Source organism: Chamaea fasciata, unplaced genomic scaffold (assembly GCF_029207755.1).
Source record: "Chamaea fasciata isolate MVZ Bird 193981 ecotype frontalis unplaced genomic scaffold, bChaFas1.0.hap1 SCAF_17, whole genome shotgun sequence".
Classification (NCBI taxonomy): domain Eukaryota; kingdom Metazoa; phylum Chordata; class Aves; order Passeriformes; family Sylviidae; genus Chamaea; species Chamaea fasciata.
In genome coordinates, this window is record NW_027094102.1 from 15,355,508 (window position 1) to 15,610,997 (window position 255,490).

At 44.4% G+C, this 255,490-nt stretch overlaps 5 protein-coding genes and 1 non-coding gene across 18 annotated transcripts; 3 read left to right on the plus strand and 3 right to left on the minus strand.

Annotated features, from left to right (window-relative positions):
- Nucleotides 1–5,944: 5,944 nt before the first annotated feature.
- On the minus strand, nucleotides 5,945–76,908 carry PHF20 (PHD finger protein 20). Of its 5 annotated transcripts, none has more exons than XM_066198985.1 (23): nucleotides 76,825–76,905; nucleotides 74,670–74,716; nucleotides 73,172–73,220; nucleotides 67,831–67,879; nucleotides 66,079–66,207; nucleotides 61,261–61,375; nucleotides 55,181–55,352; nucleotides 54,881–54,965; nucleotides 54,104–54,183; nucleotides 50,144–50,531; nucleotides 49,650–49,757; nucleotides 48,450–48,626; nucleotides 47,449–47,628; nucleotides 40,271–40,549; nucleotides 32,229–32,402; nucleotides 29,558–29,647; nucleotides 27,595–27,756; nucleotides 25,236–25,432; nucleotides 19,131–19,230; nucleotides 14,974–15,169; nucleotides 12,183–12,585; nucleotides 10,192–10,375; nucleotides 5,945–8,652 (listed from the first exon to the last, which is right to left on the minus strand). In XM_066198985.1, exons 6-23 carry the CDS (start codon nucleotides 61,341–61,343, stop codon nucleotides 8,510–8,512), a joined length of 3,201 nt encoding a protein of 1,066 aa, XP_066055082.1. In that variant the 5' UTR covers nucleotides 61,344–61,375; nucleotides 66,079–66,207; nucleotides 67,831–67,879; nucleotides 73,172–73,220; nucleotides 74,670–74,716; nucleotides 76,825–76,905; the 3' UTR covers nucleotides 5,945–8,509. The 5 variants fall into 5 exon arrangements, with proteins under 5 accessions (XP_066055082.1, XP_066055080.1, XP_066055083.1 ...); XM_066198983.1 differs by having other exon boundaries at nucleotides 29,549–29,647; nucleotides 76,825–76,900; XM_066198986.1 differs by having other exon boundaries at nucleotides 25,236–25,405; nucleotides 29,549–29,647; nucleotides 76,825–76,899.
- Nucleotides 76,909–90,610: 13,702 nt separating this feature from the next.
- LOC136298128 (rho GTPase-activating protein 39-like) lies at nucleotides 90,611–147,370 on the minus strand. Of its 2 annotated transcripts, XM_066198619.1 has the most exons (11): nucleotides 147,255–147,370; nucleotides 117,652–118,050; nucleotides 107,440–108,748; nucleotides 104,365–104,911; nucleotides 103,034–103,114; nucleotides 96,292–96,365; nucleotides 94,690–94,889; nucleotides 93,651–93,742; nucleotides 92,978–93,147; nucleotides 92,557–92,796; nucleotides 90,611–91,041 (listed from the first exon to the last, which is right to left on the minus strand). In XM_066198619.1, the coding sequence occupies exons 1-10, from the start codon at nucleotides 147,263–147,265 to the stop codon at nucleotides 92,602–92,604; spliced, it is 3,078 nt and encodes a 1,025-aa protein (XP_066054716.1). In that variant the 5' UTR covers nucleotides 147,266–147,370; the 3' UTR covers nucleotides 90,611–91,041; nucleotides 92,557–92,601. The 2 variants fall into 2 exon arrangements, with proteins under 2 accessions (XP_066054716.1, XP_066054715.1); XM_066198618.1 differs by having other exon boundaries at nucleotides 90,611–92,796.
- A 14,236-nt stretch (nucleotides 147,371–161,606) lies between these two features.
- Nucleotides 161,607–161,678, plus strand: TRNAE-UUC (transfer RNA glutamic acid (anticodon UUC)). Its single transcript has one exon. It is a non-coding gene; the product is annotated as a tRNA-Glu (tRNA).
- A 2,645-nt stretch (nucleotides 161,679–164,323) lies between these two features.
- Nucleotides 164,324–195,619, plus strand: RBM39 (RNA binding motif protein 39). 7 transcript variants are annotated; one of them, XM_066199110.1, is made up of 17 exons: nucleotides 164,324–164,589; nucleotides 167,715–167,777; nucleotides 169,646–169,695; nucleotides 172,610–172,804; nucleotides 177,677–177,742; nucleotides 177,849–177,902; nucleotides 179,292–179,409; nucleotides 180,679–180,831; nucleotides 181,375–181,512; nucleotides 183,014–183,079; nucleotides 184,084–184,288; nucleotides 184,509–184,586; nucleotides 190,431–190,463; nucleotides 191,465–191,540; nucleotides 191,688–191,793; nucleotides 194,459–194,537; nucleotides 194,627–195,619. In XM_066199110.1, exons 2-17 carry the CDS (start codon nucleotides 167,727–167,729, stop codon nucleotides 194,725–194,727), a joined length of 1,569 nt encoding a protein of 522 aa, XP_066055207.1. In that variant the 5' UTR covers nucleotides 164,324–164,589; nucleotides 167,715–167,726; the 3' UTR covers nucleotides 194,728–195,619. The 7 variants fall into 7 exon arrangements, 6 of the variants coding, with proteins under 6 accessions (XP_066055207.1, XP_066055208.1, XP_066055211.1 ...); XM_066199111.1 differs by having other exon boundaries at nucleotides 177,852–177,902; XR_010723304.1 differs by lacking the exons at nucleotides 191,688–191,793; nucleotides 194,459–194,537; nucleotides 194,627–195,619 and adding an exon at nucleotides 186,140–186,320 and having other exon boundaries at nucleotides 191,465–191,520.
- A 1,462-nt stretch (nucleotides 195,620–197,081) lies between these two features.
- Nucleotides 197,082–199,555, minus strand: ROMO1 (reactive oxygen species modulator 1). Its single transcript, XM_066198669.1, has 3 exons — nucleotides 199,485–199,555; nucleotides 198,784–198,914; nucleotides 197,082–197,273 (listed from the first exon to the last, which is right to left on the minus strand). The coding sequence occupies exons 2-3, from the start codon at nucleotides 198,912–198,914 to the stop codon at nucleotides 197,165–197,167; spliced, it is 240 nt and encodes a 79-aa protein (XP_066054766.1). The 5' UTR covers nucleotides 199,485–199,555; the 3' UTR covers nucleotides 197,082–197,164.
- A 25-nt stretch (nucleotides 199,556–199,580) lies between these two features.
- Nucleotides 199,581–214,114, plus strand: NFS1 (NFS1 cysteine desulfurase). 2 transcript variants are annotated; one of them, XM_066198670.1, is made up of 13 exons: nucleotides 199,581–199,746; nucleotides 199,844–199,911; nucleotides 200,684–200,800; nucleotides 202,109–202,192; nucleotides 202,845–202,997; nucleotides 203,933–204,026; nucleotides 206,592–206,726; nucleotides 208,093–208,250; nucleotides 209,676–209,781; nucleotides 209,953–210,034; nucleotides 211,372–211,455; nucleotides 211,583–211,672; nucleotides 212,310–214,114. In XM_066198670.1, exons 1-13 carry the CDS (start codon nucleotides 199,602–199,604, stop codon nucleotides 212,371–212,373), a joined length of 1,380 nt encoding a protein of 459 aa, XP_066054767.1. In that variant the 5' UTR covers nucleotides 199,581–199,601; the 3' UTR covers nucleotides 212,374–214,114. The 2 variants fall into 2 exon arrangements, with proteins under 2 accessions (XP_066054767.1, XP_066054768.1); XM_066198671.1 differs by having other exon boundaries at nucleotides 199,581–199,709; nucleotides 199,843–199,911.
- Nucleotides 214,115–255,490: the final 41,376 nt, after the last annotated feature.

Here is a 255,490-nt window from a genome sequence, read left to right on the forward strand (position 1 = left end):
GTACACCCACAGCAGCAGAGAGAGGATGGAAATGTCCAACAAATCAAATCAGCCCCAGGTAGGATCCAACCCCAGCGGCTGCACAGCCCAACCTCACCAGACTTCCCAAGATCAAGCACAACTGTTTTACGGTCAAGGGTATCTGTGCAGGCCTGCAAGCAGCAGCCACGGACCATCAGAGTGCTCTCACCCCCATAATTCACCACTCTGGTTGCTGGGACCAGCAGACAGGGGGACCAGCCCCTGACTGTGCCCAAAGCAGCTGATTTTTAAACCTTTTAACACTTGGATTGTTAGTTCCATAAAAGAGGATCCTGCTAGACATGCGGCAATAACCATCTGTAGTGTCTCAGTTAAAAGGCACCTCATTCACAGGTGAGGCTTGGTGAACATAATGTGACTTGCCCATGGGGCTGATTTCACTGCCACAACCTGGGGGGTTTGCTCCTGCCATGGCCCTTGGCCCCAGCTGCAGTGAGCAGGCAGCCATGGGCCAGTGCTGATCCTCAGCCAACTCTCCTTGGGCAAATTCATGAGCCAAATATGTTTAAACGTGTAATGTAACATGCACAACTGCTGTTCCAGGAACAATGGGGAAAGAAATGGGTCTGTGGCAGGAATAAATGATTCAGAGAAGTAGAGTGCAAATACTCACATACAGCCCCTATTCCAGCTACAGTGCAGGGCTGAGGGGCCAGAACAGCAGCAGAAAGGCCTCCGAGCAGCCGCACTTTTGAGCTTTCAACAGGCCCTTATCAGCAAAGCTGGGGAATCCTCTGCAGCCACAGGCAGTGCAGAAGCAATTTTGCTGCTTGGCACCATCCCTCTCTTCCTTCCCTCTCTATGCCCTGAGGCCAGTGCAGGCAGACCTCCCCCAAACCCAAAAGCTGCATGAATCCTGCTTGGACATGCTCCAACCCCTTCCTCATTTTCCTGTCTGATGAGCTCAATCTCGCAACCTATCGTCACTTTCTCATTTCCTTCTCCATCCCGAACTTTACAGACCTGCTCAGCCCCAGCCTCCAGCCCAGGTGGCCTCAGCACAGAACAGGCTGGGGTTTGTCCCAGGCCGTGTCCTCCTGTTGTCATGCTTGGGGCCCCAAGGCAACTCAGAAGAGTTTTGCATCCTTTATTTTTGCCATTGACCCATGCTGTGTGAACCAACGTGGCTCTTGGGTTCCTCCTTCCATCACTATCCTGCACCCAGGTTGTTGGATGGCATTTACACAAAGGACCACAGTCAAGAGCCTGCTGCTCTGGCATTTGTAACCTGGAGTCAGGTAAAATGGGATGGATGTGGTTCTAAAGGCTGTTCAAATCCCTCCCCATCACCAGCAGCCTCTGAGCCCTCCAACATTCTTGTCCTGAAAATCTCCTTGTCCCGGGCATATACCACTCATGCTGGGAAGTGTCTTCCCAAGGCAGTGCCAGGCCCATTCCCTGCCTCTCATGGCTGAGTGCTGCAGCCTCTGAACACCATGGGCATGAAGCAGATTTTAACAGGCAGCTGAAGCACAGAATGGGCCCAACAGGTCCCAAGAGTAGCAGTGCTCCGCCAGGCAGAGGAGAGCAGAGCAAGTGTGCCCACTCTGGGGCTACTCTCCCAGGCAGTGCAGGACAGGGACACTGAGGGCTCTGAAGGGACAGAACAAGACCCAGCGAGACCCACAGGGCAGGACCTGCCAGCTACCCCAGCCACCCTAGTGTGGGCCGCTGTGTAGACACAGCAGGTCTTCCCCAGTGGTGTTCCAAGTGCCCAGGGCCGTGACAGGGAGAGGAGCTTCCCAGCTGCCCCCCAGTGTTCAGGACACAATGTGATCGTGACTCGTGGCATCTTTGGCCGTATCAGCCACGCAGTGGGCAGCACAGACACCCCCAAGAGCCCTGTCACCACCTCCTCTGGAGTGACAAGTGCTTCGTGTTACAAACTTGCCCCAGGAGATGGGACTAACGCAGAGTCCTGCTAAATCCCCTGGGGTGGATTAGAGTGAAATGATTCTGAAATGTTCAGTGTGTGTATTATAGATGGGTAATGCAGTGGTTGGCTCTCACAACTCAGGGATGAATATTATGCGTATGTTAAGTGAAGTTTTACAGATGTATAGTTATGCTGTTATGGTATGTTCTCCCCGTAGTCCTCTTTCCTCTCCCCCTTGTATTGCTGCCACTGGATGCCCTCGGGCATTTAACCGGGAGGGCAGGCACATTACTAGGAGGTGTGGCACGGCAACACCTGACCTCCAACCAAGTTGCAAGAAAGTGATCTCCACCAATGGATGGCAGAGAAGGAGTTGACTGACAAGACTTTGGGAGGGGCCAAGGGTATAAAAGGCAGAGCAGCCATTTTGTAGACGAGTGCACGGCAGAGCGTTACAAAGCTCCCAGTGCTCCAATTTTTCCTTATTCAGTCTTTTGTTGTATTTTGTTAAAGTTTAATAAACTTTTACATTTTAAAAAGTGAGCGTTGTTTCTCACATGTATAAATACATGTACACGGAGTTTATTTCTTAAGAATTTGGTTGCAAAGGGAAGCAGGTATGTAGCCATTTTGGTTATTATAATTTACAGAAATATAACAATATGAAAGCATTGCAAAATTGTCACCAAAGCTGCAAGAAGAAAAAGAAAACTCTCCAATACCATCCTTGAAGTGTTAAGAGAATCAGGCATTACTATACTCCAGCTAGGATGTGCGGTAGAAATCATTCCAGCTCACCTAGTTCTTCACAGACTTTTCACATATTTATACATTTAAAACCCAAAGAAATTGTCATTCATTGGTTCTAGATTATACAATTCTCAGTACTCAATCTCCTATTGGATCTCTTCACCTTCAACGCTAATTTAGTCCTCATTCTTTGCATCTCTTATCAATCTTTTTCCAAACCAGATGACTCCAGCCTAATGAGGACAGTATTTGCTAACGTCCATTTATCTTCTACCTTCTTGCTATTCTCAACCTCTAGATGTTCATTTTTTGTTGACTGAAGCCCATCAGGCCTCACTGAGCAAAATTCAAACCCTCGGTGAATAGAGTCTGTGGAAGAGAAACCTCAATGTCACCCACCCCCCCTGCCCCCCTTTGGCAAAGGCAAACAAACACATGACTAAACATGAAACCACAACAATATCACCCAAGGACACATAAAAGGGAAAAGAGAGAAAAAGAAAGGGAAGGAGGGAGGGAGGATAAGAATGTGAAAATCTCACCACCCAGTCAGCCTTCGATGAGTCTTGACTGTTGCAGCTTAGCTGTCCTTCAGTCGAAGAGATGGTCCACTGAGGATGGGAAAAAGAAGCCCCTGGGTTCAAGTACACTCAGGCCAGGAATGCCCAGGTAACTCCCCTCATGGGGGGAGCTTTCAGTCCTCTGGTGAGAAACCTCAGAAATGAGTCTGGGAGCACTTTGGGAGTCCCTGACGGTTTTTGATGCCTTCTACGGACATGACAGCTGCCTCTCAAGACATTTGAGCCAGGAATGCCCCATCAGACCTTCCCCTGACATGAGGCTCCAATGCTGCCACAAGGTTTGTCTGTTACCTCACTCACAGCCTCAATCAAGCAAAGAACCTTGGGGCCTTCACAACTGAGGGGTTTTGAGTCATTAACCCATAAAAATCCAGTTTCTCACACTTAGTAATGTCTGGATGTGCGACCCAGCCAGACAAGACTATGCTCTGCCCCTCACCCCCCTCAAACTAAACTAAGCATCTTTCCCTGTCGCAGCATTTGCTGGGGTCAAAGGGATTTCGAGGTGCTGCAAAGCAGGCAACATCTTCATCAGTTCAGAGCCTCTGTGCAAAGGCCACGGCTGTGCCCAGAGCCCAGACTCCGAGCAGTATCCACCCAACCCTCACCCCAGTGGAGCCAAGGGCACAGAAACAGGAGCTTCCCTGGTGTCCTTTGTCATGTCTGCATTCAAGCTCCATGACTTACTCACCAAGTCACCAGTCTGGAAGCCCAGGAGGTACACACAGCTTCTACTTCCAAGCCCATACAGCCTCTCAGAATTAGGTACGAAGCACTGCAAGGCTCCATAGCCCCTTCCAGCCTCTCCTTTGAAACACCCCAACAGCACCTAAACACCACTAGCAGGAAAACTCCACAGCAGGGCAGGATGAATCCCAGTTTTGCTGGTCTCTTCTCAGTTTTTCTGTCTGCTTCTATGTTGTAAAAGGAAAAAAAAAAAAAAGTGACATTTACTATTAACCTGTTTCAACAGGACCTTGTTCTGGGTTACTTACAGAAGGTATTACCCAAACAAGAGCTGTAACAAGCTTTTTCCATTCACAAGAACTGCTGTGCAACCTGAAGGATTAGCACAAAGCTGTGAAACACGGCTGAACAACTACAACAGCCTGCAGTGCACCAGAACCCCACTGGGAAATCAGAGCAAGGACCAGTCACAAGCATTCCCACAGCTGGACGGAGCAGCAGGTGGCAGCAGCACGGATGGGGCACTGGCCATTGGAATGGGCATGAACATTGTGAGAAACAGCCTCTCACTTTTCAAGTTCAAAGGTTTATTAAACCTCAACAGAATATAACAAATGACTGAATAAGGAAAAAGGACAGCATCACTGGGAGTTTGTGACCGGCAACCAGGAGCTCGCCTACAAAATGGCTGCTCTGCCCTTTATACTCAGGGTTTTGCGTCAGGCAACCCTGGCTCCTCCCAAAGTCCGTCACTCAGCTCTTCTTTGCCATCCACAGGTGGAGACTTCCTTGCAGCTTGATTGGAGACCGGTGCTGTCATGCCACGTCCTCCCCCTAGCAACAAGCTTTCGCTATCCCCAACTGCCCCACGCAAGGGGTACATGTACACGCCCTCCCTCCACCTGTCCGTGACAACCCAGGCTGTCCGGTGGCAACAATACGGGGCGGGGGGGAAGGGGACTATGGGGAGAATAGAGGACATCTAAACAGCAAACTACAGTAACATAACCATACATCAATAAAACGTCTTTTTACATACACACAATATTCATCCCTCAGTTGTGAGAGCCAATCATCATATGACCTTATCTACAACGTGATCCACGGGCTGGACAATGGTCAACAGCATATCCTGTAATTACAGATGAGGTTTTGGTCAAATAACAGCGAGAACATAGTGACTCTACTCACATGAAGGCTGACAGCTGACTGAGAGCTGCCTCCTTCTCTGAGTCTGCATCTACAGAAACCTTCACATCAGGCAAGTAAATCAATCAGAGGGGACATCAAAACATGACAAGCCACAGCACACATCCCATTGAATTATTTCAAATTCAGACCACAACTTCAAAACCCGCTTTTGACATTTAAGTGATTATCAAAGACCTGCATGATGACACCAAGCAGTGAGACGTGCTGGGATCTGCCACCAGTGGGCCAAGTCTCCAAGCTTCAAACGCCACGCTCCAGCAGTGATGCACCCTCCAGCCTTAAAATCAAGTTTCACAAGAATCTTTTTCATCAATGCCTGCCCCTGCCTTCAGGCACCCTGGGCCAGGTACACTGCTTCTTCAGCCCTCCCCAGCTTCCTCCTCTCCCCATGTACTTTCTATGGACTGTTCAACTGCATCGAGAGCTCCTTGCTTCACACCACTGCTAATGCTGTGTTTCCTCTGCCTTGAGCTGCTGTGGCTGCCCCTGACAGGCTGCTCGTCCAAATAGAACAAAAATTAGGGTCAGATCACAGATCCTAGGTACTAATATATTACATATATTAGGATTTGGGAACAAAAAGTAGGAGGTCCCCATTTAACAATATCCAACACACTATGAAGGATATTTATATAACATAGATCTGGAAAACAGTAATTTTCAGACTTCAGCAACAGTTAAGAGATATATATACCTGACAAACTACAGTACTTGCATTTCAAAGTGATGTGAAGGAAAAAAATCCAAAATTGCTTTATTGAGTTATCATTAACTGAAACAAAGACTTTACTAGGACTTAACCAACAAAAACCTATTTTTTATTTATTCCAAACATGAAGATACAGAAGTTTTCAAGTTTTGCAAATATTGCTCCAAAACAAATTTCTATGTACAGCCCATTGGTTCTAATAGTGCATCAACAAACACGTGTGTACCCACAGTGCAATGTTTGCTCAGTTCATCAAGGCTCCATGTTGCATTCACTTACCAGTGATTTAAAGAAACAAAAAGTGACCTGTCAGTCTGAACAGTTGGTCCAGACTAAAAGTAACAATGAGGAAACTTGCAAATAAAAGGGACAGAAATTAATCCAGGCAGAGCACAATGAAGAATCTTCCCTGAACATGAGAAGTACTACTCTATTTAAAATAAATATTTTCAGTCTTTATCTGCAAGGGATTCCCCAGCACTACTGAAGGGATGCAAGTCTCCAGGATCTGCAACTTGATCTACTCATGGGAACTGCCTTTTCTTCCAAACCTCCAGTACTGCCCTGAGCAAAAATAAACTGACGAGTGAAAATACACAATGAGCACACAAAAGCCATTGCTTGAGAAGAAATCCCCCTTTGGAACAAGAAGCCTGCTCAGGGACTGAGTGTTTAAATGCCCTCAGCCTGGAGCAAAACGAAGCTGTTCCCATGCAGTCATGTCCTGCTTTACAGACTGTGACCAGGGAACAACTTTTCTGGTCTATTTCACCTGAAAATCACCAGCTGCCCGGGACGCTCCTCTGATGCTGTTCTGGTTGTCTGGTCACCGCTACCTCCTCTAGAGCTACACAAGCTCAGGTACCTGACAGGAATGAGCCATGGTATAAGCATTGGTCTCATCTTCAGAGAGCCAAGCGATCCTTAAAATACCATGTAAGCTTTATCCCAACTGTGTTACAGAAAAATAGGGGGGGGGGTTCTGCTGTAGGTACGTTGTATTCACTATATACCAACTTAGTATTATAAAACTATAATTGTGAGAAATTTTTCTGAACTGAATCTTGGCATAGAAGTCTTAGTTACTACCTAGGGCAGCCTAATTATTTTGTCTTCTGAAAGAAATAAAATATTCACCATGTAGAGACAGTAACTCCTACAGTAATATTGGGTATTTCAAGTTTTCATTATTCTTTGCAGAATAAACACATTACAGATATATATTCCAAATTAGTAATTTGAACAGGTATAGGCCTTTCCATTACAGCTCTGTTTGAATGTTATCCTTTGGTAGTATCATTGCACACAATAAAATAAGGGTAACAAATCCAGCTTTTTAAGGACACCCTCTCACTGCAAAACCAGCTCACTATGTTCCATAGGGAACTGAACTCAGCAATTCCGTGAAGGAAAACTAAAGTTGCAGCCATTATTTCAGGAGTGGTGATATGCAGCTGAAAGACTGAACCTCTCAAATGCTCACTATGTTCCAAAGGTTCTGTATAATGTGACTGAACATCAGCAGCCTTGTCACCTTGCTATCACAAAGTAAATACAAACTGAAAATTGAAACTTAAGGTATAAAAAGGGACTCTGTGAACACAGACCATTATAGACAATAACCCACTCACTGTCAGCAAGGACAGCACCTCATGCATAGATCTTGAGGCTTTATTTACACAGAAACTGATTCCCAAAACCACACATTCATAGCAAGTCTTTACAATGAACACATCCAGAGTATTGGAAAAAAAATCTACATTTCCAAATATAACCGGAATGGCAATTATTAACAAATGGGTAGAAAATACATCACATCCATGACAGACCATGCTGCAGTCTGAACTCAAAGCGTGGCTCCAGTCCTTTCCAGGTGGCATTCTGTACTACTGCAACAAGCGTATCTCACCAGCAACTGCTGCAGGAGGCACAGGATGGCTGGATTTAGGAGCTCAAGAATGCACATAAACACCACGTTCATGGGCTTCCCCAGTACCAAGTCATGTAACAGTGACAGGATAAATATAGAAAACAATCATTTATTCTGGAAATAAGTGCAATCCACCTGTGACCTTCTGCTACATTATTTACTGTAACAGAAGTGTGGGTCAGGCCACTGTTACTTGAAAACCTTCACATAACGCTTTATAGTCAAGAGCTGGACATTCATACTTACTAAGCCTGAAACTGTTATAACATCTCCTAATGATTAAATACTGAGTGCTAGTATGCATAAATCAGAAGAAATAAAACATGACATGAGTCACTTAAACTATGCAAAGTTATTTACAACCCCTGTCAACCAAACTTTTTTGGCTCTTAGAACTCTGTTCTTCAGTGGCACAATTTTTAGTCAATTTAATGATGAAAAAGTCTACCGTTTTGATGAGCAACTTGTAAGGAGTGAAAATTTGAGTGTAACTTATCAACCAACAGGTAACCTCTGGAGACAAGAGGATGACCTTTTCCACAGCACTGCAATCGTCTAATAGACCTGAAATAACCTTTTTGCTCTTCTTTGAACACTTCACAAGTCCCTGAAGTCAATCTGCATCCCATGCAACAAGCATGCTAGTTTCATTTACAGATTCAGAGCTGCTCCCATCAGACACTCCAGCTTTGCATGCAGTCACAGCCCAGTGTTCTCCAGCCTCACGTGGAGCAGCACAGTGCGATCTGCTGCACTTTGCCCAAGTCAGTTATCAGTTGCTTTATGCAATGTTTGAGCTGGGGGAGTCGAGCAAGTGGTTCTGGGGGTTGCAGCTCTCCTGTGTAATCCAGCCAACTCTCCAGAACTGCAAAGAAAACAAGAACTGTCACTACTGCAATTCTCAGCAAACAGCTCATGTGAAGTCACAAAACAAAAACTCTTTAAATCTTTTGTAGACCTTGAGAAAGCAGTAGGCAATATTCTTAACACTGTTACTAGAGAAATCATAAAACTGAACACCTCACACCAATCTTTGCAAGTAACTTTTGATACATAACCAAATAATTCACATGAGGATGGGGGGAGAAGCTGCTGCTCCTAGGATTGAGGAGGACAGGAAAACTCTGGACCAAACATTGTGAAATCTCACGCTAAACTTCCTCTGATCTGTGTCGATTCCAGGGCAAGAACACTGTGGTACAGGGAGTTTATGCCATCAAGGATGGGACTATTGTAATGAAAGAAATCTATCATCAATATGGAACACAACTGACCACGTCAGAACCGGGTGACACAAAATAGGGATGAAGATCAAAAACACAAACCAGCAGAGTGCTGCACGAGGAAAATGAACTCCTGCTTCAAAAATCTTTGAAGTGGGAAACAAGAAATCCCACTGAGCAGAAGACTCATCAAGTGAGTGTAACATACCCACAAGGAAGGTGGTCAGGCTGGACTATGATGAGTTCTGGGGATGCTGACAGTATTGCAGATGGAGAATGAAACCTTGAAGACAGAATAAATACGCCTGCCAAGAGCAGCCACTGCCACCAACCAGATCAACAGGTGCATTTTACCCACAGGCAGCACCTGCTGCAGACAGCAGCATCACTCGCTACTGACACATCCTGCCTTGGAGTAAGAAAGTTCCTGCTCTAAGCAGCAACACACTGCACAGATCCTGTTCAGCAGCAGGTACAGGAAGTCTAACTTTGGGGAACCAGAGCTTCTCTAGGCAGTACAGCCCTGACTGATCTTCACTACCTGAAATAGCCCTTTAACAGTCCAACTTTTCAGTATCTTACTTACAAAAAAAGGGCTCTTACTGGGGCAGAAGTTGGATTCCCCTGCAAGTAAAGCTGCTGTTGTAACCACTACGCATGGTCAGACTTAACAATGTAAAGAACTACCCTGAATCAATCAGTGCAACACAAAGCGTTTATAAGTTTTCCATTACTACAGAAATCTTAAAAGTCATTTAAGTGAAGAATTTGAAAGAGACAGGAAAGGGTAAGAGTCTTGTGCACTGAAGAGGCCACCCAGAATGGGTTAATATAGCCAGCAAGGCCATGAAGTACAGAGAAATGCAGACACACTGAAGAGTTTTGGAAAATCACAAAAACCTAAACTCAAAAAGATACAAAGATGTTCCAGTTCCATCTGATGCAACTATTTAGAGATGACCTAACTTGAACTTGCTCTGTGAAATTCTGCTCTTTGTTTTAAAACCCACCCCCCCCATCAGCAGCATGTCTATTTTCTATTAGGAAATGCGATAACTGATAATGGAATATTCATCTCTTTGTAGGTCTGAAGAAGTAAAATTCTGGTTAACATGCTTTAAACAGGTAGTTCATTTAAAAAAAAAAAAGGTTACTTTTTAAACTAGAATAACACTACTTACCATCTAGCTCCTTCTCAATGAAATCCATTCTGTGTATAACTTCATCTTGCAGAGATTCCACATGAGCTAAAAGATTGAGCTGCCACTGCAGCTGTGAGTTCACAACTCCTTCTTTGTCTTTTTCCAGCAATTTCATTTCAATAGCTTCTTCTGAAGAGACTTTCTTAGACACAGACTCTCTCACCTAGCAGAAATACACACATTAAATATTTGTTACAGTGAAAGAGAATTGGGGAGCAAACTGCCTGAGTTCACCCTGTCCCCCCTAATTGCTCAACTCATCATAGGCCAGTGAGTGAAAGAGACACAGACCATATACAGATACTAAACTGGTTTGGGTAAGATCTAAATATTTTTAGAAAAATATCTAAAAATATCTAACATTTTTATAGGTGTTTTGCTAAAAACTATTTGTACTTCACAAGCATCTGGTTTTCTGAAGGTGACATGTACATGTGTAGTTATCTCCCCGCTACTTTTCATCTGGAAGACCTGCACTGAATCTGTGCATCTCAAGGAACCCTGAGGCTGTTTCTCACCTGACAATAATCAATTAAAGAGCAAACAATTCAGGAGCAAAACCAGATTTTTCCTTAAGGAATCTAATCTAAATTCTACTAAAATTTTCACTGAACCATCTCCAAGCAAGCATTACCATTTCTTACAAAACTTGACTACAACGTCAACAGTGTTCATTCTATTCCCCTACTTCTCTCCTTCTGCTGAAATATGAGCCTTTAGAAAAAGGCTCTTTTAGATTGAAGAACTAAAATATTTGCCCTTCTAGGAAACATGACACAATCTCTTTAAACTGATAGAGAAGTTAAATGCAGCAAATTGCAACTTATATGTGGATGAAGTGAGAGCTATCCTAACCTTTAATCTAAAAAAAATGGAGCTCAGTATTTCATGCAATCATAAAATTGTACCACAGTTTGGGCTGGAAGAAGCCTTTGAAGGTCATCTACTTCCAACACCTACCATGGGCAGGGACACCTTCCACTACATCCCAGGCTGCTCCAAAACCCATCCAACCTGGCCTTGGATACTTCCAGGGATCCAGGGGCAGCCCCAGCTACTCTGGGCAACCCGTGCCAGGGCCTTACCGCCCGCACAGGGAAGGATTTCTTCCTATTATCCCATTTAAAATCTAGACTCCTTCACCTTAGGTCATTCCCCCTGGTCCTGTTACTCCATTCCTTGACCAAAGTCCCTCTCCAGCTCTCCGGGAGCCCGTTTTAGGCACTGGAAGGGGCACTCAGGTCTCTCTGGATCCTTCTCCAGGTGAACAGCCACTGCTCCCCTAGCCTGGTTCTAGGGCAGAGGGGGTTTATTCATTTCCCAGAGGGTTTTAAACATTCCTCAGCTCACATTTCACAGGCACTGGTACTAATAGAAGCAAAATTTTTGCACTGGGGAGTAGGAAGGCCTTTACTAAGCTGACAGAGCTGACAGTGAGAACCAAGCATTGAAAAGCTAAACTTGAAGTGCTCCAGTAGGAAGAAGATACAGGGCTATTTCATGGTGATCAGTCTTAAAAAAAATCACTTCAGGCTGACACCTTTTTTTTCCATCTTGAAATGCTGCCTGAAGAACCTAAAATTAATTTAGCTATTAGAAGGAACATGGAAACAAGATGGAAATAATGAGAAGCTGGCCTACCAGTGTATTTGGTAGTATCATACATGCTTGGCCTGTTCTCTTTCTTTGCCAATGTTTATTTTTCATTTAACACATGAAAGTAAGCAGCAATGAATTACCAGTGGAACATAATGCATTTTCAAACAACTTGAGGTCCAGAAGCCAACCTAGGTTTTTTAATTATAATAAAAAGGAAGGGGTTTATCACATTTATAATTTTAATTGTTATTGGCAACTTAAATTTAACAGTCTAATAAAAAAATAAACACAAACAGACCAAAAAACGTTTAAAAAGGCTGAGGTTTGCAGGTTCTTTGTTCTTTGTCAGAGGGCTATTTTAACAAAAATACCTTAGAGTAATTGTGTTTTGATTCATTTTCCATTTTGCATATTTCTTGGTCCAGATTCCAGCCAAACCTCTCTGAGAGGGTATCATCCCCATTTTCCCTTATTCTGTTTACTCCATCATCCATGGCAGAACCTCTTGTTTCCACAACCAGCCTCTGCTCTATGGCAGGGTAGTAGGCCCGAGGCTTCTGGTAACAGTGTTCACTCGTAATGTAAGATTCCTCCACAGAAGGAATTGTTGTTGAAGGTTTCTCAACTGTCCCATTCCAAGTTCTGTAACTTGCTGTCTCCTCTTTGCAACAGTTTTCTTCGAAGTGAATGATGTGCTTTGCATGGATTTTTTCATCCACCGTGATGTGCTTCCATGGATGACACCAAAGCTTTAAGTCAGGGTGTTCTTTATTTCTGTTCAAACATAAAGAAGTAAACCACCCAATTTAAATGCCAAAGTGACTAAGCAAACTATCCTCTTACATAAATTAATTATGAAATTAAGTAAGAATAATTAAGCCAAAAAAAGTGCCAAGTGTTTGGATTAAGAAAAAGCTTGAAGAGTAGGTTGCAAATAAACACATACAACTTCTCACCAATGTTGGCCCTTCATGGAACATTTTGCTTTAATATTTGCAATGTATTAACAGTAGAAATTAATTTTAGGTGTGATATTTTTTGTAAGGTATGGTACACCAACATTGCAGTGGTGTTCCACAGTGGCATTAGTTCCCTTCATCTGTTGTTAGAAAAATTCTTATTTTAATTGTCTTCAAATTGACTAATACACTATTTATTCCAGCAGAAGGGACAACTATAGATATCAGATTATTACAGACATAACAAACAGAAGATTTAAAGTGAGCATTGTAACCACGTTTTTCCTTGTGTCAGGCATCAAAACGGCAGTAAAAGAAGAGCAAAGCAGAATACTCTGCTATCTTCAAATGGCAGCTCATTTGCTACAGGCTGCAGGAGCACAGCAGAGCAAAATCTTGACTCTAAAGCTCCTGCATTGGGCTGCACAGAAAGGGGTGGCTGCCCTCAAGCCCCCACCTCTGCTTCCTTGCCAAGGTGGATGGACTTATTCTATTCAGCTGATCCAGCTGTTCTAGCTGTTCACCAAACCACTCAACAAAACATGACCACTGGACTTTGGGGTAGTAACTCCCTTCTAACCCATCCTGCAGCAGCTCAGGTTTCTTCAATGTCCCTCAGAGGAAACCAGAGTGAATACAGTGCCAGGGATGTGCTAAGACTATTCCACAGAAGCACCTCTGCCTCCAGTGCTAGCATAGAGAGGATGTATCTCCCTGGTGAACCATCCTGAAGGCATGCCTGGAAAAGCAAAAGCCAGGTGTTCATCTACCAAAGCTTTCTGCTCAAGCTCCTCTCATCTGCTACACCTAAAGAAATTACGGTTTGCTCAGAACAGAGCAAGGGATAATTTTACAGAAGACAGAAAATATTTCTGAAAAATTGATGCACCAGTTACCTAAGGATGAAAATTCAAATGCTAATACTTGAATAACCTTTTAACTCCTGCCTGCTGAAGGTTCACCCTTCCATGGCACTGCCGAGGTCACCTTGGGTCCTTTGCCACCTCCTTGAAACACTGAGCAAGAGTCTCCTAATCATTTCAGGCACCTGTAAAATCATCTTCTCTCTGTTGATCTGCATCAACAATATAGTAATTATTCTAATTCAGCAATTTTTCAAATCCCTTCTGATTTATATAATGATAAAGAAAACAGCAGCTGAAGCTTTTAACCAGATGTTCCAAACAGGACTACACCTCACTTTTAATTAAGCCAGGCTATCACACTGACTTCAGCACGGGAGAGAAAAGGAATAAAACCTGCAGCAACCATCACATACAGGCCCAGTGCTCCGTACCTCAGTACTACCTACATCTCAGTTCACAACTGGAAAGCCTAAAACTCAAGCGTCACTCTTTAACAAAAGGCTCAAGGAGTGACCTTACACTATTTACATTTCAGTTTCCAAAAATGAAAGATCCCATAATGGAAAAGCAAAACCCTATGTTAAAATGGCTACTCCCTTGCTTTAAGATGTCAGTAGACCTCCTGAATCACCACAGATTAAGGGAAAGGGTCCAAAGAGTGCCAAAATCGCTTTGTTTTCCAAATAGCTGCTGCCGTGTAATTTATCAACTAAAAAAACTACAATTATGGAATTCAATTAATTTAAAACTGCTGGATTTGAGTTTAAAGAAATTTAGTTTCAGTGATCAGAACCCAAGGATGACTTAAAACAGGAAACCATACAGAAAAGTTAACTTGATAGAAAAAAAACCCTTTTATATAAATAATTATGTTATTTTCTAGATATATAGCTGAAATGACCTTTGTTTAGATATGAAGTGCTGCAGGTTGCTGAGGGTGCAACCACTACCCCACTGCACCAGAACAACATACTGTACCAAACAAAAATATCTGATTTCCCTTGGACAAGCTATGGCCAGATTTCCAGGAATGGAGAAAGCAAGTGCTGCAAAAATGGTGCAATGGGTCCTGTTCTTACTTAAAATGTATTTGGGTGATTCAGTAAAATCAGTCATTATTAGTTTTGTTAGTTTATCCCTTTCTATGCACATTGTCCATTTACACTCAATCCACTTAAACAGTTTTCAAGCAGCCAAGTCCTTTCCCAAGGTCACGTTAGCAATTCAATGTCATAAATCCACAGAGCACAAATGCAAGTCTGAATTTCTGGTTATTTTTATACTTGCAGTCTAATTCCCGAGGAGAACATGCCGGCTGGTACTTAAATACTGCTTACTGTAATATGCTCATCTTCAGCTGCAGCCCGTGCAGGACTTCGATCACTCGCTGTACATCACCAAGCAGCTGGTGAGTGGCCACTATCTTCTTGGCATTCTGGTGGGAATAATTTTCTTCCAAAAATGCTAAGCCATGCATGTGACCATTACTTAACCACTCCTTTTCATACCAGTACTTTAAGCTGGACCTCTGACCTAAAGTGACAGTAATGAGCGAATTAAAATGAAATGTTGACATTGCTGGTAGTAATTCTGATTACCTCCAGGTACTGCAACAGCTTATTTCTTATCAACAGAACCAATGAAGATCCTGTAACAGCAGACATAACCCTGAACAAATAATGAACTTGTAAAGCAGGAAGCCAAAAACCTCTGCCCAACTGTAAAAACATTCAGACCCCAATTTCCACCAAAGGACATCCACAACAGGCAGTTAGAGATGAGGCTGAGGAAGGTGTATTTTAGCAGGGTATCAAACTGTCTAGTCTAACCATGGTTATGACAGAAGTTACAGTCTGAATGCAGCTCTCTGCAGACAGAAAAATGCAGAAAAAGGCAGTTAGCTTCCCAGTGGTCTTGTTTTTCAACATCAACATGTATCAGTACAGCTGTACAAAAGTACATTTTGAAGGAATCAAGGATGAGGTTCCGATAGAAAACTTGCCTAAGTCAAGCTACTAACAATGATAGTTCTATCTTAAGAGATATCAATATCAATATTAGATCTTGATATTGAACATCAACAACAGCTGAAATGAAATGGTGTTGAATGTGATAAATGCATCAACAGAAGTAACTTAAACTGTCAAACAAACAGTATTACAAGGAAAGATGCTTACTAATTTGCAAACACACACAAAAAACCTTCACGCTATATACACCTAACAAAAGCTCCCCCACACCCTGTAAAATGTACAGTTTCGAAAGATGTTCTCAGTGGACAGCTAAGTACCCAGAGAAACAACTGCATCAGCCACTGCCTATGTACAGCCCAGGCAGCAAGTCCACAAAACCTGAGATAAAACGGGAGCACAGACTGAGAACCATAATTGCAAAAAGGTCTCCATTGTAAGCACGTTAATACTGACTAGAGGGAAGCTAAAAAAGGGAGTTACTAGGCACCTGAATGAGACTGAGGCTGGCACTACAAAGGTGTTAGGTGGCATCATGGGTATTACGCGGCATCAGAAATCATGACAGGGTAAAAAAAGGATTTTGAAAGTTGCACCAGGCTCAACCTTCCCGGCAGATACACCGTACCAAGCAGGAAGGCAAGCAGAATTTTTGGTATGGTCAGAACCACATTGGAGAAACTTCTGGCCACCTGCATTAGCCCGCCCTCATTAATTTCTGCATTAGAGAAGCTGACATCTGTGACAGGAAGTACACAAGAATAAAAGAGTGACTTTGAGAACTTCATGGTGAAGTTCCGAACAACTGAGGTGATGTGCACCCTGAGATAAATAGTGCTCCCTTTTCAAGTATATAACCTTAAGAGGAGACACCACACTGCATTCACAAACAATGGCGCTACATAATCATCTTGATCATGTTTAAGCAAGGGTAAATGTTAAAAAATCTCTTAAAAATCCCACTCGACTCAAAGAGACCTGAGTAAAATAGCCATTTAGTACAGTTTTTAGAGAAAATTACCCTAAATTTGCTTTTATTTCTAACAGAATGAGTGATGCTGTTACAAGCCCCAGCAATTTAGACTGGGGAAAGCTCCTAAGTAAGAGTTTGCAGAATAGCCATGCCCAGTTTTGAAAGCCACTTCTTTGCAGATTCATACAGCCTATTAGCTCGCTTCAAGCCAAAAGCAGAGCCACTGAAAATCCATCTTTGCAATCAAAAAGTTGGATATGTTTTCCTTTTTCAAGACAGAGGTAAAAATTAAGCTCCCTCCAATGTGAATTTCAGAATCTTCAAATGAATAGATAATGATGAATTAAGCAAATGAAGCTGCAATCAGTTTCTGCACAAAAGCACTCATATTCAAACGTGATGACACAACTTCAGTTTGCATGTACATTTTAGTACCAGTTAAAACTACCTTCAACTGACATAAAGCAAAATATCCTTAATAAAAGGTTTAAATCTTGGAAGCAAGATACTCTAAAAAACCTTAAATATATTGCTGTCTCTGTAGTAAGTAGGATGTCTTCATTGCTGAGAATACAAACAACAGCAGTAAACATACTACACAGATCTATGAGTTAAAGTACAAAAGAGTTAGTAGTTTTCAACAGCTAAGAAAACCTGAGATCACGATCCAAATACATATATAAACCATAAAGGTATTTTCATCAGGTGAACAGAGATCTATTTTCTTGCCATTTACAACCATGGATTCAATCCCAAACCTCATCCATTTTCACTTTCAGCATGGCTTTGTCATCCGTACAGTAGAAAGTCAGAAAATATTCCCCTAAGTGTAATTTTACCCAATGTGTAAGATGGACTAAGACTTTTAAAAATATCTGCTAAGGAGGAGAGAAATGTACTGCTAATCAACTCTGAATGTGTTAACCCAGGTAAATACCAATATATAGGTTATTGTAGGTGTGTTGGTTTTGCTCAGCCTGTTTTTTTTGGTTCTTTTTCTTTTTTTTTTTTTTGGGGGGGGGGGGGGGGGAAGGGCAGCCACAGAGGTGGCTTCTGTGAGGAGCTGCTGGAAGCTTCCACCATATCTGGCAGAGCCAATCCCCGATGGCGCTGAAGATGGACATGCTGCTGGCCAAAGCTGGCCTAATTAGAGAGGCTGATAACACCTCTGTGATAACAGATTTAAGAAGAAAATCGAAATAAAGGCACACAGTTTTATCTTTTAGTTCGAGAACCGGAGGAGGTGAGAACATGTGAGGGAAACAACATGGTGACACCAAGGTCAGTGAAGAAGGAGAGGGAGGAGGTGCTCCAGGCACCAGAGCTGAGATTCCTCTGCAGGCCATGGCGAGGACCATGGTGAAGCAGCTGTGCCCATGGGGATCCACAGGGGATGCAGAAATCCATCCATAGCCCATGGCCATCCACAGGGGATGCTGAGATCGGTTCACAGCCCATGGCCATCCATGGGGGATCCAGAGATCAACCTGCAGCCCACGGGGGAGGTGTTCACACCGGAGTGGGTAGATGCCTGGAGGAGGCTGTGATCCAGTGCGAGGCTCAGTGGAGAGACAGGGCCCGTGCTTCCAGGCTGGAGCAGCCTGTCCTTGAAGGACTGCACCCTATGGATGAGTGACCCACGCTGCTGCAGTTTTGGGAAGACTACTGCTTGTGAGACTGTACCCACATCAAGGAAGTTCGCAGAGAACTGCCTCCCATGGAGTGGAGACCCCACGGTGGGAGGGACCCCATGGTCTCAATGGGGAAAGACTCCTCTCCCTGAGCAGTGGAAGAAAATCTTGGGTGATGGAAGCGACCAAAACCCATATGCCCTCTCTCCCTGTGCTGTTGGTGGGAAGGAGTTGGAGGAAGAAAAGGTGTTTTTAAGGGTTCCTTTTATTTCTCATTATCCACCCATGCTTTTGTTGGTAATAAACTCACTGTGTATCTCTAAGTTGAGCCTGTTTTGCCCTTGGAGTGTTTTCTCCCGTCTCAACTCATGAATCCTTTGTTAAATTTTTCTCCCCCTCCACCCAGCTGTAGCAGGGACGGGTGAGCAAGCGGCTTTTGTGGGTGCCTGGAGTTTGGCCAGTGTCAAACCACGACAGCAGGTAATGCAGTCAAGAGCCAGTGCTGAGGAAAGCCAGGACCCTTGTGCTACCTGGTTCTAAAAGAATGCATAAGCCTGATTTGTTGGGGGAGAGCTGCAGCCCAATCCTCCCCTAAGATGTGCCCGTGTCTTTGCTTGAGCTTCCTGAGTGTTTTCTACACTCATCTGCCACAGTCAGACAGTACAATCCTTATCACAGCAAATACGTGACAGATGGTCATCACAGTGAAAACATTCTTTTCCATTCCTGTCCTTTTGTAATTCCACAATATCGACTCACGAACATTCACATAAATTAAACTTTCTGAAACTTACCTACAGTGATAGACACAGGTAGGGGGGAAAAACAGTGTAACTTTTCAGAGAGATAGATATAGATACAGATAAACTAGCAGATTTACTACATATATAACAAGAGTCTGTAAGCTTAAATTTCTATACCTGGAGGATCTTGGCAAATATAGCAGGTATATTTCTCAGGTATATTATCTTCCAGTAAGCCCATACAGACTCCATGCTGCCAGCACAGACACTCTTCACACTGTTCAAAGTCAAGAAGTGCACGTTAATAGAAATGAAGGCTAGAGGAGCTCAATACCATCATGTAAATTAAGAAACACAGGATCTACATATTTTAAGACAAAAAGGTCTATTAATATCCACACCCCACCTTCTGCTTACAAGAAATACATTACAGAATCAGACTATAATAAAATGTGAGCCCTCCCCACACATTTTCCATATATGTTTCTGGAGAATGACAATTCAAACGGGGAAGCAGAAATCCTGAAAGGTACAAAAATATTTCCTCTGGAAATTAAAATCTTTCATGAGACGCATGTGCACATAACCAGGACAGCCAACAGAGCTGTAATAGATGCAGTATATAAATTCGTGTACTAAAAATTGGGGAAAATTATACATGTAATTCAGAACCTGGATTCTTGGGGGCAATCCGAGGGTGTCTCCAAAAATTCCAAAGTCTTTTTTGGTCTAGGGGTGCCACCACGAAATTTGCAACATAAACAGTGGAGATAACCTGGAGATGGCCCATTAATCAAGGGTGGGCCCCATTTTCACAGCTACTCAAGAATCTGATACCGATAGTGATGGAAAATCTAGTGGATGATTTCATCAAGTGCCCCAAAAGAAGATCCAGTAAATCTTTTGGGATGTCTTTTCAATTCAACAGGAAATCCTTTCAAAACCTCACTTGGGGAGAAAAGAACACTGAAACATTCGGACTTTTCAACAGACAGTGTCTCCGGGCAGAAAAACTGTATAAAAACCCTGCACCAAGACTCAGAATTTGTGGGCAATATCGGAAGGCACCCTTGTTGCTGTCCCAGTTGTCCACCCAGCATTCGATCGATGTTGTCCTGATTTATCGTGGCATTTTGAAATTGAATTTTGAAATTGCTAAATAAATCTTTGGATTTTGGATTGGCTCTTGATCATTTATAAGAGAGCAATCAAGCTTTTCTCACTAAAATAATCATTTTTTTAAAATTGAAAAGCTTCCCTCTCAAACAGTAAATTACAGTCAGTTATCAAATCCCAGAGATATTTATGTCACACAGGAGTAGCCAACGTTATGCTTTACTGATTCTTGTACCTCCAACATTTTATCCATTTCAAAGGCAGCTCTACTAACAGAAAACTCCAGTGCAGATGCAGTTGCACCAAGTTTAAGAGTTTCCAACATCCTTCCAAGGCAGGACAAGGCAACAACTGAATATAATCTGGATCTCTTTAGCACAGTAACACTATTTAAAATGCAATCACTGTTCTTAAGGCCATGCTGTTCCACAGCAGGAAAACACATTTTCATGTTCTGTTTGTCATTTTCTCCCCCCGTCAGTATCTTAGTGGGACAAAATTTTGGTTGTAGACTAGAGACCACTGAAACACCGAACAAAACCCCACAAAAGAATATTAAGTCAATTTTGATTGCAAACTGTGATGTCAGTTAAAAATTACTACTTTCCCAAGCAGTGAGACGAGATCACATAGCCTTTATTTCTCAGAGCATAAACCAAAAGCAGAAACGTTGTCAGTGCTGGTATAGGACTGCAATATGAGCTAAACCAAACCCTAACAACAACTGGAAGGAATCTCACATGTTGCTCTTCGCTGACGTACGAAAGATGCCAATTTGCTGAACATTTCACCTGTGTTCAACACCACTGTAATTAATGCTCTTGAGATAAACATTCTGGAATTAATTAGTGTTGATCATGATATGCCGTATAAAACCATATTTTTAAGTTTAAGGAATGAAACATTCCTGGAAGGACTGCCTTTTCCAGGAATCCGGGAGTCGGGAGTCGCACACTCATGAGAGAAAGGAGGGTGGCACCCATGGGAGATGGGGCTGTCTGAGACAAGCACAGTCATGAGTGATCGTTGGCCTGATCAACACCTGATATCAATCTCATCTAGCTCGATGTACATCTGAATACCAGATTCCCATAAGCCCAGACAAAGGCCTGTTCCTCCCTGGAAAAAACTGTTCACCAGACCAGCGACCAGAAAAGGAACCGAATGAATATGCATCAAGAACCAGAGGAACAAAGCCGGATGAAGTAATCGATTGTGCAAACCAGAAAAACCGGATAAAAGTAGACCCTGCACAGATCAAAACTGTGAACCAGGAGGGTTCGCTGCCATAGGGGCCAAATCTGTGATTCACCCAGCGTCGATCCTGGGATATCGGAACTGTACTTCGCTTGTGGCTTTATTGGGGTTTTGTCTTATCAATTTTTAATAAATTATTTTATTTTATGAAATTGGCTGATTATTTATAACACTCTTATCTCCTGCCCTTCCTCAAGCTAGGTGGGACAGAAAAGGACAACCAGACTTTGAATACTTCACTGTATTAAGTGATCTAAGTGTGGAGGAAATAGAAACTCTGGGAATGGACAAGTAAAAGGTAAGAGAGCTTTCTGAAAGATGGGACCTACAATGTTTTGCCTTCCAAAATGGGTAAACAGTCCTAATGAAGTTAGGAGATGTTTTCAAAAAAGGCAGAGACAATCCTCCTTTCACAAATCAGAGCCAGAAAAAGGTGACCTAAAACAATGGAAACAGATTATATGACTGTGTTCTAAAAATAAGAAGGAATTCCTGGATCTAGTTACACCTGCATCCTATAAATCATGCCATATTGCACAAGGCTGCGCTCAGTGATTTTCCAGGCAGTTTTGCCCAGAACTCTAGTGAAGCATCTGTCCTGGGTTACAAGTAGAGTTGTAACCAACTATGCTGTTCTACTCCCATCTACATTACTCCTGATGAAGTGTTAATGGTGGGTCGTTTGCAAGAGCTGCCCAGTGCACACCCTACTCCCCAGGCTTCAAGTGGAAGAGGGAAACAAGGAATAGAGGCAACTCCCTCACCCTCTTTCCTCCCGCCCCAGGTACATCATGGTAGTCCTTCTTTGGCTTCACAAACTGACAGAACCATGATAACTACACCCAGCCTAAGGGATCATCTCTGCCAGTGGGCCATAGTGGCTCAACAGCCGCAATGGGCAGCTGAAATGACTTAGGACATCAAGGATTCCCCAAAATATCCTATGATTCATAGGATTACATCATTTCATTGTGAAATTCCCTGCCCTGGGGGAGGCACTGAGCATTCCTGCCTGTATCTGACCATAAATAATCTGGGTGCTTTGGGGACTTGGGACACCACGACTACTGGGCAGATCCAGAGGAGGACCTGAACTTCCCCAGGAGGACTAGACCTCCCACAGGACCGCTGCTCTCAACTTCACCCATCGTTTCAACAGGACAGCTGTCACTATTTGACAGGACTTAGACCACCACCCTGACCAACAGTGCACTAGACCCGTAGTCTCACTTTGTGGGTTTAAGCCAGTTTTTGTGTATCGTTGCATTTACTGTAAACTTTCTATTAAATTGTAACTCTGACCTGAAGTCTCTCTCAAGGTATTTCTGTGGGGTTCATTTCTCCTGCTGGTTTACTTTCAAACCAGCACAAGCACCTCAACTTTATTTAATTTTACTCAACTGCTATTTAAATATCCACCCCTTCAGGTGGATTATTCAACCTGAAGGTCCATTCTTTAACCTGCAGGTCCCGCTGCACACTGTGGCTGCCAGGCTACAGGACACTGCTCTGGTACATGCTATTGGGAAGCTATCTGCCCAGGTGGTAGTAGGGAGGTTCAAAACTTGCCAAGCAGGAGATTTAGAAGAGAAAAAACATACAGCGTTGTGCAAAAAATACTTAAATTGAAATTCAAGTCACAAAAGAAAAAACCTAACCCAAAAGATGTGTATTTAAAGCAGCTTTTCACCCTCCAGAACAAAAATATCCCAAGTCCATTTGCATCCATCACCACTAAGGCCATGAAATCCAGCCCCAGAATTTTCTGCATCATACAAAAATTCACCAATGTTTAGGTATAAAAACTAAAAAGAAGGGACAATGACAGTCTGTCTGGATTTCACTGGGCCTCACCACAAAACCTGAGTGCTGTGCCTCCAGAGGGAACACAGGACAATGCTACACTGCTGCTTTACACCACCTCCAGAAATGAAGTCTAGTAACCTCCCTGCGGAGTTATAGACTGGAACAAAACAGCACTAACCAACAATACACTATGTTTCCGTGCTTCATTTTCCAGATTTTTGTACAAACTGAAGCAGATAGTTTGCATTCTATAAATGCAAACTCAGACTGCTGCATCCCAGTTCAATGAATGACATCCTTAATGCATAAATTGCTCAAGACAATTATTTAAAGGCAAGTACAGGTGAAAGATGATTTTTTTTTTAAATTTTTTCTTCTGAATATGGGGGAAAATTAGTTTAGATACCTAAAGGAACAAACTCCCATTTTAACTGTGTATGAGTTTCATTAAGCTATAATGGTCCCCAATCTTTCACAGACAAGAAGGTGCTGATGTGTTTAAAATTAACATTTTCCTGCATAATTTTCCTAATTATTTCTAAATTGGGCACATTCATGACAGAGAGAATTCTCAAAGACACATTCTCAAAGAGAGGGGATACATTTATAGTGGGAGGTGTACCTCCAGCCAGATCCTCGAAGAAACTGCCCTGGCTCCTCGTTCCAATATCAAAATGGGTACACAGCAAACATAAGCAGGTACCCCAGGTGGCAGCATATTTCCTTTTACCTCAATCCCCATAAGAATGCAGGTACTCACACTACTGCTGATCTGCATCTCTCTTCTAGAGAGAATAACCTACTCTCCTAGCTAATTCTTTCACAAAACAGTTCAAGTGTTTAGAAGTTTGCAATATGCTAAAAAAAGCCTGCCCAAACCAGTTCAACCTAGCAAGTCAATCTCAGAAGCAGCCCATGAAACTTTAAAGGAAAGGCTGTGTCCTGAGCCAGCTGACAGTTCCCTACACTCTGCAATCCTAACTTAGCACTGAACTTACTTTTGCCAGTTATACTGCAGGCTATTTCTTTGTGTTTTTCTGTAAGCCATCCACCCAGAGGACATCCACCCCCTTTAGTCACCACTGTCGGACTCCCTTTTTCTCCTGTACAGTCTGGTGCTATTTACTTAAACTTGCCTATCACTCCACCACCCCCTACTAATTCATAAGGTACCTTCTGCCCTGCATTTCCAGGATCCAACACTTAAACAAAGGTGTGCAAAGTGAAGTCACCAATGAGAGAAAAAGCATCATACCTTCCACAGCAAGGCTCCATGAAATAGCATGGAAATGAAATAGCATGGAAACTCAAAGACAATCAATTAGAGCAAAAAATTATGAAGAAATTGGATTGATCTTTTTGACTTCACCTCTTGAGATAATTAGGAACTGGGTGGGATGGTTCAAAGCAGCTACATAGGGGAATGAAAAAAGTGAATAGGCAGGTAACTTCCAAGGAGGTTTTTATTAACAGTTTGAAGCAGGAGAGATAATAGAAGCCTCTCCAAGTTTTCTGTAGAGGTGGTTTAAAAAGAGCAGATACATGTGGAATAGATAGATAGGCAGATTTGGGACTTCAAATTTGCAGACTACCACAGAATGGACAAATGCAGTTCTGCTTCAAAGCAAAACACTCAGGCAATTTTATTTTTTATTTTTAGTTTTTTTAAAATTCATCCTGTCTGGAGAATTTTATGCATAAGTCAAGCTTCTTGCCAGGGCAGGGGAATGGGAGGTATACTACTATCTGATGGCAATGTTCTGAACATTGAGGGAGCTGTTCTGAAATTAGAGGGAGCCTCAAAAGACACTGATTTCAAACATGTGTTCTCAGAATCAAGGAAGTCAACTACCTTAAGAAAAATTCACGGATGACAAACCAACCATTTATGGAGTGAACTTTCCCTCTTTCCTTTAATTAAAAATACCAAACTGTACTATGAATCAAAAGTTAACTATCGTAGCAGTTACCCCGGCAGATTACCTAAAAAATGTTTTAATTCTGGAAGACAACAATGGTTTATTTCATATACAAAACAGAAGTTTCTCCACCGACACCTTCCACTGCATTCACTAAAATGTGCATTTACTCTCCATTTCATACCTGAATCATGAAGTCATTTTCTTCTTTTACTTCACAAACACACCGAACAATCTCAAAATCACTTTCTTCAACTTCTTCATCAGGGTTGGTGGTTACATCAACATCCTGACTGCAGTCATCGTCACTCCAAGGCAAGCTATCCATAGATGACTCGCTCAGGGTGTCATCCTCTGTACAAGAAGTATTTATATAAAATCCTGAGTAATTACAAGAAAGGTCCCTCAAAATCTCATCCCAAGTATGCAGACATACATTCCTAAAAGCATGAGTTCACAGTGTAATTTAAGGAATATCACAATTTTAAAAGTTTACTGAAGGTTACTACATAATGAATTTTATAGTCTCATTAATGGCTTCTTCAAAATATTTCAACTTAACAGCTTCTACCATTAAAACTGTACTGTCAACATACAGTATCTCAAACCAAAGGCACAAAGTCTCTTCAGACGAAACCATAAACACCAAAACCAGGCGTGTACATTCAAATAGGATGCTAGTTGCTGCAATTTGTACAGAATTGTGATGTAGCACTTCAGTGTAGAGGTCTCAAAAAGAGGCAAGAGGCTTCTGTTTTATGAACTGTTCAATCTCACAAAGCGATGTTTCCATGACAGAAATACTGTGTCCAACACAGAATTTAAACCTGCTTCAGAAATTATTATTTTCATTTAGTATTCTGTTCAGGATGCATTTACAAACTCACAAGCAGTGCAATGCACAAGGTATTCTCCAGAATGCACCCACACTACTTAGCAAAAGCATTAGTACATCCTAGATTTAATAAAACTGCCAAGAAAATTTTGACTGAACAGCATGCTAAATTGAGAATCTTTCCTCAATAATATTAAAGCAATGACTGCATCTTCCTTGGGGATAGAATGGGAGGGTCAGAGGAAGAAGATGAGGTATTTTAATTATTTGAAAATAATTTAATGAGTTTGGGGGGAATGGAAGGTTAAAATTTTAGTCTTAAGAAGGATGGTGAGGTCTCACCTACAGTGACCATAACTACTTTCATAATTTAGTTCACAGAATCCTAGAATGCCTAAGACAGAACCACCACTCTCTGGCATAAATTATATCTTTTAGAGAAACACCTGTTGTCAAATTAAAAGGGATGAGAACCCAACACAATAGTTTATTTTCATATTTAAAAGTTCTATTCCACCTCTGAACTAGGACACTCTTTCCTAAAGTACTGTGGAAGTGACAGTAGTAGTAGGCACACTACAATTCTATATTACATGGAAGTTTCACTTTTATTTTCACCAGATCTTGTTTATCTAGGCTCAAGTTGTGTAAATGCAAAAAGCAAAACAATTCTGAAAAGGATGAAATTATTTAATTTCTGGTATTTTCCACCTCTTTCAATATCAATGAACTGATCAGAAGAAGTCTCAGCAACTGATGGCCAAGTTACTAAACTGTATGTCCTATGGTTGATATACTCCAGAAACCTAACTGCTCAAACTTGCAAAACACGTTTCAAGACATCACCACCATCTGCACTTCTGTGGTCTTTAATGTTTCCTTTCGATGTTTCCTTTAATGTTTAGCTTATAAAGGGGAATTTAACTGAAGTAAATTTTACTTTTGTCTAATAGCAAACAAAGTTATGAAAAAATCCAAATGGTTCGCAACAGTGTATCTGTACAAAAAGGAATTTAAGGTTCTCGTATATAATCAATCAGTCATACATTTTCTATTTCCTTCAAATTTGTGAGTTTTAAGAACAAGAGAAAAAACAAATGTTTATCTTTTTTATTGTACCAGCTTGTAACACATAGACCAAGATATTAAGACTTATGAATGCTCGTACACAGCAGCCAGATTTTTATGGGTTCTGCATATGAAGACACCAACAAACAGCTACTCAAGAGCTTTTACTCAAGAATCATTATAACCACGTATCATTCTATATCTGCACAAATACACATCACCACACCTACTGGTCTCTTGACCATAGCAAGCTTGCAAAGCACCCATTTTTAACTCTGAAGGAATTCTTACTTTGTTGAAACCTTTGGAAATATGAAAAATTTAATTATTAAGTTGGAACACAGTTATTTTAGGAGTTAATAAGGCACGGAAAAAAACTCCAAAATGAGTCTGATTTCTGAAATAAGGGCAACAGTCTTGAAGCATATATGAAAGACAAAGTAAAAAGCAGCAACATCAAGCTCTGGCAAATGAACGGGGTCCAGTCTTATTAACCGGGGGAAGGATATACACACAGCTCTGAGTAAGAATATCCAAAATTTACACAGTAAGAATCAGTTTTCAAGTATGATAGTGCTGCTGCCATATTTACTGGTAAGGAAAGACAGAACCAGAAAGCCATAGAGGATAGTCATCTCACCAATTGCTTTTGATTTTCCCTTGTGCTGTCCAGCATCAGTGCAGTGCAGCAGTGTACTTGGGTGAGCAGATAATTTATTTGAAGAATTAGACTTTGTGACAACTGATTTTTCAGACGAAAGCTCTTGTGAGATATCTGTGTTCTCCCCAATGCCCGAATACCCTGTAAAATTGTAGTAAATGTTATCATTAAAGATCTATGGTCAAAAAAAGTTGACAGAAGAAATATATAGCACCATGCATGCCCATAGCAGGAATGTGTAATTGACTGAGCCAATTCCCAGTATGCTGGAGCTCTGGGACTGCACGATGCTGCTGCAAGATATGCAAGCCTTCCAGAGGCAAGGAAGGTAATTGTCAGAACCAGGCAATTTTATACCGCTAAGTCACTGTTTACTGCTGACAGAAGTGAGAAGGGTTTAAGTGACCAGCCTTTCCAGGCCAACTGTTCTTCAGGCTGAGTAGGTGTACAAATGCTTTTGCTTTACAGGCACTTTAACACAAGCACTGCTAGCTGGCTATCTCCTCCCCACACCCCGCTGTTACTCACACGGGCTGCACACATTCCCTAATCTTCAAGACTTCAAAGTGGACAGAAAGCACTCACTTTCCTAGTCTGTGTATGAAACAGAATGCACAGGTAGACAAGTCCAGATTAGGGGTGTGTGAAGGAAACACCTTGAATGGTTTCTCTGTGAGGCCTACACTGGATATAAATCAATACTGGCTGAGGTTACAAGTAGAGCCCTCCAGTTCCCGGGAAAAAATCTTCCTGGACTGAATTATCATAAGGTCAACATCAAACAAAGGCATGCAACATCTTAAAACCCAAGGACAGACTGACAGGCAGCTTATGGGGACTACTGGTGCATAAATCTACGAATTACATTTTGCACATTATTGTTATACTTGTGAGCACCATACAATCAGAAACTCATTAAAATTATTTGTTTCAGTACAATTCTAAGTCACTCGGCCTATGGTTCTTCCCATCCACTCTCTTGACAGCTTGCCCAATTCATGGCAGCAATCAGAGAAGTAAGTTATTTTCTCTCAGAAACTCCTCCTTCGGGAAATCTAGTTTCACAAATTATGCCTAGCATATATGCTGCAACCCCATCAATAGCAGAGAAAGTTGTCACACTTGATGCTTAAATGTTTCACCAAAGAACTTTTCCAGAATCAACTGCATTTTCAGCAGTCGAGAATCCACTACCTCTAACACCTGGGCCTCTACTTCAAAGCTTGAAGTGGCCCAAGGAAGGCATTCCCAGGCCTCCATAGACAAAATCAACGGAGAAGGCATGTTGTTACTACAGCCATTTTAATGTAGTGCAACACATGTTATGAGACATGAAAGAGGGACACAGCTTGAGTATAGACTTTAAATTGGGTTTTTACTTAACCTCCCCAGAAAAAAGATTAATTCCTTTAAGAAAGCAATAAATGCTGTGACAGGTTTAATTGGTCTCATTGTTACAGCCCTCTCTCCCCCAAGTGAAGGTGTAAGAAATAACAAGGTTCACAGCAGAAAAAGAGAACTCAATGTTTCCAAACTCCTGCTTTCCAAACTCCTGCATAAAGCAGCCCCAGAACTAACAGAACTGAGAACAGCCTGCACACAGGGCATCTGCACCCCCTTAATCGGCAAAGCTTGCATAGAAGCACAGTTATTAAGGAAAAGCTCGACTTGGAGACTGACATTCATTTAGGAGTGACATTCATTCTGTGCCATTACAGGTGCTACTACAAGCCATCATCCCATATTAACAACGAAGCTTAACCACGAAATAGATTATCTTGCCAATCACAATTTAAAATCAGTCATTTAATAAAATAAAAGCTAAGTGAAGAAACAAGTCTGAACTGCAATGCCTGCTCTTAAAGCAATTTTTTGAGGTAAGAAAACAAAATAATGAAGCCAGATTCATCTACAGAAGAAAAGTGAGCTTTACCAGTCTTACACCTCTTTTTCTTTTTTTTCTTTTTCTTTGACTTGGCTCTTCCGTAGTCTTTGGATTTTTTTTCTTTGTTCTTCTCATGTCCTTTAACAGCTGAAATTAGACAAAATTCCAAATTAGTCTAAAAATATATATATACATTTACTCTACTTCATAATTTTCTAAAGAGCCTCCACGGTTTCTTTGGACAATCAAGGCCAGTTCACTGAAAAAAATCCCAAAAAACAAAAATCAAAACAAAATAAAAACCAAGAAGAAAACTTATTTGCAAGAACTCCTCAGCTCTCAACTGTAATGATCTATTTAATTTGACTATCCCATAACAAAATATGAGTATCCTGTGGGAGAAATCAAATGCACAGCAGTACCCATTTACTATTTCCATGCTTCAGATATCATAAAAAAGACTGAGTATTTGTTACTTCCACTTTCTGAATTATTATGACGGGACAATTCACTAACATCGTAATAGAACAAAACCCCAACACCCCAAACTTTAGTTCAGTTCCCCAATCAAATATTTTATTGGGATTGAAAACAGAGTAACTGGTTAAGCTGGCTTTAACTACAGTTCTCTCCACATCTGTTCTCCATCCTGTTTTACGAGATTAAACACGCACCATAATTTTTGAATGACTGACAGCTGTCAATCAAGTCTATCCTCAAAGCATGCTTCCGGAGCATGCACAGCTCAGTATAACCCTGTCGCAAGGTCATGTACACAAATCCCTGCTTTCCAGACCCCAGTGTTTGGCTGCATCCTGTCTTTCAGATTTAGGTCTCAACAGCAGAATTTCTAGATAACAACACAGGTCCTTCAGTAAATTATCCTGGCTCAGAGATGTAATCAACACCTATTATGGAAGGATACCTTGTATCTCAAAATGGCTCTGCTCTCAGAGTGTTTGGCTGATTGAGCCGCTCACCACTCCATTCAGAAACCTATTTCAGCGTCAGATGATAGAGGTGTGAATAAGCATTTGAAGACACTCTACACTGTAAGGAAACTTCACTTGCACAAACCATTTGAGAACCCTAGGTTGTCTGTAATCGTTTATGAAACAAACCAGCAATACCAGCTTTTTATGTCAACCTCTTTCATACATGTCAAAAGTAAACTCCAATTCACTGGCTGTGTATTTATGGCACAAACAGTTCACTAAGAAACTGCAAATCAGTCATGTTTAATCAGCTCTGTTAAGCATGCAGGAGACATGCTCAGGAGACTCAGTATTTACAAATTTCTTTGTGCAGCTATCTTCTGAAATGCACAATACAGTTAATGCATGTTTCCCTGAAAAAAAAATCTTCATAGAACAAGTATTCAAGTATTATACCACAGTCTTAAAAAAAACAAAACAAACAGGTACTGAACAATCTTCTTCTCTAAAGCTGTTTCTTCTAAGTGCTCTGAAATGTAATGAGTTTTCACTGACAGAAGACCAGATAGAGACTTGTCCAGGTTAGGAGCATCCTCACAGATTCACAAGATCAAACAGAAAGACAAACTGAAAAACAAAATCCTAAAAATTAAGCACAAAACAACCACATTTTTAAATGGTTTGGTGTTTTTTTTTTTTTTTAATGAAAGATTTCAACTTCCTTGAATGGCAGAGACTCATAAGAACTGGGATGAGTGCTCACCATCCTCAATCACATCACCACTGTGAAAATTAATTTATAATCTCTAAATGCAACACTCACACATAGGACACATCCCACTGACGGAGGAACAGTGAGGAGATGCTGATGGATCTTATTCAGACCTTCCCACAAGAGAGCCCAGTGAGAGATGCCCAAGAACAAACAAGATGCTAAGTACTGTCTGTCTGCCATGATCAACAGAACAACACAGACAGGCAGCTAAGGAGGTGATCTCCAGGACACAGAGCATCTGTCATAGATACAACAGTCTAACCTCAGATTTTATTTGTGTTTTCCTCATCGCTGTGACTCAAGTTCTTAGAAACATCTGAAGGAAAGTGGTGATGTAGTTATCCAGAATTAGCTGAAAATTATTTCTATAATATTTATATACATACAAAATATTAAAATATATGTACTGTTTCTATGAGCACATGTGTGTCTGTATACATACATCACCCCATCCCAGGTAGCTGTTACCCATCTATACTACAGCAGATTTCACTTTAAACAGAGTTTACATGATACCACTGAATAGTCAAAGTTGTGAAAGTCTTCAGAGATGTCTAGCAGCAAATGTCGACTACCAGAAGCTGTCAAATGCTATTGAAAAAAAGCCCTACAAAATAAACCACCCACGGTCATCGTGCCTCATGCTCACCCCCACCTCCCTCTTTTAATTTTAGGTATCTAAGTAAGTACAAGATTACTTAAAATATTTAATGATTTAGACAGCCAGGAGTTGAACAGAATTAAGACCTACAACTTTTTCATGACCTTTAATACTTTAGTACTTTTTACATCTTATAAATATTACCAACTGACTAGGAAGACTAAATCCCAGTGCAGACAGCATGAAAACTTACAAAATGACAGTAAAAAAACACTGCTCACATTTTGTGCTGCACATTTATACAAAACTGCTCTCTCTAAATGAAGATATACAGAAGGTTATCAGTTCCTTACAGTGTTTAAAACTTTCCCAAGACTTTTCCACATTTAACTTTCCATGTTAAACCAAAAGCCGTACCATGCTGAACTCTTTCCCGAGGCCTCCGCAGTGCTCGTGCTATGTGGTTCCTGGTTTGGTCTCTAACAGAATGTCGGTGACTATTTAACGCACTTACAGGAGTTGAAGTTCTTCTTTTTTCTACTTTTTCATCTCTATATGGGGTACTCCTGAGGGCTATGTGTAGAGGAGCATCTACAAAGAGAACAAAGACCAAGTCCAAAGCTTTAAATACTTTCCAAAGTCAGTCTATTTCAGCAGCAGCAGGTCTGGCAGTCCATGTGGAATGTTTCTGATCAGACATTGCTCAGCTCAGTCCTAGCCCTGACTAAAAGGCTAAAACCTCCCAATGCTTTTGTCGAGGGGCTTTTCTTTCAAAAAGAAACAGGAGATGTCCATGCATTCCCCAAAGCTCTATTCTTCCAGAAAATCTGTGACTTCAAGAAAAGATGAAAAGAGAAACAGTTCGGTTCAACAGAGATAGAGCTTGGAGAAACTAATAAAAATTACCCAAGAGAATAAGTGCCAAGTTGGTTTAATTAGAGGAACCACAGCAAGTTCTCAGAAGTATGCTTTGTAACACACACAGAAGTGGCATAAAGCAGGTCTGTACATATAAGGAAGAACAGTTTTTAAACATACACCACTGAAACAACAGTGTTTCAATCAAGAGTGAGATGCAAGAATTCAGGATCACTACCTAAAATTCATAAAAATTGTAAGATGCAGACCTGGCTTCACCTGAGATTTAATTTTTTAAGTCAAACAGTTTCATCCTCCTAACTGCAAGCAGCAACTCCTACTGAAAGACTCCTGGACACAGAAAAAGAGCCGTGAAGGTGATAAAAGCTAAAGCTGCATGGCAGGTAGGACAGGTGACTAAACGAGACCAGTGCATTGCCATTCCGGAGTATTACATCAAATATCTTGGCCAATGAGACCCAGTACCCAAGGTGGCAGGTTGCTGACATTCATCAAAAATATCCAGTTCTATCATCACACGCATCTCAAAAGTCAGAGGATAAGAAAGGCAACTTCTTTCTAGCCTGAAGATTAACATGCCAGACTTAAACACCTTTAATGAAACAACTGTCAGCAGAACCTGAGAGCAACTGAAAAGGGAAGGGAAAGAGTCCCAGAGAGCACACTTAAGTAAAGAAACTAGATGAACCACCCTGCCCTGATTTAACATTTCAAGTTGAAGAAATAACAAGGAGCGTTAAGACATGTCATTGTAGAACTTGCAGAATCACATGGATCTCTTCAGACAAAAGAAAACTCCAAGATGCAGAAATATTATGACATTCTCCCTAGTCCTCTCTTTCTAGGAAGTCAGAACTTAAGGGTAAAAAAAAAAATCCAAACAAAAAAGAAAAGCCACTTGCAACTATTTAACAACCAAATTTATTGTCTAGTCACCTGCCCTAGTGCTCTACAGCAGCCACAAAAGACAAAAATTAAACCGAGATCCAACTGCCTCACAAGACTTTCTAAAAGATGCCTTTTGTCCAGACAGGCAACTCACTGCTGCCTTTCACTGGGTGCATATTGCCCTCAAGGAAGTAGAAGGTTTTGTCCACAAAGTATTACTAAAGCAGAAGATATTCCCTGATAAAACACCACGGTGTGTGTATGACCTTCCATTTGCAACATGACTAAGTTCTCTTGCAAGGATAAGAAGAAACGGGTTTTGTGGTAATTTTTTTGTTTGGTTGGATTTTTTGTGCTGTCTTTATTTATTTCTTAAAGTCAGGCCTATTTTGACTTCCCGCTCCTCTGAGGACTTCCATGACTAGGGGTCAAGCTACCACAGTGAAGATGACAAAAAGAGAGAGAAGAAAACTTTTTCCCATGATACACAGTAGCCAAGAAATATGATTCAGGTACTACATAATCTCTTCGGGAACACCAGTACCCTAACAAACTTTATGAAGCGCAAATGCGTATTTCAGTACAGGGTGAAAAGTTACACAATCTTTTCTGCACAAGGCACTTCCTGTGGGCTGACAAAGGTGCACATAGGCTCTTGGTGGAATAAAATTGTATTTCGTGTCTACTGGGTTTTTATAGCTTTGTGAGACTTAATTTCAAGGAGATTTTTTCCAAGAGTACATCCTGGTCTTTTACGACACAGGGGTTTCCTAAACTTCTGGAACAGCAAATATTAAAACTGATGCCATAGAAATGCAAACTTACAAGCCTTCCCCACTGAAGTGTCCTTTTTCTTTTTCATTTGGAAGTATAACTCAGACCGGTCAGTTTATAAAAACAATCCCTAAAGAACAAAGAACAATTATTTGTAACAACCACAACTAAGACCTTATATTTAGGCATGTGGCTTTAAAACTTGCACATTTCTCACATTCGAATTTTCTGCATTAGTACCACCTGTGGAGTGCGCCACCTGCTTCCATTTTCTGGTCTTCCCAAGCCAACCTTAACCCTTCAGAAGGTTTCCTACTTCTCTGCCTCCACCCAGTTACAAATGACTGGATTGTGAGGCTGCAGTGACAGCAGGACCACACTATTAGAGACTCCTAGGAGAAGTACACAGGAGATCCCTACGTTTCCTAAAGCTGCTTGTGCAGGCCCCATGAAGACACACACATCTGTGTCCCACCTCAGAGAAACCACAAAAGGCACGAAAAGCCTCCTGACACCCTGGGCAATGACACTTTCATCAGTAATGTTGTGATTAAACATCAGAGCAGAATAATTTTCAGCTCAGATGACAATGAATACCACTAACAGGAACAAGAGCTGTATGTTCACAAGATACTGGAGATGAACAGGATTGCTGATTAACTGCCTCCAGCCTTTTTCCACGGATTTTTCTCCAGCTTCTCCCTCCTAAGCCTGGAAGAAATATCCTCTGTCATATGAAGACCTGACACAGAAGCTTTGAAGGATTTTAAAAATTAACACATACAGATCTGAGATACAAAATTACCTCAACCATGCAGAAATCACATGGATAGAGCTTTAGAGAACTTATGACTAAGCACATTGAAGTTCAGTGACAGACAAAGCAGTAGCTTTCTGTGCCCTGGAACCCTGATGTAGGACCCCAGGTAAGGAGATAACTCAGTATTCACAGGAAGCAGAGACTGCATTCCCAAGGATGTGAACCAGACAAAGTTATCATCCACAGCTGTGAGATCATTTGCTGAGAACATCCAATGGTATTTTCAAGAACTGAAGGACCATGTTTCATCTTGACTTACGGCCACCCCTCAGAAACCAACTGCCATACTGTCATGATAAGCCAAATACAACTGGCAATTCTGCAAACACAGAGGAGTTTTATGCAGATCTTCTCCTGCTGCAAGGAAAAAACCTGTATTTGTAGATCATCATGCACATTCCACTGTCTAGCAGAGGGATAAATCAGCCAGAATTAAGAGGAAACAGGAAAACTTCCCAAAGGATTAATCTGACAACCACTACACAACAGGTTAGAGGTTCACCTGTGAACAAGCATTATTGACAACCAGATGTCAAAGACATTAAGAGGTCAAAACAAGTCTGCCAACCCCACCTACACACAATTCAGCTCTCATTAGTAACACAAGACAAAATACCTACACTGTTCACAAGCATTCATGTAAAGAATTCATGCATGGAGTTTATCCACTAACAAGACATACCGTAATTAACTTTGAGTAGGCAGAATTTTCTAAAACGAGGTTATGTAAAAAAATGTAAACCTACTGACAAAACATTTTTTCCTTTTTTAAATGCTTTATATGGACTCCACAGCAGGAACAGATTTTTTACAGTATCCAAACTACAAATTGCAGGTCCGCTCCTTTATTTTCTTCCTCATGGCAAGGAACACAGGAGAGCCAAGAGTGGCAGCAACTTGCCAGACTGAGGCTACTGTTCTACACTCACACCCCAAATCGAAGTCTAATACTGTACAGTGTTTAAGTCCCAAAACTGAGGTCAGCTTCCATTATGACCAAAACTCCTCAGAAGAGCTACACTATTTCCTATGATTCAGTGGGTATCAAGTCATGAGGTCGCTGTCAGTACAACTGTGCTGACAGCAGTACTAAGTAGTTATTAGGAGCACTAAGAGCACACCCATCCCTCAGAAGGCACTTCTGTGCACGCGTGTTACCAACTCCTCTACTTGTTCACAAGGTTTGTGTCTCCCGAGATATTTTCAGCATCCAGTAAATACAGAGCTTCACCAGACTATGATGTGGGGGCACATCAGCTGTGTAAGCACTCAAGTTTGACTTTCAGATTACGGAAAATACGTTCAGCGCAAAGACATGAACTACATGTTAGCACATCTGCAAATTAATAGATTTTACTAAAAAGATGAAAGCCACCAATCCAGAAAAACACCAAGTTAAGATGTCAAAATTAGGACTTGCAGGTACAAAGAAAGAAATGAAGCTACTCTATGCCTCATGCCCTTGGAGTGGTCTAGGTCAGGAAAAAACAGTTTTTATAGGTCAGGAAACAACAATCTTTATTGAGAATAACTTTTAGCAGGCACTTCAAACAAAATAACATGGACAGACATATCTGAAAGAGAAAACTGGTACCCTCAGAGAAAACTGTTTACAGTGTCTGCAGGGCACAAATCACAGTATGGGATGATGTACTTCAACAGTAAACTAAGAGGTTCTGAAGCAAAAGAGAAGGGACCACAAAGAAAAATGCATATGGGCACAGAATCCAGTTCTACTCCTTTTATTACAGCAATCAATACGCAACTAACCGACAAAGATCTCCACAGCTACTGTACCACATTTAATTTCCAAGTAATAATTCTGATAGAGCATCTCTATTTGAACTAGCACAAAATCTAAGTAACTCTTTCATCTAAGACCAACAGTGAAGTCATCTGCAGCCCAAACTCAAAAAGCCTTTCAGGCTTATGCATCCACATGTTTGTGCATGACTTGATTCTCCTCAGAGGCCGGCAGGTGGCTTTACAATGCTCCTGCTGAGGTGTAATGCAACCTGAGAGCTGAGGGCAGGTACACGTGCATCTCCTATAGCCCAGGGAGACACAACAACAACTGCCTTCTTCTATGTAAGGACAGTTCTACCCTGAAGACCAAAATAGCAGCAACTCAAGGAGGTTAACATGCACTTGAGGGAAGAGCTGCTTCATCACAATGATCCCATACTATTTCCTGATGAAATTAAGAGAGGTATTTCCAGAACACATCCAGTAGCCATGAAGTCCTAGTCATCCTGTTGAGGCATATTCTGTGAGGCATATGTAAAATACAAGCTGCAAGCAATGGCAGTTCCTTCCTCTCTGTTCAGAGCAACTACACAATTGAGAGACCTATCTGTCAAGTTTGCCACTGCAAAGGCAAGATCCTTCTTTGGAAAAAGAGGGAGACAGCTCGAATCCACCCCACATTAACCTTTCCAGCACACTCAAGCTTTGATTCCAATGTCAAGTAGCACTATTTACATACCAGGAATCGTAATTTCACGGTCTCCAGAGCAAAGCAACTATATTCAAGTTGTTCTTTCCCAAATCCCACAACATGGTCACTGAAGACCACTCAACATCCATGTTCTTTTCTATGTGTTAAAATTTTCATTTTAAGCACTGTAAAGAAAAGGTTTTGCTACTGTTCAGAATATTGCACATTTTCCTATTGTACAACTAAGTATTTTCACTTTAAATCCAGCACCAGACAAGCTCCACCATTAACTTTGAGTAGCAGAAAGAGTAAGGAGTCTGAGAAGTTTAAAATAAAACTTGTGAGGTAAGTGAGACAAAGCTTCTAAAGCAAGATCATCTTCAAGTTTATGGAAAAACAAAAATCATGATTGTTGAAAGTTTTATCTGTTAGAAACTGCCACCTTTTCTTAAGCATTAAAATCTACCTCATATAGTGAAAAGGACATCTGTAACAAAAGATAAAATGATATTTAAATATATTATTTTTAAACAGGAGAACTTTTGTTCACAAAAAGATTGTAAGGATGAAAAGTATACCCACTACACAGCAGACTGAATTGTGGACTTAAAAGCTTTCACTCTAAGCAGTACCTCCCGAAAAGCCTTTTGAAAAGGTGGCATACGTGTTCAGTAGACAAAGTCTTGCCTAGAAGATTGGCTTTCTATATGTGCCATTAAGATAGAAAAACAAAATTTCAAATACTATAGAAAGAGCTCATGAACCTCATTAACTCTGCTTTTGACTGTGTAGCACCACCCAACAAAAATTAGGGAAATGAAGAACACACTGAGTTTGAAAACAGTGGCACTTAGTGTCACACATATAACTAATCTATAATGACAGTGCTTTTCCTCATCAAGAAAAAATGTACTATAGCTCCAAAGGAGCAGGCTTCAACAGTGAAGGTGACTTGAGAACTTCACAGTGCCCCCCACCACCTCGATGCTATGCTCTGCAGCTGTGAGCACACCCCAGGTGCTCTGTGCAGAGAGCCGCTATGAAGGACATCACAGAAATGATCCAGGTGAAAAGTATCCATCCCCAAATAGGGAACTAGAGGGGTGGGGGCTTAAAACAAGCAAATACAGTTACACCTCAGCTCCACAAGGAATTACCTGTACTTGGAGGGAAGGATAAATGGAAGGGTCAATATCTTGAGTCACTAGTCAGTGCATTCAAGACAATCACAACAAAACAACTTCTCAAATAAAAATAAACACACAGTTTGAAACAGTCAAATTGAAGTCTGGTTATTGAAAAGCCCATTAAATGTACAAAGCCTGTTTTGATCAGTTTGCAGCTGTCAGGAGCCAGTCTTCACACCATGCTTATCTCAGGTATGTCCCCCCAGGCAACACTTGGGTTCAATTAAGCTGCATGCAAAGTACAATACATACAAATCAGTACATCCTAATGCATTTAAAGGGAACTCTTTCTCTGCCTCATCCAAGCTTATGCCTTTGCACTATTTAAAGATACAGAAGTATTTGTAGTTTACATGTAGTAACAATATGTAAAGTCACACTCATCTTCTTAGGAACAACCTGTAGCACTTCAAATGAAAAGTCTTTTTTTTGGACTCTAGGAAAAACAGCCATGAAGCAAAGTAAGGCAGGATACATCGTGCTGTAGTGAGCTGGAGCTCTGTGAGCAACTTGCAAGACTTCGGAATTCTTAAAGTACTAATGAAAGATCAACTGCAAAAACAAAAGACATCAGAGAATTCAGCAAGGACATGGATTTTATAAAAAAGGCTCAGTGAGAAGACAGAGGACATGACTAGTTTTACAGACTTGCAGTATACAAGAAACATCAGTCCACAAGAGCCAAGTCTGGACAGGTTATCAACAACCACGGCAGTTCACACTAGACCTAGACTGCTACTCTTGTGTCATGGCAGGCAGACTGTGCTTCAGAGAATGAGGGTGAAGCAGAAGTGAATGTGATTTTTGCAGACTGCAAAGCAATTAAAACTTACTTCTTTTTTTCTGGCTAACCAGTAAGTTTTTTTAACTCTTTCCATTGACCACCTGTAGTCTGAAGATCTTTTTCAAGCACAGCTGAAACAACTGCACTTGTTAAATACTAAGATTTTTCATCCCACAGAAGACTAAATACTGCAGAAACTGGTACCGGATCTCCAGCCAGGTATGTACTTGAAGGCAATAAAGTACAGATAAGTAAAGTCAAACCTAAAGACAAGATAGAAGAGAACTGGAGGTATCCAAACTGTTCCCTAATACAGAAAAGGACAGAAGTCTTCAACCAATACTATTTGTAAGCCAGGAGAAAAATAAAAATCAAGTCAGAACCTCAGGGAACTGTGGTTTTTAAAAGGGAGCAGAGGTTTAATATGCAAGTGAGCTGCTCCAGAAAAGTAAGAGAAGCTGCACAGTAGGATCTTTACCAGAACATGATCTTGAATTCTAGAAGGGACATCTTCATACCTTTCTACAACATGATGTACACATATATTATGCTTCCTCTCCATATAGAAACATGCTAAGATAGAGCCCTAAAAGAGATTCCTTCGGCCGAAAAGAAAATTAATTTCTGGTATTTTCTACCTGTCCTGCCTGCTGCTGTTTAAAAAAACAGAGAGATCAGCACCATACTTACACAGTGAACCAGCTGTGGACCGTCCTCTTTTTGACCTTTCTTGATTAGCTTTTTCAGAAGCCAAAGAAGATCTGGTTTGAATATTTCTTTTTACAGGGTTCTGGTGTGATTCTGCAGCCTTCTCCACTCCATGAAAGTATTTCATGTGATAATGCAACAACTTGGCTTTGCGGAAGGATTTTGAACAGTCCAAGAACTTGCATCTAAACTTGTGATCTTGGTCAACAGTTGCAGCTTTTTTTGATGCAAGAAAATCTGTTCTCCTACAAGGTTTTGTTACTGTAAGAACAAAACAGATAAATTGCCCCATGCATATGCTATATTTACCAAATGGTTTCCTAAACTTAAATAGCAAAAAAAAGTAAAGTAAGCATGCATTCATACATATTAGCTATGAAATGCTAAAAATAAAATGTTAATGCCTTATCTGCCTTTAAGATCAATAACTTAAAAGGGAAAACCCTACCCTACACTGCTTATAAAAACTGTCATGATGCCACTCTTTTAATGAGCAAATTACAATATTTTGTTTCCCTGAGTCCTTGCCCAACAGCTGATACCACTGTATAGTTCTCCTAAAGATGAAAGACTGAATCACACAGAGATGACATCTCTAAATCCGAAAACTAAAGATTATTTGTTCACGACTATTCATACCTTTGGTGAAAGCAAGAAAACAGTTCTGCTTCTCTGCTTACAGTTATTTTGCTACCTGCTTTCTGGATGCAGAGTCCCACTACCAAAGCCTGGTTACTTCCAAAGACAACAGAAGCAGTATGTCAGAACATTTTTGAAGTAAAATTGAAATTTGTTTTCATTTTTAAGCAGCAATGAAAAACAAACTCGCTTGCATCTGTTACAAAATGTTCCCTATCAGCTATATTTACTTAGTTTCTCAAAAAAGTAAGGAAAGCCTGGAGATTCAAATGCAAGAACATTTTAAGGTACCAATTCCACACAGCACTGCTGTGCAACCCAGGGCTGTATCTGTCATGAATCTCAGAAATTTTAGTTTATGTTTTTGCTAAGAAACATACAAATTCTCAAACATTTTGAACTAAATCAGACTACTGACTTACTGTCACCAGTATCTGTACTCAATGCAACACACGAGAGGTAAAAATGAGGAAACAGATCTACATAGATCTAGGCAATTATTCATCACTAGTATACACACAGCATCAAAAAAACCCTCTCCAGATAGAAGACAATGGAAAGGAGGTAACATTTCAAAAAAACAGCTTCCAAATGTAAGTTTTCAAATTGCTTTTTTGGTACTAAAGTGTTATTTCCAAATTTACAAGAGTTTTCGGCTTTCCGGATTCATAATGAAGTGTTTAATTGCAAGACCCAAACCTATCAACAGTGACTAAAACTGAAGGGATGCAGTACATGCATGAAAATTAAGATACTCTATTAGAAATAGCTGTAAACAAGGGACAAAAGTACCAAGAAACATTATGGACAAGAATAAGATTTTCTGTAAGTGCAGTAAGGCTTTGAACAGGAGTGTTAAAGGCAGTGTCAACACAACCCTGGAGTAAAAACACAGTACAGCTTGTTCCCAGGTTTTTAGCATGCAGTAACAAAAATGCTGTTACTGAGCAGCAGATTTAAAGGTTGTCACAGGGCAGGGAAGCATCCTAGACAGCTCTATCTGAGGCACACCCAGCCTTTAAGTACCATGCACAAACAAACCTTTAAAATGAAGAAAACACACGTAATTGTACCTGGATGCATAGGGAAAGATTAAGTCATATGCAACACCAAGTTGGTAAAAAAAAAAAAAAAAGAGTATTCAGCGAAATTGGAGAAGGAAATTGTACAAAGAAAGACAATAGTTTTGGGTATTTCACAGTGGTAATGACCAGAAGGAAGACACTGTGGCACAGCCATGTTAAAAACATACTGACAGGAACATCAGTAAGACTGCAGCAAAGCCAGACTCACACTTATGGAACGATGAAGTTTGCCAATACCAAAATCAAAATATACTGCAGACGGTCAAAAGCTGCATTCAGGGAGAATGAAAAAGTGTTTCAGGAAGACTTAGTGCAATGGCCTGCGGGTTTAGTGAAAGCAAACACAGAAAGGTTCTCCTGACTGTAAGCTAAAAACCCCAGCATTCGGGACTACAGATGCTGAGAACTTGCTACTATTTAATAACCAACATGAAGCCAGGAAACAACTGCAGCAGAAGGGAGAAATGGAGTCCAAAGACTTAACAAAAAAAACATTACAAAGATGACAAGGGAAAGTGTTACACCATCACACAATTGTCAGGGTGAGATCCTGCATCCAAGCTCAGAGCACTTCCCCTATACTGAGCCAGACAGATTTTGGAGAAGATACAGGGAATGGCTTCTAACTGATCAGCTACAAGTTAGAAAAGGAAAGGATTGCATTAGCTAAAGGTTGAAATAGGGATAACAAAGACATGGTGCAAAGGGAAAGGAAACACACAAACTTACTGCAATGTGCAAAAAGAATGTATTCTGAGTAATAAAAATACAAATGATCCCAGAAATTTTGAAACAAAGCTTCAATCATTCCCGTCACTAGTTGCAGCACGATAGGACTCCTTGTCATCAAAGCACAGCAGGAAACTGACAACCAACTCTGCCCTCCAATGGAGCCTCTGGAGAGCCCATGCTAGGTGAGCTCTGAAAATGGCATCCCACACAAACACCTAAAGGGCCATCTATCATCCTTACACAAAAGAATTTTTGCTCACAACATATGGCACTGAAATTGGTTTCTAGAGAAACAGGTTTGGTGTATTGTCTTCAGATTTTCAAGCACTCGCCTTTACAGAGGAGCTTGGTGGGTATTTTCTGTGAGTACAGAGGAAAGCAAATGGTAAATTGACACCTGCTGTTTCTCCCATGATTATAACCAAAATTCAAACTCCTCATCCGCTTTTCAGTCAGCCATTCCAACATTCAGCACAGACACTCATGGTCAAACATCAGTGTGTCTTTAAGATCCACTACACAGAAAAACACTCCTCCAGCGTTCCAGTCAGCAACCCTTCTCACTGGGCTGAATTATCCAAGCGTCAAGCTATGACCACGCTCAGCAGAAAGTTCACTGCCAAATGCTTAGCTTCCAATGTAAAGCTTCCAAGTCCACCAGAGGTGTTTATACCCCATCACCAGTTCTCTCTTTGACTTGACTCCTGCTGGGACAGGAATATTTGGCAGCAGCATGGTATCTTGACTGAAGGCCTGCTATCCTGTGGCATCTCCTGCAACACCTCGGTAAACAATCCAAGAAGCCAACAGTGCATAGGACTCTTCCCATTTTCCCACGTTTAAAGCTGGCCTTACTGCAGTTTTGAGCCATTAGACCTCCACACACAATTGCTTGCTAAAATGAGGAGACCTTCACTCTCCATTTCCTGGTCTCCAAAGAAATATTAAGTGAAGATCAAATTATTTCTTCACTTGCTGTTAAATTAAACACATTGAAACTCTCTAAAACTTGTATTCTCTGGTGCATTATCTTCATGATAGGTCATGGTAACAAACATGCTTGCGCTGACAGTTTTTACACTGTGCGTGTGGACCACTTCACACCACTGGGCCAGTGTCCTCACTAATTACTTATTTCATTCAACTTATTTCTCCTGCAATCTTGGGAGTTTTTTCCTGAGCTCACCAAGTGTTTCATCATTCCAGCTCTCAAACTACATTTCTTCCTTTATTTTCAAAAATTCTCTCTCTTCAAGTATCTCAGCTGTGAAAAACCATCTTGCTTAATTGCTCTTCTCAAGCTAATTTAGGTAAAGACAGCATCCAAGAACTGCCAGTGCATCCAGAACCCACAGAAGGAGATGCCTGGTGTAAGAAATACATAAGAGCACCAATAATAACTGATCATTACACATTTATAAACTTGTGGGGTTTTGAGATGTAGCATTATTTGGCATTGCAAGAACTACTCAAGACACTTATTTCCTACGGCCCTCCACTCACCAGTTTCCTCCTGGGCTGGAAATGAACTGGTACCAATAAAAGCAGCCTGTACTGGGCAGTAAAGCATGTAAACCTTGCAGCGCACCACGTACACCTCAACATACCTGTGGAGGGGGCCAGGTGGGGGGGATGTAAGGGCTTTACCTGCACTTTGACCCGTAACTGAAACATCGCGACCAGATGGTGCTGCCTCATCCCAGAGAAGGACTTATTTACCTACCATATATTGTTAGGTTCAAAAATATAACTTTCACGCTACCTTGAAAGGATTCAAGCCTACTGAGGTGAGCTGCAGGAGAAACAACAGCTCTTTCAAACTGATGAGAAGGTCTTATGCTTCTCCTTAACTGAAACCCAAACCTAAGTGAACAAAATTAGAAAAGCAGGTCTAAATATAAGGCAAACAGAATCCCTGATGCAAGTCTATGCAAATAAATAAGTCATTTCAAGAGCCCTAGCAAATACAACTACAAACATGATAGCAGATCTGTGCAAAGCAAAGGCAGCTCACCTTTAAAGTAAAAGGAATTTTTAGGAGTAAACTCACATGAACAGCTGTGGAATGCTTCTGTTTTTGGATATATGCAGAGCTTTAACTGGCTGCCAAAATTTGCCAACAGACTGTCACATATTTTTCAGAAAGACAGCTTGATTTAGCTAAATTCTGATCACCACTTCTGGTCCCTTGTCATTAGGGGTGCCAAAAGTCCACAGAACAGGGTTTTAATCTTTCAGTACATGTAATTATTCAGCATTTGGTTGAAACTTTTTAAAGGGGAACTTCAGTTTAGACAAGCAATGCTGTATCACCCTTTCAGAACATGTTACATATTAAAACACCACAGCCATAGAAGACTCCAGACTGTGCTTCCTGTTATAAATGTCAGCAAACTGACCATGCAACCACTACGAATCTTGAACCATCTACCAACAAGTGACTAGAGAAACACCCTTTAAAAGGGATGCTCGCATCCTCAAAAATTCCTGATATTCAAATGCTATAAAAATCATGTTCTTCCTATACATCATGTAAGGTAAAATCTGTACTACCAGCACACATTACTCGACAATGCCAAAGTAACACTAACATATCACACTGAGGAAAAGATAGGTTTTACAGTATTTTCCTACAGGAAGACAATTCCCACTAAGTGACTAGAATCGAAGTCTACAGACAAATAATAACGGTAACACTGGGTTACAATACTGCCTTTGTTCTAAAAATGGAAAGTTACCAATGACTAACTTCTATGCTGTACTTTCTGGGAATCTCATATGCAACAGACACCCTCTTCTCCCACACACACTACCTACTCTCCAACAATGTACTTTGCCCCTTCCCAAGCCCCCAATCTCTTTACAACATCATGTGATTCCCTTGATAATCATCCATAAATGTGTTAATTCAGCTCCCAGTCTCCAACATCAGCTATTTTTAGGACAGCACGCCTGAGTTCTGCAACATATTGACCCCTCCACAAGAGCAGAAGCCTCTGGCGATTTTCAGAGGCAATTTCAGATCCCACCTAGAGGCACCTGTCACTGTCATGCTGCTACACACACGCACCACTACAAGGTGAAAGACCAAGCTCTGCTGTTCCCTCACCAGGCAGCCCATCAGCACTGGGGTGTATTGGTACAATCCCACAACCAAGACAGAGCACGGAGAGGAGAACACAGATCCACTTTTAACTACAAAGGATTTATCTGTGATAGAATCTATGGATTTTAAAATCTTCATCTAGAACTGTTCATTATTAACATTTTTAATGTTGTTTAAGTATGGAAACGTAGATTTTTGTACTTGGGTTTCAGGTGACAGTATTTACTCTAAGACCCTGCATAGCTTTTATCCCCAACCCTTAAGAGTACTCTACAACAAAAACATCTGCTTGCCACATCTGGATGTCCACTGAGGTGCATGTCTGATTTCTGATGCTAACTGAAACAACTTTCAATTAAATAAAATAAAATTCACTCAGAAGTGTGGATTTTTAGGTACCACCAGTGTTGCACTTCAGATCAGAATTCAATGTGAGTGAATATTCTCAAATTAACTTTAATCTAGCTTGCTCAAGTCCTGACAGAAACGCTAGGAAGAAGAGTGCACAAACCCTATCTGAACCTTTGGGCAGGTGTTAGCCAAGGCCTCTTCCCACAGCTTTGCTGCTTGTATCTAACAAAGCAAGCTCAGGCCCCATCCTACACATTCCATTAGTGTGAATGACACCACACACACACACAAATATTACACATTCAGTTGGAATTCTACTGAGTTTAAACCCAAATTACAAATGCTCAGCAATAGCTGAAAGAGACCAACTTCAAAGGAGCTCGAATTTCTAGTCAGTTCCTTCCTCCACTGAGGGTACCCACTAGTAAAAAGGGAGAGGACATGTCACTTGAACAGTTACACCAGGGTGAGTGAAAGAAGATATGAGCAAACGAGGGAAATTTAAAATAACCAACAAACAACACACAGATTATTCCAGCAATGCTGAGCAACTGTAAATCTCTCCAAATGCTTTGTTACACTTAAAATTTAACTTGTTTGATAGAGCATAAACTAGGAAATATGTACTTCAAGTTTCCCCAGTTAGGTGTAGATCCAAGGATTAAAGTTATGAGAAATAATCACAGGATAGCACCACGTTTTGACAGTCTACTATCTGCACCGGAAATTTTAATTTGAAAAGGCAAGATAAGAACACTCCCCAGGCTAAGAGAAAATAGAGTATATATATTAAGACAGACACTGAAATGTTTGAACTATTTTATAAATTTTCACTAAAGCCTCCAAGTCTAAACAGAAGGATATAAAAATGCACAATCAAGACTCCCAAACCACAGTAACTGTAATATTGCCACATACTTGCAGCACATTAAGGAAAAAAGAACCTCATCTTTTACAGTGTTAAGTTCAATTTAACTCAGAATTCCAAACACTGAAAACAAGCATTTGTTAACTTCATCACTCATGCTGAAAATATTACACCCAGTCATTTAAGATTTTCGATTTCCACTTTTAAGATTGCTCTCCAACTTAAAAGCATAAGATTAAAACTGAGTCAACAAGGAAAAAAAAATATGCATTTTTTTAACAAGGTTAACACTGCAAGAATGCAGTTTTAAACCTGCACAAGAACAAAACACCTAGTGTCAGTTGCCTTAAAAAAAGCATTAACATTAAATATGAAAAACCTGAAACTGTAGTCGCGGAAGGTTCTTGAGTTCTGACAGGAACAGAGGAAGGCTCAGCGTCTTCAGCTTTTTCTTCCTGCAAACTGGCGTCTGTACTGAGTGCTGTGCTATGTGATGTGTTTCCAGGTGATCCTTGCTCAATGAAATTTTGGTCAGATTCAACAGGAACTTCTAACTGGACTAGAAAGAAAAAAAAAATTCCACTGAGTAAAATGCATACAAAAGCATATTGCAGACACTGGGGGATGGGGAGGGGCAATCTTCATCACATAATAAAATGGAGAAAATACCCATCCATGCTCTTGACTGCTTGCTCTTGGTCACACAATTTTTGCAACATAACTAACTTGTAGCACCCCTATAAATTTACAGCTGCTTAGAAATACACAAGCTAAGTGTTCATAGCCCAGAACAGGACAGATCTCCTCAAACCACAACAAGAGCTCCCTCAAAAGGAAAATGCAGTGAAGCACAGGGCAGAAAAGGGACAACCTAAACCTGTTGCCCTGGTTTAGGGCAAAATTTGGGAGGAAACCCATTTGATGCTTTTAGTGTTCAACAAAAAGATTAAACTGTAAGAACTCTGAGTTCAGTACTTGGCTATTACTTCTACAATCTAAAAGTGTTAAAACTTTGAAATTATCTCATCTTCACTATCAGAACCTGCAATCCCAACGAAAGAAAAACAACCAACCAAAAAACCCCAAGCCAAACTATTCCTTGGATATTTTTACAGCCTATTGAGCTCTCTTTTGCTGGAAAAGCTCCCACCACCCATGGGAAGTGGTAAGGTTACTGGTAGAAAGGAAATCAAAAGCCAAGAGCAATCAGGACAGCAGAGCGATGGAGTCTTTCTGTGAGTCTTCCCTGCACTGCTGATGCAATCACATTTTAATGGCAGATATGGAGCCTGTAGGTTAAGCAACTGAAAATATAAACCTTGCAACAACTATATGACCACCTCATCACAAAAATCCAGAGTACGCTGCAAAGGCACTTACCCTTCTCAGATTCACTTTGGTTAGATACTGCATCTTTCCAAGTTTGAATTTCCGTGGAAGTCGTGACAAGATCTGTATTTAAAATCTCATGGCTAATACTGGATGAGAGTCTTGAAGATCGCCTCCTGATCTGGTCTCTCTCTGCATTATCTGAAGAATTCTTAAATTTCTCCTGAGCTGGAACAGTTGCATTTAATGGTACCAGGCAGTTACAGGACTACAAGCAGATCACAACCAAACTTTCAAGTTTTTCCCTCCCTGTGACTTCCTTGAAATTGTGTTTTTTAAGGATTAGGCAAATAGCAAAAGCTAAACAGCCTGGATAATTAGGCCTCTGCAAAACCTGCAATGCTATATTACAAATAAGCATAAAAATACTGCAAAAGCACTCAACTTTTTTCTTGCAGTAACAGATTTGAAGTATGAATACAGATCAGTATCTTACTAGTTTCTTATTGAGAAAAAAAACTGCACTGAGTGAAATGCACACAGAAGTGTACTGCAGAGCTGTGGGGATGCGTTCACCACATTACAGTGAAGCTGGTCTCAACAAGCTGTTCCACAGGCCTAAGTAGTATCAGGAGTTAGATAAGACAATTCAGACACACAAACAGCCATAACCGAGCTGGATAACCTACATACACTGAAGTTCACAACTGTGGTATTAAGGAAAGAAAAGAGCTTTCTTTAGATCTTCATCTCTTTGGTCATGACACTGCTACAGAGAATCTAATTTTCTTTCCTCATCAACACAGAAATTCTTCAGTCTCCACACACAGCACATGAAGATAAAGTATACTTTATTCAACTGCAGTGGCATGAATATTTACACAGCATTACAGTGCCCCTGCTTTAATCCTCTATCAAGTAACTCAAGAGTTTCTACAACTTCTAAGGCTTTTATAGCCTTCTATATATTGGAGGCCACACCAACATCTATGACCTTTTGCATCAAGACTCGCAACGTATGCCTCCTTTATCCAAAACCAACTTCCAAGATTTAGGGGGGAATTCCAGCATGATGACGCCACATATGAATGGCAAATTTAAGAAAAACAGGTGTGATTGCAGTCAATGCATCTATGACAGTTCAAGATTAACACCACAGTTGTTTTATGCCTACCCCACCCATTAAGCCTGAAGAACTTTTATATTTATACACACACACGCAGTGCGAGAGCTGAATACCAAAAAACTCACACAAGTTTTTTTCAATCCTGGGACGCTTCAATGGAACATCACCTCCTTTAGGTATTTTCCGACGTCTCAACTCCAAAGTTATGGGCTGCAGTGTTTGAGAACTTGGCTCTACAGATTTAGATAACCAAAGAAAAACTGACTTAATACAAAGCTCTGAAACACTAACACAAATTCCCAAGCCTTACAATCTAAAATATGGGACTTGCATAAATACAGCTCAATCTGGCTTTCTGAAACGCACATAGTAGTACTTAACCCTACAACAGGTATGCTTTCTATTACATGAGGGTTACTCGTCTAAATGTTATCTCTGACCAAACCACCAAAGCTCCAAACTTCAGTATGTTCTTGGCTGTCCTGAACAAAGATGAACTAAAAAATTTTTAAGAGTTTTTAGAGATTTAAGCCGTGAAAGAGCAAGATACTTCTTATTCCTTTAGGTAAGTTTAAAAGTGTTCTGGTACATGCCTAAACATTTAAGCTTGGCTACATACCTGTGGGAGGTGCTATTGGTGGTCTGCCACGCTTTCGCTTAGTTTCTTTCTCATTTTCCTGTGGACTCTTTACCTTGTCATTCTCAGGCTTCTTCTCAATTTGTGTATCTACTGAATATTCCATATCATTCTCTGATATATTCTCTTTATCTTCTTTTCCATTCTTAGATATATTCTTTTCTGAGATCTTGCCTTTTTCCGAGATGACTATAAATTTTCCCTCTTTATCAGGTTGTTTAACTCGTTTTTCAGTCTTTAATGTTTTTTCATCTTCGTCTTTCTTTGCATTACCTGTTGTTTTCCTCTGCTCTTTGAATTTCTCCTGGTTTTCAGGAGATGACGCAATTTCATTACCTCCTTCCTTAGGCTTAGCATCACCCGCAATATTCTAGAATAAAGAGAATAACAGGAAACTCACTGTAGTCTAAAAGCCACCCCTCCCCTTTGTATTTAGCAAATACATCTGTAGCTTTGTCCAATTTTTCAAGTGATAAAAGTACACGCTTTATTGCAACCCACAGATTTAAACTGAGAGGCACCCAAACTGGTGAAGGACTTGTGCAATGTGAACAGGAGAAGGCAAGAAATCCATTCTTCACCATGCAATGGCAAAGGAGATCTGCAGTTCCTCTGTTCCCAGATGTAGGCTGAGTCCTTACTAACTTGTGCAGTACTACATTAAACCTACTTGAGACACTGCAGAAAGAGTGAGAGTCAGGAGCACAGAAAATGGCAAACAGCTCCAGCACCTGGATGTGCAAACTCTCTTCCTTTCACAGAAGCGTCTCGTTCAAAAGACAGTCTGCTTGCACTGATCACCGCTACTGATATTGCTAGGCAGAGTCATGTAAAGCAACTGCAATCAGCAAAGTCATCAGGAACCACGTTAGAATTTAAACATTTTAATTTAAAAACAAAACTTAAAAAATTTTCTGTAATTTGTGTTCAGCATGAGAGGACATGAAAATCCTTAACAGTCCCTGGCCAGCACACTACTTGAGACAATGTTCAACTGCCAGCTCATTTCCCCATAGTTCTTATGGGGTAACACCAGGCCAGGGAGAACCCCTGTATCAACAGCTCCCTGCTACTCCATGGCCTTCCCCTTTTGTAATCAGGCTTTATATTACACCACTGGGAAGGGCCAGGGAGGATGATACATGCTGATGATGTTTTTTTCCCTTTCCAGGGATCCTGCTACAAGCTGTCCCAGATGAACAGAAATCTTCTAGTTTTGCACGTGGATTAATAATTTCTATTTGGTCATGCATCAACACTGCCTTCAGTTCAATTGACTTCTCTCTTTCTGTTGCCTAACTGAAGCACTAAAGAGCAACTGTGCTCCTTCCCAAACACAGGCGGCACAAGGCAGGGGCACAAGGCAGCTACAGGGCACAAGGATCTTCAACTGTGACCCAGGATCAGAGGACAGGAAAGGCTAAATACCTGGAATCCTTTCTTGTGGAAAGACAGTGTAACAGGTCATTTGAGCTATATGAAATTCTGAGAATCCACTTAAAACTCACTATTTTCCTTGTATGCACTAAATCTTGCCTCTTCCCACTCCAATATTCCTGCCTATATGTGGCTTACATGAACTGATACCTTTTATGTATTTTCAGACCACAGCCTTAAGAAATAATACTGCTGCACTAAAATGGTGAACATGCAATCTGCTCCACCCTCTATGATCTTATTTCAACCATCCTTGGTACAGATGTGATTAAAAAAAAAAAAAGCATGAAATCAAATCACTGTATATTTCATGAAAACAGACATGTAAATGGGAAGGAAGTCTCTCCCATGTCTGAGCATCCCTTTTACCAGACATCCTGTAAGTTTGTATTCTGTAAATTCCTTAAGGGAGAAGCTTCACCAGCAACTCAAGCATCAGCAGAAAAAACCCAACCAAACAAAAACCTACCACCTCAAAAAACAACCCTCAGACAGCTATGTTTCAACACTTGTGATGCTCACAAAACCATCTGATTTGAGTAAATCACTAAATGTGCTACTGAACAATCATAAGGCATCTTAGTCAAAATATTCTCAAGAAACTGAATAATGACTACAGTATGTCTGAATAACCTCTTGGTGCTACTGAACTCTTAGAAGCTGTGTGTCCTTGCAAAGACACATTCTCACTCTTACAGGTCATTAACATTTTACCATCATTGTTCAACAGCCAGTTAAACTCTCTACAAAGGGAGAGATAATATTGTAATTAAAGAAATTATGACCTGCTTATGTTGCTCCTTTCAGGAATTTAAAGGTGTGGTTTGGAGACTTTTTTTTCCTCCTTAACAAGTACTAAGATACGAGCCGTGTGTACCTTCATGCCTCCACTCTCTCCTCCTGAAGAACAGGAACAAGACACCTCCCCACCACTTCCAGCATGCTGCTAACACTACTGCTGTACCTGCCTTTGTCGGAATCTTGAGCACTCCAGGGGCTCAAGTTTTGTTTTGTTTTTTTTTAAATTTTACTTCTGGTTGTATAAATAGAGTTCACTAGGAGATTTTCACTTCATCCTTTTTTATACTAAAGGACCGAAGAAATGCTCTAGCATAACTTAGGAGATTCTCTTGGGCTAAGAGAAAGCTTCTTGGACAAAGGATAAAACAAAAAGAACCAAACCAAAAACCTCTTCCATCTCCTTTCAAAACCCATGCAGAATCATGCAACTTCCTAAAGGAGAGACAAAATATTTTTGGTTTCTTATGCAGAGTATTTCTTCAGATTGTTCAACTCCATTTATTTAATGCTAAATATCATAAAAATATTTCTCATGGAAATGAAGATTCTGCAGTAGTTCACTTGTGAGTATTAGCCAACTTTCCAACCCACACAATGATAACCATTTAAAAACTACTAAGGGCACTTTATGACAAATCCGAAATTGCGTTCCCTCCCAGCCTGGCACATACAGAAATCTGGAGGACTGGCATACCTCTTCACAACAGTGACAAATCTAAATTGTACCGCTGACATTCATTACTGGGATCTGTGTTTAATACTTGTGCTGGGGGAACAGATTCTATTGCTTTGCTCAAACTTAAAGTTTCAGAAAACTAATGGCAGAGAGTATGACAGTAAAACGCACAGGCAGTTAGCACACAAGAATATGTGGCAAGAGATCAACTTAAAATCTGCCTGTAATGAAAATTATTCTGAAGCAAGTATTTAAAAAGTTTTAACCAAGTTACTCAAGACCAGAACTTGGTCAGCCTTTCCTACATGCCTGTACATGAAAATTGAAGTACAGAGCAGCACTTCTTCCTTCTCACCATCAGCAGGACAGCTTTCATTATTTTTAATGTAATGGCTAGCTACTACTTTCTGTCATGAGCTGACGATTGAACACACTACGCTGAGCAGGTGAAGGGTTGGTAAAAATAGCAAAACCACAGAATAAAAACAAAGAATAGTTAAAAAGTTGATCTTCTCAAAGTTGTGAGGCGAAAGATTAATAGCCATCTTCCTGAAAAGTGTCATTAATGTTAAGCAGTTACTTTGAGAAAGAATAGTTTCTGTCCACTCCATAGTTGTCACGCCTTTATTTTTAAGACATATATATTTAAAGTAATCTTGAACGGGTAAAACAATCACAGCATGATTCAAAACCTTGCCACTAGCTTTAGTATGCACATTCTGAATTTTCCAATGACTTTTAGAAATCTGTTTTACTTATATACCTATGACTTCTTTAGTCCAAGAAGTGCATTTAAAGAACCTCAGAGCTTTGCAAATCATACTACAAAGATTCACATTTCATTTTAGGGGATTTCCCTTAATGAAGAGGAAATTAAGTTCCCTTTACATTTTAAGGGACTTCATTTCAGACATACAGTATTTTAGCAGTGAAGGTTTTTCATTAATTTCATGTTTTATAATTCACCAGATCTAGCCACCTGAATTGCTCATTTAAGAATACACTAGCTGCACAAACACCATACTTACCTGATCTTTGGAAAAAGCTTTGACATGAATGTTTTTGACTGTCTGAACTACACCATCATAAAATTTCACAGTGTATGTACCTAAAATATGAAAACAAAGCATAAGAGTTCAAAGATCAGAAGTTATTAAACACAGCATCAGCTAACAGCTCCAATACTCCACCTGCACAATTAGCTCTAGACAAAAGCTGCCTTACATGTGTTGTTAGAACCCTCAATGCAGAACTCCTATCACAGGCCAGAGAGATACAGCAAAGTTATCCAAAACAATTCTGGTCAAAATAAAGGTGCATGTCTAATCCCAGAGTTGCTCCTCAGATGACCCTTACACGCAAAACCCCAAAATATTTTTGGTGGAATATTCCAATATATGATTACACAGCCCTTTACTCCTTGATCTTACAACACAGACCATCTAAAGCATGCCCAGCACTAGAACAAATCCTTCACAGTTTTCCCCCTCCCCTTCTGATTTTTAAGGGGGTTTTGCAGCACTGACAATAGGTTTTATTGCAGTTTACAGGCAATAACAACAAATTTAAGAAACAACTTTTCCAACATATATACTTGAAGTACTTATTGACTGGATATCCCAGCAGTAAGTTTTTATCCCATAAACAAGGTAAGAGGTTAAAAAAGTTGATGACAGACTAAAGCACATAATTGAAAATGCAATTTTTCACAGCTGTTTTCCATCTGCTATAGTACCTAAACAACTAGGTTCCAGCACAATTAGAAATACATGACAACTAAGCATGACAAAACCAGGAGTCCTTACCATCTTTGTTAACAGAAGTAACTTTGGCCGGATAGAAGCGACAGTCAGACCAGCATGCCAATACCTGATCATTAATATGAAATCCCTACAAAACAGTAGTTAGAAGCGTCTTCATCTGAGAATTTCTGAAACATATAACTTTATTAAAACCTTTCAATTACTAGCTTTCTAATGTTTAAAAGAAATCATAAAATTTACACAGCAGGTAACACAGCAACAGTGAAGCATCTTAAAGGTCATCATTCATTCAAAAGCACATTAAACTGTTTCACACACATATGTCCTCTAATTTCTACTTACTGCACAACCTTCCTCCTCATGCAATCCTTCTTTTCTTAACTGTATCTTCTCTAGGGGACGCAAATAAGGACTGTCCCAACAAAACCATTCATCATATCTATGGTTCCAGCGCTTGAAATGGATAAGTACCTTCCCCTCTTCATAATCAATTTCTTCAATGTGCGCTGGATACCTGGTCAAAGGTGGATTAAAATATTTTAATTAAGAATAAGGTAAGCTGTCTCAAGACACTTTATACAAACGAACCAATCTTATAATTTGATGTACCACTTACATAAGCAATAAAGATGCTACATAATGACAGCGCAAAGCACATTAAAAAAAACCCAAAACTGAACAGCAAATGCGAACGCTGGCTGCAGCAAAAGGAGACAACTAAGGAGTCTGGGGTGGAAAAAGAAATTTAACTACAGATTCAGAAGTCAGAAAGACCTTCCCTACATCTAGAAATGTCACATTTTACAAAATCAATAGCTTCAGTTCACTCTTTATCAAGATCAACACCTGGGAGTCAATACACTCACTTCCCTGAGATATCCATCACCAGGCAACATGAATCACCTACCCAATGTAACAGCAAAAACCCAGCAGGCACACTAAACGTAATCCAAGTTTTAGAATCTCAAAGTTAAATTTCATCTGCAAAATCCTGGAATTTTCAAATATAAATTTCTTAGTACATCAGAAGTAGAAGAATCTGAGATGAATCAAATTCGAATGTTTCTGACCAGGAAGACCTTGTAAACTGTATTTCTTTAAATTGCATTGGTAATTTGTAACTTCAATATTTCAGAATCACAGCCATTTCACTACCCCAACTGAAGGTAACATTCCAAGTACAATGCTTTCCCTTCTACAATAATAACATCAAGAGAAAATCTCTATTTGTCAGTGCATTCAGTATCCTGGAAGAAAGGCAAGGCCTCAGTTAATTCTTGAACAAAAGGCTCAAGACAAAACTCAAATCCACAAGTATTCTTTATCTGGTAAACCACATTGAAAGATAGAAAAAGTGGTAGAAAAAAACTGGTATCTCGAAAGCATCAAGCCTAGACATATAAGAATTGAGACTCAAATGCAACCCAGGCTACCATTCTACAACCCTACACAAAAGGAAAGCAAATCTACCTATAACTGAAATCCTCCAGCAGATCTAAGACATGTCCAGTCATGACTTCACAAAGAGCCATGAACAGGACACGCTAGAGACTTACACTGCAACTACAGACTACAGCCTTGCTTAACACTCACTGCCACACAAGTCAAACTATGCCACTAGTTCATGCCAATGGATTACCAAAATGTATGCAGCAAAGGCTGTGGAGGAGAGGAAGTCAAATGGGAGATACTTATGGCAGGGACATCTCTAACTGGTTACCAACTTCTCGGAAAAAAAAGAACTTCTTTCCTGTGACCGCCAAGATACTTTATATTTCGGTAACTCAAGTACTGTGCTCCACAAGTTCATGAGGGGGCAATAGTCACAGTCACAACCTAGTTCTACTAAACCTATTATTTTAGGATATCACTGAGTACAGGTAATGACAACAATCGGCATCCCATTCCCTACAATCAAAGTGCAGCAAAAACAGGTAAGAAATCCCAGATCCTCTCAACAACAGAACACCCAGAAGGGTGCTCTTGCCATTGCGACTGCAGTATGCCTAGCAGTTGTCTAGATTTTCAGTGATGAAGAGGGAAGCTGATAAAAAGGACAGAGTGCTGACTCAGTATCAAGCTAATAATCCAAGCCACCTCTGGGAAGCATAATCCACTTTCTACCACTAAGATGAGACAAGTCCAAGTTACAAGAGCCAGCTAACTCAAGGATGCAAGACCACTCCATGCTTCATATCCAGGAAAAAGGAGGAACTTCCTCCACCAGAACTATCACCCTAGAATCATCCATCAGTGCCATCTGCACCTATCCAACTTCACTAATGGGAGTCAAGATCATCAAAAAAAAGCGTATCTGACAATGAGACCAAATTTCAGTCTACCTGAATAAGTATGGTTGAGCTAGAGCTCTCAGTTCTCAGAGAACATGCTGCAAAGCCTGAACATCTCCTTTTAAAGCAATAAACATCAGTTAACATATACTCAGTGCTCTTGACTGGAGAAGTAAACGTACTAGAAGCTGCGGTAGACCTATCCATGAACTCCGGTAGACCTATCCATGAACTCTGACAGCCCCCTCTCTCTGACACCACCTTCCATTCGATGAGAGCACTGGCAGCTATAAAACCAAGCAGAAAGGTTCACAGGTCCTCAACAGCCCTGAGCACCACACACTGAGAGGCCAAGCTCCCATCCTCCACATCTTCCATAGAACTGAGCAAGCATACTACATCAGGAGGCGTAAGCGCTCACAGATCTATACAGAAGAGTAAGAGAGCATTATCCATACGCTTCCTCCAAACAGCCTGTGAACATATATAAGGGTAGAGGTAACTTAAATTCAGATACGTTTATTAAAAAAAAAACAAAACATACTACGAGAGGACACCCAAAGTGAAAGGCCAATAGCTGAAGCTTGGCTAAGGCCCCACAGTACAACTGAGATATGTCCAGGGTAGCCCAACACATCCTCTCCCAAACCACAAAGGAAGTATTCAGCTGACTCAATGGGTATTCAAGACAGCTAACTGATCCTGGGTAAGAAATTCCCAAACGGAACTGATTTAAATATTTATCTGAAACACTGTGAAATCGGAGACATCTTGCAACATACAGACAGGGCAAAACAAGTAGTTTTCCAGCTCAGTTTGAAAGGAATGATGAGCGCATACCTTTGAAGAACTTATGAACCGGCTAAACCGTAAGGGAAAATCTCTGAGATGCCCAAACTGCTGGCATTAGTTTTCTAAGAACCGAGTGGCAATCAAAAGCTCAAAGAACTGATTAGACTATGGTTAGCAATGACTGGCAACTTCAGACTACAGCTGTCAAAGCACAGCAAACAGTATGAAAATGGGTTTATGGTAGACAAATGTAAAACTATCCTCTTCTGGGAAGAGGTAAATATCTGGAAATTCCCTGGACTAGTCTGTTTCCCTTCTCTCTTCCTACATACCAAAACAGAATTGCTATAAACCCCCACTCCCTCGGAACAAGGAAGGGACAAGCTTAGTGCAGTCAAAGCAATGCAGAGAGGAAAGGGAGCATCGAGGAGAACCAGCACTGTGAAAGACAACAGCTATAGTGGTTCATGTTTTCAGTACTTAGACCAATTCCTGACAGCATGAACAACTGAACTCATAGGACTGACAATCTGAATCTTAACAGGGTAGCACCATACTCTCAAGTATTACTCAAGAGCTCTGTCCAGAACCAAAAGACCCTTCACATCCGTTTTACTCAGACCATTGACTTGGAGGTGTCATTAGAATAGAAAAACTTGGAGGTGTCATTGCAAGGTAACAAAAGGTAACATCATTTGGCTACTGCAGGCACGCAGTGCAATCATCCTCTTTTCAGTAAGAGAGGATGCAATTAGCCACCACCACGCAATCAGGCAATCAGTTTAAATGATCCAATGCAAAAGGTTTCAGAAAGTCAATTCAGCTGGGACAGTGTGCCCACATCCATGGCTATAGCAACCGCTCTGGGATCCCTCCACTCAGGACTGCCCTACTGCAGCAGTCCCCCTTCCTCATCCTCTGAACTCCAGCACTGTGTACCAAGAGACCTTTCAGCATCCAGAGGCTCTCTCCCTATAGCAACCTGAGGCAAATAGACAAATCTTTCATGACGGTTTTGATGCATCAACCCAAACCCTAAGAACCTAAGTCAAGCACCACAAGTACTCACTGTACTCCCTGGAGTTCGAGTATAGGACATGACAGACAACTGCACCAGGAATTGCAGTGTACTGCCAATATGCTATGATTCCAAATACAACAAAGCAACCTTTGGGACAAGCAGTAAAGATGCAAAATTTACTTTGCACTTTGACAAGGAGCAGGCTCCACATTGACTACTTTGCCAGCATACAGTGTTTTTTCTTCACTAGGGTTGAGAACACATCCAAACGCTCCGGAAGTACTTAACTTGCAATTTGGGGCACAAGCCACTGACATGGAAAAGAAATATATAACACTCTGACATGAAGTATTTTCCAAAGCATCACTGTCAATGGACTGGCAATAGCAGCCCACAAATGTCATGACTGATGTATTTGGTACTGAGAACAGAAATCAAAGCCAGCACTTTAACCAAACAGGAGATGTGTGACTATGTTTTAGCACCAACACAGCAACAGAAGTACACACAGGAAAAGTTTCGACCTCCAAAGGTCTTGCAGTGGGAAAAGCAAATGTCTGCAAACAGAAAACCTTGTGCCCCCACAGGGGTGCACTGTAACCAAACCTGGTTGGCACAGGGGCAGATGAAAGCAGCAGAGAAAAAAAAAAAAAACCCAGTCTGCGGTCCTTCACAAATCCACACCCACCGAACTGTGACAGCACTGACAGCTCTGCTAAGCCCTCAGCTCCTAAAAATTTTGATTTTCAAACCCTGAAAATGCAAATGCATACAATACAGGATTCAAAGCTTAGCAAGAACACAAAAGACTTCAGAACTGGAGAGTTCATAACCAAGTTGTGAGACCAGAGTTGCAAAGCCCTCTGTGTATGAAAGGTCATTGAAGATGAAGTGTTCGCAAACACCAAACAACATGGAACAATGAGCATATCCAAAATTCAAATTTAAGCCATGGGATATGCAGAAAGTAGAGCAGGTTGTTGAATTCCGCCTGCAAAGTTTTCCCATGCAAGCGTTAGGTACACTCAGACACTGTTGTTGAGCAAACGTATCAGAAGGATAACAGTCATGGACACAAGTTATTAGCCTTACTCAAACATCAACTACACCAAAATGCATCCTTAAAGAGCCTACATTACAGACAGTCTCACAGATCTTATTTCTGTAAACCGGACTAATTTTTTTGTTGTACTAACAAAACTCAAGAATACGATAAATGCAGGCAGGTTCAGACCAGTGCTTACCTACACAACTCTTGGTTACACAGGTAAGCCAAAGTAAAGTGTGAATAGGATTTAATGTTCATACTTTACATTCTTTATGGAAAGAACGATGTTTTCTCACTTTCACAATTCCAAGGCCCTTGTACCTGAAGACAACATGCTCTGCATGCAACCAAGATGTTTCGCAATAAGCGTCCTGTGTCTAAGGCAGTACATCGTCCTCCTGAGATGTCCATATGGTTTTCAATATTGACTTTGTACACTTCACCAGTTGGCAGGTTCCAGAGCTTTAAGTACAATCATATCTAACCCACACAGACTTCTTAAAAAAAAATCAACTACAGTTGATTTCTGGAAAGAGACGTTATCTACACGAGCTAACAAAACCAAATTAATGCCTGTATTTAAGACATCTTTGGCAATTTTCATTTGATCTCTCATTCACAGATAATTATTAAATGCTAAGTTTTGAGCTGACTACCTGAAATGGACAGAGTTAGAAAGTTCAAAGTTAGCCCAAGTAATTTTTAGGCTCTTTTTCATCTTCCTAATGCAGTGGTTAGTGAAGAAAAGTATTCTTCCTCACAGCTGAGGGCTGGAAGACAGGCACCAGATCAGACTTGTTAACATGGAACACATTTCCCCACACAGTTCTTTAATTCTAAAGCTGACGACCCTCATATGAGCACAGGCCTAACAAATTCAATCAGATTTTAGAGCCTATGAATTCACAGCAGCAGGAAAGGAAGCAGCAAGGATATTCTGTCCTGTAAAGATTTTTTTCTTCCGCAATATCTGCTCTGCAATATTAAGTATAGCACAGAACTTAAAGGGTGAATTCAGGAGAATAAGAGCCTGAAGTCCAACTAGATTTAGGAGCAGCCCTACTCCCAGACACACCACCAGTACACTCCCAGAGGGCCAGCAGAACATATCAGCATCTATTGCCCATCTCAGTCACTGGTATATAAACTTTTATAAATTAACTACTTTCCACAAACCAATGACTACGACTTTAAATATTGTACCAGTACAAAATGTTTAAGATATTAAAGACTTAAAGTTAATACAACATGAATGGTTTTAAAAATATACCAGTTTTTTAATCTGTCACGGGCTTCCAACTGGGCTCCCACCTCAAAGTTGATCCCTCTTCTATTCGGAGGATGTTTTGTCATTTTGTAATATCAACACTGCTGATTTTATTCCCCTGAAAAATGCAATTAAATATCAATCACTAATCAAGACATACACAAAATAAGCTTATGCACTCTAATTCCCAGAAGTCAGATGTTAAGGGACTGCTGTAATTTTGGTTTGCAGAAAGTAAGAGGGCAATTAACTTTTAAACAAGGGTTCCCAGGTGACAGTGTGCAGAATGATTCCAAAAGCATGTCCAAAATGGCAGCTACTGGACCATGAAAGAGTAAAGCACAGCCTCTGTCCACTGGTCCAAGTTTCAGGTCAATTAAGAACCATGCAACCCAATGTTTATTCACAACTGAGACGGAAGTTTCATAATAATTTCCCCCCCCTCCCGGTTTTGATGAAAACAAGGAATCCAGTAAACAGGAAGTGGGCAAAACAAACACAATGGCAATCTTTCAACAGCTACCACATTAATGAAACACTCTAGAACACTGTGTTACCTCATCACTGTAAGTGCAATAAAGTTCAAAGACACTAGAAAGATGTAGTTTCTTTTAACCCATTTTAGAAGACTCTCTATACTGCTTGCCTATTTGCATTGCTTTCATCTAACTTCTCCACCATTTTAACCAGAAAATAAAAAACAGTCTTCATTAATATTTGTTTCCAGTAGATAATATAAAGTTTAAGAAATCTTGCTCTAGTAGTTTCTCTCAAGATACACATAGTGAAAAAGCCTGGTTGTCGCCCTGATCTTTTTCAGCCTTCTGATGTTTACATTTTTGTACTGGAGTTTCTCACAGACTTTCAAGCCCTTCTTGTTTTGGAAACTGTTCTTGATGTTTTCACATTTCTTTCAAGAAGAAGGACAATTGATAGACTTCTAGTTTGACCAGTGGGGTTGGAGCAGTAGCAACCTTAATTCTCCAATCTCAGGTCATTGTCCAGAGTATACATAAACCCAAGGAAAAAAAAAACTGCCCCATTTTTTTTGCTCTCAGAGCCTGACTGCGTGAGTGCTGTTCTTTCGTGTCTGTCTAGCGACACCTGGTCAACAGCTATTTTTCCTGATCTTTTTTGTCAGTTGTTTCCCACAATCTTAAGATGCAAATTATGATCCACTGCCATAGTCTTCAAGCTCACAAGATCCAAAAATACAAGTAAATCTTATTCAATATCACTGTCCTTATAGTAAAGCTGTATCTTGAAGATTCAATTACAGATGAACAAAATTGATTTGAGTTAAAATAAAAAAACCTTCTAGACTTACAAGTCACTACAAGAACAAGGAGATGCACTGAAATAAGCCACCAGCATTTTGGTTCAAGTAAGGCATAAACAGCAATGGTATCAACTGAGCTACATCTACAAAAGGATTAATATAGTGAAGAAATCTCTAATTTCAAGTGTGGTTCAATAATCAAAGATCTTTAGGAATACCACAAAGCTTCTACAATAGGGAAAAGCTACTCCTTTACACTTTTTAAGCCAGGCCATTTGCCAAGGGCTGGCCACAGAGACAGCCCAATCCCCTCTATTCAACCTCCACACCACAAAGAAACTGCTCTACCAAAAGCTCATCTGCTGCCTTCCTCTAAAGCAGTGCTTTTAGACTGATCCTCACCTCTATTAAAGTGGCCTGCAAGGGTATGGGGGAGAAAATACTACTGCCTGTAAGTTTGATTCACAGCAAAAGATAAATTATTCTAGCCACCTAGGACAGAAAAAAAATTAACTGCCTAGAGTAGTATCTGATAACAGACAGAGTTCACACAGCATGGATCTGAATCAGCCCAGTTTTCCAATGGATGGGGTGGGAGTCCAAAACTTCTAATTGGGAAAGGAAATCAAGAAAAACTTAAGGCGGTTGGGATTTTACAGTTTATGTTGCATCAAAACATAGAAATTGAAAAATTAAGGCAGCAAGTGCAAAGCTGTATTTTAAGAGTGTCATCCACCCACACTTCAAATATCCACTATTTTCTTTGCAGATTTACAACATTAAAATACCCCTTTCTCCAAACATGGAGCAGACATACATTTAGCTTAACATTTGTATAAGAAATGATATCTACAAGGTGATTCTTTCCCTAGTACGCTTATTTTTCCTTTTCACTAAGGAGGGATGTCCAAAGCCAACATACTCTCAGAGGCAGTTTCGGTACATTATTTCAGCTTCCCGCAGTGGTCCTCCTCAGTAAGAGCTGCCATCTGAATGCAAGGGATTCATCTCACCTCCATGGGGCTGGAGAGGAGCATACAAATCTCCTGACTTCAGTAAGAGGATCACACACATTACGGCTTCCATAAACACATCAGTTTTGGTGAGGAAGGTCTTACTATGGTTTTAGTCAAATAGTTTTAAAAATATGAATATTGCAACTAATAGGAAATCTGAAAAAAACAGCCAAAGCCATTTAATCAGAGTTACAGAGGGAGCAGATTCCACAAAAATCTGAACATAGCTAGTCAGGTGAAACCAACATTAGTCAAAGCACACACATACTGCACTTCACTAACTGGGCCAAGCTTGTTAGAAGGCAGTAGGTGACAATGGTGAAACACAGAAAAAATTTTAGGAGCAAAAATCTTGTATCATCAGCCCCTCGTCCCAAGTCTTCCTTTCGTTCCCCTCCCAAGTTACAAAACCTGGGCTGCTTTGGGTTCTCTCTCACATCCTACCACTTGCACTGTGACCCAGCAGTCCTGCTCCTCAGGCCATGAAAGCAAGCTGGCTTTTCCATTTGCAGCCAATTCCAGGAACAGCTTTCAGAAGCAGATGTATCCTTGGCAGAACACTACATGAGATGAATTACTCAGTAGAGGGTCTCAATCATTTTACCCCAAAACACCCAGCCTTAGAGCAAGACTGGAACTATGAGACACAATTTTTACTGAGAACCATGACATGGCTCTGCACAAATTAGCCCAAGAGGCTGTGCCAAAATATGCTTCACCAGCATGACCATGACCATACTGGTAACTTCATTTCTCAGAAAGCAAGTGCTGAACACAGGGGCTTGCCTACTTTGAGATTTTATATTTCAGCCTCTGTCCTCTCCAGCAAAGACTGCTTAAAAACCTTGAACTACAATAAAACAACCCCAGACTGATCTGACATTCATAGCTACAACTTGGAATGTTTTGTCAGAACATCTTTCCTAAAATTTTCTTCACCAGAAAACAAATTTGTACTAACTTGGTAACTAAATTGACACACAAACAGGATTTCCACCCTGGTAACTCTGAGAATACATTTATCCCATGTACTCAAAACCATGATTAAAACAAAGAGACTAGGCCTACCCCAAGAGCCGTATGGCTCTTCTCCAAAACTTCTTACTTCTCTGTGAAGATCAGATCTGTTTCACAAACAAATACTTCAGGACTTAGACAAGTCACTACTTCCAAAAGAACATGTTTCTAAATCTATATTATTAAAAGAATACATGTTGTTTAAAAAGGAGTCTTTTCTTCTCCGTTGAAGTCATCATACGATAATTTAACTTTTAAAGACTATTCAACAATTCAGACATAGGTATCAGTGAGGAAGGTAAACTTATCTCAAGGCAATGCAGAGGAAAAGACATTAACATTGATCCCTTCAGGGATCACAATTTTTGACCTCTAAAACAAGCTTTCTCCTCTGCTAACAGTGCAGGTCCTATAGACCTTCATCTATAGCTGTGCTCACTCTCTCCAGTTTAAGGCTCTGTCACTGCAGAGTCCCAAACCTGGCATATCACCAAGTTCCAACAGAAGCAGGCTCCTCTGGAAACTGAAAATCTGTTTCATATTATCAGACAGGGCAAACCCAAGCAGTTATGGCAAACTTTCACTAATAACAGCCTCTACCATTTCCTCTGTGGAAGCTGCAAAATCACTGCAGCCTTCTCCAAACCACACCCACCCTGGCAAAAACTATTTTCCAAATCCCTGCGGAGTGATTAAACCATTCCTTTACAAAGTGTCACACCAAAACCCCTTCCTTGAAATCTGTCTCACTTTCAAACTTCATTCTGTATCAGTGCTGCTTCAGAAGCAGCTCAGAAGAATTGCAATTCACTTCCAAAATTCAGCCTGTTTCCTTCATTCTTTTGTGCATCCATGCCAAACCCAGGGATTTCCCTCCCTCTGCCATAAGGATACAATAAGACAAAAAGACGAACACCATGAAAAAAACCCCCATAGTTCTCTGACTTTATAAAGGAGCACAGTCAACTTTGACAGTTTGCATGAATATAATCCTTAGCATTGAAAATGTATGTTTTATTCTGGATGGGAAGCTTTCTGTTCCAATTCCTAGGAGGTACTCAGTACCTCGGTGGTGATTCCACAGGACTACAGGGTAGGACAGGCAATAAAAAAGTACCAGCAAAACCAGGAAGGAAGAACAACTAGCCGGAGACTGTCTTGTGTCCCCTGGAGATGCAGCACAGATGTTGCTGACCTGGGGTACTGCAAGCAGCACTGCCACCCCTATACAAGCTTGTTTGGTTTCCTTCTAAGACAAAGCATGTTAACAGTTAAATCCACAAAGCCTAAGGCTAAGACTGACTCTGCCATTCTCTCCAGCACCTCTGTTCCAAATCTACTGGCACATCTATGTATGGAACTGCCAAGGACTAAGTTCATTCACATTTTGTACATCAGGTGTTTTTTTTTTACTCTGCAATAGTTAGTTTTGACCTTTTACTTTTATCATCTACACCCATGACACCAGCCTCACGTCTCCATCAGTGGAAAAAATGATGAAAGCCTCACCCAGTTCACCCCCTACAATATGCATGCCCCCATCGGGAATGGTCAATCCAGAGAAGTCCATGGTCCCCACCGCAATCGGAACACCTTGCAAGTGGATGACCACAGCCATGCTGTGCTGAAACCACACACCTGCAGATGAGAAAAGGTATGATATCAGACTGCAAACAGTATTTACAAACACAATTTACAGTACACAATCCTGACGGCATCTTATGAAGACTAAGTGGAAGTCTCACAAGCATCACATAAAAACTCTTATCGGCACTGACATGGGAAGCTGACAAGAGACTTTTATTGCCTGCAGACAAAACACCCTCTGCCTAGCAGGTTTTGACTACAGCAGCAGTGCTGCCATGAAGTATGCCTTCCTGTGTTTTACCCTACACATAAAAACAGATATAAAACCCCACTAAACATGTTAACCCAAGAACAGCTTATGTTCATCCAAGGATGTCTGCTCCTGCTTCGTGATGGTTTTGTGTACCATTTCACAGGTAAGTGATTGTTTTCAGATGTGACCGTTTGTTTCAGATGATGCCCTTCACACCGGCATTTCAAACCACAATGCTTAGATCTTCTGGCAAGTTTTCAGGTTTGGGATTTTATTTTTTTTTATTTTAAGTAACAGGAGCAGAAACACGAAAGATTTAAACTGGACAGGAAGACCTGACACTGGTCAGGTATTTCAGTATTTCAAGGAATACTGCATCAGCCCCCCCCCCTTCTATCCAAAAGACGTATTTCAAACAAGACACTGGACTATATGCAGTTCTTATTTGCACAATGTAGCATCCTCAACTACATAATCACTAGTACTTGCTCTAAAACTTCCCAGATTTAATTAACAACTACACAGGAGAACTCTGAGCCACACAACACAGAAACTAGATCCTGAATTGATACTTAACATCTCTGTAATAAGAATCCTGAATACTTGATTCCTCACCACTGACATTCCCTCAAACCCTAAGACTTGAGTACCTGATTTCAGTCTCCTACCTTTTTCCTAGTTTATACAAGCAGATTAAGAGAACTGACACCAGTAAAAAGTCTACAGTTCTCCTCCTCAGGCAGAACCAAGACTATGCCACAGTACGCGGTGATTAAGCTGAAAACGTGTTACGTGAGTGAGCCTCTGAACAAGACTCTGACTCACTCCGTGAGATTACAGGGCCTGGAGAATGTAATTTTCATCCCCTCAGCAAAAATAAATCTCATGTAACTGTGCTGTCAGTTTTAGCTGGTGCTGAGACTGGGATATACCAACATGGAAGCAGAAATTATGAATATAAGCAATTCAACAGGAAAAAACCTCCAACTTTTCTATAATGAAATCTATTTGAATTACCAAGTGCAATTAAAGAAATAAATAGCTATTACTGAAAACAATTCTTTTCAGTCATTTGATCATGTCCCATTTAACTGTTCTGGTTTCCCCTCTCTTTTCCTGTAACACACTAAAGATAAAAAACAAGCACTGAACAAACAAAAAGAATTTGGAAAAATGTTTAAGTCATAGAAAATAAATCAGGCTTTTCCTAAATAAAGCAATATTAATGAAAGCCTACTCTAACGAGACTGTATTTTCAGTTTAAAGAAGAATGGCAGCCTTTAAGAATACAAGAATTCAATGCAGATAAGTCATGCAGAGGCACTGTGGATAGTATTTAAGTAAAACCTCAATTTTAAAGCAAAATGTCAAAAGTTTAAAGAAAAGCCACAATTAGAAAAAGGATCTATACTTATACTCACCAAGAAACTTGGTTACGTTGCTGCACACATTCCAAACAGTGCTGTATAACTACAGGAAAAAAAATAAAAATTATGTGAATTCTGAGACTAAAAGTAGTTCAGAGTTCAAAAAAATATTCTCTCTATAGTCAACAGTATCCCCATAACAGAATAACACCTTTAGAACAAAAATTTAATCTGAAAATATTTCAGTACAGGTCAGCAGGCTGCTGTGATCCAAATTAGAAAGACGCTTAAGAGACCCTTACAGACACACAGACACTCACTCTGCATATCCAGATCAGATTTCTCCATAATTTTTTTATCTGTTGTCAACTAAAAGTCACCAGTAAACTTTATCATTACTCCTACTTTTGTGCAACAGGTACTGCAGTATTAACTAACTACACATTAACTAAACAGTCCTCTCCTGTCAATGGATACATCCTCAGCTGGATAATCTACATTCACCACAAAGCAGATAGAGCTGTGTTTTGCTAATACAAGAATGAACTACAAGAGTTTCTCCAGAATCGGTTCATCCACAAATCCATCTCCTGTCAATACACGCAGGCTTCCTCATACTGCAAAGGAGTGGCAAAGACAGCCATTTGAATTGTTCCCAGGAGCCAAATTTAGGCTGCAGATTGGGCATGCTAATGACACTTCTCATGGTTTCTACCTGAACTGAAGCTGCATAGAACCTGCTGTGGTTTAGGAATGGTATTCTTCCATCAAGTGTTCCCACTGAAAGGAGAACTGGAGGCTCAAAAGGTAAAGATCATTGGCTGAGATAAGAACAATTTACTGAAAACTGCAATGAGATAAGAAAGTGAGCCGTAATACCAATAGTATTAACAGAAGTGTACAAGAGAGGCAAGCAGTTCACATGTGAACGCTCACTGCGGAACCTGACACAACCCAACCACATGCATGCCACCCCAGCCTGGAAGGGACCTCTTCCCCCATTCCCAGAAGATGATGTGAACTGGCACAGAATTTCAGTACCAGTCAGCAGGCTGCTATAATCCAAACTAGAGAGACGCTTAAGAGACCCTTACAGACACTCCCTATGCATAGCCACATCAGATTCTAGCCATACCCTCTTCTGCATACTACAAAAATTAACCTTGTCCTGGCTGAAACCAGGACATTACCCATCCCTTATTCAACACTATGTACATCATGTCCAAATCCTACTCCTTTCCAACTACACACACACATACATATACAGACACCAATATCTACACAAGCATTACTTCCATTGTTAATGGCTGTCCCTCCAAATGTCTATTGAGTTTATTTAGTCCAAGACTGTGGATTCTATCCATCCTAGAGGTCTTCTACGGCAAGAGAGCTGGTTGTAAACTGCATCAGGAGTTTATGACTGGTGTACCTGAAGCAATAAATACACCTTGTCCATATGGCAGTTATGGCACACAGCGGCACTGCCATTCAGCAACCAATATTATACAATTCAACATTACAGATTCTTCCCACCCCAAAATCAAATCCCCTTGAGATACATGTTTCCCTGCCCCTCTACACTACCCACCAAGAGCACCCACATCCTTGAGCAAACACAATCCCACAATTGGGCTTGCCTCTGTCTGAGGTAGGACTAACCCAAATTGTCTTCCCCAATATATTCCTCATATTCTATCCCTCATGGGGACTTTATCCCTTTCTATGGAATGTGGAGGTTTAGATTGTGAAGGGCCAGCTGGACTGGTGGCATCTCAAGTGTTAACTAACCAGGTGGCTTTTGTTACATGTAGATCTCAATGTCTGATGGTTCCCCCACCCATTACATTCAATATGGTTGTTAACAGCCCATTATACTGCTCAAGTTTTCCAGAGGCTGGTGCATGTTAAGGATTATGATGCGCTCACTCAATCCTATTACTCTCTGGCCCAGATGTCTACAAGGCTGTTGTCCCCGAATTGAGGACTCCCAATTCTTTCTGGAGGGCCACGTTGCCACAGGACTTGTTTTTCAAGGCCCAGATGGTGTTCTGGGCAGTGCCGTTGAGGCACAGGGTAGGCCTCCAACCATTCAGTGGTGCCTTCCACCACTGTCAGCATGTAACACTTGCCTTGGCAGGTGTGCAGGAGCATGATTAATCAGTCTGCCAGGCCTCCCCATACTTTCAACACTGCCCCTATACCACAGGGGCTTTACCCACTTAGCTCAACTTCAGTACATGCTTCACAGTCAGGGATATCCTGGAGATGGTGCCCATGTTTAAGTCCACCCCATAGTCATGAGGCCATCCGTAATGTTGCATTTCTTTCCAGATGTCATGAGCCAGAAATAATCCACCTGAGGCAATTTAACCTTGGCAGCCTGAACTACCAGTTCATTTTTGCAATGCTCTTCAGTAGCCCAACTTTTGGGTACATACTTTTTAATTGACGTACTTTTACAATCAATTCCTCTACCCAGGCAGTCATGTCTTGCCACACTTCAGCAGCCCAGATGGGTTTCCCTCTGCACTGCCAATTGGTCTTTTTCCATTGGTCCAGCCACCCCCACAGAATATTTCCCACCATCCACAAGTCAATGAATACTGGTCATTTCTCTCATCCAGCAGTATTTGAAGACAGCTGGACGGCTTTCAGCTCTGCAATCCGACCACCTTGTCCTTCAATAGCTTCTGCAATTCACTGTGTAAGACTCCATATGGCAGGTTTCCATCTTCAATTTGTCCCTATCATATGAAAGTAAGCAGCACTGAAGAGAGAGCATTGCTTTTTATCTTCTGGTAGCTGATCATATGGTGGGGCCTTCTTAGCATGGTGGTACCCTCTCCTCCTCCTCTTCTGATCCTTACAGGTATTTTTGCCTTTGTGCCACTTCATGATGATTCCAAAGATCCCTGGGTGACTGGGGTTTCTTATTTGAGCTCACTGTGTCGTCAGAGCGATCCACTTATTCCACATGGCATCAGTGGCACAATGCGTACAATGGAATTTTCCTTGGACATCCCATCCAGCACTGTCAGTCAGGGTGCCAGAACGCACTGTGCTTCAGTGTCAACCACTTCTGAAGAAGCTCCAACCCGTTCATAACCTGCCAAGATCCCTTCTTCAGCTGGGATGTAACAAGCCTCAGATCCTTTTTATAACCAAATCCAGAATCCAGGTCGTCATCAAGTCTCTCTGACAAAAAGGGTACTTTTTGTCAGAGACTCCAGAAAGGACCATGCTTCCCAGCTGCAGTGTAGAGCACATTTTCCGCATCTTACCCTGCCCTGACTGGCCCAAGGGCTGCTGCACGAACAATCTCCTACTTTATTTGTCCTAAACTTCTTGCTGTTGTTCAGGATCCCTCCTAAAACTGTTGTTCTCACGTGACATGTGACAAAGAGGGTATACAATCTTGATGATCTTACGGAATATGCATCCTGCAAAACAGGACAGTGCCTAAGAAAGCCTGTGTTTCCTTTCTGCTGACTGGACACACTGTTTTGGATGACCATATCCACTGGACTCTCACAACATCCATCCTGCCATTTTACACCTAGGAACTGAATTTTCTGGTCAAGTCCCTGATCTTGGCAAAAACAGCCTTCAGGAGTATTTGGATTATTTTCTCCCCTTTCTCAGATTATTTTCTCCTCTGCTGTGTTGCCCCCATACAATGATGTCATGAATGTCACTGCACATGTTCCAGAGCCTCACCCCTTTCTAGTGCAGCCTGCATCAGTCCATGGAAAATGGTGGGATTGTGCTTCCACCTCTGGGGCAACCAGTTCCAGCTGTACTGGATGCCACTCCAGGTAATCACTCACAACAGCCTGCATTCTGATGCCAAAGGCATGGAGAAAAACACACTGGCAATCTCAATGGTGGCACCACCTTCCTGCCCTGGACTTCAGTTCATCCTGAAGTTCCAACACATCTGGTACAGCAGCACTCAGTGATGGTGTGACTTCATTCAGGCCACAAGAGTTCACTGTCAGTCTCCACTCTCCCCTGTACTCATGCACCAGCCATACAGGACTGTGGGACATTTCCTTTCCAACCTTCTCAAGTCAAGTATGTCCAGAGTCTTGGACAGTCCACAGCCAAGCCTCAGGTCAGTCAGGAGGTAAAAAGATGATCTCAAATTGCCCAAGTCAGGGCAAATTCTGGAGCACTTCTTGTCCTCCTTCTTTCATTGACATCAATACCAACATGCTGGTGCATGACAATGGTGTGCTCCGTACAAACTTCTCCCACCCGGATTGCTGTGAAAAACTAGAGAAAATTATTACTGGCTCAAACTAAATGAAGGGGAGGGGGCAGGGCAAGTTCTGTAGAAAGTGGAAGGTACGCTGATCCATTCCACACCCCCACGCCCAGGAACCTCTAGTCCAGCCCAGAATGACTGTCAGGCACTGGCACACCAAAAACAATGCCCCACACCTCATGCCTGCAGCCTCCATCTAGCCTCAGAGTGACTGGGAAGTCCTACCTGGGAGGCAAAGCCACGGGAGGCCAAAGCAGGTAAAACCCACTGCCCTGAGACGCATGTGGTCACCTCGCTATTTTCCTTGAAGTTTATGATGGCTGAGATTGCACTCGGATCAAAGATGGTAGCTGAATCTTGGTTCTCTCTCTTTTTCACTCCTAACTTTCTCATCTTGAAATACGGGTAATATAAGGTTGGATGGGTAGAGTCTGCTAAGTGAAATGCTTTATTACGATTGACTGGTTTGTTTTAAATTTTGCCAAATTCCCGCTCTGCTGAAGTTTGCCAGTTACGTTTGGTTTTTTAACCTACTGAAAATGTAGCAGCACTTCTCTTGAGCGCCCACCTCAGGGAAAGGTAGTACCTTTTTTAAAGAAACTAGCCAAGTGAGCACTGGGGCTCAACATTTATATACACTGGACCTCATCTGGATTTACAGGGGATTGCTCATTATTTGAATCCCTAGATTACCCCCAGCACAGCTGATTCTCTAAAGTAGTGGATACTACTTTCTCTACGGTGGTCCACCTGCTTGAGCACACTATTAGATCATCCTTGAGAGAGTATGTTTCCTTCATACTTGACAGGAGCTGCCTCCAGAGGCTAAAAGTTTGTCCTCTTCCTGATCTCCCAGTCAATGGGAGACAGGAATCACCACAGGACAGGGATCCCAGTTACCCAGCTACATCACCACCCAGCACCGCACCATCAGCTGCGATATCCCAGCTCTGGGGTTGCTCTGGGTGTTCCAGCAGCACAGTATACATTTACAGCAGGACACTGAACCTAAGATTTTTTTTTTTATCACCGAGCATCAACATGAATTTTAGCTGTCAGATGAAAAACATTATGATTGAAAATGGAAGGAGCAAATCAGAAAGCATAAAAATTATCTGGTTACAGTACCTGCAGCAGTAATTGGACTTGGGACTTTTGACTTCTGGAAGAAATTTACCTGCAAAAATATCCATTAAAAAAAAGTCTGAGAAACATTTTTATTAGATGATTTGCAGCACCTGCAACACTGGCCACTGAAAATCCTGTGGGCCACTGTTTCCACTCAGTCAATATACAGTGTTCTGACTCCTAGACCCAGCATTCTGTTTCATCAGTTCATTGCTTCCCGCCTTGACAGAAATAAATCTACCCTACTTGTTGATAAAAAAGAGGATATTTTCAAGACACCCAAATAAAGGAAAATCTTTCAAGAAATACTGCCATAAGTACTGATGAAAAATTATGCCTTTATTTAAGGTAATTCATTAAGCAGACTCATCATTTGTGCATATGTCACCCTGCAAGAAAGATGCGACTCCGCCTATTTATTTCTTTTAGGAAAAGAAAAGGGTGCACTTTAAGGCTGCTTGCAGACTTGTCTCCCAGCTTAGAGATGAAAGGACAGCAGGAAAAACAAACAAACAAAAAATTAAGTGCCTACTTCTCCAAGCCTGGTAACAGCAACAGAAGACAGCTGCAGCGTAGGCAAATGACTGATACTAATACACCGGAGCAAAAAAAGCCATTAGCAAACTACAGTATAGAGAAAAAGCAATTCCAGCCTGGTGTACTCACAGCCTCTGCTATGGCAACACATGCTTTTAGGACTAACTAAATTTCTAACTCAAACACCACCAACATCACTGTCTTTGCATCACTTATGCACAGGTCTAGGCTACGGGTGCTCAGCTCTACATCTGGAACACAGAGGTGTTGAAGATAGTTTCCTTACTCCATGAAACAAGAGGATATTCTCCAAATCCTTGGGAAAGAAGTGCTGATTTTATGCAGTAGAAAAGTGAGCCAATTCTGAAACTAGTATTTTAATATCAGCAACAAGGTCTTTGGAAAGCTCTTTGTTGCTAACTTCATATTAAAAAAACCAAAAAAAACAAACAAAACAAAACCAAACCACCAATCAAACCCACAACACACACCCCCCCCCCCAATAAGCAATACTGCTCTCTCTCCTTCTATTAGTACAGGCTACCATGCTAAAGACACTGATGGAGACAGTTTTCCTTTTTTATCTAGTTCCTTTTAACCAATTTTAAGAACTCCATTACAGGTAGATTAATGAAAAAATAAGGCAGACTGTAGATGGCTACACTTAAACAAGGTTGGTTGAAAGTTCTCAAGCCCAGTAAAAACACACACAGGCATGTCAACAAACTAATATATCTCTGAAAGGAGTGTTTATATTCCAATATGCATTATTATCTGCAGCCAGTCACCATAGACACAGTATACACCCATGCATGCAGGATCATTTAAGCCTGGTGCTTGCAGTCACAAAAATACTGGAACGGCAGTAGTTCCAATAGGTCTTTAGAAATCCACAGGCCATACAGCTATTGGTATTTGGACAGCAAGGACAAACCAAAAGTTCCAAGCCACCAATTCTCACCTGAAGAAAGTATTTTCCTGCAGGAAGTATAAGCAGTCAAAACAAACCTGTAGGCAAGCAAGAAACAGAAAACAAGGAATTAACTGAAGCAAAAAAGAAAGGAATAGCCTTACTCAGACCTACAATGAACTCATAAGCACTTCACAAGACTTCTCAATATGATGCACCAGTCCAAAGGATGTGGAACAGTTCTTTTTTCTTATTATTTAAAAAAACCCCGCTGTATCCATGCAACTAGACCACCATCAAGAGCACGGTTTAACTACTGACAACAACCATCTGTACGGCTAAGCATTAAATCTCTTCCCCATCCCATGTACATTCTTTAGCTCAGTTCACAATCCAAGTGCTCACGTGTACAAGACAGTGTCACACAGGCAGGACAGTTAGTGTCAGCCTGACAAATAACAGCTACAGACAATACCAACCTTCTGCAGATGCAGTTATAAAGAAAATATGCAGCTACTGAGAATTTATCATCCCCTATTATTAAATCAGGGGTTGTGCTTTCCTTTCCTGGCCAAGAGGGAGAATTTAAGTCAATATCATTGCCTAACTCATGCAGGAACTACAGGAGCAAAATAAAGTGCTACAGAGAGCTTAGCCAATTAAAGGTAAGAATTAATTACATGCTTCTAACGTTTCAGTCAAGGCAGTACCGTTATGAGCAGTTACTACTCCAGCCTCATTCCCAACCTGACCTTAAAATTACAGGCAAACAGATTTCACTCTCAGCCTGCCCAAGTAAAATTTTATTTCCACTTGGGAGACAGCCATGAAGTTATCAGCAAGAGTGTAAACTACTGAAGTCTTCCACAAGCTGACTGAGGTCAAGCAACATACATTCACCTAAAACAACTTCAATTATTATTATGAAACTTTAGAAGCCACACAAAATTTAAAAGAGAGAATCATACTATGACGTCTTTGCTTAAGCCTTCTCGCTCGACTCTTTTTTTTTGGAAACTGGTTCTGCGAAAGGAACCTTATTCATTATAGAAAATTAAACAAACCCAGGTCAAAAATACTAATTACAGACATGCTCCATTACTAACTGCTGTACAGATACTTACAAAAAGTTAATTCAAGTCACTACCATTGCGTTAACATTTTGTTTAATTCCCTACTGCATACAACACAACAAAATTCTGTAGTCTAATGACATTTATTTGATTCAGCTTCGACTCATCAACTCTCAGATAGCTCTCCTGATTTATTTTTAAGCATTTAAGCTAGAAACAACAGCCTGGAATCACAGAAACATCTCTGCCACCCAGATTTTCAATCACTAAAGGAGATAAAACTGTTTCCCAAAATTGTACCTGTTTAGATTAACCAAATCCTGGAATTGCTACAGAATACCAACAGGTACAAAAATCCACTTTGCTGGCAATAGGCCGTACTGAACACAGACCTGCCAGGAAGAAGACCACAGTGCCTCCCAACCGTAGACATTACAAAGGTACGACATGAGGCAGCTTTGGGATCAGTGAAAAGATCCAGCGTAATTTCTGTTCTTTTAAAATGGCTTAAAGGGACAGAATGCAGCGCGATAAAGAAATGCTCCAGATTTAAGGAGACAGAAAAGGAACACAAGCCTCCCCTTGCCGCGCTGAACATCTGGCAGGGCAAGTACCTGCTCCGCGCAGGTTCCCTACTCCCGGGGCCGGGTGACGCGCAGCCGCCTCGCCGAGCACGGGACCCAGGCCCACCGGGGCCGGGCAGCTCCCGCTTCCCGCCGCACCCAGCCCGCCGGGCGCCGCTCCGGACCCGTCAAATCCCCAGCTCGGGCCCAGGCGCCGCCGCAAGGTCACTCGGCCACCCCGCCGGACGGGCCCGCGGCGCCTGCGCTCGGCCCCCACACACTCACCTGCCCGCGCAGCTCCGCGGGCCGCCGGGCGGGCCAGGGACGGGAGAGCGGCCGGGGCCGGCTCCACCCGCGGGCCTCAGCGCGCCGGGCCGCAGCGAGGCGGGTGCGGTCCCACTCGGCGCCCCGGGGCCGCGGGCGGGAGGCACCGCCCGGCCCGGCCCGGCCCTTTGTGCGCGGGGAAGCGCCCGCCCGGCCTCCCTCCCCGTGTCTCCCCGCCGCGCCGCGGGCCCGCGCCGCGGAGCTGGGCAAGCGGCCCGGCCCGCCCGGGCGCCGCCGCGCTCTTACCGAGGGATCTGTACGGGAAAAAGGGTTAGAACGGATCCGCCCCGCCCGGGCCCGCGGCGCGCCGAGCCCCGCGCACCGACCGCAGCCGCACAAAATGGCCGCCGCGCTGCGAAGCCGCCGGGGGGGCGGGGACCGCGGGAGCCCCGCCCACTCCGGCCGCAGGGCGCGCTCCGGGGGCGGGGCCGGGCAGGCGGCGGGAGGGGCGGCGCCGGTGAGGGACCCTCGGGGAGCGGCTCCGGGGCGGGCGGGCTGCCGCGGCGGGGCGCTGCCGTCCGCAGCCCAGCACGGCCGCCCTGCCCTGAGGGCAGCGGGAGCGTCGCGGTGCCACGGCGGTGAAATACAGGGGAGAGCTGGCGGCCCGACCCCTTGAGCCTCCCGTGAGGCGGATGTCGTCGGGATGCGGGAGCTCCTGCCCACACCCGCCCGTGGCTGTCGCAGCCACCTCCGGCTAGACTCGGTCCCCTCGACTGTTGCCCCGTGTGCCGGGAAGCGGGTGGCTCTGAGTAGTGCCCATCCGAGAGGATCGTCACTGCCCCTCAGCCTTGTTCACACTCTGATACCGCCAGTTAACTGGGTTCTGTTATAAATGATCACGAGCCAATTCAAAATCCAAAGATTTATTTAGCAATTTCAAAATCCAGTTTCGACAACGCCACGATAAATCAGGACAACATCGTTCGAATGTTGGGTGGACCACCCGGCAGCAACAAAGGTGCTCTCGGGTATGGCCACGGATTCAGAGTCTCAGGGTGGCAACTTTATACGGTTTTTCTGCCCTGAGGCAAAAGCACGACTGCTGCAAAGAACGCGATTTCGCCCAAAGCACGACCGCGTGCAAAAAGCACGACTGCTGAAATGTCTTTCATCCCCCCGACGGATGTTTTTGAAAGGGTTTCCTGAAGAATTGTAAAGAAGTCCAAAAAAGAGTCCCTGAATTTTCTGTTGGGGCACTTGATGAAATCATCTGCTAGTTTCCATCGAGATCGATATCAGATCCTCGAGTGGCTGTGAAGACGGGGCCCACCCGTGATTAATGAACCATTTTCACGTTATCTCTTCTGTTATGTTGCAAATGTCGTGGTGGCACCTCCAAGCTAGAAAAAAAGACTTTGGAATTCTTGGAGACCCCTCGGACTGTCTCCAAGAATACAGGTTTTTTAATTCCAATGTATAATTTTCCACATAAAATTTTATTACACGAATTTTATACAGTACATCTATTACAGTTCTGCAGTGGATAACAGAGCTGTTCAGGGGCAAATTTTTTTTTTTTTTGGTAGTTTTATGCTGAGCTTTAGCCCAACCCAGATTGACACAGAAGAGCAAAAATCTCTGTATGCTGGAATTCTTAATGTCAAATATTAGAGTGTTTCACTGTGGGTGGATAAATTCTCCCTGGTTCAGGTAGGTTTCCTGGGATAATCCTTGAAATTTTGCGCAGAAGCCACAGACCAGCAGAGGATTGCTGCCTGTCAGGTTTGGGATTGAAAGAGTAACTGCTGTGGCCAAGGTGTCCACATAGTGCCAGGGCTGCTGTTGCTGTCAGGCTTCAGAAGAAGACACACCGTGGCCCAAGTGCTTTTCCCTTCTGTCTTCCTCCTCCTCCAGCTTTGGAAACTGCTGTTGCTCTACAAATCTGGCTGCTTCTTTGACATCAGCCTCAGTCCAGTGCCACAAGCATCGAAGGACCCAGAGAGCACAAAGGATAGTTTGAAGCAGAGGGTCCCCATCACTGTACAGCAGCAGGTGCTAGTGCTTTTCTGACAGAGCCTGTGAACTGTGTGCTGGGAATCTGTGGAAGCAGAGTGGCTTGCTAAAAATACTGCAACAGAGGGCAGGGGGGAAAAAACAATGTTGAAAATACAGTTTTCAGTTTGGATTTATAATTTAACCTGGAAATCTCGCAAGCTGTCTCAACACTGCAGGTTTCAGGAAGAGAAAAAAAATGTAGAAAGAATTAAAATAGAAAAAAAATGGAAAATAACCCTAAAGTTTTGAGAGAAACAGAAGTTTATTTTATTTTACCAAAACATCGGCATAGCATTTGTGTAAGGGGTTTTTTGATAGCACTGTATTTCATTCTGGAGTTCCATCACTTAAAATAAACCTACAGACCCTTAGCACACCTGCCCTGAGAACCACTTCTCCTCTGAAATAGGTCTTCCTAGGTCCCACTAGACTCCTTTGCTTTGCTGTTCCCACCGAGAGCACATGGCTTTTGTAATTCAGGGATGTGTCTGTGCCAATTTGTGACATTCCTCCTTGTTCACTGGGGGTCCAGCTTCTCTATCTGGTTGTGATAAAGAGGTATGATTCGTGCTGATAAAATTGAAACAGAAATCAATATTTTTAAAAAATAGTAGTTAAAATGTAACTTTTAAAGAGGAGAGGGAGGGGGAAGTCCCCCCCCTTCTCCAGCAGATGTTTAGTAGAGAGTGGAAGACAGGAAGAAACTACGATCAGAAGAGCTAAATTTATCTGGGAGATGGGAGATTTGGGGAAACTCCAGGAAGACTGCTAATTATATGAAATTTATGGCCTTAATGTTCAAATTTGGTATTCACTGACATAATACAGGCTTCATACGCACGTGTAATTTAAAAGGTTATTCAAAGGACATGGAGGAAGATGATGAGCCTTACTCCCTACAACCCCCAGAGGTGGGGAGACTCCCTAAAGGGGATGGTGGAGCATGCGTAGTAAAGGCGGTGATGGGTGGAGATGAGGGCAGTGATGTAGATCTTACGAATCGAAAATAGGAGGGGATGAGAAGTGACACACAGTATAAAAAGGTTAATTTTGGGACATCTTATTTGTATGGGGGACAGGAGATCAAGTCCTGCTCCATCCCCGCGGTGTGTATCCCGAGGTATAAATTTGCTTATGTATTATTTTTAGAACCAATATGTTATTTACTATTAGCAAGTTATTGTAACTTTTAAGCTGCTCAAATTAAAATTGCCCCATTTTCTTTGGGGTTTTTTTTGGACTGGAAAATTAGGCAGCAGATACATTTATAACATGGTGTTAGTGTCTATGGTTAAAATGATTGTGAGTGCTCTGACATTTGCCATACTTGCCTGTTGTGGCTGGCCACGAAGCGGCAGCCCTTCCCCAGGAATAGCGCCACAGACACTTGGCTGGTCTCTGACTGTTCTGATGCAGGTTGCAGACAGACCTTGCTTGGATCAGCTGAATCACTTTGGGTCCAGTGTTTCCCCACACATCAAGGAAAGTAGTAAATGTAGACAAACTAAGCTTTGTGGCCCAGAAAGGAGCCCAAACTGGTGAGAACAGAGGCAGGCGGACTGCTTTCCTCTGTCCCCTCTGCTCATCAGATCCTGCCAAGACTTTGGGCAGAGACCTCCTTGCTCCCACCCTTGCTGAGCTGCTGCAGTTCTGCCCTGTGAAGTTCAGTGGATTTCTCTGCAGGGATGTCACCATGCTGGGAACATCACAGTCCGTGCCAGCGGAATGTGGTATAGGGCTCACCCCCTCGTGGATAAGCAGTCCATGTGGCACAGGGAAGTTGGGGCACAGCAGATGCTGCTCCTCCCCTTGCCAAGCTGGAGAAGAGCTGCAGCTAGAGCACGTGCCAGAAGCTGCTTTGGGAGGAGAACAACATTGTCCCTGGGCTGTGCCCCTCGCTGTTTCCCAAGAGCCCCGTGGTAGTCAACCACTGCACCTCCACCAGATTGCTCTGCCTGTCTCTTGCCTTTGTGCAAGGAGCGAGGCTGGCAGGGCTCTGCCGTGTAAAAGCGGCCCCAAGGAACCAGACGGGCTGGAGGAACGGGCACTGGAGACCTCGCCAAATCCAGCCAAGAAGGGGTGAGAAATGAGGGCAGATGGGAACCGCAGAAACCAGGGCAGGGGAGACCGGGAAGGTGGCAGAGAGGTGTCTGGGCTGAAGGGGAGCCTGAGGAAAGAGGAGGAGGGCTTTTCCTCAGCCTGTATTTCTCTACTGTTTCTCAAGATGTGAACCAGGAATTAGATGTTTCCAGGGATGGCCCAAATATCCAGTTTACTGCAATTCCCAGAGTTGTGGCTGCTTGGCCATGACAGGGAAGAAGGTCTGAAAAGGGAAAGGGGGAAAAGCAGAGCCCAAACTGCGCATGTTTGGAGTGGCAATTCCTCCCATTCCTTCCTGCTGGAGAGGACACTTTGCCTCAACAGAATGACAGGACCTCGGAAGGGGAAAGGTGCCTGTGGACAGGAGCTCTCACAGCTGGATCACACACAACGTGTGGCCCACAGGGCTGTCCAAAGGGGTCTACAGGCAGGCCACCCAGCCCCCCGGGTTTGGCGGGCAATTTCCGTGTGATGCAATGTCAACACGGTGATGTGACAATGTGGTGATGAGACATCGCCATGTAACAATATCCCACGGCTATATTTAGCCAGGAGACCAGCTGACGTGTCCCTGGAGCAAGAGTCAGTGTGGGATCACAACACCATGAGAGGTCTTGGCAGGAGCTGTGGAGCACTGTCCCACTGCTCGTGTCCTGCCGAAAGGCAGAGGCACTGCTGAGTGCACTGGGAATTAGGGGGAGAGGACCACTGGGCCGATAGAGAGGTCTCTGCTGAGGAGCCTGGGACATGGGATGATGCTCTAGGGCCTCAGGACTGCCGTGCAGGAGGCTTATTGGCCAACACTTGACTGTCTGTGTCTTCCCATCTCAGCCCCAGAAGACCACTCCTGGGAGAAGGAGATACCAGGAAAATGCACCCTGAACTGCTGAACCTTCCACTCGCAGCCAAGATCCCTTGTGATGCCTGGATCCAAGCCTGTCTTCTGCAGGGGAAAGGTGGGTGAAAAGGTAAAGAAAGTAGAAAGGAGTAGAGAATCTCCCCTCTTTCACAGAGTCCTTATTGTGCAAAGATTTTCTTGTGGCCACCTGCTCTACACCAGTGTCGTCCTGGTTTTTCAGCCTTCTGATTGTTTTCATTTCTTCTGGAGTTTTCCCACAAATTGTAAGACAAACAAAGACTAATGTTTTGTAAACATGCATTCTTTCTAAGAAAAAAAACAAATTAATGAACTTCTGAATTGACCACTGAGGTCAGAAGGGTGTTTCTCTCATCCCCCAGTCCTTAACCAAATCCCAAAAGCTATATAAGTTAACATCCCCCAAAGAAACACCCTTTTTACTTTTCATCTCACAACCTGACAGGTGAGTGTAGTTCTTTCGTGTCCTCTAGCAACACACCAGGAACTGCAGCCCTGCAATTGGACAGGACTGGGCAAGGGAGGCTCCTGGCTCCCTGGAACGCAGAGGAGAAAGCACTTGTCCATCTTCACACTGGTTTCTGGCACTGTGTATGGTCGGGGCCCTGCCTGCAGCGGGCGGCTGTGTTTGTCTGGGTGCCAGGGCAACTCATCCCTCCAGCTCATCCCACAGTGTCAAGCCAGGCCCTGAGGCATCTGCGAGGGAGATTTCAACCTTCTGCTGCTGGCTTTCTTGGCACCTTTGGAATAGCCTGGGCTTCCCTACTTGGGGAATACACACACTGTTGTCTTCCAGCTTGCATTGCACCTTCCCAAGGTGGAGACTTCCTGGAGGCACAGGTAGCTGACACAGCCCTTGGGCCTGCCTAACCCGAGGAGACTGGTTTCATCCATTCTCCACTGGCTGCATTTGAACTTTTTGTAATAAATGCACTGTATAAATTTGCGTATTAAAGTTGTATGTGGAAAATTATACATTGAAATTAAAAACCTGGAGTCTTGGAGACAGTCCGAGGGCGTCTCCAAAATTCCAAAGTCTTCTTTGGTTTAGAGGTGCCACCATGACATTTGCAAGATAAACAGTGGAGATAACCTGGAGATGGCCCATTAATCAAGGGTGGGCCACATTTTCACAGCTACTCAAGAACCTGATACCGATAGTGATGGAAATCTAGTGGAGGATTTCATCAAGTGCCCCAAAAGAAGATTCAGTGACTCTTTTGGGACTTCTTTTCAATTCCTCAGGAAATCCTTTCAAAACCTCACTCAGGAAGAAAAGAACACTGAAACATTCGGACCTTACAATGGACATTGACTCCAGGCAGAAACACTGTATAAAATCCCTGCCCTGAGACTCAGAATTTGTGGGCAATATCGGAAAGCACCTTTGTTGCTGCCTGGTTCTCCACCCAGCATTCGATCGATGTTGTCCTGATTTATTGTGGTGTTTCAAAATTTATTTTTAAAATTGCTAAATAAATCTTTAGATTTTGAATTGGCTCTTGATCATTTATAACACTTTGAAGGTTTGTTTGTGGATGGGTTTGCAGTTCTTCATGGTGGCCTAAGATACCTGTTTGCTGGTGTAGTGGTTTGAAAGCAAAACAAGTGAGAGGCTCCAAGTCAGAGATACAATTTAATAGGAAGAAAGGAAAAAAAGTAAAATAAAACAAATGCAATAATACAAAAGACCACTGACAGAGTCAGAATACAACTTGAGCAGGGTGATGGAAGCAGTCCAGGTGAGGTGGTCTTCCTGAAGCAGTGATCCTGTAGAAAGGTCTGGTAGCTCTGGTCCTCTGGGAATCCGGTGGGTAAGGGCCCCCTGTACTGTCCCAAACCCCAGATTACATCCAGGCTGGAATGCTTGGTTCCTCCCCCTGGGCGGAGCATCTCACAATGGGATGATGAGTCATGCAGGGGGTCCTTGATGGCCCATTAAACAGAGATAGCTCCTGGAGGGAGTTCTCCATGAGTCATGGGCAAGGCATTTGATGGGCCATTAAGAGAAGATAATGGCCCAGAGGGAGGGGGTCTGGAAAAACACTGCCCCACCTGGATTCAACAGTTCATGAAGATGGTGATAGAATACTTTGTGCCCATCCTACACTACAACCCAGGATAGCTGGAGGGATTGCTATGGGGTTTGTCTTCTCTCCCCTAACCCATCACAGCCCAGCCTGGCCCAGCCCAGCCCTGTAGTCTATCTGTGCAGGTCTCTGTGCCTACAGAAGGATGGAGGAGACCTTTACCTTTTCACAAGTACCATGTGGTACCTCTTTGCTGCTCTCTCCTGCCTCCTTCATACTCTGGAAACTCTTAAGCTCCACCGGCCGTTTCCTTATTTCACTCTAAATGATCCCTACTGCCACCACCTCAGCCCAACATACAACTGCCTACATGTCCCTGTTTTCCAGGACTACCACAAGGGCAAGGATGTCCTGTGGTTGCTGAAGAGACAGGGCTTTGTCACCAGTGACAACAATGTAGGTTTGGATATCAGGCTGATCAAGAGCAGCCCTCTTCAGGTGGGGCTCCCACAGCCCTTGCTGCAGCTGCTGTCAGAGGGCAGGGCCGTGCGCTGGTGTCCCTGGGAGCAGAAGCTGTGCCAGCATTCCCCCGGCAAGCCCCAGTCCTGCCCTTCTCAGCCTGCCCCACGCTGCAGTTCAGCCCTGGCCAGGGGGCCATTAGGGGCTCCAACACCAGGGTATGGGGACGGGCTTGGGGGCAGCTCCCCTCCCACTGGGGTTGGCTGGTTTGGGGACGGCTGTCCGCATGGCTTGACAGGGCTTGGGGGATTCTGCCCTCATCCCTCCATAGGTGGTTTGCACACCGAAGGAGTTCAATGACTACCGGCACTACCTAACTAGGATCAAGCTGCAGTCAGAGAAGATCTTGGGGCGGCAAGAGGTAGGCAAAGCGTTGTGTTCGGGGGCACGGGACTGCGCAGGGCTGTGCTGCGGGGCCGGGCTCTGCAGTGAGGAAAGGACTCCACAGCTGGGAGCTGAGCCAGCGCAGGGCGCCGAGCTGGGCATGGGCAGCCGGGCCACGTGCAGGCACACACTGTGCTGAGGGAAGCCCTTCTCTGCTGCCCTCATGGCCTGGCTGGAGCAGAGTGCTGGCCTGGGCCCGCGGGAAGCCTCAGCATGCAGGGGCTGAGCACGAGCCACAACCTGATGTCACCTTTCAGAAAGGGCTTCTGCCACCTCTGGCCAAATTAAAGGATAGTCCGAAACTGCCGGGAACCACTGACACTTCCTGCAGCAGCGGCTGCAGCCTCAAAAGCCTTCTAACCTACCCCTGCCCAAGAGGCAAAAATCAGAGGGATGCAGAAAAGGGAGAGCAGCTTTGGACAAGGGCCAAACTTAGTTCAGAGCTGAGGTGGGCCAGGAGGATGCCAGCACTGCTACTGACTCCCAGAGGAAGTCAGAAGGCACTGCCAACGGCCTGTTGAATGCTGTGTTTGAGCAACCAACTGCAGCACAAGCCAAGAAGCTTGAAGAGCTGGTTGAGACTGTCATGCACAGAATGTTGGAGAGGCTGAAGATTCCTAGGAAGCAATCAGGCTGCCCGGGGAATCAGAGAAAGACTTTTAGGCAGTTGCCTGAGAGTAGAACTCTCAGATACTTCTCTAGATCATTGTCAGAAGATGGAAGTGATGGCAAAAGAGTTAGTAGCAACAGTGTTGGAGATCTTGGGGGACCGTCTGGCATCCAGCACATCCAAAGCCAGGTGGGAGGAGTTGCCTCTTGCTGGAAGAGGCACCCAAGCAGACAAATCCAAGGACACTGAAACAGCCACTGCAGACAGAACACTTTCACAGACTTCCCTTGACACACTCACCAGAGAAGCTGTTAAGAGTGTTCACTGCGCCTTGGAATCCTCTGTAACTTCTCAGTTTGAGCAAGACACTAGCTGTGAGTACACTGAAATCCTGAAGCTTCCTGGGAGAAATGTCTCCAACAGACAACTTCAGCCATCCCAGACGCTCCCAAGGCAGGGCATGGAAGCAGGACAAGGATTCCTCAGAGCATCTGAACAGCAGAGACTGAAAGCAATATTGCCTGCTCCTGCAGAATGGGCTGAGTGTGCCAAAACCATGGAGCCTGAGGATAGTACAGTGGTGAAGGAGAACTTGGAAAGAAAAAATGAACCTAGAGTCAACAGCCTTAGCCAACACTCTGGATATAAGGACCACGTCAGATTGGATTGCTGACTCAGTATTAGAGCAGAGCAGTCAACCTGGGCCTGCACCAGCCTCCAAAGAGAATTTTCAAGGGTCTGTCAAAAACGCACCCACATCCCAAGGTGGAATGAAGAGCTGTGCAGCTGAGGACACTCTCCCTGCCATGGACCCATAGCCTTACCAACAGCCCATCCCTTCAGCCCGGGCCAGAGCACAGCACAGGGCAGAGCACCCAAAGCTCATCTGTGACTGGAGAGCTGAAGAGCCTTCAGCAAACACAGACCACCATCCTTGTGCTGGCAATAGTGAGTTCATTTCCTTGTTTGTCCTTCCTTCAAGCCAGACCATACTGTCTCTGGGCATTTTCCCTACTGTAACCTGTCCTATCTTCTCTTCTTCAGCCTCTGTCATGGTGAGACCAATTTTATAGGGAATTCGAGGTAGGGGAGGCAAGGAGTAGCCAGCATTTTTGTCTTGTTTAGCAAGCTTTGCTGTTGAGCGAGTAGAAGGATCGGTTTGGACCTTCTCTGCTTTCTCTGGGAAGGAGTTCAGGTGTCACCTGTAAAGTCATTATTTTTGCTCAGCATGAGCAGAGTTATGCACTCCACAGGACTCGCTGTCAGGGAGCAGCAGGAGCTTGTGACAGGACAGGTGAGCGGGAACCAAGCCGGCAGGGCACTGCCCTATCCAGCACAAGGCAGGACAGTGGTAAATGACAGCAAAGCAGGGACATTGACCACATGAGCACTGGAAAATCCTACAGTGATGAGGCAGGTCGGGGGGGAAGTCAGTGTGTGGGCTTGGACCAGGATGCCCATCATCACAGAAGTAGCTGACCCAGCTCAGGCAGAGGTCCAAGGGCAAAGGTCTGCAGTTAGGCAACGTTCCTGAGAAACAGGGAGGAAGTTCCCAGTGAGGCGTCCTTCAGCTACTGCCCCTCAAGGGCCTGGCTGTAGTGGTGCTATTGGGGAGCTGGCCCCAAGCTTAGGAGCTCTGCTTCCGACGCTGCCTGTGCTGGCTCACAGCCCCACATCCCAGCAGAGACAATCACACTCATGGCAGGGCAATACACTCAAGGAACAGCCCCAGTGAGCGGTTTTGGAACCAAGGCCTCCGTGCCTGGCTGGAGCAATTCCCTGCCTGAGACCCTCCACTCCTCCCTGCCTGGCCACTCTGGGGCCTGCACGGCAGTGGGAAGGAGGGGGGTCTGTGCCCACAGGGTCTTCTCCCGCACCTAGACCCCTGCAAGAGCCCTCAGCTGCCTCAACACAGCCTCCATGAGGGCCCTGCAGTCTGTGCACCTGCTGCAGCATCCTGCTCTGGGGCAGGAGGATTACAGATTCATCTGGACATGGTCCCCCCCTCCACACCAACGTGCAGCAGGCCAGGGATGAGTTTTGTGTCCAGTTCTCCCCACTGTGCTTCCCCCTGTTTGTACCTGTTTTTGTCAGAATGCTGCTGGAGGTCCCACAGGTCTAGCTGACCTCCAGGCTGCTCCGAAGGTGCTCGCAAGGATGGGAGCTGAGTGACTCATCAGGTCAGTGTGCCATCATCACAGCAGGATTCCACATCTGGGTACTTTCTACTTTGGGACAGTTTCTCACCCCTTCTTTGTTGACCAGTGCACCCCAGACCAGAGGCTGCACCCCTTCCTTGCTGACCAGAGCACCCCAGAGCAGAAGCTGGGAACTGGCTACAAATCTCCAGGGAAGGGTGCCGACGCTCAGCCTGTGCCCTCAGCCAGAGCAAGGACGGCTCCATCCAGGGAGTGGCCCAGAGGGACACACAGACAAGCAGACATTTCTACATCACTGCACCCAGACATCCCTGTGATTTAGTGGGGAGAAGGGAGTAGGCTGTAGATTCTTCACCTTCTCATTCTTTATGGGGCTGTCCACTTGCAGATGAGGCTCCACAGGCCATTCTGTGGTCCCTGGGGTTACATGGTCAGGCTGACATTCTGGGAGAGCAAGGAGGTTAACACCCACCAGGGGACACCCTAGCTCAGTATTTGGGGACTGTTTGCAGTTGCAGTGCCTTCGTCTTCCCCAGCATGCACCAAGGCCGTATTGTCTCTGGGAAGCCTGTTCCATGGCAGCTGAGGCAATCCAGCAGCTCACTGAAAAGGAAGGGCCCCACTCCCTCCTCCATTCCACACCCTCTACATCCCTCACAACCCACCCTGTCTCCTGCCTCACTTGTGATCTGAACAAAAGGCCAGACATGGCACCATGGGATGGAGGAAATGTGTCTGCAAGCAGAGATGAACTGACATAACCCACTAGTTCTCCTTTGGGAGAAGCTGCAGCTTTTAAGAGCAGCCTTGAGCTTCTGAACACCTTCATGGCTTTGGGCCTCGATTCCTGTCAGAATCCAGCCCTGACAGCAGAGGTCACACAGTCCTCCTGTCCTCAGACACAAGCTCCCTTTATGGAACCAGTAAGCACTCACTAAGCATTCAGACAAAATGGATAGTTTACATGGTGAGACAGAGGAAGGTCTAGGTAGAGGCTGGGGCAGGAGACACAGGTTCAGATATCTGTGGCCTGGACAGAGTCCTCAGCTGGTGTCCCCTGCTTTGGAAGGAACAGTCGAGCTGATGAGTGACTCCATGTGTCCCAAAAGCTTTTGGGCATGGCTACCTGTAAGCACTCAATGCTGGCCAGGTCCCTATGTGGTCCACTTCACTCAGAATGCCCATGCTCCTTCCTGTTCCCTTGTCATGGGATGACAAATGCCTGAGCTGGTTTCCCCAGCCCACTGCACCCACACCCAGGTCTCTTCACCATTTACCATGGCTGACAAATGGTGTAGGACAACAGGAGCTCTAAAAGCAGCAATGTCAGCAGCTAATTCAATTTTCCCCATCTTAATTTTGGTGCGGGTCCCGCAGACAGTCCACGGGTGTGCCAGAGCCAGAGCCCTGCTCCACACAGCCCCAGCTTGGCACTGTCTCCACGGGCCAGTTGTGCTGAACCTGTCAGTATTGCACCCACACCAAACCAGCGCTGGGGCTGCATCAGGACAGGGAGCCTCCTGTCTCTGCCTCCTGCCAGTGCTGCAGGGCTCCTGAAGCAGACCTGCCCATCCCTCCGGTCTCTGCCTTCCCACAGGGCTGATTTAGTGCAAAGCTCCATGTAAGGATCGGACTAAAAACCTACATGAGAACTATGCTAAAAACTGGCCTCCCTTTACCTACGAGTTTTGAGGCGGTGGCAGAACCTCCGTGCATCTCTGGTTTGAGAAAGAAATGGAGTATCTCCAGTAGACAAGGGCAGGGCGACCCCTCACTTTTGCAAGGGGAGGAGAGACAGTGAACTTCTCTACCAGGAGGGGTGGCCTCATAGTTGCTCTGTCCTGTGAAACATCGGGCAGCTGCCAAAGCTAAGCCCTTTGTCCATCTCAAGCTTAACCTACAGCCAGATCCAAAGTCCACCTGTGGTCCCCAACATCTACACAACGTTTTCAGGAGGTGGCACATGGGCAGCAGACCTGAGGACATGGTGTCTATCAGCTGCCGTGAGCAGAATTGCTTTTACCACTTTCATTCGCAGGCATAGCAAAAAGCTCTTGCAAGGCTCTGTACAAAGGAGACTCAAACCAGCCAGAAATCCAACAGCACCAGCAAGAGCACCCAGCACCGCAGGAGTGCTGGCCCCATTGGGACACATCACTCTCTCCAGGTCATGGACAAGCCGCTTGCGCCTCCTCTCAAGGAGCTGTGTCCCAGCGGCCCTCCAGCACCAGGTCTGCTTGCACTGTCCATGGAAGCCCAGAACAAATCCGAGGCTTGTTCCAAATCCAGCTGCTGCCCTGGCCATCACTTCTTTAAGTGATCCAGGTGTCAGGCCATGGTGACTGCAGGAGTGAGCCTGAGTCTTGGAGCCTGAGCTGAAGCATTTGGTTTGTGGCCTTTTCTGATTTGGCCAAAATCAGCTCATTTCACAGAAAAGCTTTGGGGAACACTCAGAAATTTGGCTGCAGACATCCCCCAAGGAAAGGGCTGTGTGATGTTACAATGTTCCTGGTCTTCCTTCTGTGCTCACTTGTCCTATAGCCCACCTACAACCCTTCTCCTAGCCAGACTGGTGGGAAGACCCAGTGACACAGACAGCATATGTGATCCTGAACTGCTGGTGTGACAGAGCAGCCCTCACCAGCTTTGTCTGAAGTGCATCAGCTTTTCCTAGTCTGACAGGATGATGACCACCCCCAGAGCACCAGCAACACGAGCCAGAGCCTGGGCTCATTCCTATGTGGCTGAAATAGCACAGCCAGCACCTGCCCTGCAGCTTCAGCACACTGTGTAACCAGCATGCGGCTCGAGCATCAACAGACTGCTCCAAGTGGTTCCTTGGACTACCAGCGGAGGAAGAAGAGAGAATGCTCCAGTCTGAACATAAAAATGTCCCCATCCAGTCAGCCCAACAGCCCAATTATTCACATCTCCATCAGCAGAGACCCCGCAGGGGAGCACGCAGAGGATGCCTGTGTGGCCACTTCCTGCAGTCCACCTGCAGCACTTCCAGCTGCTGGATGAGGGACACAGGCAGAATATCCCTCTTATCCTTCAACTGCCCATAAACTTCTCTCATACCTTTATGACCCTGAAAGGCTCCAGAGAATACGTGGAAAGCAGTATTGTCTTTTACCTGTTTGAACCCATTCTCTTCCAAGATTAATTGAGTGTCCCTTTGGTAGCTGCCTGAGAATTAAAAACAACAGAACCAGCCCAGAGCATGGTTTACAAGTGCATACTTCATGCTGATTCTCGAATCTTACTCAAGAGCACTGACATTCAGGCTGAAATGTGCAGCCCCATGCAGATCTAATCATGCTGCAGAAATTCACAAAAAAGACAATTCACAAAAGAGCCATGGAGATTGTATTTATTACTATTAGAACAGAGGAAAGTCTACCCTACTGATTGGTATTTACAATTTTTTTTGGCAAAGACAATAATATCCAGTGTCCTTTATGAGCATGTTTTACAACCCCGGCCAGAAGCATTCACTTTTATTAGCAGCAAATGCCTATGGTTTGACTGACTGCCAAGCTGAGTGCAAGGAGTAACATGGATCACCTCTGCAGTGGCTGCAGGCAAAGCCTGACACAGACACAGGCACCTGCAGCCCAAAGAGGAGGGCAGGTGTGACATGGCTCCCCAGCCCTTGGCAGGGAACAGGACAGCCCAAGCCTGTTCAGCAATTCAAATCTCAGGACAGCATATCAGAGCTGGTAACCTCTACCCGTCTCTACACTTCTAGGGCAGTAGCTCCACATCTGAAGAACAAGTTGTTCAGCACTGCAGAAGGAAAGAGCAAGCTGAGTGGCATCAAAGCATGGAGATAGGTGTGTACATGAAACAGATGCTGGCACATTTCATGGGCAAGTTTGACAATCTTCACATGAGAGCAAGATTTCCTGGCCCACAGGACCACAGAATCTGTACGAGGAACCTTTATTTAGCTGGGCACAAACTGAATTCTTGCTCTGGAGTTCATTCAAATTCATGTGAACATAGGCTCTGGGAACCCTCCAGACAGAGCCCCAAGCAAGCCAACAGGCTTGGGGCACTCTTTGCACATGGCACCTCATGCCCACACTGGTACTGATTCAGGCATCGGCTCTAAATCTCATTGTTGGCAGAGCTCAGCTCTCTGCAGTCTGTAGAGGATGATCCCAGGTCCCCACTGGAAAGGGAGGGGGATGCAGAAACACAAATGCACCCTTGCATGATACTGACAGACTTAGAATGCATCAATAATCCCAAAACACACCTTTTTGCAGCAGACCTGCCTCCAGCAAGGAAAACACCTCAAAGGAAGAGCATAGGTACCACAGTTACACAGGAAGTACCAGCATTTCTCAAGCACACAGGATTGCTACTCCTCTGCCTGGGAGGGCGTACCTGAACGCAGGAGCAATTCCGACTGTTGGGGGCTTGCTTTAGACCTGGGCTGAGCCAGAAGCATGGGTCAAACTGGTATTCCTGGCAGAGTGGTCTGGGAAGGATGTGGTACCAGGAAGGGAGCTGGAGCTGGAGCTCACCTGGCTGCTCTGAGCATGGGCTCAGGTGCTCCTCAGCAAAGCTGGTGTCAGCTCCTGCTGTCTCTAGCAAAAAGGAGCTGCAAGACCACTGGGGTCACTGCTCCGGAAGATACGGCCCTCATTAAGAGGATGCCAAAGTGGTTGTTTACCTATTTGTTGTCAGGTGTGTGGGCTTCCTGTTGTGCCCTGCACCATGGTGTGGGTGGGTACTCAGCACAGGGCTGACCTCACATGCTGCTGCACAGCTCCACAGTTCTCGAAGCCCCGCACCTTCACAGCCCTCGACCAACAGCATTGTGGGATGTCAGAACAACCCTCACACCTCCAGCCAACAGTCTGCAGAGGTGAACCAGGCTGTCCTGACAGTAGTAGGATTATTCCTGATGAAGCAGCACCTTCCCTAGGACCAGCGCATGCCACAGCACAGGAGCACTATTCTCCTACCTGAAGCCAACTCTGCCTCCAGAAGGGAAATGGAGAGTGTCACTACCCCACGTAGCAGTTCCTCACACGTCACAGCCCTTTCACTGAGCAACCAATCTTGTGGCTCTCAGGAAGAGGATTGCCCCTCTCTGACACACATTGAAAGGCCAGGAACTGCTAAACCTGACCTAGCATGCCCAAGGATTTCTTGGGCTGATAGAACCAAGCCTTCCAGAAATGTCCAGTCCTTGTGGTCATATATTGGGAGATGCTCAAGGGCTAACCCAGGACGTGACAACAGCAAGGACAATGGAAGAAACCTATGTGGAGAGAAGACTTCAGATACCTAGCAACTCCCCAGAGCAACGTTTTGCTCCCTGGGGCCAGTGGCTCAAACCAGCCCTTTGACGAAGCTCGTGTCCAAGTGCACTATCAGCATGCGGAGAAAAGACATTTCTTTGCGTGTGTTCTCAAAGATAACGCGAGGGTCATCGGACTGGCAGCGCAGGCAGTTGGGGGCCATCACCATGGCCAGGTTATTCACATCCATCTTTGTTCTGCCCACATTTGATGGGTGAGCAAAGATCTGCAGACAGCAAGAACACATTCAGATGGAGGGAAAAGGGGAAGAAAAGTCCAAAAACGTGGCCCAAGAAAAGGTGCAAGGAGAGCAGGCATAAAGCCTGCCTTAAGGACAGTGCTCCAGGTGCCACACATCCACAGGGAAGAGCTCCTGGCTCCAGTGCAGGACTGTGGGGGCTGCCTACCTGCAGGAAGTGTATGAGGTAACACAGCACCAGTCTGTTGAGCTCTGGCAAAAGCTGCACCACAGCCACGGCAGCATCAGGGTTCTCATAGTTGCTGATACACTCTTTGTAGAACTGCTGTGGAATCACAGGCTCCTCCAGCTCCCGATACCAGAGCTTGAGGAGAGAGGCTGGGCAGAAAGCAGGTGCATGAGAACAGCTCTGGTCACTTCCCCACTCCCTTCAGGGGCAAACTCAACAGCGAGAGAGATGGCAGAGAAGGGATTTCTGTGCTTGTGCTGCTTCACCTTAATTCAGTCTTGGATCTGAAATGCTCAGGCACCCAAACTGACCAGTTAGTGGGAAATACTGGCTGCTACCTGCCTGCTCCTCCTGGAAGCAGCTCTGGGGCTGCCTAAAGAAGAGGGCAATGAGAGCTGGACTCCCACCGCTCTGCCCAGCTTGCACAGCCTTACTGCATCAGAGGCAGAGGTTCCTCCCCACTCCCAGCGTTTCCTCTATGGGCAGTGTTTGGAAAGGCAGTGAAAAGACACAGAACAGAATCCCAGTCAGTGCACACAGCCTGTGCACACATTCCCAAGCAGCAGCACACCCACTGAGCTGCTCCTGTACCTGCCCCTCTGCACTGCACCGTGGCTGAGGCTGCAGCAACACACCTGCCACATTCCTATACCTGGTATGTTGGGGTCACTGAGACCGTTCGGGATTTTCCACTGATCCACCTGTAATTTCAATGCATTGACTTCATCTATGTCACCAGGTACCCTGCAGAGACACAGAAAAGGTCCTTTTGAGAGTAAGCCAGGCAATGCGCTTGGTGGGGCAGCTGGCCAGCAAGGCATGGCTCCAAAGCTGCTTCTGGGGCCTCAGGGAGAAGAGAGCAGGGAGAAGGCCTCAGGCACCAGTGGCAGCTACAGCAGCAGTTGCTCAGAGAGAAGGGGGTGACTATTTTTATAAACTGTCTTGAAGTGGAGGTTCCCACTAGCTCAAATATCAATTATCGCTGCCCTCAGGAGTGATTATTTTCTGTAACCAGGCTTCTTTACAGCATGTTCAGACCAAAGATGAACAGCATCTCTGGCTACATATATATATACATATATATATATATACACTCACATATATCTATCAAAAAATTTACCCTCACACAGCAAAGTTGAGCCTTTTAATGGCTATCTTAAATCAAGTTTAGCTATTGAAAAACAAATTCAAATCTTAAATGCTAAACAAAACCACACGCAAAGAAAACAACAAAAAAACCCCCAAACCCAAAACAGAATTCCCCGTGTTCACCACACAGATTCTGTGTCTCTCTTGACTCCTTGTGTCTTGTACAACACCAATGCTGATGTGTTGCATTAGATGAGGTGCTCTGCCAGGACGCCAGAGCTCCTCCCTCCCCTCACTGGCCAACCACCATTGCCAAATCTGATGAAAGCTCATTGCTGTGCCTGGGGGTGAGCTGTCCCCAGGCAGCTTAACTGATGTAGTTAAGTCATACCTACACCAGTCCCCTCTGCGCTAGCACGTGCAAACTGGCTAATGCTACTTCAAGAGGTGATTCCTGAACCTGGGGAAAGTCAGATTTTGTCCAGTCCACAGCAAAGTGCTTCTCAGCGAAGAGGAAGCATGTGGAAGTCAATCTTGACTCCTTGGCTTTGAGGACTGACATGAGCGTGGCTCAGAAGTAGCACAGCACCCCAAAAGCTCACCTGAAAATCCCCTCAGTCTGTTCCCCTCCCAGGGCCAGGACCTGCTGTGATAGCTGTGTCTGCACCCAGGGCAGCTTGTTCCCTGGGTACATGTCCTGTTGCCGCAGCATGATTTCCTCCAGGGAGCTGCCAAAGAGCGATGGCGTGAGAATGGCATTCCTGGCATGTGTTATCTCTTCCACTGTTGGTTTTCGGAGGCCCTGAGGATAGAGAAAAGCTTAGTGCAGCAATGGCACAGCGAGCCCACAGAGAAAGAGTGACCAGGACGGAGAAGGCTGCCCCTGCATGTGGCCGCCTCATCAGCCGCCTGGCAGCATGGTTCTTGTTCTGCTGCCTAAAATCCGAGGTGGCTCATCAGGCCCAGGAGGAGCAGAGGAGACCGTTTTGGAGAGTTTGGGCTGGTTTTGCAGAGATTCTGTTGCCATGTTTTGCACAGCAAGGGGACAGCTGTAGCTCCACCTGCTGTGGAAGGCAGTATGGAGCGGAGCCCAGCCCAGCCCTGGCCGTGGTGAGGTCAGTAGACAGCACCTATACCCCAGCCCAGCATCAGGTGAGTTCTTAGCCACTGGACAGGTGAAAAACAGTCCTTTGGAGATGGGAATTCCAGGTATTTCCAACTCCAGGGAAAGCTTTGCTCTCAGAGGTGCTAAAACCTGAAAAGTGGGCATTGGTACTTGTTGCTTCTGACAAATACCAATACTTGAAAGGGGTTTTGAATATCCTGTGGCAGCAGTTCGGAAAAGCACAGAGCTGTCGTAGGGGTGACAGGCTGCTCAGCATGCTGGCCTTCAGCAGTGATCCTGTGGCCAAGTAAGGAACACAACAGGGGAAAGCTCCCACTGAGCCATCTGAGGGTCAGTAGCCAGGGCTGCAGTTGTGTGCAATGTGTGTTTGGAGGTTTACTGTCCTGCCCCTGCCAGGATGCCAGAAGCCTTCACCTCTCAGTTATTTCAGTTAATTTGTTCACTACACAAAGTTCAGATGGCAGGAAGGCCCCAAAGGAATTGCCAAAAAACCCCAAAATACCCCGATGACCAGATTTGGCTCAGGGACCTAGAACTGTCAGGCTGAGGCCATCTACCAGCGTTCATGGCCACATGCAGAACTGTGCAGAGGGAATAAAGGAATATTTTCAGATAACACAGAGCACTGACTCCTCTCTGCACCAGCCATCTCTGCTGTATGACTGTTTGAACTGGGAATGAACAACTCTGCAGTGAACCAGATGCACAATCCAGCCCATATAAGCTCTCAGTGCAAAGGGAAACTCTTCCCTCACCTGAAAAAACAAAATTATGGGTATCCCCTGCACAGACAGCTCCCTTTACCCTGGAGACAGGTAAGTGTTGGGTTTGTCTTTGTCCCTGAGGCCAGGACGCAGCCAGCTGTGCAGATGCCTGTGGATGAGCACATCCACATCCTGCTATCTGCCGGGAGGATGGCAGGATGTGGAGAGCAGCCCTCTCCCACACATTCATGGGGAGATGTACTCCAAGCAAGCCTCCGTCACTCGCTTTACCTCCCTTTCCCATCACTGAATCAACGGTGACCACCGGAGTCCCGCAGGCGGCCCCAGGCCCTGCAGCCAGGGCAGCTGCTCACCTTTTTGCCTCCAGTGACGGCTACTTTCTGCAGTTTCCGGTAGCAGTACTTGGCATAGGTGCTAATGGGCAGACCTGGTGGAAAAGAGGAAATGAGTGGTCAGCCCACAGCACCGTGCACCCCCACACTGAAGCCCTTCAGAGAGCTCCAGCACAGTAACTCACTCTGGCACAAGCAACCCCATCAATGCACAGCCCACTGCAGCAGGGCAGGACTGCCAAAACTCACTTTGAGCACCCTGAAGCCTCCCAGTCCTATGCCAGGCAGTGTCAGTGTGAGCCAGAGCTCAGGCTTAGAAAGATTCATCTCCAGAATGAAGGCTCATAGCTCTGCACCTCCCATCCCTGCTCCTGCAGATCTCCACCGCTTGCACCTGGAGTGCACCTGCCCCATCCTGACGCATGGCACCCATTCAGCATTCACAGCCTGGGCGCATACACATGCCTGGGTCCTCGCTTGGTGGGCACAGCCAGGGTTAAGAGCCTCATGGACAGGGCCAGGTAATTACATCCTGCCAGAGCACAGTTGCAGAGCAACCAGCCTTCTGTCAGAGAAAGTTTCAGAGTGTTTTAAACCAATTGTTTATTTTTCCAGAACTTCAGCTCCTTTGCTAGTGAGAGAGGAGCAGCAGAGAAAGCTGTGTGGGGACAGAGAGGCAGCACCAGCACCAACAGTCCCCTCAGGACACAAGAAGAGGTGTGGGGGGGTGATGGGATCTTATCTTCCCATAGACCTGCAGAAGGCTTCCTCACGTTCCTGCCAGCAGCCTTCTCCCAAAGCTTGTACCACGCAGCTCAGGCATGCTCTGCGAGACAAGGAAAATGGGACACACCAAAGCTTGGGAACTGCTCCTCAAAATCTGCTGCCCTCCAGAAGAGCACCTGCTCTGCTTGTGCTTGGTTCAGTGAACTCTGGAGGCAAGTGCAGCCATAATTCACAGAGCTAAAATTTCCCCATGACACCAAGAGAAATGTTTGCAGTGACAGAGGAGCACTGATTGCTGAGAGAGTTTTCCCAAAACCACTGGTCTTTTGTTCTTGTTCAAGTAAAATTCAAAACTGCCCACTGAAAGCAGTGAATAGAACTGCCCTATTTGATTCCCTGCCAGGCCCAAAGCTTGCAGCGCAGTTCAAATACTTGTGGCTGTGAAAGTCTACATTCTGGTCAGATGCTGTGCATTTCACATCAGCCTTTCACACACACCCTATAGCTTAGGTGTGCTGGCTGGGAGCTTGGAGGTCTTCAAATCCTCTCAATGCAGAGGGGGACAAACTCTTCACAAGCAGAACAATTTCCAGAGGTGGGAGATGTGTTGTCATCTCAGCCAGCAGATAAGCCACAGTCCTTGGCTCCTCTCAATGAAACAAGCACCTCCTGCCTCCATCAGTCTGCCTCACAATTGGAGCAGGGCTGCTCCACACCACTGCAGCCACTCCAGAGGTACGACAGCATTCCCATTTCCCACAGGCAATGGGAAGGAAAGCAAATTTTAGCAATTTCTCTCAAGGGAATATCTAAAGCAATATACTCACTGTAAGCGAAAATCCTGCTAATCCTAGGCATGATTTACACTGGGAATATCTAAGGATTTAAAGGAAACAAACCAAATAAGGTGCCCTGTGATGCTTCACTCTCCCAGGTTACAGTTTCTGCTGTCCAATGTGAGACACACCCCAAAACGAGATGTCCCCTTTCTCGGAGGGGAAGGGAAAGAAGTTGGACTGTGTCTCTGCATCCCAGCAATTTTGCAGGAGACAGCACATTCAAAACTATATAATAAGAAATATTTTTTCACACTGTAATTAGACCATGAAACACATAATCACCCTAAAGGCTTTACAATGTTTGCAAAAGGAACCGGTGTCATGCAGATTATGCACGGCTGATGCATGAGCAGCAGTCAGACACATGAGCTTGAAGCCTGTTTTGTACTTTCCCAGGAAGCTCCCTGGTCCCAGGAAAAGCCTAAAACCTACATCCAGCACTTTCTGCAGTTAGGCCTCCTGCTCCCATGACAAACATGCTGCAGCCTCTGACCCAATGGGGTCTGTTCCAGTCACACGTGAAGTTGACCAAATTCAAAGCAACTGAAAAATAAACTTGCTGCATGCACAAGAGGATGGAGGAGTTACTGCCCACAGACCTGAATGGCCAAAAAAGATGCAGGAGCCCTGAGGAACAGGGTGAGCAGCACTCACCCCAAAAAAGAGGCAGGAGCCCTGAGAAACAGAGTGAGCAGCACTCACCCCAGAGGGCACAGACCAATGGCTCCCAAGCAGCCTCCCTACTCCAGAGTAGAAGCCATCTGCTCCAACATGAGTGCTCCCGGCTCCAGGGCATGTGTAGAATGGGATGGGCAACATGGAGAGAGACACATGGAGAGGCCGGGAGGTACATGCTGAGCTGCAGCAAGGAATATGAGGGAGAGGAGGAGAATTTAGCTTTAGCCTCAGCTTTTTCCAAATCAGCAACCTGTCCCAACCATCTGCTGCTTTCAAAACACTCAGCTAGAGACTGACTCCCAGCACTGAGCTCATCACACACGCTGCCATCTCCAAACATGGGCCAGGTATTCCCTCCAGTTCCCACCTCTTGGTGCAGGGCCAGGCAGCTTTGTCTGCACCACCTGGAAAGGGCTAATCCTGAAGGCAATTCCACTTCTGTGAGCACATCATGAATCTGAGAAATTAAAGATGGTCTGCTATTCCCTATAGTATCATGGTAGCCTCAGGAGCTCAGAACGGGCAACTACTGACAACCCACACTGAAAAACAGTTTTCGAAAGAAAATATTTCTCCATATGCCAGCCCAAAAACACAGGTGGGCAGCATCTTAAAGAACATCTCCTTTTAGAAAAAGTTAAAATCCAGACAGGACACATGCAGGAATATACCTTCTGGAACAGACTTGAACGCTTTCCTGCAAGAAAAGTCTTAAAAACGCCGCAAACAGTATGGAGATAGGACCTGGCCATGGGATATGTATTTTGGCACTAGAGAAGCTGTTGCCTGGATATTCCTCCGAGCTACCACAGCCTCTTGGATCTCAGCCTGGCACAGCCAGAGCAAGCTCTCAAATCAGGATCCCATCTCACTGTAGTCTACAGCACTGGGATAGGTGCTCCTGAGCAGGTCAGTTGCGTTTGGCACCAGCAGTGCTGCTCTCTTGGCTTAGATCTGCCCAGGCTCCCCCATTTTACAGCACTGCTTTAGCTCCTCTTTCTCACACCACCCGTGCTTCCTTCTACATCACAACAATGCTTCTCAATCACCATTCCCTACAGGGGAAATGCCATGTTCATCAGTCAGACAAGCCAGCAGCCTGCACCTGTCGCCAAGATAAGAAACAGATACAGTATGTCCTAAAAATTAGTATCCTCCTTCAAAAAACTCCCAGCTAACAGCAAGTGCGCAATACCCAAAGGCAGCGTTGTACCTGGACCATTAACCATCAATAGACAAATTTCTCTTCTTTGAATCTGCCCCATTTCTTTTGAAACCTCTCTATGTTCTGAACCTGCACAACACCCTGCTTTGCTGGCCCTTGAGGATTCCGTTCTGTGCTTCAGGACAGAGCATTCCTTAGCCTGCTGCCCAACACCAAAACCAGGCAGCTTTCAGTCCTGCTGCTATGGCGCACAGTGAGAAATTTTCTTCTTGCTTTCCCTAGGCAACCTGAAGTTTCTTTCATCCCATTGACAGTCTCCCTTCTTGCCTCCTCCACGTCCAGCTTGCATGTCACCTTCCCCGTCGCACTCATCAGCCTTGGATGGATTCTGGGCAGAACATACAGAGTGGGCAAAGCACAACTACAGCCAAGTGCTGCTTTGCTCTCTGTCCCTTTCCTACAAAGTCCTGATCCCTCTTTTGGTTTCTGACCACTTCGCAGCAACATGGATGTGTTTCTGGAAATTCATACACAAGCTGGAAAATGTCTTTCCCTCCTCAAAATGGCTCAACTGGGGCCTCCCCCTGCACTTGCAGTCAGGGACCTCTCCCCCACGTAAAAAACTTTGCTTTTGGTGACACAATATTCTCTGCTGCGTGATTGCTCTGCTTGTCACCCTTGCCAGACCTCTCTGCATCTTTCATTTTTATAGTCCTGAATAATTTTGTATCAACACTGAGCTGTCAGCTCATGATTTGTCTCCTTGTTCAAACCCAAAGACCAGCTTACATTCCTGCAGGATCAGCAGACAATCCTCCTTCTGAAAACACAGCATTTATTCCTACCATTATTCTTCTGCCTGCCAACACGTTATTCATGCATGAAAAGACCTTGCACCACAATCATATTTCATTTACTCACAGAGAATTCAGCTAGAAGATAAAGACTGCAGAGGTTAAGTGTGGGAAACTTCAGAATTCTTTCTCTGGGTATATGTCAGATGGTAAATGTTTACTCACCTACGAGCTTCTGGACTGAAGGGAGTATGTGTGCATGCATGGGGAACCACTGCTTCAACTCAACTTTTCACTGAAAGACTTACGTAGATGCTTACTTGTCTTCTATTCAGTTCTGACTGAAGTCACTACATTTGATTTCCTTATGGATTTCTCTGTTAAATTGCTGCTACGGCATCCATAAGGATCTTAGTATTTCAGAGCACTTAGAAATTTCTCACAACAGCCTTGCAGCTTCAGGTGCATCCTACCCACTCCTCACACGTATGGAAAGCAGGGCTGGTCAAACAGAAGTAGGTGTTCCAGGGGAAAACCTGACCTTTCAGCCAGCAGCAGAGAGAACCTGGCATGTTCCTGGAAGATTTCCCCTTACTTCAGGTGCAATTCTGAGGTTAGTCTCCAGGAAAAGTCCTCAAGAGTTATCAGTCACTGTGAAAAAGCTTGAGCAAGCTGCCAGCCCTGCTGCCTCTTCTGCTGAAGCCCTGCAGAACAACTCCTACCCTGGTCCCTGCCAGAGCAGCCTCCTGGGCCAGAAGACAGATAAGAGGAACAGCCTCAAGCTGTGCCAGGGGACATTTAGATGGGATATAGAAGAAAATTTCTTCATTGCAAGAGTAATTAGGCATTGGAACACAGGCTGCCCAGGGCAGTGGTGGAACCTCCATCCCTGGAAGTATTAAGAAAATGGATGGATGTGGCACCTGGGGACATGGTTTAGTGGTGGCCTTGGCAGTGCTGTGGGAACAGTTGGACTCGATTACTTTAGAGGACTTTTCCAACCTTAATGATTCCACGATTCTATGAAAGGTGTGTGTGTGACCTGTCACCAGAGCCCCAGCTGAGACCACAGGCACAGCAGACTTTCAAGTGCTTTCTTCTGGAAACTTTATTAAGTTACCCTGGGCAAGCCTTTTTAGTAACGTTTCATATATATTAAAAAATATGTATCAGAGGCAACACAGAAAATTCTGAGCTGGAAGGGACCTACAAAGAGTCTAACTGCTGATGTTTGTGGGTTTTGGGTGGTTTTGTTGTGTTTTTGTTTGTTTTTTGGGGGGGTTGGTGTTTTTTTTAATTTAACGTTTATTTTTAGATAAAAACTACATCTGCTTTCTGAAGCACACCTCCAGCACATGCAATTTAGACACATAATTGCAGAGAACAGCCTGCTCCGCCCACAGGCAGCACACCCTGCTGAACAGGACAATCTCCATGGACTTGTCTCATAAAGACGTCTTAGTTCCTCTAAGCACAAGAAAAATGAATTTTCAAAGGCTCAGAATGGCCTGAACTCTCCTGGGCCTGAACAGGAAAGAAAAAACACACATCCCTACAAGAAATATAATCCTTTTGTGCCACTGCAGATCTCTGCTCTGAATCACACCAGAGACAGAAACAATGAACACTGTTAGTGCAGGAGCTTCAACCCACGGCTGTCCTCAGTCGTTGCCCTGACTTGCAGCTGTCTCGTGACACAGGGTGACACAGCAATGACACAGGGAAGCCACCATAGGGAGCAGCTGTCTGCTGGTGTCAAGGAGGACTCAGGATGCAGGAAGCTGGACTCTGGACTCCAGCTCTCACAGATTGAAAACACTGAAGCCACTTGATATAAACTGCTGCCTGAGAGGAATTCACAGGGTTAACTCAAGTTCCCTGAAAGCAATATAAAAAAGTATTGAATGGATTTTGTCTAGTAAGACTTTAGCCAGATAAATTGTTATCCTGCAGCCAGCAATTAAACTGAGTCCGGAGGAATGCGCGAGCTTTTGTTCATTCCGCACAGATGCCAGGGCAAGCCCTGGGCTGCAGAGCTCAGAAACTGTGGGCAAGGGAAGCCAGTTCTGGAGAGAGAAAGGCAGCGTCCTTTACCAGGTACCAGCACCCTCCCAGAAGAGCCTTGGGTTAGGCAGCGATTTACAAAATCAATTAATACAAGTGAGACAGGTTCTTTTCAACACACTGGCTTGTACGGCTTCTAGCATGAGAATATGCTCCAGGAAACACCATAGCATGTACAGATCAGTTGAATTACAGCCCTAGGTCTGCATCCAACTTAAAATCCCTCGCACAATTTGCACAGCTGTGACTGAAAGGGCCCCTACTTGTCCCAAATGCAGCCCAGCTGCCACCCAAACTGCTGATCCATGCTCTGGTCTAACCTTGCACACCAGCACCGCCCCCGCACCCTCCCCCAGCCCCCAGTAAATTTCCCCAAATCCAATCTCTGTAAGCATCTCTGTACTTAAAGAAATGTCTGATTTTCAGCAGAGCTCAGCAGTGCTGCCTGCCTGAAGTCAGTGCAGACCTCTCTCTTGGCTCCCTGTGCCTTTCCCTACCTTCATCCTCTGTGTTTTGTTTCCTCTTTTTCCTGGATTTCGTGATCTTCTTGTTTTTCAGATCCTTGATGTGCTGGGCAACTGAAAGAAGAAGGTCTGGATTAATAATGTGGTATACTAAAATACCAGAACTGCCCTTAGATGTGGCAGCCAGCCTGACTCCAGCATAAGAAGTTCTGCCTGAGGAAAGGTCCTGCACCACAGCCAGCTCCCAAAGAACCTGAACGAGGAGCTCAGAACATAACTCAGCTTCTCCAAATGGCCAAACAGTTGAAAAGTTCATACCTGAATAAACTTGCTGCCTAAATACCAGGAAAAGAACCATCTTCTCAATATCTCAGAGTGCTCTTCCTTGCTGCCTGCATTCTGGGCAAAGCACAGCTGGAGGAAACGGTTTTGGAACAGAAGTGACAAGGGCTGAGGATCTTTATAAAACCCAAACTAGTGCTGCACACGTGGCACTTCAGTGAAGATATCCCACATTAAGGCTACAGTCATAAAACCAGAAGGCAAATATTTCCCATGTAGCACTCATCCCTTGGTCCAACCTCTGCCGCCACACTCACAGCAGAGGCAGAGGGGTGCTAAGGCAGAACTCCTGCAGGCACCCTGGAGACTTGGGGGGGCTTCAAACACAGCTTGAAGTCCCCAGAGATCAAGGGGAAAATAGGTGCTCTGGTTTCTGGCCTGAGATTGGACAAGACACAGTGAGTGCGGCTGCAATAGTGACAAATAACCCAATAAATACCAGTTAATACTCTTCAGGCTGGCTCTTTTCTTTTTTCTTTTCTTTTTTCTTCACACCCTGCCCGGATTCTACAGCAATTTAAAGTTGGGGTAATAACACAATATAAACTGGGCTAGTCCCCAAACTTCTGAAAGACAGATAAATTGCATCTCTTCACACTAAAACTCTGCATTCTTCAGGATCCCCAAACAGCCAAGGCCTGTTCTCAGTGTTTGCAATGGCTTCCTTAAAAAGTCAGATACTAATAATGCTTTTTTTTTTTTTCTGGCTTCAAGGAACTCAGAAGTAAATTATGTCCTCAGAGAACCCAGAAAAGCTCTGCCTTTGGCGGGTTGACATCATCTCATTTCAGTGCTGATGGGTGAGGTGAGCAGTGTGGGGTTCACATTTCTTTGCCAGACATAAGCTGGTGGCAGCTTCATCCCACCAATGAAAGGTGAACTCAACACACTGTGCTCTCACTGACAGAGCCCACAGCACTAGCTGGGGACTACCCGTACTTTTAAAACCCAGACAACCCTGACGATGTGGCACAACCCACCAAGATGCTGCTGCAAAAAGAGGAGGTGCATGAGGCACTTACTCTTTTCATCACTGTCAAGGTGGCGATAAATGTAACCTTCCAGGTAAGACTGAAATTTGGGTGATGGAGAGAAAAAGGCCAGACTGATGGCCATCAGTTCCCAGCCCCATGCCAGGCTTCGGTAGCACGTGTTATCTGTTGTCTGCCGGATCAGCTGTATGTAGAGCTCATCCCGCAACCCTTGCATGCTCCAGCACTTGGTGACCGTGACCAATGCCACGTGATTGCGGTCCATGCGAGTCTGACGATCTCCCATGTAGCTCTGCACCAGTTTGAACATCTCACATGCCTCTTTTTTGACGGTCCGGTTGCTAGTGATGAGCATTGGTTTTTTGATGGAGCCGCCATTCCAGGACAGCATGTTGGAGATGGAGATCCTTCGTCGGAAGATGCCTTGCGTGTGCATGTTCAGGTTTTTGGAAGCCCAGTCTGCCATGCTGCTTTGGGAGATGGGCTTCCGTATGGTGTTGTAAGGGAAATGGCATCCCACACAGCCACCATGCTGGCTGCTGCCCTCCTGCTTGGGCTCCAGCTCTATGCTCTCGGGCTGCAAAGAAGAACAGACATGTTAAAAGCAGTCTAGGTGACTCCTTATCCAGCTAGGAAATTTATCCACAGTGAGACATGAAGCTGCCAGCAACTGCACAGTGGTGAGTCTGTACAAACATGACTTGGTGCAAAATTGGTGGATGACGCTTGTAGTTCTGCAAGAGCCTGGCTGGTACAGCTACACAGTAATGCTGTCCCTAAGGGAAGTGCTGGGACGTGGAGCAACAGGGCTGAGTGTCCCAGAGTTTACAGGAACAGGCAGGAGGTGAGCTGATTTCCAGAGCAGCAGCATAGTTCTGTGGCACCAAGCATCCACCAAGGAACCAAGCATCTCTGCACTCCTCACCCCTCAGTTCCTATGGAGCTCCAGGAGGACAATGGGACACTAGCCTACAGTTAACCCTGACATATACATTAGTTCTTAGAAGTTAAGAGCAAGTCAGTGTTTCCTTCTTAGTACAGAGGAACTTCTGAATTCATGACAGAGGCTTCTGCAGTCCAACACTTTCCTATCTCACACCCCCATGTCCCTGCATGCGGATGATGGGATTAGCACACGTCACATTCCACCCCTCACTGCCAGCCTGGAGCACAATGATTTCTCCTGGTTTTTCACTTTGTTCTTTTTATCCCTTGAGTTACTCCTCTACGTCCTCACCCTCTCTGAATTCACTCAACACACTGACTAAAAATCCCTGCCTGCAGTTCTCTGCAATCTCCATATTCTCAGTCCCTTCAAACCACCTTACCTGCCTGGAATTATTTTTCCTCCTATCACCTTACCTGCTCATTCAGCATGTTCCTCCTGAGGAGTCACCTCTTATCTTGACGGTCAGGAGACTCCGGGTTCTCTCCTCTGCTCTCTCTGAGGTTCCTCTCTTACATCTCATTCACACAACTCCACAGCTGTTACGTTTGTATTGACAGTACCCAGCCACCTCTGCTTAGCCTGTCCCAGAACTTCTGCCCACCCTCCTTTGATACTGAGTTTCCTTGTCTCCCGATTTTCCTCTCTATCATGCAAGCCTAGCACAGGACATCACTGGTTAGTCAAGCCACTTGATGCTATTTTCAGGTGAGGCAATGATTTTGCGGCCATATTTTCTGCAACTTCCTCCTCTCCTTACTTGACTCTTGAGTATTTCTGTGAATATTTTTTTTTTAATTTATCGACTCTTTTTGCCTTTACCACAACGTCTGTCTCCTTTCATCTTGTGCTTCTCCACATTACCACATATGAATTATTTTTCTTCACTTTCCAGGCTATTCACAGCCTATTCCCAACCCACCATCTCTTGTGCATAATCATGTTTCAGCTCTCCCTGTCAATGCCAACAGGGTGTAACACAGCCAGAAGACTGGAGACCAGTTTCCTACCAAGTCTAAAGAGGCTGTGAAATGAAATTGCTGAAATATTAATAGTAACATGTAAGTAATGTAAACTTGATATATTTCTGTGCCTGAAAAGTGGGAAATGTGGGAACAGTTTTCCAAAAGGTTTCAGATGAAAGCAAGGCACTTATTGATCCAAAATGGCAATAAAGAGAACACATACAGATAAATGTGACAGAGCAGAGAGGTACCAGGCTGGCTTTCAGGTCTGCTGGAGCAATCTGGAATAGTCAAGGAGCTTTCCCAAGTTTCTTCATGAAAGACTGTATACCAGCAAACAGGAGAAAACACAGAAAAAAATAACAAGCCACTTTTCAGCATGGAGGATGGTTATCAGCTCTGCCCCATCAAATTGATGCAGAGACTCTGCTGGTTCAAAATCGGAGCAAAATAACGGGAAGAGTGAGCAAAGAGAAAAAGGGCAAAAGCTTCAGGGGATGTAAAAGAACTTAAATCTGAACTAAAACCAGGAAGCAGGAGGTTCCTTTGAATCCAAATAGGAAAAAAGATAGCAAACTAAACCCTGCAGAAGTGCCGTGTTAGAGAGAAAAACCACTCCCCTTGTGCAGGCACACTAATGGGCTTTAAAATACCTATTTCCAACAAGATGCCAGAGCCACTGTCACAAATTTTCTAAATGTTGCTATTCCATGTTCAGGAACTGGGAGGGAGAACAGCATATGAGGGGCCATTAGAAAAAGAAGAGAGAGAAAAAGAGGAATGCTGTCATGTGACTATGCAAGTCCTGATGCCTGTGTCCCATACCCACCAATTCAGACCATTCCAATGAAGAAAATAAGTATGAGGGAAGGGTTATCCACAAAGACATGAGTGACAGTAACATGATCAGACAAGCACATTTACTCAAATAACAGAGCAGAGCTACCATCAGTGCTGAGGGCTTGCGGGACATGAGTCCCATCCCGCAATTCTCCTTCCTCATAAACCATTGGCCTGAAATAGGGTTTCTACCTGCAAAGCTGTGAAGCATTATGAATTGTTTGCTATTCTGCACAAACAGATGCGTCTTGGCTGCAGCACACCCCTGGAACTAAACCCCCCACTAAGAGCAGGCTCAGCATGATGAGTCTAGCAAAGAAAAAAAAAATTAACGCGGCACAGATGGGAAGGTACCTGTGAGGAATGGCATGCAGTGCCTGATGAAGCCAAGTTTGTCTGGCTGGTCACATTCTTTTCTAAAGAATCTATTTTCTCAAAAGTTCTCTTCTGCCTCATTGTGTCCTGTGGAGCAGCCACATTGCTGGGAAAGGATTCCTTAATCTCCAGGTCCTGTCTGTACAGAGACCTGTTGCTGGCTGAGACATCATCGCTGGAGCTCCGGCTGATGCATTTTTTCAAGTGGTCAGACTGAAACCTGACCTTGCTGCTCTCTGCTGGGACACCATTCTCCAGGCTCTCAGCATCCAGGCTGGCTTTGCTTTCCCTGCAAACTGCTGACCTGCCCACCACAGCACGCATCTCAGCGATCACTTTATCATTCAGAGCTGTGAGCTCACTGCTGCTGCCCACAGAGCCAGGTCTTGCTTGACCTGTTCCTTGCCTCCTTCCTTTCCTTTTTCTCAAGCTCGGAGAAGGGCCAGTTGAATAACCAGAATCCTGATGGCTTATACCAGTTGGGTACTCCTGAGTCTGCAGGCTGTTCTGCCGACTGTGGTGGAGTTCCATGTTCTTGAGGACATTGGCTTCCAAGATCCTCCAAGACTGCTTGAAACTGTCCTTTGAAGCAAGCTGACCAGGCAGTTTAGTGGAGGAATCAGTTGTTGCAGCAGAAGAGTGGGAGAGTTTGGCAGACTGGTCAACATTGACCATGTGTTTTATGTATTCTCTGCCAGCTGGGCTGTATTCAGTGGAAGAGGGATTTCTTGCATGCTTCTTTGCAGCTTGTTGCTGTGGCATATTGGGATGCTGCAATAACTTGGTTGGTTGCAGCTGCTTTTTTAAGCTATTGCTTGGTGACCTTCGCGGAGACATCCCACTCACACAAATGCTTTCAGTGTCCATATCTACTGGTGGCTCATCGTAAATTGGCAACTCTAAAGATGGCTCATCATATATAGGTGCAGGGGAGGCATATGTCGGGGATGAAGGCTGGGGGGCTCCTGTCCGGCTCCTTGGAGGTGTTTGAGAAGTAGGACCATTCATCAGCACCAGACAAAACCCACCACTCTCTGTCTTTTTGATCTGCATAGACTGCTTTGTTTCTCCAGCAGGCGTTTGCTTTGTGGCTCCAGGGCTCTGGGACGTGGATTGAGGCTGAGCATATATAGCTGGTTTGGGAAGAGATTTTGGACTGTTGGCCTTTGGAGCACCCTGCAGCTGAAGAGAACTGTTTGAAAAGCACTGCATTTGCCTCAGACTGTTCACTTTGACCAACATGGCTGCTTTCGTGCCTGGCAGAGGCTGCCAGTGGGTAGGAGTCTCCCTAAAAGAAGTAAGATACAAATACACACAATTAGTTAGGAATTATATTTACTGAAGTACCTTCTACATCTACCCAAATACCAAATTGTTAGTCTCAAAGTCCCTAAATATTCCCCAATCAGTTATATCAGCAAGTTATTTTTTCCTGGGGATCCTCCTTGCTGAAACAGAAAAACATTGTTGTTATTCACATAATAAATTTCTAAATCACGAAGAGCAGAACAACGGGATGAAACGAGTTCATGATACTATAACCTGCCTGGTATCAGCAGATTATAAGTGTATATAAGACACAACCTACGCTTCTTAAGGCTCAGCAGATAACATGGCACCCAAAACAACCAGCTGAAGACCAGCAAGCTATTCTGGAACATAAAACTCAAGTATTAGACTGGAAAATAATCCCAAGTATCTGCCTTCAGATTATCCAACTAGGATGACAGTCCTTCTAGACCATGCTAATTTTTTTTAAATTTAAGTTTTCAGATGTGAATTTATTTTGTAGAAAAACCTATGAGGTCTATGGGAGGTATATGGGGGTGGCCGTTCTCCACTCACAGCTTACATTGCCACACAACCTGCCAAGCCTCCACCCAATCTAGTCCAGATGCACTTGAATCTGGTTCCCTTGGCCACACCAACTGGCCCTGCTCTCAGCCCTCATAGCTGTGAAACATTTCTCTGCTGGGAGTATCCTCTGACCCGTGGTGGTACTTGGCATGCACCACAACCCAACATGCCCACGGCAACACCCCAGATCCCAGGGAACATTCTACAGTGTAACAACAACCCCCTGCTGCCAGGCTGTGGCCGTGGCCAGTCTGTGTTTGAGCTCTGAGGAAAAGGGAATGGAAAAGGATATTAAACCAGCTGAGCTTCCGGGTTTTCCAACGCATCACAGTCCCCAGGAAGGTCCACTTGAATCTCATTCTATATTGTGCCCTACCTCCATGTATCTGCTACCAGCAACCACTGGGTAAGACCTGAGGGCGGGCACTCCATCTGAGACAGGAGATGTTCCCCTAACACCTTCATAGCTATTTTGCTCTGTTTTCACCTTGACCTTGCTCCCAGCTCCACACTGCTGACCTGTCCTTTATGGCCTCTCTGCTGGCAGAGACACCCACCTCTGCTGCATGTCCAGAGCTGCCTCCCACCAATGTTAGGCTCTCTTGTGCCTTCACTGCCAAAGCCCAAGATATATGGATACCTCAGCCCTCTTGCTCTCTGCTCCTGCCCTCCAGAGCCCTTTCACCCAGCCAGGTGCCAGCCTCCTCCTTCAGCACGGCTTCCCTGGGGTATTCTGCCTGTCCTTGCCCCACAGTTATCCTGCCAGTGCATCTGCACACCCCCTGCTCTCCCCACACCGCAGCCCAACAGGACACACCTGGCCCAGTGTGGGTGTCCTATTCCACATGGTGCACACCAGTCACCTTCCCCCCTCATCCTCTGTCCCACCTATTCCCAATCACTGTCGTCCTAAAGGGGTGGCATGCTCCTTGCCCATCCATTGCTTACCGTGTTTTTGGCAAAACACGCTCTCTGTTGGAAATGCTTCGCTGTGAATCCCACCTTGACACAATGGCACTGGGAGTGGCACAGATGAGGTTGGCATTGCCCTGCCATGGGCACAGTGCCTGACCCCTGGCCAGGGTCCAAAGGCCTCACCACACTGATCACACTTGCTGCACCTCTGCCTTTGCAGGGCTGGCTCCTTTCCTGCAACAGAGTCCATGTAGCTCACTTGTGCAACTACCCAGGTGTGACCAGAGACGGTTGAGAAAGGGCTGTCTTCCTCTGCTTTGCACCCTGGGGTCCCCTCTTACTCTGCAACCTCCTAAGTATGTCTCCCACTGAGGCACTGAGGATTTTATTTTAAGGGAGCTCCTGACACTGCTTCAGGATGGTGATGCAACTCCCGTGAGGAAGGCCTGTCTCCCAGCCTCCACTTTCCTTCTCTTCACAGCACTGCGGCCCAGTGTTGACCTAAGCCCTATGCCAAGAGCAGGTTGGGAAAACACCGACGAATTTGGGATTGGCCTCTTTCCATCTGCCCAAGCCACCATCAAGTACAGCTCCTGCTCTCCCACTCCTGTTTAGCCCTCAGTGGTTCGTCCTCCACGTGCTTCTTCTTGGGGCATGTCATCTCAGGGCAATGCAGGGGTCGAGCACCAGCAGTGCCAAGTGAGGATGCACACAGGGAACCACCAGAGGTAACAGCAGGATGAGGGTGGCATTCATGAGGACACCCAGCTCCACAACCCCCCAGGTATCCCTCCTTGGGGGACACAGGGCCTGGTCCTTGCATCAGTGCATCTCTCCTGTGCACAACCAAGCTCCAGTCTCAATTCCAAGCTCTGCTGAAGACCTGGCTCTTTCTCGAAGAGCCTGGACCAACAGGAAGAACCAGAACAGCAACACTTGGTAGGCTTTTAAATGAGGATTTCTGACATCCCCCATGGCTGTACCAGTGGCTCATTTCATGGCACAGAAGAGAGACTGGCAAAGAGCAAGCAGGACAGAACCATCCACAGGCTCCTGACTCAGCAGGCAGGCCACAAGTGTGTGACTGGGACATATTTTAGCTAAGCATCATTGCATCTGGACCAGCATTATCCAGCTGTTGGGTTGCAGGGTAGCAAAGAAGCCATCCCTCACTTTGAGCCTGCCCAGGACGTAAACACACGCTGGGCCTTTAGCACAGACTTGGCAGCATGGGTGGGACATGACAGAGCGCAGCAGCAGCTCTGCACTGGCACTGTACCTGCCCTGAGCCCAGGTGGCAGGACAAGAAGACAAGTTGGACAGACAACCACAGCAAGGCAATGAAGAAGTGGTTCTGCCACAAGCAACAAGCCTCCCTGCAGCAGGATTTTGGCACTTGCAGTCCATGCCCAAACACGTTCCCTCCTTCAGGCCTAGGTCAAAGTGCACATTGGGACCCAGCCTGCTCCGGATGGCTGCAAATCCCTGCAGCAGGCAGAGCTCAGCACCAAGGGCACCCACTGACACTGCTTCTTTTTGAGGAAAAGCACAAACACGTGGGATTGTCACAGCTAGGCTGCTACGGACACTGGTAAGAGGCAAAGCACACAGATGCCCTGCAGGGGCCAGAGGAAACTGCAAAGCTGTGCCACTCCAATGTCACCGAGGGCCACCATGCTCCCCCACCCAGGAATGTGATGGTGAAGGGAAACTTCTAAATGCGCGCTGTACCCCACCTCGCCCATCAGTCTCACTGTGGGCACATCATGCCAATTCCAGCCTCCCTGGCTGCCAGAGAGGAGAGGAAAGAAGCACCATCACAGAAAAGACAAGGCTCTCTTGAAAAGGCCATTTCCACAGCCATGAATGATCTCTTGGGGCCATGTCTGGATACAGCTTCCTTCAACTCCACCCCCAGGCTGCTGGAAAGACCCAGCAGAGGAGAACAGGGACTTCCTGACTTCCCAGCATGAAGACTCAGTCTTGTCCTTCTGAATGGTCAAAGCCGTGACAAACAGCAAAGCCAACGGTGGAGAAGTGTCCCTATGCAGCCCCTCAGCCAAGCTCTTAAGCCAGCAGCAGCAGACCCTGATGAATCCCCTGGGACTGTTCCTGTGAGGAAAGTTTTCAAGTAGCTCCAATATAAAGGCCTCAACTAGACACTGATTTTCCCAGCCTCCACCCAGCTCCAGCAGGCCCAGCATATCTAGCAGCTCTTCTCAGGCTTCAGATCTCCATTGTTTGTTTTTCTCCCTCCAAGAAGCCTGGAGAAAAGGCCCTGCACCTTACCTCTAACCCTTTCCAGTAGTTGTTTTCCTGGTGCTGTGACAAAGGTGAACGAACAGGGATGTTTGTATTCCAGCAGCACTGCTGCTCTGCCTCCAATTCCCGCACTGGAGACAGGAATACAACCAGCCCAACCCAAAAACTCTGCAGACTTGTGCAAAGAACATTGTGTTTGCATATCCTACCCAAAGGCCTACTGCACAAGAAGGAAACAAACCTGTTTTAGGGATTCTGATGGTCTTTCTTGTTGATTATGAAAACTTAACAGTGGAATTATTTATGCTGTGCCTTGAGAAACACAAGCCCTTGACGAGACAAATCAGACCTGGAAGAGGCAGAGGTATTCTTAAAGCCACCCTCTCATCACGCATTCCCTCTCACTCCTCTTCTAGCATATATTCCTGGCACTCTATGACCAAGCCCCTGCTCCTTCCCAGTTGAGGATGCTGAGCTGTGGGAAAGGTGGATGAGGAGGGGATAGGCAGCACAACCTGTTGCCCATGCAGAAAGGACCCTCACCATCCTCTTCTGGGGGACAGAATGCTCCTAGGGAAGGTGGCTTTCTTGTGGAGGATTTTAAAATATCCTGTTATTGCAAAGAGAACCTTGGAAAAAGCACTCTGAAACTCCCAGTGCTGACCCTAGGAGAAACAGGGGAAGAGGAGTAAAGGGGCTGGTCTGCATGGACGGCAGGGCTGGGGACAGCAGAGCCTGCTCACAGTCCTGACCTGCAGTGTGCTGAAATGCTGCAGACCAGCACACAGGCTCCCCGAAAGACTGCCTTCTTCAGGCCTTGGCTCTCCACTAAGCTGTTTCTCGCCAATTACGTTGGAGTTCCAGCAAACTGCATGGCTGCAGTGTCTCAGAGTACACTTCCAAAATGCTGCATTCAGTCCCAGGCTGGTCTCACAGTCCCCAAGGGAACATGTCCATCCTTTGCAGAGCTTTCCAGTGTGTGAAAGGATAATTTGGCCATCATTTCCCCTGAAGAGAGTCCATCTTGCTTCCTAATAGGATTGCAAGAGCTCAGGAAGAGTCTGGAGCTTTGTGAGGCAAGTGCTGTTTGCTGTCCTTGTCCAGCAAGGGAGAAATAGAGTCAGCCCTGGGCTGGGCAGCCCCAGGAAAACACAGCTGAAAAACAACATGGGAGCAAGAGCAAGGGCAGAGGAGCTTCCCAAGGAGGCTCCAGAGATGGTCAATGGCAGCAGTCTTACCTTGCTGCAAGAAGTTGCCACTTCCCTAGGGGGTTGACCCTCCTGCGCTGCCAGGGGAGGCCAAAGGCCAATCTCAAGAGAAGATGCTTCAAGCCACTGCAAGAGCTGGAAGAGGAGCAGCAAGCTCTGGAGCAGTGACGGAGGTGTGGCATGGGCATGGAGACAAAGGGAACAGGCAGCAAGGTTTGGGGAGCTTCTCTGTTCTTCTTGAGGCTGCTGAGGGTTTGGCAGCACTGAGATGTGGCAGGGGGCACAACAAATTCAGCAGGGCTGATAGAAGGCACAAGAGAGAAAAAGTGGTAAAAACCAGTTTACTAAAAGAAAAAAAAACCTTAACCACAAAGTATAACTAAAAAAAAGAATGAAATCCCTTCCCCCAGATCTTTATGGCATGGACTTGCAGGAGTCCCCTCTTGAGGACTACACTGGTCTCTGACAGCCTCTCCATCTATCACAGGATGACAAATATGAAGGCAAGAAAACCACGATTTTCTGAGCTGGCATTAAAGAGACAAAATTGAAACCGTCTTGGGCGCAGGTAGCTATAAAATGTCAAATACTACCAACAGCACTCAATGTGTTCACCCTCTGTTTACACAGCTGCATCTCTCCTGAGGAGAGGAGGACATGCCTGAGGTTGTCTCTGGAGAACACAGACAACAGAGCTGAAAATTTCAGTGTGCTCATGCTGTTAGTACACCAGACATCCCAGGAATGGCATTAGATCCCACCTGAGAGCACTTGCTTCTGGCTCAGCTCTTTGCTCCCCATTCTACAAGCCAGCAAAAGGCAAGAAACCTCTCCTTGGGTGTCAGGCTCAACTAGGGAAATCAAACTCTGCATTATAACCAGTTACACAACTCCTGCTCACACAGCAGAGAGGACACATTGATAGATGTGCAAGGAAACAGCGTCCAGTCTCCTGTTTCCAAGAAAGCACATTTCGCAGACAAATACTGTCAGCTTACTCGTATAAGCCTTGTAAACTGAAAGAGCCTTGCATATCCATGCGACCTGTTAGTTCCCAAGCAAGCTGCCTCTCGTGCCTTTCTCAGCACTTGTCCTTCAATTCATTGCAGGCTCAAGGTGCCCCAAGACTGATGCAGAAACCTGAGCTGGGGATAGAAAACAGGAGGACTCCTTCCCCTCCTTGCAGGAGAATGAGCAGTGATGGTAATGCTGCCCTGGCAGGCAAGGAAAGGTACAGGAAAACCCTGCTCACACTGCATCACCCCTCTTCCCTCTATAGGAGGGGATCTGCATGGGGTCTTCCCTACTGAGAAGGCTGAAGAACTGAGGGATGGGTCAAAACTGGCATCACTTTTCCCTAGAGGCACACCAGCTCCCCATACAAAGGCAGAGGAGGCCATGCTCCGTCCTGAGAGACCGAGTCAATGTCCTGGTTGCAGACAGGGCCAGAGCTTAGTGCTGCTGTTACTCTATACCATGCACATCATGGTTGGGGCCATGGTGTCAGGAAAGAAAGCCAGGCATCCCACCTGAAGCGTCCCGTTTTGCCTCTCTCTCCAGTGGAAGGACAGTCAGGATCAACCCCTGTGGGACTCGGTCCCTTTGCTCCCCTGCCGTTCCCCTCCTGTTTTCTCAGTGCACAACTACGGAACACGGTGTTGAACGGGACAGCGGTGAAAATGCAAATTGATTGCAGTGTTGAATCAACAGCACACGGGCGAGGCGGATGCTGGCAGGGAACAGTCCAGCAGTGGGAGTGATCCCAACCCCGCTAAGCCCCTCAAGCTGAGCAGAAAGGAGCCCTCCCAAACTCAGCCAAATTGAGCGAAAAGGAGCGCATTTGAGCAGCAGGACAAAAAAGCAGCAGTGGCTTGCGGGGTTGACCTCTAGTGCAGCAGAGCAATAGAAATGCTGGCACAGGCACGTGTGCAGAACTGAGCCCAGCGCAGCAGCTGCGTGACCCTACGTGGATGATCCAGCTTTCAGGGGATTTGTCACTGGTTTTTGTGGTTTCTGGCTGGGAGTAGCAAACACTAGTCATACAAGTTCTCCCACCATCATGTCTTTGCTCCCAGTGGCCACATGGGCAGCACACAAATGGCCACCACATTGCCTTTGTCTGGGAAAGCCATGCAGATGCAGCTTACAAGGAGCATTTGACATCTTGGTTTTGTTCCCAATGGTGAACAACTTTTTGTGGGCAAAACACCTCCTCTTTTTGTATACTATTACTATTAACATTGCTGTTGTTATTGTGCATGTCTTATTCCACTGCTTTCTGCTTTCAGTAAATTGTTAATTCAACTCATAATCTCTGCTTTTGTCTCTCCCTTATCGGAAACAGCAAGTGGAAGGGGAGGATTATTTGAAGTTTACTTCCAGCTGGTGTCAAAACCAGCACAGTCAGGAATACTTTGGACTCTATAAAGCTCAGGATATCTTACACCCTAATCAGGGCTCTTACATTCACTTCTCTGGAAACATGTAATGTAGTTTCGATGGTGCCCATCCTGGCTGCCCTGGAGTGCTAGGTTGTAGATGGACAGGGAAGGAAAGTCACCTGTCTCATGCCAAATCACATGTGCCTGCAGCTCAACTGTGGTCACTGGGGATGACCTGAGGGAACTGGGAACTAGTCAGGTACAGCTTAAGACATTTACTGGATTTCTCGTGGCATGGCAGGGATCATTCTCTGGATGGATATGAAGCTTAGAGGGGATGCTTCTCGGACAGGATGCACAGGGAGCATCACACGCATCAGTAAACAGCTGGGCTCCTTCTGGTGTACTTTATGTGTATCACCAGTATCTTGCATCCATTAAGATTTGCACTGAATACAGGTGTGTCTTGCAGGGAGCAGCAGACACGTGATAAGTCTCATTTCAGAGTGCATATACTTTTCAGAACTGCCATCCTATGTGGTTTTCATTAACTTGGCTTTTTTTTTCTATCCTTGCTTGCACCAGGCACAGAGAGAGCCAACCTTGATTCAAAAACAAAGGCACTAGCACCTGCTGCACTGCCCAGAACCAGGACAAGGCATCTCAACACAGAGGGCCGGCGAGTCAGGCTCACCCAAGCACTGCTCTAGCCCTTAGGTCAGCTCTCAGTATGACCCAACCTTGCTTGCTGCATGGCCTCTCCAGCTGTAAGTACCACATCCTCCAGGGCAGGATGATGCCCAGGCAGAGCAGGAGGGTGGCAGAGCAGCCCCAGACAGTACCCCAGGCAGAGGGACCACCCCAACAGAGACTGGGGAAGCAATACTTTTGTGCAACTGAAACAGAAATCATGGTTTCAATACAATAAAAAAATCACTGATTGCTGTCAGACTAGTTTGAGTGTAAAAAAAAAAAAAATCTTAGTCAAACAAAATAGCATCTTGTTTTTGGTCTTCTATTTCAGGCTTGATGTAATCAAATAACTGTGCCCAGGAGCTCTGTCCCTGCAGCCCCACCTCCTGCCCTGGCTGAAGTTGCAAGACATCAGCTGCTGAGCTAGTGGGAAAAGAAGGAGCCAGACTAGATATGCTCACCCTCACCCCAAAGCAGCCTGACCCCTTGCATAGGAGCTATCCCATCCCAACGAACCCTGTTCCAAGTTTTTCAAAGAGTTCTCATCACTGCATGACACTCCTGCCTCCCCCTCTCCTTCTGTTTCAGCACCCAAAATGAAGATCATCTTTTGATGTGTATCTTTATGGTGTCTCGCACAAAGATGGCCTGGCCTAAGCGGGGGACATTCAGGCAGTGGTGAAAGCAGAAAGCTGTCCCCCCAAGAAGAAGGGCACATGGCAGTGATTGGGGGCCTGGCAGTACTTCACTCCCCTCCTGGCGCAGCACAGCACCCTCCTGGGGAAGCATGGTTCTCAATCTGCCTGACAGGGCCCGCCTGGCAGCGAAATTCACCCATTAGATATAAACAGAGAAGGTTGAAGCTCTCCCCCTACCTGGCAGGATCTTTCCTCTTCTCCAGCACACTGTCCCACTTGCTCTTCTCCACCTCCTGCAGGACGGCCATTTGGATGGGGGTGTTCCTGCCACTGCTGCCAGTGCTGCCTCGGTGCTCCTGGTCACAGCAGTCAGGCTGGGAGCTGCCCTTCATGGCCTGGAGCTGTGCCAAGGGCACGATGTCACAGCCCTGGGGCCGGTGCCACACTGTCTGCCGTGTGATGGCATTGTAGTAGTAGAAGCGGCTGTTGTTCTGGTCGAAGAGCTCCCACCACTGCTTCTGGTCTGACTGGCGCACCTTCAGGTTGGGAGGGGGCTCCCAGCTGCACTCCCCAGTGGTCAGGTTGACATACATCCGCTCCTGGGAGCGGGGCTCGATGATCTCCACCCAGTCTGAGCTGCAGGGACACAAGAGCCACATTAGTCGGGGCCAGAAGCCCAAAGCAAACAGGCTGTCTGAAGAATCCCACAGAGCTGCTGCCACTGGGCCAGGTAGCCTGCATGCGGATCAAAGCATTGCTCGGGGCTATTCAGTAATCTAATGATCTTAGGACAAGCCAGGGCAAGGGCTTGAGATGGGGCAAAAGAGCAGTTCTTTGGCACAGGGAAGGGGAGGTCACTCCCATCAGCCTGCCCCCCTCACTCCCCACTCACCAACCCAGGACTAACCCACGGGGATGGTGAGCACTGTCTGCTGATGCTGGGATGACTCACATCAAGGCCTGGCCCAGTCACAGGAGTGCCAGTGCCTGGGAGATGTGCAGGGGACTTGACTTTCAGGAGCAGGGAGTGTCTGCAGAGCAGGATCTGCTCCTTTTGAGAGCTGCACGTTCCACTTTGGGAGATCAAATCCCCGGCTCCCAACAACGCGGGCAGCCTGCTCCACATGAGTGACTGCCTACAGGCCCCACACGTTGTGGGGCTGGAAGGGACCTCTGGGTCCCATGGACCCTGCTTGGACCCCACACTTATCTGTCCAAAAGATATTTGTGGGGAATGACTGGTAGATGAGACCATCTCCACGGCAGGCTCTTCCCCCTCCCCCTCGGCTGATGGGACAGAGCCTTCAGCAGGGTGTAAGGTGACCCACTGGACAGGCCCTGCTGATCCACAACCCTTTTGCAGCCCTAAGAAACCCCTTGAGCCCCAGGGTCCTTTATCAGCACCCATACTGGCTCAGTCAGTGAGCTCAAGGCAGACAGTGCTGTAGGACTAGTTTTCAGGCGGACCAGCACAGTGGTTGTGATGCAGAGGTGTTGGGCTGCACGGCCATTATACATGGCACGTCAACCTTATCACTGACACACCAACCCTAAAGAGCAGGCCTGAGGAGCTCAGCAAAGCCAATGCCTCCCCAAGGCAGTAGCCCCAAACCATTTTGAATAGCCCAGGTAAAAGGAGGAAGGGAGTGCAAATCCAGCAAGGTTTCCCTCCACAAAGGAGAGATGCTGCCTAAAGTGATCCTGAACCCAGTTGTATGCTCAGCATGCTGAAAAGCAACAGCAACACCCCTCAGCTCCTGCTCCCACCCCCCAAAGCCTGGCCTCCATCCCAATGTTGGTGGAGCCTGCAGGAAGGAGGCCCTAGTTAACCAAAGCAACTTTTGTTAATAAAAGCCCTATGAAGAGGACAGGTCCAAGGCCCCTCTTGAAACCTGTTCCTGCCCAGGGGCTCACTCTGACACAGCCTCCAGCTGCTCTCCAGCAAGGGCATGACAGTAGAAGCCATTCCCGCAGCAGAAGCAGGAGAAGGGAGATCCCACTGCATGCCTCTCATGCCCTCAGCTGCCAGCCTGCAGGTCCTCAGAAAGGTCAGGAGTGATGGTAGCAGCACTGCAGTGCCCAAAATGGCAGCCTGGGCTCCTGTGCCCAGCCCTGCTGGTACGGTCATGGGAGAGGAGGCAGTTCCTGGCAGGGCAGTCCAGTCTTTGGCTCTGCCTTGGTTTTCTGAGGAAGGGCAGCACGTCTCCTATCACCAGCCAAGTCTAGCTGAGGGTTTAGTTGCCCACTGCACCTCCTAGGAAAACTGTGGGTTTGACTGACAGCAATCAATGCTGAGCAGTCTGGCATGCACCCATAAAAAGCAGACCATTCCTCAACTCTCTGAGGATTCAAAATCGATAGGTACAATGTCAATTCAACACAAAATAACTGTGAACTGTCTCTGAAAAGCTGCAATTCCCTTGCCACAATACCAGGCACAGACACTCTGCAGTGCTGACACCTCCATGCATTCTCATGGAGGGCTGATGGCTACCACAGACACACTGGTTGGGGAAGCTGGTCGGGGTGAAGGCCACTTCTTTTGTGTTATAGGACAGTTTTCAGGCAGATGTGCTCACCTACCCCAGACTACCGCCATCACAACTGTTCACACTGACCAACAAGGAGCTGGGAACACAGCACACCACCTTTGCCCATAGCACCAGTTCCTGCTAGTCTCACACCATCACCAGACAAGGCACTGCCAAGAGTGTGCTTGCAAATAGATCCCACTTAGAAAACCCTAGCTTCAGAAAACGTCTGGTTTGTGGTTTGCTGGTTTTGGGTCAAAACAACATCAGTTCCTCTACTTAATTTAAGGTGTAACACAACAGCCATACCAGCACCCCAATGCCATGGCTCAGGTTGGGAACTGCAGAGCCAGCCCTGTTCTTCCCTTGTAGTTGCAATGTCAAACTCCAAGCAAGCACAAAAACACATATGGAAATGAGCCTAGGAGAAAGACCAGAGACAATTGTGGAGGATTTGCCTGGCAAGGAAGAAAAAATACATAACACCTTGCAAGAGCCTGACTGATCAAGAGTCACTTGAGCCATCAGCCTTAATGTTCAAGAGCACAGTGTGTTTGATCTGTTTTGCTAGCAAATGGGTTAGCAAAGCTTTGGAACACCAATGGCTGTACCCACACTACTACTCCTCAACAGAGAGGAGAGGTCAGCTATTTTCTATTAATTGCAAGGTATTGAAAATAAATTTTTCTCATAGCACTTGGCCATAACCCAGTGGATGTTGCTAACCACACTTTTCCATTTTAACAAGCTTATATTTATCTTTGTGTGCAAAGACACTTAAGTGGATTACTTGGGTGGGTGACCTCCTTGGTCCTCTTAAAATTAAGGGGCTGAGGATGACTTGAGGTGGAGTTTAAGAAGGTAAAAAAATCTGCACATTGAAATACTAAAGAGTTTGGTAGAATCACACTCAGGTAAAGAAAGAAGAGGAAAGCCAAAGAGGATATTCCTGGAGCAGGGCCAGCCCCAGGCTGTCACACAAACCTCAAACATAACATCAGGAACTCTGGAGGAAAGACATGATAAATCCAGGTTTGCAGAGATAAGGCTGTAACCTGAACACAAAAAAAAAAAAATAATTCATATTCCACTTCGCACGGTTAAAGAATTTTCCTAGGGGTGATTTAAATAATGCCTCTCCCTGTCCTTTTAGCTCCAAGTGCTGAGGGATGCAGCAGAGTGTGCACCCACTCCCACTAGCACCGCACTGCCTGCTCCCGCTAGCAGGATCATGGCAGTGCTTTTGGTTCATCTCAGTTCGTGGGACTCAGAGTCCCTAAAACAGGACTTGCCTGCAGGCCCCATCTGCAGTCCCAGACCAAAGCCCTCCGCTGTCTGAACACGGGACAGGCAGCCTGCTGGCACGACAATGGCTCCAGGAACTAACGCAGTCCCCAGAGCCTGCAAGGCGGAGGGATTTCAACGAAATCCCCGCTCACTTCCGAAAGCAACCCACATTCCCAATGTGCATTCTGCTGTACTGTCAGAAATTCCAGGAACTTCCTGTGTGTCCTGAGTAATACTTTCCAGACCTCATAGCCGGGAAACAGGACACTGCTCCAGCTGCTCACTCCAGCAAGCAAAGCCCCCCCCAAGCTGTGAAGGCTTGTGCCTTGAGCATGCTGATGTTTTGGAGGAGCGGCAAGGCCACGGCAGGGGTCAGCCCCCAAGCAGCAGGGTGCTGTGAACAGGATGGTGCACCAGGCGTGCAAAAAGCAGGACGAAGCATAGGGCTTTTTGTGCGCAATCACATCTCATTGTAGGCAGACAGGTTTGGTCCCATCCAAAGGCTTTGCCTCACAGATGGGCAGCTGGTTTTTTAATCAAGTGTTGTAATAGAGAGTACAGGTAAGAGCCAAGCTGCCACGCTCTGTCAGGCCTCAAGGATACATGTAAAAACTTTGCTCCTTCAAAATCAGCTTGAGCTCCTCCTGGCTGTCACTTCTGCTTGGCAAAGCCTCAGAATAAAAAATAATAGCAGTAAACAGAGAATTATGCAGGACCAGAAATGGAATGGACCAGGTACAGGAGTAGACTCACTTGCAGGAAGAGCTGAGGAACCCCAAGAAGGCAAACAGCCACTCCCTCCAAGGAGAGGTCATTTTTCTGCCACCATCACCCAACTGATAACACAGCCCAGGCAGCCAAGTACAGTCCTGGGCCACCACAAGTTCTTTTCAAGGCTGCAAAAAAGTAAGAATAGTAGAGATGTTTTCTCATCTGGAGCTGTCAGCTCAAGATCAGCTTGATGTGATCCTCAGCCCCAACTGTGGAAGCTGCTCAGCACCAGCCTGAGGAAGCAAACATCCATCAAGGGGAAGAGAGGACCAAGGATAGCCATGGTGCTAGCAAATGCTTTCAGGGAGCTTCACACCAGGCTGTCAACAAACTCCTCCACATGGCTACAAGGAGACCTTTTATGACTTGGTCTCCCATTTCACTTCCATGCTCTGTAATTTTTGGATTTCTGTGCCTCAAGCCAAGATCCCACCTCCTTCCCTCACTTTCTTTCTTTGGGATGAGCTCTGCAGAGAGTTGGGGCTAAGTCCTTCTTGGCCAAACATGGCTCCATACCCAGGTGGGATTTTTCAAGACTAATGCCCTCAATGGAGGCTTGCAGCATACTCAAAGCCAGTCCCAAGACAGAGATGCCAGTTGTTGCCATCATCAGAGATCGTCCAGCTGAGGATGTGCCAATGCCAAAACTAAGTGCCTTGTTATCAGGTCCTCCTTAGAGAGGAGGAATGCAGATTGGCCATCACACACAGAGTGAAGTACAATTCCCAGAGACTGGCCATGGAGTGACACCAGCCAAAGGGAGGGAAGTGTGTGCAGGACGACTTACTGTAGCAAACAACTAGGGGGTGATGATCATCTGAAATTATCTGCCCCACAGAGACAAGCTCAAATCCTCTTTTCATTCGCAGTTAACAGAGCATAGGACAGAGGATCCATGAAAAGGAGCAGAAGCAGTTGTACGGAGAATGATACGTTCACCATCCTGAATCCTCTAAAAGGAGGCCCTCGAAGCAGACCATGGCAAACCAGTTCAGGAATGGGGAGTGGGTACCATCCCAGAGGCTCCACTGCTGCTGACATTGCTGCTTCTCTGTGGGTCTGGGCTCCTGGATGAGTGAAGAAGAGCCTGGACTGTGTTCAAGAAATCAAACATCACAACAGATTTTTTTTTAAGACAATCACACTTGCCCCTTCACCTTCTGCACAACAGGCAAAGCCACCTCAGAAAAATTCACTTGGTACAGATGCTGAGAAACCAAGTGCAACCTCCAGGTGGCTCCGATTTACTCGGATCTGCATATGAAAGCCAGGACAACAGCTGTAAAATCTCTATCCTGGAGCTGCAGAGACCCTCCAGAAGGTCTCTAGCAATGGCTCCTTATGGTAATCCTCCTTCAGCTGAGTTAGACAACTCAGGCTTTATTCACTGCCTTATCTTAGCTGAGTCCAGAAAAGCCATTATTTACATCTTAGGACAAAAAAAGTACCCAAAACAAACATCTCCTTCCTACACACACACACACATATATATAGACACACACACATATAATTAACGTCTTTTGAATACACATGCCTCCTTCTAACAAAAATTACAGAGGAACTAAAATAAATATAATGTCAGCCTGTTCATAAAAATGCTGCCCCTGAAAATAAGCATTATGCAAACAAACCAACCTCTGCTTTGCTAGAGACAAACCGCACCGTGAAAATCCAGAACAAATGCTGATTGCTCAAAGCCTGAGCATATATGCTTAGCTCCAGGAAGAGCAGAACAGGGGCGGGCCTCTGAAAGCAGAGCCCAGCCTGGCGACACATTGCATCGAGAAGAGAGAATAACACCATAGTTTGGGTGGGCTAGGTGTACAAGAGAGCTTGGAAAAGGTCTTACCACAAAAAGTATCTCATTACTTTGGTGTGTTTAATTAAAAACAAACAACCCCCCCCCCCCCCAACAACAACACCACCACCAAAAAAAAAACCCCACCAAGCACAACCAAAGCTCCAAGTCTTCTGCTAGGTGGCGTTTTCAAAGACAAAGATGTCAGATGGGAAACTTGGTGGCTTTCTGGTTGCTTGGACTCTGTCAGCATTTGCCTCTTTCCTGGCTTTCCCAAACTTTCCCCCCGCCCAGTACCAGCATTGCTGGCTCCATCTTGCTGCTGTTAGCATCTCGATTCGCCCCAAATCCAGAACAGAACAGACAGCAAAGGGGTAGCTCATTCTCCAGGAGGGAGTTAGGGCAACACCAAAATGACCAGCAAATCCCCCCAAGACCTGTCTCAGAGAGAAAGGAGAAACAAGAACTTTTAGGACACAGGTGAGATGTCCTGGGGTCTCTATAAAAGGAGAGAGGAGGGACATAAGGAAGGACAGACACCATGACAAGCCAGGCCATAATGATAATCAGCTTAAAATAAAGTCCAGAACAGTCTCAAAGGCATAAGGCCCGATAGCCCAAGACCAGTACCTGAGCCTTGGGTGGGATGCATTCTCCTAGGGTGACTTCATGATGCTTGTATCCCCAGTTGTCTCTTCTGTTTATGTTGGGTATTACATTCTGCACCTTTAAGACTGGTTCTGAGAGTGAGGCAGGGAGAAAGAGAAGCTCTGATTTTGTTTTCAGGAACTCACTCCTCCACATTCTGCTCCTGGACTGTGTTGTCTGCAGCATGGACAGAGAGCGGGACAGAGATGTCCTTTGCTTTTAGCTAGTTTTTAGCTAGCTGAGGCAGAGAAGTTATTTTTCTTGGGACTGTTTAAACCTGCTCTGGACTGAAAACCCAGAAGAGCTCCAAGAGCTCACACCTGCGGCCCACCAGGGCCCAGGACAGCATTTTCCAGTGCCAGAGGGACTGATAAGAGACTGAGCGAGCCAAGCTACACTTTACAACAGGGACTTTCTGGGTTTGCCATCTCTTTGGACAGCAAGAGGTTTTCTTGTTTCTTATTATTCATTTTTTTTGTGTGCTTGTGGATACTTTGATTGTTAAATAAATAGGTTTTTTCCACTTTTCTCCAAGGCAATCTTTTCCCGAACCAGCTGGGGGAGGGGCTGCTTGAATTTGCCATTCTGGAGGGACCCCATTTGGAGGTTTCCTCCCAGATTTGCCCTAAACCAGGACATGGATGCACAGGCATCTTAGAGCCCTGTATGTCAGCAGGGAGAAGGGAGGGCAGCACAGACACTCCCACACCAACCTTCACTTTTCTTCCATCATCCACTCTGCTTTAAGTGTTGCGCACCAGGCTTGGACTGATTTGGGTCCTGAAATCACTCCCTGGAGCCACACAGAGAGCGCCCCAAGGGGATGGAAGACAGAAGGGCTTGAACTGCTGCTCATCCCCAGCCCATCCATCACAGGATGCAGAATTCTGCAACAGAGGGAACACCAAGGGACAGAAAACATCCCTGTCTTCAAGGCTTTGAGACAAAACAAAGCACTTGCTGGATAGGCACTCTGAGCAGCAGGAGGTCACGGACTGGAGACAGGCACCAGGGGACTGCTCAAATCAACACTAAAGGAAACTGCACCTGAGGGCAGGGGGAGCAGTAAAATCCATTCCCATTAAAAAAGTCTTGGCAATGCAGACCAGACACTGCTCTTCACCGGAGGACTATGATAACCACAGGCTCCTGCTGCAGCTCCTCTATCAGAGACACAGACCTGCCAGTTCCTTTGGAGGCCTTCTCCGTGTCCCCAGATTGTCATTGAGGGTGACCAGCTTGGGCTGTGCTATGGCTAGAGACCAGCTGTGGCCACTGCAGTATCAGCAGAAGGCATAAGACATGTCAAAAAGCATTCAGCATCAAGAAATTTACAGGTGCTTCCCTCTACTCTTTGCAATGACCACTAGGCTGGCCAGGGACACGGATCTGGCAGGCAGCCTCTCCCGCCCATCTGTCCCAGCCAGATGGGTTTCACATGCCCAAAACTCCTGTACTTAAACAGCCTCCCCAAAGCTCTGGTTTGGCCCAGATGCAGTGGCACCTCTTAAGCCCAATGAAAGGTTCAGCAGAGTTATTTTTCCTTTTAAGGGGCTGAGGATTTAAGAACAAGTTGCAGGGGAAAAAAAAAACCCTCAACAAACCTGGCAGTTTTCATCCCCTCTCCTTCCAAAATGTGCTGCATGCATCCACAGCTGCACCCAAATCACAGCTACTGGAAGGCAGGCAGCTCTGGGGGAAGCTCAGTGCCAGCACGACAGGACACAAGGTACCCTGGCAGGGAGCTGAGACATGGCACAGCTCAGTGCTGGCCTCCTACCTGCACAGCCTTAGGCTCTATCAATCCCAGGACACGTGGTTGTGGCAACTGGGCTAGCTGAGATGGATAATACCTTAGCCCAGGTAGCCTATGCAGAAACCATAAACTGGAGACCATGGGAGGCGAGATATGGAAATTAGGATGTTGATGGCATCATTCCAAAATAGGTCATGTCTCTAGTCCTAGTTCTCCATTGGTTCGGGTCTTTTGACACATAAAGTCAAGCCCCTATCTCCTGTTCAGGATTACACCCTGCCCTTAGATAGCCGTGTATATTGTTAAGTTAGTCATGCCCCTGGGTCTCTGGATGCTGCCTCCCAAACCATGTGGTCGCTGTGTTTGCAATCAGACCACTGATAAAGTTCTACTTTTGGGCACTCCATCATTCCTGTCCTGTTGATTTTTGCCATGCTCCACCAGACTAGACCCAGAATCACACCGCCAACTGTGATACATGGTCAGGTCTGACGCTGGATTGGGACCAGGACTGGGACCGAAACTAGCACCACTGCACCTGACAGTGACTGCATCCCACCTCAATATGCTCATAACTAGACTTTGTCCTCAACAAACAGGATTTACACAGGAAAACTTCAATTTCATCAATATCCTAGAGAGGAAATATTCCACAGCTGCTTAGGTGAAGGCATTACAGGACAAGGCAGCAGGTTGGGCTCAGCCCCAAGGAGGCAGCCAGATGCTTTCCCTTTGCCCCCATGGTGATGCCCCTAGTTTCAGGGAGAATTTGTGCAGGCACACTGCAAGCATGGCTCGATGAGCATCACCATGGTCATCCCACCTGTACAGGGTCCCATCAGAGGGGGCAGGACTTATGTAAAGTCATCACCAGATACACCAGCCACATCCTTCCACGAGTGTACATCTCTGCAGGCAGGTACCTGTCTTAGTTTAGATAGACAGGTATTTGCCAGGGAGGGTTGGAGTCTCTTTTGAAATTGTGAGTCCCTCCCCCCTTTTCCAAATTATGATAAATTTGCAATTAAAAGGCTGTCAGGCAAAGATTTTGGGAATAGGTATAGCAGTTCTTTACTAGGGATATAAAAATACAGATGTTGTAGTACAGAAGAATAAGCAAACAAATAAACAAACAAGAAATCCTAGAAAACCCTGACAGAGTCAGAAATACAACCTGACACCCTGTTGGTTAGGGTGTTGGAAGCAGTGCAAAGTCAGCCCTCCTGGAGTGGCAGATGTGGTTCTGTTGGAGTAGAGATGGTCCCGTTGAAGAAAAAAGGGGTCCAGTAAGGGTGAGATGGGTCCGGTCTTCCTCCAGGGATCCGGTGGAAAAACTGGATCCCTAGTGGGACTGTGGCTCCTTTTTATCTAGGTTAAGATGGTTTGGCTCCTCCTCCCTGTGTGGAGCAGCTTACAATAGTGCACTGTAATGTGTCATGTCATTGATGAGCTCTTAATGGTCCATTAGCAGAAGACATTCCCATGGGAGTAGTGAAACAATGAAGAGAGATAAGTAGCACTCCACCATCTGATAAGCGACACTGACCCATTTGGGCAAAGATAAGCAATTCTGCTCCATCCAGATGAAACAGAACAACATGTTCTTTACAAAGCCCATGACAGTACCCAAGGTCATAGATCCACTTTCTCCACGTCTTCTTGGGACACACCACATGTAGGGGTTTGAAAGCAAAACAAATGAGAGGCTTCAAGTCAGAGATATAATTTAATAGGGGGAAAAAAAAAAAAAAAGGAAAGAAAGTAAAATAAAATAGATGCAATAATACAAAAGACCACTGACAGAGTCAGAATACAACCTGAGCGGAGTGATGGAAGCAGTCCAGATGAAGTGGTCTTCCTGAAGCAGTGATCCTGTAGAAAAGTCTGGTAGCTCGGGTCCTCTGGGAATCCAGTGGGTAAGCGCCCCTCTGGTGTTCAGAGTCTCAGCTTATATCCAGGCTGGAATGCTTGGTTTTTCCCTCTGGGCGGAGCATCTCATAATGGGATGGTGAGTCATGTGATAAGGCCTGATGGGCCCATTAACAGGAGGTAGTCCAGGCGGGGGTTATCTGTGAGCTGTGTAGCAAAGGTGCTGATGGGCCCATTAACAGAAGATAAGCCAGAGTGGAGGAGGTAGGGAGCACTGCCTCACCTGGTTTCAGCAGTTCATGAAGATGGTGATAGAATATACTTCAACCCAGGACACCAAGCTAGGACAAATTATGCCAGCTGAAGCAGACCTGAGCTTTATCCTCTTCTGTGTGCGCAGGCAGCAAGTCATACAGGACCTGCCCACAATGGCACTCAAAGCAGCTAAGAGCCTTCCAGCATCAATGAAACTCTAAAATCAGGCCTGGGCTGTTTGTGGTTTTTTTAAGGAGGGGTGCATACAAATAAAAGAAAATGATAGAGATGGAACCCCAGAGTCTTCTGTCTTCTGAATGGGCCCCAGCACCTGCTGATTAGCACTACCTACTGACTGAAATCCTAGTCAGTGACTAGAAAGCTGTTCATGGCTCCACAGACCTGTAAGACCTCCACACCTCAACAGAAGTAAACTGGACCTAAATAGGATGACATTTCCCAATGCTGACAAAGCTGCACCCTGGATGAAGAGCATTGTGCTCTTAAGCTGCAAGAATGAGGTGAAGAAGTTGTACCTGCCAAAATGACAAAGGGCAAGAGGCCAGAGCCCTAGAGAAACAGCGTATGTCAAGTGCTCTCCCTGGGCCAATGCAAGTAATGGCACATCAATGATATCCCTGCTATTTCAAGCACACAGCAGCACTCGCTGCCCTGTCATCTTACAATTACTGACAAAGGTCTTGATTTATTGAGCTTGCTACCCAGCTGCTTCAGAACTGAGATTTACTCTTCACCACCTCCTAGGTCACCACTACCGATTTAATGGATTCCTCTGCCATGAAGCCCTTGCAGCCAGGGGCCCAGCACAGCAGCTGCTGCCTCAGACAGCAGGCCAAAGAAAGCAGTCTGGAAACAGGAGGCTCCACAATCAGAAGCTATTTTACAAAAGCTGCACCACCACATAAACCCAGCAATTACTCCATAATCTTGGGAGCAACCCACAGCCTGCACACTGTGCAAGAGCAGGACTCAGCAGTGACTGAGCTTCGTCATTTCTGTACATGGATCATGCTGGGTTCAGTGACATGATGACAGGCACAGCACAGAAATAAACACACTGCAGTGCAGTATAGTTTTCCCATACAGGAGGGCAAAAGAACAACCATTTTTGTGCCATCTTCACTGAAGAGAAGAGAGAGCCCATAACAGCCAGAACAGAACAAAGTAAATAGCCAACTCCCAAGGATCATTTGCATCACACACGTGATGTTTTCTTATCATATTTTCTTGCTGCAGAAGGCAACACTGAGCAAGGACAGTAAAATATTTACAGAAATTTCTGAACAGTGTCAGAGGGTGAAGAGGGGCAAAACAGGAACGGAAAAGAAACTTCCAGAACTGGCAAAGGGAAACCCATCAGCCAGGTCCTCAGGACTGAATGGCCACCACAGTGAGAGCATACAGCTGGGTATTTAAGGACCTCCCAAGACACCCACCTCTGACCTAAAATAACTCCACCAGACCATCAAACAAACATCATAACCTTAGCTTTTCTAAATGCAGCACATGAGCTGGTCAGAAACAGGAGCAGACTAAGACTGTAATTACAGGGTGGAGAACCTGCACAGCCAGGCAATGCATAACTAGACAGTGTCACCCCAGGTGCCAGCAGAGGATGCCCTACAAAGAGCCAGATCATGGAGCACAATGCTTTCAAACACCACTCAGCAAAGCTACATATCTGAGGCAGATACAATCCTAGAAGTGTGACCTTAGCAAAATAATGGCCCTCTCTCTCTGTTCATTTAAAGGGCTGCCAGTCATTTATGAGCTGAAAAACAGGGTCGCTTGAAAACTCATGCACAACACAACCACAGCAAGAGACCAAGTCATTTCTCAGGTAGCAGAGTCCACAAAACACTGTGGGCTAAAAGCACAAAAAACAATATAAGAGTGTTTCATCACTACTTCTTCAGGCTGATTCATTCTTCAGCAAATCTCTCAACTGCAGCTGTCTCTGCCAACTCCACTGAAGAAACTTAAATGCAGAGGCTCTTGAAAATATTAGCTGTCCAAGCTTGTTATGTGTGAGTCAAGTTAACCACGACAACGCCAGGCTGGCAGAGGAATTTGGTGGCAAGTCAATGGCAAAGAATAGGAGCGGATTGGCAGCAAGTCAAAGGAATAACCATCTGCAAACAAACAGCTCTCTCCCATATTGCGAGCTGCCATTAAGAAGCTCATCCCAACAGGACACTGTGCAGAGGAGCCACTTGAGTGTCATCATCTTCTCCAGCCCAAAGCACACCAATTTCCTCTGACAAAGACAGAGAAGTAGTAGGTAAACAGCTGAAAACCTCAGGCACAAAAAAAGTTCATGAACTCTTTATAAAACAGTAAGAAAATATCTCCTGGAAAAGAGGTCCTTTCATTTGTTTCGCCTACACGAACTGCTGAACTACAAGCGCATCGGATACAACAGATTCAGGATGTTGCAATGCCAATGCACTGGACCCACAGCACTGGTTCCTCCTGCAGCCCCAGAACCTCCTCTTCTGCACGTTTGCCCCACAGGGAACCAAATGGGTCTCTGCTGTAAGGATAGCTCCAGCTCTGGAAAGCTCACCTATCCCTGAGTGAATTCTCAGTTTGGGATGAAAAACACAGCCCACGTTTGACTATTTTATATTAGTTTTATTCTGATGTAATAAACCATGAAAAACGCTTCCTCCAAAAGGAAAGGCATGTTTAATTGTTGCCCCAAACTGACATTCTTTTCCTGATTGTCTCTATAACATCACAGTGTGAGTAGGAGTCACATCCCATGAGCTATATTTCAGCCTCTGCTTTGTCGGCTACACACTTGCATCTGCAAGACCAACAGTGGCTACAGTAACATCCTGAACTCCAAGTAAACCTAAGTACTAGTAATGTATAGTTCCAATGCTTTCTCACTAACAAGTTCTGGCTTGATGTAATGAGAAATCAAGACTTAGGTGCTCGACCTTGCCTTAAAATGCAGTCATAGCTTTTTTAAAACTGACCATCTCTTCAATCTCAGAGATGTAAGACTTCACAAAACAAAGTGCAATTAGTTAAAGCCCCAAATTTGCCTTTGCTCTTACCACGTAACAGCAACAAAAGTTCGATTAACCAGGGGAGACCTCGCTGTGGTCTTCAACACACTCACGAGAGGAAGCGGAGGGGCAGGTAACAATCTCTTCTCTCCTGGACTTGAGGAAACAGAATGAAGCTGAGTCGAAGGAGGTTTAGGTTGGTTATCAGGAAAAAGTTTTTCACCCAATGAGTGGCCGAGCACTGGAACAGGCTCCCCAGGGTTCCAGTCACAGCACAAAGTCTGTCTGAGCTCAAGAAGCATTTGGACAACACTCTCAGGCACAGGGTGGGATAACTGGTGTGCCCTATGCAGGGCAAGGAGGTGGACTCACTGATCCTGATGTGTCCCATCCAACTCGGCATGTTGTATGATTCCCAAGAGTCCACAAGAAGGCAGTTTGCAGCAAATACCTGTGTCAATCACCAAAGGCTCTCAAAAAGGGTCTCTGTCTTAAAGACAGCCAGGAAAAACCAGCTGGACTGCAGAATGAGATAGTCCTGCATAGCACGTGCCATCTCCTCAGGAAGACTCAGCTGTTGACAGCACCTCCGGAGGTATTATCTTGAACATACCCTCCCAAGAAATGGGGAGAGTAGTAATAAAAGAAGGGCGCAGTCACTCACTGTGGACATCACAATTACTCCTTGCTTTGGACAAACCTTTTGCATGGCATATGCTCATTTTTTCGGCCTCCCCAAGGAGGTTGGTAGGATAAAGAATTCCCTGTTTTCACTATATCTTTTTCTCTCAGTTAATGACAGTAGGCTATCAATCCAGCATCCAAATGACATCCAAAGCTGCAAGTTTAAAGACTGCCAAAAAAACTTTCAAGTTGGTGAGGAAAGGGAAGGAGATTTTACAGTTAATAGCTACACTTCAGCAGAAGAAAAGTGAACTCCCTGAATGAGAGGAGACTGGTCTGGCAAAACAACTCCTGCCTCTGGACAGATGAAACTGGAGAATTGCACCTGTGACTTGTGTACACCCAGAACCAGAGCTGGGGACAGACTCAAGATCCTAGTTCAAACCAATTGCAGCCCTTCAGATGCTCAGGCTCAAGTGGAACCACCATCTTAAGAAAAAGCCCAGGTTTCACCTTTTCCACAGCTCTTTAAAAGGTGCCAAAACACCATCCTGGTGATGGTATTTTTGACACAGTTCCAACTCAAAGCAGATTCATGCAGGCATGCTAATGCACTCTGGGGTTTTAAACACAGATAAATTCAACTAGTGTCAAGAACAGTTGAGCTGCAATTTCAAATACTTAGGGTTTATCTTGTTCAAATAACCAGGAGATAAGTAAAGAAATCATGTAGACCAGAGCCTGGCCCAGATTACGTTTGATTTGCGCCAGGTTCTTCCCTTGACTAAGTCAGTCTGAAATAAACACTTAAGCTACTTTGCATAACTGGAGAAGTAAATATGTGTCATCTGTTTGTCCTGGTTTAAAGAAAGGGGGAGAAAGTGAAAAAAAAAAAAAAAAAAAAAGAAAAGGAATTTAAAAGAAAATTGAGAGTTGACTTTCTCATAAATGGGACAAAAGAGACAGCTCAGCTCAGTGGGTGGCTGCAGAGCTGGCAGCACTAGACAGGATCTCCAAAACAACAACAAGAAAAACCCCAGGAAATCCGCAGTGTCACTTCTCCCCACAATTGATTTAAAATGAGCTTATTCCTTGTACTTGGTACATAAGGAAGAAGCAGCTTCCTGGCTACGATGGGGGGAAACACAGTTATTAATAGCATCACAATGAGCAAGTATCAGAAGTTATGTTGCAGCCCTAGAAGATCTTGGCTGGTTCATGAAAATGTGTTGCCATGGCAGTGATTGCTATACATGGTAACAGTGAACAGTGGGGTGAGAACAATACACTTCTTGATTTGGTGCCCAAAACAAGTTCGTTTTGTTTTCTCCCACCAAAACTCAAACATTTATTAGCCTGTGTTCAGTCCAAAACTGAGCTTTTCACTTTAAGCAGCGGCAAGGAAGATAGCAAGAAAGAGACAAATTCAGGAAGACATCAAAGCAGGCACCACTCTGTCCTTCTGCAATGGCATGGTTGATGGATTGGGGCAGAAACCTGGACCACATTCAACTTTGCTTTTTATTTGATATCCATCTAGACAGTCTTCATCTGCCAAATGCTATGTACCCAATGCACAGTATTTGCTACTGATAAAAAAAATAAGAGCAAAAAACTGTAGAGGCACTTAAAGCAAGGCCTCTTCCAAGATGGGATGACCTGACATTCAGTATCCAACATGGCAGCAGATCACAATGGTGTTGTGCTATTCTGCCCTTTGCTTCCCTCTTTGCAGTTCCCAGCCTCCTCCTCCCTTCCTGCAGCACTGCTGAGCACCGAGCACACACAGGGTGTTGACACTTTCCAGAACCACCTGTTACCCTCAACCCATTCCTGAATTTCAGTGCTCAGGATTTCTTCCCTCATTTGCTCTTCCCCAACCACCACTTTCATCCCCATTTCTAGATCAGGTACAAACACCGTAAGCAGCAGAGATCCCAGCCTGGCTCCCCCAGGACTTCCTTCCTCTATAAAGTCTCACCATCTACTCCTCATCTTTACAGCCAATTTTTTAATCGTTTATTCACTCATGACAAACTTTTCCTTGATACTCTGTGCTGAAATGCTTCAGTGAGATCCACTAGACCACCCCACTTGATCACCCCTGCCATATACTTGGAAACACCTTCCAAATACCAGTGGAGCCACATAGCTCAGTTTTGGTTTACAAAAGCCATATTGGCTCTTCCCCAACACGTCACACCCATTTATGTTCCCACTTAATACTGGTTTCTGGAAACTTTGAAGAGCCTAAGACATGCACCTTTGGTAAAACCATGTGCCCCTTCCACTCAGCCTACAGGTGAGACACTCAAATAGGTTTGTTAAGCAAAACACGTAAGCCTGGTCATGCCCTTTCTCCATCTTCTCCCTCATTGCTCAAAAATCCACATGTGTATTTCAGATGCTAAAGGCACATGGCCGGCTGTTCTTCCTAGTAACTATTTCAGACTGGCTGTCTAAGTTTACCCAAATATTTTTTCAACCTGATGCCTTTTGCATCCACAACCCCCAAGAACACTGAGATCAGAAGTTCACCAGAGATTGTGTAAAATAAATGGCCTTCCTCCTATCTGCTATAAACTAATCTCCTTTAGGTTTCACCAAGTGCCCATAGTTCTAGGGCCACAAGACTTCGTAAAAAAAATTCAACTTATCCATAAAAAGGGGAAACACTGTCCCCATATTTTAGAAGGGTAGAAAGGAGGACCCTGGGAACTACCAGCCTGTCAGCCTCACCCCTGTGCGTGGGAAGATCGTGGAACAGATCCTCCTGGAAGCACTGCTAAGGACATAGAGGTGATTCAGGACAGCCAGCATGGCTTCACCAAGGGCAAGTCCTCCCTGACCAACCCAGGGGCCTTCTACGATGGACTAGCTCAGTAGACAAAGGAGGGGACACAGATGACATTTATCTGGACTTGACACAGATCCCCAAAACATCCTTCTCTCTAAATTGGAAAGAGATGGATTAGATGAGCGGACTGTTAGATGGACAGAAAAGTGGTTGGACAGTCACGTCCAGAGGGTAGGGCTCAACAGCTCAGAGTCCCAATGGGCATCAGCAACAAGTGGGGTCCCTCAGGGGTTCAGACTGGGACCAGTGTTATCTAATATCTTCATTAGTACATGAAGGGAACAAGCGTACCCTCAGCAGGTTTGCAGATGACACACCTGAAGGACAGGGCCATCCAAAGGCAGCTGGACAAGCTTGAGACATGGCCCATGGCAATCTCATGAGGTTTAACAAGGCCAGGTGCTGCACCTGAGTTGGGTATCAATCCCTGTAATTGATCCAGACTGGGGCCAGAACAGATCAAGAGCAGCCCTGTGTGTGCTGGCATCCAGAAACCAACCGTGTCCTGGGCTGCATCAAAACAAGAGTGGGCAGCAGGTCAAGGGAGGGGATTCTGCCCCTCTACTCCCCTCAGGTGAGGCCCCACCTGCAGTGCTGCATCCAGCTCTGGAGTCCCCAGCACCAGACACAGAGCTGGTGGAGCCAGTCCAGAGGAGGCCACCAAGTCCATCAGAGGGATGGAGCACCTCCCTTAGGAGGAAAGGCTCAGAGAATTGGGTTTGTTCAGCCTGGAAAGGAGGAGGCTTAGGGGCGACATAATTGCAGCCTTCCAGTTCCTAAAGGGGGCTTACAAGAAAGATGGACAGGGACTTTTTACAAGAGCATGCAGTGACAGGACAAAGAGGAATGGATTTAAACTGAGAGTAGGTTTAGACTACATATTAGGAGGAAATGCTTTGCTGTGAGCATGGTGAGGCACTGGAATGGTTTGCCCAGAATAACTGTGGATGCCTCTTCCCTGAGCTGTTCAAGGCCAGGCTGAATGGAGTTCTAGGCAACCCAGCCTAGTGAAAGATCTCCCTGTCCGTGGAAGGAGAAACCACTCTCTGATTCTATGACCTTCATGACTTTGCATACCTTGATCTTGCTATGCAAGACTTTTCCAAACCCAGAAGTCACAAATTATATGCACTCTCCTCATAAGGCAGCTGCTCTGCCCCTTAGTAATTTAAATTATCTTCACTGCAGTCTCTCTAACACCACTGTCCTTCTCACAATGCAGAAATCAGAACAGCATGCAGCCTCCAAGACAAGAACAAAGCATTAGAGATGGTCAAATTGATGACCTCTGCTTTGGTATTAACTCCCTTGCTGATGGTGACCAAAACTGACTGGTTTCTCTGGTTAACGCCACAGACAGAACTGATGATTTCAGAGAACTGCCAATGACTCCAAGCTCCTTCTCAAGCTATAACCACTAGTTCCAGGCTGAGGATCAAACAGGCCCAGTATAGGTAATTTTTCCCCGTTCACCATGCTTTCCTACACTGAAGCTTATCTGTCACGTATTAGTCCACTTCCTGAGTTCTGTGAGGTTCTCATGGATGTCCTCACCTTCAGTGAGCTATTCAACTCACCGAAGGAACTGAGGATCCTCTGCAAACCTGGGAATGTTGCTGCACCGCTCTATACCTGAGGTTACCCATAAGGTGCAAAATACTCCCAGAACCAGTTTCTTGGGCCTTGCTGCTGACTTCCCTAGGCTGAAAAATAACCAGTAAGCCCTACCCTTTGCAGTCTACGCTTTGACCAGGTCCCGGTCCATAACAACATCCTTCCTCCATGCCCAAGGAGACGCTCTCCTAAAAGCCTCTGGCAGACAAACTTGCCAAAGGCTGTCTGAAAACACAGACACATGAAGCCTAGTGGCTGTGCTCCCAGCATACTGCTCCACCTCCAGCAGGTCTGTGAAGCAGAGGCAGGCCTAGCCTTTACAATAGCTCTGCTAACACTGCTCCAAGGAGCTGTGCTTGGCCATACCTTTAGAAGAAGAAGATGTCTTGAGGAACAAGACAAACTTGTTCTTCATTGCAGAGACTTAGGCACAGGGGTCAGACCAAACACTCCATGGAACCCTGACTTCTCTTCACAGCCTTTCCCTAGCCACGCGCCTGGACAAATACTGAGCTACTGCCCCAATTTCCTCAAGACTCTGAACTTTTGAAAATGCGATTGCATTTCCCACCGCCAATTTATGTGAGACAAAGAGCACTTAAGCAGCAGGATACACATAAAAGTATCTCAGCAATTTCAGATTCAAGATCCTTTGGCACTCTTGAGTAAATGCTATCTGTTCCTTAGTTTCTTATCAGTTCCTCTATTTGCTCCAAAGCTATTTCTACTGATGTTCAATGCGAGACAAGTTCTCAGACAGCTCTTCTGTAGCAAGCTTGTAGTTTGCAAAGCTCCTCCACAGGAGTCAAGATGACCAAAAATTGTTTAGATTTTTTGTGATAGCTTTATCTTCGGTGCCTCTCACACTTTAATCTCTTCGGCTGCCAGTTTCCACAAGGCTTCTGATGCATTTAAAAGTAATCATCTTTGGCAAATTCGCTCCTCAAAAGTCTTCATCTGGCCCACCTTAATTTGATTTTACATGTAATCTGCTGAAATAGATAGGTTTTTTGGTCTTCCTGCTTGGATATGGCTTTCCCTTTTGGGTAAACCTCCTTCACATTCCACTGTCCTTTCCCCTGCACATTTCCCTTTTGTTGTGTCTTTCTTTAAAAGGCCAAACAAAAAATCTGTTCTTGGTGGAGGTATCCATTCCTTCTGAGCTGGTAATATCATCACTAAATAATTTCCATGCCACCTCTGTTCCTATCAGCTCCTCTTTAGCCATGGAATAGATCTCAGGGGTCTTACAAGACAGCAGACAGCCCCTTTATAGCAGACTGAGAAGTAAACACCAGCTCTGGAGCCAGGGAGACAAGTCTCTTATTTTATTTTTATGCTGTCAGTCATAAAGATCCCATCACAACCCTAGGCTTCACATTATTATGACTATTCAGCACATATGTACTGAGTTTTCACAGGTAACTGCATATTCACAGTTTCCAGATGCCCAAAACTAGATGTTTTTCCAGCTGGAAACAAGTTACACAAGCAAAGTGCCTCCTGAGGCACCCACCAGGTGAGAGGTAGAGGGGTCAAGGCTTCTCCTTCCTGGGAAGAATACAGGATGACATCAAAAAGCAGCCAAGATTCCAGGAGAGCAGCGCCCTCCAACAGCATTTCCCTTCCAAAGAACTGCCACAGCTTGGACCTTCTCACTTCTTTATTTTCAGCACTACTGAGTGCATAGCTGTAGCCAAGGCTGAGACCAGCAGGACCTTGGCAGGAGATGTGCAAGAGACAAGCGGCTGGGCCCAATGGCTAACAAACTGCAAAACAAGTTTAGTTATCAACAAGTTTTAACCTAAAAAATAAAAGCAACATGGATCAATTCTTGCCTGAAGCACATTAAAATGAGGATTGCATCTCTCAGCTGTTCATTCCTTTTCTCATCCTCTCTCACAGCTTAGCAAGTGTGAAGTTGAAAGGTGAAGCCCAATACCATCCTCCACTTGAGCAGCACAGAGAGCTCTGCTACAACAGAGCTGCACCCAAGAATGGGCTGGCTGAATGGGCCCGGTAGCAGCACTCAGTTTTCACAGCCAGCACCCCTGATATTGCTTTCTGTCCATGGGCCACATACTCCTAATGACAGGCTGCACTGCCCTGAGGACCAACAGAGCAGTCCAAGCTCTACCACATACACATCTCACTGTTAGAGCCCTTTATGCCACAGTTCACTTTGCCTTTCCCAGGGCAGTCACTCCATTCAGGAGGGTTTACAGCTACAGACCTATAGGCAAAGCAGTACAAGTTCCTACCATAAGAAACAGACTCAAAATGGTAATTTCTGGGAAATCCTGTTAATTCACATAAAGTCCCTCAAATCTCTGCAGTCTGTAAAACCTCTGGGTTTAAGCCAGGTCCAGCTGGAATTTGAAGGACAAGAAAGCTGCACCGCCAGCAGTTCCATGACAAATTTGTCCGTTCTCTGACTAACCCCACGCTCTTCCCTGAAGAAATGGCTACTGTTGCAAACAGCAGAGGCTTGAGCAAGGCAACAGGAATCAACTGCATGCCCTCCTCTGCTCATGCCAAGGGCCCACCACATGCCACTCCTCAGGGCCCAACTCCACCTCCGAGTTGGTGCCACATGCCCTGGCAAGACCAGGGTAACAGAGCCATCTGGGCCAGTTGCCACGGCTATTTTATTTCCCACCCAGAGTACAAAATGTACCTTGTATCAGGAGACACTCAAAAATAGAAAACTTTGTTCCTCCCCAATGAGGCTCTACAACAGCTCAAAATCAACACCTTTGCAGCACAGCTCACCACCCGAGCCATCCCAGCCAAGCAGGGATGGGCACAACAACTACTGGAAGATGTTCATTTTTGCATTTCAAGCTAACTCTGAGTGCTTTCACTAAACCATTTGGTGATCACCATGCTGTTCACTTTCCCACCTGAAGTCTTTGCTTCCTGCTCCAGGGAGAGCGGGGTGGACAAAGCAGCCCAAGGTGAACTTCCCTGTAGCCCTGAAGCAAGTACAACTCCACCGAACACCAGGTTACCAAAAAGCTTTTCCCCACACACAGACAGCTCTCACAATTCAGCAGCAGCTTTGCTTATCTAAAGAGAAAATAGAAAGAGATTTCATCTCTCCAAGACCAAATGAAGTTTAAACACACAAGTGCTCAGCTGTTAGTGCACTGGATGGCTAGGTGCCATTGGACTTTGAGAGGCCACCTTCCTAGGGAAGAGTTATGGGGAGCCAGAGAGGCTGAAATCACTAATACACCCCTCACTGCCAAACTCATACAGTCTTCCCTGTTCCAAGAACAAGATCAACCCAAAGAAGTGTCCCCACTAAAGCTCTGCCCACAGTATCTCTCTGGCAGCCTCCCTCCTGTAGCAGGGTTTTGAATTCAAGGCCAAAGTCACTTCAAAGCTGGCTCAACAGACCATGGGAGAGGGAACAGGATGATAACATCATGGCACAATGGCACACTAAAATCAAGAGTGGATGCCCCCATGACCTCCTCTCACTCTTTCCCCACTCCCAGCACTCATCGCACAAGGACAGCAGAGCTTCTCAAATCCCTCAGAGATAACTAACTCAGCCTGCTAACTAACAGCAAAAGATTTTCTCTTGCTTTAGTGAACTCAACCACTGTGGTGACACTCAGAAAAAAAAAAGGTGGCAGTGCACAGCTTTTCCTCCAGATCATCACTGTCTTTCTTATTTTTTCTGCTTATTGCCATTCCAAAACAGACTTCTGCTTTGGAAGTCTCCAGAATCTTAAACCTGTGTTTTAGACTAATTTCAAATTACAGCTTTAGTGAACTTAGGCTGGATTGTCATACCACCACCAGGCATTTCCTCAGCAGCTTCTAAACCCTCTGTACAAAAAAGGAGCATATTTGCTTTTCACTGTTATTTTTAGAAATTTTAAAAGTAATTTAATGAAAACCAGAGTAAATTACTTCAGGGGCAAGTTCCCTAAGGAGTTTCCAAGCCAAAACTGCAATTCTCTGGCCATTTGTACTCTAACTCAAGACTGCAGATGAAAGTCCAAGGGCAGCACCAACTCAAGCACAAAGTTGTCCTCTAAGCCCCAATACTACTTCCTTCACACTCTTTTTACTGGGTTGATTAAATACGACTCAGCCATATCCCAGCCAGACAATTCATCATATTACAAGGGTATAAATTGCTAAGACAACATACCTCCACATTACGACATGCTAAGCATCCGTCCGCAGGCCTACATTAAACATCCCTCATGCCAGCTACACTCCAGGCTCTGCACCTCAGCTCACAGCTACTACTTCACCATCTCTCTTTGCTTCACTTCATGTCAATCAGTGACGATCAAGAACTCATAAAACAGAGCTTCTCCTCTCACCCTAGCTTAGAGCAATACTTGGAAGGTCTACTAAAAAAATCCCAAACATAACTACTCGATTTAGGGAGCCAAGAAGAGCTAAACAATGTAGTTGATACACAACTGGATAGCCGTAGATATCAAATGACTATCAAAGAACTACAATGTACACAAGGAAGAAACCAGTGCAGGACCAGAAGAGGACCATATATGGCATTTATCACTTCACAGCAAATTGACCACCTTTAAACTAACAGCTGAACCTTGGGTTACTATTTAAACACCTACATGGAAGACACAGCGCCTAGATTACCTAGACGCGACCACCCACAGTTTACTCCATGTATGGAAACAACCCTGCACTTGATATTTTCCACATGGCACCAACAGCATACAGGGGACAAGCCTAGAGCAGATAAGACTATGTGGCGGGGCACAACTGTGCCAGCAGAATAGCAGGGGCATAAGAAGCGGGTGCTGGAGCAGGTGAGATGGCCAGGTTGGGGTTCCAACAATACGTGAGCCACTCCAGCCAGCGCAGACGAACCTTTCCAAGCAAGATTACACAGCACAGCTCATCCACTGCATTCCCTGGGTCTGTATTTAATTATTCAGCTATAAAGTCTCCTGTAAGTTTTGCTCTGACTTTCCTTTGTGACTGAAAGTATTTTACACCAATTCATCCTTCTAACCTGAGCCCTGGCTGCTTGCAAACAAACACATCGCACTGCCTCAGAGTCAGAAAAACCAAGACAGCTGAACTCCATGTAGTTAAAGGGGATTTGCTGAGCTCAGTCTCAGCTCTTCAGGCAGCATTGTGCAGAGATTTTCTTGGTATCACTAGTGATGGAGACAGTAAGCCTCTTTGTTTATTTTTTCCCAGATGAATGACACAAGCAAAAGCAAACAGAAGAAACAGATCTACAGAACAAAGAGGCTAGCCCTGCTACAATGCACCTGGCCCTGGGCCACAAGTTCGTGATGTCCATGACAACACAAAATCCCACTACATTGAGTCTTTTCTGCCTCTGTAACAGGTTTCCAGGCAAAAAGCAGCAACCTTGTTTGCCCAGGCAGGAAACAGCCCCATCTGTCACAGCAAAGTGCCTCATGGCAGCGTCCCACACCTGCAAAGTTACACACACAAGTGAACCCAGCACAGGTTTGTGTGGGAGACCCTTCCTGCTTGGCTTGTTTGGCTTTGGTAGATCATAAACCCTGCAGCTAAGAAAAAGGTTGGTTTAGAGAGGCCCAGGACTGTTCTGCTTCAAGTTGAGACAGGAACACACAGCAAGTATGGGGAGCACAGGGTTCCTGTTCATCTTCACTTCATCCGTGTCGAAGCACTTGCCACTGAAGAAGGCAAAGTGCAGCAAGAGCTTGGCTCAGGCAGTTGGGCACAAGCAGAATAAAAGAGGGGTAAGAAAATACACCCTCCTTGTAAAACAGACTTTGATCTGCCTCTGGTGGTTTATGAAGATGTCAGCAAATAACTTTATTAAGATCTCTTTGTTTCAGAAGTTCTAGCACTCTGCAGCATAGACCCCTTGCTGGAATTTCATATAAGACCTAAAGTACAAAGAGACAAAAGAGCCTGAATAAAAAAAAACCCCTCAGCATCTCAAGTACTTTGGCCTTTCAGTGTACTTTTTTCAAGAAGAATCTTCTAAAGCTGATACTGTCTAACTCAAGCCCCTTCATTTTGCCTGAAGCATGTAACAGGGGGAGGCCACTTCTCCTTGCCATGCCAACACTTGGCGTGGGAATCACAAGAGTCCTTTCCCTCTCCCATGCTTTAATGCAAGCAAACGATCTGGACTTCCAGCACCCTCATTTTAGGTTTTCCGAGTATCTCTTGGCTGTGTGAGTTGCATAAACAAAAAATGGCAGCTGACAATGCACAAAGAAAAAAGCTTGGGAGAGTAGCTGGAAGATAGCTGACACCAGCTGCATTGGAATTTACCGGGTTATACTCAACTGGAAATAAAAAACACTTAATCCTTACAGCAATAGCCTCAAACTCTTGCAACAGTAATTAGGATGAGAGAATATATGCCAAACAATGGTATTTCCATTATTCCGTGAGACAAAGACCAAGTGCAAAAGAATTTTCTCTTGACCTACCATGTCTCTTACAGATGTATGAGCCAGATGGACCTCACGGCTGCTGCTTTAGTTAATACCTTCCTACCACTCCACAAATGGACTGCTTTAAGAAACTGTCCAAAGCAGATTACCCTTCCTCATGAAAAGCATAAAACCCATCAAACAGACAGCTTGCTTCAATGGATACTCACAGCTCAGCTAATAAAAAGCACAAGAAATTATTTGTTCATTAAAGCTGTCTTTCCTACACGGGAACGGCCTTCCTTGGCGAAGGCAGGAATTAACATCAAATATGTAAGTAACGGCAGCAGAATTCAGAAACCTTCTATGAATCCAGCTAAAACCAAATCCCAGTGCCTGTTCCAGAATTTCTTTTTATTACAAATAAGGCACTTCCTGAACTATTTGAATCTGAGGGACTTTTTATAGAAACACAAGCATATACACATCAAAACAAGGCACAAATAATTGCACTCCACTTGGGAAGGACTGACAGAGCCTAAATGAAACGTTTCAGTTTCTGACCTATTTGCTGAAAGCTTGCAAGCATCTCCTCCTAATTGCATCATCCACTGAGAAAGCCATTTGGGGAGTACAGCAAAAATGGAAACACTGGAAAAAGAGACTACTGGACGGAGAAAACACTCCATTCCTTTGAACTTCTGATTAGCTTCCGTCAGAAGACTCTGATAAGTCTGAAGGCGTTTTCCACAGACCAGGCTTTATCTGCGCAGTCAAACACTGGAGGGTTTGACTGCCCCTTAGGAGGTAGCTCCGGGCCATGCTGGACCTGCTGATGGATGCAGCTTAAAAAGGTTTTGGTAGTGACGGTGGACAGGACAACCACCTTGTCCTCTACAGCCCCTCTTCTGCTTCTGCCAGAAGAGCTACTGGAAGAAAACAAACTCCTGCCTTCACTTAAAGCCAGTCACCCATAAACCGTTTCATTCTAAAGTAACTTCCCTGGTAAGCTTACCAGCTCAGAGGCATGTTTAAAGGAGTGGTGATGACAGGAACAAGTGTATGGCAAAAGTCAGGCCTGCTGATAACCTCTCCCACCTGCATTTATTTCCACTGATTTTACAGAACTAACACAGACCTTTGCTATCCCAGGTCATTTACTGCCAAGGGAACTACCACAATCCAGCCCACCCAGGAAAAGGCTCACCCAGCAGACAAGAGTAAGGTGACCTGCTGGGGGGCACAGGCTCCTCTGGCAGTCAAAGTTAACTACAGGGAGGATGTTTATTCATGGCCTTATTTAAGCCAGCTAAGAAGAGGGTAAACCAGAACAGGACACATGGACCCAGTTCAGAGGACATGGAGAGCTCTGCACTGCACAACAGTGAGAGGCTTGGATGCCCTGCCAAAACCAGAAGACTCCTCTGCTGCAAAGCCACGGCTGAGTTCACACAGAGCCCATCAGCAGTTCCAGGGCAGGCTGATGAAGTGTCAAAGTTTTCACTCATTCCTAAATTAAAGTTGCTAAAAACATGGAAACTGGTATTCATGCAAACACAAATTAAAGCCTAAATTAATCTGAATTAACTAAAAACAACAAACTATACTAAAACAACTCAAGATTCAACAACAAAAGTGAGTCCTCATTGTAATCACAACAAAATACATCAAACCCTTACATTTTCTATTAATCAAATTAAAATAGCCAGCCAGAACAGCAGGTTTCCTGCTGAACGAGCACATTCAGTACCATTCCCAGTCCTTCCACCCAGCTAACATGACTTCAGCAACCTCAGTATTTCTGGGTAGGCTGGAAGATCTCCCTCTGCACCCGTCCTGAGGCTGTTTAATTCAAACAGCCAAAAACATGCTGCTAAAACAGCAGGTCCAAACTGAAAAGCTTTCGTCTCAGTAAGTAAAATGCCATCCAAGTAGTATCATTACTAAAGCATTTGCCCATCAGGAAATATAGATATGACACATATGACTACAAAAAAAGGGTTAATGAATAAGAATATTTATTAAACGGCACTGCCAGCAGAAAAAAACAACCCACCCTCATAGGCCAAAGAATTCAGTATCCTACAGCTGTTTACACTTTGTTGCTTTTAACTGCAGAAGTAATTCCATTAAAGTCGATTCTATGTATCTAAAAGCTCTTCCCCACAGTCCCTCAACAAAAATTCTTCCCCCATGGCTCTCAGGGGAAAAAAAAAACCCTTGTTCCCTGGTTTACAAAACTTTACCTGATTGATATCAGGCAGTTACTGTAATCTTGTGAAGGCAGCCCTAAAGAATGGCAAAATGAATTTTATAAATGCCTCAAAGCTCAGACACGAAGACAATGAAATCCAAAAATTTTCTTACCCCATAGGCAGCTCACTACAGGAATCCCAGGCTCTCCTTTCATTTTTGCACCACAGCACATTACATTTTTCTAGAAATCAAGTAAATCAGTTGAATGGGAGGCTTCTTTTTTGCTTTCCTAAAGCAAGGCAGCACTCTGTGAGCCCTGTTCTGCATGGCATATTACGCATGCATGTCTCGCATGAGGATTTCTGCCGCAAATCCAGTCAGCATCAGGCTGAAGGCAGACTTTGGCATCACAAAGACAACCATAAAATCCTCTCAGTTACAAAATCCACCAGACCTGTGGACTGAGATTGCACTGTAGCTTATGTTCTCCCAGCTAAGGCCAAGACATCTGTTTCAGCTAGGCAAACTGTTGTGAATACAGAAGGCACATGAACTATCTGACCAAAATCCTGGTTTCTAAATCTGCATTCCTATAATCCACTACGATCTCAACATCCCTCCAAATAGCCTCCATCCGAATGATAGGAGGGGCTGTCTCATCAACCCAGCAAAAACCAAACTCAAAAGCACTAAAGAGACAGTCAGCGAAGGATACACAGGTAAAAACACAAAAAGCTCTGTACTCCTCTGCACCAGCTACTAGAACGATAGCCTCAAATCCACAAGATTTTGTGAGGTTTTAGAGTTTACGCCAAAATGAGGAACCTACGGCATCGATCTCCAAGCACCTTCGGCTGCCACAAGCAGAGAAGCAGATGCAGCTGCTATGAGTTGCTGCTGCTGACAAAATGAGAGAATGCTGCTGTGCTTATCATTTTGCTCTGGCTGAATGCTGGTATTCTAGGACCACCCTCAGTGGGATTTGCTATCCCTTCCCAAGATGCTCCTTACAGATGATCTCAAACCCTGGTCTGCTGCAGGAGACACAGAAGGAAAAAGAAATAAACAACCTCAAATGCAAGAGAAATAAAAAGTTATTCCAAACACCTTACATCGTCAATGAGGGACTGAGCAAAATGCCTGTGCAGCTCTCCTCCAGCCAACGACAATGTGAGAAGCCAGCTGAAATCTGGAACCCCTGGAGAGAGTCACACTGCAGGAATTTTAAATCAGTCAAGTTTTTAACCTAGGATGGAAAAAAACACTGGCAAACCAGCGCAACAGCAACTGGCATCAGCAACAGCGAGGATGGTGCCTCTGCCAGGCTCTGCACTTTCCTCCTGGCAGAACCAAACTTAATTTAACCACTTCTAGCCGACTGCAGGTCGACACTTCCCAGGTGCAGAGAGACCAGGAGGAATTCTCCTTCAACTGGGTTACTCATTTGAGCCGTAAAATCTGCCTGCGTTTGTCGGAAGCCGGATGTAGCCTGGGAAACTAGCCTGGCTACCCGGCCCTCCATTTTCACTACCAACAGGTGATCCTGGCTCCCTACCCACTTCCAGGGGAGAGCAGAAACCTCTCCTGGTCACAGCAGAACAGCCACGCCCGATGGTATTTTCACTGTCATTCTGTAAAAGCGCCTATTTTTTAAGGGAAAGAAAGCAAGCTACGGGGGCACGCAGCCCAGTGCCAGCGAGCCCGAGCTGGAACGGACACAAAGCCATGGCGCGCTCCCGACGAGCCGCCCGTCCTCGGGGGCGCGAAGGCACCCGACAGAGCCCGGCCGCCGCCTCCGGGGAGGCGCCACGAGCGAGGACTCCGAGTCAGGCCCGGGGCGGCTTCGCTCAGCCCAGCTCACGGCCGCCGGCCTTGCTCGGAGGCCGCAAACAGCGCAGCCCCGGCCCCAGGCGGCAGCCCCAGCGGGAGCCAGAACGGTGCGAGAGGGTGTTCGTCCCACAGACAGCCCGGGACGACGGGAGGCGGCCCGGGACCACCAACCCGCACGAGTCCGGCCGCTCGGCTCGGCTCGGCTCGGCCCGGCCCGGCTGCATTTCACCTGCTACGTCGGCTTGCCCGGCCCCGCGTCCACCCGAGCCGGGGGTGGCTGCCGGCCCCAGCTCCTGCCCAGGCCACTGCCCCAGGGAGCGCCAAAGCCTTTCCCCTCTCTCGCCGCTCAACAGGTGTGCAGCGCCCGCACTCACCTCTCCGCCATGGCCGCTCTGCCCGCCCGAGGGGCAGGATGTGAAATCCGATGCCGGCCCCGCCCGGGGGCGGTGCGGCCCGACCCGGGACCCCCGGCCACTCCCCGAGTCCCTCTGCCGGGGGCCGCTGTGCCGGGCCGGGGCGGGCCGGGCGATACCGGCGGCAGTGGCGAAGCCGCGGGTCGAGGGCAGCCCCTGGCGGCGGGCGCGGCCGCTCCGGAGCGCGACCGAGTCCGCCGAACCCCGGCGCCGCGGAGCTCTGGCCCGAGGGGTGGAAACAAGAAGAGTGGAAGCGGAGCCGGGACATCAGTTTTGGAGCCGCTGAAGCTTTATTTGAGCTACAGTTAGCGGTCGTGATCCGTTTTGTGAGGAAAACCTGATCCGTTTTGTGGTCAGGCAGGTCACCTCCTGCCCTGGCCTTGGGGACCCTTTGGCAGCGCTGTTGTTGCGGGCCCCAGGTGCGGCCTGCGGGCGCCGCTGGATCACAGCTGCCCCGGTGAACCGTGTTGTACCGACGCTGCCTCCCGCTGCCCTCAGCACGTGGGGCTTTATTGGTTCCGCTCTGCCCTCTGCTACCCCCGACATCTTCCACGAGCATGGATGGAAGGCGGCAAGGGGGACTTGAACCAGCCTGGAGCATTGAGAGAGGGAAGTTCCTTTGCCAATGCTAGACGCTGTCCCTGCTTCCAGGTAGGAGAGTACAAACATTTGGGTCAGCCTGAGCTGTAAGGCTGCCACGCTCTCGGTTTGCCCGGATGTGTTCTCTTTTCTGCCCCAGCAACTTTGGGCAGATTTTGTGGACTCTCTATTTCTTCTCTATCCTGAACACATAATAGACTGGTCAAAGCTGTGCAGGAACATCAGGTGTGTCTCCAGCAGATGCACAGATCCACCAGCAGTGTACAAACAGCATAGGTTCAGAGACCTAAAGAATAAGTAAGAGCTCTGCTCCTCGGCCATCATGAGTAGTCTGAATAAATAAGTCATGCTCTAAAGGTCAGCCCTGCTAGATCAGCTTCTGTCAGCCACTGTTTTGAGGTACGTCATTTGGCATAGTGGCACAGAAGAGCTCTTGCTATCTCAGTAATTGTTGCAATGTGGCACTACTCCCAAGGAATCTTTTAATCGGTCCTGTTATTCCAGAATAGGAACAATCCCATCTGGAGGCAAATCCTTGGGGTTGAGTTGCCAAGATTCCTCAGACTTTATAACTGGGGGTGCAAGACTTGACAGATACTTGGTGGATTTTGCCACTAACAGAGTGGTTTGGGGGCCCATGTCACACCAGGGAGGAAATGTCTGCTACAGTAAGAAATGAGTCCATTCAGCTTATTAATGACCCCATGCAAGCCAATGGTCAGGGTCCCACGCAGTGCGACACTGCGCTCACTTTGCAAATGGTGTTTTGGCACTACTGAGAACTTGAGGGTAACTTAATCTGAAGACATTCCCATGAAAGTCCAACTGCATTTTTTAAATAGCAAATAGAGAGACAGTGAGATCATGGCCACTGTTCTTGTGGGCTGCTCACACAGTTGCACTGTGCTTACGGGGTGGGGGGGCAGAGAGGAGGAGAGTGTGCCCCTGCAGCTGGGGGCCAGTGGTGAGTGGGGCTGTGAAGCTGCTGGAGATGCCTGAGGTGCTGTGGGAAAGCAGACCAGAGAAGTTGAGTTCTGTGGGACTGCAAAGCTCAGGGACTGAGGCACAGGCTAGCAGGGAAGGAAAGGAGGAGTTGAACCAGGTCTGCATTGAAAAGAAAAATTTGCTGGTATAGGTCTGCCACGATTAAATTGGCATCCCTCTTTGTGGAGACGCAGATATTGCTTACTTTTCCCAAAACAGGCAATACCTGTCCTCAGGGAAATAGTAATACTGGGAAAATGCTTATAGCAGGCTGATAGTCTCTGTTCAAGGGCTTCTGTAGACACAGACTTACTGTGTAAGAATTTTAACTGCTTGATTGTCATTTCTGTGCTAGCAAGGTCCTTAGGACATGCTGAAAGTGGATGCTGGGGACATGGGAGGTTTTGGAAGCTCGAGCTTCGAGGCCCCCCCAAAATGAGTGACCTGACACAGTAAGTGAGAAGTTGGCTGCAGGAAGGATCAGACAAAATACTCAATTTTTTTGCAACATTCTCATTTTATTTTGTGTATTTCAGGGTTTGATGATAATGTGTAGGCTGTTTTCCACCTACACCTCTGTCAGGCCTGGCTGAAGAACCTAAACATCATTGCTTGGCTGCTGCAGCTCATACTGGGATGTTAATCTGCACTAAGAGATCCCATCTCTCTTCAGGCCAAAACGGGCAAACTGGAGGCTCCCAGAGACACAAAGGATACGCTGACGTGACATCTCAGGTCAGTCCCACTCATGACCTAGCAGCTCTGTGCTGACCTGCACAAAGTCACACAGTAGGAGGGCATCAGAATGCAGAGCAAGGAAGCCACCTTGAAGGCAGAACCTCCCCACTAGAGGAGGGTGACACACCTGCTGACATCAAGGACACTCTTGGGAGCAGAGATCCCCACTGCTGAGGAAGGAAAGCTGGGTGATAGGCAGTTCAATTATCTGGCACATCAGCCAGCTCTGAGGCTGTGCCTTGCACAAAGGCACACTAGCGACTCAGGGAGGGGTGAGTAATCCCAGAGGGGAAAAATGAAGCAGCTAAAGGAAAAGCTTCTTTTTGTGGGAACTTTTTCAGAGACCTTCACAGCTCAGACAGTCAGGGGCTGAGGAAAACTTCTGCTAGTGGTACCTGGTGCAATAACACCAGGCAGTTCTCCTCCAGAGATACACGTGGGTCACTGTAACACATACTTGAGAGATCAAGCCCACTAGTCACAAGGCCTGTTATCAATCCACCAAAAGTGGCAGCAGGAGGTGAATGTGAAGTAACTTCAGAGCATGGAAAAAACATTGCAGTGTCTCTGTGAACAGAGGGCCCTGGCTCTTTTGCTAATAAAAGAAGAAACAGCCTTCATGAATTGTAAGGCTGTGAACACTAGACCACTGTAAGATGAGGTAAGAGATATATGATCAATGTTTCCAGGCCGAATCATCATGTTGTGTTGGAGTCCAGGGCATCCCTTTGGGTGTCCTGGCAGGTCACAGACCTCGGCAGAGAGGACTGAGACTCGAGCAAGAGGGTTTGAGATCTGTACAAGAGGGTTTGAATCCTAGACAGGGGGGTGTGGAGCCGGTCCAGGGGAGTTAGAGACCCTGGCAGAGAGCCCAGAGAGACACAGCCTTTGACTTCAGTCCATGGAAAAAAGCTTCTAACACTGAGAGAAGAATTACAAGTCACAAAGGTGTGACAGACAGTAGTGTAGTGTGTCACAGGGTGGAAAATTTTGTAGTTTTAGGATTCTTAGTATGTAGGTGCATGGAGAACAAGATGGAGGATTTAGGGTGTTGCCCTGAGTTCTTCCTTCTTCTCCCCTGGCCTCCATCTTCTGGTGACGGTGGCACAAAGTAGTTAAAGGAGATTGGGTCAGAGTAGAGTTGACCCCTTTAGTATAGGTGATAGGCATTGGCACATTATTGTAAATAAGATGTATGTAATTATCTGTATAAAAGGTAGCGACCTCCCATCGTGAGGGGAGTCTTCCCATGACCAAGCAGCAGAACAGACCTTGGCCAGGCACAGAGAACATTGTAAGATAAGAAAATAATAAACAACGAGAGAAACCTAGAAAAACAAGACCTTGAAGACTCCGTTTCTTTCTCGTGTCTGGGCTCAGGGCCTTCAGAGGGCAAAAAACTTTTAATCACATGAAACTCGAGTGAGAGAACCAAACCCGAAAGTGTTGCTGCCTGTTCTAGGCTGAAGGATATACTGTATAACTGTCACTGCAGAACTGCAAAATGAGGCAGCTCCCTGAAATCATGTTCAAATTGTTCGTCAGATACTGCTCCCAAGTGGAAATAACTGTATTTGGAGTGTACACCCTTTCATAAAGCTGCTCATCTGATACTCATACTTGGTCACACAGCTGCCTGTGCTCCATGTCAGGAAATGGCAAGTGTAGGTCCTGGCATGAGAGGTCTTCTTCATGTGGGGGTGTGGAAGAACCAGATGCTAAAGCTATGGAGAGCTTAGTATTGTAGTGCTGCTGTCCTGCTCATATGTCCCAGGCTGGTAGCTGTAACAATCCCCAGGCAGATATGCTACAGGTGTGAGCGCAGCCAGAACATTGCCCTTGAGCTTTAGTCCAGGAGGCACTGCCCTTGCTCTGCCTCTGTTTACAAAGTGGGTTGCGCAGCTTGGAAGCAGTCCAGTCCAGCACTAGACCCACAGTAACTGTCTCCATATCCAGCAAGGAAGGGAGAAACAGCTCCAGTCAGGTCTGACAGCCCTTTGTTGAGAGACTGGTGATACTGGGGGTAGATGCCTTAAACGCTTGGCAAGGTCTGTGTGGCTAAGCTTACAGCCAGCACTGCCCCAGTGCAGCTATAGCCTTGGATCCACCTTTCCGGGCACCAACAATGGTGGGAGGATGAGTTGGGAGATGCTTCACTGAGGATTCCTTGTGCTACTCCTGAGCTGCATTTGAGCTCAGGTCCTCAGCGTTGACCTTGTCTTGGGTTTTGTAACCGAAAAAATTGTTATTCTATTCCATCTATTGAAACCGGGTGGAGCAGTGTTGCTTATCTCTGCCCAGGTGGGTCAGTGTTACTTCTCAGATGGAGCAGTGTTGCTTATCTCTGTTCATTGTTCCACTACCCCTGAATTATTAAAAAAAAATATGAATAGCGCCCTAATGCCGATATCCTACAATGACAAACAAAAGACTCTCCAGCAGTTTAGAGTTAGAAAGTGTATGTTTAATTACGACGCCGGGCAGCGTGCGGGATAGCTCCCAAACACACGCACACCTACAGAAGATCACAGGGTCTTTTTATGTACAGAAGGATTGAATACCCAAAACACAAATGTATATTCATGACTTTAGTACGTCCCATTCCCCGCTTTGTATGGTAATTAGCCAAAAGCTATTAAGCATGCGTGGTTTGTTCTTTGAAATGGGTCTGTGGTCTTTTTTATGGGGCAGGGTCTCAAAATGATGAAGTAAGTGAGTCTTCTTCGCTTTGACTTTTTAACCTTTTAGTGTTGCGTGACAACTGAATCCTGTTTTCCCAGGAGTATTTGATTTATTAATTCATTGTCCTTCTTGAAGCCTATTGATTAGTCAGAATACACAAACATGAGTTGACAGGCCTCGTGATTTATCAGTTCCTTAAATCCGGCTTCTGCTTATCAAAAGGGAGGTCTATCTGTCTTACTTCAGCAATATCTGGTTTAACTAAAATCTTTAATTCTTCAAAATAAATGTTTCACCCCCATGGGGATATCTTCTGTTAATGGATCATTAAAACTCACCAATGACATGACACCTTACATCATACCATTGTAAGATGCTCTACCCAGGGAGGAGGAGCCAAACCATCTTCACCTAGATAAAAAGAGCCCCAAGTGTCACCAGTCATTCAGTTTTCCATCCGATTCCTGGAGGAAGACCAGACCGATCTCCCCATTACTCGACTCTTTTTCAACGGGACCATCTCTACTCAAACAAAACCACATCTGCCACTCCAGGAGGGCTTACTTTGGACTGCTTCCAACACCCTGACCAACAGGGCATCAGGCTGTATTTCTGACTCTGTCAGGATTTTCTAGGATTTCTTGTTTGTTTGTTTGTTTGCTTATTCTTCTGTACCACAATATTTGTATTTTTTATATCCCTAGTAAAGAACTGCTATAGCTATTCCCAAAATCTTTGCCTGACAGCCTTTTAATTGCAAATTTACAATAGCTTGGAAAGGGGGGGAGGGGCTTACATTCCAAGGGAGACTCCAGTCTTCCCTGGCAGATACCTGTCTATCTAAACCAAGACAACCTCAACTCAGCTAGACTCCAATGAAGCTTCTGCCAGGCCCACTCAATGGGTCAGCAGTCACTCAACCCTGGCTGACCCTGGTTACTGACACCAAACTCTCTGCTCCTCTTGCATGGCATGGTGCTGTCATGCTGTCACCTTGTCTCCAGCTCACCTGTAATCCTCTCCTGCATCCAGTGCCCCAAGCCCCCATGGCTGGAAGGGGGAGCAGGAGCAGGAGCAGCTCAGTGTGCTCTTGTGATGAGGGAGGCAATAGTACCAGAAGACATTCTGTGAAAGTCCTGTGTTAAATAGGTCAAACTACTACCCAGATACTCCTACAAGTGTTTACAAACGGGGAGCTCTTCGCTGCAACAAAGATAAAGTGCCAGGTTGATTGGGGGGCACAGTTCACTCAGATGGGTGATGAGATCTCTGTCCTTGGAGATTTTCAGGGTGTAGCTATGCAAAGCCATGATTTACCTGATCTAGTATTGGTGATGGTCTTATTTCAAGCAAGAGTTTGGGCTAATGCTCACCAAAGGTCCCTCTCAAAACCAACACGTCTGTAACTCCATATCAGGGAGCTAGAGGTTCAAGCTGGGCAGACATATGTGGTGATTTCACCAGTATTTTAGCACAGACATCTTATATCCTGTGCCTCAAAGACCTTATTGAATGAAGCCAGGCTGACCTGGGTGCAGGCATTGATGGCTGAAATTCTTTGGATTATCTGCTGTGAGAGTTCTCTCTGCCAAATGATCTTAGGAAGTATGAGGAAAAGAAAAAACATCCCTGTTCTTCATTAATCCTGTCTGTTCTGTGAAGATGATGGTAGTCAATAGCCCAGGACATTCCTTTGGAAAAAGATAGTTGGAGGTATTTGGCCATTTGTAAAAATACATGTTTTTAAGCACCAATCAGCAGGTTGTTGTGATTTTTTTCTTAATAGCAGGCATGATGTAAATTTATATAACTAGCCAGGTGTTCTGCAGTGGGGCTTTTTAAAAATCATCCTGTCCTAATTTTTTCTGCCTTACCATCTTTAGCTCCTTTGTAGAGCAAGCAGCAGTGTTATTGCGTTACTGCTTGGCAATGCAGCAGCTGGCTGTAACCCAACTGTGCAGCATGGGACATGGAAACAGATGGAGCAGAAAATGCTCTTTGTTTCCCTTCCTGCTTTCCAAAACAGATTGTGAGTAAAAACATACAAGGGAGTTTTTGCCATCTTCCCTGCTACAGTGACTCCCTGGCTGCTGACACAGCCACGGCATTATATTGCATGGGTAACATCTCCCCACAGCAAAGGAGAATTATGTCCTTTTGAGAGGAGAGCTGCCCAGAAGGGAAGGGCATTAGATATAACGTCAACATGCCCTTGGATGGGAAAGAAGGGTGCAGCGGGTGAAATGGCTGAACTGAGCCAAGGGCCCCCCATGCAACAAGTTCTGCTTCTCTTGTTGCTCTGAGTTCTGGTTCTGGTGTTCATCTGAGCTTGGATGAACCCCATCAGCTCATTAAATTGGCAGGGAACAAAAGTGAGTGGTGTTTTGACTGTTAGGAACCTGTGTTGGCCTGATGGATGATCTGGCAAGCACTGGGATGAGAATGAGGAGAGTAGCCACCGGGGGTATTTCTTTCTGGCCTTGTTGTCTCTGGGGTGACCATTCAGACATCTATCTGAAATCCCACCAGGGTGTTTTGCCTAAGTTTTCTCAGCTTCATCCCATTATTCCTGTTGTTATAAGTGCATATAATATAGTTGGTTTTTTGCAAATATTAAAATGAATGCTATATGTATAATGTAGGAAGTTTTAGTGTGTTTCGTTTTATTACTAATAGTCTTATAAATGTGATGAATGTATATTTTCTTGTTGAGTTGTAAAACTTTCTGTAACATTTAAAACCAGTCAAACCAGTTGACCAAAACTGAATCAAAGCCTCACCAGAAGATACAGGGAGAGATTCCTCCTTCATTCCTGAATTGATTAGATTGAGGGAGCCGTGGAACAAAAGCTACAAGAAAGAATTCATTGATCTCCTGGTATCAGAAAGACTACCAGGTGCCAACAAGGACTTTATCTAATAAAATGTTAATTTGGTACAATGGGGCAAGTTTCAAAGGAAAGGGGGCCAAAAACCAAGGGAACATCTGGACTCCAAAGAATGTTTTAAAAACGCGTATGTAAAAGGTTAATCCTTAAAAGCAAGGATTTTGAAGGAGTGGGTGTGCTGGCTAGCGTGCTGCCAGGCACCCTCAGCCGAGAAACTGTATTTGCTTTCATTCTGTCTCCTAATTGTCTATTTTTTATTTTTTATTAGGCTTATAAATTTTTCTAAGAAAGTGAACCTCGTTTTTCACACTGTTCTTTGTCACCAGTAGGGACACAAAAGAACCATACTCACCAGACAGGTTGAAGTGAGGAAAGAAAAGGGGCGTTTATTGTTGTTTTTGGGTTTAAATAGGATTTGGAGTTTGGTCCAGGATTGGAGGACAAAGGGGACACCCCTCTAACACCAATGCTCATCTCAGAAGTCTATCACACATTGGTATGTGAAAACAATCTACTTGTTTATGTTACATCTGTGAGAAACTCCACTAGAAATATGTAAACAGTCATCAGAAGGCTGAAAATCAGGGCGACAGTTCTTCTTGTTATAAATGATCAATTGCCAATGCAATATCAAAGAATTTATTTAGCAATTTCCAAAATCAATCTAAAAACAGCCACAATAAAATTGGACAACATCGATCGAATGCTGGGTGGACAGAGGTGCAGCAGCAACTGTGCTGTCCGAATGCTGGTTCTCTGCGCACGGATTTTATACAGTTTTTCTGCCCAGAGGCAATATCTATTGAGAGTCCGCATATTCATGTGTTTCTTTATTTCAAAGTTGGGTTTTTGAAAGAATTTCCTGGCAGTATGAAAGGCATTCCAGGAATCTTGCATTGGGATGCTGATCTGCTCAATCTCCAGACACCCTCCACCAAGACTGATATCAGATGTTGATCAGCTGTGAAGTGGAGGTCCATCCTTGATGAATGGGCCATCTCCCGTTCAGCCTTGCCATTTCTGTTGCAAACTCTGCCATTTCACAGTTGTACAATGGGCCTTGGAATTTCAGAGACCCCTTGAGCAGCTTTTGGGCATCAAAACCCAGAGTGACAATTTCAGATTTATCACGTACAATATTTTATATGCGAATTTATACACTACATCTACTACATTCTTAACTAACAAGAAAAAGATCTTCCATTTTGTTGTTTATTGGTGTCCTCAACTGAATTTTCTGCATGTTGTTATTTCTTACTGTATCCTTTCAATAAAATAAGAAAGATTTCATTTTTAAAAATTCAATCCCTTTTGCTCTCAGGTATTGTCTTGAGCTCTGCCTGCACACCACCTGCTTACTAATACATACTGGAAACAGAAATCCTATAATGAGCACTAGAAGTATAACTCTTTCTCTGGTATCCTTTCTCATACAGTCAAGGTTTGAGGACCAGCCACGTTCCTGCTGAACTCAGTGGGAACATCAGCAAATTCTTTGCTCTACCACGTAACTGTAGAGGGAAGCAAAGTTTCTAAACTTGTTATTGCCGGCATTGCAATGGTCAGTGTCCCCCTGCGCTGCACTGACTCTGTCAGGCAAGCTGCGTTCCTCTCAGCATGCAGGTATTCAGCTTCAGGCAAACCCCTTTGAAAGCTGCTCTTTTGTAGCAATGTATCTGTATAACAGGCCATTCTGATGCACCAGCCAAACCGGTTGTGAGTAATATTATCAAACCATCTGCAGTTTTGTTATTAGAGCTCTCAGGAATTCATCAAGGTTACTGAGAAAACAGCAGGATGAAAAATAAGAAGAGAGCCTGAGAAACTGTCTGCAAAAAATGTAAACCCTAGATAGGGGAAGCACAACGTGAGGATGGACACTTGACCAATTGGATGTCCTGAAGGATGTGTGCCTGCCTCATCAAGAAGCAGCTTAGCCAACTCAGAGATGCGTGCCCACGTGGACAGTAGACCTAGAATCTACATCTGGCGTGTAATGTAAACAATGAACGCCTTCTGTTGGAATCATATTGATTCATTTATTCAGTGGTCTATTTCCCCCCTGCATAATGGCGACCACGACGTTTCTACGAGCGCGTGATATTGAAGCAGACCAGGACTCTGCACTCTGATCGGTGCAAAGAGGGCCAGAGGAGAAGAACAGCATGGGGCCCAGCCTGACGCCTCTGTGGCTGGCCGCGGGGCTAGGAGTCCACTCGGAGTACCGGGGGCACGAAGCCTCCTAAGGAAAGGCTCCGGACAGAAAACTCGGAGTACGAAAGCACGAAACCTTTCGAGGAAAAGCTGCGGAAGAAAGAAAAATTCAGAATGCTGCAGCCAGTCCACCGGAAAAAAACAGGTGAGAGGCCGGGGTTGGAGGAGATGGGGAAGGCTTTGTCCAAGGAAGAGGAAGCCACGTTACGTCTCCTCCAAGTTATCCTTTCTCAGAAAGGAATTGTATATGACCAGGAGGTCTTTAAGAGATTATTAAAATGGGGCCGGGAGAGAGGATTTTTTGCCACCCCCAGGTTTTCCATCAGAAAACCCCGAGCCTCGGGCACTGATCAGTTTGCGGCTCCACGCGGAGCGCGTGAGCGCTGAATACGGCAGGAACAGGACAGCATGTCCTGAAACACAACTCCTTTCCCGGAGCTGAACTTCCAAAGCCGTTCCCTCCCAGTCTCGTTGCAGGGGTTTTTTCAAGAGACCCGGTGGCTTTGCCGGAGCGAGCCCTGTCCGTGGGGCTCCGCGGGCACCGAGGGAAGCGAGACCGGGTCAAAAAACCCTCAAAATAACAAAGGGAGGTTTATTGTAATTTAAAGACTTTGACAGGATCGCATTCTCGTTCGGTTTCCAAGCAAGAAATAAGAGATTGCTCTGGTTAATTAAAAATCTCTCGGAAGCTACATAAAGACAGATGAAGTTACAGCTTCTTTGCTCCCTGCGTGCCACGTATATAATGAAGTTGTGAGCAAGTTAGAGGTTCCAGCGAGCAGTCGTGTGACTGCCCCCTCCCCTCCCCATCCCCCGGCAGAAATCGCGGGAAGTCGCGCCGAAATCGGGGCCGCGCTGGGCCATGCAGAGCCCATGACCGACTCCGCGCTGAGTCTCAGCGAACCTTTTGCGGGCTCCCTCGGCCCCACGCGTGGCTCGCTCAGTCTTGAAGATGTTCCCCTAGGCTACACAGGGGATCCCCCGGCCCGGGCGGCCGCCTCCCCCCTCCCCCCGAGCGAACACATTTTGAACACGGCGCGGAGTCAGGCAGTGTCCTTCAGCAGCGCTGCGCATGTGCAGCACAGCTGTCCGTACAACACAATGGCGGTACCCTTCAAAGACCTTTCATATAGCAGAAGGGCTGCTTTGTGTTCTTTTCCGTACAACAAAATGCCGGCGCTCTCTCTAGAGCATGCGCATTACCACCGACGCCATTTTGTGACCACCGAGGCTCGCAGCCTCCCCGTACAGTGTCGCCTCTGGCCGCTTCTATTATTGCAAGGAGAGGGGGGAGAAGAACGGAACGGAAAGTTATGCACGAATAGAAGGAATACAAGAGCGAGGAAATGATTCTGTCTCGGCGAAAAGGACCGATTTGCGAGATGCAGGCTCAGTGAATCCAGAAACAGACCCTTCAAATTTTAAATCACATGACATTTCAGGAAACAGTATCAAATCCATTACTTGGACTGAAATAAGGCGAAAGAGGATTAAAGAAAGAAATTTTGACGTAGCAAATGAACAGCTTTTAATTGTGCCTTGTCGGGAAACTCAGAAAAGAGCCCGCGCCGCCTCCTCCTCCGCGGTGGCCAGAGACAGACGCCCAGAGCGGGGCCAGGACGGCTCGGCCGCCGCCCCGCCTGCCGAGCCCCGCCCGGCCCCTGGCGGGCATTCCTCCCGAGCCGGCCCGCCCGGCCCTAGGGAGCGCGGCCAACGCCAAGAGGAGCAACGTGATCGACCACGGATAACCTGCCACCTGACGTATCACAAAAGGATGATTATGAAATGTAATCACATGAAATGTAAACAATAAACGCCTTCTGTTGGAATCATATTGATTCGTTTATTCAGTGGCCCATTTCCCCCCTGCATTCTTTGCTAGTTTTTTAAACATCTCAGAGATCTACTAAGCAGATCAACTCAACAAATAGGTTCTTATTTTTTAATCTGAGTGCTGACAGCTTGAACCTGTGCATCTCTCTCCATGTTCCCCTAGGGTTGCTCATTGCGAACAGCTTCTGTTAGAGGAGAGAGAAAACACCTGGGATCACACCAGAGCAGCGTCTCAGGGGACCACCCCATGCAACCTGCAGGTAGTCCCCCAGAAGAGCACATCTGCAGGAGGCCATGTCTCATGGGCAGCCCAGACTGTTGGGTAGCTCATAGGGATGAGACAGGTCTGAGGTCAACCTGGAAAGTCAGTGTGCAGGTTGGGATCAGCACGAGGCCAGTGATGGTGACCAGGGACAGACCCAGCCCATATCAGGTCTGTAGTAACAAGGCAGAGATGAGGTTAGGTCAGGCAGGCAGGCTGCAGAGAGACTCAGGGCTGGGCATGGCCATGGGCACATTTGTGAGAGCATTGGAGACAAGCACACCTCAAGACAGCTCAGATGGGGACTGAGGGTCCAGGGCTAATCTGAACTGGGACTCCTGGGCAGCGCTGGGGTGCAAGCCCTAAGTGAGGCTGGCCTAAGGGCTTGTTAATGCTCTTGGAGCCCTGGGAACAGCTTCACAGGCAGGTGAGAAAACAGCATGAGCATGGCCAGCTGAAATGAAGCCAAAGTTCTGCCTCCCCCAGGTCCCCATCTTCAGGGATGGTTGACAAAGGAAAACCTTCACCCTTCCATCACATGCAATTCCTAAGCAAGCAGAAGTGAAGGGGCATAGATGCTGGCACTGCTGCTCATATTGACATGTCACCAGGCCTTCTGGAAGGAGAAAGAGATTCATCCAGTACTAAAACTAGAAGAGACACTGAGGATAGGGAGTTTGATACATGGAAGAAGCTCAAATCTCTCCACCAGTGGTGTAGAGTCCCTGGGGAGCAAATTGCCCCCTCACATCAGAGACGGACTAAGATCATAGCATGCCAAAAAAGCTGGATCCTCTGGCCGTCAGCCAGTCCTTGCCCATGTGTTCAGCAACCTCATGCAGGTCCGTGGGCTGCAGCTGGGATTCATGCAAGGAAACAGAATCTGCTCCAATCTACCTTGTGTAGTTACTGTCAGATTTATTTCTTAGTTTATAATCTATCTAGGATTTTCTGTGCTGGCATATGGACATGGTCTATACCACCTTCATATTTTGAAGGGTATTTTATCTTTAATATTTCCATAGCCTTTTTTATGGTGCTTTGTAGCCATAGCTTTTTCTTTGTGGTGATACAATGGTTCTGAGTAATTTTAGAAACTCCATGCTTCTTACAACCATGTTATCCTTTCAGTTTATTAATTTTTAATTCCTCAAGAGGAATTTCTTTGTTGATATTGTTCTTTCAATGTCACCAGATTGAATACATTATACTCACTGCTATGCATGATTGTTCTAATAGCCCCTCACACAACTCAGCATTAAACTGAAATGCTTCTTTAATGTTGTCCAACCAGCTGCTCCAAAAATCAAGCCTTTGTTGTACCTAAATGTAGCAACCACATGATACGCTGATGTGACATTTACTCACTCCGTGTGTGGGGCTGGAGACTTTTCATAATTATGTGTTCTGCCTTAGTAGACACTCTGATTTCCTAAATATATCATTGTCACCGCCACAGGTTTTACACTCTGTTCAATAGTCCTAATTCTCTCCTTTGCCTATTTAGGTATGAATTTTCCACATATAGGGAAAGTGTTACGTCTTGGAAGATTAAAATGGTTCAGGCACATTGATTCGGAAGTTTCTTCAATATCCAACATTACTCCTCCACGTGCTTAACAGTCGGTTCTTCCTGCACATCCATGGGTAGCTACTGCAGTGTGCCACCTGTTACCCGCCTTATGCCAGTGTACGATAAGGTTGTTCTCAGTCAAAACGGTAGTGCAGTTGTTCTGCCTGCTTTTCTGGTTGCTCAGATTTGTTTCGGAGTACATTGGTGGCTGTTACCAAGTTTCTGTGCCTTTTTAGGCCGGACTTCATTTGTTCATCTTCTCATTAGTCATTTCCTACTTCTCCAGTTTTGCCAACCTCCAACCTCATCTTTTAACTAAGTGAGGGAGCGGCCCTGCACGCCTCACCCCACTCTGTGATCCTGACCAACGGTGTGGGCTGAGGTCAGCGAGCAGTGAACGGTGGTCCGCGGGCAGGGGGCGACGAGCGGCGGGCAGCGCGGGCAGGCAGCGCACAGAGAAAGCAAGGCGGCCGGGGGGCAGAGCAGGAACGAAGCAACGTAGGAACCAGGCGACGCAGGAAGGCGGAGCAGGCACGCAATCCCACATGGTCTAGCGGTTAGGATTCCTGGTTTTCACCCAGGCGGCCCGGGTTCGACTCCCGGTGTGGGAAAGCGGTAACTTTTCTTTAATTGCGTTCGCCTGCTCGGTTTTTGGTTTTTAATTCTTCGCGATCCTTCCTACCCCTACCGACACGAACTACCCAAGCCTGGCGCCCGGCGTGCGTATAGAGCCAGCTTTAGAGGAAGGAACACCAGCGATGAGTCGGCATTACACCCCAGCACTGCAGGGCCAGTCTCTCCTCCGGATCAAGCCATCCCACAAACAATAAAACTTTCTTTGGAAGTGTGTTACTGAGAGCTTCCCCTCAGCTCCAGAGATGAATCCAGCCAAGCGCGTAGTGACCACACCAACAGCCCTGTGGAGTTGAACGTCGACAGCCAACAAGCCAGGGCATTGCTGTGATATGCCAAGTCCGGCAAGAGTGCTGGACACGCAGCTTGTGCAGCTATTTGCTACTCCAGACCCGTCCTTAGCCACCTTCACCCTCTCTGTGAGTACTGCAAGTGTGGGGGTGCATCCTTTCTCCCACACTGCCTGGGCACCAGCCAAGGGCAACGCGTGTGTTAGTGGAGTAGACAAAAAAACCCCCATGTCTGTGTACTCCTTCCAGAGCCTGGCTCCACCGGCAAATTATGACAGAGAAAAGCCTTAAGTAAACCCACCAATATGAGCCTGTGCACATACTTGAGTCACAATCACAAGCTGAGGGAACAAGGAACATGGAGGTGGTTAGACCAGACCTGGTGGCTGACCTGGAAGCCGCGGGGTAAAGGACAGGCAGCTAGAGCAGTGCATGGGAACAAATCCAATAAGCCTGGTTTTGTCTGTGAGAAGACTAGTAATTTTGTTTATAACCAAATGGTACAGAAACTATTAGGTTTGAAAAAACCCTATTATAGTCATGCTTTATTCTTAATTTTAAACAGATCACTTTTCCCAAATGCTCCAAACTCTACTAGTTGATCATTTCATCTTAGAAAGACTTGGACACTCTGGGTAAGGGCCCCAGGATCATTTTCTGCTATTAACATTTCAGGAACTTTGTTAGAAATTAGATTAATCGAGACAGTAGCCTGGGATTTTCAGAAAAATTATCATTTCAGGAGGGAAAGTTTCGATTTTCTCATTACATTGTTGCAAATTAATAGAACAACAAAGCCTAAAATTCCCCAGCAACAATTTATTTCATGCTGATTTCAGCAGGAAACCCACAATGTTATCTGTCCTACCTTGAACAATTGCCCCATACTACATATTATTAAATTTAAATACAAAGAAGCCATTCTGTGAGCTCGAAAGGAAACAAAACACTGTTAATGAGACAAGAGGGACTTTTTCACAAAACAGTACTTCTGAGTTAAACTTTCAGCTTCAAGGCTCCAGCAATCTGCAGTGGCTCGGGCCAAAAGCTGCACTAAAAGGGCGGGTCATTGAGATTGTTATAAGTGTATATTATGTACTTGGCTTTTTGCATAACTATTATAATTGTACTATATTATGTTTTTATTAATAAAAATTTAGAAGAGTAATGAATGTGTATTTTTGATTACACCAAAAGAGTAAAATTTTTTTGTAACGCTTAAGCCACCAAGGCTAACGCTATGAAAAAGAAGTCACCTTGTGACCCTTTTAAAAAAAACCTGTTAACTTTCCGTTTTCTTATCCAACTAAAAAAACCCAAAAAACTTCAAAAAAATTATATTCAGGTTACCAAGCTATGTAAAAACACCCACAAAATAAATCTACTAAATAAAATTATCAAAAATACTTGAATAAAAAAAGTTTAATTACCATCTATTGAATATTCAATACAGTGCTCCTTAAAAATAGAAGTCCTCAAGGATGAAAGAGGCGACAAGCAAACCTAGTGCCATGTCCCCCCTCAGCCGAAAAGGTTAGTTTATTCTGTCTCCTATTTTGTCTATTTTTTATTTCTATTAAACTTATAAAATTCTAAAAAACAAAAAGTAAAACTTATTTTTCACAAGATTGTTCTACTTGGCATTGAAGTGGCTAAAAAATCTGCAAGATACAGCTGGCCTATGAACGGAGGTGTAGTTTCTGGCAGAAGGGTAAGGCCAAACACTTTCGGACATTGTTTATCTGACTGCAGCGTATCAAGCCCTCAGCCAAATGCATGAAGATCAGACCACAGACCCTGTTAAATAATCACGTCAGCACAATCTCTGGTGAAGGAACACAGTAACTTAACCCTCCTGTCCACTCCATAACCTAATCCACTTTAGTTTGCTGGAAAGCAAGAGCCTATGACAGGGCCTCGGCGTGGGGCTCAGAATGTCCTGAAGAATCTGGCACACGGCTCTTCCCGAGCCAGGGAAGGAACAGGTGCTCGGAACGCACCAGAATTCCACAAGCCCGCAGGCACCCGCGCCGCGGGACTATCGCGGCGGTCGCGCTGGGCCCCGGCCCTGAACGCCGGCGCAGCCCCACGGCAGCGGCCCTAGCCTGGTGCCCCCGCTCCCCGGCCCCTTCAGGCAGGCGGACAAGCCCTCGCGAGAGCGCCAAGGCGCGTGAAAAGGCCACCTGTCTATACAAATCTCGCGACCATTTGAGCCACTGCTTCCGGGCGCGATATCTCGCGAGAGGCGGCGATCCCGGGCGCGCAGGGGCTTGTTTGCCCGGCGTCTCGCGAGAGCCCCTGCGCGGTGCGCTGGGCGCCCCCGTGCCGTGCGCGGAGCCGTGAGCGGCCGGGCGCCATTTCGGGTGTAGCCGCGGAGCCATATACGGGGCCAGACCGGCACCGGATCGACTCGCGGCCGCGCCGCCCCTCGCCGCCCGCTCCCCAGGGCTGCCTGAGCGCCGCCGTCCTTTTAAGATTCAGACGCCTGAAGAAGGTACTTGAGCCCTCGGGCCCATTCCCCACCGCCATCGCTGTGACGCCAGAGCCACCGCTGCCGGACCTCGGGGCCCTAGCGAGGATCGCACTGCCCGCGGCGCAGGTAACTTGTGGGTGGGCCCCGGGACCCGCCGCCGAGCGAGCGGCAGCCCGGTCCGTGGGGTGTAACGGCCTGGGCGTCTGCGCCCCTCCCGCCTGCCGTGGTCGTCTCGGCCCTGCCCGCGGGGCCGCTCTGCTCCCCACCGGGGCCAGAGCGCCCCGCCATCCCCTCCCCGCGGCCCGGCCCTGTGCGGTTCGGTTGTTTCCTTGGCCACGTCGCGGGCAGGCCCGGCTGCCCCCGGCATGGCGCTGCCCCGCCCCAGCCCCCCCCCTTCTCCAGTCCTCCTCTCTCTTCCCGCGATGGCGCTGTGCGGAGAGACCGGGCGGGAGCGGCTGCGGGGTTGTTCGCGCTGGAGATGGGGCGGAAAGTGGTGGAGGTGGGGCATCGCCGGCCGCCGCGGGCGGGCCGGGAAGTGGAGGCCTTTGGAAGGAACGAGGTGGGAGGGCAGCCACGGCGGGGCAGGCAGCGCTGCGCATCACTGTGTCTGGGAAACCGAATTCGCTCCGCTCGATCGTGTGAGGAGCATGTGGGAGTTTTTGCTGGGGACCTGCCCGCAGACGTATGGGTCCTGCTGAGAGGCGATCTCCCGTTTTTAGGCGTCGGAGTCCCCCTTAAAGTTTTTTGATGCTTTTTCGGGACACTGCGTGCTAAACGTGTCGAATTGTCCTTCGCGGGATTTCTAAAACAAATAATTTTGAGAACGAGACCCTTAAATTCCTTTTATTTTATGTAGTACAGCACAAAGAGAGTGTTTTCTTTCAAAATAGTGGCTAGCTCAGTTGCCATAAATTTTCTGTCCCTTTACGTTTTCTGTAGATCCACAATGTTCCAAATGTAATTAGTTCCTTTTTTGTTTTGGTGATTTGGGATTTTTTTTTTGTTGGTGTTTTTTGTTTGCTTGTTCGGGTGGTTTTGTTATTTTTTCCCCTCTACAAACAAGTTCGTCATACGTCAGCTTTTTTGAGAAAGCTGAAAGGCCTTTGGGAAAATTATTTGGAGCGTCGGTGTTTAACGAAGGATACTTGAAAATCTGTTAGCGATTCCTAGTAATTTGAAATTATTATGAGTTTTCAGTTGTGGTTTTTTAAAAAATAGTTTGAACTTTATGTGTAGCATTATGCGCATTACATGTATGCGTTGGACGGTTGATAACAGGACTGTGTTACAGAGAGAAGGTACTCTGATAGCATGGTGTTGTCCCAGTGGAAGTGTAAAGAGTACAAAGGGTAGAGATTGCTGAGGTGAGGCCAAAGGTCCATGCGGCTCAGGAGAATGTCGGTGGTGACTAGCAGTAAAGCCAAAAAAAGAACAAACAGCATAGTCACACATTGATAGTTCTCTCTGTGTGCGCTTAGTTGTCAGTTAGCTGTGGTTCAGGGTCACGAGGCATGCCTTTGTTTAATGAAAACCATTTTCTTTAAATTTTTTTTTCTTTTTTTTTTAAACATTGCATGTGCTTCTTTTCCTTTGTTAGGATCCTCAGTGCCCTTCAACAGTGAATTCAATGGCTAAATGCTTTGTGAATAATGACCATTGTTTTGAATCCACTGGATGGTAGTTCATTCACTCATTATTTGGGTCAATGCAGTAGTAGTTATTCCCTCTGCACTTTTCCATGCCATTCAGGATTTGATGGTCCTTATTATGGCCACCCCTCTTCAGGATGAAGAGTTCCTCCCTAAGTGTGGCTGGATATGTTGGCTAAATTACACATCTGAAAATGTAATTTTGGGTGGGAGTTGTCACCAGTGGGAATTTTTTTGTAGAATTCTGGATTTGCCTTTTTCGTGGCCCTTAATTATACTGAGGTGCTGGTAGAACAGCTGTGAATTAAATCGCATGTGTGTACATGGCTTGAAAAGATGAATATAAATATTGTAGTAAAAAGTAAAATTGACCCATTATGCTTAAACAAAGGGCAGTCGTATCTGTAAGCAATAGCACTATAGCCCAACAGGTAATAACTGGAAAATGAGGTTAGTATGCCTCAGTTAAGTAATTGAGTGTGAACTGCCAGTGCTGTCATCCTGCTTGAGGATGGTGTTTTATTCTGTAATGTATCCCTGAGCCAGGGTCAGGTGTGCTGCACCTCTGTAAAGCAGTGTCAGTTATGATATTATAAGTGACCAGTGTAAAGGATCTTGATGTGTTGGAGCATTTTCATTTTTCTGCCCAAGGCTTTGGGCAGCACAGTTCTGCAACAGTGCCTGTAGACAAGGTGCAAGAACTAAGCTGTGTGATTAAAAATCCATTTTACTGTGCACATGCAAATCTTCAGTGTTGGGCTGTCAGACTTGGATCTAGAGGACTGGCCATTCTTGATCTCAAGAAAAAAAAAAAAAAAGAGAGAGAGAAACTTCCACTAAGAGATTTGAGGAAGTTGAATATCTAAGTTTAATGCCAAGAGTCTTGAGAGGTGCTTAACAGCAAAGCTGCATAGGGAGAGGAAATAAAGTGTCAAAGTGATTCAGGGTATAGTGAACATAAAATTATATAAGGGCTTCAAATTGTAAAATAAGAGGTGCAGCTAAACCCAAAATGTCTGTGGTGTCAAGTGTTACCTGGTGTGGTGGATCTTTTTGTTTTGAGGCCTGTAGTTCCAGACTGGAATGGACTTTGTATATGTTTTAGTCGCTCTTAGTGCTGGAATCATAACCATTTTCCTGTGACCCCTATTATGCATGAGGCAGCCTTTCTTAAAGCACCATGATGTCCACATGCTGGGATTGGTAAATGATGGTGGCAAAGGCTAGGAGCTGTGAACAGGTTTGCCTGATTCATTGTCTTTTGGTGAAGCTCTAGCACTTCTCAAGATGGCCACCAGAGCTGTGTTTCTGTGTCATAAATATGCCGTGCTCTTTGTTTTGAAAGAAATTGGTGGAATACCTCTGGGGTTTCCTCTGACTAATGGCATTCAATCACACTTTGTTGTTTGCTGCTGTAATTACTTTGCACACATTTGTAATCATCTCACTGAGCAAAATTTCATTCCAATTTTTGTTGGAAGTATCTACCAAAGCACTGTTATGTGGATTTGAGCCAATGCAGCGATGACTGCTTAAATAAAAGCTTTTGGAATATAAAGTATAAGGATGTTTTCCAACTCAGGTGGAATTTGCTTCTTTCAGGTGTCCTGAAAAATGGCCGATGATATTGATATTGAAGCAATGCTTGAAGCTCCTTATAAGAAGGTGAGAAAAAATATGCCAGTGAGGTCCTGTTTACCTTAATTTAGCATTATTCATGAAACTACTGCTGAACTGTAAACTAACATCCCTGGAGCCCTCATGATTTATCTTACTGGACATACATTACATGTAACTTTCAAGTTAATGTATACTGTTAATGTAATTATATTGTGCAGTAGTTTCACTTCAGCGTGATGAATAAATGCCCATCTATCTCTCTTTGTAGACTTGCCTAACGATATCTCACCTCTACTCCCATGAATTCACCTTTGATTCCAGTGTGAACTGTCAATCATAAGGTAGTAATTGAGTGACGTATCGCTGTACCGTGGTCCCCTAGGTTAAAAAAAAAAAATCCACCAAACACAATCAAAACAAAACAAAAGAAATCCACCCAATACCCAACTAAACGAAACCAGAACAAAACCAAAACAAACCCCAGAAACCAAAATCTTTAAACTTTTCCTCTAAAATTGTGAAGTCTAGTTTGGTATAGCAACAAGGTGAATGCAGTGATTTGGGAAAACAGCAGGGTTCCAAGAATAACCTTTTCGCCAGTCCCATGGCAAGTAAATATTTGAACAATCTGCTCAGTGTAAGAAGAGTGGGACTTGCTTTTAATGCAGAAGGCTGCTGGCGGTTAATCTTTCAACAGGGCAGATGAAAATCAATTGCTGAGTGAACAATTTTACAGAAATTCTTGGATCCCTGAATAGAATGTTCTTAGCGAGTAAAAGACAGTATCACAGTCTGCGGTGTCATTCTAATATAAGCTCTTGTATTCTTCTGTCCTAGTTGTTTAATTAGGAGATATCAATTTTTCTGTGAAATTTTTATCAATTAGCTTAGTGATGTCTTTCGCTTAAACCAGCAGCAAATGAATACTGTCTTTTTTTGTTTTCCACCAGGTGGTGGTGAAGTGTTAACAGACTGCATGATTTAGCACCGATTTTGAAAGAAATGTGTATAAGTTTAAGTTGCCTAGGAATTGTACTGTTGATGTAACCAATGTTATTACACTGTAAAGCTAGTAAATAAGTATATAAGTTATGTAGCAGCTATTGTTAGTCTGTTCTGCAGTGTTTATTACAACCCTGTCATGAATTTTGGATGAGCATTTGTAAGTTTAAAGTGGTATATTTAGTTTATGTAATATTTAGCAGTTACATTTACATCTTGAAGAGAAATTTGTGAACTGTTGTGTTAAAATTCTTGTGTCCTGGCTTAACATGGATATTTTCCATGTAAACAGGTATGGAAATAGGGAATGTTTAGGCTGGACTGGTGGATTATTGATGGCTTTCTTGGGAGTCGACGTTACTAAAGCAGTGTGAATCCCTGTTTGCTTCAGGGCGAGATGTGTGACAGAGGTGACATCAAGCTCTTACAACCCTTCAACGAAAATGAGTGAAGATCTCGGGAATGGCATCGGTCACAGGAAATCCATAGTGGCTGGCTGCTAGTGTAGCCACGGGGCTTAGGCAGAGATATAGCCTTGGTACTAATCAGAGGGGCTCGCAAACACTTCAGACTTCCTCTTAAATTTTATAGAGATAACATTTAGCCACTTGAGTGCTGAATTCTACAGGATAACTTGCTCTCTAAACCATGTAAGGAAGTATCTACAATTTAATGCACACTTTTTAATGATGTAAGTCTTGTGTTTTGTAATTGTATGACTTAAATTTAAACAGCAAAGTGGTTAAATATGCCTACCTTAATTTTTAAAGCTTTCCACATTAAACTGTAAGCAAGTAATTTAGTATTAAAATTTTTGTTTTTTATTTTCTTATTCCTATTCCCATTACCCTTTGACCACTTGAAATATTTCCGCTTCGTCCTCACGATGTTCTTCTATCAACCCTGCTTAGGATGAGAACAAATTGAGCAGTGCCAATGGCCATGAAGAACGCAGCAAGAAGTAAGTATTTTCTCAGTTCTCTGCATTTGGGTAGAAGCTGCTGATTTTTGTGGGCTTGTGAATCCATGTCAGTAGTGTTTAAGGAAATAATTTGTAAAAGCTTGGTATTTGCAATTGCAGCAATTTGAAAATTTTCTTTCGTTTACGAATGTAGGTAATACCCTTTGCAACTGATGTAATCAAAATTGCGGAAACATTCACGTAGCGTCAGATAAAAATAAAGACTTGGTGTGTTCAGCATATTTAAATTCTTTTTGTTACTTAAACTGGAATGGATTTTGCATTTTAATTTTTTTTTTGTAAAATTGTGATTTGGAGCAGTTAAAAGCAGTTAAAGACAGTGGCGCTTTCTTGAAAGGTTTAGGGTGTTGAATTGCCTTGCTCTATTCTCTGCATCCCTGCCTTTTGAAGAGTTCTAAATATATAAAGTTTTTTAAAAGACAGGAGTACAAGCCCACCTTGTTCAGCAGGCATAACTGCTGGATGTGAGCACCTGCTGATACCCAAAAAGTTTTTAAGTCTGTAAAATAAATTCCTTACATTACAAGCGTAATTTGTTGAAGCGGTAATTGATGTAAAAAGAACTATTACGAAGTTGATAGTTGACTAAACAGTAACAAGTTAGCTATGTATGACAGAAGTGCACTGAAGTCAGCATTTATGCTGTTGTCACGTTCTGAAATCATACAGATGACATGCTGAAGACCTCCAAAGAAAGTTTCTTTTCAGGTCTATAAATATTTGGGCAATTATAAATCCAGTTCCACGGTCCGACTTAGGTTGGAATCAAATTATCCAGAATTGATTGTACCTTTTACTTGTGTTTCAAATAATACTGTGAAAATAATTTTCATGCTAAATACTCAGACCTCTAAAACCCCATCAAAAGCAACTGCTATCAATATTTTTAAGCCCTAGAAGTTAATTTTGATACAGTTATTGTTCCCCATAATCTTTTAAGAAGTCCTTTGTTTGTGATGTGTGGTAGTGTACTCTGTTGCTGAAGACAAAGGTGTATGTAGAGTTTGCAAGACTTTTTGCTTTACTTTAAAACAATCAAATTGTGTCCAAATGGTATTTTTTTATCTCCTTCAGTTGGGCAAATACTGAAATAAGATTCAAACTGTCAGGAAAATCCACAGCAAACATCAGCAACTTAAAAAAAATAACAGCGTGCAGCTTTCAGTAATTGTCAAATCATATTTAAATGTCCATTTTATGGATTGAAAGAATTAGGGATCTGCGTTTTTACTAGATGTCTGTTCTGTAGGTCCAGCTCAATCTTGATTTGAAGGCAGAGCATGGATCTGGACTGCTGGGAGTCCTTGCCTTCAGAGGAGGTTCACTCTGTTGGATAGGGAATAGCTTCTGTCATTGGTGAAGAGTGGCTGCAGTTACTAGTTACTGGTACTGGCCAGTATAGTGAGCTCCAGGGAGTGTTTTTCAGAGCTATTTTAATAGTGAGTGTTTTAGGGTTTTATCTTGGGGAAATGTTGGTAAATTACGGATCCTAGAGGAGAGGGACAGCGTGTGCCTAACCATCACAAACTGCAGGAAGTAGGAAGTGTGGTTAAGTGATGCTGATGGCACCACCCAGGAATAAGAGAACTATCAGAAACTGTGATGCTTCTGAATATCAGGTTTTAATGCAGCAGCTTCTGTGTCCATACAAAAATATTAAAAAAACTAATGGACTATTGCAAATAAGAAAAAAAAAATGTTGTAGTGTTTAAAACATAATTGCAAAATGTTTGTCTATGGAGATAAATACTAAGATAGTTTAAATGGGTCTTCCCAGGTAGACATTGAAGAGCAAAAGCTATTAGTAATTAGGCTCAGGTAGATATGGCAGGTGAGAGATTGTTTTTGCTTCAGAAGTTGAAACTAACTAGAAGTTTTAGTTCATACGTGGCCATAGAAAGCCGCAAGGACGAACTTTTTGTAATCCACATACCCTTTTTTAAAAGAGTTTTTAAAAATATGAGTGGTTGCGTTGAGAAAAGATGATATATGCAATCAGAAGGCCCAAAAGGAGGAGGAGGAAAAATTCAATGATAAAGGATGTTGTGAACATCAAAAGTTAAGCAGCAAAGTTGATTATTTCGCTGTAATAATCAACATTAGGTAATGGCTTGAGCATCTGTTTAACATGTGTCTTATTGTATAGATACAGATGTATTTTAGAAAATAGGAGATGCTAAGCTTTGGTGGTCTGAGGCTGAGATGGAGGAGAAGATTTGTAAACAATACAAATGCTATAATGGAACAGTTGCTCACTGCTTTTCAAATATGGGGGATAATTAACTTAAAGGTTTTAGAAGATTAAATTTTCAACGTAAGTTGGTGAAGTTACAAAAAACCTGCAGTTTGCCCCAAACCAGTAACAGCCATAGACTTAAAAAAGCAAGTGGCTTATGAGTGGGAGTAGCAAGTAGGAATCAAAACTCTTAATCAGCATGTTAAAGATCATTGCCAGGGAGTATTAAGGGGAAGCAACCTTCCTTTCCCCCAGACTTGCCTCCTTTCTATTTTTGTTGTGTTTTGTTTTACTTTGCTATATAATTTATTCTTAGAATCATGAAGCTGTGTTTAAAGTATGTTTGAATGCCACATGAAGTATTGCAACTGCCATGTACTAGGTCTAACACAGGAAATGGGTTTTTAGTCCTTTTACTCCTCTGAAAGCGTCGTCTAGCAATTAAAGATGTAAAATAAAAATGTGCTATTGCAGACTTCATGTGGCTTATGATAGAAGATTGCTGACACACTTAGCCACCCATTTAACAAAAAAAGTATAGATACCAACAGATAGAAGCTTTTCCTGTCAGTGTCTGTGACATCAGAGGAACTGGAATGTGGGGTAAATAACACTGAATTATGTGTGTAACTGAAGTTGTGCTTTTTTTTTTGTCAGGAGAAAAAAGAGCAAGAGCCGAAGTCGAAGCCATGACAGGAAGAGGAGCAGAAGTAAGGAGCGCAAACGGAGCCGAGATCGGGAACGGAAAAAGAGCAGAAGCCGGGAAAGGAAACGGAGCAGAAGCAAGGAACGTAGACGCAGCCGATCTAGGAGCAGAGATCGCAGATTTAGAGGCCGCTATAGAAGTCCCTAGTAGGTTTTTGTTCAGAATTGCATGTGTGCTGCTTCAGTGTTACAATATGGAAGGTTAAAGTTTCACTCTCTGCCTTCTAGATGGGTCAATAATTATCATATAAAAGAAGGTGAGACGTAAAGTGTGAAGAATGTCAATAAATACAGAGTGAAAAAGCAGAGGAGGGTAGTATTCCTCTTCTAGTTTTCATTGTTAGCCAAACACAGATGGAAAAGCAAGTGAGAGAATGTGTACAGCTGACTGGAAAACAGAGTTTATCACAAAATCAATGTAACAACCAAATTCTCTCCATGTCCCAGCTATTTAAAGTATATGAACTTGATGGTTTAACTGTCAAAAAATTAATAGTAATCTGTTTATTTGGTTACAAGGTCATACCCCCCCTTTTATTTTTTTCTACTACTAAAGATTTCTTCTGTCTTGCTGTTCTTAAACATTAACTCCATAAATGGGTGTTCACACAAACATACTCCATGTTTATGCATCCAGACCGGGGAGCATCTTGTCTTAGCAATGCCCATGTGTTGCGTATTTGCCCTGCTTTTTTTTCTCAGACTTGTTTAGAGACTGACAAGAATTCTTTTGTTCCTCTGAGATACTTAGCTTGATAGAACTTCAGCAATAGGTAATTCCAGGCATTTGTAAATCAATTCTCAAAAGGTGTTTTTTCATCAGTATCATTTCTGATTGTTTGTACTGCAGCTCTCCCCTTTGCTTCCCACTGCCTCTTTCTGCAGAAGCACAGTGAGAACTGGGCTGTATGCTTGGCTGTCATTGATTACCCAAGTCTGGGCTTTGTCTCTGCTGTTGTCTGGGTCTCCTCTCAACCGTCATCAAATCCTGGAATGCAAGATCATGTAAACGGAAGGCATTTGTAAAGGATGTAGTTTTTTAATCATGACATGATTATCCCTGATAGAGAAATCTCTCAAGATGTTTGAGCAGACAGTGTTTACCTTCGTATAAATTTGTAGGCTTGTGCAGTTTTGTGCACATGAATGTTTTTCTTAGGGCTTTTTGTACTCTTGGACTGCAAACAAAGCTTCCTGAGGTCTCAGGATGTCACTTTGTGCTAAGTCACCTGAATGTTGGCATTTTTGTAATGAAAACCTACTGCAGTTCCTGGGTCCTCTAAAGTGCAGTGGCATCCTGTGCATTATCAGTCCTGTGTTTGTGGGGATCATAATATATCAGCCCTGCTTTTTCGTTGTCTTGAGTATCAAAGCCTCTGTACACTGCTCTGGGCTTCAGCTGTAAAGATTACAGCAGTGCAGAGTTGTTTTCCTACAACTCTTCGGCACGTGTAAGATTACAGTAGCTGTTCGGGTTATGCAGGTGCTGCTGTTGTGGCTCAAGGTACAGAGGACCTTGATCAAAAACCTCAGCATTCTGTATATGGACTCTGCTGGTCTCTTTCCCTCCAGTATAGTGTGGTGTAGAGAGGATGTCCTTTGTCTCATCTTGTAGTTGGGAGTTGCTGCATGCTTCCAGCTGTGTTTGAGGGTTTTGTTCTTTGTTTTTCTTGTTGTCACTGGGTAGGAATGTTTTTCACCTTGAGAAATTCGGGAGTTCCAGTGTTCTGGTCTTCCAAAATAATTTCTGCAAGTAGAGATTGAAAGTATTGATATTACTACAATAACCCACGCTTGTTTTAATGAATTATGATATGTTATGCCAGAAAGGTAAGTCGTTGCAAGGGATCTTTTTTGCTGTCCTGACACTGACTGCCAGATTACTCTTCCTGGCTGCAGAATTATTTCTGGAATCTCTCCTTGTGGGGCTATTCTGGTGGTTCTGGGTTGGAGTTACTGCTGAGAGGGTTGTAGCTGACTGCAGCATCTAGATCAAATTGCTTTATGGCTTCTATTTTATCTTATTTTTTATTCTTCCTCCTTCTGATCTTTCTCATGAGCTTTATAAAGGCTCATTTTCAAGCTGATACTTGTAAACTGAGATGTTTTTGCGGCTGGAAGCAAATAGGAGGCATCTCAGTAACAGTGAGAAGAAAGTTTAGTATAGGTAATTCGGAAGGAAAAGGAGAAAAGAGTGCTACAGAGAGCCTGAAAACTTTGAGTTTCTTACTTTAGGCTTGAAATTTTGGTTAAATGCTGTTTAAGTTTGTTAAAATTAGGTGACTGGTTTGCATTGCTTAGTGTTCACAGCGGTTTTTTTCTCATGTTATTTTCACATATGTTGTCCCTTGAATGTTATGTAGCTGCATCTTAAGGTTTCTTAGGAGAAAGAATTTGACTGAATGGTATTGCTTAGACATCTGTCGGGCAAATCCCAGCTGCTGCTAACATACATTAGAAGTCTTTTAGACCATTCTATTTCTATTCTGAAACCAAGAATTTAGACAAAGCTGTTAGGAAAACAGGTTTATTACAATGATGACTGACAGTTTCTTGTGATTCTCCTGGACTTTGTTACCCAAAGTTTGCCTTGTCCAGCATTATTTTGTCAGAGTCTTGAATGTGAATGAGCACATAAAAGCTGATAATTTGCTGGCTGTCCTCTGACCTCACCATTGTTGGGCCTCGTGGCATGATGTAGGTTTTGTGAAAGAGTAGGTTTTGTGAAAGTGTGTGCTTTGGCTGCACGTGGGACTTTGGCTTACAAAGAAGGTGACTCCTAGACATAGAGATTAATGGCTTGTGACATGGTGCTTCCATACATGTTCGCAGGAACTGGGCAACAATTGTAGAGACAGTAGAAACAAAGAAGAAACTTTACTTGAGATCTACAGCTTTACAAGCAAGTCGTCTTAGAAAAACACAGGGAGAATACTGTTGAAAAGGGTTTTTGAGAAGGTAACTTGGGCTCTCACCTTGCCCTAGACAGCTTTCTGCTTGGTCTGTTCCAGTGGTCTGGGGTTTCTTAGTGTTGATCCCATGGAGTTCTGTAAATAAGATAGTACTAGTCAAGAGTGAAAATGGAGATTTTTGGAGTTGTTGTGGGTTTTCCCTGGCCTTTTTTCCTATTCCCTCCTCCTTCTTCTCCCCCCCCCCCCCCCCCCCCGCCATTTTGTACATGTATTTGAAAACTGTTACTTATCAGCTGTTTGTGTTTTGATTTTGTTATTCATTAGGTGTAGACAAATACTTACAATGTTTGTTTAACCATTTCCTTGAAAACTCATGGTCTTAATTATTTATCATTGTTTGGTTGGTCTGCATGTTACTATTCTGGAGTCACTGTAATTGGTTTGTCTGGCTGCATTTGCAATGAAATGGAGAGCACCATGTTTTACACAGATGTGAAGGTGCAAGGTAATCCCATGTGTGATAAAAAGGTAGCTTCTGAAATTAGTACTTTAGTTCTGAAATTACATTTCCAGATGTAGCTTTTGGCAGTTGTGCCATAGATACTGAAGACCCTGAATGGACACTCCCAGCAATAATTTGTCTGGACTTGAGCAGGAAATGGAGTAATTTATCCTAGGCAAAATGTCTGGTTTTGATCAATAGTGATCTCATCTCAACATGTGCCTGTGTTTTATGTCTTATTTTCTCTTAATAAGTAGTTATCTTCTCTTAAAAAGTAGTTTCTAAATGGTCTTTTTCTTTATTTTTTTTCCAGTGTTGTACAGGGCCATATTTCCCTTGCTTTAACCTGGCCAGCACGGTTTTGGATCTTGGCCCACTACTTCCACCTGTGTCATGACATGTTTAAAAATGGGCATCCTCCTCCTTGTGGTGGATGCTGAGTTTAACTATAAGCATTACTGCTCCACTGAGGAGCAAGAAGACGTTTTTCAGACAAATTGCGTGGCCAAATGGACTTAGTGAAAGACTACTTAATGTCTTCAGCCCGCCGTGTCTTTCAGGGTGTTACACATCAATTTGTAGCCACAGCAGAAAGAATCAATTGTGTACAGATGGAAAGCCAAAGCCCAGTGCACAGCATTCAATCTGTGCAGCAGTGCCTCTGCGCTTGGTGGAGATACAGGAAGAATGTTAACAGGTGTTGTTCTTTGCCTTTTGAACAACTCTCTACCAGGAGATCAAATTCAGGGAGAACACAATAGGACGAATCTTACTGCTCGTGTCACAGTCTGTTCCTGGGTGCCCCATTATCTAGCAAGAGGACTGTCCTTAACGTGAAACACAGGGCAGATTACAATTTGTTCTAACAGACTCTGTGATGCCTGGAGTATTAAATTAGATTCAGTCAAGAGATTGGATTCCTTTTGTGGTTACGTGTCTGTATACAGCTGGCTGCTGGGTTCACTGCTTCTGTGGTTTGATGGCCATTAGGAATTTTAAGGAAGCTTCATTTACATATTTGCAGCACTTCAGTGGTGAGAGCCAAGACAACATTAGTGAATGTGTCCCTTGCAGGTGTCTGCATGGAGCCACTTTGGTTTGCTCTTGGCGCCTTAAATTTCATGGAACTTCTGATTTCTGATTTTTTAAAATGTTACACTTGAGCAAGTAATTCTGCCAGTGCCACTTGGCATACAGCTCTGAGGCTGAGTTCCAGGCCCTGAATGTTATGCTTTGCAGTACCAGTATGTAGAACTTGCATGTGGACAAAAAAAACAGGTGAAAATGTTTATAACTGCAGTAACTGTAGCTTGGAATAATTTGCACATACAAATGTGCCATGTCTGACCGGCTCATGGAAGAGTCCTGCATATTCTGGGATTTTGTGATGTAGGTGAAAGTGAGAGGGGTTCGTATTCTGTGCCTTATGGTCTGAAGTGCTGCATGTATTGATAACCAATTGATAATCTTATGCATGCTGTTGGTGCTGGTAATGGAAATGCTGACAAGTTCAGAGGCAAGGGTGGGTGAGCACTTGCAGTGTAATGTGAGTACAGAAATCTTGAATTCAAGTACTCAGGTGTCTTGTCTTTTCTTCTGCCATAGTTCTGGTCCAAAATTCAACAGTGCCATCAGAGGGAAGATTGGTCTGCCTCACAGCATCAAATTAAGGTTTTTGACTTTTCTGTTATTCATTACATCATTAATAGGCTTTGTTTAGAACCGGGGGTGGTATATTGGAAGGTTTTGTTGTAATCTCGTTGATCTTTCTTTTTAGCAGACGTCGCTCCAGAAGCAAAAGCCCTTTCAGAAAAGACAAAAGCCCTGTTCGGTATGTATCTTCTCTTGTGTTTGGGCTTGTTTTTGTGCAGGTATAGTTGGAAAAGTGGTGGTGAAGTATGACTACTTGCTCTCCACCTTATACTCATAAGTAATGCTGAAATTCATTCAGAAAGCCAGTGAGAGAAGAACATTGATAATAGGTTGCTTTCTCCCCATGTCATAAGAGGTTGTAAATAATACCAGTTTGCAAATCAAGTGTTGATTTGTTTGTTTTTTGAGTTTCTGTATTCTCAATCTTTTCCCCATTAATTGTAATTCAAATTAGCTATTCTGCTGAATTGTACTCTAATAATCTAGAGTATGGAATGGGAAAGTACAATTGCTTTGTTTTGCTGTCCAGTATTTATTTGTATTATTTGTTGAGAGGCTGTATGCTTCTGCAGTCCAGAGCTGCTTATCCATTCTTAGGCTTCTCATTTAAGGGAATAGGATTTAGATAGCTGCTAATGAGATTATTCTCTTAGATTAATGCAGTTAAATTTAACCAATCTCATTTTGTTTTTCAATGACTGGCAAATTCTTACTGAGATAATTAGGTTTAAATTTTTATTCTGTTTTCTCAGTGATTAATATCTATGTGATTATGTTAATAAAAATACATACTACATGGCTGGAAACTCAGTCCAGGATCCACCATGCTACTTCTTGTGTAACTTGTACTTGAGTACAAGTCAGATTTGTTTAGATTTGAAGTTTTAATATATTAAAGTATTAAAATATACGTTACGGTGTATTTAATTTCAGATAATTGATCAGTATTGAGATAAAATTGTTCTAGTTCTTAATGTGTCAAGGATCAAAATAAGTCACTATTCATACTTCTTCATGGGCTAACAAGCTGAAACTAGGAAATGAGGACTGAGAGTTCTATTTACATGGATGTCAGTCTTGTTTTATGTGGTGGCTGTAGTGGCTCCAAAGTGACTGGGTAAACGCAAGATATGAGTTGGCAAAGCCTAGCTCACACTATTTGTCTGAGAATTTGGACAGCTGCTCTGTGCTAGTTCACCCTGTTTGCCTTTGTGTTCTCCTTCCATCTTTGATAAAAAGATCATGCAAGCTCCATAGTGGTAGCTGGTGCCAGTTCTGTACAGTAGCAAAATGATACCTTTATTTAGTTTATGCTTCTGCACATAAAATAGAATTTTCCAATCATATTTGAGGCTCAAAGTTAGGATAAGATTTTCAGTCATGTTGTAACTTACCATGTTAATATTTAGTGTTCCCTTCAGTTCTTAACTCTGCCTTTTTTTTAATGCAGCAGGCATATTTTTTCCCATCAGATTGTGAAGTACTGATTGTTTAATGTTTCATGTGTGGTCCAGAGATGAGTGATCTTAATTCAGTTGTTTTTCTAACTGGACTTTATTCTTTCCAGAGAACCTATTGATAATCTTACCCCTGAAGAGAGGGATGCTCGAACAGTATTCTGTATGCAGTTGGCTGCAAGAATTCGACCAAGAGACCTGGAAGAATTTTTCTCTACAGTAGGGAAGGTAATTGATAGGGAAGTTAAAATTGTTCTGAATTCTACCTCAAGCTGTCCTAGTACAACTGGAGTACAGGTTTGTGAGGACATCTGAGGACGGCGGGGCAAGGAACTCTGCTGACCTGAGATACTCTAGAGCACGTGGTTTTATTGCAGGGGTTGTGGGTAAAGAAAGCCTTGTCTTCAGCCACCAGCCTTGGCTGAAGGGAAAGAGAGAGAGAAAGAACAAGAGGGTAAGAGTTAAGAGAGGGAGCAAGGTGGCTGGGGTCAGAGAGCAGGGGGAAGAGGTAAGAGCGAGAGTAGGGGGCAGAGAGGCAAAGATGCAAGAGAGTGAGGTCCTTCTTGCAATGCATTTTATCTTCTTTTGTGATGAATATTCTAATTTACAGTGACCAACCAATACAAGACACAAAATCCTATAGAATCTACACATAGCCTGTAAGAACTACTACATTACCATACTATGTTATATTTTAAACTCTAAAAACTACTCTTTAGACTTTTCTGTTTTGCTACATTGACCTTTGGTTCCTTAGCCAGCAGAAAGGTATTGTTCAATCAAAAGGAAATCTCCTTCAACTGGCTAGGCTATTGTTTTCAGGTTATATAGTAACTAAGACTTGGTATCCTACAACTCAAAGTAAGCTTCCATTTCTGTTTCAATTATAGGTTTCATATTTTCAGAATCTTTTGCTAACCAATCATATTTATAAGGTTTCCCTGATTCATCTTCCCCAACACCGGTTCAGAGTTCTTACAGAATTGTAAGCATGTGGCTTTCTGGAGCTTCCTGTAGCTGTGCAAAGGGGTATTAATGATGAACTAATTATTAAAAGCTTTGAACACAAAAATGTAGTTTCTCAGTAGTTCATTGTTCGTGTGATGTGAGGCAGAACATGTTGATGCAGTTCTGACTCAAACAACTTCATTTTTCATATTTTCTTCTTTTTTTCAAATAGGTCTGTCAGTTACAGCGTAATTTGAAAATTCATCCAACTAAGTTGGAAAAACTTAATTTATTCTGTCAGCTGTAAGGCTCTGGTGTCAAGCATTAGAGTGCTGCAAGTTCCATCACATACAAAAACAAAACAGCAGCTTTAATGCAAGCTTGCCTCTGGGATATGTTTGTTAAAAAAAGGTGTATGCTGCTGTAGAATTAAAACTGTTGGCTTGGCAAATGCATCTCAGTATTAATACATGTCAGAGAAATATGCTGCATTAGGTTTTTTTTTTCTTTCAATCTGAAAGTATTTTCCTCTGTGTTCTTGCCTTTCAGGTTCGCGATGTGCGAATGATTTCAGATAGAAATTCCAGGCGTTCAAAGGGAATTGCTTATGTTGAATTTGTTGATGTTAGTTCAGTGCCCCTTGCAATAGGACTGACTGGACAGAGAGTCCTCGGTGTACCGATCATTGTACAGGCATCACAGGTAAGGAACTGTAAACCTCATTTGTGTTCATGCAGAGTTATGCCTCTTGTATCTTGATGAGAAATTTAATGTTTGAAAATTTTGTTACCACTGAATGTTTGGAAAACCTTACCAAGGATGATTATTAAAGCTGGTGATAATGACTTCTGTTTCCCATAGATAGCCGGCTAATTAAAGTGATTCAAAGTTGTGTAAAGGCATTAGGAGAATACAGATCTTGAACAAGTAATAGTAAATTCTTAATAGTGTTACAGAAGTGAAGGCTATATTGTGTATGCTTTCCAGATAATTTACAAGGTAGAAGCCAGAATTCTGCATGAAGTTGTTCAATTTGCAGGCTTTTGGAATCTCTTGTCTCTGTACTTGGTCATGGTCTTGGGTTTTGTAGCTTTTAAGTTCAAGTCTGATGAATGGACTGCAGATCACGCAGTAGCTTCTGCATGTTTGGTGAATCTTCTAGTTTGGGTCCGAGAGATATTTGCTTCTTATGTTAGAGGTTTTTAATATTTTCTTACTGAAGGTGAATTTTTATTTTCTCCTTAGGCAGAGAAAAACAGAGCAGCAGCAATGGCAAATAATCTGCAGAAGGGCAGTGCTGGTCCTATGAGGCTCTATGTGGGATCATTACACTTCAACATAACTGAAGATATGCTTCGAGGAATCTTCGAGCCATTTGGCAGGGTAAGCTGTAATTCAGCATGTTGTGTTAGAGTAGTTTTTTGAAACCCTAGCTTAGTTGCAGAGCACTGGCAGCTTCTGCAAATAATTCAGCTTCATACTCAGAAAACACTTGTGGCTTTCTTGCACTGTTCTGCTCATGCATCCACAGGCCTTAGGTATGTGGGTAGTATTGGAGAGCAGATGAGAACTTGGATTTCTGCTTGTGTCCAGTGAATTTGAATGGAGAATTAAATGAATACCTGCAATAAGAGAACAGGGAAAAACCCCTCTAAAACCAGACAAATTCTCTGTGTTGTGTCCTTCTCCAGCAACTTGTAGTATCTTTCCCTTCCAGGATTGTGAATGGAAGCCCCATTTCACGGGTTATAACACAAAACACAGAACTGGGGCTGAGGTCTCTGAAAATAGTACTATCTATCATATGTTTCTGATGACTTTTTGCAGCATCTTTAGCTGATGTTTTTACAATGAACTAGCAGTGTGTCCTGTACAACTCTGACTTGGGCCCATTCTCACTCTTGAGCATTGGGCAGCAGGATGTGGCATGGTAGTAAGTTTATGTAGAGAGAATTCTGGAAGTAAGCCGAGGAAACCTGAAGTTTCCTGTGGAGTTACAATATGTTAGCCCTACTCTGCTGGGATATATATAATTCAGATGGGGAAAAGTTAGATAATCAATATGCTTCTTAAAGGGTAAAAAGAAGTCTGTTAATGTTTGAGGTTTCTGGCTGCTGTCATTGGATATGAACTCTGCCTCATACATATAGTAGCAATGCTTTTCATATGCTTTATTCAGACTCTATGCGTATCTCTTTAAATCTCTTGTGCAAAACCCTGGAGAATTGCTACAGTTGATTAAATTTTAATCCACATGGCTGCTCTTATGGTGGTTTGGGGTTTTTTCTTTTCCATCAAGGTCTGGCAGTAGGATTAAGGTAGTTTAGGAGGCTTGTATGGAGACCTGTGAAGATCTTTCCTTCTTATTTCATATATTCCAATCTTTCCTAATGCTGCTTTATGGCTAATGCATAACTCAGCGATGTGTTTTAAATTCAGTAGCTGTAAACTTCTAGGAGTTCCTATGCGCCAACAGTTCTTAAAATACCTAACTTTCTCTTAAATCAGTCATGCATGTTGCTTTTCTTAGCTTGTGAAACAGTTTCTCTGCGTAAGAGGTGCCATGATGAGTGTGTTTCAGTTACAATCTGAGCATGTCTGCATGCTTATTCTTCTGGAATTCTACATCAGGACCAAGCTTCTACCTGTAGATGAGCTCAAAACCCTTAAATTCACCTGCTTCTGTCTTATTATCCAAGTTCCTATTTAGCTGGCTGTACACTAATTTTTAAATGAAGAAGGAATGAGAAACTAATTTTTAAAAACTAAAAATAATAGTTTCACATTCATGTATATGTATTTGACCTGGGCTGTTTTCATGTTTTGGTATCTTGGGGTTTGTTCCAAAATGTCTGATAATAAATAGCTTTATTCTTATCTTTAGATTGAAAGTATTCAGCTCATGATGGACAGTGAAACTGGACGCTCAAAAGGATATGGATTCATTACGGTATGACTAGAATTGCCAGGTTTCTTAGACAATTTCTGAGTGTAACCTTCCCATGTAGGAGAATATCTCTATATATGAACCTTCCTGTGTATGTCTGTGTGGTTATATAGTAGCAATCTAAACATAATAAATTGAACATAATGTAAATTTGTTGCGTATGCAGAGGAGGAACTAAACTGCTACTTAATAACTCTATGTATCTCATTTTAGAAGTGTAGTGTTGCAGGATGCAGCACTGGCTTTTTTCTTTGTTACTGGCAGTTGTCTGGGTATTGTGAGTAAGCAATGAATGTGTTTAGATGGGAATAGTTTCCTCTGTAGTCAGTGTCTGCAAATGCAAAGGCACTAGTAAAGACTTGTGTTTTTTATAGCTGAAAATAATTGAATTTGAGCTTTTTAGGGGAAATAAAATTTTAGAAGCTGAAACTTTCAGTTGAAAACATCTTTCCTCTTTACCCTCAGGTACACAGTTTTGTGAACTTGAGTTTCTTGACTGACCTGGCAATTTGTCATGGGGAAAAAAGTCTCGGCTGGGACCTCTGGCATGTGGACACAAATGAAACCAAACTTACTATATAGTTCAACTATATAGTTGACGGTTTTAACACTGATAAAATGCTTGTATGTTTATTTTGATGTTTCGCAGCATAAAGCAGAACATCTATTAGGAATAACCAGTAAATACCATGGCAGTTGTAAGGTTGCAAAGGAGTTGAGTGTCACTCTTGAAAGAGAACCACAGCCATGACTTCTGTTGATTGCAGTATCTTGATGCTGTAATTTCAGCAATATATTTAAATAGATAGTACCTAACTGTGAGAAGGTAAACACCACAATAGGCATGTGTTTGGTTTAAATTAAAAATACCAAGCACATTTACATTAGCTTGTTGCTGTTATCTTAGAGTTTTTCCTATTTGCATAATTGTGGATATTACATACAGTAGAAGCGTTGCTGAATCCTGTAGGTAAGTATTACTGAATTTGTGTTTTTCCAATCTACAGTTCTCAGACTCTGAGTGTGCCAAAAAGGCCCTGGAACAACTCAATGGATTTGAACTGGCTGGGAGGCCAATGAAAGTCGGACATGTAACCGAGCGTACTGATGCTTCCAGTGCTAGCTCATTTTTGGATAGTGATGAGTTGGAACGAACTGGAATTGACTTGGGAACAACTGGTCGCCTTCAGCTGATGGCAAGACTTGCAGAAGGTGTGTGTGGTGTTGGATAACAATGTCGGATAATGTTGGTGTGTGAAGAAGTTCGCAGAATTTAAATTAAAACACTCCACAGAATTGTTAGGATAAATGTATGAAACTTTTATAATCCTGGTATTTTTTATCTTCTGACAATAGGAAGATTTCTGATACTTCTGTTACTGCATCCCTAACTGAGTGAAAGGGTCCAAGGTCTTTCTGTGTTCTGTTTCAGGTACTGGTTTGCAGATTCCTCCAGCTGCACAGCAGGCTCTGCAGATGAGTGGATCTTTGGCCTTTGGGGCTGTGACAGGTAAGAAATGATGACGTATGTGTATTTTTAAAATTACTTTATAAATTTCAGACAGGAGGTATTTAACTATGTTTTTTGGTCTTTTAAAATGAGATCACAGGTATTGCAGCATGTTTTACAAACTGTAAAACACTTCAAATGCATAAGCAAATAACTGCTGACAGTATATCACAATTTGGAGGGATGCGATTCAGTTTGCATATTTTTTTCCAAATCTGCTGTTTTTCATCCCAAACCTTTATCTCTTCACTATCCTCTGTGCTAGTGGGGATTTCTGTGCTTTACTGCGGTGTGTTAACTGTTGAAAATGGCAGGCTCAGAATTGGAAGGGGATTGACCCCTTTAGAAAAACCAGAGCTGTACGAAGGGCAGGAACATTATTAGGACTTTAGGGAGGACACACCATAAGGATGGCAGCAGTGTTTTTACAGTGTATATCCTTGTGAGGAAAGACATTTTATGTCAGGGAATATGTGTGTGTTGCTTGGATTTTGCTATAGTTGTATGTGTGTTCTGCAGGTGGGTATGCTGGAATGAGGCTGAGGGATATGATTGCTGCTGCTTAGTTCATAGCTGACCTGAAAAACAAAGTATTCATGTGGTCTTCAGAGCTAGAGCAGAGAGTAATCACCCTGAAGGTTCCTTCTTTTTTTTGCTACTTTTGATTAATACTATGAACAAAGGATATTAAATTGTCATAGCAGTAGAAAAGACCTGAATGTCACAAAGAACCTGATGGTGAAATGTGTGGGAAGTGTCAGGAAAGTAGCAAAGAGAAGGTGGCACTGTTTGCCTTCCAGCAGAGCTTGTGATGGAAATGATTCAGACTTAGTAAGGCCTGAATCATGTTAGCGAAGGTCAGGTGCAGTCTTAAGAAGAGCATACGTATGAAGCTGTGGACAGTAGCTAAAAGAATATAATAGAGTTGTTCTAGAGATGTGCCCTTGGAAGGAAAAGGAACTGGCCAGTGACAGAAAAATATCAGTTGTCTGTTTGAGAAGGATGAAAAATGTACAGTGGTGAGGAAAAAGTGTATTTAGTCCAGAAAGAGAAGGAAAGGTAACCACCGCTGAAGTTGGATCAACATTAATGTAGGTTATAAAGTGGTGTGGCAGTCTTGTGTAGAAACACATGAAGGCAATTAAAAATGAGAACAGTGTTTAAAAGAACACTGGTCCTTTTCCTCCCCTGCATTTGAAATAAAGAAGGTCAAAAAAAATCTAAGCTCGCTAGATCAAGAACATGGCCAAAAATGTCTGACACAGCTGAATGGTTCAGGTAGCATGGAATCAGCATGAGAAAACGTGGCTGCGGAGAAATAAATGATGAGGCTGAATACAGATGTTAGAACAAGATGCATGTTAGCAGCTGTATAAATAAAGGTGGTAGGGGTAGCATTGTTCATTCCACTTGTGTTGTACAAAAAGAATAATGCAGACATGTGCAACTTAAATAATTTTGGAAAAAGATAAAGCTTTTTGCTGCCATAGAGTCATGAGCTGTCCCCAAAGTGAGATTTGGTTATGGATTAAAGATCTCTTTACTCTTGTTAGAGAAAATTACTACCAGGAATTATGTCATTGTGGGAGACTTTAACTTCCCCGATACAGATTGGAGAAGAATTGCTAGTAATAATGGTGGGGCCCAGATATTCCTGGATGTGATATCCGACAAATTTCTTCATCAAACACTCACTGACTCATGAAGAGGGGATGCTATTTTAAACTCAATTTGGTAAGTAATGAAGATAATATGGATGAGAATAGAAATGACCATTGACTTGAGGGATCATGAGTTGCTCACATTTAAATGGAAGGATACACAAACAGGTCTAACTGACGGTTGAAGGAGCAAGGCAGTTAAGTCATCTGGTATGAGCAACTTGGGTGTTTGAACAGGCAGGATGTGAAAAGTTTTTTCTGTTTCACATTGCTAATGCTGTGTTGGATCTGTATTCTAGAGAAAGAAGAAAAAGTCCCGTTAGCGTGAACTCCACGCTGGGTGATCAGCTACCTCAAAAGAAATAAGGAATGACCACACAGCCTATGAAGAATAGGAAAATAGTCTGATAATAAAACAATATTTTTAGTTTGGGAAGCAGATAAAAAGAGAATTGATAATTCTCTGCCAACAGTCAGATTGAGTTAGACATTGTAAAAAGTAAATGAAAGTAATAGATGAAGGTTTATCAACTCTTGAGGAAAAAGAAGAAAGGAAGTGGAACTCAGGTGAATGAAAAACTACTCCCAAGATATTTCTGTGTATTTTGTTGCCTCAATTTGTAGTGGGGATTTTGGTTATGAAGTTTGGAATTTGAGGAAGGTAAGCTAGGAATATGTAGTTCAAAAATAAAAAAAAAAGAAAATTACTTCCAAGATAGAAACAAAGCTAAAAGTAAGAGGCTAATGTAAACAGTTTAAAGGAGTAAAATTCCCATGAAATGAGTGATGGAATGCATGTGTGAAACATGAGGTCTTACCTCTGATACCATCTCAATATCGTCTCGATAAACATTTTAAGTCCATCATGTGGTGTATAGCTGAAACATGTGACTCTAAATTATATACACATGAAGGAAGAAGAATGTGGTCAGGACAGATTCTGGTCCCATTACTGACAAGATTTTGCTCGTCAGAAGTCATACTAAAGAAAGGTAAACTGGAGAATATTATGACAGTATAGCGTACTGTCAAAAACTGCATTTAAAGACCAACAGTCTTTGATAAAAGTGTCCTTTCTTGGCAGAGGAGGGGCAGCTTCTTGTTGATACTTAGACTCCTGTCATTTGGAAGTTATTAAACTGGAGAAGTGGATTATATAGGAAGTACAGGATGTGTCAAGAAGCTGACTCAGAGAAAAGGATTTTTTTACAGGTGAAAACTTGGAAAGTTGGAGGCTGTTAAAGCCAAAGTTCAGATATTGGGCTGGTCTTGTGTAATATTTACATGAATTAAAATGGTCAGCAGTAGGAATGATGGGAATAAATGCATAGGTGCTGTTGACAAAAAATTCTTGGGGTGTTGTATATTGTTCACCTCTTCAGGGTTAACTTTAATTCCAGTCACATAATCTGGGATCTTAGCAGTGGAAGAATGGCCAAGGAGAGGAAAAATATCAATGCCTCAGTTTATCAGTGCCAAAATATGACCTGACAGCATGATGCATTGTTAAAATACCAGCTGTTTTTCTAGAGGCGAGTATGCCTGAGCATCTGAAGTATAATGTATACATCCACAAACACTTCCCATAATCCATGTTCAAGAGGGAGTCAATCAGACTGAAGTAGGGAAGGTAAAGAATTAGTTTTCGGGGACACCTTAGAATTTCACCATTATTCCTATGGAGAAAATTCCAGCAGGAAAAAGAATTTGAAGCTGAACAGTTGTAGCTGTGTACTCCCTGTTCTCTTTCTGAACTTAGGAAATTTTAAGTAATCAGCTTATAGAACATTCTTCTAATGCATTGTGGGACAAAGCATTCCTTACTTGTGAAAGGAGCTATCTGTTTATGGAAAAAATTGAGATGGTGTGCTGCAAAAGAGGAAGGGAGATAGGTATTATCATCCTGATCCTCCGTTTGATCTCTGCTCTAAGTAATGACTCGGGACACTGGGCAATACTTGGCAGGCTTTGGCCTGTTTAAAGCCATCTGGATTTCAAAATAAACTTTTTATTTTAAGACACACAATGCTTTGATAACATGTACTCCCATCATGCTAAACTTGCTGCTCTTACAGGTGATATATAAGAACATACTGAAGAAAGTTGCTTTGATATGAATTTGACAGATGTAATAATTTTGGTTTCCACATACTATTTAAAACTGTGTTAAGGGAAGCATGACAGTAAAGAGTGACAATGAATTTCTTAATTCTGAGTGATTTAGAAGTGAGAGGAAAGGACGGTTCTTCAGTCATGAGCAGCAAGAGAATCCAGTTAGCTGATAAAAATCTGGTGAACAGCAGGTTATGTTTCAAAGGTGGTAGATAATTAACCTATGAAACTGTTGCATAAGGTAGTGGTAGCTGACTTTGCTGTGTTTAGAACAGATCTTACTCGGCCCTGTGTTGTAATTCTTCAGGGGAATGGTCTCTCCCCTTTGACCCCCTGGAATTTCCTCCCTACATGTCTTGACCTAATTGGCTGAATGCCAATGGTCCTCCCAGAATGGGAGACTAGATAAGACCCCCGTACTTCTTTGTTCGCTTTCTTTCTCTCCTGGAATTTCGAAGAATAAATGCCTGGGACAAAGCTCCTGGGGAAAGGGCCTCTTCTGATATCTTTTATCTCGTCCTTGGTAAAAATTCCCTCTAAGGCCTCCTAATAACTGAGTTAGCTCAAGCCCACGGAGTCGGGCTGGGGGTAATTTTTACAGCCCTGGACAGAATTTGCATTGATGATATGTGCAGGTTTATCACATTAGGTGCAGGAATTCTGGAGCATTTGGCTGTAGAGCCTCAGGCGGACCCACATAGACAACTTCAGCTGGACATGGATTGGAATTGCAGCAAAAAAAGTGTCTGTTCTCATCTAAATTAAAAGAGTTCAGATATTTGTGGATTTCTTTAAGATGCCTTTGTTTTCAGAAAAGTCTGAGTATTACTTAACTAGGTAATTAGTTACAGAAAAGGCCAAAACCAAGCAGTTTCTGCAGAGAATTCAGGCTGAGGCAGCCTTTGCTATTACGATATTTTTCATTCTGTGGAGGTGAGGACTTTGCGTTCAGATCTGGATGGAAAACATGCCAAACATAGCCAGCTTTTTTTACAACTCAGCCTTCAGAGCTTGCTCCTTCCAGCTCTTGCTTTTTCAGTGTGATTCTTGGTATGTGTTCTTCTCTGCAAGGCACTTGAAAAAGCATATAAGGAAAATCTAGAGAGAAAAAAAAATTATTCCTGTTGGTTCTTCAGTGTTGTGAAGGAGGTTTTATTAGAAAAGGAAGAAGTGTGTTGATACGTGGTGCCTTCAGGTATTTCCAGGTAAGCTTGCAAGCTTACTTGGTGCTCATCACTTGCTGTTTTCTAAATGAGTGAATTAAGGTGCTGGTTTTGCTTCAGTCTTCTCTCACCTAGTGTCTGTTAAATGGAACCGTGATTGAAGGGGCTTATGCTTACAGTTCTTGAATTCAGAAGTGTTCTGTTAGTTCAAAGATGTCATGTACTTGGAAATGGCTGGAAAGTCTGCCTTTGTTTGCTCTCATCGCTTTGATTTGAGACAACTGTATGTTGTTAAAAAAGTAATGTTTTCTAGGCAAACTACATGTTCTGAACACTTGAAAACGTTTTGAGTTTGAAAAATACCAAAGTTACTTGTATCATTATGCCATCTTTATGAAAGGATAGCAAGATGAACCCTATCAAGAAAGCAAGATGAAGTATTGCCTTATTCTACATAAATTGAAATTTGGTAACTGCTTTAAGAGTATCAGGTTTGGATAGCTGTATGCTTAACTGCTTTCTGGTAGTAAAGATGCCAGACCTCTAATGTGTGTCAGAATTGCTGTAATTATTTTTTCTAATGAAATAAAACACATATTGTAAAGAGCTCAATCACAGCAAAAGCAAGTTCTGAGTGATACACTGATTTAAAGGACATGGTCATGACTGTCATTTTAAGGTATTGTTTCTCTTTAAAATGCTGTGCAGTCATGGAATGTGTTGAGTACAGAATATTCCAGTAGAGAATCTAAAGTTAGTGAAACTACTCACAACTCAGAGAGGGACAGTGATACTGGAATAAGCTCTTAACCACAAAAATACAAACTGAACAACCTGGCTGGCAGGTAATGAAATGATATTGTGATGCTAGCAAGCATACTAATTAATTTCTCTATATTTTTCTTTAGATTTACAGACAAGGCTGTCTCAGCAGAATGAAGGTAAACTAGCATTTGATTTGACGTTCAATTAGTGGGTTTTATTTCAGGTGTCTGTAGGGGAAATGGTTCTGGTATAGGGTTTGCCCATACCTGAGAAATTGTGTACTGTTAGGTAAAGTGTGGGGAATCATGCTGTGGTTGATTTTTTTGACTAAAAATTCTTTGTAACATTTTTCTCCAGTGTTGGTAACATTCTCTAGCCGTGTGCTAGTCCAACAAAGTGTGTGGGCTGGTATTTGTGGTTTGGAGTGTTCTCCCTGGCTTAAAGGAGTCATTTGATAATCAGGAGTTTGCGTTTACTGTCTCTGAGTTGCTCATTGTCTGACTGCATAGCCCTTAATGTCTGGAGTGTATGGAGAAGGGGGCTGTTATTGCAGCTCCATTGGCTGTTACTGCAGCTCCTGAAGCCTCTGGAAGGGCAGCCTGTGGGACAGTGTTTAATACAATGTCCTGTGATGATGAGCAGCAATAAATGACGAGTAGTAATTTTACAGAGAGAGAACAATTTCAGTTCTCAAATATTTCCTACAATCTGTATTTTCAAGGGATGAAAGTGTAGGTACACTTTTGAAGCATAATTCAGCATGCTTAAAACAGGTTTTAAGAATTCCCCAAGGTGTCTGTCCTTGGCTGTGCAGTCAGCTGAGCTGGTACCAGGCTTCCATGACAAGCAAAACATTAAAGGTACTCCTGACATACAACTCAGGCAGAAATCATAGATGCAAATGAGATGTATGCCTTTTAATGTTTAAATGGAAAATCTGCCAAAATCAATGTACACAATTACATTTTCACTTTTCAGCTTCAACTGATTCATAATGTGCTGGGTTTTGGATTGATCGCTTTAAATGTATCTATCATCAGTAGCGTCTGGTTCTGAGTTTTGCTTTCCTGCCTTCAATTTCTGTTTAGTCAGAGCTGTTTCTATTATGCTGAATAAATTAGAACCATGCATAGCGGCTTTGTACATATGCTGATGGGGTTTTTTTCTATTACAACAGTTCTGGCTGCAGCTGCTTCTGTACAACCACTTGCAACACAGTGCTTCCAGCTTTCCAACATGTTTAATCCTCAGACGTAAGTGATTTATCATTGTCTGTTTGGCATTTGTCAATGACTTTAACATGTAAGAAAGGAATCAGAATGTTGCAGGAGTGTGTTTAATGGGTTTTGGGGGTGGATTTTGTCTGAGTGGTATCTCCTGTTTTTCTTTCCCCTGTACAGTGAAGAAGAAGCTGGCTGGGACACAGAAATTAAAGATGATGTGATTGAGGAATGTAACAAACATGGAGGAGTTATCCACATCTACGTTGACAAAAACTCAGCTCAGGTACGCTTGCTTCTGGGGGGGACACACTGAGCAGATATTAGGAGTTATCTTGCTCTCTTTTGTCTAGGCGGAGCATTACAAATATGGGGCTTTTCCTAAACTGTACCTAAATTTCTTAGTTTGTGCAGAATGTAGGTGGTTCCCTCCTATTGTGAATTATTGCGTGTAACTTGGATGCAAGTGTACAAGCAGCTTTCTGGTGCTCTGTGTACCCAGCTGAGGTTCCTGTAGAAGAGAAGTGACCAGTTCAGGCATTTGGCATTTTCCCTAAGCTGTGCCTTTTCCACGTGTCAAGGGACTTCCGTTTCCTCTTTTCAGAGCACAGGATTCAGTAGAAAGAGCTCTTGCTCCAACAGAATTAGGTTGTACAGGTAAATGCTTAAAAAAATGCTCATCCCATGCTTAAAAACAGTTGTGGTCACTCATGACATTAAAGACTTGCAGTGGGCATTCTGAGGGCCTGGAGTTAGAACAGGGAAGAGAAAGACTGCTGCTGCTGACTCAATTCCAGATTCATTCCTGCATCTTAAACTTAAACTTATTTTTATTCTGACTTCACCTTGTTTACATAATCCCCAGACTGGTTACCTCTTCTCTGTATTTCAGCTCTTAGAATGTATAAACTCTGGAAGGTCTGTAAATAGATTAACTATCTTGAATCCTGTTTTTTAAAGAATTCACAGCCCAAACAAAGTTCAGTTTTCAGATGGTTTGACAGTTGAGTTAATTTCTATCCCTCAGACCCTAAAAGTGTCCTCTTGTGTTGCATGCTAAGGTTCAAGGCTGAAACCCACGTTCCTGTTGGTGTGCTTAGGTGGGATTGTTCTGCCATGGAGATGCACTTGGCACTCACCAACCACTGCTGTCTTGTGCAGCTGCCCCAGTGTCACCTGAAACCCTTTCGTGTGGGTTACAGAGAGGTTAGATAGGAGCTGCAGTCTAGCACATAAAACAATGTGCTGCCTTACCTGGCATCTTGTAATATTCAAGATCACAGCTGTGATCTTGAACCACTGGACTGATGAGAGGCAGAAACCTTGCCTACAATGTGTTTGTTATTTAGAGAGAACAAAGTGTTCTTTGACAGGAAAAAACCAAATCAATCAACAACCCAGAACACTTCCCACCTCCAAAAAACCCTTCCAACAACCGAACAAAAAAATCACTGCACAACCCCCCAAAAAAACACCACCCCAAAACTATAGCAGCCCTCAAAGTACCTCACATGGGTTCTGAGCATAGGTGGAGTTGGAAAATTCTGTATCACATTAGCAAGTGGGTTTAAAAGAAGAAAACTACAAGCTACTATGTAATGAATTAATGTTTCATAAAAAATGAAATCTGTTTTGTCACAGCAGTGACACAGATAAAAAATACCCACTGATAGAGTTTCCATTGTACCATTCTGTTTTCCAGCTTAGATTCTGGGCACCTTCAGGGCTCTGTCCCAGACAGACTTCCATCCTGAAGACTGTCGGGTTGGCTTATGAGGGTGTGATTTGTTGCGGATGAAACAATTGGAGTCCCAGCTGAGTGCACCTATCTGTGCTGCTGGGTGTTAAAGGAAAACCACAGCTTTGTGTTCCTGCACCTCATTCGGGCATTTAAGCAGCTTGGGTGCCTTTGCAGGGGGAGGCTGAGAGCAAGGCTGTATGTGTTAATTGAATGCTTAGTGCCCTAATCACCAGCCCCTAAGCTCAGGTTCACCCCATGAAAAAGGAATGAGTTAGGTTGCAGTGGGAAGAGTTAATATAGGCTGACTAAAGCTGCTAAGGAAAGGTTGGAGTCTGTTTTTTTATGTACTATTTTTCCTAAAAAAAATCTGTTTCAGCTAGAATTGATCTTCTTGGGTAATACTGATGGTCTATTTTTAAGCGAGTAGCCAGAAAAATTACTGTGGGCATCTGTGTGTTGGATGTGAGTCTTGCAGTTCTCTTGATAAGGGAGGCACAGTGCTTCATTTGCAGACGGGAAACTCCAGGTGTTTCTGGTGAAGTTCAAAGATTAGTCTGTCATTCACCTTGGGAACTATCTCAGGCTCTTCCAGCTCTGCTGGGATGGGATTTTCCTTTTGCCTCAGTTCTTGTTCAAGTAAAGACGGGCATGCTGATGCTTATGTAGGAGAATTTTTACAGTATCAGTCTCCCTTGAAGTGCTGCTTGTCCTTCCCATCTGGGAGAAGGAGGAGTGCTTGGTTCTTGTGGAATCAAGGCTGTGAGCTTGCATGTTGAGTGGAGCATATGTGGTTGAGGTTAGTGGGTTATAGACCTTGGCAGCTGGGCTGCCTTTGGGGGAGCCAGACCCCTTGTGCTCTTTTTCACATGGTGTTAATGATTATGAGCCTTTAGATTCTCTCTCTAAAAGGCTCTCAGGAGCAGATCAGCCATCCATGCATGGTTCAGTGATTGCCAGTTAAATGCATGTTTGAGCTGTCTTGCAAAATCCTATTTAGAAAAATTGAATGCTGCAATAACTGCCACAGTGGAGTAGTGCCTGCCAGTACCACTGTCCACTTCTCTTGTGCTCATCCTGTGTTACTGATAAATGCCAGTAGGTGCCCGGTGGAGCAGGTGTGCCCATCACAGCCAGGTCCAGGATTGGCTGAGGAACAGCACTGGGGAAAGTATCTCCAGCTCCTCACAGGCTGCACTGTTCTGTCTTGCAGGGCAATGTGTATGTCAAATGTCCCTCCATCGCTGCTGCCATCGCAGCTGTCAATGCTTTGCACGGGAGGTGGTTTGCAGGTGAGTGTTCCATGTACATGTCTGCGTTTAGTCATCCATTACAGAAATGACCAAACACTGATTTTTAATTTTTTCCCTCTTGTGATTAGGTAAAATGATTACAGCAGCATATGTACCTCTTCCAACATACCACAGCCTTTTCCCAGACTCTATGACTGCAACCCAACTACTGGTTCCTGTTCGACGATGAAGATTAATTTAGTCAGTTTTGTACATAGGTATTTTTTGGAGGAAGATTGAGTTATCTTTTATTTAGATAAAACTAAAGGAAAGGATTTAATGTCATTTTTGTGTACACTTCCTGCTATCTTTAAAAATAAAATGAAGTAAGCAGAAATGCAGTGTGTTCATTCTCCCTAACTAGCATTTTCACTGTATACAAAGCTGTTGACTTCTTGTTCTGCCTTGTAATTCTTGTACATTGACAAAGGTGATCTGTAGGAACTGAGAAGTAGCTCATAGATAACAAGTACTATGTAAAAGGCAGATGGGACGTAATGACATTTTTAATGTTTCATGAGCCTTTCTTTTAATGCAGCAAAGACATTTTACATTTCACTAAATGTGGGTGATCTGCTCAAGGGTAGTATCAGAGAGGGACTGGATGAAGGATATATTTAGTGTTTTTGTATAAATGGAAAGTCCAAAAAGCTACTGAATGCTGACTGCAGACAGTGACTCAGCTTGCTTTGTGCTGAAAAATTGGTAATAGTAGGAGGATTGAAGGGTTTAATTTCTTGATGGTAACTTTCGATTATTGTATCTGTAAAAGTTTCTTTGTAAATACTGTGAGGTGTGTCTAAGTTTCCAAACAAAACATCTCTGCATTTCCGGATGAGTTTCCGTGTGCGCAGTGGGGCAGAGCTGAAGGATTTCAGCTGAGTCTGAAAATGGGTAGGAAATACAGAAATGTGTTTTGTTCTGGTTGCACATAATCTTTGCTCTTTTTAAGCTCTGTGAGCTCTGAAATATATTTTTGGGTTACTTCAGTGTGTTTGACAAGACAGCTTGATATTTCTATCAAAGACTTTCATATTGCAACAATCTTTGTAAGAACCACTCAAATAAAATTCTCTTAAAAAGGCCTTAATGAAACTTTATTTCTCTGCTGTCCCAGTTTGACTTAAGCAGTGTGGGCTTAGGCCTGGAGCTGATAGATGCTGTGCAATGCCCAGTGTCTGTGATCCCACAGCACTCTATCCAGGTAGCCGTGGAATACCATGTGCTCAGAGAGTACATGCAGGAGCTGTTCCCAGCCCTCTGTGCAGTGTGCGCATGATTGTGGAGGATCTGGGCACAACTCTTACCCTTCTCAGGCATGCATGAAGTTCAGTCCAGAGATGACCCCCTCCTGCCCCAATTCCACTCCCATTCTTCACAAGTGGTTACGAGTCCTGGGGCTGGAGGAGTCAGTTATTTTGGCTTTCAGTCTTGTTTCTAGACTGCCCCTGTGCTTTGTCCTTTCTACCCCTGTCCCATCTCCCTGGCCTTTTTAATCACTAAGAAAAGACCAAGGTGGAGAGAGTAGGGAGAACAGAACATTCCTCATAGTGGGTGAAGGTGGGGCAGGCAGCCATGCTGCTAGTGTTCTCGTGGTATTGTGGGGAGAGAACCTACTCTGCAGCCCCTGGGGCTGTAGCTGTGCTTGAGCTGTAGAAGGGCAAAGGCCTGTCCTTAATCAAGGAACTGGGAGCAAGCAAAAGGCAAAGGTGAGGAGGGGCTGGGAATACAGCAGGATCCTGGGAATAGTAATACAGCTGAAGAAGCAGAGCTGCTCTCTAGGTATGCTTCATCTGAGAACAGGCTTTGAGTGGTGAATTTGCATTTCTGCCTTAAAAACTGGGGAAAAGGCACTGGTACCAGGTCCAGACTGTAGAGGTGCCAGTTGAGGGTAGTGATGTTGCTCATGTGTTCTCCTTACACAAGACTAAAGGAGGAGCAGAGAGAGGCCTTGTTTCAAAAGGCAAGTAATGAAAGACTACAACACCAACAGCCCTTTCCTAGGTCAGCTGTAAGCAGTGCTTCTGAGGCTGGTGAGAAGCAGACGGGATCCAGTCCCCTTCTCTCCTGGGGAAGTACTGACCACCTTGCTAAACCAGAATATAAGAAAAGGCTGGCTGTGGGAGCACAGCTCATGGGACCTGCCTGAATCCTGGGGTCTCTTACTCTGCTGAGGGCATCCGCCCCATGACACTTGGAACTCAGAAATGGAACCAGTTTCAACCCACCTATTTTTACAAGGGGACAGAAATTTGATCATTAATCTGAAGTACCCACTATCTAACTTTCCTAGCCTCAGGAATGCATGAAGGAACAGCAGCTCCACACCTACATGGACAACGTGAGCTGCCCAAGGGCCAAAGGGAGAAACTTGTACGGTGTACTTATATCTGTAAAACAGGAACTTTAATGTAGTAAAAGTGATCATTAATTCTCATTGTTTTGGGACTAAGAGATGGGAAGAAAGTAGAAATTTTGTAAAAAGCATGCTTTCAACCAGCAGAGCACAGAGTAGGACTGCGCTGTATCATTAAGAGCTCTCACTTCCGGGTATCTAAAGACTTTATTATTGTACAGCGGAGGAATGGCTGGGTGGGGGCACTCTGGGATAAATCCCAAATTCCAGATTAGCAGCGTATTCCCATACCAATGGCCATGAATGTCCCAAACGTCCCACCGCTTTGCATCATCGTTTTGCCAACTCCACCCATCAGCTCTCGTCCTCTCATGCCAATCCTGAGATAAAGAAAACCAGAGGGGTTATATAAAAACAAACCTGACAGGTCACGGACATGCAGCAGAAAACATCTGAGACAATGAGCTCATGGTAGCAAATTGAACACTTCTTCAGTCAAAATCTCTACAATTGTACAGCTGCTGCCTCCTAGAGACTGGCTGCAGTGCCCTGTGCTAGTGCAGGGGCTCTTGGGTGGTCCTCACCAATGACCCATGTGTATTTTTTCCTGCAATGGAACGTTCCTGCCACACCTTTAGCAGGAACAGCTTTGTATCCTGGTCTCCCAAATACCCTTAATGTGAAAAAAAAAATGCTGTCCAAGTATTTCACTTGCCAGAGTACAAAAAGAATTGTCTGAGCTATTGTACTGCCATCCTCTCTAGCTGCACTGGCAGTCTTTTTAATATCACAAATTTAAAATTCACTTTCCACTTACTACTGACTCTCTTTTTAATATGGGACACCTGAAAGGCCTAGAAACTTCAAAAAATGTTTCTGTTCTCCAGTTTTCACTTACCTGAGGTCAGACTAAAATAAAAAGAATTGTTCTGTCTCAAGAAGCTCTTGTAATACTTGGCTTCTAAGCATTGCAGTGACTTTAGGGTCTGAGGAATTTCATGCACTTCATTTTTAAAACAAAGTACAACAAAAGCACTCTCACTGGTTCTTCTAAATGCCCATAATATGTATCATCTGCCAGCATCATGCTGTTTTACCCTCTGGAAACAGAGAGAGATTATGAAACTTCAAACTCCCACTGGATTAGGATTTGTGCCTTTTCCTCCTTCATCTCACTACCAAATCATTGCCCACGTTTGGTAAAATGGTAAAACCATCAAAGAGAAAGACTTCTGCAAAGTATGAAAGAGCTGACTTCAGTGATTATTTGTCATAGATGATGTGCAAGGCCAGTCACCAAACACAGAGCAGCAAGCATGGCTTGTTTTCATGTCAGCATGCTGGCGAGCCACAGGGGAAGGTGGAACATTGCCCCTCTCCACTGCACAGTGGAACTGTGCCAATGCCAGCCATGGCTCTACCCACACTCCTGCCAGACTCGGGGTCAGTTTGGCAACTGCCTCTGTGCAGGGCATGGGACACGCAAAGGGTCCGTGATGCAGACACTTGAGAGCTTACAGAACACCTAAGGAAGCTTTAGGGCCAGGAGAGGCTGCACATATATCTGCACAAACAATTCATCCAGTTCCTCCTGGAGCTGATCCTCCATGGCCTCAGCTTCCCATTGAGCCTCCATTACAAGAGGCAAGAAAAGGTCTGTGAAACTGTGACCTCCTGGCACACGGGGCACCCAGAGGCGATGCCCTGCCAGCACCAGACTCAGCTGCTGGAGGCCACGGCTTACTGCAGTAGCTGGACTCACAGATGAAGTTCCACTCATGGGACTGGCACAGGACCAGACCCAATCCCTTCCCAACCTCACAGTAGGACGTTTCTCTCTGGCTATCACCCTGTCCCCACCTGTCTGTAGGAGGCATTTCCTTGGCGTACCTGAGGCAGGAAAATGTGCCGAACAACGCTCCTGCAGCCATGCCGACTGCAAAGCCCATCATGAAACCCATCTTTATTCTGTCAAAGCAGCTGGGCTGCGACTGCCCATACGGGCCCACGGTCACAGGCATCTAAAAAAGAAACAATAGCCACACCGATTTACTGCTTTGTCTAACAGACTTCTATAATGGCCTGGCAGGCAGGCCCGTGCAGCTCAGAGCTTCTCGCGTCTGCAGCGCTGGAGGCTGTGCTGGTTCCCGGGCTTGTTTCCTTGTCAGGTAGGAAGGACAAGGAGGGAACGACGGCCTCGTTTCCCCTCAACAAGTTCCTGCGAGCGCCGCTATGGCTGCCGAGGCTGTTTCGGGGCCTCACCCTGTGTGCTCTCAGTCCCCAATAAGCAGCGCACGCGGCACCTGATCGAGCCTCCTCTGCTGGCCCGTCCTTCCCGGCTGCCGCCGGTCTCGGCAGCAGAGGAGCGGGCAGTGAACCCCACCCTTACGGAGACCGCGGCCAGGACCGGGACTCAGCGCAGAGGTTCAGGCCGTGCCCGCCCGGGGAACGGCGCTCATCGCCTGCCGTCCGGCGCAAGAGCCCTCGGGGGCGAACCGGGGTCCTCAGCGCGCGCTGAGGGGACCTCGGGACACCCTGTTCCCAGATCCCCGCCCCGCCTCGCCCGCACGCCTCCCGTACCCCTCCCGTACCTCTCCCGTATCTCGCTAGGCCGCACCGCGCCTCCGCCTCTCTGCGCCCCGCTTCCGACGCGCGCCATGACGTAAAGGAAGAGGCGGGCACGCCCGCGCTCTGCCCGGCGGGCGGCCATGCTGCTGTGGCGACGCTTGGCGGCCCTGAGGGGCGAACGAGCCCCGCGGCGCCTCCGGGCGGGGGGACCGGGACCGGGACCGGGATCGGGATCGGGATCGGGATCGGGATCGGGATCGGGATCGGGATCGGGATCGGGATCGGGTAAGGCCGCTGTCGGGCAGAGCCCCTGTCCAGGCAGGGACAGCCCCCCCGCTACTCCCAGCCCTTGACAGCCGCTTTCCCTATCTTTTCTCCTCAGGGCGAACCGGCGATGTCAGCGGTGCTCCTCGGCCGCTTTACATGGATGTCCAGGCCACCACCCCGCTGGTAAGGGCCGCACCGAGCATGGGAAGCCGAGCGGGGTCCCCGCACTCCCGATTCTCTCGTCCGAGCGGTCGCGTGTGCCCCGAGCTGCCGTGGGGGTCTGGGGCGGCGTTAGGCGCCGCCTGGAGCGGCGCAGGCTGTTTCTGTCACCGTTGGGCAGTCCGGGCATTCCCCGGAAAGGCTGTAGCTACGCCGGGCAGCCCCCTGGATGGACAGCCCCAGCACAGCAGGGCGGGAGCGTGGCGAAGGGGCTCGCACCGACCCCTGCTGGAGTGGGGACAGTTGCGAGAAGCAGGAAGTGAATTCAACCAAAATACTGGTCTGACATTTTTCTTAACATTTTAAGACCTTGGTTTGTTTGTTTGTTTGTTTGTTTGTTTGTTTGTTTGTTTTTCTCAGAAGAAAGGCCAGATTGGATGGGGCTTGTCGTGTCTTGATCTAGTGGAACGTGTCTCCCTGTCCGTGACAGGGGTGTGGAACAAGATGAGCTTTAAAATATTTTCCAACCCAAACCGTTCTCTGATTATGTTTTCTTAAATGATGCTGTTCTTCTTTGACCTTCAGTGAAGATCAGGGTTACATGCACAGAAAAAATTGCCAAATACTTGTGTTACCTGTAACACGTAATAGCCTCAAGTTTTCAGGGTCAGGCTTAAGCTAAAGCAAGACACTACAACAGAAGTGCTGCTGATCCTATGGCAAGGGGGCATGTCCAGAGGGAGCAGATATACCTTCCCTTCTCCTTTTCTAAAGCTGGGTGGTTTGTGTTCCACAGGATCCCAGAGTCCTGGACAGCATGCTCCCATACCTAACAGCCTACTATGGCAACCCTCACTCCAGGACCCATGCCTACGGCTGGGAGAGCGAGGCTGCCATGGAGAATGCAAGGCGGGTGAGTCTTTGTCTCTCTGTGGTTGTGTTGGTTTTCCTGCTGCTGAGGAAATTCAGGGTCAAAATAACCTAAAAAAAACCCCCAAACCCTCTTCTTTGTGGGCTATATTTAGCAGCTTCCTCTTTGCTTAGCTGTACTTTAGTAGATTTATTGCAGGAAAAGATAGAATCATAGAATATTTGAAGATGGAAGAGACCAACAAGGATCATCAAGTCCAACTCTGGCCCTGCACAGGATACCCCAACAATCCCACTAGGTACCTGAAAGAACTATGGCAGGCTTAAGGCTGTAACCACTTCCCTGGGGAGCCTGTTACAGTGTGTGAGCACCCTCTGGGTAAAAAACTTTTTTCCTAGTATCTAGCCTACAGTTCCCCTGACACAGCTCTATCTGTTCCCTCAGGCCCTGTCAGTCACCAAGAGCAGAGAGCTGCCTCTCTGCTGCCCCTCATGAGGAAGCTGCAGCCCTCAGTGAGGTCTGACCTCAGTTTCCTCTTCTTCAGACTGAGAACCAAGTGACCTCAGCTGTTTGTTTTGCAGACTTTCCTCCAGGCCCTTAACCATTTCATGGCACTCCTCTGGATGTTCTCTAATAACTTCATATCCTTATATAGATTTGCCCCAGATTGCCCCCAGGACTCGAGGTGAGGCCAACCCCGAGCAGAGCGGGGCAGTCGCCCCTTGCTCGGCCGGCAGTGCTGGGCCTGATGTCCCCCAGGACAGGGCTGGCCCTTGGGGCTGCCGGGGCACTGCTGCCTCCTGTTCCACCAAGCTTCCAGGTGCCTTCCTGTGGTGCTGCTCTCCAGCCTCTTGTTCCCCAGTCTGTCTGGACACCTAGGGTGTCCCAGGTGCAGAAGCCAGCACTTGCTCCTACAGTAAAATTAGAGCAACTAAAATGGCAGAAACTAATACTTTTAAGTAAAAGTGCCTTGGTATTTTTAGTTTTCTGGAGTCACAAGCATGTTGATGCAGTCATTGAACTAACTCCATGTTTTATCATTCTTCTAATCTCAGGTAGGGGTGTTTGTAATTTTTCTTTGAAGTATTATGTAATGGAGTTTTGTCTACTTCAGGTTTAATCTCTTTTATAACAGGTTAATGCTTAATACCGTTCCTAATGACTGTGGATTCCTTGTGTATTTTATGATACAGATATTTAGACTATTTATAGCATTACTTTGATAGGTATCAGCTGTAATCCTTTTGAAGCTCAAGGTAGTATTCTTGAAAACATTTCACATGTATTTTACTGTAGTGAATTCATTGTATGTTTTCTTAACAAGTCAAATTTGTATTTCTTTTTAAACAGCAAGTTGCAGATTTAATAGGAGCTGATTCACGTGAAATTATCTTTACCAGTGGTGCAACAGAATCTAATAATATGGCAATTAAGGTAAAAGTTTTATACTGATTCTTATTTATTATGTTAAAATTATGTATTTAAAAACTGTATGCATCTCTCAACAATTTAAATGTTAATATGTTGGAGTATAACGTATTTGCATTTCTGGATTTACTTTTTGTGGTACTCTGTTACATATGTGGCTGAAATACATGAATGAATGTTTTGGTGCTCAGGACATGATTTTGAGGGCGTTGTAAAATATTTTATGTTTGTCTTGCATACACCAAATACAATACTTCTGCTTATGTAATTAAAATCTTTATTGTGAAATATAGCGGACATGTGGATTAGAAATTTTTTTTTGATGAAGACTAGGATGTGTACGTAGTATGTGGTTGTTCAGACTTGTCAGTGTTTATGACTCCACTGCAAAAGTTTTCAAAAAAATGCTTTGGTTAATGGGTTCTAGAGCTTAGCAGCAATAAACATTTTCACAGTTTTTGAGAAGTGAGATGCTTTGAAAAGCAGGTGCTGATGGAGTGTGGCTTATGTGTCAGTACCTTTTAGATTCACAACTTGGGTCAAACAGGAAAAATCCAAATGAACTTTATCTAAGTAGTAATTTCTTATTTCCAGTCATAGTGTGTAATGCCTGCTTTATTCAGTGGCCAATTTCTTTTTCATGGACTATGCCTGACAGGGTGTTGCAAGGTTCTATAAATCCAGAAAAAAGCATATCATTACCACGCAAACAGAGCACAAGTGTGTGTTGGATTCTTGTCGTTCCCTGGAAACAGAAGGGTTTCGTGTCACGTATCTACCTGTTAAAAAAAATGGGCTCATAGATCTGAAGGTAAGTTGTTACTGACAGAAGAAACTAAAAATAAAAGAGGTTTTTGCTTCAAATTGATGCTCAAAACCTTGTGTCCTTTAGATGAAAAAGAGGAAAGAATGATAAATATCACAAAGTAGAATGAGAGTCATAGTCAATTCTGTCAGATCTGGAGAAGGATTTTCTGTTCTTTCTGATGTCCTACACTTTTTCTCAACCAGAACATCCACCTCCTATCCCACCGTTCAGCTGCTGCCGTGCAGGTGGAGCTGCTGTGTACTCTATAAGGAGCCCAGTACTTGAGGCATTGTTTCAGTGATTACATTACTTCTTAAGGCTATCCATGAGCCAGCCTTTCTGTATGTACTGGCTGCAGCCCTGAGATGTAGAAGTTGTATGTATTTAGTTCATCATTGACATCCTGTAGCACAGGGCAGCAGCAATTTTATTCCCAGTCCCTCACCTGCCATGAAGAGCGGTGGTGTGTGTGTGATGGGACTGATGGATCAGCCGGTGGGCACAATAATGAGTCGTGTTTTCTGAGCATGTTGCTGCAGGTGTGATGTGACTTTTGTATAAAGAGCAGTTCCTTTACAGCCAGCCTCACCTTGGCTAGAGGAGGCTTAAGTTGTTCTGTGGGTGGTTAATTCATTAAAAAAAAAGTAGTTCAGAAAAATTCAGGGATATAGCAAAACCTGTTGAGATATGATTTAATCAAGTGGGGTGGCAGGTGCGTCAAAGGGTTAGAACATGCAGAAATGCAGTTGATTCACTCCTCTTCTACAAGCATTTAATGCTCACGTGGGTTAGTGTTCTCCCCAGGGCTGTTAGTGAGAACACTAGGTGTTTGTTGCAAATGAGGGACTGGTGGTTGAGTTGCTGGTAAATTGAAGATGTGCACAGAAGTCTTGCTTCTCTATTAGTCACAACTGTTGTTCCACTGAATCTTTCACCAGGAACTGGAGGCTGCATTCCAGCCGGATACAAGTTTGGTTTCTGTAATGACTGTAAATAATGAAATAGGAGTAAAGCAGCCAGTTCATGACATTGGTAAGTACACTGTGGCTTCTAGATGCCAGATAAGGTTGCTTCTGCTTCATTTTAGTTAATATTTTCATTCCCAAATGGTACTGATGCAAAAAATTAGGTGTAATATATCTAAGGACAAAATAATAAGATAAATATTTTAAAATAAAAAATGTAATATAAATAAATAATACTGCTCTCCCAATAAAAACTGATTTCAAAAGGGAAATGAGAATGAAATTCAGTACTTTTATGGTGAGCATTGCAGCAGTCATTACTCTGGATGGATCAGCTACAATTCTTTGGCTTGTATGATGGATGAAGAAATTGTACAGAATAACTGGCCAAAATTGAGCTTATATACTATAATGATTTATTGACCACTTGTAGTGTTTAAGAGGAGAAATGTACAGGATTTGGAGTAGGAGAGTATGGTGAACACCACACTTGGACAATCCTTCCCCCAGTATTGTCATATATAGTCATGAACAATTCCATTGTAAGCCAAAAGGCCACTGAAGAGCTATGCTTCTGAAAGGGGATGGAGGGAGACGGTGAGCCAGGCTCTGAGCTGGCAGGGAGAGTGACAGGAACCTCAGAGCAGATGAAGGGAGCTCCTGGAGAACCATGGTTGTTGGAGCAGGCAGGGTGAGCGGGTGCCTCCCTGATGATCCTCCAGCTCCCTGGATCCCAGACGATTTGTTGATCAAGTTTCCTGTGACAGTAGCAAAACATACACACATACCCTTTCTGTCCTGGTTTCACTCCAGCTGGCAACCAAGCACCTTGCAGCTGCCACTCACCCCCCACCGCAGGATCTGGGAGACAATTGCAATGGTGAAAGCTAGGAAACTCATGGATTGAGATAAAGACAGTTTAGTACGGAAAGCAAAAACCATGCATGCAAGCCAAGAATTCTATACTGCTTCCTATGGGCAGGCAAGTGTTCATCCACCTCCAGGAGAGCAGGGCCCTGTCCCACGCAGTGGTGACTTGGGAAGACAAACACCCTCACTCCAGATGTCTCCCCCTTCTACCTTCTTCCTCCCAGCTTTCTATACTGAAAATGTATGACGTATGTCATATGGTCTGAGCTATCCCTTTGGTAAGTTTAGGTCACCTGTCCTGGCTGTGTCTCCTCCCAGCCTCCCATGTGCCCCCAGCCCCCTTGCCAGCATGGCCGTATGAGGGGCAGAAGAGGCCTTGGCTCTGTGCAAGCCCTGGTTACCAATATTAGAAACATTTCTGTATTATCACCTCTTGTGTTCAGCACAAATCCAAAACACAGCCCTATCCTAGCCACTGTGAAGAAAGTTAGCTCTACCCCAGCCGAAACCAGCACACCTTCATATTCAAGACATCCTTTCATAAGATGTTTGAATTTTTAGACAGTATTTCGGTTTTGGTTCTGCTCTGGAGTACATACTCCATAGGATATTGGGTTTTTAGGCTGTGGCAGGCATCTTGTTGTGCACACAGTTTTCTTCTTGCTTAGCTGCTGCATTTGTTTCTTTCCTCATTAAGCTGAAAGCAGCATTTTTGCCAAGGTTTTTCAAGGTTCTGTTTCTTCATTGACAAGCATTTGACCATCAGTGAGTTGCTTATAGGCCCAAGCATTCTTATTCTCCTGCTGTGCTTATATTGTCAAGGTCCTTACTTATGGTCCCATGTTTAAAAATGCCAGAGACAGCTCGTGCCAGCTCTAGCTCCCCCAGTATGTTCTCATAACACCTCGATAACAGATGCAACAGGCCAGGGCTGAGGCCTTGCTGAGGGAGCCTGAGGCCCCGTTACCATGTGGCCTGTGGCCCGTTATTGCCTGTGGCCTAACCATGCTGGACCACAGGAGGGTTACTTAGCCTGTCAAGTATCATGTTGAACCTCTTGTGCAGAGGAGAAGTCTTGGATGCAGCTGTGCAGATTCTGTGGAAGATTCATTGTGATTTTTTTGATGACAAAAATAAAAATTACATTTCCTGCCAATGAACGATATGTTATTTTGTTTCTTCATATATTTTAGCCTGGTGGCAGGCTCAGCTGACTTCAGGTGGTAGTAATAAGTGTGTGTGTCACAATTCTGAGAATGTTTTTGAAGGTGAGTGTTGGAAAACTTGGAAAATAGAGGAAATGACATAAAAATACATGGCAAATGCAAACTTGAAAGGAAGGCTGGCTTGTACTGGATGTTGAGAAGAAAAAGAACAAGAAAAAGAAATTGTCCAGCTGTGGAGTCATTCCTGTCTGGAGACTTTGTTATTTCACGCAACCATTTGTTCTTAAACTTGTTTGGTGTGGGTTTGGAAATAATCTCAGTTCTTAACAATAGAAGACTTTTTAACTTCTCAACTGAAGAAAATTACTGTAGTCTTACCTGTGCCAAGGCAACAGCTACTGTATCCTGTGCACAGCTTTACCCACTTCACTGTAAAAGAAACATCGCAGCCCCAATTTCTGCCTTTGTCACCTCAGATACCTAAATAACTTGCTGTTGTTTTAGATTCACCATTGCTTTAGATCCATCGCTGGAATCTTTGGGATCATAGCAGTTGGTTAAGATAACCTGGTTTTGGTTTGGTGTTTTTACTACAGGTGAGATCTGCCGTGCACATAAGGTTTTCTTTCACACGGATGCTGCACAGGCGATTGGTAAAATTCCTATGGACGTCAACAACATGAAAATTGACCTAATGAGCATCAGTGGCCATAAAATTTATGGGCCCAAAGGTACTCACTGAAGTGCTTTATAGGGAATTGTTGTTTCCATACCTACCTTAAGGCAACTGCACATGGTGTGAAGTCATATAGTGTCAGTTATTTAAGCTGTAGAAAACTGTTCTGAGTGGTGTTGGACAGACTTCAGAGTAGCTCAGGCACTGCTGCCGGCATAGAGCTGCGGTAAGTGGATCTTGAGTGCTAGATGGTTGAGGTGGCATCACTGAAGGAACAAAAACCAGGATTTTATAATGGTGGCAGCATTACAGCAGTGGGGTTTTCCAAGAGTCATCTGCTTGGTGTGAAGCAGAACTGATGATGAAATGATTGAAATCAAATCACTTGGTTATAGGGCAAAGTTTAGACCAGAGTGTGACTTGCAACAGGGAGACCAAAAGGTAACTCATTGGTGATTTTTTATTGTTTTTTTACTTCCAGTGGCTTCATTTCCCCAACTCCATTTGCACATTTTCTTTGCAGAATGGGCTTTAATATGCAGCCATGCATTTTCTGGTTGACTCACAAATACTAAAAATCCAGCTATTATTATTGTCAAGGTCCATTTGGTTTGTGACAATGGGTCACAAACCCATTGGAGAGCCAGAGATGAGGTTTGCTGTATGCTATGTGCTATTTGGAAACAAAAGACAAAATTCTTAGTTTTCAACATTTTTTTCTGTATGAGTTCTGCTGGGAACTGAAGACATTATCTCTGGAACTAAGTTTTCAACCAGTAATTTTGGACAGATGACAGACATAAATTTTTGCCATTTGTTATGCCTGGAAGTTGCAACTGTCCTTCTTGTGGTGACAGTCACTCCTTAAGTGTACCAGGGCACTTGAAGACATGAAAATATGGTTTCTAGGTGAGGAGAGTAGAGCATTCAATTGATTGACTAGCAAAACTGGCTCATCTAATCCACCTGCTGAAAATTTCTGCCACTAATGAATCTTCCTAATAAGAAGAAAGGGAGAGGACTCCTGGGACTGGTGCTGGCCTAGTAATCCAGGGAAAGAATTTGGAGGTCAGTAAGAGAACATTAGTGAATGCACATAAAAACTTCAGTGCAAGGGCCTGAACTTCAACTGTGTACAGGAATTGTGGAAAGGAAGGGAAGCGCTGAGTCCTTGAGTGACTGAAGCAGAGTGGAAGAAGCTGAGCTCCCATGGCTGAAGCTCTGTGAGCCTCAACATGATCACTGAGGACAAACACCATTTTCTAGAAAATAATACTGAACTTGTTCACTTTATTTTTCTCCAGTTAAGTGTCCACTTGTGTGTTTGCTGTGGAAATAAGGAATGTTAGCAAAGCTTGGAGTCCCTGTTCATAATTTCAGAACTCTAGGCATATGGTAAAACAGCTTTCCTTGCTTCCAAGGGGTCGGTGCTCTCTATGTTCGCCGCCGACCACGCGTCAGACTAGAACCCCTGCAGAGTGGGGGAGGCCAGGAGAGAGGACTGCGGTCTGGGACTGTGCCCACGCCTCTAGCAGTTGGACTAGGGGCAGCATGTGAAGTGGCACAGCAGGAGATGGAGGTATGTGCAACAAGATTCTTGCCCTGGGTTCCAGAAAATAGTATAACAGCGCCATTTAGATCTTGGATTCCTTCGGTCTTTTTGCATCCATGTAACTGATCTAAATTTGATTCTCATGTTTTAGCATTAAGTGAGTGTTTTGAGAATTTAAAGGGATGTTTTTGGGTAATTTTAAATTCTTTCTAAAGTTTCTTTTTTCTTGAAGTGGTCTGAGTCATAGTTTTCTACAACAAGGCTACAACTGACAGTCAGTTTTAGTGAAATATGGCTTTTATGTGCTTGTATTTACTTCTCCATTATGCACAGGTGTATAAGCAGCGTCTTTGAAATTACTGTCAGGTTTATGTAATGTATATTGAAAAAATGAGACTTCCCAGTCCGTTATTATATGTATTGTACCTATTAAGTATAAGTTCAAGTTTACTGCAGCTTTGCAACTAAGAATTTATTTTCTTTTTTCCTAGCTTGGACAGTAAAGTTTGCTTGCTAGGTCTGGTGTCTGAGCTTCTGTATGCTGCTGCATTGATTTGTGGGCACCAATGCCTTCCTTACAGCTGGAAAGTAAAAATACTTACAGTGACAATGAGATGGATTGGCCAGATATCTGCACCCAAAGGATCAAGCTTCTTTTTAGGAGACAGGCAGAATTCCACCATCTGAGCTGTGTAGTTGTGGAAGTTGAGGCTAGGGGAGCCTGCAGAGTCTGAATTCTGCACAAGCCTCAAATTTGGATTCTCCTTCTTGCCTGGCAGACTTATGGCATTTTGAAACCAACTGGTTTTGAAGATAGCCTGGTTTTCTTTTCACTTTTTCGAGTGTAAACAAGCATGAATTGCATGTGTGCATGTGGCCATTTCTGTGTGCCAAAGCTGATCCCAGAATCCCAGACCTTACTGCTTTCTTGGTATAAGTGACCTCATTTTTCAGTCTAGAACAAGACACTGCACATGGGCAATTCTCACCGTGCAGGTTACTTACTGTAAAAGCTGAGTTCGTAGTAATTTGCAAGTCCATGTCTTTCTGTGGTACAGTTAGAGAGCTCCTGGGAAATACGAGGTGCTTGCCGTAATAGGTGCCCTTTCTTGTGCAAAATGCATCATCTTCTCCCTTGCCTAACTTGTCTTTAAATCCAAAGAGCTCAGTGCTTTTATAAAAGTCAGTTTGGCAGCTTGTGTAGGTAGGTCTTTCTGAATGGTTTAAAACATTTGTGAAGACCGACCTGGCTAGGAGCCAAGGGGTTATTCTCTTTTAAAACAGTGTCTAGAGCAGGCAGAGTTTGACAGTTTAGGTTTCAGCTGTGTTCTTTACCTTGTCTGGCCAAACCCAGTTACTTAATTCTGCTTGCAGCTGGTGACACAAAGCAGTTTGAGTGAGGTCAGACTGTACACTGTTTATTATTTGTGTCTTTTCTGGTTTCCCTGCTAGTATGACCATAAGCGAATCTTACAACTGGCAGAACGACTGGTTACAAAAATAATGAGTGAAGTTCCTGATGTGGTGATGAATGGAGATCGAGAGCATCGCTATCCAGGTAACTTGAGCAAAATTCTGAGCCCATTAGTACTGTCTGGCTCCTTGGTGTTAATGGCTGTGGCTGAATAATATACTTGAGCACATGATGCAAGCCCTGCCTTGCAGGGGACAATTTGCCTGAGATTTTAGTTGATGGTTTCTTTTTTCTATTTCATTTATTTGTATGTAGGATGCATCAATTTATCTTTTGCATATGTGGAAGGGGAGAGTCTTCTGATGGCTCTGAAAGATGTGGCTCTGTCTTCAGGAAGGTATGTGGAACATATGGGAAGGATAGTAGTGTGTTTTTGAGAGAAAATAGCATGTGCTAATGAAGGTTAAATCTAAGTAGTAGTCTCCTCTGTGCTCCGTATTTGCATATTCAGTTAATGAGTCAGCCTGGCATTGATTACATTCTGCAGTGGTGTTAAAGTGACACATTTTAGCTGAAGGTCAAATTTACTTATCCTGGAAGAAAAAAACAACAAACAAAACCAAAACTAAACAAAAACCAACCAAAAAACAAAATCCTAACAAAAAGACCCCCACAAAAACTAACCCAGAAATTCCTACCTACTAGCCTTGCAAACTGGTTATTTGAGTAGCCTTGACTTGGTGACACTTGCATTCTAAAGGCCACCAAGATTTGAACAGCTTCTGTCCTTTGGCAGATTTTAACTGCAATTAGTGAGGCTGAGCATGTATCTGAATTAAATCAGCTCCTAGTTCTTGTGTTAAATGCAAAAGCAAGAAAGAATAGTGCATGTGCTTTTATGGAGCTCTCCTGACTACAGGAGTGACAAGTAATATTTCAGTTACCAAGACAAACCTGATGTTCATGATGAAAGGAATGGAGTGTAATTCCTTCCTCTCCTTCCTCCACCTTTGAGAACAAAGTGGTCAATATATCCTAATTAGAAACTGGTTGGCACTATGAGCAGGAAGAACTAGTCTCCACATGTCCGTCCCTGAGGCCAAACACTTCTGTAATGTGAAGATCTTTTCTGAGTCTCTGCTTTGTGCATTGGGGAGCTATTTACAGCTCTCCAGTTGGCACCGCGTGTTGCTACCTGTAAAAACTGTGTCACGGCATGTAACCAATTCTTTATACTGCTGCAAGGTGGAAGCTCTCGCTGTTGACCATGGCAATCATCTTGCTCTATCCCTCTGTGCACTGTTTTTCATTTATTTGTTCTGCTGCCAAAAAGCAGCTTGTGAAGCCTTTTTTTTTTTTTTTTTTTTTCCCTTTTATGTTCCTGGCGTGTTACCCTCTCTGGATAGTTTCCATCTTTGTCTTTTTTTCACAGCCTCTACTTCAACTACCTCTTAATCTGCATTCCTGCTGCCTCTATGTTTATTCTTATGTATTATCTGTATTCTCTCTCCTTTCCTTTTGCTCCTAATTTATTACTCTCATTTCTCGATAATGCCTCCCTCTTGTATTCTTTTCTGCTTTGGTAGCAGAAATATCACTTCACTTGCTTGTATTCACTTGTGGTTTCTCGGAGGCTGGGGAAGCTGATACAGGGTATTGTAAAGAGGTAAGTGACCTGTTCTTTGCTGGAGGAGATTAAGCAAGTTTGACATTTCCCTGCCTTTCCATTCCCAGTGCTTGCACATCAGCCTCTCTGGAGCCTTCCTATGTTTTGCGGGCAATCGGAACAGATGAAGACTTGGCTCACTCATCTATAAGGTGTGTGGTGTGGTCTGCCCTAATGCTTCCAAATATTTTTCTTTCCTGATAAAAGTCAATGGTAGATTTGTTCCACCCCCTCTATATGCTTGTTATTCAGTTCCTTAATAATTTTCTTTTGGTTTAGGTTTGGCATTGGTCGTTTCACTACAGAAGAAGAAGTGGATTATACAGTGCAGAAGTGCATACAGCATGTGAAGAGGCTGAGGGAAATGAGGTGAGATGCTGTCTCATTGAACGTGATGACTGCTTAGGTGTGATAATCATGGGAAGAATTGGACTTATTTAGTTGATAGTAATTATTTGCTTCAAAAATCTGATGGTGCTTCGCTATATCAGCAAGTGTCCCCCAAGTAGGTAGGAGCCTGATTTTAACATTAGTGACAAATTCCTAAGAAAACAGACCTGACACCAAACCTTTTCCCAGATCCTGGCCTTTATCACAGAAAGAATATGAGTAGGGCAGGCACATAGGGCAGTACCTAGGAGGTTTTAAACCAGAGATGGTTTTTACTGTATTGATAAGTTGTTTTATTCTGGTGAAACTGAAAGAGTGGCGACTAATCTGGACAATGAAAATTCAAGGGTTCAGTCTCAAAGACATCAGTGCTTTGTGCTGAAAGTGGGAGCAGGAAATGAGATGGAGCAGCTACTCCATCATCTCTTGTATTTTTGCTTGAGAACGCAGTTGAGGGTTGATCATCCAAAGCTCACTGACCTCCAGAAGGGCAAGACAGGCAGATAGATATCTCCTAATTCATTGTGTCATTGATAAAAGCTATTTAATTATTATTGATGATGTCCTGTGCATTTTAGTTTTCTTTTTTTCCTCAGTTTTCTCGTTTTCTTTACAGCCCTCTCTGGGAAATGGTGCAGGATGGAATTGACCTCAAAAGCATTAAATGGACTCAGCACTGAGAAAACGTGGCTATCCATAGACTAGATATGGATTAAAATGCATTTTTCTGTACAATCTTGAGCAAATTATGCAGCATTTTGTTTTCTGACACTTGCATTTTGACCGGTGAATTACCCTTTCAAATCATAAAATCTAAGAAGCCAAAAATGAAACTAGTTTTTATCATGGAGAAAGGCAGGCTGGTCTGACACCTACTGTGTTTCTGTTGACACACAGAAATTTATGGTAAAATGTAATTTATTCAGAAAGGTTTTTTCTGATGAGAAAATTAAATCAGCATGGTAACTTACAGGCCAGTGAATTCTGACAAGAAGTTGCTTCTTGGTGTAACACATCCCAAGTCACTGTTGTGTTTGCACCGCAGACCTGTTGCAGATTTTTTCTGTTTGAGGTGGGTGTCCTGCAACATCAGCTGGGTTTTGCCTCTCAAATGCCTTGTACTGCAAGAAGTTCTCAGACAGGAAGACACTTGGATCTCCAGAAGAAAGGGATGCTTTATTGTGGCTATGTGCCTTCAGAGATACGTTGTATGTGTAACTAAGAACAATTTTTTTCTGAAATTGAGTGGTTTTGGCCCATTTTCCTTGTTTTTTTGTGTGTGCATCTTCTGTGTGTGTGCGCATTAATCCAAAAGATTCTTCTGTGTTTCAGAGCTTATGATACAATCATGATGCACTTTGCTGTCCCCTCCATCATGTTTTTTCCATGCAATTTTTTCTCAGTGAGGAAAGAAAACTTGAATGACTGGGGAGGGGATAGGCAGAATATGTCAGCTTTGGTGGCAGCACCAGTTTGGTGGGAGCCAGTGGTAGCGGTGGTGGGGAGAGCAGATACAGTGCAATGTCTTATGGCAGTCTGGGGTTTGGGGGGTTTTTTCCTTGTTTTTTTGGAGTTGGTTTTTTTTTTTCCTCCCCTTGTCATGAGACCTTTGCTGTTACTTGGTTTGCCTATGGGCCCTTGGTTTCTGTTGCTGCAAAGAGTCTGCCCAGCCCAGCCAGTATATTTTGTCTGGAGATAAGAACACCTGGCACTGAAGTTTTTTTGTCTCACAGACTGTACTGTCTGGCTAGAGATTTGCATGGCAATCCATTCCCTGCACATGCTAGGGGAGTATCTCTTAAAAAGGGTTTTATGAGATTCATTACTATCAGTGTCTCTCCTTTCTTACGTTTGGTGATCTTTCCAGTAAGAAACTGAACCCTGTATAGCAAAGTGCCTTTTTTTCAATGCATAAACAGAGAGCTCTCAAATTAGTGTGTTTATTGATGGATGCTGTGTTAGCTGCTGAATTTGATATACCCCATAGACAATATGTTGTCCTTCAGTTTGGGATGGAATCTATCTCGAGCATCAACTGTGGCATGTAAAAGCTGAAGCTGAATCTCACAGGATGGATTGTACTACAGAAGCTTGTGCATTTTTTGTTACTAAGGACAGATTTAGTTGTTTGTAATGTGAAGCTAATCCTTGGTTATTCTATTTGAAATGACTAGCTTTAGCAATTTTAACATTGTAGTGTTAGTAGTGCTGGCACCTTATTTTTCATTGCATTTTTAAACTACCATATGCATAAGTACATTTTAGCGGTGTTGTATGTACTCTTTTTCATCCTTGGGATATACATATTTCCTTCATTAAGCATGTGATAAACGTACTTTCCCTAGCATGTTTTAGAAATAGATGTTTATGAATTGTTCTTTGTGTTTTGAGAGTGATAAAAAATTACAGATAAGAATTAAACTTGGCTACTGTCTGTCTTTTTGGATGCACCTTCTTGGGTGAACCATGCAGGACAATCAGTAAGTAGCTGAACTGCAGCTTTAATTAGGCAACAGAAACGGGTAAACTTTTCTGTGAACACTGTTAGACGTTCACTGTCATTGAGTTGACATTTGACTTTTGAAGAGTCATTCTTCTCAAACTCAGTGCCTGATCTGAGCTAATTTTTTTGAACTCAAATAGCTTAAATTGTGGTTATTTTGAAGAAAGAGAGCCTCAATTCTTGAAGATTTTGACCACCTCTTATTTGATAAGATTTAAAATAAAAATTCTACTTGTAAAGGTTAGGGAACCGCATTCATACTAGTAACAAATTGTTACATGTGGTTGTGGGTTGGAGACAGAAATCATGACTGGAGTCCTCTTGATCATAAGACAAACAGCCTGTTTTATTGTTTGGAACCTTCTTATATAGGGAGTTCAAAACTCCTGGATCTAGACACTGATTAGTCTGGGTCTTAACACCACCCAGCTCCCTGGCCAATGATACATCTGCATTTAGGTTTGGAACGGATTGGTTGAGGTCTCTGAGTTTAAATCTATCCTATGATTTTTCACCTAGGGACTTGTTTATCGAACTAGGAGAGCCAAATTGGGTTTCTTATTATAGCCAGATTTATCTGTCCAGCTACAGATCCTCTGTACCGTGACAACAAGTGTTTATTTGAAATGTTTGTAGCACAAGATGAGGAAAAATACATCGTGCAGCTACTTCCCCCATGACAGAAAGAGGTAATGCCAAGAATAAACATCTAGCTGTACCTCAGTGAATGCAGTTAAAACCTTTGGGGGATGGGAACCTCAGTCTGTCCCGCTCTTACCATCTGGATGCCAATGTATGGTGGTGCATCATCCCCCCTTCCAGGCTGCACCATGATCTGAAAAATGCTCACTAGGCCTTGGCTGTGAACAGCCTTTGGGTTCAGCTCCTCTTGAGCTTATCAGAAACACTGCTCCAGGAACTGGTGCTGTCCAATAAGCTCTGGCTTTTTTTTTTTTTTTTAATGAACATCCGTAGAAACTTCCCCCCCCCCCCCCAATAGCATAATATTCTTGTTCTCCCACGTTCAAAGAAAGTTCCTGACCTGAAGTGGGGCCAGGATGGAACATTATTGTGACAAAAGCCTTGTGGCCCTGAGTGAGACCCTTGGAACTTTCCCGGGCTGCAGTGTGCTGGGCCCTCTCTGAGCTGGGAACTCTCCCATTTGCTGTACTCTGAGAATCCCCGAAGAATGGGTCCTGGGCCAATCCCCCCACGCCTCAAGGCTCTGCCCTTCACCCAGTGAAAAAAGCAAAGGCATCTGAAGTGAGTATTTCAGTTAGAACCATCCATGTGCCTGGAGGGCTGTGATCTCCTTAGCAACAGGGAGGTGTGTTGGGATGACTCTTCTGACTGAAAGTTTGGAATTGAAGGACACAGGCAGGGGACAAGAGAGGCTCTCTATGTTGCTCTCTATGCCAATGACCAGCAGGAGTGTATGGAGCTCCACCTGGGGAGGAATGAGGAGCTGACCGAGAGTTCAGGAGTCAGGATTAATTGAAGGGTAGGGGCAGGTCACATCACAGTGGGGGTCTGCTACAGGCCACCTGACCACAAAGATAAGCCAATGAGGATCATCACAGACAAATAGGGATGGCCTCATGTTTACAAGCCCTAGTTTTCACAGGGGAATTCAACCCCCCGATATCTGCTGGGGGGAGAACCCAGCCGGGCACAGGCAATTGTTGTAGAGTGGTAGAGGAGACAATGAGGAGAGGTGCTATGTAGCAATGTATTTGAACAGCTTAGGCCACCGTGTGCTCCAGCCAAACCATCTTTAGTCGTTCTTATCAGAACGCTCTGGAATACGTCAAGATTACTAAGACATAAACTGTTGTAAAATAAGAAAGAAGAAGCTGAGAAACAGAATACCAAGACTGCAAGAACTAGATAAAGGAGGGCCCTGAAGCACTGGACTGTAACCAATCATATTTCCTGAAAGGTGCATGCTGAGTCCGTGAACAAGATAGAAGCACCAATCAAGTAATGCATCATCATGTGAAGAGTAGTTTTCGAATGTATAAATATAGCTTAATATAAACAATAAATGGCTTCTGCTTAATCATGTTGGTTAGTCATCCAGAAGTCCTGAGAAGTCCTGAGCTCCCTGCATGCTGGTGACTGCGATGTGATGAACACCATGATAATGAAGTAGACTGGACTCTTTAGACTCAGAAGGGGGTATTGCAGAGTGAAAAGGTGGGAGATCCTGGTCAGAGACTGTCGCAGTGGGACTGCGGTGGGGAAGAGTCAGAGGACGGCTCCATGGAGTCAGGAGAAAGAAAGCTCCCAGGAAACAAGCTTCGGAAAAAATATGCATACGCTTCAGCAGGTACACCAGAAAAGGTGAACGGCCAGGGAGCTGGGAGGATGGGAAAGTCACTGTCAAAAGAACAGGCCATAGTCTTCCAGCTTATTCTAAGAGAGCAGTTAAGTATGACCTGGAGGTCTTAGAAAGACTACTGAAATGGGGTCAGGAGAGAGGATTTTTTTGCCACCCCCAGGAGTGTATTCAACACCCTTGAGTGGCAAAACTGGGAGTAGCTCTCTGGGATGCCGTGAGCGATGGGTCAAAAGAAACCAAGGAACTTAGGACAGCGTGGAAGTTAATAATTACGGTGCTAAGACAAAAGCAGAAAACCCAGCTGCGGCAGGAGCAGAGGCCACTTTAGAGCCAGATGACCTTGTGGTTGCATTCCCAGCATTTGCAGGAGAATTCTTTGTGGGGGAGGAACGTGTTATACTGTCTCTACCGTCTGCATCACCAGAGCTGGAGTTACAGACTCAACAGGCTGTTGCAAACAGTAACAATGTGTAGCAAAAGCCCGTGCCAGCTTCGCAGCCTGCAGAATCAGAGAAAATGGAGGTGGATGGGCTGCTTCCCCCGCTGGCACCAGGAATACCTACAGGGTGCCCTGTTGTGATAAATAAGAATGGTGATGAAGTTATAAGTTGTTGGTTATAGAGTTGTAATGTTTTGTTAAATTTAGTTCAAGAGTTATAATGCTGTTTGGCAGTTTTGTCCACTCTGTATCCCTTACCCCAAAATCCCACTTAGCCTTTCCATCGAGTCAAGCTGTTGCTGCTCCCTGGCATCACTGCTCCCTGGCATCACTGCTCCCTGGCATCACCGCTCTCCATTTCTGCTGCTGCTTTACCTGCCTGTACCCAGCCTGTCCCATCGGCTTGTGCCCTGCTTGCTCCACTTCCTGTCGGATCCTCTTCCTCCTTCCTGCTGACAACCGGCCTGTCAGTCAGGCTGCTGCTGCCACCCTTATGGGAATTAAAGAGCCCAGCTGCATGATGGGACCATATCAACACCAAGAGCCCCTGGCCGAAACGAGCCAACTCAAAGTTTAAATCTGCCAAAGACAGCACTAGACTGACCATACACAAGGGTATTTATGCCGAGGGTTTTCATAAGCTTTTGTATCTCACCATAACTTACAAAGTACTTAAAGAGCAAGACACCCCTGGACTCCATGAGCCAAGAGGAGTTCTTTGGAACCCCCGTGCGGTAGTGAAGGAACTCAAAGAGGAGATGAGGGAAATGAGAGAGGAGATGAGAAAGAACAGTTCCCATGTAGCACCGGTGCGAGTCACAGGCCCCAGAATCAGAGCCCAACATCCCCCAGCGAGAGAGAGAAGGTACACCCCTCGAGCTGACCTGTGGTTTTATCTGCGGGACCATGGGGAGGACATGGGAGCGTGGCATGGGAAACCTACTTTTGTCCTGGCAGCACGGGTACGTGAGATCAAGGAGAGAAACGCTAACAGAGGGAGTTCCACTAGAATGAAGGTAGCCTCAGCCTCCCATGAGCAAGCTGCCAGGTATTACGGAGGTGGGAATGCTGTGTCAGATTCCCTCGAAGGAACCTCTACCATGTATGTCCAAGAAGAGAATAATAACCAGTGCTAGAGGGGCCCTGCCTCTAGCCAGGAAGAGGCACGGGAAAATCGGGTTTTTTGGACTGTGTGGATTCGATGGCCTGGCACATCAGAGCCACAAAAATATGAAGCTTTGGTAGATACTGGGTCGCAGTGTACTCTAATGCCATCGGGACATGTGGAGGCAGAACCAATTTCCATTGCCGGGGTGACAGGGGGATCACAGGAATTGACTCTGGTTGAAGCCGAGGTAAGCCTGACCGGGAAGGAGTAGCAAAAACTTCCGATTGTGACCGGCCCAGAGGCTCCATGTATTCTGGGCATAGACTTCCTCAGGAATGGATATTATAAAGACCCTAAAGGACTCAGATGGGCTTTTGGAATAGCTGCTGTGGAGACAGAGAACATTAAGCAGTTGAACACCTTGCCGGGACTATCAGAGAACCCATCTGCAGTGGGACTCCTGAAGGTAGAAGAACAACAAGTACCTGTTGCCACCTCGACAGTGCACCGTCGGCAGTATCGGACAAATCGGGACGCTGTGATCCCCATCCACAAGATAATCCGTGAGCTGGAGAGCCAAGGGCTGGTCAGCAAAACCCACTCACCCTTCAACAGCCCCATCTGGCCTGTGCGCAAGTCTGATGGAGAATGGAGACTGACTGTGGACTATCGTGCATTGAATGAAGTGACTCCACCGCTGAGCGCTGTTGTGCCGGACATGCTGGAACTTCAGTACGAGCTGGAGTCCAAGGCAGCGAGGTGGTATGCCACTATTGACATTGCCAATGCATTTTTCTCCATTCCTCTGGCTGCAGAATGCAGGCCTCAGTTTGCTTTCACCTGGAGGGGCGTGCAGTACACCTGGAACCGGCTGCCCCAGGGGTGGAAACACAGCCCCACCATCTGCCATGGGCTGATCCAGGCTACACTGGAGAAGGGTGAGGCTCCAAAACATCTACAGTACATCGATGACATCATCGTGTGGGGAAAGACTGCAGCTGAAGTGTTCGAGAAAGGAGAGAGGATCATCCAGATTTTGCTGAAAGCCGGGTTTGCCATCAAGAAGAGCAAAGTCAAGGGACCTGCCAGAGAGATCCAGTTCCTGGGAGTAAAGTGGCAAGATAGACGGCGGCAGATCCCCACTGAGGTCATTGATAAGATCACAGCAATGTCTCCACTGACCAGCAAAAAGGCAACACAAGCTTTCCTAAGAGCCATAGGTTTTTGGAGGATGCACATTTCCTGAGTACAGTCAGATCGTGAGCCCTCTCTACCTGGTTACCCGCAAGAAGAACAATTTCCACCGGGGCCCTGAACAGCAACAAGCCTTTGCCCAGATCAAGCAGGAGATTGCTCATGCAGTAGCCCTTGGCCCAGTCAGGACGGGACCAGATGTGAAGAATGTGCTTTATTCTGCAGCCGGGAACAACGGTTTGTCCTGGAGCCTTTGGCAGAAGGTGCCAGGGGAGAGCCGAGGCCGACCACTGGGATTCTGGAGTCGAAGTTACAGAGGATCTGAAGCCAACTACACTCCCACAGAGAAGGAGATCTTGGCCGCCTATGAAGGAGTTCAAGCCGCCTCAGAAGTGATTGGCACAGAAGCACAACTCCTCTTGGCACCCCGACTACCAGTGCTGGGGTGGATGTTTAAAGGAAAGGCTCCCTCCACGCACCATGCCACCGATGCCACATGGAGCAAATGGACTGCCCTCATCACACAGCGTGCCCGTATTGGAAACCCAAATCGCCCTGAGATTTTGGAAATAATTACAAACTAGCCAGAAAAAGAAAACTTCGATCTCACGAACAAAGAAGAGCAAGAACAAGTGACACGAGCTAAAGAAGCTCCTCCGTACAACCAACTGCCAGCAGAAGAAACACACTACGCTCTTTTCACTGATGGTTCCTGTCGCATCGTGGGAATGAACCGTAAGTGGAAAGCAGCCATATGGAGCCCCACACGACAGGTTGCAGAAGCCACTGAAGGAGAAGGGGGATCAAGTCAGCTTGCTGAACTCAAAGCTGTTCAATTAGCCCTTGACATTGCTGAAAGAGAGAAGTGGCCAAAGCTCTACCTCTACACTGATTCGTGGATGGTAGCCAATGCTCTGTGGGGCTGGCTGGAAAGGTGGAAAAAGGCCAACTGGCAGCGTAGAGGAAAACCAATCTGGGCTGCTGATGAATGGAAGGACGTTGCCACTCGTGTAGAGAAGCTGCCTGTGAAAGTCCGCCATGTAGATGCCCATGTTCCCAAGAGTCGGGCTAATGAGGAACACCAAAACAACAAGCAGGTAGATCAGGCTGCCAAGACAGAAGTGTCAAAGATAGATTTAGATTGGCAACACAAGGGAGAGTTGTTCCTAGCCCGATGGGCCCATGATGCCTGGGGTCATCAGGGCAGAGATGCCACCTATAAGTGGGCCCAAGACCGAGGGGTGGATTTAACCATGGACAGTATTTCTCAGGTTATCCATGACTGTGAGACATGTGCTGCAATCAAGCAAGCCAAGCGGGTGAAGCCCTTATGGTATGGTGGGCGGTGGTCCAAATATAAATATGGGGAAGCCTGGCAAATTGACTACATCACCCTTCCCCAAACCCGCCAGGGCACGCGTTATGTGCTAACCATAGTGGAAGCCACCACTGGATAGCTAGAGACCTACCCTGTGCCTCATGCTACTGCCCGGAACACCATCCTGGGCCTGGAAAAACAAGTCCTGTGGAGACATGGCACCCCTGAGAGAATCGAGTCGGACAATGAGACCCATTTCAAGAATAGTCTTATAAGCACCTGGGCTAGAGAACATGGCATTGAGTGGGTGTACCATATTCCTTATCATGCACCAGCGGCCGGGAAAGTTGAACGGTGCAATGGCCTGCTTAAAACTACCTTGAAAGCACTGGGTGGGGGAACCTTTAAGAATTGGGATACTAATTTAGCAAAGGCCACCTGGTTGGTGAACACTCGAGGCTCCACCAACCGAGCAGGTCCTGCCCAATCTGAGCCCTTGCAAAAGACAGACGGAGATAAGGTTCCAGTGGTACACATGAGAGGTATGCTGGGAAAAACTGTTTGGATTAATCCTGCCTCCAGCAAAGACAATCCCATCCGTGGGGTTGTCTTCGCTCAGAGACCAGGTTGCACCTGCTAGGTAATGCAAAAGAATGGAGAGACCCGATGCATACCTCAAGGGGACCTTGTTTTGGGGTGAACTACCCATGACAATGTGGCTGTATCCATATTTGCATATATATATGTATTTTTAACAGTTAAAACTCAATGTAATATGTTGGTATGGGAAAAAAATTCAGGGTGGATAATGTTGGGGGATAGGTTTGTTCCTTCTTTCTCTAAAGAATTTTTTCCCCACAAGTTACCAAGGAGACCAAGTGTTGGATACTTGAGAGTACTTAACCGAAACAAAGAGGTGGACAAAGGTGGAAGGGGGAGATAACGCAGGTAAAAGACAAAGCTTGAGGCAACTGCGGGCTTTTCTTTTTCCGGCGTTCGGGGAGACGCGTGTCTGCCGCTCCTCGAGGATCTCAGCCGCCCCAAAGCACGCCGAGCGGGGAACGGCTGTTGCTGGCTGGAGGAGTTTCACTGTGGCCAAAGGGATCCAGTCCTGGGAAATCTACTATCACCGGGTCGGCCTGAATCCAGAGTTTTCCCAGCCACTCGCGGGGAGCTGGTCCAGGCTCTGCCTCGCCATCGGCTTCTTCGGCGCTGCTCCTCTTGCTACAGCGTGACCCTGCACCCCCTGCGCTGCCGGGACATCCTGCCCCTGCCTGCCAGGACACCCTGCCATCCCAGCTACCAGCCCGGGACTTTTCCACTGTTCCAGCTTGGTGCTCTGAGGATCCTGCAGGGACACCGAAACCAAACTGCCCTGGGTTTTGTGAAACAAAGCCCTCAAGGTTCTTGGTACTGTTGTTGTTTGTCATTAATGCTGTGGTTGTTTGGTGGGGGGGGGGAGTTTTTTGTGTTTGTTTGCTTTGTATTACATACTAGTAAAGAACTGCTATTCCTATTTCCCAAATCTTTGCCAAAGAGCCTCTGATTGTAATTTTACCTAGCAGATACCTGTCTTCCTAAACCAAGACACCCCGTGAGGCAAGAACTCCCACTCTGCAGCACGAGCAGCAAAGTGGATTGCACCTCCTCCTCAGCGGTGTGGACGAAAGGGAGCAGCAGCAGTGGCGTAGGCCACCCCTCGAGACCCTGTTTATTAATAAAGGCATTTAAAGGAGGAAACTGTGTCTCCTGCCATTTATAACAAATTGGGGACCCATCCGGGATATAAGCCATGCCCAGAAGAGGACCAGGACGGGAAGGCGCCGCCCAACCTCAGACCTCCTGGACCGCTGGCCTCCTGGACCAGAGGACGACGCTCGCTAGCCTCGAGGGACAGCACTGAGGAGAACCGGTAAAACCAACCGGTGGCGGGAGTGGAGGCGAGTGAGTGTGTGGGTGAATGAGAGGGGGGCCGGCAGCTCGGACCCCCCAAGCGAGTCTGGACTCCTGAGTACCGCGGTTCCGGACTCCCATGAAGGGGCCGGCCGGGAAAAGGAGGAAGTGAGTGGATCCGTGAGTGAGGCGTCTCCAGGGGCTATGGGGGCCCCCCTCCGAACGGGCGGAGGAAACCTAGAGTGTGCGTGGCCCGTCGTAGGTTGCCTGCAGAATAGGCCTCACCATTTTCAAGCTACAAGGGTAGGCTGCCCGGGTCAGTCTGAGTGCGTGGATTGATCCGAGGGAGTGAAAGGTGCACACCACACTGCCGGGGCTACAGTCCAGGACACACGGGTGATTTGTGGGGTCTGGCTGAGGTAGCTCACAGGGTGTGGAGAGTGTTGATGGTATGGTCACCTTGGTCGGGGGCACCTGAGGGAGAGGTGTGCTGTCCGGGGGTGAAGAGTGGCATTGGTCGGGGGTATTTCTAGGTGCATTTCGCGTTACTGGAAGGGCCTAGAAGATATGCTGTCCGGGTGCCAGGAGTGAAAGTTAGGGGAGCTTCAGCTGGTGCGGGAAGCTCAACAGTAGTGAGAGAGAGTGAGCCGCACACTATACACCCGATCTCGGCAGTAGGCAGTGCTGACACCTTGGGCCCCGGTCGACCGGCTGTCTAACGGAGATTTGTCCTGGTGTATAGGAGCAAACGCGGGTACTGGCTGTGGTGGTAAGGTGGTTGAGGCCCTATAAGGGGGGGGGCCAGTTTAGGCCACTTACGGGTACCAGGGACTGAGTGGGAAAGGGTCGACTTAGACCCAGTGAGAATGGGTGGATATGTGAGTAGAAATCAGCAACAGGAGAGAGTAGAAAGCGAGGTAAAGTACAATTCAGCAGAGTGCCCCCTTGGGCACATGTTAAAGACATGGAATGAAAATGATAGAACTAGAAACCTGAATAAAGAGAAAATGATCCACTACTGCATTGAAGTTTGGCCCACCCTAGACCTGCCAAATCAATGGCCTTGGTGCGGGACCAGGGACTCGTGGATGTGCAATCTGTTATATCAACACTTAAAGGCTCAGGGAGATTGCAATGCCGAGCAAGTTCGTTATGCTGCCTGTTGGCCGAACAGTACATCTGGTGAGGAAATTACAAAAATTTGTAAATTAACAGAAGGAAAGGAAGTAGATAAAAAAGAAAAGGAAAAAGAAGAAAATAAACAGTGGGACCCTTTGGACCATCTACCCCCTTCCCCAACTTATCCAGACATTCCCTGAATCCATCCTATAGACCATCCTCAATTACACCTGAGTCCCCCAGCTTTGCCTCCTTCCCCTATATCCCCACCTGTAGTCCCTACTTGTCTACCTCCTCCAATTCCTTCTCCTCAACCTAATCCCCATATTTACCCTCTGGACCATCTACCCCCTCCCCCAACTTATCCAGACATTCCCCAAATCCATCCTATAGACCCTCCTTCATTACACTTGAGTCCACCAGCTTACTTGAATCCCCCAGCTTTGCCTCCCCCCTCTATTCTGGTATCCCCACCTGCAGTCCCTACTTCTCCACCTCCTCCATTTCCTTCTCAACCTAATCCCCGTATTTCAAAAAATAACCCCTTCCATTCCACCACCTTACATTCAACACCTGATAGCAAAAACACAGTACCTCCTTTACCGTCATCAGTTCCCACTCCTCCTCCAAGCTGGGAGTCAGAAATGTCAGCCTCTTGTGCTGAAACACCCCAAGTAGCAGAAACCCCTGAGAGACCATACCAAAATACGAGATCAAAGACCAGGTTGTTCCCTCTGAGGGAAGTTCCCATGGGAGGAGCGGCCGGAGGTATAAGTTTTGTAAATGCACCACTAACCGCCTCTGAAGTGAGAAATTTTAAAAAGGAATTAGAGAGCCTGGTAGAAGACCCTGTGGGTATAGCAAATCAGTTCTTGGGAAAAGATGCTTTTTGGACCTGTCCCCTAGCCAAAGAAAGTCGCGACTGGTTTGCGTTCGAATGGGAATGTCCTGAGACCCACAGAAAGCAACAACTGAGATGGACTCGCCTCCCACAAGGCTTCACTGAGAGTCCAAATCTGTTTGGGCAGGCTTTAGAGGAATTGTTGAACCAGTTTCTCCCTGAAAATGACAACCAAATTTTACAATATGTAGATGACCTTTTGATATTCAGGAAAAGAGCAGAGTGAAGTCAGACACACTAGCATAAACCTCCTAAATTTCTAAGGAAAAAAAAGGCCTCAAAGTTTCAAAAGAGAAAGCTACAGTTTGTGGAGTCTCAATTCATTTATCTCGGACATTTAATCGAAAAGGGGTGTAAGAAACTAAGCCCGGAAAGAATCTCAGGTTTAGTGTCTATTCCGGCGCCAGTCACCAAAAGGGATATAAACTGTTAGGATTATTTGGCTGCTGTCGATTGTGGATTGATAGGTACTCCCAGAGTGTTATATGAGAGACTAGTGCAACCCGAACCAGTTAAATGGACTATAGAAGATAAAAAGCAATTGGAAAATTTGAAAACTAAATTATCCACAGCACCTGTATTAGGCCTTCCTGACCTCAAAAAGACATTTGATCTATTCATCAATACAGAAGAAGGGGTTGCGTATGGAGTACTTACCCAAGAGTGGGCAAGCCAAAGAAAACCCACAGCCTATCTCTCCAAACTCCTAGACTCAGTAGCCAGAGGATGGCCGGCTTGCCTCCAAGCCATAGCGGCCACTGCAATCCTCCTCGAGGATGCACAAAAGCTAACCTTGCAAGGGAAAATCTTAATACACACCCCACATGACTTACGAACTGTTTTAAGTCAAAAAGCCCAACAGTGGCTGACTGATTCAAGAATATTAAAATATGAAGTAGTACTCACTACTACTGAAAATACAGAGTTAACTACTTAAAAGAAGAAAAAAAAAATTTTTTTTGAACCCTGCCCAACTCCTCTCAGGGGAACCAGCAGCCGAACTTGAGCATGATGGCTTAGAAGTCATTGACTTACAGACTAAAATGAGGGAAGACCTGGAAGACCCTCCCCTGTCAAACGGGAGAGTATTGTTCAGTGATGGATCCTCCAGAGTGGTTGAAGGGAAAAGAATTTCAGGCTATGCTGTAGTTGAAGGCACTGGAAGCGAACATCATCTGAAGATCTTAGAAAAAGGGAAGTTACCAGCAAATTGGTCAGCCCAGTGCTGTGAAATTTATGCCCTAAAGAGGGGACTTGACCTATTAGAACAAGATCAGGGGACCATATATTTAGACTCCCGGTATGCTTTTGGGATCGTGCGTACCTTCGGGAAAATTTGGGAAAAGAGGGGCTACCTCAATTCGAAGGGAAAAGATCTAATTCATAAAGAGTTAATAAAAATGGTGTTAAAATCTTTAATGGGACCAAAAGAGATTGCGGTGGTACATGTAAGAGGTCATCAAAGAGGAGAAACCTTTGAAGTAAAAGGCAATCGGATGGCTGATCAAGCTGCAAAGTTAGCAGCTCACGGCCCAGGTGATCCAATAAAGATTTTTACTTCAAACTGTACTCCAGACAATACCACCAAAGAACCGCTCTATGACGATATTGAACTGAAAACAATAAAAGAATTTGGGCTAAATCAAGGACAACAAGGGGAATGGCTGACCCCAGATGGAAGAAAGTTTTTAAATAAAGCATTAGCTCGGAGAGTATTAGAAGAAATCCATACGTTAACTCATTGGGGGACCCAAGGGCTCTGCGATCATTTCTTAAGAGAGTATCTATGTATAGGTGTGTGTAGCCTGGTGTAAGAGACGGTCCGAAGATCCCTCATCTGCCTCACGTCCATCGTCAAGGACAGAGACTGAAACCCCTAAAAGGGACTTGAAAATCTCAACACGGGAGTTCTGGCCTGGCTGAGGTGGGATGTTGGCCAAGTGCTGCCTGCAGGTGTGTTCGATGGAAAACACCCAGCATGCATATTGGAACATCAGAACCTGAGCAGAAACAATGGGCAAGTCACGGTGAAGTGACCGCGCCTGCTGACACTGCACCTGCTGACACTGTACTGGTTGACACTGTACCTGCTGACGACCGACTTGTTCTGGGTTCTCTAAATGAACACACTGCAATGATTTCCCCCAGCTGTTTGGCCAACTGCCTGTCGCTTCGGAGAGGACTAAAAACCCTGGAGACCCCCGCTCACTTTTGAGATCTCCCCACTGGAGAAGATCGGGTCTATAGGCATCTTCAAAAGCCTCGAGGACTCGACCCTCCATGCTGGTAGCTATAATCCCCTTCCCCTCTTTTCTGTTTTTCTAACTAATTTCTTTTTCTCTCCCCACTATCGCATTTGTTGGCACTAAATAAAGGTGCATTTGTGATTGAGTAAACTGAGTTTGTCCCCCGCTGTGTCTTTTGTGCTCTGAGATCCCTAAAACGAACCATCATGAACCCCGCTTGTGTGAGCGGATCGTGACATTAAATTGGCGTCACGGACAGGATCTTGATGGACAGAGGGGTTGCGGGTTTTATATAGTTTGTAACAGGGGAAGGACCCTCGTCTCAGCCGCACCTAGCACGCCACTTCAGTGAGCGCTGTTAGAAAGCAAGGGGGGCGAGGGAAAATTCCTGCAAACTGTATACACCCAGGCGAATAGCACTCCCTGTCATCAGGATTTCACAAAAGGATCTCGTTGTGCAAAAGATGGGACTGTAGTTAGGTTTTTTTTTTTTATGTTTTGGGCTGCTTGGTGTAGTTGAGGAGACAACCATTTGTAACTAAGGTGAACCTCCCAGGCAGTTTTGGTCTCCTCGCCCATTCCAGGGAAGCGAAGGGAAACACAGTTTTAGCTGTGCCTTTGGTGTAACTTAAAGCGTACCTCCCTGAGAGTGGTTTTGGTCCCTGCACAAAATGAGTGAAAAACATAAGAATGCATTTTATGCTTTGCTAGCAAAACATGGTGCTAGACCTTCTCCAGACGGAGAAAGGTGGGCACAGAATAATTGGTTTAACTTTGAAAACATTGTAGATAGAATATATTCTTTGCAACACGATGCTAGATACAAACTGGGCAGAAATAAAACCATTCTTTGCTCAGTTTTGGGGGCCTGCCTTTCGGCAGCCATAGAAACCTGTTTTGAATGGGTAAGTGAAGAAAAAGCAGTATTAGAATCCCTGCAGAATTTGGTAGAAGCTTTGCAAAAACAATTAGAACAGGAAAGAAATCAGATTTATTTGCTTCAAATTTCTCTTGCAGAAGAGCGAAGCAAAAACTTAAAATCTGCAGATTCACCCACAGAAATAGAAGGAAAGGAGACATACAACATTAAACAAATATACCCTCAGAAAGAACTAGTACACATGCAAAATTGTGGGGAACACTGTTGCTCCAACTTGAGACCTCTCATTAAAACAGAATATAATTATATAAATGAAGAAGATCATGATCCCCACATAACCACCAAAGAAATACCATACACAGCCACTGAATTAGCTAAATTAAAGAAAGAATACTCCTGCCTCCCTAGTGAATCAGAGACAGAGTATGTGTTTAGAGTTTCCCTCACAGGGGGCGACCAAATTAAATTAAGTGAACAAGAAGCAAGTGGCTACTGGGGACATGGAGTTTTCTTAACAACAGGAAATAGGCGTGCTCCATGGTCCCTGACACAGCGTGCAGCCTACTGGGCAGGGGGGTTAAACCCCCTAGAGACGGGCGACCCTCTGGCAATAGTCGGCACCTCAGACCAACTCCTAGAAAACATACACAAAGCTGCATGCTTGCAAATGATACAGGAAAGAAAATTAATCTCTGGCTGTGAGTCGCCAATGCAACAGCCTGTCAAACCTGAGATTATGACCCCTTTAATTTGAGGTTTGCCAGAGTCTCTTAAACCAACAGCAATTTTTCTTCCAAAAACAATAGCATCTATCTCTTCGGTAGATAGACTTGAAAGATTTCTCGGACACACAAGAGATCAAACTGGTTCCACTGACTCCACTGACTCCTCACCTTTTACTACTCCTAGCACACAATATAACAGCAGTCATAAAGTTTGGACATGGAGTGGGGTAGCAGAGGAGTTAATAAGTTACAGTAGAAAATATGGACCAGTGAAGTACTCAGAAGTCAAACCAAAAAAAACCAGAGGAGTCAGGCACATTGCCCCTCCTAATGAAAAATCAGAAAAGGGAAAACAAATTTCCAACCAGCAGCAGCTGTGGTCAGTAGGACTGAAAAGGGGAGTGCCGCAAAAAATTATGGATAAATTGCCTTATGATAAATTGGCTAAAATAATTTTTAATTTGCTCTGTCCCAAACCCATTGTGTTGGAATCATCCAACCGACAACCCAGCGCACCTCCTCTTCCACAAACCTTGGGCAACAAGCCACAGCACTCCCTAGCACAAGTTTTAAACAATAAGACACAGCAAGTGGGGGGTGTTCAACAGAAAATAACTTCCCACTTAGAAAGCCTTGGTTTGCAGATCTCCTCAGAGAAAATACAAAAACCTTCTCAAGAAGTAAAATTTTGGGGTATCTGGTGGAAAGGAGGTATGGCATGCATCCCACCTGACACCCTAACCTCCTGAGATCAAATTAAAGTGCCTGAGTCCAGGAAAGATCTACAGCATGCCTTGGGATTGTTAGTGTTTTGGGGAAAACACATTGGAGATTTTTCAATTTTTGCCAAACCTCTTTATGATTTGTTGAGAAAGGGAGTAAAATGGGACTGGAGCCCTTCTCAGGAAGAAGCATTACAACTGTTGATTTTTGGAGCCACAGCTCATCAGGCCCTAGGCCCTATCCACCCACCAGATCCTTTTCAGGTAGAATGGGGATTTGCTTCCTCAGGGTTGTCAGTACACATATGGCAGTGGGGTCCTGAGGGTCCGACATGGCCTGTTGGTTTTTATTCCCGTGGTTTCAGAGATGCTGAAAAGAGGCATACTACCTGGGAAAAAGGCTTGTTTGTGGTTAGCCCAGCTCTCCTAGAAGTAGAGAAGATTGTACCACAACAACCAGTTGTTTGGAGAGGGCCTTTCCAAGTTTAAGTCAGTCACTACTGGGACTCCCCCATCTGATGGGGTGGCCCAAACAGCCTCAGTAAGAAAGTGGTATGCTCAGATTGAACATTATTGTAACATCTCAATAACCGAAGGAGCTGTGAAAAAACTGGCAGTACAAGAAGCAGAAAACTTGGATAGCATCCAAGACAAACCTGCCTCAGTCATTACCCCTCCCTTTTCCCCCGAACAGTCAGCAAGTCCTTGGTTTACTGATGCTTTTCCTTTTGGCCCAACAGCTCCAAGCATAGTTCCCTCACTACAGGGACCAAGCGATTCCAAGAATCCAGCACATTACCCTGGACAACGTGTTTTGGTGGACCTCCCCACGGTGGGAGAGGTACCACTAGTGCTAAAACTCCCTCTGAACGAATACCCATGGGTAACCTTTGATGCTCTAGGGAAAGAGTATCGAATAAATGCACACTGGAGAATTTCCATCATTCTAACTTTCTGCCTTCTGGTGGCAGATTCTGTTGTGCTTACTTTTCACAGGAGAACTCCGAGGGACATGAAGGCCATATAAACCATGATAAATATTTTAAATCGGGAATTTTTAGAAGTATTAATGAAAAAATTGGCTGCCAAAACTAGGGATTTGACCAAATTACAATAACCATTGCAGTTATCCTTATTGGCTTTGGGGACACATCAGTGGTTGCTATCAAACATATTACCAAATTGGAAAAAAGTGAATGTGAATGATCACAAAATGATAATTGATGCACTTGGTGCTACACAAAACAATGTTTCTTTGGCTCTTAGCTGCATCCAGACACAGCTTTGGATGCAGACAGTTGTTGCCTCAATCATAAGGGAAGGAGAAGAAAGCACTTTTCCTACTAAATTCGGAAAATAATTTGAGACAATGCAAATGATTTTGAAAAGGAATTCCAATACTGGTAGAAATTGGTAAACTTTACCTATAACCCCAATACCAACACAGTTACAGCTTTTGTAATAACCATATGTAATGTCTTGGTGCACTTGATATTGTTAATGCAATCATAGCTCAAGACATATTTCTGGACACTGAACAAAATATCTGCCACTTTGAAATTCACCCTAACCAGACTTTTGAAACAGTGCTAATATATATAGGCAATGGGTGTGCATGCTTTAAAACTGCTTGTGATGTAGTGTTTGTAGAAGAAATAGTGGTGAATCTTAAGAATCACTCAAATTATTGTGTTTGTAACTTTATTACAATTACAGGATGTGATTTTTTGTACATAGCCCCAGTTACCTCTTATTAGCTTTTACAATCTGATTATACAGTGATGCACAAATTATTGCCTCCCCCTATTGGGATGAATCTTACTTTGGTGAAGCAATTGTTGCTTGATCAGGACTTAACTGAGATTTTGGAAAAGATCAAGAAAAACAGACAGAAAACCCTGGTAACTGTTCATCACAATGTGAGAAAAATACATCACGTCATGGAAAGGGTAAGAAAAGATGCTGAACACAGGTGGTGGGATACCCTTTTTGGGTGGTCACCTACGGCTACAGGTATCCTGAACAAAGTGTGTCATCCCACTGTTGTTCTTTTGATTTTGGTTTTGATTGGTTTTGTCTTATACATCCTAAATTGGAAAATGATGAAGAGTTAAGACCCCTTTTAAGACACTCCCAAAGTTATTGACACAAGACGTACTACCCAAACAGTGAAAATTAGACCTCCACTAGCAGATTAATTTGAAATTGTTGGTTGCTTGTTTTGATTATTGTTGTTTGTTTTAATTATGTTATATTGTAATCAAAATTAAGCTTTTGTTTGAAAATTGTTATAACTTTAAGGAATTTTATGATTTGTTTTGATTATTTTGATGAAATTGAAGAAATCAATATTGATTGATTTTGTTTTGTTTCTATTTCCTTTTCCTATTTCTCTCTCTCTCTCTCTCTCTCTCCCTCTCTCTCTCTCTTTCACACACACTCTCTGCTGTCTCTGTTTTTTCCGGGATATGCTACTAACATGGACGAGTCCTGAAGACTTCGCAAGACTACGGAACCCTGCAGAAGGAGCTCTCTTGACGACAATCATGAGTCACGGGGTGGTGTAAGAGACGGTCTGAAGATCCCTCATCTGCCTCACGACCATCGTCAAGGACAGAGACTGAAACCCCTAAAAGGGACTTTAAAATCTCAACACAGGAGTTCTGGCCTGGCTGAGGTGGGATGTTGGCCAAGTGCTGCCTGCAGGTGTGTTCGATGGAAAACACCCAGCACCCATATGGGAACATCAGAACCTGAGCAGAAACAATGGGCAAGTCACGGTGAAGTGACCGTGCCTGCTGACACTGCACCTGCTGACACTGTACTGGTTGACACTGTACCTGCTGACGACCGACTTGTTCTGGGTTCTCTAAATGAACACACTGCAATGATTTCCCCCAGCTGTTTGGCCAACTGCCTGTCGCTTCGGAGAGGACTATAAAAACCCTGGAGACTCCCGCTCACTTTTGAGATCTCCCCACTGGAGAAGATCGCGTCTATAGGCATCTTCAAAAGCCTCGAGGACTCGACCCTCCATGCTGGTAGCTATAATCCCCTTCCCCTCTTTTCTGTTTTTCTAACTAATTTCTTTTTCTCTCCCCACTATCGCATTTGTTGGCACTAAATAAAGGTGCATTTGTGATTGAGTAAACTGAGTTTGTCCCCCGCTGTGTCTTTTGTGCTCTGAGATCCCTAAAACGAACCATCACGAACCCCGCTTGTGTGAGCGGATCGTGACACCTGGCAAAAACAATTACCGAAGGGTGTCCAATTTGCCAAAAGATAAATCAAAAAGTAATGAGGAAAAATAAATTGGGAGGAAGACCAATAGCCCTAAGGCCTTTCCAAAATGTACAAATCGATTTTACTGAAATGCCACCCGTGCAAGGCTACAGACACCTACTAGTAATTGTTGACCATCTGACACATTGGGTCGAAGCCTTCCCCACCAAAAGAGAAACAGCCCAAGTGGTAATAAAAATACTTTTATAAAACATTATTCCCTGGTACGGTCTAATAAATAACATCGATTCTGACCGAGGTCCCCAATTTACAGCACAAATATTAGAGGATATCATCCAGGCACTAGGAATTAGGTGGAGACTACATACCCCTTGGCATCCCCAGAGTTCGGGAAGGGTCGAGAGGATGAATAAGACCCTCAAAAGTGTATTAATCAAATGAATAACAGAGACAGGCATGAATTGGCTAAAGTGCTTGCCTCTAGCACTTTTAAGGATCCGTGTCCGCCCCAGATCTGATGTTGGAGTTTCACCCTATGAGATGATGTTTGGACTCCCCTTCTTGTTAACTCCCTACAGCGCTGGAGATTACATAGACGGGGAGGCAGAAGCTCAAAAATATATAAAAACAATTAGCAACACATTGGCTGATCTCAGAAAAAGAAGGCATCTTCCTCAAGCCTCTCCCCTAGACAGAGACCTACATCCATTCAAACCAGGGGACTGGGTTCTAATAAAATCATGGACCAACGCTCCACTAACTCCTAAATTTGAGGGTCCTTTCCAAGTTTTGCTGACCACCCACACTGCAGTAAGGACAAAAGAAAAAGGCTGGACCCATTTTACCCGAGTCAAAGGATCTCTACTGCCCCCAGACAATCCTCCTGACACAAATCCCACCACCACTTCCAAATCATCTGAGTGGACTATAGCCAGAGACCCAAGCACACTCAAACTGACTCTAAGAATGAAAAATGGAACTTGTTAACGAATCAGAGACTAGAGGAAAACTGTTTGTTGAGAGTTAGGTTTGTTCCTTCTTTCTCTAAAGAATTTTTTCCCCACAAGTTACCAAAGAAACCAAGTGTTGGATACTTGAGAGTACTTAACCGAAACAAAGAAGTGGACAAAAAGTAGAAGGGGGAGGTAACGCAAGTAAAAGACAAAGCTTGAAGCAGCTGCGTGCTTTTATTTCTCCGGCGTTCGGGGAGATGCGTGTCTGCCGCTCCTCAAGGAGCTCCGCGGCCGCAAGGCACGCCGAGCGGAGAACGGCTGTTGCTGGCTGGAAGAGTTTCACTGTGGCCAAAGAGATCCAGTCCTGAGAAATCTACTATCACTGGGTCGGCCTGAATCCGGAGTTTTCCCAGCCACCCGCGGGGAGCTGGTCCGGGCTCTGCCTCGCCATCGGCTTCTTCAGCACTGCTCCTCTTGCTACAGCATGACCCTGCACCCCCTGCGCTGCCGGGACATCCTGCCCCTGCCTGCCGGGACACTCTGCCATTCCAGCTACCAGCCCAGGACTTTTCCACTGTTTCAGCTTGGTGCTCTAAAGATCCTGCAGGGACACCGAAACCAAACTGCCCTGGGTTTTGTGAAACAAAGCCCTCAAAGTTCTTAGTACTGTTGTCGTTTGTCATTAATGCTGTAGTTGTTTAGTGGGGGGGGGAGGGTTTTTTTTGTGTTTGTTTGCTTTGTATTACATACTAGTAAAGAACTGCTATTCCTATTTCCCAAATCTTTGCCAAAGAGCCTCTGATTGTAATTTTACCTGGCAGATACCTGTCTTCCTAAACCAAGACAGATTTTGGCGCCCAATGTGGGGCTTGAGGGCACTGAAAAAAGAAAAAAGAAGAGAAATAGCAGTTCTTAACTAACCTAGTAGTTTCTTTTGTGTGCGTTGGATATAAAAACCTCATTAAGCTACATCATGTGGTCTAACTTAGCCTGGTTTGGGTGGCATGTGGTTGTGGCTGTATTCCTTCCATTTGCAGGCCCTTATCTAAACATGGGCCCTATAACTAAGGCTACTGTGACTGTCATCCAGTTTATTTTATGGCTTAATAAGGTGAAAAACTCATGGATTTTTAATTTCCTCTGGAAGGCAGGCACATGGATTCAAAGCTATCGTACTCTAACTGTGTGTTTTTGGAGTTACTTTAACAATGGTACCTACTGTGAAGAAATGACACTGGGGGAAGTTTCTTTTTCCCAACCCTTTACCCATCTCTTTGAGTCTGCCCCACCAGTTTTTGAAAGGTTTAAATCCTCTCTGAATGCTAATGATATCATACAAAAGCTGGTGCTGCTAATATGCGTATTCTATTTAGCATTCAGAGATAAGGGAAGATTGACCTGGATAACCACCCTGATACCTACCCCACAGAATAGAAATGATACCCCAGAGCCTGACTCTGCCCCACAGCCTGCCTCAGAAAGAACCCACCCGGATTGGGTTGAAGTTCTGGTAAAAGAAATAGGCCAAATGCTGAAAGAGTACATTTCCCCAGCTCATAAAAAACCCTCCCACTGCCCCGAGAAGGCAGAGACTGATGGTGCAGCAGTGGAACCCACGGACGTCACAACTGTCCAAGTTCCAGCAGAACCACAAGGGCAGCCACAGCCAGCAGCAGTCGCCCCTGTAGAAACAAAGAAGTGTAAAGTGAAATCGTCAGATCCTAGTATTAAAGATAAGAAAAGAGAATCCTCACTGTCCACAGAAGAGCCACAGGTTGAGATCATCACTGAGTCCCTGACATATGAAAGTCTACGTAATCTGCAAAAAGATATTGCACGACGAGGACGTGAGGCTTATACAGCCTGGCTACTTCGGGTCTAAGACCTTATGGGTACAAGTGTGCAACTGGATAGTGCTGAAGCAAGGAATTTGGGACCCTTGACCCAAGACTCAGGTATAAATCAGGTATTTGTAAGAGAGCAAAGGCCCCTTCCCCTTTGGGAACGACTTCTAATGAGTGTGAGAGAGAGATTTGTCCACAGAGACAGAATGCAAGAGCACAACAATAGAATGCGATGGAAGACCCTCGAGGAAGAAATCCAACAGTTGAGAGAAGTGGCAGTATTGGAAGTACTTTTTGAGAAGACCAGACAGCATGATAATGACCCCGACAAAGTTAAATGCACAAAGCAAATGTTGTGGAATCTAGCAACTCATGGACCATCCCAATACGCCACATTCATCGCAACAATTAATGCCGAAGATAACCGAGAGACAGTGGATTCTGTTGCCAACAAGCTCAGAAATTATGAAAGTATAATCAGTGGCCCAATGCAAGCTCATGTCTCTGCGGTAGTGAAGGAACTCAAAGAAAAGATAAGAGAAATGAGAGAAAAGATGAGAAGGAACAGTTCCCATGTAGCACCGGTGCAAGTCACAGGCCCCAGAATCAGAGCCCAACATCCCCCAGCGAGAGAGAGAAGGTACACCCCTCGAGCTGACCTGTGGTTTTATCTGCGGGACCATGGGGAGGACATGGGAGCGTGGCATGGGAAACCTACTTCTGTCCTGGCAGCACGGGTACGTGAGATCAAGGAGAGAAATGCTAACAAAGGGAGTTCCACTAGAATGAAGGTAGCCTCAGCCTCCCATGAGCAAGCTGCCAGGTATTACGGAGGTGGGAATGCTGTGTCAGATTCCCTCGAAGGAACCTCTACCATGTATGTCCAAGAAAAGAATAATAACCAGTGCTAGAGAGGCCCTGCCTCTAGCCAGGAAGAAGCACGAGAAAATCGAGTTTTTTGGACTGTGTGGATTCGATGGCCTGGCACATCAGAGCGACAAAAATATGAAGCTTTAGTAGATACTAGGTCGCAGTGTACTCTAATGCCATTGGGACATGTGAGGGCAGAAACGATTTCCATTGCCGGAGTGACAGGGGGATCACAAGAATTGACTCTGGTTGAAGCCAAAGTGAGCCTGACCAAGAAAGAGTGGCAAAAACTTCCGATTGTGACCGGCCCAGAGGCTCCATGTATTCTGAGCATAGACTTCCTCAAGAATGGATATTATAAAAACCCTAAAGAACTCAGATAGGCTTTTGAAATAGCTGCTGTAGAAACAGAGAACATTAAGCAGTTAAACACCTTGCCGGGACTATCAGAGAACCCATCTGCAGTGGGACTCCTGAAGGGAGAAGAACAACAAGTACCTGTTGCCACCTCGACAGTGCACCGTTGGCAGTATCGGACAAATCGGGACGCCGTGATCCCCATCCACAAGATGATCCGTGAGCTGGAGAGCCAAGGGGTGGTCAGCAAAACCCACTCACCCTTCAACAGCCCCATCTGGCCTGTGCGCAAGTCTGATGAAAAATAGAGACTGACTGTGGACTATCGTGCATTGAATGAAGTGACTCCACCGCTGAGCGCTGTTGTGCCGGACATGCTGGAACTTCAGTACGAGCTGAAGTCCAAGGCAGCGAGGTAGTATGCCACTATTGACATTGCCAATGCATTTTTCTCCATTCCTCTGGCTGCAGAATGCAGGCCTCAGTTTGCTTTCACCTGGAGGGGTGTGCAGTACACCTGGAACCGACTGCCCCAGGGGTGGAAACACAGCCCCACCATCTGCCATGGGCTGATCCAGGCTGCACTAGAGAAAAGTGAAGCTCCAAAACATCTACAGTACATCAATGACATCATTGTGTGGGGAAAGACTGCAGCTGAAGTGTTCGAGAAAAGAGAGAAGATCATTCAGGTTTTGCTAAAAGCCAAGTTTGCCATCAAGAAGAGCAAAGTCAAGGGACCTGCCAAAGAGATCCAGTTCCTGAGAGTAAAGTAGCAAAATAGACGGCAGCAGATCCCCACTAAAGTCATTGATAAGATCACAGCAATGTCTCCACCGACCAGCAAAAAGGAAACACAAGCTTTCCTAAGAGCCATAGGTTTTTGGAGGATGCACATTCCTAAGTACAGTCAGATCGTAAGCCCTCTCTACCTAGTTACCCGCAAGAAGAACAATTTCCATTGAGGCCCTGAACAGCAACAAGCCTTTGCCCAAATCAAGCAAAAAATTGCTCATGCAGTAGCTCTTGGCCCAGTCAAGACAGAACCAGATGTGAAAAATGTGCTTTATTCTGCAGCCAAAAACAACAATTTGTCCTAGAGCCTTTGGCAGAAAGTGCCAAGAAAGACCCGAGGCCGACCACTGAGATTCTGAAGTCGAAATTACAGAAAATCTGAAGCCAACTACACTCCCACAGAAAAAGAGATCTTAGCCGCCTATAAAAAAGTTCAAGCCACCTCAAAAGTGATTGACACAGAAGCACAACTCCTCTTGGCACCCCGACTACCAGTGCTGAAGTAGATGTTTAAAAAAAGCTCCCTCCACGCACCATGCCACCAATGCCACATGGAGCAAATAGACTGCCCTCATCACACAGCGTGCCCGTATTAAAAACCCAAATCGCCCTGAAATTTTAGAAATAATTACAAACTAGCCAGAAAAAAAAAACTTCAGTCTCACGAACAAAAAAGAACAAAAACAAGTGACACGAGCTGAAAAAACTCCTCCGTACAACCAACTGCCAACAAAAAAAACACACTACGCTCTTTTCACTGACGGTTCCTGTCGCATCGTAAGAATGAACCATAAGTAAAAAGCAGCCGTATAAAGCCCCACACGACAAATTACAAAAACCACTGAAAAAAAAAGATCAAGTCAACTTGCTGAACTCAAAGCTGTTCAATTAGCCCTTGACATTGCTGAAAAAAAGAAGTAGCCAAAACTCTACCTCTACACTAATTCGTAAATAGTAGCCAATACTCTGTAAAGCTAGCTAAAAAAGTAAAAAAAAGCCAACTAGCAGCGTAAAAAAAAAACAATCTGAGCTGCTGATAAATAAAAAAGTTTGCCACTCGTATAAAGAAGCTGCCTGTGAAAGTCCGCCATGTAAATACCCATGTTCCCAAGAGTCGGGCTAATAAAAAACACCAAAACAACAAGCAAATAAATCAAGCTGCCAAAATAAAAGTGTCAAAAATAAATTTAAATTGGCAACACAAGAAAAAGTTGTTCCTAGCCCGATAAGCCCATGATGCCTCAAATCATCAAAGCAAAAATGCCACCTATAAGTAAGCCCGAAACCGAGAAGTGAATTTAACCATAGACAGTATTTCTCAAGTTATCCATGACTGTGAGACATGTGCTACAATCAAGCAATCCAAGCGAATAAAGCCCTTATAGTATAGTAAGCAGTAGTCCAAATATAAATATAGAAAAACCTGGCAAATTAACTACATCACCCTTCCCCAAACCCGCCAAGGCAAGCGTTATGTGCTAACCATAGTAAAAGCCACCACTAAATAGTTAGAAACCTACCCTGTACCTCATGCTACTGCCCAGAACACCATCCTAAGCCTAAAAAAACAAGTCCTGTAAAAACATAGCACCCCTGAAAAAATCAAGTCAGACAATAAAACTAATTTCAAAAATAGTCTTATAAGCACCTAGGCTAAAAAACATAACATTAAGTAAGTGTACCATATTCCTTATCATGCACCAGCAGCCGAAAAAATTAAACAGTGCAATAGCCTGCTTAAAACTACCTTGAAAGCACTAGGTAGAAGAACCTTCAAAAATTAAAATACTAATTTAGCAAAAGCCACCTGGTTAGTGAACACTCGAGGTTCCACCAACCGAGCAAATCCTGCCCAATCTGACCCCTTGCAAAAGACAAACAAAAATAAAGTTCCAGTAGTACACATAAAAAGTATGCTAAGAAAAACTGTTTAAATTAATCCTGCCTCCAGCAAAGACAATCCCATCCGTAGAGTTGTCTTCGCTCAAAGACCAGGTTGCACCTGGTAAGTTATACAAAAAAATAGAAAAACCCGATGCATACCTCAAAAAAACCTTGTTTTGAAGTAAACTACCCATAACAATGTAGCTGTATCCATATTTGCATATATATATGTATTTTTAACAATTAAAACTCAATGTAATATGTTAGTATAAGAAAAAAATTTGAAGTAGATAATGTTAAAAGTTAAATTTGTTCCTTATTTCTCTAAAGAATTTTTTCCCCACAAGTTACGAAAAAAACCTAGTATTAAATACTTAAAAGTACTTAACCGAAACAAAAAAGTAAACAAAAAATAAAAAAAAAAAGCAAGTAAAAAACAAAACTTGAAGCAGCTGCGTGCTTTTTTTTTTCCAGCGTTCAAGAAAACGCGTGTCTGCCACTCCTCAAGGAGCTCAGCCGCCGCAAAGCACACCGAGCAAAGAACGGCTGTTGCTAACTATAAGAGTTTCACTGTAGCCAAAGAAATCCAGTCCTAAAAAATCTACTATCACTGAGTCAGCCTGAATCCAGAGTTTTCCCAGCCACCCGCGAAAAGCTAGTCCGAGCTCTGCCTCGCCATCGGCTTCTTCAGCGCTGCTCCTCTTGCTGCAGCGTGACCCTGCACCCCCTGTGCTGCCGGGACATCCTGCCCCTGCCTGCCGGGACACCCTGCCATCCCAGCTACCAGCCCAGGACTTTTCCACTGTTTCAGCTTAATGCTCTGAAGATCCTGCAAGAACACCAAAACCAAACTGCCCTAAGTTTTATAAAACAAAGCCCTCAAAGTTCTTGGTACTGTTGTCATTTATCATTAATGCTGTAGTTGTTTAGTAAAAAAAAAAAAGGTTTTTTTTGTATTTGTTTGCTTTGTATTACATACTAGTAAAAAACTACTATTCCTATTTCCCAAATCTTTGCCAAAGAGCCTCTGATTGTAATTTTACCTAGCAGATACCTGTCTTCCTAAACCAAGACACTGTTACTGAGCACCGGACATTTTGTTATTATAAAAGTTCCATTTAAAAGGTTTCTTCATCCCCAGTGTAGCAGTTGGAATGTTTTTTTAGTGTTGCTGTAAAGTTTAGTAGTTGAAAAGTTTTTGGTGTTGATTAAAGTGCTACTCCTAAGTGTTAAGGAAAAAAAAAAAACCCACAAAAACCCCACAAAATCGAATAATCATTGTAGTCAGAAACCAGAATAGCAGCTAATCTTTCATAGGGCATTAGCTAGAGAGAACTAAATTTGAGAAAGTAGGGGTGGGTAAAATTGGACTGGAGGGATCTCTACGGCTGACACTCAGGAATTCTTCAACCCAAGAGGCAAGACCGGGCGAATCAAGTCGGTTCGTACCGGACTCTTGGGAAGGCTGATAGTGACTTTGCTAGCAGTCAGACTAGCCGAAGGAGCATGTACCAAGTGCTATCAGCCCATTCACGACGGTGAAAGCCCGCAGTCCTGGATAAGAGTCCATACCCACGTTAACCCTACCTGTTTTGATATAACAAAGCTCGCCACCTGTGAAGAGGATGGAAAGCAGTATTGGGTCACCAAAAATACTGCAAACTTTAGGCAGCGCCTTGCTGGGGAATGCCCTATCAAAGAATGGCTTTGCTTTGAAGAATTAAATCATTTAAACGAAGTTGCCGATCTTATTAAAGAAAAACCTGTGGTTAAGAAAGAGGATGAGATGAATGAACCCCTCAGCAAAAATTTGTTTATTGATCTTATTGAAAGAATTAGTCGTGAATATATTGTCAACACCAAGAAGAGAGTACACTCCCAGGAAATAAAGAGCAATAGAAGTTGATGCGGGCAAAGCCCGATCAAAGAAATAGAGGGGGGATTGTGATAAATAAGAATTGTGATGAAGTTATAAGTTGTTGGTTATAGAATTGTAATGTTTTGTTAAATTTAGTTCAAGAGTTATAATGCTGTTTGGCAGTTTTGTCCACTCTGTATCCCTTACCCCAAAATCCCACTTAGCCTTTCCATCGAGTCAAGCTGTTGCTGCTCCCTGGCATCACTGCTCCCTGGCATCACTGCTCCCTGGCATCACTGCTCCCTGGCATCACTGCTCCCTGGCATCACCGCTCTCCATTTCTGCTGCTGCTTTACCTGCCTGTACCCAGCCTGTCCCATCGGCTTGTTCCCTGCTTGCTCCACTTCCTGTCAGATCCTCTTCCTCCTTCCTGCTGACAACCAGCCTGTCAGTCAGGCTGCTGCTGCCACCCTTATGGGAATTAAAAGAGCCCAGCTGCATGATGGAACCATATCAACACCAAGAACCCCTAGCCTAAACAAGCCAACTCAAAGTTTAAATCTGCCAAAGACAGCACTAGACTGACCATACACAAGGGTATTTATGCCGAGGGTTTTCATAAGCTTTTGCATCTCACCATAACTTACAAAGTACTTAAAGAGCAAGACACCCCTGGACTCCATGAGCCAAGAGAAGTTCTTTGGAACCCCCACGAGGCAAGAACTCCCACTCTGCAGCAAGAGCAGCAAAGTGGATTGCACCTCCTCCTCAGCGGTGTGGACAAAAGGGAGCAGCAGCGGCGTAGGCCACCCCTCGAGACCCTGTTTATTAATAAAGGCATTTAAAGGAGGAAACTGTGTCTCCTGCCATTTATAACACTGTGGTTTCCTTTGAGGAGTTAACAACAGCAGCAGGAGGCTGCATATACCCCCTGCTGCCTCCCTCGAAGTCTGACTCATCTTGGCTTAGCCATAGCGGGTATTCAAATGCAGAACGCGGGTGTTCACATGCAGAACGTATGTGCCGCTATGTCGGCTGGCAGCAGAGAGAATTATCTGAACTTACAGCTTTGATTGATCAACAAATAAAGAGAAGAGAAAAAAAACAGACCACTGCTAATAGCGGAAGGGAGAAAGAGTGATAAATCAATCGTAAGATTGGCTTATCATAGTCCCGATCCTCTGGACAGTACTGGCAGCGAGGATCAGTGAGCCCGGCTCTCCGGAGAAAGTAGCCCCATAGAAGGAACCGCACCACATTTCCTGCAGCACAACTCCTTTCCGGAGCTGAAAGTTCCAATGACATTCCCTCCTGGACTTGCTGCGCGGGCTTTTCAACGGGGCCAGCGGCTCTGCTAGGGTGGGCCCCTGGACTGGTGGCCCCTCTCCGTGGAGCCCCACGGGCTCCGGGCCGGGAGGTGGGAGCCACAGGCGCTTTGTGTCTTTTTAACCTTTTCTGTATTTGTTTTTGGTGTTTTCCCCCCTTTTGCTACATGTGGTCTTTAGAGGGGTTTTTGTGCTGCTTTTTCCCCTCCGCTTTTCTCCCGCGAGTGTCTGGGGGGAAGCGGGGATGCAGCAGCCCCGGAAGAGCTGTGACGAGCCGAGCTGAGCGAGCCACGATGGGTCCGCATGGCTTCCACCGCCATCACTGCCCGGTCATTGCAGAGTTAAGAACCTAATCTCTATTGTGAAAAACAAGTTCCACTCTCTTTTAGAATTTTATAAGTTTAATAGAAATAAAAAAAAATAGACAAAGTAGGAGACAGAATAAGCCAAGCTTCTCGGCCGAGGGGGGACTTGGCACCAGGTCTGCCCGTCGCCCCCCTCACCCTTTAGGACTTCTATCTTTAAGGAGCGCCGTGTTGAATATTCAATAGATGGTAATCAAACATTCCTTTTTGATCTAAGTATCCCCGAGAATCTTATCTAGTAGATGTATTTTGTGGGTGTCTCCACATAGTCTGGTAACATGAGTATAAATCTTCTTTTGAGCTTTTCTGTTTCTTTTCAGTTGGATAAGAAAACAGAAAGATAACAGGTTTTTTCTTAAAGGGGTCACAAGGTGACCCCCTTCGCATAGCTTTGGGCTTGGTGGCTTAAGCGTTACAAAAAAGTCCTACCCCTCTGGTATGATCCAAAAGAATACACATTCATTACCCTTCTAAATTCTTATTAATAAAAACAATACAGTACAATTATAATAGTTATGCAAAAAGCCAACTATATAGTATACACTTATAACTGAATTATTAAAAAAAAATCAATATCACCCTAATGCCGATATCCAACTATGACGGGCAAAATTAATGTTTCAGATCTCACTTTTTCTTTAAAGTGAGTAAATTCTTTTACTCAATATATAGAGTCTTCTTCATCTATCCAAGTTGTACAACTAGTGTCTCTCAAGACCAATCTATACGCTTTCGATAGTGAAGTTAAGGCTGTTATTCTTCGTAGCATCTTCCAATTCCAAATAAGTATCACTACAGATAAAACTAAACTTATACTAACTAAAATAAGTAACACAACTATAGGGTGGACTAAGGTATTTAGTATACCGGTTGCTGTCGGAGACCACCCAAAAAGCTTATCCCCCTAAAGATGAGACACATGTTCTTCAAGCCTTTTAAAAACTCCTTTGATGGTCTCTGTGTCATGGTGTATTGTAATAAAGATCTTTTTTCCCCTTCCTTAATTTCTTTTAAGATTTCTCTCAATTCAGGATGTCTCATCAATTGAGTGACTAGAGTCAAATTCATTCCTATGGGCACAGGCAGTATCTTCTCTACAGTGGTTATTGATGTGATACTACAGGTGCTCGAAAGGAAAAATCACATCCCCTAAATCTAACAAAATTGCAAACACACAAATTGAATTTGGTCTCTTTTACAATTTGGTTATCTAACCCTTATGATGGGGCATGCTGTCCTTAGACAGACGCACCCCTGTCCTGTATACACCATTGAAGTTTTCTGTTTGCCTGGATGTGTTTCAAAGTGACAAATATTTTGGTCTGTATCCAAACAAGTGTCTTTGTCACTTTCTAATGTCCCTTCACATATGTATCCTAGTTGTCTCCTTGCAGTACAGGAGATTAACAGTTTGCTATTTTCCTTCAATTTCTGTGCCCACATCCTGTGTTCAGAAGGGTACAATACAGCTCCCTCATGGTTTAACCCTAAGGGCACTATTGGGTGTATTAGGTCCACTGAGGCATCGTGTATGGTTAAAACAAAGGCTGTCACTATACTAGTCTCAGGGTTATAGGTGAAATTGACCATCACCCACCAAGACTGAAGCTCCTTCTCCATATCAGAGGCATTGTCCCAAACAATTTGACGAATTTCAGCAGGAAATGTTCCCTCTCCACCTTCTCTGATAACTGCAGCAGCCACTGATTGCATCTACAGTTATGCTTGAGTACATCCTAGAGCCAGCGAAATGTTTTCACTAGCTGTACCTAGCACATTAATTATTGCCTCATGATCTTGCTCTTCTGTGTTTTCCCATTCTGGTATTATTTGGGGCAATTTCTAATGATTGTTACTCAGTGCAAGTAGAGAGGATTGCAAAGGTTGCTGTAGTTGAACTAAATCATTCCCTACTGAGGCTAATTTATTCCTCAGTACTTCTGAATCTATGGTATTTAGGACTCCCAATCTGGTTCTTAGCAATCTGGTGAGATTTTTCTTACGTCTAAAATTAGAAGGCATACTCTTTTGGAGCCAAGTGGTCCAGTCCATAAAGGAGTTCTCGAGAGATGGAGCACATTCTGGTTATTTACTTGTACTCTCATTTCTACTCGTTTTAAAGACCACTTTGGGTTAATTATCAGCCTAATTTTGGTCTTATTGCACACCCCTCTATTTCGAGTCGAAACTGAGGGCATTTACTCGAGTATTTGTCACAGCATTCAGGACTAATCCGGATGGGTCTCATGGGTGGGTGGTAAGCCTCGTGGAACCCGTCCTGTACAAATGCATACTTACAACCCCACACATTTCTTCCTTCCCACAAGCTTGCATTTGCGACTTTTAGCATCTTATTTAAAGCCTTACGAGAGTAAGCATCGTAAGCTCTCCCTTCACACCTGTTTATCTCGGTCACATTGTACCTACGTGGTATTGCATTGATTCTTGTTATAGTTACAGTAATTACTGCAATAATTACAATTTTCCACATAATGTCCGTAATAACTATTAGTCTATCTATTCATAGTTCCGAGTGAACTTCAGCTTCAGTTTGTTATCGCCTGGTGTGATCCTCCAGATTCCTTCTGGGGCTTTCTTCACTCGGGAGTGATGGATCCAGGCTTTCTGTTCTTTGATCTTGGTTGCAGTGAAGGTAGTAAGAAGACCTGGAATGGTCCTTCTCACTGTGGTTCCAAGGTCTTTTCTGCAAAAGACTTAACATATACATAATCTCCAGGTTGTATATCATGTACTGGCCCGTCTAATTCTCTGTTTTGAGCTCCGGCCACATATTTCTCAATTTCTCTAAGTTGTCTATTTAGGCCCTCTATATACCTATGTAGGGTTTCTTCCCCTACTTGCATAGGTGTTGTTCCTTCTTGAACTGCATATGGCCTTCCATACAGTATTTCAAGAGGGCTTAGTTTCTCTTTTGCCCTTGGTTTTGTCCGAATTTGCAATAATGCCAATGGGAAAGCCTGGGGCCAGGGCAAATTTACTCCTTGCCCCAATCTCACAATTTGTTGTTTAATCAAGTGGTTCATTTTTCCACTTGGCCGCTAGATTGAGGGTGGTATGGGGTATGCAATTCCCAATCTATTCTCAGGTGATTACTTATTTGCTGCACAGTTTTTGAAATAAAGTGTGGCCCTCTATCTGAGGATATGGTGGCTGGAACTCTAAACTTCGGTATTATTTCTTGTAACAGTGCTTTGGTTACCTCTCGGGCCTTAGCTGTCCTGGCAGGAAAGGTTTCTGGCTATCCTGAAAAGGTATCGGTTAACACCAATAGGTAACGATGTCCTCCCTTCCTGGGCAGCTCTGTAAAATCAATTTGCCATTGTTACCCAGGTCCACAGCCTTTCCCAGTTTGTCCCACTTTAGCCCTTGGAGTATTTTTGAGATTAGTTCGGAGGTAAAGGCTACACTGACGAGTTACTTGGATCACTGTGCCCTGCAAGTTCCTGGCCATGATCTTTTCTTTTGAATGGTTATACAGGGCATCTATTCTCCAGTGTGTTTTCTCATGCTCCCTCTGTACTAATGCCTACAACAAATAGGAGGGTACTACAAGTTTCCCTTCTTCTGTTACAGCCCATCCCTCCTGGTTATAACTTGCCTTTTCTGCCTTAATGAGTTTTTTATCCTCTTTATTGTATATTGGCTTGCCCTCAATAGAAATTTTTCCATCTGGAATTAATGCTGCTTCAATTGTCTCATTAGGTATCTCACTTTTTGCTGCTTCTTTTGCCTCTCTATCCGTCAGCATGTTCCCCTCTTCCAGTTCCGAGCTCACCTTCTGGTGTGCCTTGATATGTATGATGACTGCCTTCTCAGGTAGTTGTACTGCCTCCAACAGTCTCAATATTTCTTGTGCGTGTTTAATATTCTTCCCTTGTGAGTTTAGCAGTCCTCTCTTCCTCCAAATGGCTCCGTGGGCATGCACAACTCTAAATGCATACCTTGAGTCTCTCTGCTTGAGATAACTGCATACTCAGCATGCTTTTTCCTACTGTTGACATAGCTGCTCCCATCAGTAAAGCAGGTCTGGGCATTTTAAGCGGGGTATCTTTCAGATCCGGGCAACTGGAGTAGGTGGCTTCAATGGTCTCCAGGCAGTCATGGATCACTGGTTCTCCCATACTTCCGCTGAGGAAGGAAGCTGGGTTCACAATGTTAGTTACCACAATCTCAACATCATCCTGTTCCACCAGTATAGCTTGGTGCTTCAGGAATTTCTGTGGGGAGAGCCAATGCCCCCCTTTCGCTTCCAGGACTGTAGACACTTTGTGAGACACTAGCACCATCGTCTTCTGGCCCAGGGTGAGCTTGCGTGCCTCTTGGATGTTCACTGCCACTGCTGCAACGGCTCTGAGGCACCCTGGCCACCCCTTAGCTGCCGTATCCAGCTGCTTAGAGAGGTAGGCAACTACCCTTCGATATGGGCCCAGGTTTTCTGCTAGTATCCCTAAAGCGATCCTTTGCTTTTCGTGAGAAAACAAAAAGAATGGCCTACTTACATCTGGAAGTCCCAAGGCTGGTGCTGACATGAGGGCTTTCTTTAGCTGGTCGAAGGCTCGAGCTGCGTCTTTGTTCCACTGAAGATCTTTGCTTCCTTCCGTGATCAAGGCATACAGAGGTTTAACAAGTAATCCATAATTATAAATCCACAGTCTGCACCATCCTGTCATGCCTGAGAAGGTTCTCAGTTCTTTCACTGTCTGAGGCTTTGGGGTCTGGCATATTGCCTCTTTACGATTTTGCCCTAAGGTTCTCTGTCCAGCACTCACTTCATAGCCCAGGTAAATTACTGTTTGCCTCACCATTTGGGCTTTCTTCTGGGACACCCGATACCCCGGCAGGCCCAAGAAGTTGAGGAGGCTTACCGTCCAGTCCACACATGTTTCCTGGGTCTGGGTGGCTATTAGGAGGTCATCCACATACTGGAGCAACTGCCCTTCTCCTGGTGGAGGTTCCCAAGACTCCAAATCCTTTGCAAGCTGTTCCCCAAATATGGTGGGGGAGTTTTTGTACTTTTGAAGCAAACACACCATGTGAGCTGAGTTTTTCATCTAGTTTTGGTGTTCTCCCACTCAAATGCAAAGATTTTCTGGCTGGCTTCATGGAGAGGGAGGCAAAAGAAAGCATCTTTGAAATCTAAAACAGTAAACCAGGTTAGTTCAGGGATTAAACGAGTTAACAAGGTGTAAGGGTTAGCTGCTACTGGATACAAGTCTTCAGTTATCTTATTAACAGCCTTTAAGTCTTGTACTAGCTTGTATGATCTGTTAGGCTTCTTCACTGGCAAGAGAGGAGTGTTAAAATCAGACTGACACTCTTTTAGTAGTCTTATCTTCAAATGTTTTCAATAATTGGACTAATCCCTTCTCTGTCTTCCTTCTTTAGGGGCTATTGTTTAACTTTTACTGGCTGCCTTCTTTCTTTTAAGTTTGACCTATACGGATAGTGCATTCTTTGCCCTGCTTGGTATGTCAGAAGCCCACACCCCAGGAAACACTTGATCTATTATTTTCCTGAAATTCTCTTCTTCATTGGCAACTTCAATTTCTTTGGTTATCATCATTAAGCTTAACAGTTCTTCATATTGTTGATCTTTTACCTCTAAAATAATTTTCCAATTCTTAAATATTATTTTTGTCTCCAGCTGCTCTAGCAGATCTCTGCCCAAAAGTGCAGATGGAGCTTTAGGCATATATAAAAATCAATGAATTCCCCATTGTTTTCCAGTTTATACTTCAATGGTTTGCAAAAAAAATCAGCTTTTTCAGATTGGCCAGTTGCTCTTTTTACCATAACATAGTCGTTGGTTACAGGTATTAGGGCCTTATTCAGCACTGAAAATGTTGCCCCTGTGTCTATTAAGAATTCTCTTTTTTTCTTTTTTTTTTCTTTTTCTTTTTTTTTTTTTTTTTAATGCTTTTTGATCTTATTCTAATTCTTAAGTTTCACTTGGTATTATTCTGGTACAAAAATATGCTGGCCACACTCAACTTTAGGAATTTGTACTGGTTTCTTTAAGATCTTTGAAATTTCGTTTTCCAGCAACTCAAATATTTTACTGCTGCTTAGGCTTATAGCTATCTGGGTAGCTTTCAGTTCCTTTGTATGGCAGAGATCACTAATTCCACTCTTAGGTACTAGCCACTTGTACCCTTATCGGACCCACGAGCCTTGACAGACTGCACCACGAAGCACAGTCCACTGCTTACAGTAGCAGCCCCTCCTTGGGCAGGGGAACTCTTTTGAACCAATTTCCCAATTCTTGTGCTTCCTATTCCTGGGCATATATCAAAATCAACACAAGAGAGAAAAAACAACAAAACAAAACAAAACAAAAACCAGTTTGTTAACTTTAAAAAGGAAAAAGTTAGCTGTACTTTCAGCTGTTGTGGAAAGAATTATGGTTAAAAAGCAAAAAAGGAAAAATCCAAGCAAGGCTCGAGGCATAAAAAGCAAAACAGGTGTTTTCAAAATAAGGCTGGAAGCATTACCTGTTGAGAAAAGAACTTATGGTTAAGAAAAGGATAAACGTCTTTTTATTAAAGCAAACAAACAAAAAGCAAAAACAGACAAACGAAAACTTTTCCAATCAGTCAGGCACAGTTTTAGGCTCGCAAAGGAAGCAGCCAAGGTGGGGGGGAGATCCTCTATGATTCTGAATACATTCTTAAAATCCTACAGACTTCGGCCGGGACACAGCACAGACCCTCCTGCAGGAAAGCGGGGGTGGGGCTGGATCCCACACTCCCCCTTCGCTCTTCTGCAGTCGCAGCCGAGGACTACAGCACTTTGAAGATATTATCACACGCTCTGGCAATTGCAAACTTCCACTTGCCAAAAATCCCTGGGCATTTTACAAAGAGCTGGGAAACAGCCTTAGGCTGTGAGTTCAGCCTGTTGTCTGACTACCAAGGTGACACTAAGTGCCCTTGATCACCGCCTATGTCAGGCATAGATAGAAAGAGAGGGGGAAAAACCTCCTTGCCTGTTTTGTTACTTTTTTTTTTTTATACTTTTTTTTTTTTTTCCCCTCCACATACAGTAAACAGCTTATTCACTCACGGGGCTTTTCTACTGAACAACAAACTAATTGAAGTCACACTATCAGGTAAACGACCAAAGCTAGCACACAGCCTTCCCAAATCCCTCCTCCTTCTCAGACAGAGGTATCTCTCCGCCAATGTGCGGGGGTTTTAAAATCTCTTCCGTGTTGCAGAATTTCCAAAAACGCAGAGATTAGTAGCACATTCCAAAATTACACAAACCGAAACGACTGCTCTACAAGCTTTCACAAACCGCAACACAAACGGTACAAAATTGATTCGCAATCACAAAACCTCGGGATCGCCAAGCAGACACAGGTCTGTCTGCAGTACACACACATCCGGCGCACGGGACCACGGCTCAAAACGGGACCCTTTGCATCTCAAAACTCAGGCTAGCCCCTCAGATTATGCATTACCAAGGTGCACCTTTAAACTACAAGCCGAAACCGGAGCTAGTACTGCTTTAAAACCAACAAGACCCAAGACCAGCGGCTCTGCCGCCGCCGTTGCTGCCCCTCCACTCGGGATGCAGCCACCAACTACCAGGTTCTTTACCTGGAAACAAAACAACCATCTACGATACTCCGCGGAGTTTTTCCAAAACTCATTCAGGCCTCTGCTTTGCATAAGACGTCTCTTATGACTTACAAGCTGCCTCTATTCAAAGGTACCTGTCTTCAGTATTTGTTGTTTATTTTATTTTTTAAACATACCTTTTTGTCCGTAGTTCCAGCAGGCTCTGGTCTGTCTCCGGGGGTGTCAGGGGGGTCGCAGGAGCCTTCTACCCAGAAAATCCTGGGGGGCGCCCAGAGGGGTCCCACACACCCCATGGCCCCCTCGGCTAGAGAGAGCAGGCTCCTGCCTGGCTCGCCATAATGAATTATTAAAAAAATATGAATATCGCCCTAATGCCGATATCCAACTATGACGGACAAAAGACTCTCCAGCAGTTTAGAGTTAGAAAGTGTATGTTTAATTACGACGCCAGGCAGCGTGCGGGATAGCTCCCAAACACTCGCGCGCTCACAGAAGATCACAGGGTCTTTTTATGTACAGAAGGATTGAATACCCAAAACACAAATGTATGTTCATGACTTTAGTACATCTCATTCCTCGCTTCTTATGGTAATTAGCCAAAAGCTATTAAGCATGCGTGGTTTGTTCTTTGAAATGGGTCTCTGGTCTTTTTTATGGGGCAGGGTCTCAAAATGATGAAGTAAGTGAGTCTTCTTCGCTTTGACTTTTTAACCTTTTAGTGTTGCGTGACAACTGTTTTCCCAGGAGTATTTGATTTATGAATTCATTGTCCTTCTTGAAGCCTATTGATTAGTCAGAACACACAAACATAAGTTGACAGGCCTCATGATTTTTCAGTTCCTTAAATCTGGCTTCTGCTTATCAAAAGGGAAGTCTATCTGTCTTACTTCAGCAATATCTAGTTAAAGTCTTTAATTCTTCAAAATTAATGTTTCATAACATCTATGGATGTGAGTACAACACGGCGGCGTTTGTTTTGCCTTTCCCCCGCAGAAGCTGCAAGACGGCAGCGACTGAAGTTTTCTTTCTCCTCCCTCTCCTTTTTCCCTGTGGGCTGCATAGCCGCCCCGCGCCCCTCCCCCGCGCCCGCTCCTAGCTCCAGCGTGGAGTGGGTTCTGTCTCCCTCTGTTTAATGAAGATTTACGTATTGTGTTTGTATGCCTTGAAAATGTGTTGATACAGGGTTTTTTTAAGTTAATTTTATTTTCTGACTGAATTCTAATTTTTTATAGTTTTACGGTGGCTGGAGAGCTAGAAAGCAGTAAATGCAGTGCCTTATTGCCTTAACTCTACCTGGATGAGAGATTTGCCAGCAGACCCAGGTGTTTTCTGCATCATAACAATACTCGAGTCGCTTTGACATAGCAATTTGAACCGATTGATACGACAGTTGGACCTATTTTTGAAGTGAGCTTGGAAATCATTTTCTAGAGATGATTATTCTTCACTGATTTGAGGTTTATCAGCTGTTTGCAGACTCTGGGATGATGATACAGTATTTCAGAGATTGCTAATTACCTAATTTCACATGTGTTATTAATTTTGTCTGTTATCTCAAATATTCCTGATTGTTGTTTTTGAATTATTCCTGATTGATGTAAGTTCCTGGTTTCACTACATATATTGTTCAGTTCTAATGTTCCCTTTGTACTCATAACAAAAGACATGCATCTCATTTTTAAAACAATGAAAAGAAGGGGAATTTAATGCCTCAAGAATGTTCAAATAATGCAATATGGACATTAAAGATTAAGACAACAAATAATTTTGAATAATGCAATATTTACATTAAAATTTGGAAAAAGATTATTAAATCTAAATCCCAATCAAGTGTAAAACAGCAAAGCCAAATTCATTCATTAACTTAAAGAGAAGATATGCCTGTTTTTATCATCAACAGGTTAAAAGTAGTCATCTATTCATTTGGTCAGATGTCAATTGCCTCTGAGAAAATGAGACCCAGTGAGAAGAGAAATGACTTCACCACCACCCAGCCTTCATAATCACAACAGGAGCAAAAGTAGGACTGCCAGAGCATGGCTGTGTCTGGAATCTTGTCAACAAAAGCCTTATGTCATCACATGGTACAGTGTTCCTACTAACCTTCTTCAGCTATTCCCAGTTCCAGGCTTCCAATAAGACATTCAGTAATGTCAAAGATCAACATTTCCAGCTAATGGACTTACTCCTGAGTCTCAACTATTTGGACTTTAAAACAATGGTCATTTATCCCAATTTTCCCTAGAGACATTGGACATTATTTTTATTTTTCTCATGCTTCGAGACCCTGTGTCAGTGACATGATTGGATTTAATAAGTTTTGTTGATTGTAATCGGTTATGTATCTTGCCCTGTATTTAACAGATAACTGGTAATAGCCTTAATAAGATGCAAACTGTTTTAACATCAGAATGTGACTAAATATTGCCACAATTTGACTTATCCTGGAAGTGCTGGCAAAAATGCGACTGTAATCTGTGGAGATAGGGCATGGCCCTCAGTTCCGAGTAATTAGTTTGATGGGCCTTGTTATTTAGGGTAACGAACCATGTTTGCCCCTAGAATATGTGAGATGCTGAATCAGACAGTTTGGAGACCAGAACACAGCAAGAGAACTAAAAGAGCAACCACAAGCTTGGGCCCTGATTGTGACAGTCACGTAGAGTTTTGGGGTGGTCCACTGTGAATAATACCATCATTCCCTACTCCAGGTGTTGATGCTGCTCAAGGTTTGGCTACGCTTAATAACTTGGGATGCTGGACAGTCTAGCAAATAAATATAACTTTGAATATTTTTATATTTAATGATTTAATATTTTAAATCAGATGCTCACTGGTGTAGATAGTATTAGACACAGCACACTGCAAAATAGAGCTGCTATAGAGTTTTGCTATTAGCACATGGGCATGAGTGTGAGGATTTTGAAGGAATGTGTTGTATGAACCACTCCCGGCCATTCTGTGTCCATTCACAGGAAGCTCAAACAATTATACGACAACATGAAGAAGTTGACTGTGAGTGATTGAGGTTTGGATTAATGGTTTGAGGGATGGGGAATAACTGGATAGTTGAAAGATATCACAAAGGGAGTTTTGTTCTTACAATTAGTCATTATTTATTGCTTTAAATTATTCCATGCATAATAAAAATGGTGATGTGCTTGGTAGAAAATACAGTAAACAGGGTTTGGCTGGTGCAAGAAGAAGAAGGGGGAATTGTAGCAATGTATTTGAACAGCTTAGGCCACAGTGTGCTCCAGTCAAGCCGTCTTTAGTCATTCTTATCAGAATCCTCTGGAATTTGTCAAGGTTACTAAGATATAAATTGTTCTAAAATAAGAAAGAAGAAGCTGAGAAACAGAATACCAAGACTGCAAGAACTAGATAAAGGAGGGTCCTGAAGCACATGTAGCCAATCATATTTCCTGAAGGGTGTATTCTGAATGCATGGACAAGATAGTGGCACCAATCCAGTAATGCATGACCACATGAAGAATAGTTTTCAAATATATAAATATAGCTTAATATAAACAATAAATGGCTTCTGCTTAATCATATTGGTTAGTCATCCAGAAGTCCCAAGCTCCCACAGTGCTATGCCACCTTATTCTCACCAAAAGGACAGGTCAGTGGGGAATGTGAAGCTCAAGGGCAGCCTGGGCTCTCAAACTTGAGTCTGTGATCCTTGGGGTATGACAAGGGTGAGAAGCAAGCCTACTGTGCTGGACTTCAGGAGAGCAGACTTTGGACTCACAAGGGATCTGCTTGATAGAGTCCTATGGAATAATGCCCTAGAAGGAAGAGGAGCCCAAGGAAGCTGGTTGATATTAAAGGATCAGCGCTTCTGAATTCAGAAGCAATGCATCCCAACAAAGACAAAGTCAGGCAGCAACAACAGGAAGCCTGTATGGAGCTGACAGAGGAAGTGGCTAAACAGAATTCATCAATTTGAGAAGTCGTGGCAGTCTGGTGAAGTTTTCACTGACTGGAAAATATCCCCCATTTTTAAAAAGGGAAATGTGGAAGCCTTGGGGAACTACACTTGCCTACCTCACTGGCTGGCAATTCTCTCTCTGCTGTGACATCTGTCATGGACTAACTGTTTCCAGTCAAATTGTTTCTGGTAACATGTACTCTCTGTGTGTTGAAATGGTGCAGTTTCCCAATGCTGACTCCCAAAATACTGGCTTGAGACCTCTACTGCTGACAGCTTTGATGAAATTTTAGGCTGGTGAATAAGGTCCTGCACTGGAAGGAAGGAAGAAAATGCCAGTTTTTAAAATGGACAATATGAGTGGCTGGGAGAAATGATCCCTCTGACAGCTGATTTTCCTCTGATCTGTCCAAATCAGAGTCATAAAAAAGGCAAGTACAAGCTGCTCTTATAAGAAGCAAAGCTCATACTAATGAACAATCAGAGTGGGCTTGTACTGTGTGGGCATAGTAAAACCAACAAAATGTTTGATTCTAAAAGTAACTACACAGGATCATTAACCCACATCATACCTGACTGACAGGTTTTAATTAGCGATTGGGATGAGGAATGAAGAGAGTGTTTCTGGGAGGCTCTGTGAGGATTATTTCTGTTGAACAGTTTTCTAAATGATCTGGAAACAATTAAGATTTGTGCTTGACATGTAATTATTGGAAAGGAAAATACAAAGTAGTAGGAATCATTTAGCAACCTGAGTTCATTCATCCTAATCACAGATGAAGGAATAGGATCAGAGGCTGTATTTATGGAATAGTACCTTTAGGGTCTAGAGAAGCAAAGAACCTTGGATTTGGGGTAATAGTTCCAGAATAGTGATGCAGCAAAACTAATATTGCAAGGCAGAAAATACATTTATTTCATATGTGGAACTGCCACAGTGGATGCTGGTTTCCTCAAGCTTTACTTTAAAATGTCTTGTGTAAATTTTCTTCCCCTAGCTGCATACCTAACACCTTTCTTCAGTTTTGGTTTAGGTAAAGGAGACACATAAATTAGTGTGCTCCCAATGGTTTCCTAGTATCTAATGAAGACAAATCCCGTTCTTTTCTAATGCTTTTTTTCTCCGTCTGCCTTTCCCCGCATGCATGTTACAGGGAAAACACTGGTCATGGTTACATGATTCCTTGTCCTTTAACCTTCTGTTTGTCAATATTTTGCTTTCCATGGATACTTTCCTCCTGCTGTTGGTAACAGACCATGCTGCTGACTTGTTTTTGGTACCCTAGATCCCTTGGCATGCTCCTGATGGTCCACACAGTAAACCTTACAAATCTCTTCACCATACTTTATTTGAACAACAAAAAGTAACACGGTGACTC

Coding starts and splice junctions, on each gene's coding strand:
- RBM39 (XM_066199110.1), top strand. CDS start 167,727: ATGGCCGATGATATTGATATTGAAGCAATGCTTGAAGCTCCTTATAAG. Junction 190,464..191,464: donor GCTGTCTCAGCAGAATGAAG/GTAAACTAGCAT, acceptor CTATTACAACAG/TTCTGGCTGCAGCTGCTTCT. Junction 191,541..191,687: donor AACATGTTTAATCCTCAGAC/GTAAGTGATTTA, acceptor TCCCCTGTACAG/TGAAGAAGAAGCTGGCTGGG.
- LOC136298128 (XM_066198619.1), bottom strand. Junction 93,743..94,689: donor CAGACTGAGGGGATTTTCAG/GTGAGCTTTTGG, acceptor GTGTCTCTGCAG/GGTACCTGGTGACATAGATG. Junction 93,148..93,650: donor CAGTGACCCCAACATACCAG/GTATAGGAATGT, acceptor CTTTCTGCCCAG/CCTCTCTCCTCAAGCTCTGG.
- ROMO1 (XM_066198669.1), bottom strand. CDS start 198,914: ATGCCTGTGACCGTGGGCCCGTATGGGCAGTCGCAGCCCAGCTGCTTT. Junction 197,274..198,783: donor GGCACATTTTCCTGCCTCAG/GTACGCCAAGGA, acceptor TCTTTATCTCAG/GATTGGCATGAGAGGACGAG.
- PHF20 (XM_066198983.1), bottom strand. CDS start 61,343: ATGACAAAACATCCTCCGAATAGAAGAGGGATCAACTTTGAGGTGGGA. Junction 47,629..48,449: donor CCAAAGTGAATCTGAGAAGG/GTAAGTGCCTTT, acceptor TTTTCTTTCTAG/TCCAGTTAGAAGTTCCTGTT. Junction 27,757..29,548: donor GAAAAAGAGGTGTAAGACTG/GTAAAGCTCACT, acceptor ACAATTTTACAG/GGTATTCGGGCATTGGGGAG.
- NFS1 (XM_066198670.1), top strand. CDS start 199,602: ATGCTGCTGTGGCGACGCTTGGCGGCCCTGAGGGGCGAACGAGCCCCG. Junction 202,998..203,932: donor ATGGGCTCATAGATCTGAAG/GTAAGTTGTTAC, acceptor ATCTTTCACCAG/GAACTGGAGGCTGCATTCCA. Junction 210,035..211,371: donor GTGGCTCTGTCTTCAGGAAG/GTATGTGGAACA, acceptor TTCCATTCCCAG/TGCTTGCACATCAGCCTCTC.